The sequence below is a fragment of the Ictalurus furcatus genome, chromosome 19, assembly GCF_023375685.1.
Source record: "Ictalurus furcatus strain D&B chromosome 19, Billie_1.0, whole genome shotgun sequence".
NCBI lineage: Eukaryota > Metazoa > Chordata > Actinopteri > Siluriformes > Ictaluridae > Ictalurus > Ictalurus furcatus.
Window position 1 is genome coordinate 11,969,995 of NC_071273.1, and position 260,148 is coordinate 12,230,142.

The 260,148-nt window shown below is 40.2% G+C and overlaps 2 protein-coding genes across 6 annotated transcripts; one reads left to right on the top strand and one right to left on the bottom strand.

The window, feature by feature from the left end:
* Positions 1-22,077: 22,077 nt before the first annotated feature.
* On the bottom strand, positions 22,078-52,530 carry cerk (ceramide kinase). 2 transcript variants are annotated; one of them, XM_053650292.1, is made up of 13 exons: positions 52,172-52,530; positions 42,452-42,583; positions 42,124-42,246; positions 41,220-41,345; positions 40,490-40,556; positions 38,457-38,602; positions 35,465-35,539; positions 33,456-33,608; positions 33,226-33,331; positions 32,964-33,034; positions 29,563-29,768; positions 26,285-26,508; positions 22,078-24,053 (listed from the first exon to the last, which is right to left on the bottom strand). In XM_053650292.1, the coding sequence occupies exons 1-13, from the start codon at positions 52,344-52,346 to the stop codon at positions 23,966-23,968; spliced, it is 1,692 nt and encodes a 563-aa protein (XP_053506267.1). In that variant the 5' UTR covers positions 52,347-52,530; the 3' UTR covers positions 22,078-23,965. The 2 variants fall into 2 exon arrangements, with proteins under 2 accessions (XP_053506267.1, XP_053506266.1); XM_053650291.1 differs by having other exon boundaries at positions 42,452-42,586.
* A 3,941-nt stretch (positions 52,531-56,471) lies between these two features.
* tbc1d22a (TBC1 domain family, member 22a) lies at positions 56,472-239,623 on the top strand. 4 transcript variants are annotated; one of them, XM_053650349.1, is made up of 14 exons: positions 56,472-56,714; positions 61,377-61,433; positions 68,598-69,010; positions 71,240-71,419; positions 90,144-90,214; positions 101,458-101,586; positions 106,528-106,590; positions 108,661-108,726; positions 115,882-115,996; positions 144,910-145,016; positions 165,016-165,091; positions 195,859-195,986; positions 221,281-221,376; positions 236,929-239,623. In XM_053650349.1, the coding sequence occupies exons 1-14, from the start codon at positions 56,653-56,655 to the stop codon at positions 237,055-237,057; spliced, it is 1,692 nt and encodes a 563-aa protein (XP_053506324.1). In that variant the 5' UTR covers positions 56,472-56,652; the 3' UTR covers positions 237,058-239,623. The 4 variants fall into 4 exon arrangements, with proteins under 4 accessions (XP_053506324.1, XP_053506327.1, XP_053506326.1 ...); XM_053650351.1 differs by lacking the exon at positions 108,661-108,726 and having other exon boundaries at positions 56,473-56,714; XM_053650350.1 differs by lacking the exon at positions 106,528-106,590 and having other exon boundaries at positions 56,473-56,714.
* The last annotated feature ends 20,525 nt before the right edge of the window (positions 239,624-260,148 follow it).

Consider the following 260,148-nt stretch of genomic DNA (forward strand, 5'->3'; position numbering starts at 1 on the left):
CACTTTAATAGTTCTTGATGTAGAAATGAATATAACCCACACACACAACTATGGTTCTTCCTGCTTTTATGTGCTGCAGCTCAACTCCACAACGTAGGAAGCCAGGGAGCTTGATGAATCATAGTAGAAGGGTTGCTAATCTACAGGCTTTCTTAAGATTCATTCAACATTCAACAGAGCGTAGAACTAAGAACTGTGGCTAGTTATTGAGCCGGTGTCATTGGTGTTGGTGACAGCGTGAGAGCCCGCGTCCCTGATGCCACAGTGCCATGGAATGAAGATGAAAGTGAGGTGTATGCTGTAATCAGATTGTCTCCTGCAGTTGGGCCTTGTATTCATCTTGTGCCAGCAGCCTAGCAGCCCAGGCCCTGGAGCACAAACTCTGCACCACATAAATCACAATCGGCCTGCAGTCAGCTCTCATTCCCACCACAGCACTGAGAGGCCGAGCTCAGCCTAGCAGAACCGTGCTTTAAGCAGACTTGGGTTACACATAGCCTGGCCTGGCCCTTATTTACACACCCTATTGTTGTTTTTTTCACTTAGAGAGGCCTCAAATCAAGATGGATTCCTTGCTAACAACCTAATGATTTTGTCTTCAGGGGAATCATCAGGACTTTCTTGGTTGGGTTTTCCACTGAGGCCTAACAAGAACACAATGCAGGTCTTTGCTGCAAGGCTGCTCATGGTTTCTCCATGGCTGGTCACTATGGCCAAAAGAGTCACCAGTTACTAAAGTGGTATGTTCTGTATATTTCTAACTTGGCAAACAATGTGTGAAAGTTTCTTGTCGTATCATAATTTTTCTATGTCTTTTAAATTCCCGACCACCGGTGAATGTGTCAGACGGCTTTCTGATATGCTATTCAATATGTTGTTTGGTCGCAACCTAGACATCTATCTGAGCGGAGCCGTAGGAGCAGGAAAAAGACATCTGCTGCCCTGTCTGTCCACGCTGGCTCTCACACTGCAAATGAACACACCTAGCCCGCAGCCTCCGTTCAGCTGCCATGAACCGTGAGCAAGTACGGAGATTTACTCTGGCTTCTTTTCCACAAACCAGCTGCTTTCCATATGGCAGAGAACTAGCTGTCGAAATGTTTAGTGATATATGGAATAGGCATCTTTTTCAGCATGCCACCTGAGTGGCGCCCATTTCTGTTCAAAACCAACCGAGCCATGAACATGAATTCAATCTCGCCATTTCCATTATCTGTATACCGTGTTCATATGTTTCTGTAAAGCTGCTTTGAGACAATGTTCATTGTAAAAAGCGCTACACAAATAAAATTGAATCGAATTGAATTGAATTTCTAATAAAACTAGAAGAAATAAATAACAAGACTGAAAGTAAATGCAACGGAAAGTAAATGCAAATATACTCAGCAAAAAAAGAAACGTCCTCTCACATTCAACTGCTTTTATTTCCAGCAAATTTCTTAACATGGGTAAATATTTGTATTAACATAAAAACATTCAACAACTGAGATATAAACTGAACGAGTTTCACAGACATTTGATGAACAGAACTGGAATAATGAGTCCCTGAACAAAGGGGGGGTCGATAATAAAAGTAACAGTCAGTATGTGTTGTCCTCCAGCTGCTTTAAGTACTACAGTACATCTCATCCTCATGGACTGCACCAGATTTGTCAGTTCTTGCTGTGAGATGTTCCTCCACTCTTCCACCAAGACATTTGCAAGTTCTCCATCACGTCTGGGGGGACACATGGTTACATGTAATTTTCTACTGCAAGGACGATCAGCTGTCCTTCCTGTCTCCCTGTCGCACTGTCTTAGGCGTCTTACATTACAGACATTACAGTTTATTGCTCTGGACACATCTGCAGTCCTCATGCATCCCTGCAGCAGGTCTATGGCATGTTCACGCAGGTGAGCAGGAACCCTAGGCATCTTTCTTCTGGTGGTTTTCAGAGTCAGTAGAAAGGTCTCTTTAGTGTCTTAACTTATTGTAACTGTGACCTTAATTGCTTACCGCCTGTAAAATGTTTGTGTCTTAAGGACTGTTCCACAGGTGCATGTGCAATAATTGTTTATGGTTCATTGAACAAACATGAAAAACATCGTTTAAACCCTTTCCAATAAAGATCTGTAAAGCTTATTTGGATTATACAAAATTATCTTTAAAATACAGTCTCCTGAGTATATAACGAACTGGTAAGGTGATATTTGCCATATGATAGTTCATATTTTAATGAATCCTTCTGTGCTTTTCAGCCTAACCTCAGTCCACTGCATCTGTATTGTATGCATGTTTACCATGGACAAAAATGTCAACCTTCACTGTAGTGGGAAAACCCCTCTTAGAATGGCAGCTATAGACATTTTTTTTCAAACAATATATAGCTCTGAAAACTACATGCTCTCTTTGGATGTTTGTCTTTTGCACACATCTCAACCAGAAGTCAAGTTAGGGTTAGTGCTAGCATTTAAAAATCTGCTTACCTCCAAAAAAAGAAAAGGAACAAAATTGCATTGAAAGATTTCATTCAAATTTCAGTGAAAGACGCCTAGCCTACCTTTACATTTATAACCTAATGTACTAGAAAAAAAACAACATTACTGTCAAATTTGAAAGATTTATAAGTTCTGCTAAATGAGTTCTCTCTCATTTTGATGATCAGCATTATCTCTGTCTCATCGCCTGAGGAGAAAAGTCTTGTCATCATCATCTCTTCAAGAGTTACAGAAATTTCAGAACTATAAATACTAAAATAAATGTCAAAATATGGCCATGTGACCAGTTTTCCCAGCCTGTCATGCATATAGTGGAATACTGTAAATGTTTATTGACTGATTTTTACAACTGCCTTTATGTTTTAATTATAAGAGTTTTTCTTTTCTATTCTCAGTACAACAAAACATAAAAATCTCTGTCCTGGCTAATTATGCATACAGTATGCTACAGATGCAGTGGAGGTTTTACAGATGTTAGGCTGGGATTAATGTTCTGATTTCTGTTCATGTTCAACAGAGTCAGTTCTGTTGACTAAATGTCTTGTTAATGTTTTTATTAGGTTATTTCAACATTTTGTCCACTCTCATCTGTACATTATGTGTATTCTCTGTTTTTTTTTATGATGTTTTGAGGGAGCAGGAAAACCTCAGACATTATGACAGCTGTTACAGTATCTGATTCCAATCTGAACTGATTAGACTTGTATGTTTTACTGCGGCACATATCAATCCAGGGGCACAGCGGTTTAGTGGTTAGTATGTTTGCCTCGCACCTCCAGGGTTGGGGGTTTGAAGCCCGCCTCTTCAGTGTGTGTGTGCATGGAGTTTGCGTGTTCTCCCTGTGCATTGTGGGATTTCTGCTGGGTACTCCAGTTTCCTCCACCAGTCCAAATACATGTGTTGTAGGTTGATTTGGATTTCCAGATTGTCCGTACATGTATAGTTGAGGTCGGAAGTTTACATACACTCATCATGGATATGAATGTCATGGCAATATTTGGCTTTCAAAAAAAAAAAATTCTGAGGCAGAATTATTGTACGACATACATATTTAATAAAAAATAATAAAAAAAGAATTTGGTTAACAAGTTTTAATTAATTTTGGGTTTTCTGTAGTCAACACAGGACCAACATTATACGTACAGGGTCAAAAATATACATGCAAACACCTAGATTATTAATTCAGTGGTTCTGAAAGTTCCAAAATGTCCTTCAATTTGCCAAGACCAAGGCCTTTTAATTTCCTGTTAGTGATCATGATTGACTACAGCTGGCAGCTTCTCTGTGCAAACATAAAAAGGGTTTGTTTGTGACAGCACTCATTGGATTGACCAACACACAGTACTATGGGAAAGTCCTAGGAGCACAGTGCAGATCTGAAAAAGAGGATGGTGGATTTACACCATGTCTCTTGGAGCCATTTCTAAACAATTGCAGATTCCAAGATCATCAGTTCAAACAACTGTACGTAAGTACAAGTTATTGGGAAGTGTAACCACTTTGGCAAGGTCTGGAAGAAGACCCAAACTGTCGCCCTCAGCTGAGAGGAAATTGGTTCGGATGGTCAGGAAAACCCAGTTACCACCAAGGCACAGAGCTGTCATGAGCTGGAAGCTGCTGGAACATCAGTGTCACTGTATACACTTAAGCGAGTTTTACATTACCGTGGACTGAAAGGCTGCCATCCAAGAAAGAAACCCCTGCTCCAAAATCGACACCTTCAAACCCGTCTAAAGTTTGTGGCTGACCATATGAACAAAGAAAAATCCTTCTGTTTTATGGTCAGATTAAACAAAGATTGAGTTCTTTGGCCACACTGACCGGAGGTATGTTTGGAGGAGTAAAGGACACTGTACCAACTGTTAAGCATGGTGGTGGTAGCATTATGCTCTGGGGCTGTTTTTCTGCCAGTGGAATTGGTGCATTGCACAAAGTGGATAGAATAATGAAGGAGGACTACCTTAGAATTATTCAGAATTATAATCTCAAACCATCAGCCAGACGGTTGAAACTTGGACACAATTGGGTGTTCCAACAGGATAATGACCCCAAACACACATCAAAGCTGCTTGTGGAATGGATAAAGCAGGCTAATATTAAGCTTTTGGAATGGCCTTCCCAAAGTCCTGATCTCAACCCTATTGAAAATTTGTGGACTGTGTTTAAAAGTCGAGTCAGGGCCAGGAAACCAACACATGTCATTGAACTTCACCATTTCTGCCAAGAAGAGTGACCAAATATCCAATCAGAATTCTGCCAGAAGCTGGTTGATGGCTACCAAAAGCGTCTGCTTGAGGTGAAACTTGCTAAGGGACATTCAACTAAATATTAGATGTGCTGTATGTATATATTTGACCCTGTATGTATAATTTTGACCTTGCGTTGACTACAGAAAACCCCAAATAAAATTAAAACTTGTGAAACAAATTCTTGTTTTTGTTTTTTATTAAAGATGTATATTGTACAATCATTCTGCCCCAGAAAAAGAACAGTTCAAAGAAATTACTGCAAGCCCAATATTGCCATGACATTCATGTTCATGATGAGTGTATGTAAACTTCTGACCGCAACTGTATATACAGTACAATGTATATTTGTAAATGTATTGCTATAATAAAAACAGAATTTTGGTCAAAACCCAATTTTTGTTTTCTATCCAACAGGATATTGCAGACCATCACACATATCACCAAATACAGACAATATACACATGCATCTCAAAAAATGTGAATAGGGTGGAAAAGCCATTTTTCCCCCCTTAATTTAATTCAAAAAGTGGAACTTCTGATGAATTCTAGATTCATTACACATGAAGTGAAAGATGTAATCTCGATGATTACGGCTTACAGCTCATGGAAACCAAAAATCCTGTATCTCAAAATATTAGACTAAAGATTTTATAATACAGAAATGTCAACCTTCTGAAAAGTATATCAATTTACACACTCAATACTTGGTTTGGGCTCCTTTTGTACGAATTATTGCATGAATGCGGAGCGGCATGGAAGCAGTCAGCCTGTGGCACCTGTAATAAAGGCTAGATGAGAAAGATGAGAGAGAGAGAGAGAGAATGTATAAACTGTTCACCTATAGTTTTTGCATTAACAGCTTTACTTATGCTTTCCATAACGTTTTTTGTTTGCAAGCATCACCTGAAGCAGTTCTGTGTTTACTTTGAGCTACCTTTACCACACAACCACAGATTCGTTTTCACTAAAAAAATCAATTCCCATCTATGAAAGGACAAATTATACAGCTTTAGAGTGTTGCATATACATTTACTGACAGCAACTCTCCTAATACTTAAATTATGTGCTTTGAGATTTTTTTTTTCTTGCTAACTACAAGGAACTGTGTTGAAATTCTAGTCCATGCTAACTGCATGTACACTTGATTGAAAATTAAGAAAATGCTGGTATATTTCTCTAAATATGATCATTTCCTTGAGGAACACTCTGTGTTTAAGTGAATGTGCCAGGAAAGACACCAAGATGTGAATGTGTGTGGAGCTGATAGTGCAGAAGCTTCAGGGTTGAACTGCGTTTCACAGTTTTCTGGATCAGTTCTTTACTTCATGAGACACAGTGGAGGTATTAATACACCCTGCCGCATGTCACATGCCCCTCAGTGAAAGCAGATCTATGCTTCTATTTTCACCCACAGGCTGCAGGAAATGGGCTTATGGAACACCACATCTCAACTAAACGAAAATAAGGTCCATACACCAGACTGGTCCCAATCTCATCTGAGACCAGACAGTTTTGTTTGCTCCAGACATGATTAGAGATTAGACAGAGAGAGTAGCAGACACCTGAATCCCTAAAGGCTGATTCTACTCTCATTAACATGCTGCTTGAGTCCTAACACAAGTCTCCTGTGCATCAGTGCAATACTGCGAAATATTAACCAGCTATGAAAGGTGTCGTGCTACGAATTCAATACCTCTACACATCAGTAACAGGTGCCGGAGCATGAATACAGTCAGATGAACACATCGAGGTGTTTTAGGGAGTGCAAAACAAACAGATCATGTAAAAAAATGTCATACAAAAGTTAGTAAGACTCAGATTTTCCATCACATTATACCATGGTGCTTGGTCTGCCATAAATGTGTGTATATGTGCCTTCTCGTCATGCTTTTTCCCCCCCCCTTTGCATTATCAAAGGCTTTTACAAAGGGAGGAAGGGAATAAGTGACATATAACAGGATGGGGAAAAAGGGACAGAAATCCATGGCGCAGTCACATCAGTAATTAACAGATGCTTTGGCTCGGGCTTAATTTATTATGCAGTGCTCTTAGTGGCCCTGCCCCCTGACACTCAGCAGAATGAGATCAGCTCCCTGCAGACACCCTGCATCTGAATAGAGCTCTTTCTGCTTCTGCTCAATCGTTCATGTGTGTGTGTATGTGTGTGTTTGCAAGGCAGAGAAATCATGTCGGCCTCAATAGACTGACTGTACCACACAGATAGGAGGAATCTTTTGTGTGCCATGGAAGTACTCGAAAATCACAAAGGTACAAATCTCATTTAGTGTCAGTCGATTGTGCTAGCTGCTCGATGCAGAATGAGGGAGAGAAAAAAAGGAGGTCATAACAATGCTGGTTAAGCTTCTGCTTTCAGGCTCACGTCTCACCATCCTGCAGGGCTGGCGCACGGCCTCATGCTGCTTGCTAAAATAGCGTTTAAAGACTTTAGCCCTGCTGGTGTAAACATATTTGCTGTTACACGGATTTTCGCTGCGGATGTCTGGATCAAAACAACCGAATGCAAGCGCATAACTGTTGTTTGTGGTATAAATAGTGAAATGATTTTTTCATGTGGGTTCATTTGCAGAAGGGGGGCAGAGCTGTGAGAGAATCAGAGACGATTCCATGATGTTTGCACTGTAGGGTGGGACTCTGTCGACTCTGTAATACACAAACTAACGTACACATGCGATGAGTTCACACGTTGCATGATTCGTGCAATTTATACAATAGCGTATTCATTGGACAAATGAAAAACACAACCAAAGTTTCCATATGCAGTGTTCAGCTGTCACAGTATGTTTGGTTATGTGTAAAAAGAATGTTGATCTCTGATGTCTAAAACTATTTCAGGTTCCTTGAGTCTATCTCTAGAGCCAAAACACATCGATGAACATTTTTTTAGCTTATCTCCTGATGTAGGTGCTTTTGTTATATTGTTGGAAAGGTGTTTAATACAGTTGAATTAGAAAGAGACCAATCCGACAATCTTTACACACTGGGTCAGGGGAAGTATACACTAGTACAGTGGTTTTCAAAGTGGGGGCCGCCAGGGGGCGCCCGGGGGGCCTCAACAATTTGGTGTGAAAAATAAATAAATACATGATTTTTTTACATGATTTTTTTCAGACAACCACACACACACAATCAATTCCTAATGTAATGTAATGTAAAGTTGTAAGATGTAATTATTAATAAAAAATAAAAAAAGGGAATATATTCAGAATTCTGTATTTTTAAAATGTGTATTAAATACATCTTGCAAAAGGGGGGCCTCGGTCAAACGTTAATGCCATTTGGGGGCTTTGCCCTGGAAAAGTTTGGGAACCCCTGCACTAGTATAGACTAATACATTCACTAGAACTAGAAGCTTCTGTGGGGATTTCGATTAGTCAGTGTTGTAGAAAAAACAACACGGAAGACAGTAAACAAATGCAGTGTGGTGACAAACATAAGCTAAATATATTAATATTTCAAATATTCCAGTTCTATTGTCTATTGCACAGCGTGTACTGCCTCCCTTAATGGAATGATATCAGTTTCATTTCACTTTGATATATGACGTGTAGAGGTGCACACTGAATTCTTTTTTCAAGCCTATTTAAACCTGCTCCTGAACGAATTCCTCCCACAGCAATTTCTGTTTGCCTTTAAAACTATGTATCCTCTTATAATGATTTGTGTCAGGTATGTCAGTATGAAAGAGCACATTCTGTAACACACATTGCACATCTCTAGCCAGTGCCACTTGACTAGTTTAGAGCCTGTAGTAGCGTGTATTAGTTGTCAGAAGCTGATCCAAATGTGTCTTCGAATGCTAGTGAGGCTGGTGTTGAACATGGTGGAAAAACCTCCCAGGTATAGGTGCATATAGCATTCTCCATCCAAGGAAGGCCGGTCACTGAGCTTTAAGGAGAGCTCTGCTGATGGACATGAGCTTCCATGGTGCATGCTCCCAGTTCCAGAATCAACTATATCAAGTGGACAGCCAGGTCATCCACATGAGAACATTTTTAAGAATTTGTCCTTCCATAGGGCAATATGCACACTGATTGCTCGGATTTATTTATTTTAATCATTAACAGTGTTGCTCAAAAAGCACTGAAGGGAATGTAGAACCTGTGTATGGCTGTGAACTGTAGTGCACAAATAAAATAACATAAAAATAATGATGTCCTGGATCAGTCATTGCTTTCACTACTTTTTATTTATGTATTTATTTTTAGAATTATTATTATTGGCCAACTAGTAGCAACAACATTGCCTTATTTTGCGCTCCCATAATGCGCCACAGATTCTCAATCAGAGACAGGTCAGGTCTGCAGGCAGGCCATGCTAGCACCCACACTCTCTGCGTACGCAACCATGCGCTTGTAATCCAGGCAGAATGTGGTTTGGTGTTGTCCTGCTCTGGATGGCAGCATATGTTGCTCTAAAATGTGCACATATCTTTCTCCATTAATGCTGCCCTCACAGATGTGCAAGTTACCCACACCATGTGCACATACACACCCCCATACCATTACAGATGCTGGCTTTTGGACCTGACGCTGATAACAGCTTGGATGGTCCTTTTCCTCTTTGGCCCGGAAAACACAACGGCTGTTTTGTCCAAAAACTATTTGAAATGTTGACTCGTTGGACCACGGAACACAATTCCACTGTGCTCCTGTCCATCTCAGATGAGACCGAGCCCAGAGAAGTTGGCGGTGCTTCTGGACAGTGTTGATGTATGGCTTCTGCTTTGCATTGTGAAGCCTTAACTTGCATCTGTGGATGCAGCGGTGAATGGTGTTGACTAACAAAGGTTTACCAAAGTATACCCGAGCCCATGTTAGGATATCCATTACAGAATTTTTTTAAGACAGTGATGTCTGAGTGGAAGGACGTCAGAAGTGGTTTTCGGCCTTGGCCTTTACACACAGAGATTTGACCGGTCTCCTTGAATCTTTTAATTATATTGTGCACTGTAGAAGGTGAAATGCCCAAAATCCTACCGATTTGTCTTTGGGGAATGTTGTTCTCAAAGTGTTGGATTATTCACTGACACATCTGTTGGCAGATTGACTAGCCTCGACCCATCTTTGCTCTTGAAGGACTAGGCCCTTTTTGGCGGTTCCTTATATACTATGATTAGACGATTGCCTCACCTGTTTCACATCACCTTCTTATTTCAACTTGTCACATTATCACACTATTAATCCCAACTTCTTTGGAATGTGCTGCATGCATCAATTTCAAAATAAACATTCTTTATCTTCAAAAAAACTATGCAGTTGACCAGGTAAAACATCAAATACCTTGTCTTTATCAGTTTTTTGTTTAAATACAAGTCAAAATACATTTACAAATCACTCCTCTTTGTTTTTATTAGAATTTTCCATACTGTCCCAACTTTTTCGGAATTAGAGTTGTAGAAGCAGTTCGTTCTTTCACTCATCTTCAGTAACGTCTTTATCCTGGACAGATGGGAACATGAGGTGGGAACATGCCCTGGCTGGGATGCTTTATTGCAGGGCTCTGAACATTGTTTATTTGTTGTTTTTTCATCAAAGTAAAAAGGTTCAATCTAGCACCTTTAGTGGTTCTCCGGTTTGTCTCTCTATAGGATTCCTTAAACCCTTAAAAAGAAAAAAAAGACCAAAAGGAAGTGCCTTTGAAAGCTAGCACCATTAACCATCCAAGAAATCCTTGAAGAACGCTTCTTCTAAGAGTGTAAGCCATCAGGGATTTAAATGGGGAAGAAAGGATATTTAAGTACAATGAAATGGAGAAGCATAAAATGCTGAGTGAAAGGTTAAGTATTTATTTCAGGCTCAGGGTGGACACATTAATATGCTACATCACCCGTTCTCCATTTAAACCTACTGTACACTTCTTTACAACATATCTCTGAAGTGTTAATTAGTATGGCAACTTATCAAGATGACTCAAAATCTGAAATAAATTAAATAAGGTATTATATAACCTTTTTGGCAGTGGTACAATCATTTTAATTATAATGTAGGAAAGCACACATTAATGCGAGACACTTGTTACAATAATTCTACCGTTTGATTGCGAGGCCTTTTGTGCATCTGTATCTAGTCAATAACCATTATCTGAATATTTTTCTAGTAAGTAATGGATCTAGGATGCTCTTTTGCCAGCAGTTAATTCCCAACAGCTGTAATGAGAGACAGAGACAGGACAGCTCATAGGCCACTGACACCGCTGTTCGGAAATAATCATCCCTCCTTACGGGAACATCCATCAGCCACGGTGTCATGTTGTGACTTTGTACTTTGACTGATGTGCTAATCACCGAGTTTGTGAATAGATTAGCCTGGATACGCACCATGTAGGATGCGGTCTCACATGACTTGCGTCCTTTGCCATTGTCCGAAGAGAACTGGGGTTCTTGGCTGAGACTCTCCTGGTTCACAGGAACACGATGCCATAGGTGAGTGCGTCTTTTGTGCTTTATCGGCCCAGAGGACACTCACCGAGAGACACTGGATTAGAGGGCTGTCCTAGCGCTTAGGCATGGAGTGGAATTGCTACAACAGGATTATTATTGACAACTGTTTCATCCATGCAAGTTAAAGAAACCCATTCCAAATGCAGCCATACTGGAGATGAATATCTAATAATGTCTATGAATATCTAATAAGTTGTACAGCGCGATGAAGTATTCTGCATCCATGCTAAATTATTCAGCGATCCATACATAATGTGAGATCCATACAGATTTCCAGATTAATATTAATTCTGGTCTACACTGATATTACTATAGCAGACATACCACAAATATACAGTTTTGCAACAGTTCCGTTTCTGTCCAACTCACCAAGATCATCGTTTCCCCCCATGCTGATGTTCGATGTGAACATTAACTGAAGCTCTTTATCTGTTTCTGCATGATTTAATGCATTGTGCTGCTACCACATGATTAGCTGATTGGATAATTGCATGTAAGGGCAGGTGTTCCTAATAAAGTGGCCAGTAAGTGTACATATGAGAGACAAAGAAGCTTTACAAGTACACATGCATACTGTTCTAATGGATGCCAAGAAGACATTTCTACAAGCAAACTGTAGATTTGTACCCATGAACTTCTGCTGGAATCATAATGACTATAATTCTCGAGCTAAACATCTTTTCAACTACGACTGGGCGCTATGACAAAAATATATCACAATACTTTTTTCTGACACACGATGCATAAACTGTGCACAAAACTGTATAAATACAAAACTTGTTTATAAATAAACAAACACCTTTCTTAATATCTACAAAGACAAGAAGATTACGTTTTTTAAAAAAAGTTAAAATCAGCAGCATCCATTCAGTACCATTTAATTTGTAATGATTAAAAATGTAAAGTAAAAAAAAATTTTTTTTAAAAACCCCACACCCTACTGCTATCTCACAAAAGTGTATTGTGAAATTATTCATCACGATATTGATATTATAATCGATATATCACTCAGCCCTATTTTCAACACACATTCTCTTTGTCCTTTAAAATTGTAGAGTAATGATTCATGTTGTCTCATGGAGTTTTCTTCTGGAATCGAACTCTACATCACTGTTTCTGTAATGCTTCTCGTCTATTGTTAAACGCGCTACACAAATAAATAGAGTAGAACTGAATTTGTCTTTGCTAATAATGTAATGTTAGCTAAGTAGAATGATTATCCATGTGATCATGTGGAAGTTATTAGGAACATTAGTGTCAGCATTACAGTATCAGCTTACCTTTGTGATTGTGAATGTAGCCTGAAATATGGAGTTCAGCTATTCTACTTTCTGCTAGATCTGGGTTTCTTAAACAATGAGTTAGTGAACTCCTGGGGGTTGGTGGTGGCAAACATTTATAACAATAAAATACAAATGAATCGAATGCAATACAAATAATGAAACCGAAAAGAACTGAAACAGAATACAACCTCAATAACAAAGAAGTTGGGACGCCGGGTAAAATGTCAATAAAAACAGAATGCAATGATTTTCAAATCTCATAAACCCATATGTTATTCAGAATAAAACATAGAAAACATATGAAATGTTTAAACTGAGGAAATGTACCATTTTAAGAAAAAATAAGGTCATTTTGAATTTGATGGCTGTAACACGTCTCAAAAAAGTTGGGACGCAGCAACAACAGGCTGGAAAGTAAGTGTTAGTAAAAAGAAACAGCTGGAGGTTACTTGGCAACTGGTCAGTAACATGACTGGGTATAAAAAGAGTATCTTAGAGAGGCAGGGTCTTTCAGAAGTAAATGGTAAATGGCGCACTTATATAGCGCTTTTATCCAAAGCGCTTTACACTGGTTCTCATTCACCCATTCACACACACACACACCAATGGTGACAGAGCTGCCATGCAAGGCGCTAACTTGCCATCAGGAGCAACTTGGGGTTCAGTATCTTGCCCAAGGACACTTCAGCATGTGGAGTCACGTGGGCCGGGAATCGAACCTCCAACCCTACGATTAGTGGACAACCCGCTCTACCACCTGAAACACAGCCGCCCAGCAAATATGGGCAGAGGTTCACCAATCTACATCTACAAATTGGGGAACAATTTCAGAATAATGTTTTCAAATTATTAGAATGACAAAATAGAATAATAAAAAAAAAAATAGAATAAAATAACCCTAAATGAATTGAAAGCATTAATATTGCAGCATTTTATTGTAAACTCATATGAAAAGTGCTGCAAGTTGATTACTCACAGGTCAGGGCACAATATACCAGTTCTTAGCACGTGAGAGTCAAAGATAAATTATAGTGTTAGCTAGCTAAATGTTGTGCAAGTACAGCAACTGTTTAAAACGTGGATTTATGTGCATGGAGAGTGACAAGGCCAAACCCTCTCCCAGGTGTGAGATACAGTATATTTGAAGCAGCTTTCTAATGAAAGTATGAAGCCAGCTTTCTTAATAAGACATCTGGAAAGAAAACATGAAAGCCTGGCCACAAAAACATATTTCAAGGCAAGATCTCAGCAATAAAGCTAAAGCTGTAATTCAGTTTAAAAAAAAAAAAGTTTTTTTTTCTCCAGACAAATGTTTTAATGTTAGCCTGCTTAACTTCAGGGGCAGGCTTAGTTCTAGCGGTACTTGACACAAACAACTTAGGTTTAAAGCGTTCAGCTGACAAAACAAAGTTGGGAAACCCCGTGCTAGATTAAGCATACTGTATTAATCATAATATTAATGGGTAATCTTCTTCTTATTGGCACCCTGTCCAGGGTGTACCCCGCCTTGTGCCCCATGCTCCCTGGGATAGGCTCCAGGTTCCCCGTGACCATGAAGAGGATAAGCGGTATAGAAGATGGATGGATGGATGGATGGAAACCTCTTCTTATTATTATTACTATTATTAATGCAGCACTTTTCATGCATATGGTAGCTGAAATGGAAAATATAAATAAAAAAATGGGTAAGTATCATAAATACACTCAAATGTCGAATAAAATGAAATATAAATGGTTAAAAAGATTTAGTTTTACAATTAAAAACTACAAATAATTTGAATATATAACCACCACAACAGATGATGTTTTTAATTAAACACTACATTAAAAAGATAAAATTTTAATATCAGTGCCATGCTAGACTGCATTTTTGTGCAGCTGTGATAAATTCTGTCACATCTGGAAGGAAAGATTAGACGGATGTCTTTAAGAAGTAACATGTGTGTTACGTGTTAAAACATTTGCGGTACTATCAGAAACCAAGATATTGTGGTATGAAAACATACTGTAGGCACATTCCTAATATCTGCTTTACTCTTGATTTGCATCTGTTTGTGGAAGATCATCTGCTTGGTTCCAGCTTGTGAGCAGCACTGGTGAGCAGACAGCTTGTGTTTTGCTGGGCGTCTATACCCAACGTGACAAGTATGTTTGAAAATCAACAAAAAACCCCATAAAAGAGACGGAGTAGGTTGCAGCAGCCTGTAATCATATGTACGATTGTGTTAATGGCAGCTGTCAGGCCTCTCTGGGGTCCACTGCAGCTCAGATTGCCTAGTGGTTTGAGCCACTCTCACACATACACACAAACGCACGTGCACACACAGAACAGGAAATTGTGTTCGTCTTGTTTGCCTGACACCTCTCACAACCTTTCCAGTGATGCATCCTGACATTGGGCTGTGTTTGACTTCACAGCCAGTAAATGTGAGAATTCAGCTGTCAGCAACTGGAAATCATCAGATGTCCCCGCTGTGATCTTCCGAGATGTGTCAGGTGTTTGCGTTCGCGTGTGTGCGCGCGTACACGTTTGTGCTTTTAACACTCGAGCGACGTCGTGAATTATTGCAGAGCTTTTATTGAGAAAGGCACATCTGTTTGCTCCATAAATTTTAGGAGATTTTAATGGAACTATGCACTGAGGATTCTCTCCTGCATGGGGTAATTTCTGGTGCGGAGGCTGATGGGGCAATAACTTTTGCATAGTTGTGCAAAAGTGGAACAAGTCTTCCATTTGCCTACTGGAGGAACTTTTAGAGGAAGCAACGTTGTCAGAGGTTGGGTCTAGGTGATGGGACAGATTAGGCAGTGCAAATCAATGATATGGAGGAGATATTCTTTTGACAGCACGTCCTTACTATGAGGAAGCAAAGATGATGAACTTTTGATTGGTTGGGGGCAAAGGGGACAGATGAGATGGATTTTTGATTGGGTAAGGGAGCATATAGAGTCCATTCATTCGCTCTTAAAGTGGGTCCATCCCATCAGGGACTGCCATGATCAATGTGGCCATTACTGCTCCACCTGTGCTTGACTGGCCCAGCGCTCCACCTCGGACACACGGCATAAATTAGAGGGAAATGGACTATAAAGTGGAGCCAGCGTGCTCCTGTTATAAATGTAAATCTATGGAAAATATATAAGCAGGCTTTGGTTATTACTGGCTGCGACACTGTGGATCTGGATAACATTAAAAGTTCGATAACTGGATAACGCTCTGTTAAACTGAATGGATTTTGGCATTGGAAAGTTTGTATTTCCTCCTTAAGCAAAAAAAATAAAATAAAATAAACTTTGACAATTTCACAGTGAGGTAACCTTTCCAGAGAAGATTTTACGTGGGAGTGGGAGTGTGTAGCCAGCAGGCTTTGCATCTTGACGCAAATGTGTAAAAATATTAGCGCTCGCCCCACAGGAACAGAAGCAACAGAATCCTGGCTGCATGAAGGCTTCACGCTTCATCCGACAGTCAGACCAAATGTTACATTCTCTCTCCTCGGCCTGCGTCGTGTTTGGAGACTCGAATGACTGTTTGCTTGTTTTAATGGATTTGGTGCATGGAAAGGCTCCAGGCATATATAAGAGTGGTGGGGAGGAAGAGGGAGAGCGAGAGCGAGAGCGAGGGAGAGCACGAGCGAGCGAGAGAAAGTGGTCAGAGCGTTAAGAAAAGGCAGTACACCATGTGGGGGAGCTACAAGACCAATTTACAGTCTCCCTCCTAACCACAGACAGATTTAACAGATCGGAACGGTAGATTCAGGGACACATTCGTTTTCTGCCGCCCTCCCACATCCCCGGTTTCTCCTTCCCCTCTTTCCTCCATGCCATCTCTTGGAAAGTCAGGCAGCGCTGGTTCATTGCACAGTAAAGAGGAATGGGACAGGGCCTCAGCTTTGTGTGTGAGGCCTGCAGCAATGTGTCTCCTTTCTTTTCATGTCTCGCTGCTGAGATAAGATGTCTGCCCGGGGCCATGTCGGTTTAACCCCAACAGATAAGGACAATATTCATTCCTCTTTGTTGGGCCGTGTTTACCCAGAGCTCTTTCTCTGGCGCAGTGACCTGTACCGCCCGACGATGACGGCCAGAGCAGAGAGGTGTGAAAAAGAGTGTCACTGCAGAAGAGACTGATGGGTAATCGCAACTTCACAGTACACAACGCAGAGCTCCAAGTTAAAGATTAGCCAAGTCAAAGAAATGGCAGGATGTCAACAGCTTATACACCGAATTCTTGGTGTAATTGGAATAGATGCAGTTATGCAACTGACTGCGACTAATAGAAATACAGAGTTGCCAGCTTGTAGACGCATTCGCAATTTTATCAGGTACACCCACACATAACTGACCTTTTTACATCTTACATTTCTGTCTGTAGCCCGTCTGTTGTGATGCAGTTTGTCAGCAAATGAAAGGAGTTGTTCAAATGAAAGGAAGCACCACTGAGCAGATATTATTTGGGTGGTGGACCATTCTCAGCGCATGTAAATGGTCTGCGCTTATATAGCGCTTTTTTAACTTTAGCGGTTCTACAAAGCACTTTACACTGGTTCTCATTCACCCATTCACACACACACACACACACACACACACCAATAGTAGCAGAGCTGCCATGCAAGGCGCTAACTTGCCATCGGGAGCAACTTGCGGTTCAGTGTCTTGCCCAAGGACACTTCAGCATGTGGAGTCACGTGGGCCGGGAATCGAACCACCAACCCTACGATTAGTGGACAACCCGCTCTACCACCTGAACCACAGCCGCCCATTTTCTTTTGAAATGTTCGAAACATGGTAGTTAGTTGCTCTGCTATGAGTGTATCAGCTGTAGAAGCAGTGTACACTTACTATGTCTACTAATGACATGGTCAACGAGTGTAGGTATAAGTTATGTGTACCCACTTAGATGTAACTCGGTGTAAAATACTTTGGCATTTGTGCAGACATTTCCATTCCTGTAGATGTTAATTAGCCTTTAGTAGTAGAAACGGTTGGTTTCCTATTATTGCATACTGTCCTTTATAAGCAGAGGGTAGCATTGCTGCCACACAGCTCCTGGATCCCTGGTTCAGTCCTACGTGTGGGGTTTCTGCCTGTGTCGAGTTCCGCAAGGATATCCTCCAGTGATTTATTTATAAAACATGAGGTACCAGAACTCCAAGGTAGAGGCAATCCAGCAAGTGAACAGGAAGGGGAAAAAGGTCCTGAAATATATAGACACAACAGTGCTCCAAATAATACAGTAGTGCTGAATGCCACCATAGACCTAGGGCCAAAAGCATAGGTTTGATAAAAACAGTACAATGAAGGATTGCAACCTCAACATTGCAGTGATGCCTTGGGAGGACTGGAGGAGTCACCTGCACAATTACTGTTTTCAGCTTCATGATATTTCACTGGACTGCACAACAAATGTTTTACTCAGAACACTGTTTTACAAAAGTAGATTATGCCGTTTACAAGTACTGATACTAATGGGAAAGGGAAAAGAGGAAAAAACAAACAAACACCTTTCATAGCTTGCATAATTATCCAAATAATACCACAACTAAGTTATGCGAGTTGCATTTTCTTAATGTCATGATTTTATTATGTTTATTTTTTTCTGTGACAGTTCTGTGTCCTTTAGAAATAATATAAATTTTTTAAAAAACAAAACAAACAAACAAAAAAAAAAACCCACATATGGAACAGGGTTTCAGAAACAGAACTGATACCCCCTGGCTTTCTGTACTGTTGATTCCTCCTTTAAATAATTTTCCCATGAGTGCGCATGACTGATAACGCGAGTTCCCTCTGATTACTAATTAGTCAAGATGGAAATGAGCCTGAATTTTTGAAAGGGAGGTGATGCATCAAGTACAGTCATTCATTTAAATGTTTCTTATTAATACGATAATAATAATAATTTGTTTAATTTTTTATTATTAAAAAGATGCAGAGGTGCCCGATTCACATAAAATAAGTTCTGGAACACAGACACAAATCTGAGAGCATGAGCTGACACACATTAATACTGGGTTTCTCCACTCTCACAAAAACATGCCGCACTTGGATGGCCACACTTAACTGCCCCCGCGTGAGTGAGTGAGTGAGTGTGTGTGTGTGTGTGTGTGTACACCCTGCGAGTAACTGGTGTCCCATCCATGGTATTTTACCACCTCAACCCTGGTCAGAATAAAGCAGTTACTGAAGATGAATGAACGTCCTTTTACGAACAAACAAAAAAGCACTTCCAATGTGAATGTCTCTCTCGTCTGACAGACTCTTCCCATTTAGAGTAAAAACATCGGGGGAAAAAACCCCATGCAACATACAGACCATGTGCTGCTGGCAAACTTATTCCAACTACACCGTTTTAAACACAACCTTGTTTTCAGTCAATTAAACTCGCTGTGAACCAAATCTCATTGGGGTGGCCAGAGTGTTAGCAAATGCAATATGGTTAATGGCATCATTTAGTAGAGAACGGCAGCGTGGGCACTGGATGCAAGAGCGCCTCAGAAGGGCCTACTAAAGGGGAGAGAAAGAGAAACATTACAAAGTGTAATTACTTTAAGCACCATTAGGGATGCAATAACTTGGAGGGGGAAACAAAGTCCAGCTCTGTCACGCCATGCAAATTGGAAGCAGCAGAAGTAATAGTCCTTTTTATCTCTGTCTGTTTCAGATTAAGCAAGCTGGGATAAAATCGAAGTCTGTTATCTTTCAGGTTCGACTGCCATCGATGCGGTAGACGTACTATGATTTCAGGCGAATCTTCTTCTGTTTGGCTGCATGCAAACGATCCTTTCCAGATCGTATAGTCCTTTGCAATATACTTCTGTAAAGCATGGACTGAGATGACTGAATGTGCCCAGTATAAAAACGTTTAGGATAATGACAAATATAAAAGCATCTAACCTTTAGAACCCCATATTGTAAGACTGCTCGTGGCAGTACACCGTTACACTAAAGGCCTTGTAAACAGGTTGTCTCATTTACAAAAAAAAAAAAAGTGCTAATTGTTCATTTCTAAATGAACATGAAATACATTATGTCTTGTGGTTGGCTTCACTTGTCTTGGAGGAAACACGTTCCAGCCTTCCCCCTCACATTTATGTGAAATGTTATACTCAGGGGAGCTAGTAAGTAGGTGAGAATTAGCAAGAGACCAAATTGAAAGAAAATTAGGGGTGAGGGTGGAATCCATCCATCCATTTATTTTCCACACTGCTTATCCTACACAGGGTCGCAGGGAGCCTGGAGCCTATCCCAGGGATCTCAGGGCACAAGACAGGGGGGCAATCCATCGCACGGTAATCGCACACACAAACCTACACACACACACACCCATACTACAGACAATTTGGAAATGCCAATCAGCCTACAACACGTCTTTTTACTTGGGGAAGAAACCGGAGTACCCATAGGAAGGGGTGGGGGGGGTGTCCACCTCCCAAAAAACACGGGGGGGGGGGGGGTGTAAAACACATTCTGACTGTGGAAATTAACATCAGTCTACTTGAAGACTTTCCTGACATGATGTGACATTCTTTTACACCTCATATCTAAAATGTTATTGCGGGCATGGATATGGTCACTTTGGGAGGATTAAAACTGTTCACAGGGAGGATTTTGGGACAGTCATGAAGAAGTTCAGAAGAGAGAAGTATGGCAAGAGGGGAAGAAAATAGGCTGACTGCAATCAATAGCACTTGACAGTTATGGTCTGCATCTTTATTCTCTCCTGTTACTTTTGTTAGTCCCCTGTGTATCCAGACCAGTAAAAGTCTAGCCTGGTTGTGACAGTGCAGAGTGAACTTGTTCTAATGACAACTTTGAAAACTTACTAAATCAATAATGGAGTCTGCAGTGAGTCACCACACCTCCTTACTTCCAGATCACCTCTTGTATTTCAAACCAGTCAGCTCACCAATCAAAGTGCAAGCCATAATGGATTGCATTTTCACAAATTGTTCCCTTTTCACCGATTTTAATCTGAAATTGAGAGGTGAAAGCCACCCGCAGAGATAATGCTGTTTAAAACCTGCACAGACGAGGACTCCTCTTTTCTTAATGCCTACCTTGTTCCTGCAGCTCAGCTGGAGTGATGTCTGGGTTAAAAGCCTTGGATGAGGCTCAGGTGGGCTTTTGGAGGCCAGGATAGGCCAAAAGCATTCAATCTCGGCCGAGCTGCTTCTGCACAGCTACTTAAAAGTGGAAGCGAAGGCGCCACTGTAATCACACTTGCAATGAGTCGTCTCCAGTTATTTGAGTGCTCACAGACAGCTGTTTGTTGGTTTTGTCTCTATAACATCTCTGGAAAAGGGTCCAAGAATGAGAAAGTGGGCCTCAGCGGGATGCCACCCACAGTCCCGGGTCTCAGAATAAATCAATAAGGACATGGCAATGCGCAAGCAGGGAAGGGAGGAGATGGAATTTACTCGGTCAACGACAGATGGGAAAATTACCTGGCTTCAATTGCCATGTGGGACCAGATAGCAAGCCTAATGTATGGGCTGTACAGAAATGGTAAGCGAAGCAGAGAATCCGAGCAAAATATCTTCCTTATTGCAACACATGAGCAGAAAGGGAGTGAGGGGAAGAATATATTTGTTCCCTACCAACATTTTTATGCAATAAACCCATTAAGTTTGGAGTCGCTTCATTTGTTCATTTTGCAGCAAATCACATTTGTCAGAAGAACCGACTTTGCCAAGCGTTCACCATTATTGAAGGCTCTTAAAGATAATAGGGAAACATGGATTGCTTTCAAGTAGCCCATTCATAACAGCATTCCATGTGAAATGGGCTAGAACTGAGACTTACCCCATGACTTGTGCACAAAATGAAGGAGCAAGACATGACACTGAACAAGTAAGCATGAGGACGCATTAGGGCTATATCTACTAATCAGTGTTATAATGATTAAAAACTGATGGTCCAGATAAATACATCACTAAGACAGAGCAACAGATACAAGTTGTTATCTTGTTTTTAGTTCTTAATCATTTCTGACACTAGAAATAAAATGACAGTTTGACAGATGGGAATGATTAGAAAAGGCCTAAGACCAAGTAATTATTCTTGAAGGAATGTACAGCCAAGGTTGAAAATACAAAAAAATAAATAATAATAATAATAATAATAATAATAATAATTTATTGTACTTTTTTTCCTTAACAATCCCTCAAAAAAGGCTTGTCCGTAATGGAGATAGTGCTACTTGAGGTTAAAACACCTTGGTGAAGGTCACCGCAGAAGCGGCTCAGAAGAGAAAATGACAAGGACGTTGGAACCTGTGGCTTCCTTGCCAACATCCCTGCTGACCCATGGTTGAACCACTACTTGTTACTCTGAGATAAATCACCCTGGATGCGTGAGTGCTATAAAGGAAGTTGCATTGGTCAACCTTGAAACAGGATTTCTTTTAAATTCTCCAGAGCTTATACCTCAGTACAACTCAATGTAACTTTTCTCTTGCTATCTCCGATTCCATCAATTTTGTCGAGTCCCAAGGAGACCGCGGTCATCAGCACTTTAAGCAAGACTGACAGGCTTTCAGCAGATAAATGGAAGAAACACTGAACTGTGTTTTTTCTCTTGTGCATCTAACTCACCACAATACCACAGATGTTTTGAAGAACTTTATTAAGTTGTTTTTTTTTTTCCCTTGGTAACACGCATCAACTTGTACATTTCAGGTCATACATCATTCCAAGTGTCATCTCGAAGCCTGCGAGATGAAGATCCCTCTTTTCAGTCACACCTGAGACTTTATTATCTAGGCAGCATATCTAAGGGAAGGGTTGCTTTGCTCACAGTGATCGCTACTGAGGTTGCAGTGGCAATACATGTGTGGGTCATGGATGCTGATGATGCTGTAATGTACGGCAAACAGGCTCGTCACAACCGACAGCACTGGACCTGGACCATAAATTAGCGACAGCCGCAGTAATGAAAGCCAGAGCAAGCATAGATGGCAGTGAGATTTACGAGGGGGCTGAAGAGGATTTTGAATTATGATTTTTGTGCAGATGAAGTCCGATCTCAGGGCTGTCCGTGTGCTCGAATAGGAGGTTTGTTGACACAGCGGTTGATGCATATGGGCATGTGTTTGATTGGCCATGAACCGGGCTGCCAAACACAGCAGCTGTCAGATGGCTGCTGTTTGTACACACACACTGAGGACAGTTCATGGCCTGGCACTGACTGCTAGTGTTATCATACACTACAGCAGCTCCTCTTTACTTGAATTACACAAGGGGTGGGGTTGAGATGAATGATTTACAGGACCTTCCTTCAGCATTAGGAAACTGACAGAGCACCTGAACTCAAGCACAGAATTACCTCAGCTTCTCAAACATTCAAACAACAGACGCACTACAGAGAAGAGGCAATTTCATTAAATCACAGATTGCTCAAAGTCCCTGATAACAACAAAACCTTGGAGTATGCACATTAAACCTTCAGCGGAAGGCCACAGAACATGATGCCCTATGGCTATTTTACAGAAACAAGACAGAGAGAAATAAGAAATCTGAGCAAAAGAAGCACATAAGCAATAAAGGGTAGAGATCCTAAATGGGTTGACACCCAGGAGAATTATGCTGCAGACAAAGCTAGAGCAGGTTATCAACTACATTTACTCAAGAGCTCACAATGCATTCAACTGAGGCTCCAGAAACAAAACTGACCACGCGCTAATGACACAACAGGTTAAATATCTACAGGTGATGCTTGGTTTTTGGCGTGGGATTTAAGTTCCTAAGAAGCAATTTACCTCAGTATAATGTCCAGAGTATTATATCACTAACAGACTGATACGGGGTACACTCAGTGCTAGACTGCTACAAAACACTTAATATATCACATTATATATATACACACACACACACACACATACACATACACACACACATACATACACACACATTTCAGCTGCTGGACATAACAGCTAAATATTACAACAATAGCTGTAATACAATTTCCGGGAAATAATTGAAGTAACTAAATATATTACATTTAATGACAGAAGCTACTGCAGGATAATGTTGGGTACTTCACTCCCTTTAAAGAAAATACTTGAGCGTTAGGTTTAAACTTGGGGATACTGCTGTCCAAAACATCAAGACCAGCTTGACAATAGAGGAAGACAGACAGAAGTCATGCTGAACAGTTAACCTTAGAACATGTTGGGTGGGGTAAAAGAAATAATTAGCAACATAGTCACTCTAAAAGAAGGAATCTGTTAAAACATAGCAATACTGTGGGGATACAGGTTTAACCCATCTGAGCTTTTGCTATTGCAATTTCAGTGATCTATAAAGACAGGTAGATGCTATCTACTCAACCGTGGTGCACACCAGCAAACTAATGACGTCACTTCCTGCAAACACTATAAATTAATGTGCACTGGAACTTGTAACAGCATCTCGTTAACCCAAATGTGACCTAAAAGTTTGGGATTCTTCATGGTTCGGCAAGTTCGATTTTTTTTCCCTTTCCAGTGACAGGCAGCTCTATATTGCACTGAGAGCATAAGGTTCCTCAAAGACGGACTGCTCTTCAATCCCTCTTGCAAACAGCTTGATCAACTGGCAGTGCACTCTGGAAAGACAGAGATGGAGAGAGAAAGATCTGTCAAACGTCACTTTGGATAAAGAGAGCATTTAAACATATGGACAAAAGTGAATGGATGAGGGGGGAGTGAACACTGGTAAGATTGAGGTCTTAAAGTTCACTTATGTAATGAGGCAAATATAACCATGATGTGCCTGAACTCCTGCAATGTGGTCATTGCTGTTTACAAGTCATTATGTCACCAGCAGATGGTCACAGTTCCCACAATACGAACTCAAACGGAATATTTATTATTATATTTCAGAATCACAAATACCATGACGGTGCAAAATAAGACATTTGTATAGTAATCTTATAAATTCTAAGACTGCACAGGTCTAACTCATTCAAGCTTGTAGTTCTCTTTGATTCAATGGTGCCAACAAGGAAATCCTAACAGACAGAAAGAAAACAGTACTGCATGCTATTGGACAGGACAATTCCAGGCTAAAAGCATGAGTGATAAAACAGGTATTGGCTGAACTGTAATTTACCTGAAATCTGCAGAGTTTGTTAGCTGACTTTATATAACTGTTACAAATTTAATAACATGTCTGCTCTGCAGCTGTAGAAGCGTAGATGACATGGGTTAACAGTATGTTGTTTCTGCTGGGTGTGATTTCTGACTTTTTATTTAAGGGATGACCTTTCCCCAATGTGCACCAAGCAACAGTACAATAAATAAATAAATAAATAGCAAGGAAAAAGTCCATTATGGCTGCCAATTAGCAGCGCCTCCATATTTTCCCAACTAAGAGAGACCACAGTCCCAGTTGTTTTCTATTTCAATGAACTGGCTTTTCCATACTGAGAATTTTATTTGCGTACAAAACCACACAGATTAGCACCTCTGTTTATGATTATTATTAAAGTACATAATATTCCACTTGCATTAGAATGAAATCCTACTCATCCTGTACTCATTCTTCATTAGTGTTTAACCTGCAGCTGTCCTTGTGCACTTGCTAACTGATGCTCCAACATCCTGCAATGTTGCACATGACCTTTTAGTATTCTTAAGGTGCATAATTTGTCCCACCTTGCTTTACTTCACTTTTCTGAATTGCTCGTTTAAATATTTCATTAACGGCTAAACAATAAATCTGGGCAGTGGACTGGCTCTGCACTTCCCCAATTGCTATTAAGGCAAGCTTTATTGCCAACCTGCCACCTACAGTTTTTAAATACTGTATACATCAATTCCCGGTAGAGATTTTCCCATTTATGTTGTGCATGTTTATTAGATGAAAATGTAATGCCAAATATTCATTTATTAAACCACACACAGTAGTTCTTGTATTAGGGATTTTTGAATTAATGCTGTCAGTTTCTGTCCTGACTTTATTTACGCATGCAGTACCGCACACTAAAATGTAATGAACATATATCTTTTAAATTCAGACTAATTATTTAATTACTTACTCCTCGCTATTGCTCACTGTCTTACAGCGCATTGTTCATCTCTACAGTTCATTTGCTGAATCGTTCGAAGAACAACTAGTGAGGAGGAAAAGTCAATAAATGAATGGGCCTAAATTTTAATTAAAAGGCAGTAAGCTTTTAACAGTGGAAAGGCCATTAAACTACAGGACATTAGACAGCTATGCATCACTGATGGAACAAATGGAGTGTGAAATAAATGTTGCATTCAGGAAAGCCATCATGCTACATAAAGATTTTCCTGTGATAATCGAGTGCTGTTCCACTTGCTTTCTGTTATATAAATAGATTTTTATTTTTTTTTTTTACAGTGCAATGACCATGCAGTTTATCTCTCAAACGAATTGCGCTTGTAATATTCCAGTGGAAGTGGTTCGTCTCGGCTCAAAGTGATTTACTTATCAAGAGCTACAACGGTGCACTGAGGTAATTGGGATTTCAACGCTCAGAGAAAACGTCCCCTTTCTGAATTGGTCAAATTTGACACTGAAGTAGCAGTTTATTACTTACACTTACCTTGCGCCTACATTTATTTGCCCGTTTATCATCAGGCACATCTACAGATAGGTACACTTTGTAGGAATTCAATTACTGACTGTAGCCTAGCTGATGTCGTGGACAAAATATAAATGTGCTGAAACAGTGGCGATAATTTTATAACCTATAAACCTATGGCCCAGGATGTACGTTCTTCAAAGGTGAATATGTACACTGCTGCACTGCTTACATAAGTAGCACTAACTTGTAATACTCAATGTAATGTCTTGAGACTCATGTACCTGACTTGAATGGCAGCATGAGGCAGGATTTCTCCGTCACAATTCCAGCTACTGTGCGCCAGGCTGCAGCTGCATGCCGGATGCTCTCTGCATATCTGGCTGAAGAAGCGTTTACGACCAGAGCCCTCGGTCTCCCTAAGGTCCAGCTCAGAGTCGGTGTCCTCATACCTGGGCGTGAAGCGGAACTGTTGCACTCGGTACACCTCCACAAACGGGTGGTCAAACTGCAACACACACACACACAAGCAGACGCTGATTTACAAACCATCCTCTCTGCTCTGATGTATTTGAGAGCTTTTATAGAGGGGGGGTGGGGTGACTATTTCCTTTTTGGTCCGATTAGAACCTGCCAACTTCACATTTATGGAAGAAATACTGCACAATAACTACATTTAGTAGCATCTTAAAATATTATCATGGTTGTGCCTTTTTGCCTTGTGTAGAAAAAAAAAAAAAAAAAAAAAACCCACTATTGGTGTGGTGTAAACAAGGATAATTTTTCCACTGCAATGAACAGAAAAACTGTCAGGGATTATTTTGTGATAATTATCTGAAGGTCAATACAGATATTTGTATACAGTTTACTAAACCAATGAATAGAAATACAAATAAATCCTCAACACAAGAGCAGCAGCCAGTGTAAATCTGCCACATGAGCAGGTTTAAAATACTACCTGATTTGTGTACATGGATTTTTAATGGGAGTTGTACTGGATGTAATTAGAATTATCACCTGTTGTTTGTCTCACTCACAAACACTGTGTTTTTCACCACACCAGACTATTACCAATCATGGCTTCTCTTTCTTTTCTCTGACTGAATTCATGTGGACTTGGCCATGCTGGATATCCGAATACTGATTTCAGTACTCGAATACCATGTATACAGATAATTGATATTTAGATCATCACTTAAAAAGCTTTACATACTAATACTGTTTCTTGCCAGTGTCTGGGTTTGTTCTAATGTCTGGTTTGGACCCAAGTCATCAGCATTTTCAACGATCAACCAAAGTACGGTATTTATAGCCATTGCTGTCAAGTTCCTTTAGAAATTGCATTTTTAAAAAAAATTATTTTAATATTAACCTCATTTTTACTGCTACAAATAGAACACTAGTGGTAACTCTGGATTATGCATTCATACCCACAGAAGAAGAAAATTATTTATGCTACACTTTACTTTGGGTAGCAAAAAATTAATAAAATATCATGTAAAACATTAATGTTTCCTTATTGCTAACATTAATGTTACATTACACAAGTAACCAAGGATTAACACACACATCTGTCACCTTAATCCCATCTTCATACTGAAATAACACTACACAGAGTGGAACATAATGTACTAAACAGTTTCAATAAATGTGTCTATGTGCTAAACAGAATATCATTCAAAATTCAGTCAAAATAATCATGTCATCTGTTTCAGGAAATGAATCTTAAGACAATTTTAAAACTAGAAATCTGGTACACACACACACACACACACAATATATATATATATATATATATATATATATATATATATATATATATATATATATATATATATATATATATATATATATATATATATATATAGTATTTACATCACTATAAATACTATATTTATAGTTTTACATATATAAATAACTATAAACAAATATATAATATATATAACTAACTATAAATATAATATAAATACATAGTGTATTTATATAACTATATATTTATAGTTTTACATATATAAATAACTAAATATAAGTAAAATATAATATAAATACATATACACACATATATACACACATATAGAGAGGGCTATAACTAAATACATATATGTATTATATATACACATATAATAATACACACACACTATATATATATATATATATATATATATATATATATATATATATATATATATATATATATATATATACACACACACACACACACAGTACATATATTATATGTATTTATAGTTATAGTGCGCTCTCGCTCTCTCTCTCTCTCTCTCTCTCTCTATATATATATATATATATATATATATATATATATATATATATATATATATATAAAAACTATAAATATAAATAACTTTTATATATGCTTGATGTGGTGAAAACGGCTTGAAACAAATGCATGTAAATTTTTATAATTATAACTGTGTTATAAAAATTTACATGCATTTATTTCAAGCCAATTCCCCCACATCAAGTGCTTTGGTCTTTTGGCCAAAATGTTTAGAAAAAGGTTTTACATTAGGAAACTAAAAGTAGAAGATGGGATCTGTGGATATTTTTGTCTTTCTGCCAAGTAGATAATATGAAAACCTAGTCTAAAACAGATTTTTAACTAATAAGGCACTGACACAGATTCCTGCTCAATCAAGTTTTTAGCCAAGACGCAGTAATAATGATCAACCCACTATGTGTAATAAATTATTCACAGAAAAAGGTGTTTTATTATAAGTGCCAGAACTACGGTTCAGTGAGTGTAACAAATCACAGGGCTGTGAACCTGAACTGGTTGACTTGATTGAAACATTATTAATGAGCATGTGGGCTTCTGACAAATATGGGCGAGACTTCTGAGAAACATGGAAAATATAACCAGACTGAACTGAAGTGAACCCTCGCTAACAAACAGCTGTGTCCATCTAACCAAATTTTGCTGTAGGTAGGGTGAGTCACCCATGAAGCAACTCCCAAGACATAGCCATGCAAAATAAATAAATAAAAAAGAACCAGGAGGAGCAACTAGACAAGGCAGGGGCTGGAAAGTTTCCCTCAATTACCTTTGAGATAAATCTAATCTTTCTGCCTTGTTGGTTTTATGGCTCATAAATCTAATGAAAAACCTCTGAGCATTCATCTAGTCATATTAGAGGCTTTCTGAACCTTAACTGCTCCCTGGCAGCGAGATATACAATTTCTGGATTTAATGTGAGAGCAATAGAAACTGCAAAACAGATGTTTTTTTGGAGCACTGAATTTGGCGTTGTTGCTTGGACAGTAAAACCTAATCTAGTGTCCCATAATAGGGCAGGATAATGAAATGTATTTTAATTGTGATCATTTTTCGGCGCCGCTGAATGTAACAGTAGCAAGCTTAGATAAAGTCAAGCTAAAGCCAAGTAAGAAATAAATCACAACGAGGCATGCTGTTATAGGAAAATAATCAGCAACAGGGTAGTGTGATGGTGGCGAAACGTAAAGCAGGGTTTCTGTTTCCACAACTATTATTCTCCTAGAAAACATCCCGATGGCCATAATGCCAGTGTGTTACAGCATGTACCTGGTCGTCTTTGTTGGTGTGTCGCAGCAGGTGGCGCAGGAAGTCAAATCGTGAGCACTTGCGCACCAGGATGAGGTCAGCTGTGCCATCGGCCAGGTGTGCAGAGGGAGACAGGCCTTTGGGGCTGCGAGGACAAGCACAGCTCATACATGCAGCATTGATGGCCAAGAACTTTCCCCTGATGACCTTCCACACTCCTTTTGTCTCTGTAATGTAAAACACACAGCTATTGTCATGCAACTTTGCACTTTATAGTTATTTGAATCTCAATTATAATGGAAGAGATGGGAGTACTTTTTCAGTGGGAAGAAGTTTGTTCTCAACACTTAAGTGTTGTTCCACATGAAGACCACAAAAGTTTTAGGGATGAGGAAATAACCGTAATTGCATTTACAGTATTGCGCCAATGTTTGAATGCTGGATAAAACTACACAAGAAAAGCTTTGGCAAGATGTTTTCCCTTGTTTATTTTATTAGGCCCTTTGTTTAGTGTGACGGTTGTAGTTTTGAATTCACGTTACAATATCATGTACTTTAAACATCCATCAAGGCAATTCACCAACTGCCCTTAGACTTCCATTATAAATGAGTCAAGGTTATTTTCATCATTTCTCAGTATAGGGAACCAGGTCAATGGTACTTACACATACATGTGGATTGAGGTTAGGTTAAAATTTTTTAGCCCTTTAAATCTGATGTCATAGACCCAAACATCTCTGAGATTAATCTAGTACTTAATGTCAATTGTACATACGAAAGACTTGACGTCTTTTAATGGAGATGTACTGGATATAATTAGAAACATATAATCTCTCATTTGTCCTGGAAGATTTATAGTCCTGGTGAACATCTCTTGGACTTGGGCATACTGTACATCTGAATACTGATTTCAGTACTCGAATACGTGTGTACAGCTATTTGAGATTTATATAATCACATAAAAATGTTTGCATACTAATATGGTTTCGCACCAGCATCTAGGTTTGTTCTAATGTCATCGGCATTTTCAACAATCAACCAAGGTAAGGCATTTATAGCTATGGCGGTCAAGGACCTTTAAAAATGCTGGTGTATCCCTTTAAATCTGAGGTCATGGACCCAAACACCTTTGAGATGAATCTAGCACTTAATGTCAGTTGTGTTTACTGTATCTGACCATGCAGGAAATGTCAGACACTGCTGTGTGATATGCAGTCATAAATCACATAATCTGGTCTAAGAGTCCTAAAAGGAACAGAAACAAGAGGTCTTCCTGTGTTAGCAGGGCTGTAGAGCTGGGAAAAGGCTAAACGTTTTAATAGAAAATTACTGATTAGACACTTAAGCCAAAGGTCTCCTTTGTCCTTTTGCATATTTATATTCATTTGCTAGTTTTCAATGGCATGTTTATCTGAAGCTCATAAGGAAACAGTAGAACAGAAAGCACTTGCCATGTATGGCTGTGATGCAAGATTACTGATTAAGTACACTTAACTCCGTTACACACATGCCTCTGCCTCCCTTCTCCCTTTGAATTGCTTTCGCTACCAAGTCTAACCATGTCCAAATAGCAATTACAGACCTGGAGGTCTCTGCACATGTCTCTGTAAACATCACTTATCAGGGAGTCACGGTCAACAGACAGACCACACTGTAATAAAGGTGCCTGCTGTTCAGCGCTAAGACAGATAATAATCCACGAGAAGTCTGTGTGTGTATAATCAGTGCAGGGACAGATGGGAGGGCTGCATATCATGAGTGGAGAATATATTTGTTCACCCACTGTAGGTGGATGTGTGGGAATAATCACAGCTTTTTTTTTTCATTATTAGGATCTTAATGTTAACTTCTAGATGGAACTTGTGATCGACTGTAAACAAGAGAACATTGGGCCTCATTTATCTATCAGTAATGCTGATTTTCTTTATATTTGTGTGCATGTTGATAAATGCCAATTAGCCATAAAGCTGATTTACAATCACACCTGAAGTTGTAAAGTTGGTTAAAAGGGTCTTACGCAGTAACACATTATGCCAAAGATGAAAGAATTTCCAGAAATGATGAGTAAGAAGGTGATTGAAATACATCAGTCTAGGAAGGGTTACAAAGCTATTTCAAAGGCTCTGGGACTCCAAAGGACCACAGTGAGAGTCATTATCCCTAAATGGTAAAACTTGGCACAGTAGTGAACCTTCCCAGAAGTGGCCAATCAGCCTACAATACATGTCTTTGGACTGGGGGAGGAAATCAGAGTACCCAGAGAAAACCCCCCAAAGCACGGGGAGAACATGCAAGCTCCGCACGCACGGGGCAGGGGTGGGACTCGAACCGACAACCATAGAGGTGCAAGGCAAACGTGCTAGCCACTGAGCCACCGGCGTAATCCTCCTGTGTAACTAAAATAAATAAGCTGTTTAAACCTAATGTGACAATTATATGATGTGAAGCCTATCAGTCGAGGTTCACATTAGTGAGGCTCCTTATACATAAACAGACACAAACTCAGGAGTTGTGGTAGGATATGGATATTTTTCCAAAACAAACTGGAATAAAATAAATATATATAAAACAAAAATAAATGACTTTCTATTCGGCTTAATAAACAAGGTCCGGTGCTGTCCTTTTCGAGTTTTTTCCCTTGCATTGTTCCATCAGGTTTGAGCAGGGTAAAACTGCACGTTATTGCCAAAAGTATGTGGACACCTGACCAATGGACTTTTTGAACAACCCATAACTGATGTAGTCCCCACTCCCGGCCACTCTTCTGAGAAGGCTTTCCACTAGATTTTAGTGTAGATAGTGTGGCTGTGAGGATTTGTGTTCATTCAGCCACAAGAGCATTAGTGAGGTCAGGCACTGATGCTGGGTGAGAAGGTCTTGGGTATAATCATCCCAAATGCGTTCAGTGGGGTTGAAGTCAGGGCTCTGTGAAGGCCAGAGTTCTTCCAAACCAACCTTGGCACACCATATTTTAATGGAGCTCACTTTCTGCACGGGGGCGTGGTCATGCTGGAACAGGTTTGGGCCTCTTAGTTCCAGTGAAGTGAAATCTTAATGCTACAGCATACAGAGGCATTCTAGATCCACGCGTTCAACTTTGTGGCAACGGATTGCAACCATATATGGCTGAGATGGCCAGGTGTCCACATACTTATGAATCAACATGCTTAAGTCACAACTACGTCTGTCTTACTCATATTATTTGTGCCTGAGCAAAAGTGATGAACATTGCATCGAGCCTGTATTTATGCCTAGTGCTGTAGAATGTCTGTTTGAATAGCACGTACCTGCCGTAGTGACAGACCATAAATGTTAGTCACATCGCAACCTTATGCTCATCAGTTTGTGTTTTTATGAGCTGGAAGTGTCCGAGCAGCAATCAAGTGTCAATCAAAATCTATTTATAGGGCATGGATTCTCACCGGTATCCGAGACACTTTCCTCATCTTTGGAAACCTGCTTGTCTGCTGAAGGCAGCCTGCAGATATTACACCTAACAAAAGAACAAGTCATGACCCATTAAGCCTAGTATCAGACACAGCAATCAACACCAAGATCATTTGAGTGCATCTGTTACTGTTAAGCAAACACAGAGATGTGTGTTTGATGTGTGTTCAAATTCATCGGAATTTGATAGAATGACAATTATTAAAAGCATTAGCTGAGGAACATGGCAAATCTCACCCAGATCGGCACTGCAGCTTGTCGCGCGGAGTTCCTACATTCTCATCGGCAGGAAGGAAAGAGATCGTCCCTTCATAGTAGCGATGTGACAGAAACGTTTTAACACCTGCCACAAACCAACAGGGTTCCCATTGAAAATGACAGCAATTGAAAGAATGACGGCGATAAGAGTAACTTCCGCTTTTTTTCTCCACTCTCTTTCAGTCTGTTATTATGGAGGTCATGCTGACCTGAGATGTCGTAGCGAGCCGGGCCCATCCAACGCTTCCTCTCGCTGTCGGTCAGTACGTCGCCATAGAAACCGTAACCAAGCAGCGAGACGGAGTAGCGAAGAAAGGTGTTGTTATGGTGGATGGAGCAGACGTCCATTGGCTGGGAATCTCCTGGGAATAGGAAAGGTATAGTGGTTTAAGACAAACAGTGCTGTGAAAAAGTATTTACCCCATTCTGCCTTCTTCTGTTTTTGTGTATATCCCATAAGCAATAGTTTCAGATCTTCATACGAAACACAACGTAAACCAAAGGCAATCTGAGTAAACACAATACAGTTTTTTTTTTTTTTTTTTTATTGAAGCAAAAAAAAAAAAATTAATTCACCAACGCCTATCACCAATGTGAAAAACTAACTGCCCCCTTAAATTTAAAATGTGTTTGTGCCACCTTTAGCAGCAATAACGGCAACCAAATGCTTCCAATAACTGGACACCAGTCTTTCATTTACTTCTAGGACTAGGATTTACTCCGATGCTTTGGATCATTGTCTTGTTGCATAATCCAGCTGTGCTTGAGTTTCAACTTACAGACTGAATACCAGACATTCTCCTTTAGGATTTTCTGGTAGAGATCAGAATTCATGTTTCCCTCAATTATTGCAAGTCGCCCAGGCCCTGAAGCAGCAAAGCATCCCCACACCATCACACTTCCACCACCATGCTTGACCATAGGTATGATGTTCTTCTTGTAAAATTCCGTGTCTGGTTTACACCAGATGCAACAGGACTCCTGTCTTCAAAACAGTTCCACTTTCAACTCATCAGTCCACAGAACATTCTCCCAAAAGGTTTGAGGATCATCAAAGTGTTCTGGCAAAATTCAGACGAGCCTTAATGTTCTTCTGGGTTAGCAGTGGTTTTCCATGGATTCCATTTTTGCCCCGTGTCTTTCTGATTGTGGAGTCATGAACAATGACCTTTATTGATGCAAGAGAGGACTGTAGGTCCTTTGAGGGTGTCCTTAGCTCTGTTCTGACTTGCTGGATGAGTAGTTTATGTGCTCTTGGAGGAATCTTGGAAGGTCGGCCACTTCTGGGAAGGTTCACTATTGTGCCGAGTTTTTCCATTTGGAGATAATGGCTCTCACTGTGGTCCTTTGGAGTCCCAGAGCCTTTGAAATAGCTTTGTAACCCTTCCCAGACTGATGTATTTCAATCACCTTCTTCCTCATCATTTCTGGAATTTCTTTCAACTTTGGCATAGTGTGTTACTGCGTAAGACCTTTTAACCAACTTCATGCTGTTGAAAAAGTTCTATTTAAGTGTTGATTTGATTGAACAGGGTTTGCAGTAATCAGGTCTGGTTGTGTCTAGTCCAGCTGAACCCCATTATGAATGCAGTTTCATAGATTTGGGGAATTAGTAACTACCGGGGGGCAAATAAATTTTCACAAAGGCCCAGTTGGTATTGGATAACTTTTTGCTTCAGTAAATAACATTCATTTAGAAACTGTATTTTGTGTTTACTCAGGTTGTCTTTGTTTTAATTTCTGAAACAATTTAGTATGCGATATACACAAAAACAGAAGAAATCCTTTTTTTTAAGGAAATAATTTCCACAAATTATGGCATCAAGAATGAAAGAATAGTAACTTCCTTTTGTCTGCACTGGTACCAGTTAATATAAAAGGTTTCTGGAAGATTTTACTATGTTAATTCTAGTACAGATCTAAGATTGTCTGCACTCGCACTACCATGACGCACCATAAAACCATTTTAACACTATTGTCTTCAAGCATTTGCTGCTGGGATGTATGACCCAATCTAACAACTCCACCCTGCAGTTATATTAGGTACGGGTATACATGCATGGTATGTAGCGTAATCCAGTTCAGTAGGCTACATCTCTGTCTCACCCTCACTCAGCAATGACAGACTTTTGGAGGAAATATCCTTTAGAAGAAAAATGTAAGCGATGCACTTGTATTACCGGTTGTATGACAGTTTTATTTAGAAGTGCACACTCACCCACGACGATGTGCAGAGCTGAGGTCACGGGGTCGTTAGAGCCGACCGTTGCGTAGCATATGCAGTCAGTCGAACCTGTTTCACAAACACATTTCACAGGTCAGGGCTTTGCCACAAAACAAATCTAAATCTCCATTTCCCTGAATGTAAAAATATGAAAATCAAATCTCTCGCTTTCTCGGTCCCTCTCACACCTTCTCCCTGCACAATTTAGATGCTGGGACAATCAACCTAGCAATATGAAAAAAAATGTTAACCAAATATTAGATATGCCTGAGGTTTTTCGGTTCACGCTTCTGTGTAAGCAAAAAAACAAAACAAAACAAAACAAAAAAAACAAAACTTTGTCTCTTCTTTGTGCTGAGAACAATTTAGCTGACTCGCAGAGGCATGGTGGAGAATACTATTAGCAGCGAGGCACTGCTTTTTACAGAGATGAGATTTCAGGCTTCATCCCTCTTCTCTCACTCTGCTCAGTAAATGAAATTCTTCTGTCTCAAATTGCTAATATAAAACCCAGTGAGAGCAGCGGTAAGCACAGAGCTCGCTCTGTCTAGAATACTCCGTCTGGGCTGGTTCTTTCAACAATCAAGAAAGAAGGAGCGAGGGCGAGAAGAGAAGTGAAAAAAGGTAAGAAGAATGAAGAGAGCAAAAGGGAGAGAGAAAAAACGTGACAAAAAAAAAAGAAAGAAGGAAAGTGTGCAGGGGCTGTGATAGACTGGCATCCTATCCAGGGGGTATTACAGCTTCACGGATAGGTTCCGGATCCACCGTGACTCTGACCTTGATAAAGCCAGAACTAAAGATGAATGAATGAAGAAAAAAATAATAAAAAATAAAAAATGTGTGAAGAAGCAAAAGGAAAATGGAAAATAAAAAGATGAATGAAAGAAAGAGCTTAAGAAAACTCTTTGGCGTAGGGACATCATGTGTGCCAGAACCAAACCAAAACGATCAATACAGCAAGCTCTAGCTGTGAGGAAAGAAGAATCATCTCGTTATATTTATTTTCTTCCATTAGCAGTTTAAATCATTCATTCATTTATCTTCAGAAACTGCTTCATCCAGGGTTGAGGTGGGAACACTGGGTGTGAGGCAGGAATAAAAACACAGGATGTCACTCCAGTCAATTGCAGCGTAAGCCTTGTTTATACTTCTGCCTGGCTCCGCACTGTGAGCCTCCATTGACTGAGGGTGCACCTCCCCAAATGGACGAGGCGTTTATACTTGATGCGCTCGGCGTTGTAATATTCTTTCAAACGAAAGGCGGCGACTCGGAGTAATCGTCCTATAAACCAACAGGAAGCAGCTGAGAGAAGGAGAAGTATGTCGAAACAACCTTAGAAAGGCTTACAAACAAGGCATAGAGCGTGGAGTTGCTGAATGCTGAGGAGGAATTGTTGTGTTTGTTGTTGACGATGTTTGTCTTCAGTACACTGCACTAAAACCCACACCCAATAAAACCCAGTAAACCTTGAGGTTATCACTTGTCACATTACAACAAAATACAGCTATAAATATGAGAACATGTATAAAACTAAATCGAACAACCTCGATTTTTTAAAAATTCATTCATTTCATTAAGATTATTAAACATAGACCTTTGCTTTCATTAAATAGACTTACTGTTTATTGTAGGCTCATTTTGTAAATGTTAGCAATTACTGTAGACATAAGCAAAAAGTAGGAGCTTCCTGCAAATGTCATCTCACATTTACACAATCAGGTGATTATGTTCACCCAGAAGTCTAAACGGCTCTATGTATAAAGACAAAAGAATGAGGTGTAATTACTGTGTATGATGGCGTAGTGTAGTGACTGTGTTTATTTGTGAAGATGCTGATGAATGTAAACATGGTGCACCTCCAAAAAAAAAAAAAAAAAAAAAAAAAAAAAAAAAAAAATTTCAGCTTTGGCTTTATACTGTCAGCATTATGTACAAAGCAAACCAAAATCACTATTTTTTTAAAAAACCCTTTCCATGAATTTTGTGCCATCTGGCTATGTCCATGTTCCCACATGGATGGATCAGACATGCTTGTACAATCGGACCCTTCGGCAAGAGTCGCCTTGAAGTCACCCATTTCCGGATCCGGCGCTGCGCGGCAAGTTACAAAAAAAATGGCGTGCAAACCGTCACACGGAATGAGCCTCGCACACTCAACACGCTGGACCGCCCACTCCACGATGACGTAATTTGAGTGTTCACACATTCATTCACATCTAGGGGCAATTTAGCCACACCACTACACCTAGTGACGCATTTTATGGAGAGAAGAAAGAGGGTAGGACAGAGCAAACCCATGTGAAACGCCACACAGACAGAAACCTAAGCTCAGGATCAAACCCGGGACCATGGAGTTGTGAGGCAGCACCAACACGCCACCCTTCCATTAGTACAGAACATGCATACAGTTTATTTAAACTCTTGCACCTGAAGAACAGATTGTAGCAGGACAGATTCTTCTGTGCACACTGATAAAGCGAGACTACTGCTAACTTTATCTTAAAATATGATTTGAACCTGTGTACATTTCCACACTCTGGAGAACAGCACTCCACAGCTCCAAGGCCATTTCATTAATCCTCATTAAAACATTGTTATCAACACTAATGGGCCCTCAGCAAAAATATGGCAAAGCAACAATGGAAACAAACAAGCACCTCTCTGTCTTTTTCCACTACAGTAAGACGAAGTGCGTTGAATCCCCCTGCATTTGAACCAAGTTATGGCTTAGTGTGTAGTGGCTGGATAAAGGCCTGCTCTTTGGCAAACCGGCATACCATAATCATCTGTTACTGTTCTCCAGGTAATGCACGTCACAGCTGTGGAATTTTTGATGATGTAGAACGTAGCCAAGTCGAATGTATACTTCATGCCTCCAGGGCAGGCTATCAAAAGAAGCCTCCATGTAGTGGGGTAACAGGAAAAACAAGAAAAATAAAGAAGCCATTTTCTCCAGACACCTTTCTTTGCTCTTGGAGCACTCACCTGCAGGAATGATGCCGATACGAAGGCTGCAAGGAATCAGAGGCTCGTCTGAACAGTCCTGGTCCACGCCGGAGTCACACTGCGTACGGGAGATGAGGCCGTGTATGATTTCGCTGAACATGCCGTCTCCTCCAACACAAACCACCCTGCCGAATAAACGACACTGATGAGTTAAGATGTAGAACACGAGGCCAAAAAACAAAAATAAAACTTACACCCACAGGATAAAACAGCAGTCTAACTTTTCTTGGCTACAGAGAGAAAACTCTTGTTTCCTGGCTTAGTTTCATGTACTGCTTGGATGTTATTTGTTATGTAGATATATCTATGTACGTTTATTAAAGAGATTATGAGACCTTAAGCACATAAAGTGAAATTTGCCAGCAGCTCATTTCAACGTTTTATTTTTTAAATTTCGCTGATGCTTAAGCAAAGAATTAAATATGACATTATAACAACTGTTCCTATAACAACTGTTATAGGAAATTAATCAGCAACATAGAAGTATGATGCAGTCCCAAAGTGTTCTCCTACTCATATACCACAGCAATTTACCAATACCCAAACAATGTACTTATTAAAGAATGCCACATCATACTCTATCTATTTATATAGTTTATAATTGGGAAATGTCCGCCAAAAAAAATTTAAACAAAGAAAGAAACTGAATTCCTGTCTCTGCTCTCAAGACTTTCTCATTTAGGAAACCTGAGACTGTTACAAAACAATGACACTGGAGACTAAATGTGAAATAAACATGGTCTCCTCATCATATCCGTGTTTACACACATTTGGAGAGTCCACCATACAAGTCGTGTTAGATGTTACTACAGAAATCAACACCTTCTGAGCAAACACATTTAAGAATTCAAGAGTCAAAGGTGATGATGGTAGAGTACAATAACATGGGCATCCTCTACTAGCGTCAACATGAGGGACAAGGGTTACATTTCTTGGAAGTAGAACCAGCAGGGCTCGAAACACAAACATACATACGCATTTTTTTTTGTTCTTCTACATTTTACAATATTTATAATAAAGTCATCAAAACTCTGGAGTAACACAAATGGAACTATGGGAATTATGTTGTGATAAAAAAATTAAAAACTAATTAAAATAATTTCATATTTTAGCATCTTCAATGTAGACGCCCTTTTTGCCTAGAATTTCCAGAAATGTCTTCTTGGCATTTTCTCAACTGATTTCTTGAGGAATTTCCCGGAGATGCTTTTTAAACAGTATTAAAAGGAGTTCACACCGATGCTGGACACTTATTGGCTGCTTTTTGGAATATTTCAATTTTGTGAATAAAATGTTAGTTTTCTAATGAAAGAACGTCGGCACGATTATATTTTTGTCTACAACACCGATTTCACACATTTAATCATACACCCTCAGATCCAAACATTTTTAAGATCATGAGAAACATTTCATTCGAGTGTCTCCAAACTTCTGACCGGTAGTGTGTGTATATATAATTGTAGTATATACACTACCAGTCAAAGTTCTGATTGGCTGCCAGCCACTGTAGCGGATGGTGGACCCGTCACTGTATCAGCTCACAGCAGGCACATACTGTGTAATAATTAGCGAACGTTTTGTAGAGAAATGAAAACACGTCGCACCACAGCAATTACTTGCATTTGCACAAACGTTCCCAAATATATTTTAAGGTCGCACAGATTAACTTCCGGGAGCATATGTGACCAAAACGGTCGCAATTTCGAGCCTTGACCAGGCTAAATGAGTGCTATTTTCTGAAGTGCTGAAATAATTTCCTGATCCAGAAACAGCAATTCCACTCAGAGTCACTTGGCTTCTGGTCCCGTTTTGATGAATGCTGCATATTGAGGTCATCAAAGCTCGTTTTACTCCGTAGCAGGTTCTCACTGGTGCCAAACCATGCTGCAGTGCCAGCAGACTGATGTGCACTGAAATGATAATCTAGTCTTTACTGTGGAAGGGCACATTCCTCACTGGGCAAATTAAGAGCTGCCACATACCCACAGCGCTCTCGGCTAACTGCAACTCACCCGTCGTATTTCTTTAAATCAGCCTCCGTTTTCAAGTGGTCCCTGGCATGATTCGCCCGCTCTGTAACTATGGAAACAAATGCAAAGTTATGGTAACTGTGAGCAGTGAGGAGCAATAGCAGCAATGACACTGACTTTATCTGCAAGTGGTTTTGATGGGTACCAATTAATCCAGCTACATCAAGTGATAAGTCAAAGCTGCTGCAACAAACAAACAAACAAACCTCGACTACATTTCAGTACAAGACTTAGTCAGGACTGGCAGGAGATTGTAAAATACATGTGTCCTAAAAACAGATGACTCACAGAAAGCCTCTTGTGGTGATGGTGACTAGGTGACTATAGAGCTTATTAAAGCTAGCTTGGCTTCTCTAATCATTCTGTTGCTGCTGTTTGTGAAATGCCAACATGATTTAAAAAAAAAAAACAACACTTCTTTAATAAGCCTTATACAGTTATATATATATATATGATTGTGTGCTGTTAGTATTCCATTCACCATTTCTCAGCCTATGTGGGGGGAAAAAACATCCTGATTAATAATCTGCTCATGTTTACCAACTATCAGAGCTCCCATTATCATTATCCTGCCTGATGGATAAACCTGTAAACAAAATCATATCCTTGGGAACACTTGGCAGTTACGGCTATTTGCCTACAAATATCTTTCTGCAGAATGTGAACGCTCATTTTTTATTCAAATGTTAATGTAGACGGCTGATGGGCTCACCAATCACGTCAGTGGAAATAGAGGCACGGGAAAAAATTGGGGCTACTTTCTGCTCATAAATCCTTTTCCCGTGGTGTTTCCCTCCATAGGGATTTATGTAGACCAGCAAGCGCTTCGGTCGGATAGCTGCAAATAAGGAGACGTGGAGAAACAACAGGCTTAATTTGTTACACAACAATCTGTAGCCTAGAGTAAACTTCATTGTTTTTTTTTTTGTTTTAAACAAACAAACAAACTTTATCAATTGTGACAAACTGAGACCAAGTTCCGGAATGAATGATTTTTGAATTCTGGATTAACGATTGCAAGTTTCCTAAACCCTATTTAATTATGTAGTCTAAATCTAGCATAATTATTTTACAAAAACATTAATAATATGCATAAATATTATATCGGTCAACTCTTACATTTCTGTTATTTTTTATAAGTGTGTTTATAGCAAAAATGCATATTATATCGGAGAAATAACGCTTTAAATACAAAACAGACATGTTTCAGATACAGCATGTGACTCAGAATATAATTTATCCCTGCACTGGTCCTACGTCCGTCTTATAACATCTGACTTCTTAAACCAGGCTGTCGTCTTCTCTAGGCTCAGAACACTTCACCGTTTATAAACCTAAACTATAAATGGTTGACTCAGGTGCAAGTCATTTCTAGACACTTGTCATTAAATGTTAACTTTAAACAAGTCCTAACTTAGAACCAGGATAGCTTTCCAGTAAATCCATTTCAAATGGACCAAGCGGTGCAACTTAAACTCTTCTAAACCTGCATCAGTGTGAGATGTATGTATATATAGTAATTCCAGAAACCAATAAACGAAATTACACACGCTTTTAAGAAAGTCGACATAATCACTATTCTAGGTCAGCTGCACAAAAGAATGTTAAGGACGTACTCAATAGTGAGAGCTGCTCCCTGATGGCTTGGACCCATTGCAGACACAGTGTCCTATCAGTGCAATGGAGGGTGACTTCACTGCACCGCCAGCGGTGTTTCTGAGTCCTCTCCACATAGGACACTACAGAGAGAAGGTCAGAAACGTTTAAACATGTGTACAGTGCGATAAACACACGATTACATGGCAATCTTTCAGCTGATCTGTGTATTCCTGGATAGATAACACACATTCCTCTTACCACAAAGGGGGTTTATCCCATTAAAGGAAAACCCAGTGAAAGCATACATATCTTAACACTTCATTACAGAACATGGAGCATGCATACCTGTGAAAGCGTGCTGGTTAGATTCAGCTACACTTTGTGGAACTTTCTGCCACTTTCCTGTGTCTGTGCTTGGGCAGTCTTCCTCCGTCTCCTGGACGGATATGATCTCACACACTGGCACGTAGTGGCTGCCTGCTAAAAGAAAATAAAAGTAAAAACATTATAATAATTTTTTTTTTTTTAAATCACAAATGCAACACACATTTTCAAACTCAAACTTTGGACTTGACTGACAAAAAGGGATTTGTTATCACTGAGTAACACAATCCAGATTGTTTAGTAACTAAAACAAATAGCAGGAACACTGATATTCCCTCCCTGTGAAAGGACAAGCTGGTGATTGTTGAAACAGACCTCTTGCTGATTTGTTTCCGCATTGGTTACAAAAAAAAATACATATCTTTGAGAGGATCTGATTATTTAAAATATGCATTATGAAATCTTAGATCAATCTTCTTACTGAGAATGTAAAACAGGCCAGGCTAGTTCTGAAAGAGAGTAGAGCTCTTGTTCACATTCCCTCCTTGTCATAACACCAGTAAAGGCATGATGGTGCATGGTGTTGAACACGGTACTGTGAAGTAATGCTAAACTGAAACCGACTGTGAGCTTGGGCATTCTGCTTGTGATCACAATCGTTCCTCTAAAAACTGCACAATCCACCATCTTTAACATCATGGCTTCTGACCCCCCAAAAAAACTCTTCAAGAGCGTATGAGCACAGACCAACAGATGGGTGGCAATTTAAATGACTTTTAATCCCTTCTGAAGCTCAAAAGCTGAACTCTGCCTCTATAATTGCCTACTTTCACCTTTGTTGCATTGTTCGTCTTCGTCCCTTCATTAGCCACAAAACACTGGTTCATGCATTTATATCCTCATGTCTTGACTATTGCAATGCTCTCTCGCCATTGACTTACCTGCTAACTCTATTGCCATGTATTCAAACTTCCGCTGTGAGAATTTTTACACATACCAAGCGCTCAGCTCTCATCACTGCTATCCTGTCTGAACTTCTCTGCTTACTGCTTTCGTTTCGTATCAAACACTAAATAATGCTGCTTACGTTTAAATCTCTTCACGGTTTGGCACCTCGCTCTCTCAGTGAACTGCTTCTCCCTTACGACCCGATTCACTCGCTCAGGTCGTCCGGGCCTGGACTCTCTGGCCCCAGATCTCGCATCTGTACTGTGGGACACGGCATCCCTTCTATCTCAGAGTTTAAATCTAAACTTCCTCAGTGAGATTTGTCCTAATGCGCTGCCATGTAATTGTCTTCACTGTTTGTACCATGAGTCTGTCCATGACTGTTCTTTGTTTATCTGTCCATTACTGTTTATTCGTTCAGGGTTTATGTACTACTGTATCACTATTGTAAAGTGTCCTTGAGCTCTGGAAAGGTGCTATATGAATGAAACATTATTATTATCATTATTATTATTAAAGAAATACAAATAACTACAAATATGGTTTCTTAGTAAGGTGTTGAGCCACCATGAGTCACCAGAACAGCTTGAAATGTGCCTCGTCATAGATATTACAAGTCTCTGGAACTGTACTGGAGCGATCAACACTGTTCTTCCAAACCTTCCTCTCTTAACTGGAGGTTTGATGATGACGGTGGTGGAAAGCTTGTTTTTAGCACGTCCGTACAAAATGCCCCACACGTGTTCAATCAAGTTCAGATCTCGTGACTATAAAGCTCATAGCATATGATTTACATCATTTTCATACTCATCAAACCATTAAGTGAGCCCATGTGCCCTGTGGATCAGACAGAATCATTCTGGTGAAGAAAAATAAATAAATACATAAATAATAGAAAGGATAGAAAAGTTTCATCACAAGATTGAAGAAGTTTGTACTGATTTGCAGTGAAGCTTCACTCTAATGGGACAAGTGGACCCAAAGCATGTCAGTTTAATCCTACAGCATAACAGAGCCACTAGTTATTCCTTTAAAGGGTCTCTCACAGTCTAACATCTTGAACATGGAAGGTAAAAATATCATCTTGAAGAATTTTTATATCTTTTAACATTCAACTCGCATGGTCTGACCGTTTTCACAAACCGCCCTTATAAAACATTGTCTTTTTGATTCTAGTGTTCTTTATATAATGTCTCTCTTTTCTCAGTTACGACATCCTGGCTTCAGCAATCATGACATATCAGGGCAGTAAACAATGCTGAAAGAAAGGAAATGCCACATAACAATGCTGGACATTCCACTGGAGTCTAGCGAATGCTTTTCCTCTTGGGTGTTCTTCAGTCATTTTGAACAAACTCAAAATTGACTGATGGGACATACTGAATCTGTATGATGTGGCAGTATTATACTATTACTCCAGCTAAACGTTATCAGTAGAGAGAGTGAAGGTTAGGATCCATAAAAAGATTCCTGACCTCAGGTTACCTTTAATGTCTTGCGTGTTATCGAAGGAAGATCACAAATGTGTATGTGCACATACACACATACATACACACATACATACACACATACATACACACATACATACATACACACATACCCTTCCATTCAGGTGTGGAACAACATGAACATGAGAAACCTGTTTGTTAATTGTTTTGTAATGAAATGTTAGGCTGGTTGTGCAAGTATACAACAGCTGCTTTACAATGCATGGAAAAGACCATTTTAAAACAAGAGTGTATTAAGAGATTTTCATTACCAATCATATTCCCCTTATCAGCTGTAGGACGGTCATGAAATTTCGATGTTACAATGAATTTACATGGGAGCGTTGACTTGCCCAGTGTGCTAGCTGATAAAGTTGTAATTTGTCCAGCCCTGATAAACTAGATAAAGCATATTCATGCCATTTGTCCTGTGCACATTGGATCTAAGCCTCATGATCATTTACTGTCAGCAACCTTGAGTTCACAATGCACTATTCCTAGTCACATTTAAGTTCCCCCATGAAGGCATGCAGATTTAATGATGTGCTTTGTTCATCTCGCTTCTTGTGAGACTTGGACTGGGACTCCTGGCCTGATGTGCTACTGTGTGTCTATGGCAGGAACAGATCATTAAAAGAACAAGTAGAAATTGACGCCAACAGCACTGACAGAGACGTCTCCACTACCAGCAAGTCGAGTCCATCGTGTTACTAATTTGTATGCCTGAAATACCCTTAAAATATACAGTGTGCAAAAACTACTCAGTTATGGCTTGGAAAAAACAACAACCCAGTCTGTGGCATGACCTGAAAACTGCTGCACCCCAATGTTCTCCATTGCATTGAGGAATAGGAGAAAACGCCGAAATCAAAATGCGCAAAACTCAGAGACACAGTCGAGATGATCGAATCTATGACTGCTGCAAAAGGACGACGCAGAAGTACTGACTCTGAGGGGTGAAGGAATACTTATCAATTAAGTTTGTTTTTGTTTTTAAATAATTGAAAGGACATCTAAATTTGTTTTTATTTATTAACTATAAAGTGACTTCAAAATGAGCAGAAAAAAATTCTAAAATACATTTAAATGTGATGCTACAACACAGCAAAGAGAACTCATCACTAAGGGGTGAATACGTTCTGGAGGCACCGGACTTCAATGATGAAGAAAACTACTAAAGCAAACTTATTACAGATCTTTGACCAGGGTCTTCAATCTTATCCATGAAGGGCCAGTGTGACTGGTGTGGCAGATGAACTGATTTACACAAGTGGAATCAGGTATGGCTCGGCTTGGCTGGAATGAAGACCTGCAGCCACACCGGCCCTTTGCGGATAAGAATGACGACTTCTGCCTCGGACCTTGACCCTGTTCGGATCCACTTCAAAATGTAATCCAGAGATATAGTAATAACCAGTTTTAAATAATAACAAAAACCTAACTTCTGGAGCGATCACGCAAACGAGAATCTCAAACAGACGGTCAGACAGACAACCCGAGTGGCAGAGGCATAAAATATTCACCCATATAAATGATATGAAGAAGAATGTTAATTATTAGTGATGCGCTTAGTGACTGAAAGATCTCAAACATAAGGGATAACATTCAGGAGTCGCTGCAAGTTCTTAAAACCAACCAGCTTCTCTTCTCTCCGTTTCCATTTCCAGCGATGTTCAAGGTCACATTAATTACTCCAGCACAGAAGTTGGGATTCTGAGGAGAACTCAGATTTCATCATAAAAAAAGCTAATTACATGGAAATTTTTGCCTTAGATACACATCGCATGGGAGCAAACATCCACTCAATTTATCGATCTTTCTAAAGAAGCTCCAGGGATTTGACGGTCTAAAATAAAATTTAAAAAAAAAAACGGATGTAAAATATTTATTGGCAGCAGAACCTCGTTTACAGCGGTGGTTTGAAAACAAGTCGGTTTTGTTGGCAGCATTAAATAGGGCTGCGGTTTTGTAAGAAATATAAGACCAGGCTTGGGCTGCATCACCAGGGAGATGCAAGCTCGAGCAGGCTTGTCACGTGAGTGGCAGGCAGATGCAGACAGTGCACGAGAGCTCATCGCGGGAGCTTACATAACACATTGCCCTTCCATGAGAGTCTTGTTTGAGCAGCCGCACATGTCGTTCGTCCAATGCACGGTGTTATCCCTGGCCAAACATTGGGTTAGCATGAAACGACCCTTCGCAAATAAGGCCCCTTTTATTCTACATGACGTATTCTGGGAGGAGCTTCACGTGCAAGATGGGGAGTTTGGCTACATTAAAACAGACATTGTGACGAGCTGGATCTATTTTTCCAGACCTTAGTTGGGTTAGTTAGTCCAATCGACCCTTAGCAGTAGTAATTACTTGGACACGGTCATCATGGTATGCACGAAAATGACACAAGCAAATGTAAAAGGACCAAGGTTTTCTTAAAAATCTTAAAAAAGTGAATCAGCAACTACACCTCTTACTTTTATTTATCATACTCCATTGGGTTCTTAGCAAGGAAAGGATTTATTGCAAGCGGACAGTAAGTGTTGTAGCAACTAATAAGATCATGCAGATGATGTAAATCCTGGATCACTGTCCAAGGTTAACCCATGACTCACACTGCTAAGCATGGGAGTGCCAGCTTACCCAATTTCAACAAACAGCCCCATAGTGCTCAGTTTTATTTGTGTTGGATTTCACTTGAAATGAAATGCACTCAAGTTCGGTACTATCCCGAGACCTCTTCTGCTTTTGGGTTTTGGTGGAGCTGATTTTTTCCTTCCCCCACACAAGTTCAAATGACGTGTTTGTCTGGCCAAATAAAAGGAACTAGAAAGGCAGAAAACACCAAGCTGAATAACCAACATGTCTGACATCACCATTATACTGGCAATGACTAACATTGATGGAAAATATTATTTGACTAATGAACTTGTGGTTCAGGAAGAGCGTATCAGCTTCAAAAGCCAGACTATTTTGCTAATCAAATTGTAGGTTAGAGAAAATGATCAAGCAAAGATAAGGAGCTGGAGTGTTCTGGGAAAATATGAGTGCCTTTCACAGTAGCGCTTCATGTCAAATGACAGTTTGCACTACAGAGGTCAATGCGAGCTTAAAAAGACCCTTGAGGACTGGCAGGACCGTTATCTAAGATGACCCATTATTGAAATATGGTAGAACAATTTCTTTTCATTACCAGCATTATGTATAAGTGAATGTAAAGAGGTTTGAGTGTAAAGAGGTTGAAGTGCATTCAGACAAAAGTCACCGCTTGATGCACGTTATTCTACTTACATTTCCAAATCATCACACAGATGAAATGACTGTTTATGAGCAACACTCTTGTATCCCAATACAGTCCATTAGTCACTATACTTCCTCTCAGGCCCTGCTCAGCCTCTGTATTATCATCCGCCTCGGTGATCTGATCACACGCCGACAGCTGAGACAGATAGACATTCACACCTGAGTTTTCCAGGTGTCTCGACTGCATCTTTAGTGACCACATGCTCAAATTTCATCCGCAGCTGGGTTGCCAAATCTGCCGAAAAGCAATTCAAAGTGATTTCAAAACCAAACAAAGCAAAACTAATCTAACTAAGAAATCGGATGGCATTCCCTAATTAAATTGTCAGGCTCTTAATTCAGTTGATAAAACCTTTAATCATACTTTCCTCTCACTGTGGGGCATTTTGTGAAGGATTTGCTCATGTAAATCACGGTTCATCCGCTTTCAAGCGTCACACGCAAAAAAAAAACCTAAATAAAATGCGAGTTGCTACACAGGAACAGCCTGCAAACATATACTGTCAAATATCTAATATATAAAAACACTACGCCTGTACTGTAGCTTACATACTGTATATAGTTTGCGCTTCTAGAACGTGTGTGGAGATTTGCAGTGGTGCTTGAAAGTTTGTGAACCCTTTAGAATTGTCCACATTTCCATATAAATACGACTTTAAACATTAACGGATTTTCACACACACATCCTAAAAGTAGACCAAGAGAACCCAATTAAACCAATGAGACAAAAATATTATACTCGGCCATTTACTTATAAGGGAAAATGATCCAACATTACATATCTGACCGTTTGTGCACTCAATGGCTTTAACCTCTCGATTCTGTCCAATAATATCATGTGTTCTTTAATAACACCAACACACTGTAAAATCGGCCTCTTCCAAGCCCTATACACTACCAGAAAGTCCATCAAGACCATCACAGCAAAATGTCTTTCAGTGTATAGGAACAATGTGATACATTCACTTGTAAAGAAGCAATACTAAAAAAAAGAAATAAAAAAAATACATGCCATTTTCTAAAACCGGCCAGTTTGTCTTGTATAATTCATAGATCACAAGACGAGTTACTTCCTGTTCTTTGTGTTATATAAACACAAATCTCTTTTCTTCACTCCTACGAAGCTGAAGTTCTTCTCTTTTTTTTTTTAAGAGAGACAAACAATATGTTACTGAGAACAATGTCTCATTGCAGAGAAGCAGGAAAGTGTGAAGTCCTCGGTCCTGAAACTTGCTGACTGTTACAAAGACACCGACATCCGAGACTCCTTCTATATGTGTTACATAAACATCTTCTAACGGGAAGTTCAACCATATCCATGATTACATGTCGTTCTTTGTTAAATAAGACATCGTTAACAAGTCCCTGTATAAGAAAGGATAACGTGTAAGAACAAGAGCATTAATTTAAACACTCCTGACTAGGCTTTTTTTTTAATACTATAGGGATGTAACAGGGCGCATCTCTGAACAGATCAAGACGCGTTTGACCCTGTTCAGACCTGTCTTTAGTGCTGTCCACTGAAACGCCTCTTAATACCAAGTCTGAATGGGGCCTTAATAGTCAAAGCCTTTCAGTGTTCAAGTTTCCAAGTAATTTAACAAAAGCCAGGGCCTCTACAGTATCTAGGTGAGGAAGGAAGCAGCACAGCCCCGGGAAAGGATACGTGTAGGCTTTGAGAGGAAAACTAATCCAAGTAGTGCAGTGTACTCTTGTATTCAGGGCCACTGGGTTCATTGTGACTTTTCTATGGTACTGTAAAAACCTATTATCACTACACACACGTATAATCTTTCCCATGAACACGGTTAGTGTCACAGTGAACCTCAGGCTCTCGGCTCGTATTCCAGGTATTTCAATGCTCGTTTGTGTTATGGGACGTATTCCTAAACTGACCGGGACTGGACGTTTCGTGTCCTGAAGAAGAACAGCTGATGCCTTCACTAATACATATATGTTCCACATGACACTATCATTATAATATATATATAGATATATATTATATAATAATAATAATGATGATGGTGTCATGTGGAACATGGCTGATGAGTTTCAGGCATGATTTCTGTGTCTCAGTTCTGAATGTCTCTAGTTTGTGTCACGATGTACCGGAACCAAATTGTTTTGTGTTCTTGGTATGTGATGATTTGCGCATTCCTGATCACCCCGCTTTTTCGTCCTCACTCTCTCTCCCTCTCAGTTCTTCTTCTACTCTTATTATCTGGTAGACTAGACGTCTTGTAGTTCTTGTGTCACTCGAACATACGTAATAGATGTTCTGATTTTATCTGTGATCTGTTCCAATTGACATTTATCATTCTTTATCAATATTTCTGTGTGTGTATATATACACACACACTATGCTTTCTGTATCATTAAACTGAGAAGCTTTCACTGAACCATGGTGTCGGCGTGATTTCTTCCCGAGCTCGAATGAGAAATCAGCCAGCACAGCGTCCATATTCTGGTTCTGTGACTGGAATTGGACAAAGGCCTTAACACTGGCTGACAAAGTATTGCTCAGATAGACAGGGCCTGGAATTCACCCTGTGGTCAACATCTAAACACGTGTGAAAAGGAGAACAGGGAAATGCTAGGTCACATGTTCACAATCAGTACGTTTACATGGAGAACATAGATCTGATATTAACCCGATACTCTGATTAAGAAACTAGCATGTAAACAGCGATTATTGATGACCTTAATCTGATTAAAGTCATACTCGAAGTAAACACAAATCGAATTAAGACGTGGAGTATTCCTGTTTTAGTTGCATTATGGATGTGTATTACAGACATGTACACACCTTAATCACACTATTAACGTCGCGGGGGAATTTTCACGCGTTTTGCGACAGGACACGTACACACACGGCAGTGCTCAACCGTTTGACGGCAAATAAGAGAGCACGGCTGCGTCCCAAACTGCGTACTTACCTATTATATAGTAGTAGAAATACAAGCATCTCGGCTACTATAAAGTAGGCAAGTACGCGGTTTGGGACGCAGCCCACGGCTTCAAGCGGTCGCCTATTTGCACGTACAGCATGACAAATAATTAACCGCACTTGAAACGTTCATAAATTAAAACTGAAACACACAAAACTGTATACGGTACCATAACGAAGACAAACTGTATGTCGATAAGTGAAATTCTGGAGGGAACGTCGGACGGCGTGGCGTGGGGACGTAATAACGTGTGACATTAATCAATCTATGTTCACACGTAACACGCAAAACACAAACATGAAAGGAATATTCTAAAAGCGACTCATATAAACACCTTAATCACAATATTGTCTTATTCGGAATAAGGTCAATAATTAGATTACTGCTGTCCATGTAAACATAGTCAGTGTAAAGAGCGTGCAGGCCGGCCTCCTGGGGAGATAAATAAAACAGTGCAGGACAGGACAGTAGGTAATTATGGAAACTCTGAAGAGAAGGGAAAAAAAGGTAAAAGATCTGTTAAGCTCTTCCAAGCATTATTTATAGCACGGTTAGTAAATGAACCAGGAGGACATATGACTCCTTAGGTCAGCATACCCTTGAGGACAGCGAGCACTATATACAGGTAGTTCATCTCTGTCCTCCTGTCCTTCCCTTTAGTCACCATTCAGGTCAAATCTGCATAATAAATGACTCATCACATGAAATAAAGCCCTGCAGTGCACTTATGTACTGTGACAAGAGATAAGCCCATGAAGGCCATTCTTAAAGCTTTTATTATTACTCCTGTTTATTAATGATTAAATATTGCCAGCCACGTGCATCTGCTCCTCTCTACGGCAAATCAACAGGCCTTTGTGTTTACACAGGTCCTGCTCCAGAAGCACTTTATTAGTGTTGTCTGAAAAAGATGATGTTTGGCTTGGTTTAAAACGGCATGCTGGGTAATAAACTAAACACCGCGTGCACACTTTAACGCGCGTCACCAAAACAAAGACAGTGTTCAGTGGAAACAGCTCTGAGAAATAATTCCTCCTTTATTCGAGTAGTTTGAAACTTACCAGCCTTCAGAGGACCATAAATGTTGCCCGAGGTCCGTTTTGGTCTCGTCTCCACCTCTTTCCAGGAGAGGAAAGCGCTGTTTAACGTCACCTCATAGACCCTGTTTTGGAGGCTGAGCTGCGAGGACAACAGCAGCAGTAGCGGCGGCGGCAGCGGCTTCGGCTGCTTTTCCATTTTTCTCCGTGTAGAAACTCTTCCCAGCCGCAGCCACGGCCCAGTTTAAACCGTAGTTATCTGTATTTCATCTTCGGAACTCACTTAACTAGCTACTCAATCCCGCAGGCTCGGTTAAGGTGCTCGCTTTCCTTCGCCCTGTCCACACATAGCGGTCTCGGCTTTCTCTAATGGAAAAAGACAGCCGGAGCGCGAGCGTTCTCACGTCACCACGCAAATCTGCTTACGTAAGCAGCGACGAGGTCGCGCACGCACCGCTCAGGGTACCTTCACAAAGACGTGGAGGTTTTATATATATATATATATATATATATATATATATATATATATATATATATATATATATATATATACATATATACATGTGTATATGTATATATATACACATATATATATACACACACATAACGAGTCACGCTGGGGGAAGAAAACGCGTTTTAAATTGAAAGGATTTACTTTATTGTGTGACCTTGTGTAATATAGTGTTGTGTCGTTTAGGAATGATTTGTTCATTTTGAACGAATCTTTACTACGACTCGGGAACAACGAGTTGTCTCAGAGAGTGATTCATTTCCAGAGAGAGAGAGATTTTTCATTATATTCTGCTGGAATGAACGAAATGACTCGGAAAAAGATTAGTTCATTTTGCTGAAGGAGATTTAAAGATCCGAGTCAGTAAAATGATCCGAACTAACCATCACTACAAAAATAGACACGAGCTTGTGGAAACGCGCATGCGCGGGTGACGCTGAGTAGTGTGGGCGGTCCTATTTTCAGGTCTATCAAACGTCAGTGCTAAAAATTGACACAAAAACAATAGCAAAGGGAGAAATAACTTAATTAATGCAGCACCCTTGTAGATATAGAGGGCGGTATCTGTTATTTGTGGAGCTAGGGACTGTAAAATAAAATGAACTAAATTCCACAGACCCCCTCAGAGCATTTATTTTAGGAACATTTTTCAAATGTGTGCAATGATATTTTGTCTATTCATTACAGCCATAGACATTTCTATTCATGAACACTTTTATAGGCTATTAATTTTTTATGAACTTTTGAGGTTTGGATTAAACCCATTTAATTCAAGGGACCGACCATCACAGTGCCACAGTGGGTAGCGTTGCTGCTTCACTCCTCCAGAGTCTCATGTTGTGAACATCTCAGTGTGGGTTTCTTCTGGGTTCACAGCTTTCCTCCCACCTCCAAAAATATGCTGGTAGGCAAACTGGCTATGCTAAATTGCCCTTAGATGTGAATGTGTGTGTGCGGGGTGCCCTGACATGGATGGGTGTCCCCTCCGATGTGGATTCTCCTACCTTCTGCCCAGTGTTCCCAGGATAAGTTCTGGATCCACTGTGACTTTGACCAGGATGAAGCGGTTACTGAAGATGATCGACTGATTGAATGAATGAATGAATGAATTAATTAATTGAAGAGACAACTCTAAATAATTTACTGTAACTAAAATCACAGACCCGTCTGGCTATGCTTCATGCTCCCTACATTGAGAACCACTACTATAGATGCATCAATGTACTCCTATTCATTACTTGTATGCTGGCTTGGCAACCATTGATATTAGTCTCCTAATTATTTAACCTGACTGTAAGCGTTTTTAAAATAAATATGACTTTTTAAGCAATTACAAAATTTATTTTCACTCCTCAGAGTACAGTACTGCTTTTTGACATAAGGTCATGAGTCAAAGGTATCAGATTCTGGCACAGGCTCTTGTCCAGACAAACATCAGTATTTGGCTTTCTAGTTCTCTTAACCAGTCTAATTCAATATTGTAGGTTTGCTAAAACAAGCACTACTTTGTGTACCTATGAGCCCTTGTGGCTGCCTCATTAAAGTGATGTTTAATGCCTTTGTTTTATTAGCTCAGGTTTTTGCTGTTAATGAAGAAATGTGTTCACGTTGTTTATGTTGTCCATGTTTGTGTCAGATTATGATTATGTTCACTGTTATGATGAAGCCCTGTGGGTTTTGAACCAGTTCTGTGGCTAACCACTAAGCTTGTATTTGTACTGTAAACATGAGTTGGCAATAAAAGGTTATAACAATGCTTCCTGGCCAAGCTTCTTTCTCACCGATGCCACAATATAAACGTTTTCATAGATATTAAAAATAATGAAAGTTGTAAGTAAACCTTTGTTCAGTTCAACTCTATAAGACGTCATTCAAAGATCATATTTTGGCTTTCGGCTCTTCTCGTACACATTAACAGTGAAGATTAAAATGGTAGATTGTCTGGATATTCACTGAGAGCATGTTATAGTGTGCTGTGGGAATTTATGTGAGTTGTGAGTGCTTACTTCAGCATTTTGTGATAACATGCTGCATAGATCAAAGGTAATATTAAACCAAAGATACATTCCACAGTATAAGAGATTTGAGGTCAATCAGACTGGATAACACTCAACAATATACACAGACCGTGGAATTATAAGGTTGTATCTAATTATTTTGTGATTTTTAGATACAAGTTTGACCTACACAGAAAATAAAAATATTTCTAACACTTTGCCCAAAAAAAGAAAAGAAAAGGAGAGTGGCATGTGCTGCAGCATATAACATTGCTTCCTGACTCCTCCAGGGTCTTGGGTTCAAGCCTGAGCTCAGGTTAGTGTCTGTGTGGAATTTTGTATGTTCTTTCCATGTTTGTGTGGGTTATCTGGTTATCAGGTGATCTGGTTTCCTTCCGCCTCCCAAACCATGCCAGTATTTGGATTGACTACACTAAATTTCCCCTAAGTGTGAATGTGTGTGCATGGTGTCCTGGGTAGAACTGGCAGGGTGTATTCCCACCCTACTTCTCCAGTGTTGCCAGGATAACCTCTGGATCAACCACACCCCTGACCTGGAAGAAAGTTGAAGACTAATGAATGTATAAATGAAAGAAAAGGCTAAATAAAAGCTTACAATTCCAACTGGACTTCCATCTGAATATGCTCATGACTTAACATTTGAATGTTAAAGCCATTGAAAGCAATCTAGTAATCTAATGATGGTGGAATATGGAACTGTACACACAGAGTGTAATATTTATCTGTTGATTTAGATTTACAGTTGCAATCAAAATTATTCAACCCCCATTGCAAATCAGGTTTATTGTCAAAATTTACAGACTTTCAGCTGTTTGCAATGAACAAATCAAACAAAAGAAATTGAAATGGTTTAACACAACAAATGCTTCAAGTGGTTTCCCCGAATTCAACTGAAAATGCAACTTATAATGATTTCTCCAGTTTCAAAATTATTCAACCCCTTCATGGCAAGCATCTTTAGTACTTAGTAGAGCATCCTTTTGTGTTTATGACCTGCTGCAAATGAGATGCATAGCCAGACACCATAGCCCATTCCTCATGAGCAATGGCTTCCACACGCTGCAGGTTTCCAGTGCCAGAGGATCCAAAGCAGCCCCAGAGCATCACCGAGCCACCACCATGCTTGACTGTGGACAGAGTGTTCTTTCTTCATTCTTCTTCCTTCAGACGTACCGCTGATCCATCGTGCTGAAAAGTTCCAGTTTTGTTTCATCACTCCACAGAACAGAATCCCAAACTTTCTGTGGCTTATTTATATGATTTGAGTGACTTTTCTTGTGCTTTTGGATCAGTAGTGGTGTACGTCTTGGAGTTCTGTCATGAAAATCTTCTGCATTTAGTACACACCTTTACTGTGCTCACTGAAACCTCAGTACCTGTTGCACCAGGTCTTTTGCAGTCACTCGAGAGTCTTCTCAGAAATCTGGTTGCTACCATTAATAGCTTCCTTTTTCTGCCCTGTCCAGGTATTTCATGAATTTTCTACCCCTAGCCAGTTCAGGTATTTCATGTGTTCCAGCTCAAGCACATCTGGTGTAACTAATGATGCCCTTGATTTGTGTTGATTTTGTATATAATACACACATATACACTATGAGTAATCGCGTACAAAATATAATATTTACAGGAAAATAATAAACATATTATTTTTTATGTAAAGTGAAAGTACAAGTCATAGGGCTTCAGACCCAACTGGATGTTTTTGCTGACAGCTGACTCACATATAATTCTTACTTCTGATTGGACAGCGAGTGCTCTCTGATTGGTCAGCTCATCTTGGACTTTCTCCAGTCTAACCAATCAGGTCGCTGCTTGCTCCCCGTAGATCTGCACCAACATGGCGGCGTTCTGAGTTTACGAAGAGGAAAAAAATAGCTAATGTGTAAATAAACTCAATTGTACATTATTTAGAGAGTATATTAGTCGTCTGAAGTGGTCGAGGTGTTGATGAACTGTTGTACAGAGAGAAATAAAAAATGTCGAGTGACGGAAGTAAAAAACAATTCTGGAAAAGGAACACAGCGAAGGTTCCTGGCAGGTAAAGTGACGTGTTCATGCTAGCATGCTGTTAGCTGCTAATCTTGGCTTTAAATGTACTTTATGGTTCAAATGAAAGATGTCGGGAATCGCGAGTGATGTTTTGTCTCGTTGGTCGTTTTGATCGCATGCTGTAACCCCTAGGACTTTTACACACATTTTGAATGAGCTGGGAAGCTAACCTAGCTGATTAGCCTGTGGCTAGCTAAGATTTCTTTCCCAGGAATGACACATTTCCTGTAATTACACTGGTTTAGCACAGCAACACCTATTGCTAACAACGTTTTCACATGTTCTACACGCTAAACAGTCTGACCTGGCACCTGTGGATGTAGCAGGATGACATGGATGTGTTGATGTACAGCAGCACTGTTAGCATCTAAAGTTGCACTAAGTATGCAAGGTTTATTTAACAACTCCGACTGTAACGGACTTTGACACGTTTAGCACTTACTTTGACTTGACAACTCCTTCAACTGTTCCTCTGTCATTTCACTTCGCTTAGGATTCAGACAGAGACCGACAGTGCTAGCTCTTCAGGGGAAAATACACTAGCTGCTTAAAAAGTTGCCTGATGACGTCACAGACCAGTCAAAGCATGTTACATGAAGAAGAAACATCTTCTGAACTTAGTAGAGTTTAATCAGAAGAGAAAATGGTGGCATTCCACCTCAAATCAATACACGTCAGAGTGAAAATTTCCCTGAGTGACTGTCTCAGATTTACTCTTTTTTTTTGTTGTTGTGTGTGGAAATAATCTCACTGTTCGCAGTAAATAGTGTGCAGGATTTCAGGCTTGTATCTGCGTTAGTTTCTGAGATACAGAGGCGTGAAAAAGTGGGTGCGAGCTTAATTTTATTGTAAAAACTTATGTGCTACAGAAAAAAAGTTATAACGTTCCATAAGTTGTTACTTTGGAGTTATTCATGCAAGATGCACAAAGTTTTCAGCGATTGCTGTCTGGGATAAGATGTCTTTAGTGTTTAAATATAAGGTCCACAGTTATCTGAAAGAATAGGTATGTCTGAAAGAATTCAACCCTTCTGATTTATAAGGTGTTCAAAATGAAGCACCTAGATTTTGGGTGGCTGTGGTTCAGGTGGTAGAGCGGGTTGTCCACTAATCGTAGGGTTGGCGGTTCGATTCCCGGCCCACGTAACTCCACATGCTGAAGTGTCCTTGGGCAAGACACCGAACCCCAAGTTGTTCCCGATGGCAAGTTAGCGCCTTGCATGGCAACTCTGCTACCATTGGTGTGTGAGTGTGTGTTCATGGGTGAATGAGAACCAGTGTAAAGAGCTTTGGAAAAAAGTGCTATATAAGTGCGCCATTTACCATTTTATATGGGATTTCCAGGTGAGGGGGTAGAGTGGCTTAGTAGTTAGAGTGTTCGCCTCGCACTTCCAGGGTTGGGGGTTTGAATCTCGTCTCTGTATATGTAAATTGTTATTATTTTGTTTAAAGAGCTTATATTTTTTTCCATTTAGTACCACCCTTCAGAAGCTAAATAAGATACTTACACATCTCCCAGAAGACAAAATGCTAACAATTTACACCGATCATCCTGTTCAAAAATTTACATCCCCCTGGCTCTTAATGTATGGTGTTGCCTTCTTGAGTATCAGTGAATATTTGCACCTTTTGTAATAGTTGTGTATGAGTCCCTCAGTTGTCCTCAGTTTGAAAATATGGATCTGAACATCAAATAGTCACTGTTAGAAAGGGGTTAAATATACAGCAGATGCTGGAAAAGCAAAGAATGTGCAGGACCTGGATAATTTTTCTGAAGAACAGTGGGCAGTTTAACTGCTCAGGACAAACAAGGGACTCATGAACAACTATCACAAAACATAAACACAGTCGCTGATCATCCAGGTAACAACACACGGTATTAAGATTCAAGCGTATGTAAACTTTTGAACGGTGTAATTTTTTAAATAAATTCAGCTATTACCTTGTCTTGTGGACTATATGTAAACATCTATTATGTGAAATAGTTTATTCAGGACAGGACTAAATAAAAACAACATGATGTTTTTATGATCCTCTTATTTTGTTAACAGTATTAACATTTAGCAGATTCTGCAAGGGGTATGCAAACTTTTGGGCACAACTGTATATTTGGCTATTCATCTAAAAAGCCAATAAATTCAGTTTTAAATTACTATCACATAGCTATGTGCTTCTACTTGTCAGCCAGATACAGTGACTCTGCAGTGTATGTCCTTACTTGACAGCTCTGTATGAAGGCAGATGGCAGCAGCTGCTACTGTTTCATAAAAGCAGGCCAAGGACCTGTTCACACCTGGAATTAACATGCGTCCTGGGTGTTACACAGCGCTAAGTACAGGTGTGAATGGGGTCCAGTGCATCTGAAAGACGCTCTGATCTCTCTCACCACATTTAGAGGTGGTGTGGAATGCATATGACCACATCTCATGCGTAGCGTGAAATAACGCGAGTTCCGGACAGCAACGAAGGAGTGCCTGATCAACTGTGTCATTGCCTTAATGGGAAAATCAGTCTGTCGTCTCGTCCCTCTTTCATTTCTAAGTTTGATTAGCAGACCACACAATTAAAATGTTCGATAGAGTTTGTACGGGTACATGAGAGAGGATTCGCAGGACGTTTCTGCCTGAAAATAAATGGCGCTGAGATGATGTAATAAATGTACGAATGCCAGCCTTTCTCTAACAGAAACGATGTATGAAATCCAATCACAAATTCTCACTGAAGACGCAGTCAAAACGCCAGGTGTGAAGGGCTTACGCTCCTCGGCTGTCCACTTGTGATCCGATCACCCAGGACACATATTAATTCCAGGTGTGAACAGGGCCGGTGGTGATTTCACACGGGATTGACCCAATAAGAAAGGAATAAAGCATGAGAGAGTGAGGTGTTATAATAAAGACTGGCAGGATGGCGTGATGTGGCCTGATGAGAAGCATTATGCTGTTGCCCTCCCAAAGTTGATTATTTTCCAATAACAGCATTGCTCGGAGTGTTTTATTCTTTTTAAAGCACAATGATTTGCGACCGATTGCAACTTTATTGCTGAACAACGCGTCATGGTTTTTAGTTATTTATCTGCTGTAGAACATCCATCATAAATCCATCCAGTTCAGGTTGTCAGCTGTCCGAGCTTGTATATGTGTTTATCATGTAATTATGTGGTGTGCAGTATCAAACAATTGCAAACAAAACACAGGTTTATAAAAAAAAAATCTTCGTTAAATATAGGTGTGCAACAGTTATCGGCACCCCTATGAATTAATTTGAGAAAAATATATTTGAAGTATATTCCCATTGATATTTCACATTTTTTTAGTACAGCTGGGTGACTAGGAACAGGAAATTGCTCAATCATGTCTTCCTGTTTCACATGGGTATAAATATGAGGTAACACATAGGCCAAATTCCCTTAGTCATTCATAACAATGGGTAAGATCAAGGAATATAGCTGTGATGTTCGGAAAAAGGTTGTTGAGCTTCACAAAATGGGAAATGGTTATAAGAAAGTAGCACAAACATAGAAAATGCCCATTTCCACCATCAGGGCAATAATTAAGAAGTTCCAGTCAACTGGAAATGTTATGAATCAACCTGGAATTGGACGTGTGTCTATATTGTCTCAACGCACTGTGAAGAGGATGGTTCGAGTGCCAAAAAATCTCCAAGGAGCACAGCTGGAGAACTGCAGAAGTTAGAAAATCTCAAAAACTACAATCTGAAGTCACCTACACCACCACAAGTTGTTTCGAAGGGTTTCAAGAAAAAAGCCTCTACTCTTCCTCTTCTAAGCTTAAAATGGGCTGTGGATCTTCCAGCTGGACAATGACCCAAATCGTACATCAAAATCAACACAAAAATTGTTTATTGACCACAAAATCAAGGTCCTGCCATGACCATCCCAGAAACCTGAAACCTATAGAAAACCCGTGGGGTGAACTGAAGAGGAGAGTCCACCAGCATGGACCTTGAAATGTGAAGGACCTGGAGAGATTCTGTAAGGAGGAATGGTCTCAGATCCCTTGCCATGTATTCTCCAACCTCATCAGGCATTATCGGAGAAGACTCAGAGCTGTTATCTTGGCAAAGTTCGCACAAAGTATTGACTAAAAGGGTGCCAATAATTGTTGCACACCTATATTTAACAAATATATATTTTTATAAACCTGTGTTGTTTGCAATTGTTTGATATCCATGAGAGCAGAGAATTTTTGTGAATATTTTTTTTTAAACAAAAGATCAAAAGTTTAAACAATAAAGACAATTTTTCACAGCCTTCTCTGCTCATATTTACCAAGGATGCCGATATTAGCGGAGGGCAACGTGTGTGGTGTACAATATGTCGTGTTTATCATGTATTTATGTGGTGTACAATATATAATTGACCTGTGTGGCAGTTAAATTGATTTATTTAACAAGAAAATGACCTAATGTGTGGATTAGGTGTAATTTGACTATAATGAATGTGAAGTAGGCCTATAATTACAGACATTTTTTTTAAATAAATAAAGGTGGAATTAAGGGAGGGTTGGGTTTTGTTGTGAGATTTTTGTGCCCTTGAAAATGGGCCACTGGTGGGGGGGAAGAAAAGTTGAGAACAAAGAAAGGTTGATGTACACTAACCTAAGCTGTATCGATCTTTTCCTGTTTGCAGTATACAACACGTTTATGGAGCCCAGCATCCTCCTTTTGATCCTCTCCTACATGCTAAGTAAGTGCTTAATGTTCTAATATTGTTTTATTATAAGCTTTACAGACCACACAAGTGCAGAGGGAGATGTGCCAACCTATTCTTATTCTATTAGCAATGCATAAATGTTCTTCTTGTAGAACGCTTCACTATAGCACAGGGGCTCCCGAAGTGTTTTGGCAAAAGACCCCAAATGCACATTCTGAACTATCTGCAGCACCAAGCCTTGAATTCCAGTTTTATAATATAGGACTACTGTAACATTTTAAACATTTTATTATGGCAGTAACATGCATCCAGTCGTGTGAAAAAATAAGTGCACCCCATGGGAATTATTGGCTTTTTTGCTACATTTGGACAAGCAAACATTTGATCCTCTTTGAAACCGTGCCTATTAATAAAGTTAATATACTTGAACAAAACCCTGAGGAAAATGAGCTTTTTCAATCACTTATTTAGCAGAAATAACAATAGATGTGATGTTATGTAGAAAAAGTAAGTACACCCTTGGACTCGGACGCTAGTAAGAAATAACTTCTTTTAAATAGCTACTTACTTTTTCCATGTGACTGATCTGTTTTTTTATTGTTAATTTAAATTGTGGAAATGACTACAAAATGTCAATTTTATGTGTCATTTGATAGTATATCAACTTTATTACTAGGCACTGGTGACAAATTTAGCGACTTTTTGGACAAACCTTAGCAACGTTCCAAATGCAGGCAGTACTGTCCTGCAAGCATGAGGTCTTGCTTTCCCACTGCACTCTCACCTCTCTCTGCGTCCGCTCTGTTCAGTGAGGGGCTGAGAGCCGGAGATTCAGCAATGTCATGGATAACGAGACGAAACTCCGTCCCAATTTACATCATTATGCGAATGTTTTTAGAACCCAAGACGAATGTAATGCAACATGTTTTACATGTAAAATAGTCCACGTTATTACAGCCTAGTTCTCTTGTTCAAAGTAGTTATAGTGTTCAGAAACATGTCTGATCATTCATGTTCCATACCTGTCTGTTATAGTTTTATAAAAGTTATTGAAAAATCAAGAAAGTTATTAAAAGTAATTTTGAAAAAGTACAAAAGCAAAAAAAAAAAAAAACAACAACCCCATCTATCTAAAACAGATTATAGATTAGGTTATATGTAGATAGATTTGATGTATAATAGATAATCTCCTCCAAAAGGGGGCGGGGGGGGGGGGGGGGGTTGTACCACGTGATACGGCAGGCTTGTGGGGGCTTTAGTTACAAAAGGTTGAGAAGCTCTGTATGAGAGCAAATGCGTTAATATAAACCTGTGATTTGGATAATAGTCAGAACTATTGTTACAGGAAATAAAAAAATAAGTAATTGTCCTGATGAATGATCGGTGCTGTGGTACTGCTGAGAAATTGCTCAGACATGTACGACGTTAAGCAGCATGGAGCAATAACGACCGGGCATTAGAGCAATGATTTCCTAAAAACTTGAAACGAACACCTGTTCATGATGTCATTTATGTCCCTCGTTTGTTTTTGCACTCATGCACAACATTTTCTTTTAACATATTGTGCCACACTGGAGGTGGCTCTGGCCCCGGGGGCTTCTCACATGTGCTGACAGATTTAGGTCGGTTTCCATTTAGTATGCCAAGGCTTAAGCTTCTCATTTCTCCAGTTAGTCACACGCAAATGTTCATTCCTTCATTAGGCAGGTCCAGAATGAGGTTTGCGTTTTTGAGCCAACAGGCTGTTTCAGTTCTGACTTGACCAGTTGAATTGATGTTGTTAAGCAAGTTTAGGGAGCAATTATTTTTAATTACATCCTGCAGAGACGCAGCTCGCGTCCTCATTTCATGCTCATTGATGTTGTCAGTGAGCGCATGCACATGCACGTAAATAATCCAGTTATTATCTGATTTCAGCACTCATGTGAACAGCATGTAGAGATCCAGGATGATAGTAGAGCTGTTACTGGAGGTCAAGAGACTTTAGGTTAATTAGCACAATGCTGACAGTGCGCTTGCTTCTGGTTTCCTTCACCTGTGCATGTGTGCGAACATGAAGAGAAGAAAAGCACTGCTGTGGAAGAAATTAACCGGTTTATGATCGAATTCTGTGAATGCACTGCTGTAGAAAGTAGTCAGAAGAGGAAAAAATGTTTTGCTAAAAACAGGCCTACGGCAAAGTGTCAAGTCAAACACTTTCCAATTTTACCATTAATGATAAATAATTCAAAACGCTGCTCATCTTCCATTAGGGATATCTTATGGTTTGTGATATACCGGTAGAAATTCTCCCCACAATAGGAATGAGTCTTCCAGTGATAATATCGATAAAGCCTAGTTGATGATGTATTTCTGTGTGTGACGATGTGCGACCCGTTCGCAGCTCACGTGCAGAGCGATGAGTACGCCGGAAGGCGGACGTGAAGCTGAGGAGGAGTTTATCACTAAACGAGGAGCTACCTCTACAGTCTGGAACTGGTTTGGTTACAGAAAATCAGTTTCACTTTTAGATCAGTGTTTGTGTTTGAGTCTCTCAAGATCACAGCTATCACTTGTAGCTAAAAAGTGGTGCACGGTGCAATATTTATATCATCACTGATATCGTTATCACAATAAATACCAGAAAATATCCTGATATAGTTTTAAGTTCATATCACCCATCCCTGGATAGCAGGAACGGCAGATCGGCAGCGAAAAATATCAATTCAATTCAATTTTATTTGTATAGCGCTTTTTACAATAGACATTGTCTCAAAGCAGCTTTACAGAAATATCAACACGGTATATAGATATTAAAGGTGTGAATTTATCCCAACTGAGCAAGTGGCGACGGTGGCAAGGAAAAACTCCCTAAGGTTTTAAGAGGAAGAAACCTTGAGAGGAACCCGACTCAGAAGGGAACCCATCCTCATCTGGGTAACAACAGATAGTGTGGAAAAAGTTCATTATGGATTTATATGAAGTCTGTATGGCCTCAGGAGCAGCCGTAGTCCCAGCAGTCTGGAATTAGAGAAGATTTGAGCTCCATCCAGAGGCAGAAAGGATCTGGATCTCTAGTATCTCCATAAATTCGTGTGGGGCTCGGCAAGAGGAGAGAGGGAGAAAAAAGATTATTATGACTGCGAAGTAGTAAAATAGAATCTAGTCAGGGTAGGCTTGAGTAAACAAATACGTTTTAAGCCTAGACTTAAACACTGAGACTGTGTCTGAGTCCCGAACACTAATAGGAAGACTGTTCCATAACTGTGGGGCTCTATAAGCGAAGGCTCTTCCCCCTGCTGTAGCCTTCACTATTCGAGGTACCGTCAAATAGCCTGCACCTTTTGATCTAAGTAGGCGTGGCGGATCATAGAAAACCAACAGGTCGCTTGGATATTGTGGCGCGAGACCGTTTAGTGCTTTATAGGTTAATAAAAGTATTTTATAGTTAATGCGAGATTTTACTGGGAGCCAATGCAGTATTGATAATATCGGTGTGATATGGTCGTATCTTCTAGTTCTAGTTAGGACTCTAGCATTCTGCATTCTGGACTAACTGGAGCTTATTTATATTCCTACTGGAACATCCAGACAAAATATCAGCTGTGTGGAGCAGTTTCACGGTTTCTACAAGTGATTTATAAACTGTTCGAGTATAAAGAAGGCTCCAACACCTAAGGACTACAGGTTTGACGCATCACTTGAACACACAGCATCCTGCTATATATGCAGACAAAAGCAAAACTACAGACGCGTTACGGAACGTCCGTGCTAGCACACTGATGCCGTCTGTAGCCACGGTTTTTGAAAAGAAAAAGCAACGACAGTCCCCAAGAGCAACGTGTGACTAAAAATCCAGCGGAGTTCACTGCTGTGGATGACTGACTGCTGGCTGTTATCGTGATTGTTGGATTTTGTAGGCCAGTAGAGCGTAGTCGTTTCTTATACGAATACTGTATTATGTTGCATATAGCAGCATTTCCAGACGTTTTTTCAGTCATGGCACGCTTTGAAAATGTTCAAAAGTTTGTGGCATCCTACACAAACTGTAATGCAGGACAGCGTTAGCTACATGAGGATGAAGTTGATGGTCTAGATCAGGGGTGTCCAATCTCATCCGCAAAGGGCTCGGTGTGGGTGCGGGTTTTCATTCCAACCAAGCAGGAGCTTGTAAAGTCATCATTTTATAGTTTGTTTTGTTAGCTTGTCATTTATTAGTCAGCTCAGTAGTTTATTTTGTACATGTATGTGTAAATGTAGGGCTGTCGTATGTAAGGGTAGAGCGGTTTGTTTACAGTGGAAGCGAGCCAGCGTTTTCGATCTAGGCTTCAGGTTTTGATCAAATGAGACGCACTGCGATTTCTGAGGATGCTGTAGAGGTTAGCCGGTGCCAACGCGAGTGCAAATCAACATGCGCTCCAGAAATACTAAAACATCCCTTTAATGAACAGTTTGTGTAACGCAGCAGGAAGAGTGCCGAGACACTGCAGTCCATTGAGGTTTCCATTTTTGCTGGTTTCGCTACAGTTTTCTTCCCGGTTGGAAAGCAGGGCTTTGAAGAGGTTAGGAAACACAATTTGCTTCTTGTCATGCATATGTGGCTTCTGAAATGAAGAAAAAGAAGAGCAGTTCCCTTGCTTGGGGAGCACATGGTTCCAAGGTGCTAATGAGATTTTAAATGCGATATTAGTGATTTCTGTCTTGTGCATTGGGTACACAGATGGAGTCTGATCGCCTTACTCCATGGTGTTCTGTAGCTTTGAGGGATGAAATGACTGACGACGTTCATGGTTCTCATTTCTCATTTATCTGTCGTTAGGTGTTCGTTTAGCTAAACCGCACAGCTGCCTAACTAATGGCTGTTAACACGTCCTGGCAGTGAGTTTGTCTCTGGTGTTAGTGATCAACTGAAAATGAAGATCAAGCCTCGATAGCTTATGTATTATGTTTTAGGCTCTCCTATAGAGTATTTTCAATTTTGGTATATGGTATTTGAAATTCTTGTCCTGTTCACTGTGTCTTTAAATGTTTGTTAAGTTGATGAATAACTCCATTCTGAAAGTTTCGATTCTCATGTAGAGCTTTATAGTCAAGCAGATCGTTTGAATTATCTTGTAGTAGTAGCTTAAGGCTAAATTAAGATAAATGGGCTTGAAGGTATTTTTTTAAAGATCATCTAGTGAGCTTTATCGGCTTTGTCTTTTAGAACCCTGAAGAAACAGTTCAGAAAAAAAAGATCAGATTTAAAATAAAATAAAATAAAATAAAAATCCCAAACCAAATAGGTTAGCCAAGACTTGTTTGGTGTCCGATCGTGGCTTCTGTACATTTACATTGGAGCTTTGAGGCTTAATATAACTAACAGGTCTACACATCTTTAACTGTTTACAGAGAAGCAGGAGAATCCATAAAACAACGAACCTTGAGGTGGATGGGTTACAACAGCAGAAGACCACATCAGGTTCCACATCAGCCAGAAGCAGGAATCTGAGTATAACTATAATGGACACAGACTTCGCCAAACTGGACAGAAAATATTTATTCACCTGGCCTGGTCTGGTCACATGATATCCTCGGTTTCCTGTTCTTCGCTGAGAGGAGTGGAACCTGACGTGGTCTTCAGCTGTTGTAACCCACCTTCCTCAAGGTTTGATGTTTTGTGTGTCCCGAGATGCTTTTCTGCTCAACACGGTTATAAAGAGGGATTATTTGAGTTACTATAGACTTCGTATCAGCTCAGTCCTGTCTGGTCATTCTCCTCTGATCTCTCTCATCAACAAGGTTTTTTTTTGTTTTTCACACCATTCTGTATAAACTCTAGAGACTGTTGTGTGTGTGTGTGTGTGTGTGTGTGTGTGTGTGTGTGTGTGTGTGTGAATCCCAGGAGATCAGCAGTTTCTGAAATACTCAAACCAGCTCATCTGGTACCAACAACTATGCCTCAGTTAAAGTCACAGTGATCGCACTTTTTTCTTCATTCTGATGTTTTATATATGCATGATTTTATGCACTGCTGCCACATGATTGGCTGATACCTGCGTGAATGTGCACTTGATAAGGTGTTCCTAATAAAGTCGACTGAGAGTGTATTTTCAAGTCATATTATCAACAGTATATATGCTTTGGAATTAAGTAATTAATGTGCTTGTTCTGCTACATTATTGTTTCTATTGTACCAGCTTACACAGGGACTTGTATGATGATGCTCCAAATAATCAGATTGAAATATGTGTAACTGTTGCTATGGTGACATTTTCTGCGAGGAGATGTTTGTTTAGCACTTTTGGATGGAGTCTCGAGTGTCAGTGCTTCGGAACAGTCAAAAGGTGAAGCCGTTCCTTTACGTTGTCTGACACAGGAAATTCTTCAGGACAGAAGGGCTTTGCTTTCAGTTTCTCTGTAGTGTTACAAGCTGGTTTTTTCTCATCAACTTTGTGGGAGAAAAATCTAGGCTTATGAGGGAACGACTGTTAAAGCCGATATAACAGGGATGGATTAAAAATGGTGGTTCTTTAGTAAGTAAAAATGTAATTCTTTGTAAATTGCTGTGGTACAAGAGGAGTAGAAGACTTTGGGACATGGTGTTCTTGGAAGAAAGTCAATATCGGGGTGTTTAGTTCAGAGTGGACGCATCACCACACCCAGTCATTGATTATTTCCTTGAAACCGCACACCCAGTTGTGCTTCATTCCTAACATGTTTCCCAGCCCATGAAGCCCTTGAATTTATTAAAATGTAAAAAAAACCCCTCTAATGTAACACTGTAATGGACAGCTGGCATCACTTTTGTTTATTGTTTCAGTTTCTTATTGAGAGTTGGAAGTTAAATATGGATGATGTATTTCTACCTTGAACTTTGAAATTTCACTGCTATTTTACAAAACAGATTAAACAGCTCAATGCCATCTGTTGCTGTAGATGTATTTATGGAAAGGCGAGACAGACATCCATTATTTTAACGATAATAGTCTCACAGCTTCAGTGCAAAACTACAGAAGCAAATGTGAGGCACTAAACTAATTCAACTACATTTGGAGTAAAAGATAAATCCAATGAGTGTCGAAATGTTTTTAGAAATACCAGATGCTCACATCTAGACTTGCACTTTGAGGTAACTCAGTTTTGAGTCCGTCTTTGCCACTACAAAGTAAGATTCTCTTGCTGTAAGCCAAGTCATGTGAAGTTCTTCTGCTCTCTATCTCTCTCTCTCTCTCTCAGTTTGATCAAAGCTGGAAACAAACCGCCTGTGACGAGCACGCCTGGAAAGCCGAAGAAAGCCACCACTTTCCAGGAGTTCGAGAGCATCACGAGTGATGCCTGGGACGTGGGCGACGACGACGATGAGCTCCTCGCCATGGCCGCCCAGAACCTCAACATCGAGGTCGTGATGGAGACTGCCAACAAGGTGATCGAGAACCACAGCAAGCAGCAGGAGCGACGACAGCAGCAGCTCGATGAACCTCCTGGACCTGAGGAGAAAGACAAAGAGGAGGGGCATGACAAAGATGAAGAAGAGAGGCTGGAGGAGGAGGAGACCACCACAGAGCTGTCCTTTAGCTCGGAGCGTCTCCACCACAGTGACAGCAGGCTGGTGAAGTCCCACAGTGAAGCACCTATTGGATCACCAAAGGGTTTGTACATTTCACCTTACTTCTCTGTTGAGATCTCAAGATTTATTACATAGCTTCACTTTCTTATATACTTTTACATTCATGCATTTACAGTCAGGCCCAAAAGTCTGTGCTCGATTGCCAATAAATTATGTTGTGGGATTTTAAAATTAAAATTCAGTTACTGTTGTTACCAACCCCATACTGTTATTACCAACCCCACTGAACACCCTTCAGATGAACTGGAACACTGTGACTGCATTGGTACTGGACCAATGGACCAGTCGGAATGGTTGGTACTGGACCAATGGACCACTCGGAATGGTTGGTACTGGACCAGTAGGCCCCTCGGAATGGTTGGTACTGGACCAATGGACCACTCGGAATGGTTGGTACTGGACCAATGGACCACTCGGAATGGTTGGTACTGGACCAATGGACCACTCGGAATGGTTGGTACTGGACCAATGGACCACTTGGAATGGTTGGTGGAAAAGTCGGAATGGTTGGTACTGGACCAGTGGAAAAGTCAGAATGGTTGGTACTGGACCAGTGGCTGATGGTTGAAGTTTTCCGGTGCTTGAGTTGTATCATCTGCGGTTAAAAGTTTTACCTTTTTAAAGCAGTCATTTAAATGTGACAGGCTGCGAGTCTGTTTCATAAAAGGAAACGACAGACCACATCTCTGCACATTCTGATCAACTATCACGTGTGTGTATGTGTGAGACGGCAGATAGAACAACAGGTCTGTTATACGTGCACTCGGACGCCTGCTGTTGTGTCCCTGTTGATAGAGACACGGCAGCGGAGATGAGGGCGCATACTGTCTCCTCCCGCTGTGATCTCTCTCTGGCACAGAATGACTGCCCCTCCTCTACTGCCTACCTGCAGCTTTGTGTGGGATCGGTTGACTGCGATCATGGACTTCCATTCTGCCGGTTCTTTCCTCACTAGGATCGTGTCACAGTGTTGTCATGCGACGTCAACAGTGATGCACGATATGTTTTCCTCATGCAGATTAAATGATAATGCAGAAGTGTGAGGCTTATAACTGCACAATAGCTTCTGCTCTAAATATCATTTCACATGTACTCATTCAAGTAAAAATGATATGGCATTCAAGCCACACTGAGCGCTGTAGAATTACTGATGTATCATTCCCAAATGACACTTTGATATGAATTTGTTAGGTGAATGTGTGGAGCTGCCTGTTTTTTAAAAAAAAAAAAAAAAAAAAGATCCTTGGATATATTCATTGAAAATTAATCTGTATTCTATAGTCACAATTCTCTAAATTATGTTTATTACAATCACAGTGTAACTGTGATCTAAGTGTATCCACAGAATCTTAAAATCTGAGCAAACTAATCTGATTTAGAGCCACTTCTAGTGAGAATCGTGTGTGTATATGGTCTCACGTGTAGGTTAGTGACTTTGCCATCAAATTTGTTCATGTACTATCAAAAATCCATGAAACGAGTTGTTCGGGCTGGAATTACGATGCTGTGGACGAAATTTCATGACGATAGGACAAAATTTGTAGGAGGAAAGCGGAATCACGTTTCTACGATGTCGCAGTGCCGTGTTATTATTGCAAGCGTATGACCAGGTGTGCTTGTGGGGCGAACACCAAAATCGGTGTGTAGGCAGTCGAGACTGTACTCTACCACTGTGCCAAATTTCACAAAACGCATACAAAGCGTTCTATGAGATCCAATAATAATAAGAAAAAGATGATGCAATTACAGTATGCTGCCTATGCACTTTTGGTTCTTGGTGATCTCTAAATATATGACATGGGAGTTTCTTTTAAACTAACTAAAGTGAAGGAATGAAAGACGCTTGAGCGGCTCATTTCTGCCTTTTATTACGTTTAAGTGCTTATAACAGGAACGAGTAACAAGATTCATGGCACTGATTAACTCCTGATGTTGCTCTGTCTAGAGCCAAGGTCTTGAGGACTATATAAAGGTTTTTAATGCTGCTCATATTCTCATTAAAGATCCAACAAAATGATTAAGAGGCACTCTTGATGCCTATTGAGAGTTTTGGGAATGTAGTATTTTTTTGTATCTTTTTGTAATGATATAATAATACCATATTTCTTCTGTCAATGCTGGTTGTGATAGTGCAGTTCTGCTTCTGATCTCTCTATAATCAGTGTGCTTTTTGCTAGAACAGTGGTAGGAAAGTGGACTCGTTTCCTACATGGTTATTAACACGTGCTTTTTGTTTTGTTCTTTGGTACAGAGATGAGTGGCGAGCGGGCAGCACTGTACAGGCAGCAGTCGCTCCCTCACAGGCCGGTCATCCCCCTGGTGGCCCGCATGGCTGATCAGAACACTTCAGGAACTCCTGCCATGACGGAGAGAGAGGCTTCCAGACTAGACAAGTTCAGACAGCTTCTGGCTGGACCTAATACAGACCTCGGTAAGCAGCTGACATTTTCACCTGTATGTTTTCTTTGACTGGGAAATATTGATGCTCTGCCCTAGACCATCGTGTACTGGCTGAGGTGTGGCTATGTTTGAGTATGCTGTGTCAAAATGTGAACTCTTTTTAATCAGACAAGTGAGGCTATTGTCGATCGATTTATAGCATCACTGTCATGCTCGTGCTACACAATCTCCACTTTATAAAGTTAGATTTTCTCCGCGGTGTTTAATATAAAATGCTCCCCTGCTTTAGAGGACTTGGAGGTCGCACACTTTCTTCCTCAGTGACTCAGTGAATGAGGTCATGTTAGGAATAAAAGGTAATGGTGACAAATAGTAAACTGAAGAAAAAGTCCTCGTCGGTGTCTGATAAAGCTAGCGGCGTCGGATTGCGTGCGTATGACGTCATGCGTTGTCGACTAGGAAGCGGCTTATACTTCCAGTTAGTAAAAAAAACCCCCAGTGAAATATTTGAGATATTACCTTTCTAAAATTCCTACACTAGATGGTAGTGCAGAGTGCATAGTGTAAGTGTATAGTACATCATTTGGGACACAACTTTAGTATTTACTCTCCAAAGCGTGTTTGTCGGAACAGAAGTAATGCAATGAGTAAATCTCCCCCGGGCCGCACGCAGACCAACTAATCGATAATGAGATTCGTTGACAACGATTTTCATAATCGATGAGTTGTTGTAGCACTAATATATATATAATATATATATATATATATACATATATACATATATATATATATATATATATATATATATATATATATATATATATATATATATAATATATAGCCGTGCCCATCCGATTAATCGAAAAAATAATCGGCCAGCTAATCGAATATGAAAATAATCATTAGTTGCAGCCCTGGTGGAATTGAAGATCCATATCGTTTTGAAATGTTTAATAAATTTTAGGAACATTTCTAAACATGGCCGTAAATTATAGTGGGTGGAATAAACTCCAGATTTGAGAGTACACTAACGATTGGTTGCTGATTTAACATTTTATTGCCGTTTTTAAAGCATGTTTGTTTTGCTGAAAACAGTCGAATCTTGTTCCCATTATCTAAATAAGCTGCTGTTGCTGATAGGTCAGTGTTTGAAGGAAGCATTGTGGGTTAGTCAGGTTGCCTACTGTTGGAAATCCTTACGTGAATCAGTTAGTTTCGCTTATTTATTGACTCATTTCCTTCAGATTCAGTTCTTATTATTGTGGTGACATAATCGCCCTGTAATCCCTATTTGTAAACAAATCAGTTTTCTCTCCATCCTTAGATCTTTTTCTCTCCATCAGTTCTAGAGCTGGTGTAACAGGATACCTAGCGCTTGTCAGAATATTCATGGACTGCTTCCAAAATTGCACTCTACCTGACTAAATAGTACATCAAAACAGTGTGCTGCCACAGGTTAATAAGAATTACTGCTGGAAATGTACACTTTTCATATTTATTACTGTTATATGTCATTTTGGATGTAGCGTTGGAGATCTGCTGGAACACACTGCGCTATTACTTATTTAAAAAAAAAAACAAAATCTATTTCTGCCATGTCAAAATTTGCACCTCCTCTAACAGCACAAATGTTTATGCTTATTTGCATATTTATTTTTATTTCTGGAGACCCGGTAACCCATGCACTCTTAAGATATTCTCAGCATACTCCTGCGGAATGGCATGGGCTTGTGATATGGTCCAGTAAAATCGAATCATCATTTCACGCTGCGCTGCAGAGCACATTTCAAATAAAACGTCTTTTTTTTATTATAACAAATCAAATAACCTAGCACACTGAGCTGATGAGGTGGGATTAGTGTGAATAGACTTGGGCATGAATTCATGAAACGCTTTTCACTTATGAAGCTGGTGCTGTAGGCTGACGATTTGATCCACTGTAAAAACTGAAGTGGATGTAGCACTGTGGTGAACTTTAAAAAAAAATATTTTTTTATAGGCCCCGTACAGATCCCTTGCCATGTATTCTCTCATCAGGCATTGTAGGAGAAGTTTCAGGGCTGTTATCTTGGTAAAGGGAAGTAGCACAAAGTATTGACTAAAAGGGTGCCAATAATTGTTGCACACCTATATTTAACGAATAATTTTTTTTGTATAAACCTGTGTTGTGTCTGCAATTGTTTGATATTCATGAGAGCAGAGTATTTTTGCGAATCTTTTAAACAAAAGATCAAAAGGTTAAACAATAAGGACAGTTTTTCACAGCCTTCCTTGCTCATATTTACCAAGGGTGCCAATATTAGTGGAGGGCAACGTGTGTCTTTAGTAACCAAGCAAGTGTCGACAGATCAGACCAATCAGCCTGCTTGTATCTTATACATGTAGAATCATTTGTGTTTTAATAACAGATACTGTAGCGTTAGTATTAGTGTTAGTACACAAGTTAGTGTCAGCCTCAGAATGCCTTGACCACTGGATACAGAGTAGTGTGGTGTACGCTTTTCTGGCCACAACCTTCAGAATCCATGCTGCAGTCTGATTGGCTCGCTACACTTCTGTGTATAAGTGCTTCTGTGTGCTGGATTCATTCATTCATCACTGAGAATCCAGATTCTGACCAGATGTTAATGTGAGGTGGAAATATGGCTTGAATCATATCCAGTCATAGGCTCCAGGTTTCCCCATGACCCTGAAGAAAGGATAAGCAGTATAGAAGATGTATAGATGGATGGACCTAGGGGCAATTTAGACACATCAATACACCTACTGGCATGCATTTTTTTTTTTTCCGGAGGAGAGAGGAGACCGGTCATTGTCCTCTGACCTCACTTATCAGCAAGTTGTTTCCACCCACAGAACTATCACTCACTCAGTGTTGTTTGTTTTTCGCCCCATTCTGTATAAACTCTAGAGACTGTTGTGTGTGGAAAATCCCAGGAGATCAGCAGCTTCTGAGATGCTCAAGCCAGCCCATCTGGTACCAAACCTAAATGCCAAGGTTAAAGTCCCAGAGATCACACTTTCCCCCCCATTCTGCTGTCTGATGTGAGCAGTAACTGAAGCTCTTGACCTGTATTGTGTTGTTGCCGCATGATTGGCTGATTGGATAGTTGGGTTTATGAGCAGGTATACAGGTGATCCTATTAAAGCGGATGGTCAGTGTATAATCACGGGATTTTAAAAATGTTCCTGGAATCACATCTTGTTTGAAGTAGTTAGCAGTGAGTAAATGAGAGAATCTTACATGTTTGGCAACAGACTACATTTACTGATGAAACGTATGAGATTCTCTAGCTCGAGGTCTGGCTTGTGAGAGTAGACACGGGTTGATTTGAGGCACATGCACTGCTTCGCATTATAGACGATGTGAAATGGAAATCATAACACACACCCAAGTAACATCATAGCAGCAGGCCGACAATACATTCGTAGAGGAAGTGTAGTCCACTGTTTTTATTCCAGATGCCTTTAATATAGTTACTATACCTTATTTCTCAATACACTTTAAACATAACACTGACTACGTTTACATGGACAGCAGTAATCTAATTATTGACCTTATTCAGAATAAGACAGTATTGTGATTAATGTGTTTACATGAGTCACTTTTAGAATATTCCTTTCATGTTCCTGTTTTACGTGTTATAGAACATAGATCGATTAACAGCTCACGTCGTTACGTCCCCGCGCCACGCCGTCCGACGTTCCCTCCAGAATTTCACGTATCGACATACAGTTCGTCTTCGTTATGGTACCGTATACAGTTTTGGGTGTTTTTATTTTTAATTTTATGAAAGCTTCAAGTGCAGTTAATTATTTGTCATGCTGTACGTGCAGATAGACGACGGCTTGAAGCCGTGAGCTGTGTCCAAAACCGCATACTTACCGAGATGCATGTATTTCTCCTACTATATAGTAGGTAAGTGCGCGGTTTGGGACGCAGCCGTACTCTCTTGTTTGCCGTAAAATGGTTGAGCACTGCCGTGTGTGTACGTGTCCTGTCCCAAAACACGGTGAAAACGCCCATATGACGTTAATAGTGTGATTAAGGTGCGTACATGTCTGTAATGCACTTCCATAATGCGATTAAAACAGGAATACTCCACACGTCTTACAATCTTATTTGTGTTTACTTCGAGTATGACTGATCGGATTAAGGTCATCAATAATCGCTGTTTGCATGCTAGTTTCTTAATCAGAGCATCGTGTTAATGGGGTTAATATCGGATTATTGTTGTCCATGTAAACGTACTGAGTGTTCCTCATACATGCATAATAATATACTGTACTTGGAAAATAAAACCCCTACGTGCAGAACATCACTCAGTGCCCAATCCCTAAACACAGACCAAAAGGCTGGACCTTTAGAGAACTTGTAAATATATATGCGCCTATCGCTCTGTATAGATCAGGGTGTAATTATGTAAGGGTCATCCTATACTGGCAAAATATTGACGCCTCATGAAAGCGTCAATGACGCAAGCATTGTTCGTCTGGTCTCATGTGGTAGCTGTCAGTTTGGCGAGGATAAAATCTCATGGGCAGATTGATGATAAATGCAGTTTCGGGTGTAAAAGCGAGCCTGAAAAGCTAGCTCATGGCCTTTCCTGAGTTTCTTTATTGTTTATTCGTCCGCTGAAACGTTCTTTTGGATTATTTTGCGTATTCAAGACAGTTTGGTTTTAAACACTTATCTGTCTTAGGTTTATTCTTGGGTTATCCTTGGTGTTTTTTTGCCCCCCCCCCTTCTGCTCCATAGGAGAGCAGAAGCTCTCGTGTAGCAGTAATCAGAGAGGCGGAAGAAGTCCCTATTGCCCATGAATGGAAGATTAGGTCTAAGCCATGCATAAACTCTGCTGAACTGATAGCCTTTCTCACTCACTGCCTGCTCTCCGAGTTATTCTCTGTGCTTGAGGGTGAACGAGTGTCGGATGCTGTGCTTTCTGCTGTTTGTGTTCTTGCTTTCCCGACCCGATCGCCAATGCGCCCACAGGTCATTATAAGTGAAGCGCGTCTGCTCATGAAGACGGGTTGGCGATCACTTCCTTCATTTACGCAGCACCTTTATGACACCGCAGGACGCGGTACGCTTTTCACGTCCCGTCATATTCACGGAGTCCTTCATTAAGAGCTGATGGCAGGTTCTTCACGATTGGCACGATCACAATTCTGCAGCTGCTATCTCTTATCGCTTATTTTTTTGTTCCCTCCCCATGCTGTCTTAATTTGCTGGGTTGCCAGAAAGAAATATGAACTTAATTCCAGTTTACACAATTATGCCAAGGCGTGTCTGTGCGCGAGAGTGTGTGAGCGTTGTGGGAGAGCACTGACGGAGATAAATCAGCCGCTTGTCCTTTTCAGGGAGGTCAGTTTCCTCGTCTCCAGTCAGTGACACGGAGGCTGCAGGCGAGCAGCACACTGATCGCGTTCTTCCTCCTACACCATCCCTTCTGTCCCTCACAAACATGCCATTATTTCTCAGGCAATCAATAGGGGGAGACATTGCCCTCTGCTGTGGAGCCGTGGGACAGAAAAGCAGTTATAATGGCATTTATATCGGCGCTGTCTTCTTCACTGCTTCACCTTATTAGACTTTATTGTAACGATAAATATTACTGTAAATATTCCCGTCCATTGTTGTGAGAAACAATAGGGTTCATAATGTCAATGTATTCATCTCAGTACTAATTGCAATATTAATCGCCATGATTTAGTAATTGTAATTTCATAATTGCAATTTAAATGCAAAACAAACATTAAAAAGCAATGTCCAGATTTTAGTTGCGTAAGAGAAGTCTAACAGGAGACGTTTTCCCTACACCTTCTGGCCAGGTGACCCGTGTGGTGCTTGCGAATAAACAAAGGTCATAAATACTATAATGCTTACATTTTAATTACTTTCTTCATTTGAGCAACTTTTGAATGGCTGAATCTCGTCATTTTTATAGAGCATGTAGTGCACTATTAGGTTCTACAACAATTATGCTATACCCTATGTAGTGAGGATACAGCATATGTAGTGACATTGAAGCCTAATTGTATTGAAGATGGCACTGATTACAATATTCCTGTTAAATATGGAGGATTTTGATCCCAGGTCATCTAATACATGTACACTTCTGGGCAAAAGAAATGGGCCAAGCCCAAACTGGCAAAATATGAAGCTTTTAATGGTGGTAACAACAAAACATTGGTCAGAAAATTAGCAAGAATGCACTCGTGAGAGCTCTTGTGCCACCATTTTGTTGTTTTTACTTTTGCCTCAGTGATGTTTTTTTTTTTTGGGGAAAAGCTAGAAACAGAGAAACTCACTTACAGAGTCTTCTTGTATGCAAAGGTAAAATCATGATAACGATTCACATGTTTGATGGAAAATTCAAACTAACACACGTCTGCGTGTGCAAAATGAAAATAAAATAAATAAATTAAATGAAGTAAAAAGTTGTCCGCAAGTTAAACGTTTAAAGAAATCAAAGAGAAACGCTATCCCATACTAACTTACTTTATTTGTTTGTTTAATTCTTGCAAATTTTCTGACCAATGATTTGTTGTTAAGATCATTAAAGGCTTAATATTCTGCCATTTTGGGCTTGACACGTGGTTTTTTTTTTTTTTTTTTTTTTTGCTCCAGGAATGAGAAATTGAGCTGAACAGAAGCAATAAGAAAACGTTTGTCTGAGCATAAAGATATAAATCTAAATCTGAAACCTTTTTCCACGTTTATAACTGAAAGGTGACTTTTCCCCATTTAATCCCAATCATCTTTGCTTAAGAAAACCAAACCAATCCAAACCTGTACAACTGATGTTCCTTCAGTCTGTCAGTCTAAAGTTAATTAATATTCAAACACATTTAAATACTAAACACTTCCTGTAATTAAGGTTGGAATTTGACAGCTACAGCATGTAAGCTTGAGACAACTGTAATGCATTTAAGATTGATTTTTCTCATGCCTATGCAGATTTTTGCCTTCGAATATATAGATATTTAGAAAGTTCTGACATCCCAGGTTTGTGTGGTTGAGTTGTTTAAATATATATCTAAAATTGTATTTATTTATTATTTTTTATTTTGTCAGCCTCGTCCCATTTGCCCTTTCAGATCCAGCCCCAGCGAGCATGGAGGAAAGCTGTTTGTCATACACAGGGGCCATGCTTATTTTCTGTGGACAGGCTTGCATTTCTGATGAGTTTGACCTGTTCTAGCAGCAGGCAGGTCTCTCTTTTTTTATGCTCTCCTATGTTCTTCGTTTAATGAGTGTGTCGTGCAATGGCAGCAGGATTACTTTATTTTTTTTTTGACGCCATTTGAAGCCGGATGCCGTCGGAAGGTCAGCTTTCAGCCTTTTTTATTTTTTTTTTTACTTTCAGGGAGTAAGATATAGAATCACATGAAGCAATTATGCCACCACCATGTCTGTCGTTGCCATAGCGATGCGCAGTCCTCCTCTGAGGATTTTGAACCCTTCTCGTCTTTTTGCATCTGACCGTCATTTTCTCGCTCTCGTACCTTCCTGTTGTGTGTCTGTGCTCCGCTGAAGTCCCGCACAGGTGTTCATTGTGTACCGCTGGCAATCCTGTTACACAGCAATTTATCGTATTATAGGATTAACATGCCTGCGATTTCACTCTTAATAGACAGCATCATGAATGACAAATGATTCAATTTGATGCTGCACTTGCGCGATTGGTAAGGCAGAGGTTGTTGTTTTTATAAGGAATTAAATGAGCAGACTGGTGTGCTCTATTGTGAATAATCGAGTAAGCGGAGCTTCCTTAGAAATAGACGTACCCGTGACTCTGTCATGTCCTGTATTTCCATGCCTGGTAGTAGTTTCTTTCTATCTCAGAATGAGGACTTTTTAGTACATGATTGTTTACCGCGGAATAAACCGGCACTGTCTCTGCTGCTAAATAGTATAGAAAGCATCGCGTGAGCCCCGAGTGCACGCTGCGATAAGGCTGTTGCCTTTTTGTCACTGGAACTCTACTACTTTGGATCTTAATGGGATTGCATATGTATGAGCTCTAGTGCAGTGGATTACTCTGTATGCACACAGTGTGTGTGTGTGTAGCGAGCTGATGGAGAGCATGGAGATGGACTGGAGGGGAGTGTGTGAGCCAAAACATGCTGTATTCAACATGACCTTGATGGGACTGTTTGGGAAGAGCAGTGTTCGCTGGCCCCCCTCTGTTTGGCTGGTGCTGAATGCCAGTTTAAGGATTAACTCCGCAGACCCGGGGATATACATGGTGAGGTAGTGTTTTGCACATGCCAAAGTCAGCATCAGGACCCCAGTATCAGTACATCTTGGTATCAGTACTGCACATTTGTTCAGTGTGCTTAAAGGAATCCATCAGTGCTTTGCAACGTCTTCTATATCTACTGCATCTGTAGCTCGTGTGTGATTACTACAGACGACAGTCGCGGCATGTCTTTCGACCCGGATCACTCAAAACCCGCTAAATATGGAAGGCTGAGCGCAGTTATCGGGGCCTCGATAAACATTTATGTGAAACATGTTTTTGCTTTCATTCAAATTTTCATTCGTGAACTATGACGCAGTTAATTAATAGTAAAAGCATATTGTATTACATTTGACAGCAAAGTGAAAGAAATACAGATTTGTTTTTTTCAGCTCGCATTTTCTATACCAGGTTTTCTGGGGGGGGGGGGGGGTTTAAAGGGTAAAAAAAAACAAAACAACAACCTGTTTTTCATGAAAAACTCTTCTACTTAAGAAAAATCTGGCAACTACAGAGGCATGAACTACACACGGGTAGTTTATAGACTCTGAATGAGGAGCCCAGAAGCATGTGTATAGCCCATCTCTGAATATGCGCAGAGTACAGTAGCTTTTCAACTTGTGTCACCGACACGGATTACAAAAAAAATTGGGGCAAAACAACAGAACAGCTTTGGAAAGAAACATTGAAAACAATCAACGTGATCACTTTTAATTGGGGCCAGAATTAAGTACTTAAGTAAAATATGTAAGTTCAGCAAAATGTAAATAGGTAAATAATGGCTTACCAATGGTAAATAATGGATTACTAACTGAATTTACTGTAGCAACATAGACATTATATCAATATGTAAAACCTACATAAGGTCATGGCCACTTTTTAGAGTGTATCTGACTCATCCTGACATTGCCTTCACACTGGCAAGGATTTTTCACCATCCATGTATCCCGCAGAGTGCTCATTGCTGCTATGTAGTGGGCGTTCCTATCGAGTCTTCAGTTTAATCTCGTTCAGTTTAATGTCAGCTACTGTGTTTTCACTCGTTTTTACTTTTATTCTTGCTAAAAGTGAATATTTTGGATGGACGTACTCTGAAGGAGATTGAGAGATCCACGAGTCAGATAGGAGAAGCTGTTCACAGGACAGACACTTCACAAATCTGGGCTTTATCGAAGAGTAGTCAGAAGAAGGACATTGTGGGGGGGTGGGGGGGGGTGGGGAACGTTTGTAGACTGCACAAGCATGGGGAAAGATTCTCTGGTCTGATGAGACCTAAATGTAACAGTGGGTTTCATTTAGCGGAAACGCAACGCTGTTAATCAGCCCGAGAGCACCATCCTCTCAGTGAAGCATGGTGGTGGTAGCATCACGATATGCGGATGCAGTTCATCAGCAGGGAAACTAGTCAGGGTTGAGAGTGAGACGGATGGAGCCAAATACTCTTCCACGCTTCATGCTTGTGAAGACTTTGCAGGTTGTCCTCTCAAACTTAGGCAGACATAAAATAATGTATTTCAAAGTGATATCCCTATACACAGGGATAGTAAAGAGCTGAACATTGTATAGTCACACACACACACACACACTTATACACAAATGCTTTTTTTATTGCTTTGCAGGCTGCTGTTTAATGTTGTACTTTTAAGAGTTTCGTAAAAAGCCAAGGTACAGACCGATCTGATCATTTTCAGCTGATTGATTGCAATCCTATAATGCCATTTAAACACTGATATCCTTCCCCTCACATCTTTAATATGAATCTTCATGTCTTTGGCAATCTCCTGTGTGTGAAATATTCATTATGAACTGTAATCACGGGCTGCTAGATGAGAAACTTCTTATTAAATGTCTTAAAGTGTGGGCGTATGAGTGTATGAGATTAGTTTAATGCCAGACAGATTTGGTTCCTTATATCCTAGGACTAACAGCCCATAAGCGCATAAGCTTCTCATGAAGCAGCTCAGGAGCTCAGCTTGAATTTCATCACAATGCTCTCATTCTGCATTGGTCACAGATTTTATTCGACATCTACTCCCCGCTGGGCCTGAAGTGCCGAAAAACTTTCCTCAGAGTTAGGGTGGTGTTTTAAAAAAAAAAAAAAAAGCTAATAAAAAAATTATTTAGTTATACACAATGGTGTCACTGGGCGTCGAGTGTTGTGCCTGGATAATGACGCAAGCGGTGTGAAAAAGTAGGCAAATTTATAATGCAATCAATTAAAGGCAGCAGTGCAGTTAGGCTGAGAGCGTGGAGGAAGTGACAGGGTCTTACTGTACGCTCCCCAGCCACCTGGACTATATTTCATCCTCCTGAGCAGCATCGGCTAATACAGCAAAGTATCTTTTTACAAGACTCCTATTAGTTTACGAGTGTGCCGTGTGCCACTCTGCGCATCTCGGTTCAGATAAGCTGTTGTAAGTCTTTCACGCTGGAGAGAGGTTCATTGAATACTGAGGACCACTTTACAGCAGGGACATAATGGAAACACTGAGACACGGAGGCGAATTACAATCACGCTGATGTGTCTCATCAGGCGGAGGCTTTTTTTCTTCTTACAGGCTTCTATGAAGAATGCCTTTGTAAAGCCCTGAGCGCTGGGCTGTGGGTCTGTGCACAGCGGAAATATCACGTAAAACAGCGCACCAGATAGCACAGCTCGTGTTGAGACACGGAACGTTTGTCCTAACTGATGGAAATGAATCAGCGAATCAGCTTCTGTAGCATTTTGTAATGAATTTCTCTTATTATTAGTGCTCTAAATGTGATTGATCAATGCACATTTTAGGATTTAGGATCAAATGTATAATATTTATAAAGACCAAAATATCTCGTATCTTTTGTTAAATTGATATTAGCCATAATTTATATTATTTCCTGAACTTTATGACAAAATGAGCCTTGTTGTTAATGTCAGCGTAGGGTTTAAAAAAAATACTCGTCACTGTTAACATATTTGTTCTACATATATATTTTAAACTCTATCCCAGTTTAGATGAAGCCTGGAATAATACCACGATTTCCAGATGCTGGGTACTCTGTAATTTTGTTTCTGCCCGGATTGGCTGTCACTGTTTTTCTCCTGCCTTCCATAAGAAAATGATAGAGCAAATTACATGCTGTTTTTTTTGACCAGCTCTACAGTCCTCTGCGATTTTGTGGCTAGATGCTGCGTCTTGAGTTTGGAAAATACTTTTTTTTTTGACTACTACTACTCGGTGTTTTTATTTGTCTAGTGCGCGTAACCATAATATAGTAAAGAAATCGAGAAGAGTGTGATCTTTCATGCTGATTAAAAGGCATTATTAAAGTCATGCTTTTAAATTTTTTTTTAAAAATATGGTTTAGTCAGAACCTGAAAAGGAGAAAAAGTAATTAAGCAAGTATGTAAGCATATATAGTAAATTAGTATATAGGAAATCTTAGCATGAAGTCTTAAAGGTGAAGAATTATGCACTTTTAAGGCGATCCCAGATAGTGCAAGAAATGTAAATTTCAGCTAAATATGAGTGACAGGAAAGCATTAATGTGGGCAAATAAATTAAATTGAAATATGAAGGGGAGCGCACGGTGGCTTAGTGGTTAGCACGTTCGCCTCACGCCTCCAGGGTTGTGGGTTCGATTCCCACCGTGGTCCTGTGTGTGCGGAGTTTGCGTGTTCTCCCCGTGATGCGGGGGTTTCCTCCGGGTGTTCCGGTTTCCTCCCCCAGCCCAAAGACATGCATGGTAGGATTGGTGGATATTGGCGTGTCTAAAGTGTCCGTAGTGTATGAATGGGTGTGTGAGTGTGTATGTGATTGTGCCCTGTGATGGATTGGCACCCTGTCCAGGGTGTACCCCGCCTTGTGCCCGATGCTCCCTGGGATAGGCTCCAGGTTTTCCCACGACCCTGAAAAGGAGTAATCGGTATAGAGGATGGATGGATGAAATATGAAGGTTTATGAGGAAATTGTGATGTTACTTTAACTGTCTTTGCTTGGAAAAGAAATATTCTGCTATTGTTATTATTATTATTATTATTATTGTTATTATTTTATCTATTACAGTAACTACTACTACTGCTTCTAATAATAATAATAATAATGCAGTTATTAGATTATATTATTACAGTATATATTAAAAAGTTATTAAATTCTAATAATACATAATAAGAATAATAATGCGATTATTAAATTATTACTGTATATTATGAAAAGTTATTAAATTCTAATACATAATAATAAAAATAATAATAATAACAATACTGCAGTTATTAGCTTATATTATTAAAGTATATTATTAAAAAATGTATTAAATTCTAATAATAATAATAATAAAGTTCTCTATTTTTGAGGGAAAACCTCATGGCAGTCTTTTGTGATAATTTAAGCTGTGAGAAACATAAATCAGACTGAACAGGATCACGCGGTGCATAATCAGAGCCTGTTATTTGCCGTATACATAATGTAACATGTACATCAGACTTCATCAGACACAACTGTGCACTTGGATACTTGCCGGGTGAGGAGGGGTTAGGGTGAGGGGGGCGGGGGAAAAGCACCTGTTGCACTGCTGTTGAGAGAGAAATAACACATGCCGTGTTGAAGCGTCGTAGCTGGCACATGGTTGGTCCTGCTGCTGCTTCCCAGCAGCGTGAAGTGTTTGTAGCTACCAGACAGATGTGCTTGCTCCAGACCCAGATGCTTTTCAGTCGCGTCCATCCCAGCCAGGCAGGCAAGGCCACATTCGAGGTCGCCGTCTCCTGGGGGAGACACAGACACAGCAAGAAGGGGACTGAACGTGCGAGTTTGCGTCCAAAACATCCCCCACCCCATCCCTCCCTCACCCACTGAGAGATTAATGTCGCGTAGAGGAAATATAACAGATAGTTTAATTAAGCGCCAGGGCAGAAGATTCATTGGCTAATTTCTGTGTCTGACAGCGCCAATGAGGGCTCAAAGGTGCGAGGCGAGGAGACGCACCCTTGAGTGGCTCTGTGTTTAATGAATTGAGTGCTTTCCCTGTAAAGTTCTTCGACTCATTAAAGGCAGCCTTCACCATGTCACTTCCTTACCGCCATCACAGCTCGTCTTCTCGCTGCTTACCTGCCTGATGGAATCACACAGATGTTCTCATGCTCCTTCAGCTTCCACTAGACCACCATGTGGTACTGTCCAGACTCTTGTTAGTGGAACATTGTCAAAATATTTCTTTATCACCACATTCATATATACACACTCGCACTGGCCACTTTAATAGGAACTCATTTATGCAATTTCCAGTCAGCAAATCATGTCACCACAGCACAGTGCATTAAATCATGTAGATGCCGAGCTTTAGTTAATATTCATGTCAAATAGCAGAATGAGGGAAATGCAATCTTAGTGACTTGGCATGGTTGGTAGTGCCAGATGGGCTGGTTTGAGTATTTCAGAAAGAGATGATCTCCTGGGATTTTCACACACAACAGCCTCTAGAGTTTACAGCAGTGGCCTTCAGCCCTCTTCCTTGAGCGCTACCTTCCTGCAGGGTTAATCTCCAACCAAAATCTAACACCTGTTTGAGTCAATCAAGAACTTCTTAAGGCAATGATCAGATGGTCAGGTGGTCAAGTGGGCAGGATTATGGTTGGAGCTAAAGTCTTCAGGAAGGTAGCTCTCCAGGAACAGGGTTGGTGACCATAAGAACCTCAAACATGCGATTCCTGTAAAACAAGAATGACTGTTAAACTGGGCGGCTGTGGTTCAGGTGGTAGAGCGGGTTGTCCACTAATCGTAGGGTTGGCGGTTCGATTCCCGGCCCACGTAACTCCACATGCCGAAGTGTCCTTGGGCAAGACACTGAACCCCAAGTTGCTCCTGATGGCAAGCTAGCACCTTGCATGGCAGCTCTGCTACCATTGGTGTGTGTGTGAATGGGTGAATGAGACATAGTATAAAGCGCTTTGGATAAAAGCGCCATTTACTGTTAAACATATATTAATGGACCTGCTCTTAACAAGACTAGACAACGCTTTTACTCTGAAAATACGTAGATAGAAGTCTTCCAAATTGTCTCACCCAGAAAAATTCTAGAATTCTTATCGAGTATTAAAGTGAAGGCCCTCGTATAGCTGCTGTCGTTGACACTGCTGAAACGTTGTAAGATTTTATCGTTGTAATACATTAAGAATGTCTGGAATGTCCTGTTTTTACCTACCTTGATCTTACCATGAAAATAGCCATTGAGCCTGACACGGCATTAAAAGATCAATAACTAAATAAGGGTTGATGACCTCCGGTTTACACAGAGTGGTGCAAAAAACAAAAAAACATCCAGCGATCGGCAGTTCTAAAACACAACAGGGAACGCCATCATAGGGAAAATAATGAACTTCACCTAAAAGTTGTGTATCGTATATACTGCACAGCCCGTACTACAGCGGTTTGCCAATGCTTATTATATAAATAAATAAATAAAATTAATGCGTGTGGATGAATTTGGAACTTGCACCAAATTCATTAATGATGATTTATTAATTAATCTGAGAGTAATGTTAATGTGTTGTGTCTGCTGAGCTCAGAATGAGTGTTGTCTTCTGAGTCATCCTAGTGTATTTCTCCCCCCCCCCGTGCTCATTCTGAGAGTCGGTGAAGGCAGGCTGATGTTAATAACTTCTTATGTGCCGTTCTCCATCACATCTTGGTGAACCACCCTGTCATGCAGGCTTAAAGAAACGGTCCATTTTAATAAACCACCGCTTCTGAAGAATGGCGATTCGTAGACAACGGCTGTTTTTAAAGGCAGTTCAGTTTCCTTTCAGCGAGCGAGTGAGCGAGCACAGAGGTTGTGTGAAGAGATTAGGCCCGTAACTCGGCGACACTTGACTAGCTCGTAACGACAAAAATGAATTATGCGCTCAGAGCGTTTGACAGAACCATCATTCTCCACGTTCAAGTAAAGGTGTACCGCTTCACAGAATTTGGCTCGGTACACAGCACCGTTCATGGATCAGCGTGTTTCAGTATGAGTAAACGCAAAACAAGCTCGCGGTGTTTGTTGTCTCGGAAATGCAGTAGCCTTAACTTGGGCGGCTGCTCGTTTTTTAATTATAAAGAAACAAGTTTCATTATGTGTCGCTTAATTTTCCAGTTATACAGACAAGACTACATCGAGTGCATTTTTGAACCCTTATGGTTGTAGACGAAGCGTCAGATTTATTTTTCTGGAAGCGCTACTGACTACTTATACCATGGGACTGTTAAATGCTCGAATCTGATTGGTCAGAAGTTGGTGAATAATTTTCTCTAAGAGCAGCTTCAAAGTATATATTAACATGTGTATATCATCGCATTATGGTTTCTAGAGTACTGACTTACCCAGGGAAGGTCCACATAAACAGATTTAATAAAGTGTGTAATTATATGATGATAATGGTTATTACTGATGTTTATTTAGCAGTTTTGGATGGAGTCTCCGGCGTCCACGCTTTCTAACAGTCAGTGGTGAAGCTGTACGTTCTTGTCTTGTAAGCTGCGTTTCTTGTCTTGTTCACTTCGAGAGAGAACAAAGAGAAGCAGGCGCGAGAACGACTGTTTATAACCGTTATAATACGAGTAAAAACAGGGTCGGACTTGTTTCATGGATGTTCCACAACATTGACCATAACTATAAATGAATAAAGTATGAAAGTTTGATGTAATTGTTTATTTATTTATTTATTTACCTGTTCGGGAAGCGGGTGAATCTTCCTCATGAAGCTAGTTGAAAAAAAATGGCAAGGGTGTGCAAAGTCTCACGAGGAATACTGTTAAGAATTTTAGTTTAGGTCGCACTTCTCTTGGTCCCTGCGTAATTCCGTACGCACGTTATTTCATAGTCTTGGAATAATAGGAAATTTAAAGAAACTCTTCTATGAGGAAGGGTGTCAGCTTTTGAGTAGGAGTGTTTGGGATGTATAACTGTTCATTTCAGTGCTGTACCATAAATTTCTGTATGAATCTGTGCATGGGTATAATCCAATATGTGGCTAGCCTTCAGGGAAAAAAAAAAAAAAAGTCTGGATATTTGTGGATATTCTGTAGATAGATATTCACCGAGTTAGTGAAACTTTCTGTCCCATGAGATTGTATATTCTGTAGCTAATCAGGAAGCTGAATTTATCTACCGTTTCTCATCAACTTACTGCGGTGAAAATAAAGTCAGACATGTAAATGTGTAAACAGGGAGAGACGTTTCTCCTCGCTTCGGCGTTTAAGCTTAAACGACTTCTGCTGCTCTTGAGCACGAATGAGACAACGCAGCACACACACACACACACACAGGAGTGGCGAGATCGAGGTTTACGGTTTGTGCGTAATGCTCGGACAGATCAGGCCATTAATAGCGTGGAGCTTGGCCAGGCTCACCATGTAAATTGAAATGAGAAAAGAATGAATCAATGCGATCGACTCTCACATTCTGTCCACTTCAACATCCATTTCAGGTTTAAAACTCTGCCATGTGCACGTCCCTCATAAACAATGAATATTTAAACCGATCCTCTCGTTAGCCTTATCTAGTTCCTGTTGTAGCGTGTGGCTTCCTGTTGCGTGACTCGCAGTCGGAACGTGTGCAAGTTTTGTTGATTAGCTAATTTATGTGAATAATTTGTTCGAAAGCTTTGCTGATTGATGATTAAGGGTAAAATTGTGTTTGATTTTAGCACGTTTAAGCCCAGCGTCGGTTTATAACGAGCTTTTGAGGTCTTCATGTTCAGTTTCCGATTAATCCGGTTTCTCAGCGGATTATTAAGAAGTTCGTAAAGTGTGTTTAAAATGGGATTCGTTGACTGAAAATCAGACGCTCTGTTAAAAAAAAAAAATATCTTTGTGCACACCCTGTGTTCATAATAGCAGTTAGGAAGTGAGTTGTGATTGATTTGATTATTTTCTTATGGAAAGAGTGTGAGATAATGAGCTTTGAGGCAAGTGATTGTACAAGTACAAGTTCTTGTAAAAAGCTAAAACCTTTTAATCAACCGGAAACCTTTTTTAAGCATGTAGCAGTTACAGCATGACAACACTGGGAGGAGCATCCAGCGTGTTACCACTGGCGTGTGGTTATTCATGTAAATCACGTAATCATGTAAATGATTATTATTAGACGGTTTAAAAAGTAAGTGTTTAATCTATTAGAAGTTCTCAGTTGGCACCACTTTGGAGGCTTGGTGGTGCTGGGATATGACCTCTTCACCTTCCGTAGTAGCCCAACGCATTAAGGCTCAATTATACGTCCTCAGAAATGAACATCTGCGTGGCCCAGTACAAAAGTCAGTAGTAGGGGTGACATAGTACCATTTCACACGATCTCCAAAATGTACTAAGGTTGTGTCTCAGATGGTATTCTAGTGTACTATTCTAGACTGTTCTCGAGTATCAGTACAGGATTTCATGGGTTTTTTTTTTTTTTTTTTTTTTTTGGTGATTGTTGCTGCCAAAGTGCTTGCTTTTTTTTCCCCTTCAAAATTCCCGATGCAATTTACAAAGTTTTATTTGATGGAAAACGACTCGATTTGGCCAAATCGCGATTGCACGCAATAGTTTTGCGCGGTCTTTGGCAGTGAGGTTCGTTAGTAAACCAGACCTTTTCGCTGTACTCATGTTCAACGCACGTGAATCGAAGAGGGCTTCGACCGAATGCGCGCCGTGATTACGTCACATGATGTGTCTTGGATCCGCGGAAAATTCTCGAAAGCTTGATCTTGCGTCCAAACCACGGAGGGACGGAATTAAGGTTAGGTTTTGAATTTTAAAAACCTGTCACGTAGCCTTTAAACCTGCTGAAAGTTCTGTTCTGAGTACCAGTCTTCTGGATTTTCTAGGTTGGTAAATACCATTGAGTGGAAGGTCTGAGTTTTCGATTTGAGACGCAGATCATGACGGCAATCACGACGACAGCAGAAACAGAGCTTGTGGTTGTGTGTTTGACGTCGCTTTGGACGAAATCGCTAAACGTTTTATAGTTTGGCTTGGAAATGAGACAGACAGGGGTGTTCTGCGGTTTGGCTTTTAATCTTCCAGGTGTACTTACAGTATGAGTGCTTCTGCACATGCACCCAAAGATTTGACAAATACAGAATTTACAGTTACAGTGGGGGAAATACGTATTGGACGCGTCAACATTTTTTTCAGTAAATATATTTCCAATGAGGCTATTCACATGAAATTTGCACCAGACATCAGTATTAACTCAAGAAATCTGGAAATATAAAGAATTCACAACATTAAAGTCCATAAATAAAGTTATGTGTGGAATGATACAAGAAAAAAGTATTCCGTTACTTATTTCCGCCCACTGTATAAATAAGGGAGAAATTCTTTTGGAGGAGCTGAAATGCAAATTTAACACGTCACAAAAAAAAAAAAAATAGGTAAAATATTTTGCATAAGCATTCCTCACTTTTAAATACAGGGCTTGAGAACCGAAAAGGCGCTATGGTGCGTGGCACAAATTCTTAACATTCGATATGAAACACGTATTTATTTCTTCTTTTTTTTCCCCCTCCACTTGTAGAAGAGCTCCGGAAGTTGAGCTGGTCAGGAATTCCACGGCAAGTGCGTCCCATCACATGGAAGCTTCTCTCAGTGAGTAAACCAGTTCCTGAACTGTAACTGAAACTCTCCTGTCTGCTTTACCTCACCCACACTGAGAATTTACTAATACACATCTCCAGCTTCGAACGCTTAGCAGGCCAGCTTTCAGATTCAGCTTAGACCTTCGTTTTTGTTTTCCACACACTCACTTGGAAATTGTTCTGAATGCGTTAAATGCTTTGTTGTTGCTCAGGTGCGACTGGCTCAATCATGTATTTAGCTGTACAAGACACGAAGTTAAATAGCAGCATTTGATGTTTCCTCATGTGTTGTTTCAGGCTGTTTGATTGCAATTAATTTGCTTGATGTGCTTACAAAAAAGGAGCACATCAGTCTAGTGGCGTTCCATGCAGATTTGTCATTTGTGCAGAATGAGAGCAGGCAAGGATACGTAGGAATAGGATACTTTACCTATCGATTTCAACTCCGTTTCAAATTTTCTAGCGCTTTTAACAATGGACATCGTCACAAAGCAGCTTTACAGAACCTGCGGATATAAAATGTAAATAAAATTTTTACATGTATTCCTAATAAGCAAGTCAGAGCTGACCGTGGCAAGGAAAAACTCCCTGAGAGTTGATGACCAGTTCTAAACATCACTAAGTGCCGGTAGTGGAAGGAGCGCCCGCCATGCTGTCGTCACGGGGCCACTTTGTTGTTCTTCGTCACTGCTAGTGTGGACGCATGGAACAGATTATCCACCTCACTCATTCGGAGCTTCAGGCTGGCCTCAGTTCATTTTCTCTCTTTCAATTCTGGTGTATTCAGGATGATGTTTCATTCAGAGCCATCTCATGAGCTTGAATTGAAAAAAGAGAAGTACAGCGTGAGTGTGATCAAGGTGAAGCAACACGGTGTTCTATGAAGACGTCGAGAATCAAGTAGTCTTTTTTTATTGCTTTATTTTTTTATTCGAGTGCCTTTCCAGGAAATGGAATAAAAAAAGCAATTATTTGCCTCAAGTGTTGTAAAAATCTATATATATATATATATATATATATATATATATATATATATATATGTATGTATGTATATGTATGTGTATATTTGATTGCAAATCTTTGATGCGGTGTGAAAGCAAAGGTAAGGCTGTTTAGTGTACAGTACCTGTGCTGTACTTGGTATAAAGAGTCCCGCAGGGTAGAGCTGGCATGATGAGGGCTGCATGTCAATTCAGCCTCATGCCAGGAGGCTTCTCCCGTGGCAGGCGGGCCACGCTGTGCCGTGTACCTGCGGTGGCACACTGATTGATGTGTTACCAGTCTGCAACTATAATGAAGCAGAGATTTGATATTCTGGCCCAGCTCTTGTGTCAGTGTGTGGTCTCTGGATATATACACACACACACACACACACACACACACACACACACACACACACACACTCATGCGCAAACATCTAATTCACCTGTCTGACCTTCATTTGCCTATGGCGAGCTCATCTGTCATTTTGACTAGAAACCAAGGCTGCACTCCCACTCAATCAAACCACATCGATCCGTGCTATCGAACCCAGTGTGGTTTGAGACGCGACTTCATTTGTCCGAGTGTCTGTCTGAGCTTCGCGTTGGTGTGTTGAGGACAGGAATGATCTTAAACAGTTGGAAATCATCCTTTAACAAGAGTGATGCTTGTCAAGGGGCGAGGGCTTGGGGGTGGGGGAGATATTGCAATCGCGGCTCGGTGAAGGCGGCAGAAGGTGGTTTCAACGGTTCCGTTAATGTACAATCGATTCCCTGTCCTGCTGACTGCACACAAACCACAACCTCCTCCCCCCGCTACCACCTCTGCCCCCCACCCCCATCCCCTGTCGCTCGTCTTCCACAGGAACCTGCACAAGTGCTCCCCTAAGTAGAAATCATTTTTGTTTTGTCAGTTCCTTGCTCGAAAAATAAAGATTTCATTTACTCCCGAAATTGATTCCTTAAACCTTTTTTTTTTCAGGAAGGGCAAGAAAAAGAGTGAGGGAAGGGAAAAAAAGAAACAATTGGCTGTTTACTGTAGATCAGCATTTAGCACTTGGCAGGACCCAAGTTTCTCTGAGAGAATATAGATGGCAGGGGAAATCACCAGTGCTTCTGCAGCCAATCACCAAGGGCCTGCACTTGATCATGGTGTTATTTTGTTTTTGCACCTCCTCCCTCCCCCAAAATACCCCCCCCCCCCCTTTTTGTGGGTTCCAACAATGATTTTTATTTTGAAAGTTGTTGCCTCGGCTGTTCTGTAAAAGTCAGTTGGAACCTAATAAAACGCGGTTGAATTTTTCACCCTAGTTGACCTGTCGTAAACATTCCATTAACCTTGCCTGCTCAGAGTACCTCTCTGCTTCATTATGCAAGCACCTCTGTGGCCAGAACAGACCGTAAACGTCATTCTTTCCTCACTCTCTTTTCTCCTTTCAGTGTCCTAGATATCCTCGGTGATGTACTCTCGTAGCCAGAGTCGGAAAGCGATGAACTACATGCCCTCTCGTTACAGTGCTTGAATACTTTTTTTTGGAGTATAATTAAATCATAGTACTTGTACTTAAGTTAGTTTTTTTGTTTGTTTATTTATAAAATATTTGCTGCATTTATTTTTGATCACCAATACAGACTACAAAAATATTAACACATTTAAACCCGGGAGACCAATTCGAATTTTAAATAATACCGAATTTGAGAGCCAATCAAACGAAAGGTCTGCACTTCGGTTGGCGTATGCTTTTAGTCAGCAACAGCAGCAGCAGTGTCTGAGGCAGGGAAGGCAGATCAGCATCACTGGCCCAGTTGATCAGGTATCTTCCGTTTTAAGTGCTAAGCAGTGTGGTAATGATCTGCAAAGTATGCAAGCCAAAACCCCTGGCAATATCAGTATTTCACAGCTCAACATCCAACAACCTCGGAAACATGCACAGCTCAAGCCATTAGCTGAGTGAGACTAGACTAGCTAGCCAGATCTTTCCCTGTTTTATAATTACAGCATGAAAGCTTTGCATTAAACTTATGGTGTTTAGTAGTGCATGTTTGCCCTGATAAATGTATCTAAGCATTACTAAAGACTATGGGTAACACTCAAGAGAGTTGTTAAGGGGCATCTTTGCTAGATAGTTAACTATGTAGCTAGAAGTTGTTATAAATTTTTAATTAATTTTAAAGTAGCTTTTCACCAGATGACTTATTTACACATGCATACTACATAGAGTTTAATATCAGGAAATTTTAGAGCCTGATATTAAATATCTGATAGCCCGATATCCAAAATCTAGGGAAAAGCCTTCCCAGAAGAGTGGAGGTTACTATAAGAGGAAAGGGGAATAAATCTGGAAAGCACATTTGAGTGTGATGGTCAGGTGTCCACATATGTTTGGGCATATAATGTCATTGTGTTCAAAATGTTACTTAAAGCGCACCTATTACGGCTTTGAAACGTGCCTAATTTTGTTTTAAAGGCCTCATACAATAGATTTACATGCATCCAAGGTCGAAAAACACTTTAATGTGCTCATAATTTAAACCTCAGCATTTTTCGCCCCTCAATTTCACAAACGACTCGTTAAATGATCCGTTCTAAAGGATTCATTCTAAACTCCTCCTTTCAGAGAGCATACTCTGCTCCGATTGGTCAGATGTCCCAGTCTGTCGTGATTGGTCTACCGCTGTCAGCGTGTATCGAAAAGGAAACGCCCACTACCATAACGAGTTTCAGCTCCGTCTGTCAGCGAGCAGCCGATGAAGACCAGAGGCGGGGCTCTTTGTTACAAATTTACGTAGGTTAGTACAGGAAGTAAGTCTGGAATCACTAACGACTCGTTTCAGCTGTTCAGAATCGATTCCTTCTTTTAGGAGTCTATAACTCTGTTTGTCGTGCGCTTTGATTTGTGAAACTTTGCAGACTTTATACATTCACAAACAGCTCTATAACACACTACGTGAAAGGTAATATTTGTAGGACCATAATAGGTGCACTTTAAGGATATGTAAGTAGAGGAGTAAATGTACTGAGTTACTAAATGCTAACTGAGATGAAGATTGATGCCAGATGTGAACGAGGCCAGGAGGATCTGTCCTACTGAGTGATTATACTTTAAAGCTTTTTAAAACAAACAGAAGAAGATGGATTAAACGGCAAAAGGGTTGGGGAAAGATGCGATGTGCATGTTACCAGGTTCAGAGGGGCACTAATTTTAACGGAAGAGGGCGGTAACCCGTGGCTCATCCCTGTGTTCAGATACTTACCCAAAAAAACTGGCGAGAAGTGAGAGAACTTTTTTTTCCCCCTCCTAAAATGAGCATTAAAACAACAGATGCCAGTATATACACAGCTCATGCCTATGCTGCAGAACTAGCATGAAGCAAAGATGTAGTGAATTTATATTGCTTATTAATAAAGTGCAGTCACTTACAAGTGCTCTTTAGTTTGTGAAAGTTTTGTATCTTTTTATGAAGTCATTTAAATGTGCATGGTTTAAGATGCACAGTAATTCTATCATCTGTGATTTAGCACCATCTTGAACTTGGTACACATTACACACAAGTTCCACAGTCTTTTTACTGTAGACCTGGAGCAGCTCGCATGCTGTGCTTTAATAAATAAAGGGACAAACATGCGCGGGTGATTAAATAGTGTTTTCCATTTCGCTAATGTGGCCTGGACACCTCTGACTAATGGCCCGTGCTCGGTGAGCAGCTGGGAGAGGAGCCTGATGCAGAGCCATAGCCTGGCCTGGGACTCTGAGCATTACACTAGAACATGAAGGCCTCCCGCCGCTCGCCGGGCATGCTGGGAAACGTGTAGCGTGTCCTCTCCCTGTCTCAGCACTGACATGCTGCATTTATTATCTGCCTGTTGTTGCTGTGCCTCTGCACCTGGCCTGAGCAGTGCAAGCTGGCTCGCTTTCCTTCTCCACTTACTTTACTTCAAAGAGAGAGCGAGAGAGAGAGAGAGAGAGAGGGAGTGTTTTTCTTTCTGCTAGCAAGGTGTTATTATTGTATCGATTTTGCTCCTGCACAAAAGGACATAAGGCTGTTTTGGGGAAATGGTTTTTATTGGAGAAATCTAGGAATCGCAGTCCACTTGGGCTACATGATATGGTCAAAAATATCATAGTGCCATTATATTGGTACAAGTTGGAATAACGATATGTCTTGCAGTATATTGAAACAAAGGTCATACAGTGTGAGTGTACAGTGGGTTTAAAAAGTATAAACACCCCTGTTAAAATGGCAGATTTTTGTGATGTAAAAAAAAAAAAAGACACTAAGATAAATAACGTCAGAACCTTTTTTCCATCGCAAAAGTATACAATAGCGAAGTATCGTTCTTTAGGTGACGTGCTTTGTTTTGTGCCAAAAACATCTTTTTATTTTAGAATGATGTATTTATTATACCTTTTGGAATTGGTCTCATCAGACCATAACACATTTTGCCACATGGTTTGGGGTGATTTAGATGGGCTTGGATGTTTTTCATGAGAAAGTGCTTCCACCTTGCTACCCTACCCCATAGCCCAGACATGTGAAGGATATGAGAGATTGTTGTCCCATACAGAGATTAATCAGTACTAGTCAGATATTCCTGCAGCTCCTGTAATGTTGCTCTAGGATTCTTGGCAGCTTCCCTGGTAAGTTTTTTGTCTTGTCCTTTTGTATATTTTGGACAGACGTCCTGTTGTTGATGTCACTGTGGTGCTCCATTTTCTCTATTTGGTGATGATGGCCTTTACGATGTTCCATAGTACATCTAATGTTTTGGAAATTCTTTTATACCTCTCACCTGATCAATACCTTTCAACAAGTGCGATACTGTACATGCTTTGTAAGCTCTTTGTGCACCATGGCTTCAGCAGTGAGATAAAAGCAAGATGTGAAGAAAATCTTACAGAAACAACTGGTCTTTATTTGGGGTTAATCAGAATAATTTCACTGATGACAGCTGTATGAGAAATACTTTTTAAAAATGTTTTCCTATTTTTCCATAAAATGTTTTTTTTTTTAAATTGTTTTTCACTTTAATTTTTATACGTTGTAAAGTTCTGACATGATTTATCTTAGTTTCATTTTTTTTTTACATCACACAAACATGTTACACATACATTTTATCAGGGGTGTGTAGACTTTTAATATCCATTTTAGAAATCATTCCAGTTTGGGCTGGAGCGATTAATCGACTTAAAAAAAAAAAAAAATAATAATTATCGACGTGGATTGTTATATTCGACACGTCATTTTCTTAACCAACAACAGAAATGTGTGTATAATGTAAGCATGCCCATAGGCATCCGTTTCCGGATCAAACGTAATGCAGTAGTTAAGCCGAAGGCAGCAGCACCGCTCGTCCTGTTTCACCATACAGTATAGTGCACAGAACTGTTCTCAGGCCCACCGTTGTGAAGGCAGACTTAACGAAGACGAAAACGGAACCATCGATTTCACTTGCAACTTACACTGTAGGCTTCTTGCTGTCAGACTGAATTTAGAAAAAAAAAGGTTTAATGTCATTTCACACTGAGTTCATGTGAACTTTAATGTGATTTTGCAACCCTTAAAAGCATGACCGATCGAAAACACAAGCGCGTGTCACGCTGTCTTTCTTCCATCTGCACCGGCAACACCAAGGAAATCACACATCACACACAGAACCTTCCGTGATTAGGGCAATGAAAGGGCAGTGGGAAAAAAGAGAAACTAGTAATACCGAAACACTGATTTAACAAAGAAAAAAGTATTATTTTATTTCATTATTATTATTATTTTTTGCGATGTTGTGCAGCAATTTCTTAGTTTAATTAAAGAGGCCGGATACGTTTAGGACTGATGGGTAATTTTGACTAGGTAGTGTTTATGCGGTTTTTAGCTGTACGGTGGTGGTTGTTGTTGTTGTTTTTTTGTTCAGAACAAATTTCTCATTTGTATTTTAAATGAAACTTGTAACAAGATGTTAAAAGTTCGGTTGTTCCTTACAGTTTTGCATTATGGGATTGAAAAACACCAAAAACAAAACCAAAAATCCAAAACGTCAAACGATACGTTCTAGACATTCTTATTCATAAGCCACAGCTAAGGCAGTCAATCTATTATTTACGTAATAATGCAGAATTGTCTGTTAAAATCTTCATGTTCAAAGCCCTAACGCAGGGGTCCCGAGCACTCAGCAACGCATGAAGATGAAAACAGTTTTAGTGTACAGTACAGATTGCAGGGGTCTGTGACGGTTCTATCACAAACACCAATATTGCAGTAATTGTGATCATATTATATATTTTGCACATGTACAAGAGGATCTTCAGTGCAAAGACACAGATATCAAGAAGCGCAAATGTGTGGCTGTACTTCAGTTCAATTATTATTATTATTATTATTATTTTTACCCACCGGAATCATTCAGATACTGTACACTTCAAACACAAGAGAGCTCAACATCACTGTCTTCTTCACAGTAACACTATTAACACACACGAGATGCCCGGTTATTGCCCAGCTGGGGCGGCTGTGGCTCAGGTGGTAGAGCGGGTTGTCCACTAATCGTAGGGTTGGTGAGTACCGGCCCACGTGACTCCACATGCCGAAGTGTCCTTGGGCAAGACACTGAACCCCGAGTTGCTCCTGATGGCAAGTTAGCGCCTTGCATGGCAGCTCTGCTACCGCTGGTGTGAGTGTGTGTGTGTGTGTGTGTGTGAATGGGAACCAGTGTAAAGAGCTTTGTAGAACTGCTAAAGTTAAAAAGCGCTATATAAGCGCAGACCATTTAGTCTATGCTTTATAATTAGAGTCAGACACATGAAAAGACGTGGCTATAGAGAAGACACTTAGGACTTTAGTCCAGGGAATATATTTTCGGCAGCATTTTAATTATTTACATTTTTTTGTAGATGCAAGCTGTAAAGTGAGCCAAAGGACTGAAGTGTAAAAAAATGCAATATGTCCTTGTGAATTGGGACGACGAACAAAAAGAGAAATTAAACTCTAATATAAAAAAAACTATTAAACTATTTATTTTTTAATAATTATTCTATGGCAAGGTTTATTTAACTATTTCTATGTTCCATGTTTCTGACCTGAAAAATGAAAGCGTTTTACTGAAATGAAATAGTAAAAATGAAAGTGCGTTTCCAGCCTTACACAGCCCTCAACCAGTAACGTAATGTGGAACCAAATAGCAAACAAATGAAAAGTACAGTCGTGCCCAAAAGTTTGCATACCCCTTGCAGAATCTGCTAAATGTTAATACTGTTAACAAAATAAGAGGATCATAAAAACATCATGTTGTTTTTATTTAGTCCTGTCCTGAATAAACTATTTCACATAACAGATGTTTACATATAGTCCACAAGACACAATACTAACTGAATTTATAAAAATTACCCCGTTCAAAAGTTTACATACCCTTGAATCTTAATACCGTGTGTCGTTTCCTGGATGATCAGTGACTGTGTTTGTTTTCTGATAGTTATTCACGAGTCCCTTGTTCGTCCTGAGCAGTTAAACTGCCCACTGTTCTTCAGAAAAATCCTCCAGGTCCTGCACATTCTTTGCTTTTCCAGCATCTTCCGCATATTTGTCCCCTTTCAACAGCGGTTATATGATGCCGAGATCCATCTTTTCACAGTGAGGACAACTGAGGGACTCTTAAAAAAGGTGCAAACATTCACTGATTCTCAAGAAGGCAACACCATACATTAAGAGCCAGGGGGGTGTAAACTTTTGAACAGGATGATCGATGTAAATTATTATTTTGTTTTATGTTGTTTTCATTTAGTACTGCCCTTCAGATGCTAAATAAGATGGTTACATGTCTCCCAGAAGACAAAATACTAACAATTTACACCGAACATCCTGTTCAGGGGTACGCAAACTTTTGGGCACAACTGTATGTGAAACACGCATGCAGATACAGTAGTACCTTGTGGAGCTTTGTCTAAACTCTACTTGTTATCACCAGTTCTTCTTTGCATCAGATCTTTTATTGAATCGATTTCAAAATACCATTATTACATTGAGCCTGCACACCGCAGAACATAAAAGACCTTTTCAGAAGTAATAACAGTTCCCTGAATGCTTTAAATTTAAGAGCGAGGTGTGCTCAATCAGGGTTGCATGATGATTGACCCTTATTGGCAGTATTCGTTCTTATTATAGCTCACTGTACATGTTCTCCTTGAGACATGCCAATTAATATCCGTCTCCATTCTCTGCGTTCACCTTAAAATTCTCCCTCCTGTCTCGGAGCCTTTAATGTTCCTGGTGATCAGCAGCTCATTCTTCCTCACTATGTGAGCCCATTGAAAGCGCAGAATCCTCAACATTATGCATTATCAATTAGGCTTAATTACATGTACATATGCTAATGACCCATAGCCCTGGCATGAACATTGTCGCCCGGCACACATACATCTTGGTGCAGAACTTGTCCGGGTGGTGGGGGGTAAAAAATGGCCGCATGGGATAGTGTCTCCCGTGATAAATGGATTTCCACGGCTCTAGATTTCCATGCAATCAATTACTTTATCAAGAGACTTTCTTTTTCGGGCACAGACATCTGCTGCGCTCTCTCTCACTGTGGAATACGAAAGGCAACGATTTCTGCCTCTTTACTGGTGACTGATAGTGACTGGCTAATCAGCGCACTGAACATAGGAACACTAAGAATTCATTTTTCATGTCTTACTTTACCTAAATGACTGCACTACAGCCGTATTTTTCTTGCTGGTGCAAAGACTAATTGGCGGTCTCAGTATTTCCAGAGTATTTCCTATATCTCAGGTCAGTGTTTACTGGACACAAATTGGGAGACAGATGTGACTAAATGGGTTTCTCTGTTTCATGTTTGTTGTGCCTATCAGTCAGCATTAATGAGGAATGCTTCTGTGTCAGCTAATGAAGGAGGTGTGGCTTCTGTGCCGGTCAGTCCCAGTAAAGGAGATGGGCCTTTGTGGAGGCCAGTCCCAGTAAAAGAGGAATGTATTCTGTGCCTATCAGTCCCAGTAAATTAGGTGTGGCCTCTGTGCCCAAAAGTCCTGTTAAAGTAGATACTCTTCTGTGCCTGTCAGTCTCAGTAAATGAGGTATGGGCACTGTATCAGTCATTTCCAGCAAATGAAGTATGGCCTCTATACTGGTCACTCCCATTAACGGAGGTGTGGTCTCTGTTCCTGTCAGTCCGAGTAAGACAGGATGGTACTCTGTGCCTGTCAGTCCCAGGGAAGGAGGTGTGGCCTCTGTGGATGTCAGTCCCAGTAAAAAAGCACTATAATCTGTTCCTATTACTTCCAGGGAAGGAGTTGTGGCCTCTGTGGATGTCAGTCCCAGTAAAAGAGCACTATAATCTGTGCCTATTAGTCCCAGGGAAGGAGGTGTGGCCTCTGTGCCTGTCAGTCCCAGTAGAAGAGCACTATAATCTGTTCCTATTAGTTCCAGGGAAGGAGTTGTTGCCTCTGTGCTGGTCAAGTCTGAGTAAATGAGTTGTGGTCTCTGTGCCTGTAAGTCTCAGTAAAGGAGGCATGGCTTTTGTACCTGTCAGTTCAGGTGAAAGACACCTAACCAGTCAGTTCCAGTGGCCTCTGTGTTGGCCAGTTCCAGTATGGCCTCCTTGACTGTGTGCCTGTCAGTTCTCGGGAAGGAGGGGTGACTGTTGTGCCTGTCCCAGTAAAGACATAACCAATGTGCCTGTCAGTCCTAATGAAGGCGGGAAGGCCTGTGCGTGTCAGTCCAGACAAAAGCCAGCCACTTTTTTTTTTAAAGCTAAGACTTTTTAGATAAAAATTCAAAATTGCACAATACAGAATCACATTGTATCCCATCCAGGGTGCGTCCCCGCCTCATTCCCAGTGTTCCCGTCAGTGATCACACGTCCATACGCAGCTTGTATTGTATTGTATTGTATTGTATTGTATTGGAAAGTGAAATACACACGCCTAGAGTTCTTTCATGTCTGCTACATCAACAGTGCAGCTGACAGCTTACTGGTGCTTTAACCTGACTCCTTAAAAGCTCAATTGACCTGGATCTGAATCCAACACCAAGGTGGTGTCTCTGAGCAGCACTGCCAATAAACCAGAGTGTGTTGGAAATTGCAGCGGTGGAGTGAAAGAGGGTGACCTCGCTGGGACAAGGGTGCAGTGCACAGGCAGCAGAAATTTCAGGGGACTAATGTGGTTTGATAGTGGATTGATTAGAAAGGACGTTTCAACTGCCCTTCCATAATGGGCTGTTTGTGTGCGTGTATGTGTGTACGTGTGTGTGCGGATTGCTGTTCTTAGGGTTACCTGCCTGCCAATGCCGAGCGCAGAGCCAGCACCCTGCAGAGAAAGAGGCAGGAATACTTTGGTTTCATCGAGCAGTACTACGACTCCCGCAACGACGAGCATCACCAGGACACCTACAGACAGGTAACCACGCGCCAGCACTCTGACCTTCTCTTCCATCTTTCAGTACAGAGCGTTTGTGTTTGAACATCGATTCCCTAAAAATGACAAAATCCACCGACTTTATCCTGCCTGTACACAAATGTGGAACTGTCTCTGTCTCTTCCTGCATTTGCTCACTACGTTGGGTATAACGCAACAATATTGCAGCACCAAGTAGTGCACTCTGTGGCCAATAAATCAAAATGTGACATTTAGCCCAAGAAAACGAACAAGTTAAGTGCCTGTTAAATTAAGCACTTAGGTGTAATCACTTTGAGGCCACGTAATTTGTTAATTATACACAATTAGAATAATGTGAACGCATGCCATAAACGGCTTTCTCGTCTTTGTCAAGGGATTTTTGGGTAAAAAAAGAAATGCTTTTCAACCAGATTAAAAATCATTTATTTTGGTATATAAATATATGAACGTACAATTTTTTGAAACTTTTTTTTTTGTTACAGCTTTACTTTGGAGTGAAATCGGTATTATACAAGATCATTCCACAATGTTTTAGTCACTGTTTACACCATCCCATTTTTGTTACATCCATTTCATCCCGATTTTTTTTCCCCCCAGACTTGAGAGTTTGACAATTGTTATGTTCTGTTACACTTTCTTTCTCTCTCTCTCTCTTTCTCTCTCTCTCTCTCTCGCTCTCTCTCTCTCTCTCTCTCTCTCTCTCTCTCACACACACACAGAAGCACACACAAGGCAAGGAAGGTCTGAGCTGTTCTCCATTTTCTTTCCCAGAAAATCATGGCCTTTCACGACTAAAAAAAAAAAAATAAAATAAATAAATAAATGGGAAAAAAATTCACCCTTTTAGCTGACAGCAGGGCAGCGTAGATGTTCCACAGCCGTTTGTCAGCCCCAGCGGGAAGCCTCAGTCCTCTGTTCCTCTTCTCTCAGTAGCACTGGGAGATAGTACATTTCTCTCAGTGTAGGAGGAAAAACATGCCTCCACATGCTGCTGTGTTGCTGTTCCACACTCGTACAGCACTTTTCCTCCGGATAATGTAACAATCATCGGCTCGGTGAATTACCCAGGGTAACCTCATAGGGCTGGTTGCAGCACCACGTGTGCCGTGCTGAAATTGGTTACCCGTCTTTACCATGGGAGTGAGCCAGGACATGCGGACGGAGCTAAAAATATTACAGATGTCCTGATTGTCTCTGGCTGTAATCACTTCTCTACTGGCTCTTCACTAGTGTCGTTTCTTTACCCTTTGTGAAAATGCCTTTTTCTGGCAGATTGAAAAGGCAACAGCACAAGTTTGTTTATCCAACTGTTCCTTCCCCCATGATGAAAATAGTTTCATCTTCAGGCTCCCATCTCAAATGGCTTCCTATTCCTAGGAACACTTTCCCTAGTTCCCTCCATGCATAATATTTGGGTCCAGGCAAAGAACAGGTGACAATAGGGCCGTAGTCAAGACCACCATTGTCCAAGTCCAAGTCCAAGACCAGGACTAGCCGAGACTGAGTCTAGATTTGAGTCATGAGCAGATTGAGGCCGAGTCAAGATGAAGCCCAGATCGTGACGACACCCGTCAAATCCGTTTCAAGGCCAAGCCTTTACTTCAACTAGTTGGTACTAGTTCATTTGTGCACTGTGACAATTATTAGAATACATTTCCTAGAAAAAGGAAATACTTCCTGTCAACCCTTGTGCATGAGAAAAGATAACACAAACATTATTACCTCTGGGTGGCTGTGACTCAGGTGGTAGAGCGGGTTGTCATTGTAGTCATCGTAGGGTTGGCGGTTCATTTCCCGGCCCATGTGACTCCACGTGCCGAAGTGTCCTTGGGCAAGACACTGAACCCCAAGTTGCTCCCGATGGCAAGTTAGCGCCTTGCATGGCAGCTCTGCTACCACTGGTGTGTGAGTGTTTGTGTATGGGAACCAGTGTAAAGCGCTTTGTAGAACCACGAAGGTTAAAAAAGCGCTATATAAGTGCAGACCAAAGGTCTAAAGAGCAGACTTGCAGTAATACAGCTCTAATGTAACGCCCCTTGGGCTTCTGAGGTTTTATTTTAAAATAATGTAATAAAGTTTTGGCATTTTTACTAAAGTTTGTCATATGAGTGCATGCCAAAAAATGGGGGCTGGGTGGGGGCATATAAACCTTTTCCAGTGTTGGAAGGAAAAATGCTGTTAGAGTGATTAGGGACTCAGTATGCAGCACATAAGTGCAGTTTGCCCCTCAGCCGTAGTGTAGTGGGATCACAGAGTCCCCGAAACAGCAGGGGGGTTAGTGCAGCAGCATGAAGCTCTTCCCTCTTTTCCTGAAATAAAAGGAAAAGTAGTTTTGTAGTGAACTGTACATGCAGCAACTGTTACTGACATTGGAACAGAAATGCACACAAGAATGTGGACCCCGACTGGCTGTTCCTACTGTTTATTGGGTGCAGGGGTGAGGCCTACCACTGGGAGTTAAGCCAGTTATTACGGCAATTATCACTCACACTCACTCACTCAGTAAGAGTGAAAGCAGGAACTCTCGCTCTTTTATCCCTGTTTTTCGAATGTCTTCCTATTACAAGACTGAATGCAGAGAGAAAGCCAGAAATGCACATGTAACTCTTCATTTTGGCCCACGCTTAAAAATGGTGCGCGGTATCTCAGCATGGGTTTCGCAGGATTTAATGGGATGTTTAATGCTAGCACGAACTAGAGAATGATGGGCATTAAAAATGCTTTCAGGGAGGTAAAAAAAATTCCAATAACCGAGAATATCAGCCGAATATATAATGCTAGGTGGGTAATATATAAGCAGACATCAATAATTGTAGCTGAACATGGTTTTACTGGTACGATTGTTCATTTCCCAAACAAGCCAAGCCAGTGTTATGATGTCTACTGTATACATACGATAAAACGTGATGTTACGGGAAAACTTTCACCACATTTTCCCTCTATCAGCCTTCCTGCGGTGTTTTATTCCTCTTAAACCACAGCAATTTGGCATTGATTTCTTTTATTGATTTTTTAAAAAAAATTATCCGTTTATAGTTCCATTTAAAGTTGTATAAACGTCTGCGAAACACATACCCAGAGGCTCCTTCCGTAATTGAATAATAAACGTGGCCTTGCAGAAAGGTGTACCATATCAGCGGGTACACGTTTTCCTTATTAAATAAACAACGGCACATTTTCGATATGTTGATTTTTCGATATGTTGATTTATCGTTGGTCATACGTCACGTGGAGCGTCCGGCATGCAGTTCTCTGCGCTCGAGCTGTTACTATAGAAACAGTCACGTAGTAGAACGCGCACATTAATATAATCGTTGCAGACAGAACTGCCGGCAAAGTCTTGCCGTTAATCAACACTTTCTGACCGATCAGATTTCAGAATTCGACGAACGTCATATTTAGCTGACTCCATTCATCATTTCAGCTAAGTAGAGGTTTATGGGTATGGTCCGTCATGTCGTTTCCCAATTAAGCAAGTAAGTGTCATAATGACGAGCCTATCATGTCGTAATATGCAAATGTATCGTTACATTTTTATTAGTTTAGCAGTGCGAAGGAGGGGGGCTTTTGTGTAGCATCAGGGGTCGTTTCCACTTCAGTTTCGTGGTGAGGGTAAACATGTAGGTGCTTCTGTTGCTTTCCTTTTGTCCTCTTTTCCTCATAGCATGAATGGAATTGTGAAGCAGCTCCTATTTTTAGCATAGAAAAGATTACGCTCTTTAAACCAGGTCTTGGTGCGGCTGTCTGAGGTACAATTCTATCGATGACACGGCCACACAGGAGAGCTTAATTGCAGTTGCACACGAAATCTAAACCCAGGCACGATTTCCGTAAATAAAATACGCCACAATTTTTATTTATTTATTTATTTATTTATTTTCCTGTCGTGAATGTCGAAAGAAAATGTGCTATTGCGTCATGCTTTAGGTTTCTGAAAGGTCAAAAAGGCCACAAGACACAAGCGTTCATTGAGTGTGTTTATACCACAGTGTAGATGAATTCTCAGATCAGAAGGTGTTGATTAATTGTCTATAACAGTACGGCTCTGAGAGTAGTGCCAGCTACAACATTAATGACAGATTTATATTAATGCGCTTTTACTACCTGTATAGCAACAGCTCATTCACAGGGACTTGTAGTATGGAAACACTACATAACTAAAGTCTAATTAAAAAGGAAAAAAGTGCTGTTATTTAACAAAGATAGACTGTATAATTGTTGATAATGTGAAGTTTTTGGTTAGGAGACGTTTGTTCATGGAAGGAGTGTCCAGTGTTTGAGGTCAAGCTGGAACTTTAACTTTTCCAGAATGGAAGAGTCTATAGGACAGAAGACTTTTACTCAGTCTGGGATCTGTACGCATTTCTGTTTTTGTCTTATTGATTGAGAGAGAGAGAGAGAGAGAGAGAGAGAGAGAGAGCACGAGCGAGCACGAGAGAGAGAGAAAAAACAGAGACCTGTGAAGGAGGGAAAGTTTATAGCTGCCATAACGTAAGCTGTAAAAGGAACTAATTTGTTTCACAGATGTTGCGCATCGTTAAATGGAACTATAAATGGTTTAAAAGCATGACATATTGTTCATTAATAAATAAAAGACTGCTGTGGTGTAAGAGGAATAAACACTTTGGGTCATGCTGGTACAGGAAAATAATCCACTTTGAGGTGTTAACAGTAACTCTACTCCATATTAGACCATATCACACCTCTCCAGCGTGGGTATTTATTTATTTATTTATTTATTTATTTATTTATTTATTTAAAAATAACGGCCTAGTTGGCCATGCGTTATTCCTTGCTTATGATTGATTAATGTGTGTGTTTGTGTATGTGTTCACCTCTGTGCATGAGTTTGAACCTCATCCTCTCACACAGCATTTGTAGAATCCATATTTCTGTGTATATGTATGTAGTGTGTGTGTGTGTCTCTCTCTGCACCATCAGATTTGCATAGATATTCCCCGGATGACTCTGGAGATTTTCGCGCTCCAGCCGAAACTCATTGAGGTAAGAGGCAGGATGGAGTGGAGACGCCGATGCGAAAACAATCCGCCCCCTGCCAGTGGCATGTCACTCGGGCATCGTCTGCTCAATGCCATGTGTCTATCTGACTGTCTGTCTCTCTTGTCTGTCTGATCTGGTCTGATGGCTGGCTAGAACTGAAGGTCAGGACCACAGCACCTCGACTGTTCACTCACACACATCGGTCAGTTCGGGCAGTTTGCCTAGTCCTAGACTTATTCCCTACTTCTAGTCAAGGCAGGGTTTGAATATTTATATATTTTTTGTATTTAACCCTTCGAAGTCTAGAACCTTTGAAGAATTTCGGGTTGATTTTTTTTCCTCATGATTTTGGCTGTACGTTGAAGATCCCCCCCCCCCCCCCCTTTTGTTTATCCACAAACGTGCGCATAAATTCGACTGATCATTTTGTCAGTTACAAAGCAGCCGTAAAAAAAAACAATTGTAAGAACACAAAACCATATTCAGAGCTCGACGCGTGTTTACTCACAACGCATATTTAAAACCACAGAACCAAGTTAATCGAACAGTTATGAATGAGATCCAATTATTCTCATTTTTGTTTTGTGGTGCTGTCTTGCGTTTGAAAGTCTTTTTGCCTTTCAACAATAACACACACAAAAGTTTCATTCAAATTAGAATCATTTCCATAAAACAGTTTCCGTCACGCTCCTTCCACTCTTCTTTTGCTGTTTGTCTTTCTCAAATAAAAAGCATCCCTGGAGCTGATGACATGTTTTCCTTCTTCTTATCTCCTGCTAAGATTATTGCTCTGTATTTAGTCTTAAATGCAATTTCAGATCTGATGTATTGACGTGTTTGAGTCAGCACTTTGAACTTTTTTTGTTGTTGTTGTTGTTCTTTTGTTTGTTTCAATGTCAAAAAATAACAAACCCAGCAAAAATGTAAAGGGAGTTATTTCTTTTCAGCAAAACAAGGCTGTTCATATGGAGGTGTTCAATCTTAACAATATAAAAAAAAAAGAAAGGAAAAAATGTATAAACTCAGCTGTAGGATTGTTTGAAACTTTAGCCACATTTGAAGTAACTCCACTCATTTAACTACAACCGCAGTTCCGAAAAAGTTGGGACAGTATGGGAAATGTTAATAAAAACAAAGAGGAGTGATTTTGTAAATGTACTTTGACTTGTATTTAAACAAAAAATGTATAAAGACAAGGTATTTGATGTTTTCCTGGTCAACTGCATAGTTTTTTTTTTTTTTTTTTTGAAAATAAACGTTTATTTTGAAATTGATGCATGCAACATGTTCCAAAAAAGTTGGGACAGGGCAATTTAGGATTAATAGCGATGTGAGAAGTTGAAATAAGAAGGTGATGTGAAACAGGTGAGGCAATCGTCTAATCATAGTATATAAGGAGCCTCTAAAAAAAATGCCTAGTCTTTCGAGAGCAAGGATGGTCTCCAGATTTCCAGATCTCCACAGGAAAGGCCCCAGGACAGATCTGGGATCTGAAATCTGTGCGTGTTTGTTTTGGGGTTGTATCTTTTGGTTTGTATCAACTTCAAGAGAGGGTGAAAAAGAGAGCCTGGGTTAAGGTTAGGTTAACATAAGCAATAACAAGAATGAACTTGTCTTGCGGATGTTTCACAACATTAAATACATAACTGTAAATGGTTAAAAAAATATACCACGCGTCATTCTTTAATCGGTGAAAAATTGTAAGCGTTGGCCAATTTCAATGATAGAAGAGGAATAAAACACTTCAGGACCTGCTGTTATTGGAAAAGAACCACCCCAGATTGAGTATTTCCCCATAACAGCACGCCGCCGAACATGATGAATCGGGTAACTGTGACTTCAAAGGGTTAAATCAACTGACGATGAATTCATGCGCAGTGAAATCTCGAGACGTTTCCTGTTCTTCAGTTTTCAGCCAGGCATACGCGACCAGATTCCCTTTCCATGTCTCTCTGTAATGGCTGTTCCGAATCCGTCCTAACCTGCTTCTGCTCCTGTGTCTCTCTCTTTTTTTTTTTTGTGTATGTGTGTGTGTGTGTGTATGTGTGTGTGTGTGTGTTCTCTTCCCTGCAGATTCACATTGACATACCGAGAACTAATCCTCTTATTCCTCTCTTTCAACAAGCTTCTGTGCAAGAGGTGAGATGTCCACACCACTCAGTCCACTCACCTTGATGCTCTTTCCTGTGTGCGCTTGACCCACACATAATACCAACTAAATCCTACATACACGTCTATAGATCATTCTTGCACACACACACTCACATGCACACAGTCTTCTGTTTCAGTGTATTATTAAAGCGGGTTAGTTCACACTGAATGTGCTTTGTGGATTTCGTGGTATTGCGTGGGATGTGTTTCCAAGGAGCTTGCTGAAATTTGTGTGCATTTGAAAAAGGAGTCGCAGAGACACTTCACTCCTGTCACATCCTGCTCAGGTTCAGCTAGGGACGTCTGCTCTTTGTAACAAAGCTTGCAGTTATGAGCTGGTTACGGTACGCTTGCGTGGCTCGCTCCTGGACTTTGAAACGAATAATACGTTCCTGTTTTGAACACGGTGCGATAAGCTCTGTGCTCGTGCTCGTTTTTAGTTCTCTCCCTCCATCTTTCTCATATCGTATCTTCAACTGTTCTCTCCTCTCTTTGTTCTTCTTTTCTTTCAGGGACACTCTCTCGCACATCGAATGCAAAAACACCCCACCCCCCACCCCCAGCCAAGCAACGCTCCTGATCTGTGATTTGTATTATTTTGACTAAAGAGCCAGCTGATATTAAACTGTCCACGCTTGTTTTAAGTGTAAATAGTCCAAACTAGCGTATAGTCGAAGTTTAAGCGAGCAGTGTGCACACGGTGACACGCCGTGTGCGCTTCTCCTCCTCATACATATGCATTTGAGGGAGAAATGTTCCAAAAAAAAAAAGGTGGGAGGGCAGCACCAGAAAAGGGTGGGAGAACTGAAAGTGCGACAGATCACACATTCTGTTTGATGCAGTAAGGCTTGAGCAATTAGTGGCAGCCGGTTTTGCTCAGGAACACGTCTGCCCCCACGAACCAGGTGTAAATTGGCGCCTTGTGTGTTCTGGGCTTTTTAGGCCGTTTTAAGGACCTTGGTGAAAGCGCTGTTGAAGCGTTTTAATACCGCTCGTTAGTGAATTTAACTGCTTTTGTCTCATCACTTCGCTTACTTCCAACAGAAGAAATTCATCACATTAAACTCATCAATATTTTTCTGACATTGACATCAGTGGCAATTTTTTAAATGTTAGATGATGCGACAGTTGAGCCCCGGTAACGTTCAATACAGTTTCATTGCACAATTTGTAGCTTATTCTGCAGAGCGGTATCAGCCCACCTCCATGCTACTTTCTCTGATACAAAGTCTTTACTTAATCAGTTTAATATCTTGGTTACATTTGCTTTTGAGTACCAAGGGTTTTGGCCATCTCTTTTCGGCTTTTAAACCACAGTCTGCGCTTCATGCAGAGATCATGTAGTATGAGGCTCCAGGTGCAGGTTGCGTGACGGGTTACAGGCTTACTAAATTAAACGTCCGTTTCGGTTTTATTTGTACAGTGCTTTTAACAATTGTCATATATATACTGAAATATATACATTTGGGATATACGTTTTAAATGTATGAATTTATCTCTCATGAGTAAGCCAGAGGCGACGGTGGCGAGGAAAAACTCCCCGAGACGATATGAGGAACCAGACTCAAAAGGGAACCCCGTCCTCGTCTGGGTGCCGCCGGATTGTGCGATAATACAGAATTAAATCCCTTCTATAACTGTGTACTACATGGAGAAAAAATACGATTGTGCAATCAGGAAATTCATTACAGTTTTCACATGAAGTCTGTTTTGTTGAACTTATCAACTATTCACCGATGGAGCGCAAAACTTTGTGGCAATTTTAGTCCTAAGCCATCATAGCATAACTGTTCATCTTCAGGCTGTCCATGTGGGGCCCGTCCTCACCAGCAGTGATTGATTTCCACACATTCTTTTCTGGTACGCTGCGAGATCACCTACTTTGCGTCCACGTCGGTGTGTATTGTGCTACACCGCTCGACGTACCTAACATCTGGCTCTCTCTGATAATCATGAAGAAGATGATCGTTTTCGTTACTTTGATGTTATCGACGGATCCGGTGAGACACCGTAGACGCAGTTCAAGGCAGTGGATTATGCAGGTTGAAGTCGTGGGAAGAAGCACACTAAGGGATGCCTTCTTGTTGGCCAGTGAATGGCATCATAATTGGTTTGCAGTTCCTAATACTCAAGGGATTTGGCCACAAAAACATACAAGAGTACGCTAATTGAGTCTGCATGAAGTGCATAGCAGTTTTAGTTATGTCAGAATATTTGATGCCACTTGAAGCAAGGCATATTTCATGGGTTGTATCTGTGGCCAAGCAAATCTGGCTGGTTAATATGAGTACAGTGTACCAAGTCTGGTATCTTCTTCTTATAGACATAAATTTCATATTTGATACATTTTTTTTTTTTTGTTCAGACCTTCAGAGTTAGTAGGCCTGTAAAAAAAAGAAAAAAAGTGTGAACCCTGTATGACTAGAACAGCACTGAGAAACTGAATCCTGTTTATCATCCATCTGTTTGTGTGGGAGGGAGAGGGCAAAATTTAAGCGCAATAATATCGCAGCTATAGGAAATTATTTGGTGTCATACCCAAATGGTTATTAGGATGTTTGTCAAACAACAAAGCTATAAAAAGCTGCGCCCCCCACCGGTTTTACTATATCTTCAGTTCTCTCTGCAGAACTGACCATCCGTGCTCTCAGCCCATCTCCCCAACCAATCCTTCTTTCAAAATCTTCTCTTTTTTTCTTTTCTCCATTAAAAATTGTGAGTCACATGATAAACAGCTCTCGCGTTTATTTATTTTTTGAGAAAGAGGCATTTATGGATCTTTCCAAAATGTCTTCACTTCCATATGTAAAAAAAAAAAAAAAAAAAAATATCCAATACTTTTACAGTGTGCTGTGTGTGTGTAATAAATAAATAAATAAATAAATAAATAAATAAATAAATATTAGGCATACTTGTTACAACGTTTCAGGGGATTTAATTAAGATTTTTCTTCAATTAAGCGGCTTTTATTTTTAAATCATTCTGAGGACATCTTATTACTTTATTCAGTTTCGTTTCTCTAGAGAGTCACTTCTTTAAACGGAGCAGAAAGCAAAAGAAAATCTCATTCTGATGAGCTTATTTTTAAGGTTGCAATGCAGCAAAAAGAGAAATAATCATTTCGGGCTGGGGGGTGAATACTTTCTGAAGGCACTGTATATGACGAGTATGTATAGGATGGTGATTTCTTTTACTCGAGTCCCTAAAGTCAGTGTGAATAAAACCTTCATTTTGTTACTGTTCGATTGTGTTATTAGACGTTGTTATTATGTGCACATCTGGGAGCTGTCGAATCACATCATAGGGTGAAACTCTGCTTTAAGTGTAGATACCTAGTCTGAGCACCAACTTCCCACACTGCCCTGCTTCATATAAAAAATACAAACTCGCATTTCTAAATGTTTACTCACTAACATCTGTTGAGGAAAAAGCTTCTGCTTCTCATTCTCATGACTGCCCCCTCCCACCTTTTTTTTTTTTTTTTTGACCACCAACATGCAAAAGCTTTTCTCTAAATGTCTCCAGAGAATTACGATGCTTCACCTTTTCTTACTCGCTTGCACTTTGCCCTGCATGCCAACAACACCTCTTTACCTCTCTAGTGAACACTCCAACTGTGAGGATCTCTCAGCTTCTCTTTAGCATTCTACGTGGTGTGTAACTCTTACACAAGCAGGAAGCTCAGCGAACAACGCACAGATTCATCGTAAGCTACACGTTAAGCCTCCACCATGTGACCTTAGCCAGCAGGGGTTGTGCCCTTCGCTGCAAGCTATTTTATTTATTTATTTATTTATTTATTTATTGCAAGCCAAGGTTGTTCAGTGTGTTAAGTTTTGTTCTGAGCTAGTAGCCTTCATTTCTCCTCTCCAACCCTTCCAGATGTTATTTGTAAGATGAAGATGACTGCTAAAAAGCAGCCAATGCATTGAATCGCACTTTGTCAGTACACTTCAGCTTCAGCCTTAGATTTTTATTTTTTATTTTTAGTGTATGATTTCCACCCTGTGTTGGGTGTCTGCAGAAGATTTAGAGTGAGCTGCGAATTCTGGGTCTCAAAGGAAAGAGAACATGCAACGTAATCCCTAATCTCTAATCCCCCCCCCATCCCACACACACACCCATTTTGATGAGATAAATCTAAACACTGGACCCAGCAGAGGAGGTTGAACATACCTCGTGAGTTTGATGGACAGACCCGGGAGTGAGTCACACATGGGGCATGTACGGAAGACTCGAGCATCGTGTTTGGTGTTCCAAAGCGATGGGTTTATTTAGGGCTTGACAGGACCGTGGCGGCCTGAAAGTCGCTCCACATGAGCCAGATGTCAGTTTGACTCGTCAGACACCAGAGAGAAAGTGCGTTTCTATCTTTTTTTTTTTCTTTCTCTTCCTCTTCAAGATTCCTTTAATTCAAGCAAGCTGACAGTGAAGTGAAGGATCACGAAAAGACACTTTAATGAAGATAGGTGTTTGCATTGTGAGAAAAGAGAAAGGAAGAAAAGTAACTCAGCACCAAGAAGAATAGCCTTAAGAAATGAAGATGGAATGAGTACAGAAGAGAAAGCTCTATTCAGTGTTTATGTTGTTAGAAGGAAAAATTGATAGGCATATAACTCTGAGACATATAACTTTTCCACATTTAGGCAGACTGATTTTCTCTTACTTATAGGAAAGGAAACCTAGATGCCACTTTAGCCACTGTTGTTAACTACTTTGATGCACTTTTGCTGGTAAGCCAATTCACGTGTAAAGCTCTGTGGGTCTACTCTTATAAAATCAGCTGTAGCTCACTGTATTTGCAACTGATTGTAAGAAATAATTTGCTCTGCTGCAGATGATGTACGATTCTGCTAAGACTAATGGAAAGTTTAGAGTAGGATAAAGGTGGGCAGAAATACTCATAGACACAGATAAGACCTTCCAGCTGTGAGTAAGTGTTTTACTGCTTTTGTTAGCTACAGCTAATGTGACAGATCCCTGATGCTAGCTTGGTAACGTCATGATAAACATACCAAACAAACGTACTCAATCACGAATCCAGTTGCAACACAAATCTTAAAGTCCCAATGAAATCAAAATCGACGTTTTGTGGCTTTTAGTATGAATATGTTATCCTTAAGGTTATCTATAAGCTAGCGTGCTCCAAAACAGTGACATAATTCGCATTTAGAAGATATACGCATTCAAAATTGACCGTCTCTCTCTACCACCAATACGGATCAACAAAAATTTCATCGTCTCATCATATTTTCTGTCCAATCAAATGCTCTTTAGAATCTGTAGAAGTGTCCCGCCCCCAACATTATAAAAATCACCTTGCTGAAGTTGCTATTTTTGAGCGATTGGCTATTTAAAAAAAAAAGGGGAGGAACCACTCTGTATGTCCCGCCTTGACTTCCTGTGTCAAGGCATCGAATAACACGGCGCGTTAGTATTCGAGACACTTCACAGGGACGTTAACAAACTTCACAAGCACTAGTAAGTGTTGAGAACATTGGAAGATTAAAAGACTCGGTTTTGGTATCCTGAAATTGAAAATGTAGTTTTGTGTGTTTTATGAACGTGTTACGACTCCTGTTAGTTTGTCAATCATGGCTGGAGACCAGGTTGCTGTTTGTAGCTTGTTATTTCATATTTGATAACATGCTCATGATTTTATTTTACATTAGTTTTAAATTTCAGGTGACCATTTTGCACTTGAGCGTAGCAGTAGTTCCTCCTCGTTATCCGTCTACATTATTGAATTTTTTTGTCTTGGTCAGTTTTGCTTTAAAACTTCTGGCCATGTTGGAGTTTTTCTGCATTTTCCCTTCTCTACTTAACACGCACGGTCTTAACGTTATCCGTGAGGCGTTTGACACACTGGGGGGAAAAAGAAACTCGTTGAATTTACTTCATTTAAATGCGATCATCGGTTCCACGTGATTTGAACCGAATCACATTAACATAATTTGCTTTTGTACATCCAACATGATTTGATCATGTGTTTTCATTGGCCTGAATAAAATCGAACTTGGCACTCTCACCTGAGCTGAGGATCGAATCCAGGTTGCCGGCATTCCGCAAGTGCCGCATTACCACTGCGCTAATCCAACAGGTTTTAATTATGTTCATTTAAATACTCTAATTATAGTACCCGTCAGTGGCAACATCCCCACAAGAATTCATTATGTAATTTGTTTATGATAATACTATGTGAATCGATCGTGCTCACTTTACATAATTCAATCTAATTCATTAGAAAGTTGTTTACATTAGGTTTAGCATAAGCAACGAACTCACATTTATTATTTTTTTTTTTATGTATTCCATACGTAATATTTTTCCTTAAATCTAACCGAGCACATATTCCATTGTTTTCTGCGCATCACCGTTCGACTTTTTTAAAAAAATTTTCTTTTTGACATCGCTGCAAACAGTCAGGTTAAAAACTACACTTTCGTTATCATCCGTGTACGTGTGGAAGGGGCCTGAGACAGTGTTAAATAGACGGCTAACAGGAATAAACTCTCAACTTCCCTTTCTAGCTGCTATAACCTTGCTAACTCCCACATAAAGGTCCTCATTAAAATCTAAATATATGGTGTGAGGTTTCTCCTCTAATTCTTAAATCCAAATGCTGCACAATATCCTTTAAAAAAAAAAAAAAAAAAACTTAAATTTAGTTCAACTCATTGAGGACAAACCGCAAAGTCGCCTCCGCTAACAGGGCGGCACCATTGGCATGCGTGTTATATCTCAAGGTGGCATCTAGCTTTCCTATAATCCTCAACCATACACTCTTTCAGTACTAACCTCCATGTAAACACACAGCAACATGTGCACACTGCTTCCAGACGTTTTTTTTTGTTTTTTTTTGTCACCCTCGCCGTCTGCTCTATTGAATGTTGTGATGCTAATTACATTCGAGAGCTTAATTGATTTTCTTAATTGATTGCTGGCTAAATGAGGAGATGCTGTCTGTGTGTCTAATTAATAGCAGTCAAATGTGACCTTGTGCAAAGTCCCATAGCTTTGCATGTTTGCACGAGTCTGTTCTTTGTGGTTCTCAACTGAAACGGTATACATGAATCCTGCAGTTGTAGCCGTAGGTCATGTTTTTATTTATATAAATATTGTTGATTTCTCTTTCTTCTTCAGATCTTTGAGCGGATTCTTTTCATCTGGGCCATCCGGCATCCCGCCAGCGGTTACGTACAGGGCATCAACGATCTCGTCACGCCCTTCTTCGTTGTCTACATCTTTGAGTATATCGGTGAGTAGATGAAGGCCTGTAGCAAGTGTATACAAATCTTGTTAGTATGGAAATGCCGGATTTAGACACTGGACTAAGTTGACTGCCCAAGGAATGAATGCATTAGCCAGTAATAGTCAGTGTATGTGTGGAAAAACACAGCCTGGCTCTTTCATCTGCTCTGTATTTATTAACGAGCGAGAGACGTTCCAGACCTTTGGGTTGATGAGGAACGTATGAGGGTGGTGGGCGGCCGGATTTGGCCAAACTCGTGGGGAGTGAGATGCTTCTGATGCTTTGAAAGGATCCTCAAAGGATCGCCATGCTTTTGTTTTTGCTGTACCTTCAGGCGCAAAAGAGACTTGCGTAAGCGCTAACTGACTAGCACTGGCAAAAGCATTGCACAGACAGCATTCATGAGTAGTTTGACATGATTTACCCTACCTTCACACCCCCTCCTTCAAAACGAACAAAAAAAAAATCTGTGTTCCTTTGTTTGAGTGTTGGAGATCAAGGAGGCATTCCTCAAACCTGAAGGTTAGACAGTGCGATGTGTTACAGTATTGGTTTTAGTGTGGAATTAAATTTGTGGCAAAAGTATTGAACCTAACGTTTCAAGATATGAATAAAAATATACAACTGAGAGAAGAAAAACACTTTGAAACTGAAAACATTGAACTCAGTGGTAAAAATTTAACATGGTCTTCAAATAAACAGCGTTCTTTGTTAAGCTTTCCTCACTTCCTTTTTGATCATCTTGGTTTATGCATGCGCTGCCAGAGTTTTCATTTACGCTTCCAAAGATTGACTCTCGTTGCCTAGTGGGATTAGGATTGACAGCTCCCTGACCAGGAAGTAGAGACTTCAGTGGCATGAATTTTGGAGAGCATTCTGGATGCGGATCTCTCTATAGTTATAGCGTTTGTACTTTGTAGTGGAAATTACTTGCTTACTTTAGTCAGTATGTTGGCTCGTAATTCATATTTGAGGTTTGGGTAGTCTAATACGAGTATGTTTTCGAGATGAGCTCTCAGGAGCGGCACGCACTCGAGCTGTCGATCCAAATCTCTCTAGCCAATGAGAATAAATCGCTGTTAATGAATACTATGAAAGTGTAAATGAAACCTCTGGCAGCGCATTCATAAACCGTGATTAGTTAAAAGGAAGCTTAGAGAACTGTTAATAAAGAGTGCTGTTTATTTGAAGACCATGTTGAATAGTCTGAGTGTTTTTCTTCTTTCTCATTATATATTTTTGTTCATTTCTTGGAAAGTTACTTTTGGCCCAAATTGAATTCCATATTTTAGCAGTGTAGATGTAGTTTAGCAGTATAGCGCAGAAGTCTGCAATGAGTCTTTCAAGCGTTAATAGTTTATTGTGCTTTGTTGTAGGCATGTCAAAATCCATATCCACATGGTATTTACATTTTCTTTACTTGAATAGTAATTCGCCTATTATTATTATTATTATTATTATTAAATATGTAAATGACACAACTGATTACTAAATATACCCTAATTTCCATATTACAAAAAACAACAACAGATGCTTCAGCAAACTTGTCAAGTAGTTCTGATATTTTTTATTTATTATTGTTTCATATTTGTGATAATCACCAATGATTGGACTTACACTTAACAATATATTGTTTTTTCATGGTCTTATTTAAAATACAAGATTCACATGTGTGTCACGTGCTTACAGAGTTGCCACCATCCACAGTTCAGCTGTAGCATTTACCATTTTTGATGGTTTGCTACAGTGAAACAGACAACACCTTAAAAACTACCCTGTTTACTTTCTCAGGTAAAGTGGTGAGCCTAGACATTAAAGGGGATTTGAATTGTTTGATGAAGTCAGCAGTAAACATTTCCTGACAGTTTCCTGACACGTTATTTATTACGACATGCAGCCTAATATAGATCAGACTACACACTGGACATGCTCTTGTGTTCATTTTGTAGCAGTTGTATAAAGTAAGCTTATATGGGCCATTTTACCATCGGGCCATTTTACAGAATTGGTGCAAACTGCAGTCCCACAACCAAAAAACACATTTACTAAATGGACTAAAACATGTACATAAAGCCAATGGACTGAAACATGCGCTGTTTCGCTAGTGACATGAAAATTTGGGACACTTTAATTTGAAAAAAAAAAATGTTTACATAAAGTTTCATGATTTAAAAAGAAAATATTAAATAAATAATTGTTTTGAACTTCACTTAAAAAAAAAAATAGATAAGATATTTTTCAAAACAACAACGGGAATGAAATGCAAAAAATTATTTCAGTATCATTTTCACAAGTTGAAATGTAGGGGTTCGGGTTCAGGACAGCCACCTCCCAATAATGACACTACCCAATAATGATGATTTTATATATATTAAGCTTACTGATATTTTAAATATTGTGGGTTTCAGTAGATAGTAGAAGGAGAGTGAGACTCTCTGAGACTCTTTGAGTGTCTAGAAGAGCGCTATATAAATGTAACTGTAAATATCTTAGTAAACATATAAGACTTGAATATTGAAATGCTTGTTGTTTTTTGGTTGTGAGAAAGCAGTTTGTTTGCACCAATTCTGTTGAACGGCCCATATACTCAGATGGTTGCTTATACCTCCAGACAAATTTGCAGATAAATATCTTTTTAACCTATACATGTTTTATATTTAATTTTTTTCACATACTCCATCCACTGACGCATGTGAACGTTTTTGTGGTAAAAATGAATCCCCCTCCCCTCCCTCACTGCCTGCTGTGTTGTTAGCGATGTTGACTGTATGCTTAGGTTTTGCATCGCATTTTGGATATAAAGTGAAAAACGCATCAAAAACTAGCTTTTTCGATCTCCTTCGAAGGCTAAATAAAGTGACTTGGCACATGGAAAGCACATCATTTAGAGAAAATGGAAGATAAACATAACATCGCTCACTGAAAGCCTCTGAGGAAACAGACCGTCTTTCAGATTCGAATCTTTCAGATTTTCAAACTTTTTTTTTTTTTTGGCCTCAGAACTGAGTTTCTGGCTTCACAGCACAATGTGAGGTGAAAGATGACTAAAATTACTCACTTTAATTTAGAAGAGAATAAATGGTACTTCGACAAAACTTGATTGTATAGACTGTGCTCCTCAAGTACTTTTGCTCCCAAGCTGCTGACCTACTTAAACCAGATTTGTGTACGGATTTGTGTTTTCATGATATTTTTATCTCAAATACAGCCTTATGCGCTATTATGGATCGTGTCTCAAAGCTTTTAAAAGTGCCGAAGCATACCATCGCTTCACGTCTGGTTGGGTAAATGATCCCAGGGTGTTTCATCAGGAGGAAAAAAAAATGTTATTGTAGAGAGGGTTCAATTGAAATAACTCACTGCTGAGATAAACATCCAATTGTCCCTTAATGGAGCTAGCTACCATAGCTACAAAGCAACATGACAAGGGCGATATCTACTTTTTTGTTTTGGGGTTTATTATATATTTTTTCCTTTATGACAAACGGACTCTCGCAAATCTGCCGAGTTTGTTCTTTGTTCTCGGTGGTATTCTTGTTTTTCTGTGGTTAAACTGAGACTTTAAAAACGGTGGGGGGGGGGGGGAAAGAAGTATGAAACGTTTTTTTAATGTAATAAATGAATGATTTTTGTGCAAATATTGTGGAATGTATTGATCATGATTTTTATGCAAATATAACTCAAAGCTGAGCGAAACTCATGTTTGCTCTTGAAATTGTTTGGTGTTATTTTGCATGTATGTAACCGGTGGCGTTTAGCGCTTATCTGGGTTTCTTTTTCTTTTTCTTTTTTTTTAAAATAAATTTTGACATGTTTTCTCCTGTCTGGTGCCCGAATAATTTAATTTAATACAGTTAATTTAATTATTGATTAAAATTGTTTCCTGGGAGCCGCCACCGTTACAGTACAGTACTTATAGCTTGCACTACAGTATTTAGTAAATACACAGTATGACATGACTGTAACACTGGATGTAACACTGCATCTGGTTATTACCCAGAGTTCCACTGGGTCTGGCTCTGATGTCGACTACTGTGGTTCTTCTGTCAGAGTGTAACTTTGAAGGAGATTTCAGACAGCTGGGTGCACCGTTACAGTCAACACATCCAGGAAGCGAAGGCACTATTTTTACTGTGAAACTCTCAATCATTGGTGGACAGAGAGAGACAGAATGAAAGGTTAATAATGATAACATATTTATTGATCACATATACATTACAGTGAAATTATTTTCTTCGCCATGATACACGCCCCTGGAGCAGAGAGGGTTAAGGGCCTTGCTCAAGGGCCCAACAGTGGCAGTTTGGCAGTGCTAGGCCTTGAACCCCCGACCTTCCGATCAGTAACCCAGAGCCCTAACCACCAAGCCACCACTGCCCCTGTTAAGAGTTGACCAACCTCTAACACCGACCTGAAGAACTCTGAAGTGTATCTGTTTCAGTGAAAAGTTTGGCTTCTTTTCTTTTTCTTTTTTTGTTGCATCAGTTGCAAGTGACACGAAGCTTTTCAGAAGAATACACATCATTTGTTGTCAATGAGGAGAATGAAAACGTGGTTCAGGGAGTGTGTTCCTCTCTCGTGTTGATTGTGCGGATGCTCAGAGCGTCACTGCTTTTTTAAAGATGCATGATGACAGGGTATAATTTGAAAGCAGGCAGGCCACTTGTTTGCAAGATGCTGTTAGGCTAATGAATTACTGAAGAATAACTTTTCCCCTATCACATCTATGAAGATATATGTGAAGGGGTAGAGTGGCGGCTTACTGTAGATGCTTACTGCAAAGATTTCTCTCTTTTATTTTAATACATTTAAAGGTGAACATAAATCACTTTATGAACATAAATCACTTTAAAACTTGCGTTTTAGTAAATGTCACATCTCCTGTTATTAAATCTATTATCTATTGAATCTATATTGAATCTGTAGCTTCTATGATGAGAATAGTGCAGCAGCTGAAACATCAAGCTAATGACGGCCCCTTTTCTTTAATAGATATGACAGATGATATCATGTTAAGTACATAGTAATTTATATACAGGTATGTGTGTGTGTGTGTGTGTGTGTGTGTGTATATATATATATATATATTATACACACACATACATATACCACGGTCCATTTTAAGCTTTCTGGCAGAGGCAGTCAGGTTTTCATTTAATATCCGTTGATATTTGATAGAGTCCATGATGCCATGTATCCTAACAAAATGTCCAGGTCCTCTAGCAGAAAAACAGACCTGAAATATTAAAGAGCCACCACCATATTTAACCGTGGGCATGAGGTACTTTTCCATATGGCTACCTCTCTGTGTGCGCCAAAACCACCTCTGGTGTTTATTACCAAAAGTGCTATTTTGGTTTCATCTGCCCATAGAACCCGATCCCATTTGAAGTTCCAGTAGTGTCTGAAAAACTGAAGACGTTTGATTTTGTTTTTGGATGAGAGTAGAGGCTTTTTTCTTGAAACCCTTCCAAATAACTTGTAGTGATGTAGGTGACTTCGGATTGTAGTTTTGGAGACTTTCTGACCACAAGACGCAACTAACTTCTGCGGTGCGCTTGCTATTTCCAAACTGATAGCATTGATAACATTTTTGTTACATAATATATATTAAAATAAATTAAAAAAAAAAAAAAAAAACCTGATGTAACTTGACAATTTTACCCAGCCAACAGTTGACACTAATTTGGCAGGTGGCAGGTGTTAATTTCCCAAGTGGTACAACTATCTAAGGTATGGCTTGTCTGCAGTTCTCCAGCTGTGATCCTTGGAGATTTTTTGGCCACTCGAACCATCCTCTTCACAGTGCGTTGAGACAATATAGATACACGTCCAATTCCAGCTTCATTCATAACATGTCCAGTTGACTTGAACTTCTTAATTATTGCCCTGATGGTGGAAATGGGCATTTTCAATGCTTGTGCTATTTTCTTATAACCATTTCTCATTTTGTGAAGCTCAACAACCTTTTTCTGAACATCACAGCTATATTCCTTGGTCTAACCCATTGTTATGAATGACTAAGATAATTTGGCTTATGAGTTACCTCATATTTATACTCCTCGAAACAGGAAGTCATGGTTGAACAACTTCCTGTTCCTAGTCCCCCAGCTGTACTAAAAACATGTAAAATCTCAATGGGAATATACTTCAAATACATTTTCCTCATATGAATTCATTGGGGTGCCAATAATTGTTGCACACCTATATTTAACAAATGTTTTTTTTTTTTTTTGTATAAACCTGTGTTGTGTTTGCAATTGTTTGATATCCATGAGAGCAGAGTATTTTTGTGAATTTATTTTAGCAAAAGATCAAAATGTTTCAGCCTTCTTTGCTCATATTTACCAAGGGTGCCAATATTAGTGGAGGGCACTGTAGGTAATAAGACACTATGCTTTTAAACCCATTGTCTTCAGACATTCCTTTATTCTCTGCACTAAGACAGCTTCTCTAATGTATAATCCAATTAATTTCCTTTTCTTTTCATGCTCAAGTTAATATAAAAATAGAAAGAATTCAGAGCATAAAAGGTCTAGGGGAAAAATGTCTGGGGGGGGGGGGGTGGTCTTTAAAATGTATGGAACTCTTTCACAAGGAAAGGACAGAGGCTCTGTAATAAAATGACAAGTAATAAATTCCAGTGAAATAAAGTTCATTTTGTACAGTTGGTATCTGTTTGCAGACTGGGGGTTATAGAGGCTTCCAAAGTGCTTCGTGTATGAAAATCAGATTCTTATTTTCAGTGTCAGATACTGCTGTTATGTAAGAACTATCAATAGCACTGCTTCTGACTTTTGCTTGAACCAGACAGTATCATATTTTCTCTAATTCAGGACGTGTTTAATCTCTTGGCACCAGTTGAATTCCTTGTTTTAAGAACTCTGTGTGTGTGTGTTTGTCAGTTCCATCAGTATTCCTGATCTGCAGAGTTGTGGCATATCGTAAAAGCCACTGATGCTCCCAGGCTCTTGCTTGTAATAAGTTGTGTGATTTGCCTCCTTTCAGTCTAGACCTATTTTCATTCTAGGTCAAAACAATTTTCCCATTAGGCAACGTTAATGCTTTGTAATTAAAGAGGATGAGCCTGATGGAGTGGTATGGACTCTTTAGTATGGCACGCTATTGAACACGAGGAAATCTATATTGTAATTTGCTTCATGCCAATGTATGGATTCTCCCAGGCTAAAGGGGGACACGCTTCGCTGGTGCTCATCAGTAGCACCACAGATAAAGGTAATAATGATCTGTTTCTGTCACTGTTACAGCTGCCACTATTGCTGGGTGAATTAATTCATACTTCTCCTGACAGTTCAACAAAGATACATGTCCTTATGCTTTGCCTGTGATTGTAGTTATCAGGATCGAGTAGCCAGTAGTCTCTACTCACGGTTGTACTCAGTTACCATGTGACAGGGGCAACTCAGCCACCATTTCTCCTCTTCATTATCCAATCTTGGCTCCAGCTGCAAGGCAATGCCTTTTACTTCCCACCCCAAGACTAAAAGTCTATATATTTTGGCCCTTAGACTTTGTCTTGTCTTCAAATTGATTATATATATAAATAGACGTCTAAAGGTATGTTTAACGTATTGTAGTAAAGTTGGTACCTTCTCAGAAGAAGACCTGACTCTTTTGTTAGATACAAGCTTTTGAACTGTCTGTTGTCTGTGTTGTGATACATCACCGGTAGCAACTGTTCCTCTCTGAGAAGCAGCGTTGTACTCACTGTGTGCATTATTACTGAAGTATATTCCAAGCAGACTGAACCCTTTGTTTCTGCAAGACTGCATCATGGGTTGGGGAGTTTTGAGGTGATGTGTAACAGCTTTGCCAGGCATACATATCAAGCTCTAGTAATCACCAAGGCCCAGGAGTTATGGCGATGTGGGGAGGTAATGGACATTAATGGAGGTCCAGGCTCAACTCCGGGACCTGCTGGGTGAATGCACATCTCCCTATTGTCCCTCTGCTCTCATGTAATTAATAGCCCTTATCACTCCCTACATGGAGGAAGTCCTGCAGTATTGCCTGCCTATTTCTGAGTGAACTGAAGAAGTTCGAATGGTAACATGATTTGAAAAACTTTTCATCCAAATACGGTAACTTGAGCTAAAGAAATCTTTTCAATTCAATTTTATTTGTATAGCGCTTTTTACAATAGACATTGTCTCAAAGCAGCTTTACAGAAATATCAACACGGTAATGCCACTGTCCAGTGAAAATGACTTCTTAGGCTTACCTACGTTCACACTAGCCAATGGCAATGTGGCTGACAACCATAATTCTTTTTATTTTTATATGTACATTCATAATAATAAGCCATGATTTCAGCGAAAGTGGTAAGTGACATTTTCTCAATTTTATGCGAATTAAGTATGGGACTTTCATACATGATTCCTCAGACCAATCTTTTTGCATGTGTAGTCTGACTTTCTTCCGTTCCCCAATGACGGCTTCTATACAACTAATTGTAGGTTTGTTCCAATTACTACTCTGATACGCAAAAATCAAAGTCATGGTTTCATCTTATCCTGTCATATACGATCTCTCATTAAACGTCCCTAGAAGGATTATAACTCAAAAATCAAGCTTGTAAGGAAGAAGTAGAGATGGTTGATGTCTCTGATGAATGTGCATAGCTAGTACGTAGCTTGCTTTTCTAATCTGCCAGTGAACTTAGTACAAAGCCAACAATCAAACGACAGATTATGATACTGATTATATAATTTGCGTTTATCTAGTTAGCCGTGGTAACTATATGTAGCTATCACTGTTTCTTACCAGAACTAAAAAAGTGACAATTGTTATGGTTATACACGCCCACAAGAGACAAGCTACAAGTGACCTGTCAGTTGCTAGTGTGAACGGCAGGTAAATTCCTTTTAAAACTTGTTAATTTGAAGAAATTAGCTGTAAACACGCCTGGCATGTCCCAAATTTGTCACTTTGATTTAAGATCCCAAGCAAGTTTTTTCGTTCTGAGTGTTCCACTATGGCAAGTCAACAGAAATTACAGTACATCACTGCAATGACAGTACGACTGTCAAACGTTCTCAATGCTGAACGTCTTTGAGGAGCATCAGGAAAAGAAGGATTACACCCTGAGACTGAAAGCTGATATGCTTTAATTTTTCCTAAAGTAAACGCGTCTAGATAATTTAGCGAGTAGAAACGCACAGAATCACAAAGGTGGGGTAAGACATGTGGCTTTAACTGTTGCCTGTGGTGCAAATAGGAAAGGAGATGAAGGGAGTCCTGCTGAGATCTAGAGGAATCGCTCTCGCATGTGAGGCTTTTCACCACATACGGCATTCTTAATCTTTCATGTGCTGGAAGCAGTACTAGTCTGGCAGTCAGCAGGTGGCATGAGGAACGGTTTAGCACATATTGGTCTTTCTTCTAGCTTAAACTCCCCCCTGCACAGTCACAGTCACTAAGAGCTTCTTTATTTCCTGGCAGCGCTTCCATATCCTGCTGCAAAGACGTTGCGTCAATCCATACTTCAACCAGGAGGTCTGCCTTGCCTCGCTTCATCAGTAAGAGTTTTCAGATTGACCAAGAATGCCAGGTTTCCACTGGAGAAATGAATGGTCAGTGGTGTGTGAGACGCAGCAGCAAGTCTTTAATGAGTATCGGTTTGTTCGTATTCCTCCTTTTGGGTAAGTGAGCCAAGTGCTTATTTTAATGTGGCGTTGATTAACGTGCCTGATTTGCTCTAACAAGTTGTTAAGTGATTGGCCGGCAGGTCCTAAGACTTTGTGCGGCGGGTATTTTTCCACTCTTCTTTGCTTGAGTTCCTCATCGAACCGAGCCACTTTCCCAGGAGCAAGAGGCACTATGAACTGAAGCCATGATTAGCACAGGCTCACACTATTTATACTGATGGCTAATGCTCATTAGCAGCTATGAGCTGCTGAGGTGTTTTCAAAAATTTACCAGCTATTTTATAGCTGTCACATAAATGACTTATTTTGAGACATTAATGCACCTCACCCCTACCTCTTTTCAGACTTTTTGATTTGGCTTGCATCTACGACTTATGGACAGTGATGTAGCTGAACACATATACATTATTTGGATTGAACAGATATTGTGTTCAAATGAATGCAAATACAAATAGTAGGCACACTATTTTATTTTATTTATTTTTAAGTTTTTTTTTTAAGAAAGTTTGCTAGAAAGGTTTGCAGGGCATCTGCTTGAATCTAAAGGTGTGCATCAGATTGCATCAGGACTGGGATCCCATGTAACACATCAAAATAATCGCAAGAGTAGGAGCTTTTTACTTTCATGAAGCTTGTAGACAAAGAACGATGCATTTACAGCATCCATACCTGCCTGGTCAGGGTTACTAGGCTACTAGATTGTTTATATTTCGTGAAATAGAAGCAGCTACATTCGTTAGGAAATATCTTGGGCATATCCAAACAAAAATAGCTGAGATAACAAGTGAGATTAATGTAACAGTCTCGCAGAGCTCTATCTTTGTGTTTTTTTCCAGTGTGTGTGTATACATACATACATACATACATACATTATATTTATATTTATATATATATATATATATATATATATATATATATATATATATATATAAAGTACCCTCTGCTAATATTGGCACCCTTGGTAGATATGAGCAAGGAAGGCTGTGAAAAATTGTCTTTTGTTTAACCTTTTGATCTTTTGTTAAAAGGAAAGAATCACATAAATACTCTGCACTCATGGATATCAAACAATTGCAAACACGACACAGGCACCATTTCAGTCAATACTTTGTGCTATCTCCCTTTGCTAAGATAACAGCTCTGAGTCTTCTCCTATAATGCCTGATGAGGTTGGAGAATACATGGCAAGGGATCTGAGATCATTCCTCCATACAGAATCTCTCCAGATCCTTCAAATTTCAAGGTCCACGCTGGTGGACTCTCCTCTTCAGTTCACCACACAGGTTTACTATAGGTTTCAGGTCAGGGGACTGGGATGGTCATGACAGGACCTTGATTTTGTGGTCAGTAAACCATTTCTGTGTTGATTTTGATGGATGTTTTGGATCATTGTCCTGCTGGAAGATCCAACCACGGCCCATTTGAAGCTTTCTGGCAGACGCAGTTGGGTTTTCATTTAATATCTGTTGATATTTGCTGGAATCCATGATGCCATGTATCCTTCTTTGCTCACATTTTCCAAGGGTGACCATATTAATGAAGGGCGCTGTGTGTGTGTGTGTATGTATATGTATGTGTGTGTGTATGTGTGTATATATATATATATATATATATTATACACACACTTTGGCTTTAAATCTGAGTACAGATTGAGATCTGGATATTTTTTTTTTAGCACTAATCAGATACAGATGTAGTGGCATTGCATTAGATCCCTATTGGACTTGATTAGCAGGTAAGGTAAATGTGTGGTGTAGTTTAAAGTCTTCATAATAATCTGTGATGAATCATACATCTGATATTACATTTACAGTTTTTTTTTGGCTTTGAGCATGAGCAGAGAATAATTCAGAGAAATTGCCCTGTCACCAAGTCATTCGTTTTATTTGAGGAATTGGATAATATTGAATATTTTTGGATTCGGTTTAATTACTCAGCTATAAAAAGCTATAAATTGAACTTCTGCTCAGATCCCTGCTGTGACCAATCACTCTTTATTTCTACTAGTGAAATGTGTCACCCTTGTCTGAGCACTGTTTGCTACAGTTCTGTTACAATTCAAAGTTGTCATGTTGCTGTACAACTCGTGTTATTGGTTTGCCAGATTTTGAGTCCTGTAAAGTAGTTATTTGTTACAGTACCAAAGACTCTGGCAGTAATTTATCAATTCCAAGGACTCAGAAAGGGCGGTTTAACTGTCTGACCATTCCCTTAATGTCTCATAACCTTTCCATTACTGTAAGTCTAATGATTTCCCTCAAACCGCTGAGAACTGCAAATTAATTCCCTAATGGACTGATCTGAGCTCATATTTCATACTCTGGGAAACTTAGTCGTCTCCTCTCATTATCACAGCCACCCTTAGAGCCGCTGTCCTCTCATAGCTGAAGTTCAGTGAGGCGAGCCAACAGAGAGGTTGTCACGCGACTCATCAACTTTTTGATCAAATTTCAAGTTTTTATTTTTATTTTTTTCTGTCACTTTTGAAACATTTCCCATGCAAATGTGGAAGCCTTGGGTCTTAGGGCTCTATTTTCAAACATTATTCACTGGCATGAGTATTTCTGATTTGCTTGAGTGTCAGCCAGTTAGTTCCAGTTTGCACTCAAAAGCCCCTTTCATGGTCAGAAATAAACGTGTATTCACTGACATGTTGGAGACGTGCCATTCAAAATTCATTAGCAACTCTGGTTTTTCCAAAGCACTTTGGTTCAAAATTGCACCCGTGTTAATACCTACAGGGTAGGTATAACTTGGCTTTACATTGTTATAGACTGAGGAATTACCTAAGTGTCAATCTTACCAGCTCACTGCTGCACAAAACTTGGCAAAAACATGCAACCTTATTTTATTTATTTGATTTTTTTTTTGCACATAGCTATCATACTATCATTGGTGTTGGTTTGAATTTGACGACTGACCAAAAATTGGAGAGAACAAATGACCTGCATCCGTTCTCCTACAAACAGGAACAGAGTGATAAATCTTCAAAACCCCTTATGATCTTTACATATTATCCATCCATCCACCCATCCATCCATCTTCTACCGCTTACTCCTTTTCAGGGTCACGGGGAACCAGGAACCTATCCCAGGGAGCATCGGGTACAAGGCAGGGTGCCAATCCATCGCAGGGCACAATTCCTTACATATTATTGCCATAGAAATATCTTATTGTTGGGCACGTAGTTTTATTTTTTATTTTTGTTTCTGCAGTCCCCCCGAAAGTACCTGAACAGAACGGACAGTTCTTTTGTTTTTGCTATACAGTACACTGAAGACATTGGGGTTTGAGATTACAAGGTGAATATGGGACGATAGAATTTTAGCTTAATTTCCTGGTATTTGCATATAGATGTGTTAAACAACTTGAAACATGGCACCTTTGGTGGAAGACCGCCTGATATTTAGGTGAGCAAAAGTATTGAAACAGATCATCTTAAAGTAAATTAAAGTAATTATCTTTTAATATTTTTGTTGCGTATCCCTCGCTTGTAATAACTGCATCACGCTTGTGACTCACTGACATCACCAAACTGTTTCATTCTTCCTTTGTGATGATTTTCCAGGTTTTTACTGCAAGTTCTATCAGTTGTTTGTTTTGGGAGTTTCTACTTTCAGTCTTCTGTTCAGGAGGTGAAATGCTGCTCAACTGGATTAAGGTCTAGTGATTGACTTGGCCAGTCTAAAACCTTCCACTTTCCACCCTGATGAAGTCCTTTGTTGAGTTGTCAGTGTGTTTTGGATCATTGCCTTGCTGCATGATGAAGTTCTTCCTAATCAGACTGGATAGGATTAGATTTCTCTGTAAATTGGCAGACAGAGCTTCTGTAGACTTCTGAATTCATTCTGCTGCTACCATCATGAGTTACATCATCAATAAAGATTTGTGACCTTGTTCCAGAAGCAGCCGTGTAAGCCCAAGCCATGACACTACCTCCACCATGCTTGACCGATGAGCTTTTATGTTTTGGATCATGACCAGATCCTTTCTTTCTCCACACTTTGGCCTTTCTGTTATTTTGGTAGAGGTTGATCTTGGGTCCAGAAGTTTTGTGGCTCATCTCTTTGTTTCTTTGTGAATTCCAATTTGCGCTAGAATTCTTCTTCGAATGGTGGATTGTGATAGCTTCACCCCTGTCCTGTGGAGGTTGTTGGTGATGTCACTGACTGTTGTTTTGGGGGTTTTCATCACAGCTCTCAAAATGTTTGTCATCAGCTGCTGCTCTTCTCCTTGGCTGACCTGTTTGATGTTTGGCTGTTAGTACACAAATGATTGATTTCTTTCTCTTTTTTTCAGGACATTCCAAATTGTTCAAATCATTCAAATTGACTGCAAAATTCTCAGCTTCAAAATGGCTTGCTTTTCTCCCATAGGCAGCTCTGTGGTCTTCATGATAGTTTATCCTTTTTAAAAACAATTGCCGTCTTCACAGGCAAAACCCAGGGTTCAAACCAAAAGTAGAAATCCAGCGCTATTAATTATTTAAACCACGGTTTTAAGGAATGTTTATTTTATTTACTGTCACTTTGAAACATTCTGCCCATTCTATTCTGACCTCTCTCATCAAGAAGGCATTTCTGCCCACAAAACTGCGGCTCACTGGATCTTTTTTGTTTTTTGCACCATTCTGTGCAAACTCTAAAGACTGTTGTTATGTGAAAATCCCAGGAGATCCCTGAAATACACAAACCAGCCCGTCTGCCACCAACAACCATTCTGTGGTCAAAGTCACCAAGATCAAATTTTACCCCATTCTGATGTTTGATTAGAACATGAAGGCTCTTGAGCTGTATCTGCATAAGTTTATTCACTGTTCTGCTGCCACATGATTGGCAGATTGGATAATTGCATGATTGAGTAGGTGTACTGGCGTTTCTATTAAAGTGGCCTGTGAGAGTATAGCATGCTGCAATGTTATTAGGCTTTATTTTTACACCTGAGGCTTGGTGATTTAAAAAAAAAAAAAAAAAGATGAACAAGTCTAAGTGCTTGATTTGTCCTTGCAAATGTTGTACAGACACAGCTGCAGGATTACTGCATTTTTATTTAATTGACTGTGAGGGCTGTTGCTCTGTGTAGACCTTTCCAACTTTATTCTTATTATAATATCTGTGATTTATGAATAAGTATCTTTTGACAATGTGCTACAGTGAAATCTTAATTTCGAGGCAGTTCTGTTAGTGCACCATCAATGACAATCACACCCCATTCAGTTTAATTTCCTGCTGTAAATGATTTAATGCAAGTAGAAGGCCAGTGTCAAGTATGAAATAAAAACCCATTTAATTGCAAAATGATAGACCACTGCAAAAAAAAAAAAAAAAAAAAAAAATGGTATCAAGTGAACATCTCTTGAATATAGACATATTCATCTAGTATTTCTCATTCGTATAAAAATGTGAGAGTGAGTCAAATGAAACTCATTTGCAATAAACAATGCACAAAGACATTAAGTTTTCATTTGGCTCACCCTTATATAAAGACATTAAGGTTGAGACTGTCGTTCTATTGGCAGATCATTTTTTTCATCTGAAGCATTTACAGTGCCCTCCATAATTATTGGCACCCTCATGAAAATGTGCGAAATTAAGCTCCCCCACCCCCTTCCGTAAACACACTGTATCACCAAAAGTATGGTTAGGTTAGAAATCTTTATTACTGCCCTTGAGGGGAAACTCATTTACCACCATTACACATCATAAACAATTACACATTACAGCACAATCAATCCATACAATAATTACACAGTTTCATTAAAAAACCCTCACTGCAGCAGGAATAAAAGAACAATCACTCAATCACTCAGTAGAACACTGAGGCATCACTAATCTCTCACTAAATGAAGTCCACTAAAAATACTATGTAGTGGATGACCTTCATAAGTCAAAATCATTTTTAATTTTGCCCTTGTTCTCTTGACGAGGATGTGGACATCTGTTTGAGCCCATTAAGAAATGATGTTATAACAGCCTCCATTCTTCTGGGAAGGCTTTCCACTAGATGTGACTGTAGGGATTTGTGCTCATTCAGCCCCAAGAGCATTAGTGAGGTTGGGAGCTGAGAAGCCCTGGGCATAGTTGGCATTGTAATTCATCCCCATGGCGTTCAGTGGGGTTGAAGTCAGCGCTCTGGCCTCTCGAGATGTTCCACATCAACCTTGGCAAGCCATGTCTTCATGGCGCTCCCTTTGTGCACAGGTGCATTGTCATGCTGGAACAAGTTTGGGCCCCTTAGGTCCTGTGAAGGGAAACTGTAACACTGCAGCATAAAAAGACAATTGTTTGCTTCCAAATTTGTGGCAACAGTTTGGGGAAGGCCCACATATGGGTGTGATGGCCTGGTGTCCACAAACTTTTGGTCGTATAGTACATTTTTGGCACGTTATATTCGATATTTAGAGACGTCTGGTCTGAAGGGAATAACAGCACTAAGTCTGTTCCTGTAACGTGTAGCTAGGTTGGAAACACTTGTAGAAGGATCTTAGTTCACTCTTCCACTCAGAACATTTTTTTAAGGTTTATACTTCCCTCTTCAATTCAGACCATGGATTTTCAGTAGGGTTCAGATATTTAAACCGAGTCCGTAGAAAACATTTTTTTGTTTGTTTGTTTCTTTGCTAATTAGGGAGAGTGTTTATCTCAGCATCTTATGGAGACCTCGACGGCTATTTCTGAACCTCCTGGTAGAGGCAGCAGGGTTTTATGTTGAAATCTCCTGGTATGCCATCAGTCTTCACATACGCACCTGATTACAACGAAACCCAGCTGATACCCAAACAAGGATAGTATGTGAGGTCCAATTCTTGACAAATTCCCAACTATTTCACACATGTGAAACTGTTTGTTATGGCACTAATTATGCTTAAAGGTATTTAAAATCTTTTAAAAAAAAAATAAAAAATCATTACCTGTGCAGAACCATCAGTCTCTTCTGTCCTGAAAGTTCGATGTTTTTCTCCCCATTGTAACAGGTGTTACAGCATGACAACGCTTCCATCTAATACTGAGTGTATGTTTCCAAACAATATTGGCCTGAAATGCTAGATGTGTATAGGATCAGATCTGACATTTTCTGATTTGATCCTCTGATGTATTTTCATGCATTATTTGATCTTGCTGTGGGTGATATGACCGGCACCTCATCGTGCACATAAACACAAGGCGCACATTATATTAAAACATGCACGTATGCCTATGATGTTTTACGTGACTCAACAGCAGAAGATTGTCATAATGCACCAGGATTAGATTATTCATAGTATTACAGAATGCATCGGTAATACAAGTTCAAGGGAGAAAAAAGTGACTGTGGTTTGTATTCCACTCAGGTTCCTAAATTATTCTTTTTTTGTCGAGGATTTCTATTTCAGAACAAGCTAATAATTGGCTTTCTGCTCTGCGCAGAACTCGCTCATAGTGAGTTCACCACTTTCTGTGATGACTTCAATGTTTTGTTTGGTTGTTGTTTTGACACATTGAAGGCTTTCATATAAAAAGTATTTGCAAGTGGCTTCATTTATAACATTACCTCATTAACATTAATGAATATTAATGAAAACAGTTAACCAGGAATAGGAAAAGTGTGCACTTCACATGCTTTTGAAATCTACCTCAACCTTAAATTCATGCTTCTTTATTTTAATAAAGGTGACAAATCTGAATAACTGATACAGTTTCTACAAAGATTGCTTTGATCGACTCGTTTAAACCTATACTACACAAGATGTGTTACACATCCACGTTTGTGTATAAGAGGATCTGCTTCTAAGGCAGGGCCATTTTAAAGGCCCAAAGTTCTTGCACATCAGAGTTTGGGATTGCGTTCTTAGACTGATTTAATACGTATAACGTGCAAATTTTAAATATCTCCTCTGTATTCTGCCAGGGTCTGGTGTAAAAGTCAGGCTGGTGTTAAAAGAATGTGCATCTCAGTGGATCCTACATGAGTGTGAAAACCTATGTGGCACGCACATATAACAACCTTTATAGGAAAATATTGTTATGTGTGAATTCGATGAAATCCTCTGTAATTCTGTGAAAGGATCTTAATATCAGGTGGCGAACGCACTAGCCAAAACAAGACAATGAATGAATATTATGCAGTGATAAACATGTACAAGCACAGTGATTGGTAAATAAATCTTTTGTAGAAGTCGACTCATTTGCAGCAGTGTGTTTTATTCCTTTTTTTTATACCTTTGTGTTGTTTCCATCGTTCCATCTTTTTTTTTTTTTTTAAATACTCAACCCTCAGTTACATCACTCATGTTTTTTTTTACATGTTGAAATCTTTTGTCCAGTGATGATAAAGACCGCACTGGAAGCACGTATTTTCTCTTCATCAGCTCATGTCCCAGCTCTGGGTGAAATGTGGGAACACCTGACTCTTGGAGAATGTGAGCACTCTGTTTCTTCTTTGCTACAGCCCTTTTATTCATTACCTCCAGATGACGATCCTCATAAATCACAGATGGATCCGCACCTTCCGTTTCGCGCAATGCCACGCTTACATAGTAATTATGGTCCCAGCTCTCATTATTCTGCTGCTAGGGCGACGGATTTGCCAAATCGTCTCCTATATTAATTATCCCCGCTTTCAATTACACCTTTGTGGAATCTGCGTTCCACTCATTAGCCGGCGCTGGGTGCAGGCAAACATGCTTCTTGATGACCGAACCCTGCTGGTCATATGATGTGGGACGGTTCGAACGACACCGAATATGAATGCCCCTTCTGGAGTGTGTGGTGATGCTGAGTCTGAGCTCCTCTCCTCCCCGTGGCCTGGCAAACGGAGGGCATATGGCCTGGCAGGACTGCGTGGTGTGCCACGTCAGAACTAGTGCCAGGTCCTCACAGCTGGCAGCGGCAGCGTGCCAGGGGAAGCTTGTCTGTTATCCCCTGCACACAGGAAGCGACCACAGGCCAACAGGAAGCGTTAACAGGAGGAACCTTGGCTCCAGATGGAAGGATTGGTGCAAAACTGTCAAATGATGCACTCTGCACCGTATGGACATCCTCTTTTTTTTTTTCTTTCCCCTGTAGCTCCATATTTTTTTGGCTCTCCTGTGGAATGTATAATTAGTCAGGTAGTGTGGTGAGTCTGGAGTACCAGGTGACATTTCTGTGCTTGGTGGGAATCAGGCATGCTGTATGTATGTAGTTACTTGGATTTGATGAGAGTTGTGTATGCAGACCCCTTCAAAAGAAGGCCACCAGCAGCATGTGCTAATTAACACACAGCAGAGATGAAGCACACCTCAGAGTGTCTCCCGGGTTAGACCAGGTGTCCCAGCGGAGCTCCGGCTCAAACAAGCTGTCCTCAAACCACCAGCACATTCAACCTTCCAATTACTGCTTCCCAATTTTCATGGCCGTGCTCTGTTCTCTATGTTCTGGCACCTTTCCTCATCTGTGTGCAAGGGTCGACATGAACACTCTTCCATTGTAACCCAAGATAGTCCAACAGAGCAATTTTCATCTGAAGTGGTCCTAGCAAGTTCAGGTCACACAATTTCACTTTTTTGCTAGAAGACATTGAAAAAAGGGCAGAAATGCTGATGAATAGTTAGAATTTTTGGTCAGTTAATTCCACAGCTTGTGTGAAAGACCTTGATTCCTGAACTACAGCGGGTTTTGAAAAGCTGGCCCTTGGTGAGATTTTTGACAGTTCCTGCCACAATTCATTGTGGTCGTTGCTTCTCACCATCGTCCTGATCTCATGGGCAATGGTATGAAAGGATGCGTTTAATTTTGGCGTTTGGCTCACATGGCTTGTACCCAGTCCATGCTCAGACTTTTCTAGATCTTAGTGTCATTAATATCCATGGGTCAGTATGTCATGCACTATAGAAGCACAGTGCAAGGAATCAATACATACATACATACAGTGTAAGAATATTACACAAGAGTGTGACGCAGTACTGAAAGATCGTGCATGCTACGAAGATGAAACGTACAAACGCTGAGCCAAACCGTGAGAATTACATCATCTATTATACTGTAATATATGGCTGCCTCTGAATGTAAAACACTACATATGGCAGTAACTAGAGTCTAGAGTGCAGAGTACAGTTTGGCGTTTAATACTGTGTTATTATTTAGTGTTAAACCTGGGACGTTCAGTTCAGTTCAGTTTAATTCAGGTGCTTGTTGAAGGGAAGCAGGATGATGAGGAGTGTGACTGCCAGGGCGATGAAGCTCTTGCAGAGTCTTGCAGTGGCGGCCTGGATAATTCAGTTCCTTCTGCCATCTGATGGGGAGGGGATGGGGTCAAGAGTTTGTGGGAAGGATAAACTGCATTATCTGCCACTTTTATAGTAAAATGTCATTCATAAAATGCAGAGAGACCTTCAAAAGTTTTTGGATTTGTTTCTTTCAGGGAACTTCTGAAGATTCTGTGTTAACTGTAGGGTTTCCTTCTCCGAAAGGGTTCCAGGGAGAGCCCATTTATCAAAGACTAGGAAAAGTACTAAGCATTGCGAGTTCTGTCGCAATTTCTGTACCATTCACTGATGCAGGTAGCTACATTTATAGTATCAGAGAGCAGAGATATGCCCTATACATCTTTTATACATGTATGGATTACATACATAGATTTCATTTTTAGAAGAGAACAGCAGGATGGAGCCCTTTTTTTTTTTTACTCATGAAAAACCAGCTCATGCAACTTGTGCACTGTGACCATAACAACACTCTTACCAGTCCTAGTTTATTTTATCTAGCTAACCAGACTAGGTCGATATCTGAATTAGAATTATTATTAGTCGTGGTAAAGATTAAATAACGATCGGCTTAACTCTTGTGACGAGGACGTTGTTTGCTTTTGTCGCAGCTTTGGAGGAAGAAAACAATGAGAACGGGAGGGGAGATGCGTGTGTGGCTTGAGTGTGTGCAGCCACAGTTGAAGTAGGAGTGTTGCATCATGTACTCGTGAATGTAGCCAAAAATAGGCAAGCTGTTATTTTTATTTATAGTGCAACATTGGCACTAAAATATTTTCTAAGCAACATGTGATCAATCTCCTGATATTCACTCCGTAACAAGACTGATTTCCCCCCAACACTTTGATCTCCATTGAGTCTCTTTAAGTAATGAAAATTTGCTTAGTCTAGCGCAGTGGTTCTCAACCAGGGGGGCGTGGAGAGATCTGAAGAGGGGCGCAAACTGTTTTCAAGAAAAACACACACAGGGTATCATTAGGGTACTAGGTATATTTTATTGCTTTTCAAATAGAATGTGCATAAATGGGAAAAAACCCACGTTCCCTCTCCCTCTGTATTTTCTTTTTGCTGGAGAGAGGCGGGGCTTAGCCTGCCTTTTATCTAGCGGTCAGTGCAGACTCGTGTTGCCGACTTAGCGACTTTTCAGACCCCTTTAGCGGTACTTTTTTTTTTTTTTTTGCAAAAAAAGCGCCTAGTGACGACTTTAGTCACTTTTTGGACAAACCTTAGCAACGTTCCAAATGCAGGCAGTACTGTCCTGCAAGCGTGAAGTCTTGTTTTCCCACTGCACTCTCACCTCCCACATGATAGGAGAGGCTTGGGGGAGCTTTAGTTACAAAAGGTTGAGAATCAAGTGGTTCGTTCATCCATGCAGGTTGAGAATATTACATGTTGATTTATGACTATAAGCTCAGGCAGAGTGTCTTAAGGACATAAAAGGATTGGTGTGTATAAAGCCATACACTGTGTTCAATTTATTAGGTATGCCTACCTTGGCCATTTCATCAGGCGTATGCAGTATAGATGCACTTACTGTATATATGATTACAGACGGTAGCCCATCTGCAACCCATCCATCATTGGAAAGGGATCACTATAGGACCACCAGATGTGGCCAGATGTTATTTGGCTGGTGAACCATTCTCAGCACAGCAGTGACACTGATATAGTGGTGTGTATATCTGTGTGTAGCTGTAATCAGTAATCATATATCTAGAAAGTTTTGTAGGAGAACCTGATAAATTGGCTAATGGGTATAGCGCAGATGAAGGTGGATCTGATGTGTGTGTGTGTGTGTGTGTGTGTGTGTGTGTGTGTGTGTGTGTGTGTATCTGGGTGGTAGGTTAGTTTATTTTGAGTGTGCTTAGAGAGTCTGTCTTCAATTAAACTCATTAAAGTGGATTTGGTGTGCCAGTGTGAGAGAGGTCACTCTGTTCTCTGTTGTCTTGCTGCCCTTTCTGCTCTTTATATGCACTGACTGTGTCACCTTGCCTCCATACCGCTGGTGTGTCTCCATGGGCAAACGACCGCTCCTGTCACAGCGCAATTGGCCAGATGGCATCGTGGTCACCACACAGAGACTGGACATTAGACACCAAAAGAGCGTGGGTGTGTGTGTGCTTGCTGCTCTCCTTCCCACCTGTCTGTTTTGTCATCTGGTATGTGAGCTACATGCTACTGATGATTTCTGCACTCTGATTTGAGGACTGATTAGCCATGTCCATTCACAGCACATCGGTCACTTCTCTGTAATAAGTGTGGTAATGTGCATTCAAGCTCCATATGAGCCGATTGGCCATAAGGTATACTTACTGAAGCAGCAGGAGCATGTTATTGTGTTGCATGTGTTGCATTGCCCTCGCTTACCACAGGGGGTGCTGTGGATTCATGTTGAATATAACAGCTCGGGACTTCTAAACACATCTTTGTTTTGTGATGAGTAAGGAAGCTGATGAGGGACAGCTGCACTGTTAAAGCATTGGTTTACCAAAAAATTCCTGCAAACCTGGCACTATGGTCTGAAATGAACTTTCTCCACTCACAACTGTGGCTGCGAAAGATTTACCTGGCACTTCTGAAATCCGTTTTAATCATAATATATCGTTTGAAATGGTGAATGGTTAAACTTCTGGTTTTGGATGTATCAGTTTTGCATTAAAAAGTATGTTTCTGCTGTCTTTATTTTCTCCTGGTAGCTTCCCAGTGTTTAGTGTAGAAACAGTAAGGAATCATACAGTGCCTTCCACTAATATTGGCACCCTTGGTAAATATGAGCAAAGAAGGCTGTGAGAAATTGTCTTTATTGTTTAAACTTTTTTATATTTTGTTTAAAAAAAATCACAAAAATACTCTGCTGTCATGGATATAAAACAATTGCAAACACAACACAGGTTTATACAAAAAAAAAAATCTTTGTTAAATAAAGGTGTGCAACAATTATTGTCACCCTTTGCCAAGATGACAGCTCTGAGTCTTCTCCTATAATGCCTGATGAGGTTGGAGAATACATGGCAAGGGATCTGAGACCATTCCTCCATACAGAATCTCTCCAGATCCTTCAATTTTCGAGGTCCATGCTGGTGGACTCTCCTCTTCAGTTCACCACACAGGTTTTCTATGGGTTTCAGGTCAGGGGACTGGGATGGCCATGGCAGGACCTCGATTTTGTGTCAGTAAACCATTTTTGGGTTGATTTTAATGAACGTTTTGGATCATTGTCCTGCTGGCCAGGATGCCAAGTATCCTAACAAAATGTCCAGGTCTTCTGGCAGAAAAACAGCCCCAAAACATTAAATATCCACCACTATATTTAACCGTGGGCATGAGGTACTTTTCCATATGGCTACCTCTCTGTGTGCACCAAAACCACCTCTGGTGTTTATTACCAAAAAGCTCTATTTTGGTTTCATCTGACCATAGAACACGATCCCAAACTGAAGATGCTTGAGATTGTTTTTGGATGAGAGTAGAGGCTTTTTTCTTGAAACCTTTCCTAATAACTTGTGGTGATGTAGGTGACTTCGGATTGTAGTTTTGGAGACTTTCTGACCACAAGACGCAACTAACTTCTGCGGTGCACTTGCTATTTCCAAACTGATAGCATTGATAACATTTTTGTTACATAATATATATTAAAATAATCTTTAAAAAAAAAAAAAATACCTGATGTAACTTGACAATTTCACCCAGCCAACAGTTGACACTAATTTGGCAGGTGGCATGTGTTAATTTCCCAAGTGGTACAACTATCTAAGGTTTGGCTTGTCGTGAGGAGATTATGAGTTCCAGTCCCAACGATACCACAACAATCCATAACTGGCTCTGACTCCGGATGGCTTTTCCGTCTGCCCTAACCGAGACATTGCTGAGCTTGTGTGTACAGAATAGTGCAGTAAGCTCTCCTCAGCTGTGTCCAACTGCCTATTGACTTTGTATTAACAGGGCTATTTCACGATTGGGCTGCTATTTGTGTGCTCCTGGTAATGCATTTCTAAATGTATTTAAATGTAATATAACAGACCTTTTAAACGTTGACAGTGTTTTTTACAATGCATATTTCCCATAAATACTTTTATACATTAATACGACCTATCCACAGGGTTTTTGCCTGTCCCAGCCCACTAGAACACTTTATTTTGAAATATCATCTTTAAAATACTTCAAAACTCCAAAATAAACTTGGATTTATTTGTGAATTTATTTAACATCACGCTTGAGTCATCTTTTGTACAGGTTGACTCGTATACTCTTTTTATAATCGTATTAAATATTGGGAATATAGCACAAGATGTTTCATCATCTGAATTTCTTGAAGATCATTGGAAGGAAAAACAAATATATATTTTCTGTCACTATTTTTCCCCTTAATTTTCAGTGATATTGTTGAGGTCACTTTAAAAGTACAACTTTGTTACCCAAAGTATAGATTTAAAATACATTATTAATTCAAATAATTGACAAAAAAAAAACGTGTAATAGGTTAGTGCACTTTTCAATGGTTAAATGCATGTTTTCTTAGATTCAGTGTTGAAAAATGTTTTTTTTTTTTTAAAAACAAAAAGGTTTACAAGGGCTCAATGGCAGTCCATTCATGGAATCCATCAGCAGTAGTTGTAAGATGTAAAGATGTGAGTAAAGATTAGAAGTGTCTAATATAATTCTTGTTGGCTTTTACCCTTACTAATTATTGAGTAAAAACTGGTTGCAAATGCACTGGGTCAAAAAAATGCATTCTTGACCTGTAAGCATGCGCCCAGCTCCAAGAGTAATATTAAAGTCCTTTGCAGGCTTTGAAAGTCTCCTGGAGCATGACCTTTTCTCTGAGGAATGGAGGAGCTTTGACCACACAACAATAGTAGAGGTTGGCAGTCCTCCATTACTCAGAGAAAAGGTCATCCTCTGAAGTATTATAGAAGTCAATGAGGAGCATCATTCAGTGTTTCTGTGTGTGTGTGTGTGTGTGTGTGTGTGTGTGTGTGTGTGTGTGTGTGTATGTGAGAACTGCTGCGAGTGTGGCTTTCTGTCCGCTTTCTGTCCACTCCAGGGCTTGGAATGTGAGTGGTACAAATGTTTCTGCTCCATCCAGCCTTCCAGCGCTGCCAGAGCCTCAAGGTTCTGCCTCCGTTGCCAAGGAGACAGAGCCGGGCTGGCAGCCCGTGTGTGTGTGTGTGTGTGTGTGTGTGTGTGTGTGAGTGAGTGAGTGAGTGTCGTTCTGTGTGAGGGAAGTTCTTAGATCTCCTCCTCTGTGCCTCTGCTTTACCTGAGTAATCTGTCAGACCTGCACTTTTGTGTTGTCTCCAGCAGATTGGAAGTGAGTGGGGACCACCACAGCTCTGCTAATTGCGCAAATAGGCCTCTGCTGTTCTTAATGCATCCGACAGCCAAGGTTGTGTGTGTGTGTGTGTGTGTGTGTGTGTGTGTGTGTGTGTGTGTGTGTGGTTCTCTTTCTGACCCATGCATGATTTGGCTTTATGCTAAACCCAATTAAGCAGCATGTCAGGAAATCATTAGTGCTTGAGGCTGTGTTGTATTGATGTGTGAAAGGCCTCTAAAGCAATGCCAGCATTGTGTTCAGTTTTTGGAGACTAATGTGAACCCACAGTAGATATTAGTCGTGCCGAGTTATTTTCTAACCAAATACAAGCACCCCAGCGTATCTAAAGGCGTCCCTCAGCCAAAAATGCTCAGGTATGTGACACAGCCCGGCAACAATCATCATGCTAATTCATATGTGCAATAAAACTCAGGAATGTGTGCAATGATCCATCTTATGTGCAGTTTATCACTTAATAATAAGTGCAATATCTGTCCTGTATGTGCAGAATTTGTTTGTGTTGTACTTTTGCACTTTATTTTACACTGTAGTTTAGTAGTACCGGTCTTTATTGTGTATTTATTATCATTTGCATTGCAGTGTCTTTCCAATATTTGTAATTTTTTGTTATGGTCATGGCTTGGGATGAACACAGTTCCAGTAAAGCTTTGAATCCTGCATAAAATGTGTGCGCTGTATTTCCGTCACCTCGAACGTAATTAATTAGCTAAGATATGTTAGCTGTGTTAAGTTTGTGTCTCCTGCACTGAGGAGAGGCAGGAATCAAGTGCGTGAAATCAGCATGTGGTTTATGTGGTTTATTCGCGAATTACGGCCCGGGACAAAACACAGGCAGACTTCAACTGGTTATAATCCATATTCATAAACACAGAACACCTGGGCACAGTCGGGAAACACGCCAATCACACGATATATATAATAAACAAACAGCGCTTTAGTTTTTGTTTTTTTTTGTAAATTAAAGCTACAATGCTAATGTTGACAAGTGAGGGAAGCTTTATGGGTTTAAAAAGCTTTCCATGTACATCTTATCTATAGCGTCATTACATCAATGTGAGATCGGTATAAAAAACAAGTTTTTGGAGATGATGTACGCGTATGACCAGGAGATATGAGGGATATTTGATTTAATGTCATACGTTGTCTCTCATCTCCTGCATCAGCTGAATTATAATGGCAAAACCCTCACTGACTACGTTTACATGGACAGCAGTAATCTAATTATTGACCTTATACTGAGTAAGACAATATTGTGATTAAGGTGTTTACATGAGTCGCTTTTAGAATATTCCTTTCATGTTCCTGTTTTACATGTTATGTGTGAACATTAACGTCACACGTCATTACATCCCCACGCCACGCCGTCCGACGTTCCCTCCAGAATTTCACGCATCGACATACAGTTCGTCTTCATTATGATACCGTATACAGTTTTGGGTGTTTCATTTTTAATTTTACGAAAGCTTCAGCTGCAGTTAATTATTTGTCATGATATAGAGTCAGGGTCATGTCTGCCACAACTTAAATGAGCTGGTCACTAGTGCAGCAGTTTGTCAGCTTTTTTACAGTATGGAGTTGTCCTGTGGGCAGCTGGTATCTCCTGTATTGAACAGGATCTTCAGGACCTGTCTCTGATTTGGGTCTTTGAAAGCCTTTGTTTTGACGTCCCAGTTCCATTCTGGTTAGTCTTTTGAAGTAGTATGATGGAAATTGGCATACGATGCTTGTCGATTTTCTTTGTAGTTTTCACATATTCCTACAGAACGATGCATGCAGGCTCTCTGAATGCTTATGCCGTCTAGTGTAGTCTTGAGTATTGAGTGGACCCCCAACCTCACTCCTATATAGAACAGCAGGGCTGATAACCCTGTCAGAGGTTTTGCACCATTATTATGTTTGGATGTCAATTTTGTGGACTCTTTCTGTGTGATTTATTTCTGTTAGTGCATTCACTCCCAGATCAAAGTTTCCCAGGGTGCTGATTATCAATCCTAGACTAGATCTTAGTAAAAAAAAAAAAAAAAAAAAACCATTCAATTTGATTTGTATAGCGCTTTTAACAATGGACATTGTCCCAAAGTAGTGTTATAGAAATATATGAATTCAGGATATTCATTTTTAAATGTATGAATGTATCTCTCATGAGTAAGCCAGAGGCGACGGTGGCGAGGAAAAACTCCCCAAGACGATATGAGGAAGAAACCTTGAGAGGAACTAGACTCAAAAGGGAACCCATCCTCATCTGGGTGACGCCGGACTGTGCGATTATAAATAAGTAAATCCCTTCTATAACTGTTTACTGCATGGACAAAAAGTGCAGCTGTGTAACCAGGAAATTCATTACAGTTTTCACATGAAGACACAAAACTGTCCTAAAGCTGTCATAGCAAAGCTGTTCATTTCAATCGCAGTCCAAAGCCATCTTCATGGTGTTTTAGTGGTAATCTCATTGATTTTTAGGCGGTCCGTATGGGGCCGTCCTCATCAACAGCGAGTGATTTCCAAGTGATGAGGACTCCAACCAGGACTCGGGCATCAAGATGAATAAACGCTCTCGGTATATGAGAGATATTACCTAGACTGAGAAGGTGCCTGGTTTCCTGGGAGCTGTTTTTATTTTCATTTGTAAGAATGATTTTTTTATTTATTTATTTTTTAATTAAATGTGGTGAAATATACCATTTAATACCACTAGAGCATTATCTACAGTCCGTGTGGGGAAACAATGCGGTGTCAGTACTGTTGTTCGTAACATTGATTTTGTTTTTTTTCTTCTTAAATAAGTTCTTGTTATAGACGCTAGATAAAAGTATAACTGAAACCATATATAAATATGTTTATCAAATATGGCTCATCTGTTTTACCGCCACTTTATTAGCAAAATATGATGAGGAGGATTGACAGGAGTGTCCTAAACAGCTCAGAGAATCGCACTCTTCTTATGGCTGTTAAATTAGATGATATAAATGACAGAAAGCATGTTGTCAGCATGGTGTTAGTGCTACACCGAGAACTAAAGTATGCCTTGTAGCTTTTAGAACAGCAAACACCTGAATTAGGAATACGATCAATTAAAAACGTGTTCATTTTACCCTGACGAGACTGCTGTGCGATAATGACTACACTTGACGCAATATTGGACCCACAGTAACAATTCATCCAGTTTAGAGGCAAACCATGTTTATTTAAATCAACAGGAAACACGCGTCACTTTCAAATTGTACATCAGCGGCCTGTATTCCATTCGCTCGTATAAAACCTCAGAACCGTAACAGCTGCTCTGTACTCACCGTGAAATCTTTTAAGAGCTGAGTATGAACATGAATACATGGGTGGATAGACAGGAAGTGAGGTTTTAAACACCTGGACGGAGCCGTCATGACGGAGGCGATGTTTAACACGGTCCGAATAGTCCGTCATTTATTTACATCCTTCGTCAAAGCCGATAAAACGGCGCTCCCGATGATGAAATGATCAGTTGTGCATTTCTTTCATGACTTACATGGTATTATGTAGATGTTAAGTATAATGATACCTCGTGCTACGTTATACGCTCTAATCTCATCTGCTCTTTTTGTTTCTTGTTGCTCTTCTCATTTTTCCTCATTCTTTCTCTCCCTCTGTCTCTCCGTTCGTCTCACTTCCTCCTTTGTCTCTGCTCGTCGTCTCCTTCTTTTTTTTTTCTTGTCTGCAGAGGAAGAGGTGGAAAATTTCGATGTTTCCAGCTTGCAGGAAGAGGTGCTGCGGAACATCGAGGCTGACAGCTTCTGGTGCATGAGCAAGCTGCTGGATGGTATTCAGGTAAATTGATTCCCCGTTCGCCGGATCCCAGGCTTGCTTAAACCAACAGCGTGTGTGTGTGTGTGTGAACGCTCGGGCAGAGGGTTGCACTGCTGGGAGAGAAAACAGCGTGTGTGTTTTGTGTGCGAGTGTGTGTGTGTCTGTCTCACCTGCTTACAGTAGCAGCGCTGCACGAATCCCAGGCGTGACGGTGTTCAGTCTCATTCTCTCCCTCCTTCTCGGGCCTCTCTCCAGGAATGAAACTGATGATGAATATTCTCTCTCTGCACCGTGGGCAGAAGCAACCTGCTTACCCAAAAGGCCCGGCGGTGCACCAATCGCCATGGGAACGTAGTCCGCCCTTCCCCGCTTTGTCTTTGTTTTCTCTGTGTATGTAATTGATTTAAAGCTGGGAAACATCAGTGCTGCTTAGGTTGTCATGACGCAGCGTGTTAAGCCCTGTGCACACTCCAGTATGTGGCTAGCTGCTGCAGGCAAGACGCTGGCCCTTCCACTGTTACCCAGAAATCAGTGGGAATGCCCCATGCGGTTCACTTTGAGTGTTTTTATATGGTTGTTTTCCTCGTTGATGAAAGACTGTGTAATTACGCCTGCGTGGGAGAGAGAAACGGAATCTTTCTCTCAAACACACGGCTTTGGCTCACACACTCACACACATGCACACACATAGGGTGCTGATGATCGTCCCCTCCACAGTCGGAGGTCATTTATATTCGGTGAATCACCTCTCTTTGCTGGCAGTAGATTAAAATGCATTTGGAGCCCCAGAAGCTTTTGTGCTGTTTTGTCACTAATTACTGCGGTAATTTGTGTATACAAAGAGGATTCTCATAGGCACTAATGACTTCCTCCACTCATTGTTTTCCTCACACCTTCACATACGCACCGCCGCTAATGGCATGCAGCATTTGCTCACAAGTTGTTACTGTCGCCTGTTCCCTGTTTGCTTGTGTGTGTGTGTGTGTGTGTGTGTGTGTGTGTGTGTGTGTGTGTGTGAGATTCTGCACCTGCACTCACTAGTGTTTTTCCTGTGAATTCATAGTTTCAGCAGGAGAGCCACATGTTCATTATAAGCAGTCATCTTTTGATTCTTTGTTTGACACTGAGGTGCAGTTACGCTGCGTTCATGTCAGTTTGAATCCATTTGCATGAATTGCGAAACAGTTCCGACTGTCCTTGTAAAACGATTTACTCGTCAAATATTAAATAACGTTGAAATATTCAGTAAAGCTAAATACTAGAGGTGTGATGATGCACACGATGTGATTTTGATCCAGTGATATCTGAACACGATGCATGATTTAAAATGATGCCGGTTTAGTTTTTGCGCGATGTGTTCGGGACTCTTCGCAGCATGAAACGAAACAAAAGCCGTGCATCGAGTGCCTTTGACGCCGAGCGCGATTAAGTGACGCGTATGTACGCTCGTGAATGGAAACAGTGGATCCCTATGGAGCTGTCCACATCGTTCGCGGCGCGACACTTTTTTTTTTTTTTTTCATCCAGCGTGTCGATTTTTTTTTTTCCTGTCGTAACAGCCCGTCCAATTAGATTTGAGCTTTAGGTCACGTGCCTGGAGACACCGCTGTTGTACAGAAGGGTGAGGTAGGTGGCGCTATAGCACAGAAGGCTGTTTTTAAAACCAGTGTAAACACCGAAGAAGAGTATTCTGGAAGAGAGGAGAGAATGGATATTGAGTTCTTGTTTATCATTTGCCAAGTTTCCATCCACTTTCTGCTCATTTCTGTTATCAACAAAGTGAAAATGCATAAAAAACAGTTTGCGATATTTTCTGTCTCCCGCCTGTTTCCATCCAAGTGCCTCTTTTGCCGATAAAATGGTGCACATCAGTTACTTATGCATTAAAAAGTGCCGTTTGCTCTTTCTCTCTCTCTCTCTCTCTCTCTCTTTACCACTCACGCTTGCACAAGTGCGTGTACCATGGAGATATAAACAAACATTGCCATCAACACATGCCGTAGTATAAAGTATATTTCTTGCTGAAATACTTCATATTTGTTTGAATGCAAACAAATACATATTTTTTTCGTAATGTTACAATTGGACCTTTTGTAGCAGAAAACAATACTCAGTATGTCATTTGTTATTTATCTTTATATTCTTGTTGGAACACGTCGCAATAAATATAACGGGATAATAAGAACTGAACCGTCACTTCATTTATCAGAGTTCTTCCACCACGAGAAAAAAAAACTGGGCTAGTCTTGGGCATTAAACTCGGGTTTTGTCCGCCTGCTGTGTTACTGCGTTATATTTCACATTATTTCATTCATACTAAAACAGCTTGATAGTGCTGTTCAAAACACACCGCAAACTTTCTGCCTCGCTTTCTGGGTAGAATACACATAAGATAAGAGAACTTCGTTTCTGTGCTCCTTAACGGTTTGTGTCGCGGTGCTACGCGCCAACATGTAAGCGATTCTTCTTCTCAGTGGTCAAAGACGATAGGCCGATAGGCCGATCAGCTGAACAGTGGGTCGCGGCACTTATCGTGCAGGCGTGAATTAGCCGAAGGCGATCAATCGTTTCGTGTTCGGCGTGAAAGCACCGTTCGTCTGCGATTCGCTCCGCTTTATCACGTCGCGCTCAGTGTGAAAGGGCCTTTAGAATGAAAAAAGAGAAAGAGAAAGAAACCTCCAAAGTAATGTCAGCTTAACAAAAGCAGCACACAGATTTACATTTAAAAAACAACCAGCATCTTCCTTTAGAAGCCGGGTAAAGCCTGTGAATCGGCAGAGATACTTTGCTGGGTGTGTTGTTTTGTGTCTTCGTCTAGTTTCACCCACCAGCACACACACGTCTTTGTGGTGTTTGCGCTGGAGTAAGATGTTCGTATTTGGCCATTTCAGCACGTCGTAATGTTTCCACCACTTGTTGGCCATCAGCATCAACATTACTGAGAAGCCCCATTTGTGGGAATCTTCTAGCTCTGATTAAGGCTCTGGGTTACTGATCAGAAGATCGAGGGTTCCAGCACCAGCACTGCCAAACTGCCAGTGTTGGGCCCTTGAGCAAGGCCCTTAACCCCCTCTGCTCCAGGGGTGCTGTATCATGTGCTCTGACCCCAGCTTCCTAAAGGCTTCTTCTTCATACACTAGCCTGCTGAATGAATTGTTTGAGACCCAGACATATTGATTCAAGAGCTTTGTTTCAAACAATACGACATAATATGCCATATTGTTATACCCTTACTAAATATACATATTATTATTATTATTATTATTCACCATGTTTTACTTTTCACTTCACTTCATTTTTGTTGTTTGACTTTTCACATTGCAATTGAGATATTATATGGGGGGGAAAGCTTTGTCCTCCTTTCTTGCCCCAGTTTATATGTGCATCTTGGTCTTGATCTTCGTGTATGATGGTGTGTGTGAGTGTTTCTGTTATTCATAGGACTTGCCAGGTATTAATGGGCTGATCTGTACAGGAACAGGTGTTCTCACTTCTCGAGCGGTCAGCTGAAACACATTCACACCTGGCCTGTTCATGTGTCTCGAATGCGTCTTTACTGACCACTTGCAATCACAGTTTGTGGCGAGAGACGTTTGTCCAATCAGCTTAAAGCAACACGTCACTTCCAAAAGGATCCCCAGCATTACTTGCCTGAGATCAAAGCTCAAAGGAATAAGAGGATATTCCTTTGAGCATTGATATTTAGGCAGCAGACAGCATTTCCTGAACAAACCAGAGAAAAGTGCTCAGATTGGTCAATGAAGGCTTTCCATGTGCTATCAGGGGCAGACTGTATGGCATTTTGTGCAGCTTTTGCTCAGCTAAACACATTTCACATACTCCATCCATCACACAAATAGAAAGGAGCTCTTATCTGAAGAGAGGGGAAATTGAAATAAAACACGAGTAGCAGACACAATTTTAGTTATAATTAGTTGTAGTGGGAAATGGGCTTACAGCTCCCATACACACAGTTCTCACACATACATCTCACACACATACAGCTCCCATACACACAGTTCTCACACATACATCTCACACACATACAGCTCCCATACACACAGTTCTCACACATACATCTCACACACATACAGCTCCCATACACACAGTTCTCACACATACATCTCACACACATACAGCTCCCATACACACAGTTCTCACACATACAACTCTCACACGCATACAGCTCCCATACACACAGTTCTCACACATACATCTCCCATACACACAGTTCTCACACACATACCACTCTCACACACATACAGCTCCCATACACACAGTTCTCACACATACAGCTCCCATACACACAGTTCTCACACACATACAACTGTCACACACATACAGCTCCCATACACACAGTTCTCACACACATACCACTCTCACACACATACAGCTCCCATACACACAGTTCTCACACATACAACTCTCACACGCATACAGCTCCCATACACACAGTTCTCACACATACATCTCACACACATACAGCTCCCATACACACAGTTCTCACACACACATCTCACACACATACAGCTCCCATACACACAGTTCTCACACACACATCTCACACACATACAGCTCCCATACACACAGTTCTCACACACATACCACTCTCACACACATACAGCTCCCATACACACAGTTCTCACACATACATCTCACACACATACAGCTCCCATACACACAGTTCTCACACACACATCTCACACACATACAGCTCCGATACACACAGTTCTCACACATACAACTCTCACACATACATACAGCTCCCATACACACAGTTCTCACACACACATCTCACACACATACAGCTCCCATACACACAGTTCTCACACACATACCACTCTCACACACATACAGCTCCCATACACACAGTTCTCACACATACATCTCACACACATACAGCTCCCATACACACAGTTCTCACACATACACCTCACACACATACAGCTCCCATACACACAGTTCTCACACATACAACTCTCACACGCATACAGCTCCCATACACACAGTTCTCACACATACAACTCTCACACACATACAACTCCCATACACACAGTTCTCACACATACATCTCACACACATACAGCTCCCATACACACAGTTCTCACACATACAACTCTCACACACATACAGCTCCCATACACACAGTTCTCACACATACAACTCTCACACGCATACAGCTCCCATACACACAGTTCTCACACACATACCACTCTCACACACATACAGCTCCCATACACACAGTTCTCACACATACATCTCACACACATACAGCTCCCATACACACAGTTCTCACACATACAACTCTCACACGCATACAGCTCCCATACACACAGTTCTCACACACATACCACTCTCACACACATACAGCTCCCATACACACAGTTCTCACACATACATCTCACACACATACAGCTCCCATACACACAGTTCTCACACACACATCTCACACACATACAGCTCCGATACACACAGTTCTCACACACATACCACTCTCACACACATACAGCTCCCATACACACAGTTCTCACACACACATCTCACACACATACAGCTCCCATACACACAGTTCTCACACACACATCTCACACACATACAGCTCCGATACACACAGTTCTCACACATACAACTCTCACACATACATACAGCTCCCATACACACAGTTCTCACACACACATCTCACACACATACAGCTCCCATACACACAGTTCTCACACACATACCACTCTCACACACATACAGCTCCCATACACACAGTTCTCACACACACATCTCACACACATACAACTCTCACACACACACAGCTCTCACACACATACAGCTCCCATACACAGAGTTCTCACACACACACACAACTCTCACACACACAGTTCTCACACATACATCTCACACACATACAACTGACACACATACAGCTCTCGCACACATGCAGCTCCCATACACAGTTCTCACACATATACTGTTCTCACACATACAGCTCTCACACACATACAGCTCCCATACACACAGCTCTCACACATACATCTCGCACGTATACATCTCACACACATACAGCTCTCAAACCCATACAGCTCTCGCACCCATACAACTCTCCCACACATGCAGCTCTCACACCCATACAGCTCTCACACACAGAGCTCTCACAAAAATACAGCTCCCATACATACAGCTCTCGCACCCATACAGCTCTTGCACCCGTACAGCTCTCGCACCGTACAGCTCTCGCACCCATACAGCTCTTGCACCCATACAGCTCTTGCACCCATACAGCTCTCGCACATGTACAGCTCTCGTAAAATACAGCTCTCACACATACAGCTCTCCCATTCACACAAACACATGCACAAAAACACACCTCTCACACATGCAGCACTCACACACGTACACGTTCCGACACATACAGCATGCATACCGCGCTAATGAACTTGACCACAGTGCACAAGTCTCAATGTTTCCATGGCAGGAAGTGTTTAACATTCTTGAAGGTGAATCCTGTTTTATTTGTTTTGTACGAGCCTCTCACATTATTGCAGAGACACGTCTCATTAGGCTGTAGATTTCACATTTCATATAGTCTGTAGCCCTTTTCAATACTGGTCCAGAAATATTCTAATAATGTCCGGTAATGTATTTGCATGCATGCTCCATTTAGTGCGTTCAATCTTGTAAATATGTCTTACTTTCTCTTATCAATAATCCAACGCTATCAGATTATCGTCGGACGAATGAATATACACCGAAAATCTATCGCTTCCAAATCCTATATTTCCTCTATGGACCACTGAGCTGACACTACCTTGTTGACTTTTCTTCTGTCACGGCTTTAACCTGCTTAAAGAGTAAGTAAGTAAGTAAATTTTATTTATCTAGCACATTTCACACAGCAAAGCTGACCAAAGTGCTGAAGAGAGTAAGGAAAGTAAAAATAGAAAACAGAATAAAACCAAATAAAATAGACAATAGTAAAAATTAGATTAAAACGCTTGGGAGAAGAGATATGTTTTAAGCCTCTTTTTAAAAGTGGTAATAGAAGGTGCAAGGCGGATGTCCAGTGGCAATTGATTCCATAGACGAGGGGCAGCAACTGAAAAAGCTCTATCCCCCTTTGGGGGAAACGTGCACAAAGAGACATGCACATGCTGGTACGTTCAAGTGCATGACTCAAAGGCGTGATTCTGATGACATGGAACGAAACAACCAGCCATGTTTGCTTTTGTTTATTTGCATGAAAATAATTGACTCTTGCCATTTTTATTTATTTATTTTTTTTAAGACCAGTCATATGACGAAACCTGTCTGCGGTCTCTCAGTTCTCTGCAGTTAGTTTCTACATACATTTTATTTCTTTCCCCACAGACCTCACTTCTATTACAGAGAAAAGGAGGAGTAATAATTAGTAAACATTGTTTCGGCTCTGTTTGCAGCACAGATAAAGCACGGCATTAGAAAGGAATCTACTGAGCTTAATTGGAACAAAATATACAGGGGTTTTGTGTAGTTGTGAAGGGAAGGAATTCAAAAGCACTAAAAGTGACGAAGTCTGGAAATTCAGAAAGTGTTTTGGGTAAAGCATGGATGCTCTGCTGTTGAAGTAATGTAGTCTTAAGACACTATGTTTCTAAATCTGTAGTCTTTATACGTCTCATTGCATGTTTTCTTTTTGCACAGTACAGTTAAAGACCTTGAGATGTTAGCAAAAAGGCGAAACTTAGAGCTTTTTAAAAACTCTTTGCGAAATGTTTTTTTTAGAAGGTAACCCTGAAATACAATTAGTCATTGATTTTTTTTTAAAAAAAAAAATTTGTTTATCAGAACACACCAGAGTGAGAAACCAAGACATTATGACTTGTTGCCTACTAATATAAATCCTCCTGTCCTTGTTACAAACATTCGTACATAAGCGCTTTTGTGACTGAGGTTTTAAGGCAGGAAGTAGTGAGAAACAGTCGACACTCCTTCACTCCAAAGCTTCAGGCAGGGCCGAGCCACTGTGGGATGTTGATTGATTGATTTGATACCCCTTCTTTGTTGAGCCTAGGTAAGTTAAGGAAAATAATCAACAATGGGGTGGTTTGATGTGGCGAGAAGCAGAATAGAGTTACTGTTATCACCAAGAAATACATTTATAGTTACATTTAATGTTGTGGAATTAAATTACAAGTTACTTCCTGTCTTATATATTATGTTACGTTATAGCAGCTATAAATAGTCATTCTTTCGCTTTCTCTTGGATAAGTGTAGCTTGTTCTTTTACTAAGAAACTGCAAAGCACAATCTGTTCCGTCATGAAGACTTTCCTGTGGTGGAAAACGCAAAGAAACAGCTTTACCCCTGACCGTTACAAAGGGTTCGATTATATACAGTTCACCATCGTAGTCCCAGTGAATTATTTGTCACTATTGAAACTATAACGAGTTCGAATGAGTACATCAATATAAACCTGATGGCACTAGTGTCAGAGCCATGCTGTTTTAGAGAATCATCTGCCCAATCAGAATGGAGTACTGAGATAAGAAGCGTAAAGTGTATATTTATCAACACATTTAAAGCAATCACTACAAACCACGTCGGTTGCATTTGACATGCGTTTTAGTCATTAATTCTCTTAGGTTCATGCTCAGGTAATTAGATGCAGTTTTGCTTCTCTGATTCTGTGGGTTATGATCTCGCTGTAGCGTGCTGCTGAGTGTGTGGGTGTGACAGTCAGACAGAGGGAGTTTTGTTTGTTGTTGGGCTGTCACCTCCACCGTTTAATATTGAATGATGCTAAACACAGTGTGACAGGTGGAGCTTAGCCGTGCTCAGGGGAGAACAGCGTTTGCAATTATAACAGCTTAACCTTCTGCCTGCCACTGCTCCAGGTTAACTCTTAGACTCTCACCGCCATTCAAAACACACAACGAACACATTTCTCCAAACGAGCAGTAGCTGAGTGGATTCGGAGGTCACCATCTGATGCGCATCCTGGCACAGTGTCGGCAGGAAAAACACCTGATGCCACCCATCCAAATCATACAGCATTTCATCTGTGGATTGAGAAAGGTTCAGGGAATATTTTTGAAGTGCACCGGTCCCTTTTCCAGCAAAACACCCTTGCAACATGATGCTGCCACCTCAGTGTTTCATAGCTGTGATTGTGGTGTTCGGATTAAAAGCCTCACCTTTTTTCCTCCATACATAATGCTGATTACTGTGGCCAAAAGGTTCATTTTTTGTTTCATCCTCCAAAAGGCTGTTGATCACCTGCAAACTTCAGTCTTTTATACCAGTCTTAAAATAGGGGCTTCTTCCTCGCACCTCAGCCTTTCAGGGCATGGATATGTAGGACTCTATTGATAGTGAATGTACATTCATTGGTACCTGATGCCTCCAGCTGCTTCTCCAGTTCCATCTTTGTTGTTGTCTTGGGGTTCTGTTGAAACCATAGATCGTTCATCCCTGGGAGTTCATTTTGCTTCTTTCCTGAGAGATGCATTGTTAATGTTCTCTCAAGATTTTTATATTTGCATACAGTTGTTCATACAGATGCATGTGGTACCTTCTCTTGTTTGGAAATTGCTTTTAATGAGGAACTGGACTTGTGGAGGTTCACACTATTTTCTTGGATCATGGTATCAGGGGCAAAAAGGCACTGGCTTCAAAGGTAGGCCATTTTCCAACCACAGACGCATTCCCAGTTAACTCTAAATTATGACATTTGACCAACAAGAAGCTTGTAAATATCACTGCATTCATTTCTGGAATCTTTCAGACTGTTTAAAGAGACAGTCAGCTTGTATGTAAACTTTGACCACTGGAATTCTGATCTGATAGATAAAAAAATCTGATTTTTTAAAATTGCCTTTGATGTGAACAAAGTAAATACCCTAACTGACTTGCCAAAAGAAATGTATGGTAAGGTATGGAGATTGAATATCTGTAGCATTGTTGTATGTAAACCAGTGGCCTCAACTGTATATCCAAAGTTGGATCATACTCACAATATGCTAATAATTGACATCCTTTTAGCGCACTTTGGGTATTTTGTCTTTACTGTTAATAGCTGTAAATTGTAATAACTTTTAATCACACTATTAGATATCTCCTAGAAGAGGACGGATTCAATTTCATTTGTTCATATTTAAGAGATTTCTTAAGTTGTACATACGTGCAGCTGCAAATGAGAAAAATAAGCTGTTTGAGAGCAAATGATTATAGCAGTCCCTCTAAGCAGCCTCGTAGAGAAATAATAGGCTCAGCAGGGGGAGCAAGGCAAAATCATATACTGTCAATTTTCCAGAATTAAATTATTTGCTACTTCAAAACTGATAGCATGGTTGCGTCTTACAATTTGTTTGGCTGGAAGTAAAAAAAAACAAAACAACAACAACAAAAAAAAAAACATGTAGTGCTTATTTTGACTTCAAATTGCCCTGTTCTCATTTATGTCAAGTTCTTTATTATTATTCTCTGGAGCTGCATAAATATACCCGAAATTCATTACTGTGCCACTGCTGCACATAGCTGCTTTTCTCATTTCTAGTTATAGATGGAGTACAGCATTCCTGCAGATATTCATAGCTGGAATAGGCATTGACATTGTTGAAGCTCAAAATCAGTAATACTTTTGTTAAGGCAACTGTAACGTTGTTGAAGCACGTCATCTCCAGTCCACTATGAGGAGTTAACTAAACCTAGAGCTTTTTTTGTCACACTACTTTCTAGCTCACTCACACAGATGGATAGATAAAATACCTGGGTAGATAGATAGATATAAACTTGGATGGTTGGATGGATATACACTTGGGTGGATGGATAGATATGCACTTGGGTAGATGGATAGATATGCACTTGGGTGGATAGATGTATATACACTAGGGTAGATGGATAGATATACACTTTGGTGGATAGATGTATATACACTAGGGTAGATGGATAGATATACACTTGGGTAAACAGATGGATATACACTTGGGTAAATGGATAGATATACACTTGGGTAGATGGATTTATATGCACTTGGGTAAATAGATGGTTATGCACTTGGGTAAATGGATAGATATACATTTGGGTAAACAGATGGATATACACTTGGGTAGATGGATGGATATACATTTGGGTAAAGAGATGGATATACAGTTGGGTAGATGGATGGATATACACTTGGGTAAATAGATGGATATGCACTTGGGTAGATGGATGGATATACACTTGGGTAAATAGATGGATATGCACTTGGGTAGATGGATGGATATACACTTGGGTAAATAGATGGATATGCACTTGGGTAGATGGATAGATATACACTTGGGTAAATAGATGGATATGCACTTGGGTAGATGGATGGATATACACTTGGGTAAAGAGATGGATATGCACTTGGGTTAGATAGATAGATATTCAGATATACTGCTCAGGAGAAACAAGGGACTCATGAACAACTATCACAAAATATAAAAACAGTCATTGATCATCCAGGTAACGACACAGTATTAAGAATCAAGGGTATGTAAACTTTTGAACTGGTTCATTTGTGTAAATTCAGTTATTATCTTGTCTTGTGGACTATATGTATACATCTGCTGTGTGAAACAGCGTATTCAGGACAGTACTAAATAAAAAAACAACATGCCATTTTAATGATCCTCTTATTATATGTTTTTGTAATTATTAGCATTTTGCAGATTCTACAGGGGGTTTGTAAATTTCTGAGCACAACTGTACACTTGGTTGGATTGGTAAATGAATAGATAGAGATTTGTGCAGTTGGTTGGTGGCTCAGTAAGGATATAAAGCTAATCCATAATGCCATAATGGAGAAGTGTGTCCTCCACTTCTGAGAATCCTCTCCTTCTTACTCATTGCTTCCTCTTGCTTCATCATTAGCTCTCCCCTCCTGTACCCTGCGCAAACACTGTTCCTTTCCTCTCTTTATCTCAAAGACGTCCAGTTGTTGCTCTTGCTTTGTTATATAAACATGTGCACCTTGACAATAGGAGATAAAGAAATTGACTGACATGAACGAAATAATGAAGAAAGATGACCGAGCCATCTGCAGGAATTTTTACCCATTTGTTTATCGCTAAAGTTTATTGCTTTGAGCCCCCCCCGAATTGAGAGTGCTCTAATAATAACCTCGCTTTCACATGCATTACATAAATGATATGTATATTAGGGACATGACATCATGGGCCAGTTCATATTCTGTTTGAGAATTTCACTCACGATGCATTGTGTATGTTCTAAATCCAAGTGAGATTATCCACTGAAGCAAGGCTGAGTATTTTTTTTTTTTTTTTTTTTTTTTTTTGAAAGTGCGGATGTTTAGGGTACACATTTGGGACCATCCACAATAGCTAAAAGTCAGTCACAAAGTGCAGAAAACTTAACGCAGAAGTAGAGCCTCATGAAGAATCGGGCAGGTCCAGTGGGCAGGAAGAGCCTCAGAAGTAGAAGCGTGTCCGGATTCGGCAGCAGCATCACATCAGGCAGCAGGAGAGCATGTACTGCTCAGCAGAGAGAAAAAAAAAACGGATAATTATGTATGCTCTTACTCTATCCAGTGATTTAAAAAGGCATATACTGTGGGAAAGTGCCAGCAGCAGGTCGAGCTCTGACAGCATAGTAGTATTGGATATGAACTATACTTGCTGATTTGTTTGTACGGAAGATATAGTGCTAATTATCTGATAGCCTCAGGCAAGCTGTTTAGATATGAAAATGGGACGGATTTGGCCTGTAGGCTGCCGGGTAAAGAGGGCTCTCAGCTTGGGGTGGGTGCAGTGGGTCCGTTCTGTTTTCTGCTGCATGTTTTATTAGTGAGAAGTAGACTTAGCTCCAGTCTGTAAACTGTCCTGGTTTGTGTTTGTAAGGTTAGTGCTCCTCCATTACACCCCCCTCCCAAATATGTCCTGTATCAGTCGCCGGATCAGACTGGGGTCTAGGGGCAGGAGTCGGAGGATCACAAACTAATTAAGGTCGTGGAGCAGCCCAGCCCCTGTAAAATTGTTTATAAACCATTAGGGGGGAAACGTGGCTCTCCCTAGTGTCCACTGAGCAATTAGAGCCAAGGTCAGAGCAGCTATGATGTGCGTTCTCCCCGTGTAGTGCAGAAGTGCTGCTGTGGACAGAAAATGGCATTTACACTGGGCCAAACGCTCACTTTTATTAATTTCCTAAATAAATAGGTGCCTCTCGGGGCCCTTTGTCTGTGAAATGCACCTTCAGTGATATTAATGAGCCTCTTGCTTATTTAGCCTATTTCCCTCTTTCTCTCTCTTCTTCTCTCCTCCCTTCCTCCCTCTCATTCTCTGCATGCTAACTAAGAGGGAAAAGAAATGAAACCATTTACCTCATGGCGCTTGGGGGTTTGTTTCAAAGGCAGAAGTGGAACCTATAAAAGTGGCATAAACATAAATGAAAGGGAAAAAGCATGCATATCATTCATTCGGTGAAATTGCCATCTCCAAGCAAATATTGTTCTCTATTGCATTCCCATTAGTAGCCCATACTGTTCCAGACTGTGTGTTGGGAATAAAGGCTAGAGATGTAGCAGGCTATGACGTGGTTTTAGTGCAATATCATGGCCCTGTGATTCTGTAGGGAAACTCTGTTTGATGGTTCTTGATCTTATTTGTCTTTTTTCAGTATTTAGTGCCTACACTAATTTCATGGCTCCTTTGGAAAGCTTTTTAAGTGGTCCAGACAAATTAATCGCTGACGGAGCTCGTAATTCTTCTGATAATCCGTTAAATATTTGCGCGTTTATTGGAAACATTGACCTAAACCGAGCCTCAGGCTCTAACGATTTGATTTGGCCAATTGGTCTTCTGCTCTGTTGGAACAGTGTATTGACAGAGTCTGGGACTGAAGCACACATTGACACCCACTCAGCCAGTCTATTCTTCCATCTGTTACATAGTTAGCATTGATTGGCGTTTGGTCCCTGACACTCGGGCACTGTCCTTGAGGACAGAAACAGCAGGCAAGCGAAGAAAAGTGTTAGGAAGCGTCAAAGTGGATGGCGTGTGATGTTTTGGCACCGGCCCTGTGGGTCCTCTTTGGGAATACAGATGAGGCACTGCACTGTGTTGCATCATTGTAGTTGGACATAGAAAGGCACACAGGACCCAACTCAAGACCAGACCTTCCTTTAGCTTCACGTTCGCTTTCTCTCTACTTTTTCCAGCATTATCTAAGCACATATATTTGCTCCAGTCCTAATGTGGCTGTGTGTTGGAGCAAAGAGCTGCTCCCGTCTCTGCATTTCAGCTGCACACACCTTGAAAAATATACAACTCCGAGCTGTCTTTGTGTGTTTGTGTGTGTTCTGGTAGAAACAGCGGTGCTATCTCACCCCAGTGCCCTCTTGCCAATTATATTCAATCATTGACTATTGAGAAAGCAGGGGCTACAGCAGGATAAGCCTGGCTGCAGCTTTCTGCTCTCACTCTTTTATTGACAACTGTATACCTCTGTCTCAGCTCGCTGAGCTCCTCCGTTTCTCGTCAGCCATATTCCCCCAGCGACATAAAGCCCTGTGAATTAACTCCGCTTTACTGCTGCGCACAAACATCTCTCAGCCAAATGCTTTATTTCACAAATAAAGACATGAACATTAGTGTTAGACTCTCAAAGCCCATTAAGATATCTGAAAGCTTTCTTGATCACTAAGCCTAATAATGAATAGAAGATAGACAAGCATATGAGAGAGAAGTGGCGTCATGTTGGACGGTGACTTTGAGATGTTCTAGAGATAAGCACATGATCCTGTTTGTTCACACAGCGAATAGCTGGATTATTTTCTGATAAGAGGCTTGACTGTGAGAATGGAGTAGATGGATGAAGGGAGGGAGAGAAGAACGGCTGGACTGATGGAAAGCTATCAATAGCTAGAGTGTGAGTATAAAAGCCTGCTCTCCCAGCCGAGTCACACTGAGAGCAGTTCGCTTTGTGCACACTGCTTATCAGGGTTGTCATCACAGCTCCAAATCCTGTCAGCGTCCTTGTTATTTTTTTTTTTGTATGTTCGTGTGGTACTGCTCCCTCACCTCCCTTCCCTTATCAGAATAGGGCTTTCATCCCGTCATTGTACTATTTTATTCACAGGAAAAGTCAGAGGCCTCATCTATTGATTACACATGCCATGTTTTTTGTACTTGGTCAGCTTCAGACTCTGGAGAGAAATCGGCCTTTTGGCAGAAAATGCCAAAGCGGAATCACTGAGCACATATGAAACGGCAGCTGTGAATGATGCAGCGTTTGCCTGATGTAACAGCAACAGAATGGAGTTTGCTCTAGCCTTCTAGTTGCTAGACTGGACCAAAGATGCGCAGGCGAATCTTGGTTCTGAGCCAGACATTAGTAAGACTCCCTAATACGAAGAAGCATCTAACAGGCTGAATACAATGACCAAAATAGCAGTTATGTCGCTGAGTAAGTCTCCAAATTGGTGACTGCCACTTCCTGCTTGACATACAGCGTTATGCCATCAACAATATCCTGATTCAACCAAAATGTATCAAGGAGTACCTTAAAGGCCTCAGTATACTATGTGTGAAGACGTTTGGCTGGCTTCCATGGAAATTATGGAGTCATTGCGAAAAACTGATCTCGTTTGGAGGCAATAGTTGCCAAGTCGTGCACATGGCAGCTACGTGAACTCCCTGGTCAAACGCACTATACAACCAAGCCGGTTATTGGACTTGACAAATGAGGCATGCCCAAGTTGATTCATTCCAAGATGGTAGACTTTGAGGAGCTGCGTCGTCTTCCTGTATTCATGGATATTATGACACCCCCTGTAGAACCGGAGCACTTGTATGTGTCAGCCAATTAGTAACAGCTATGTAGAAGTGTAGGAGCTTGTAAGCTCGTGAAGGTACATTTGTCCCTAGAGCAACCCTTGTGAAAGTTGTCTCTGCATTAACTATGCTGAGGACTTAAGAGGTCATTCTGATCTACTGCTATCAAGCTTTACAGTTTGTCTCTTGTGAATGAATCTGCCAGTTTTGTTAGCTGGTAAGCTGCAGATGGTTATTTTCTCTTGTCTTATTGTACCACTGCATTGTCCGTCTTCAAGGACACTGGAGGATTATATCCAGTTTGGTTGTTTGTCTACTTGCCCTGCTCCCTTAGGTCAAAGGTCCATATGCCTGAATTCGGTGGAAGCCGCACCGCAGGTGAAAATGGTCCCGTTGCTGTGAAAACCTCAAGTTGTTTATGGCTCTTTGGCTAAGATGTGCTACAGCTGAAGTACTTCATTACTGCAGAGGGCCTTTAATAATGCAAATGTAATTACCAAAGCCTCTAGGCAGGCTTAATGCATACTTAAGACTAACCTCTGTTCTCACTGCTTAACAGGTAAATGACCTGCTACTACATGGCACACAGCAGGGGAGTAAAGAAGGCTCTATTTAACAACGTTGTATCTTAAATTTAAATTTCAGTATGCCTCATTGAGGCCTGTTTGGAATTGATTTCAGTATGCCTTGTGTAGACTATACTCACCACGCACCTCATTGTGAGACTCCTGTTTTGATTGTTGATGACAATTTGATCTGATCCCAGAGCAACAAACATGATGCGCAGATCTGTTCTGGGTATGTGAAAGGAGTGGGAAGAATGGATGGTTGGTTGTCTAGTCGTTACAATAGTGATAACTCCAAGGATTTAATTGAGATTTCACATGAAATCTTTGCTTCAATGGACAAGGAACTGTGTGGTTTGTTGCAAAATTTGTTAGGCAACAGGTTTTTTTATTATTATTGTTAATACACCATCCATCCATTTTCCATACCACTTATTCTGCACAGGGTCGCGTAGGAGCCTAGAGCCTATCCCAGGGAACTCGGGGCATGAGGCAGAGCCCATCGCTGGGCACAATCGCACACACATGCGATTTGGAAATGTAACTTCAAGTCTTTGGACTAGGAGAGGAAACCAGAGTACTCCGAGGAAGCCCCCAAAGCACAGTGAGAAAATGCAAACTCCACACATACAGGATGGAGGTGGGAATCAAACCCCAAATCCAGGAGGTGTGAGGCAGACATGCTAACCACTAAGCCACCCTGCCCTTTTATTGTTAATACTCTAATCATCAAAATCATCATGTCCAAGTATTGAGCCTATGATCAGGAGATCGTCACTTTGAATTGTGTATTAAGCCAACTGTACAGCATAAAACGTTCATCCTGATTTTGCTGTCACATACATAAATCATCGTAAAATAATTCCTCTGTAGGGAGTTGAGATTGGTGGGCTTAATGTTGCATGCTACCTGGCTGCCAATTTAGTGCCATTGCAAAGTTCTGGCAGTGTCATGAAATTTTAATTAAAATCTGACTGTGACTGTGCGCTGCTACGATACTTGGGTTAAGTGTACCAATAGAAGGACTGCTTAGCATGACTGGAAACTCATGAGGCAGTTACAAATACGGTAGTGGCAGTGGCGAAATACAAACGAAACATGCTAATGGACTAAAAAAAATGTCCTTATTACCTCAAGCTTACTATGAAGAATGCTGTGACACCATTTTCTGCACGAGCTCGGATTACGCCGACTGATGATGTAGTAATTTTCTTTACTCAGAGGTTTATTGTTAAAGGACCTTCATTGTATATTGAGTGTTTAGAATTCAGCCAAGGTTTTATTGGGATCACTAAAGGTCGCACAGTGTGACAAGTTTACATTTATGCCATTTGGCAGACACACTTATCCAAAGCGACTTACATTTATTTCATTTATACATCTGAGCAGTTCAGTGTTAAGGGCCTTGCTCAAGGGCCCAACCGTGGTAGTTTTTTGGCGGTGCTGGGGTTTGAACTCACGACCTTCTGACCAACACCTTAACCATTGGGCTACCACTTTTAGCGACAAGTAAAAGGCCACACAGTCTAAGACTGGCTTTATTCAGCTGTGGCCAGGATCACAGTGATGCAAGCTCTTTTAGCTCATGTATACAGAGCAGAGCAGAAGTGCCTTCAGGTGCAGGAGTTATGGAAGATGCAGGGTTACACACGTCTCTGAGGAAGCACATGTTCGTCCTTGCTAAAATCTGTCATACAGTATAGACAGTTCAGGTAAAGGGTTGGAATTCACAACCCCTAAATAAGTAGAAAACCATCTGCTACCACCAAAATTAAAATATTACTACCCTGCCTGCCTATTGTGCAGTTTTTTTTTTTTTTTTAAGAGCCACACCTAATGTTGCGCTTGTATGTTGTAATGCACCAGGCTGTTCGTCTCCATTAAAATTCACCGGCATTTTAAAACATCAAACGCATTCATCCTACCAGCATGCTCCCTCTACTTTAACAGAGAGAGGATCCTGCAGAGATAGATTATCCAGGCTTTGGGCGTTAATGTTCACTGAGCCGCGAGTGATCTCGAGGGTCATCTCTCCAGCTGAAGAGTAGGTTCTGGCCTGCAAAAGTAGGCCAGGCACAAACTGTTCCATCTGTTTTTCCGTATTTAGGGTTGCTCCGCCAGCCCTCTTTCGAGGTCACGGAGAATAGGAAAAGAGCGTTGAAGAGACGGGGGGAAAAAAACCCATCAGAGCTGGAATCGCTTTAAGTGTTGGGATGCAGCTCCTTGTGTATTCATCCAAGGCACGTCTGGAGAGCAGTGGCTGCACAGCCTGAAGGACAGCCGCAATTGTTTATCGGTTAATGACTTCTCTCCCCTTGTGGGACGTTTGCCGCCTTAGCTGCTCCCAGGCCACATTAAAGCTTCCTCACTCTCTGAAGCCTCATCAAAGATGGACACACACACACACACTTAACACTTAGACACACTCAATATCTGTCTGCCCTTGTGAGTCAGAGCAGCAAGGGCTGCTTCTTTGTCAAGCCGGACCGCGAACACCTGTTGGAATTGCTGGGTTAGATTTGTGCAGAGATATAAGGAGTTTCCCGAACAGTTACTGCTTGACATTTAATCATCTTGGGGGAAAAAACGACACGGAGGTCATTAAATTACCAATGCTTGGATTACCTTGGGCAGCACGGTGGCGCAGATGAAGTGTTCCAAGACTGCCGATCTCACCCCTTGATTGATTACGATGGTAGTTGAGTTTTTTTCTGCAGCAGCAAATTTGGGCCGAATATCGGGCCAAATATAAGCCGTCTTTGCTCGGTAGTACTTCTTATTTGTGTGCGGATAAGCGAGTTCTCACCATTTCGCTCAAGACCTGCCCACAAGCACACACTTCACTCTTGCACCCAATCTTCTCCAGCAGTCGTGTAATTGCTGTGAATGATGGGTCTTCAGCCGCTATTGTTTATCAATATCCCCGTCTAGCACTTTGAGCACAGTATTCATCTTCCTTAACCCTCTGCATGCGGTTGTCTGCCGGTCACTTTCGGAGGCAGCGGTAAAATGCTGCTAGGTCAACAGCTAGCTGGCATGGAAATTGGCAAGGGGGGAGATGGAGGTGTGGAGAAGGATTCCTAAGTGGATGTCTGGTCATGAGGGCCGGCGGCACATGCCGAAATGAATGTGGTAATTATGCTGCACTGTGGGCCACAGGACCATGATGAATATTATCACTTAATTATGGGGCTCACTATTCCCAGCACGCAGCTACACTCACTATGGCCGTACTGCTTTGTGTGTGTGTGTGTGTGTGTGTGTGTGTGTGTGTGTGTGTGTGTGTGTGTGTGGTATGGGCAGTTATGTGCTTGGTATGCAGAAATTGACTATACCTACAGGCCATTGTGTTGGTGTGTCTCTGTGAGAGTATGTTAACTGTGTTCTTGATAGTCGTTTTCCCGTGGTTGTCATTATGTTGTAAAAATCCCCGAGGCGCAAAGACATTATGTAAGCATCACTAATGGATTCTGTTTTATGCGATCAATGACTTTTAATTGCAGTGATGTAAATGTATTGTAAACGAGCTCTCCACAGGCACATGTCAATCACGACATCTTCATACCTCAGTATGGAAAAACAAACAAAACATGTAAAACAATGGAATAATGATCTGTTAGTTAGAGCCGCGCCTGAGACGTATTTTTTTTCTTCTCTCTTTTTCATCTCCAGGACAACTACACTTTTGCCCAGCCGGGGATCCAGAGGAAAGTGAAGGCCCTGGAGGAACTGGTGAGCCGGATCGATGGTAGGTACTGCGAGTCTCTCTGTGCGTCTTTGTGTCTGCTGTTGTCCTCTACCTTCTACTCATCTTTATCAACCATGTCTTGTTCAATTATAGCAAGTATTGTTGTTTATGCAAAACAAAACCATCCTTATTCTCAAGGTCACTTTACAGGTAGAAAAAATAGTGTGAAATAACCCATGGTCCAATTACAGGCTCAGTTGCTCAGCAATGATAGTACTGTTAGGTAAGGAGGGGCTTTGTGCTTATGTACAGTAATAATAATAATAATAAGAAGAAGAAGAGCAAGAACTAGAAGCACAGTAGCTGTGTCCCATTTCTTTGGTCAAAGAAATAGTGTCGTGCGACACTATCAGGAACACAGCAACATTCAAACAAATGCTGTGGGCGGCAAAGCGACAGGAGCAGAGCGTCAACCGTTCTCAACCCCAAGAAAGCATCCTGTACGTGCCCAAAACAAGCACACGTCCTCCTGTCTCCGTAGCTATATTTATATTTTGTGGAAAAGTACACGAGCAGGCGATCAAACGCCTTTGGTTTCTGGTCAGATTTTTTATTTTTATTTTTATATTTGTTACATAGCCTGTGGATATAAAATAACAACGCAGTCCTGGTTGACTAAGCGCTAACTGTGCTTGCTGTCGCTATAGTTACCACACAAGAGACGGTGTATGAAAAACTGTGCTGAGTAGAAATTCTGACTTTTCTTAAGGGAAGCAGAGAGGGAGAGAGAGACAGGTAGAGCGGAGAGAGATATGCCTGCTGTGTCTAAAGCCCTTAAAGCTGTGGGCAGAACGCGCTGTCTAGAATATACTTTGCAGTCAAGCAACCGACAGTCCCAAGTGAATAAAGCAGTGCAGCAACGACCGAAAGGCACAATGTGTATATGTTTACCGACAAATAAATCTGACTTGGACAGTAATTCATCCTATGCATTTGAGTAATCTTAAGTACAGCAATGGGAAACGGGGAAAACTCTTGAGTTGTCATTTTTTTTCTAAATAAACTCCTGGATAATTTTTTTTTTTAAAATGGGGCAAGCCCAAAATGGAAAAATATGAAGCTTTTAATGGAAACAGGGAAATTCACTTATGTAGTCTTAAATAAAAAAATTAAGAAATAAATAAAAAGCTGTCCACAACATTTATTTAAAGTAAACCAAACGTTTAAACAAATCAAAGGGAAAAGCTATGGCATACGAAGTTCTTTATTTATTTGTTTAATTCTTGTTAATTTTCTGACCAGTGATTTGTTGGTAAGATCATTAAAAGCTTAATATTCTGCCATTTTGGGTTTCACCCATTTTTTTTTTTTTTTGCCCAGGAGTGTACATACCATAATATGCACCTTCAATAAACCTGCTACATTTATTTATTTAAAATGAAGTCTGTGGTATTTACTTCTCTAGGTCAGGACCTCCCTATCTGCTTATGTTGCATAGGGAAGATATCAGATTAACAGTGTGTATGCATTGAATAATTCTTGAAATCTGATAATGCTTTTCATTTAAAAAGATATATTGTCGCGTCATACCGTGCTGTCCACAACAAACTGGCAGCTCCAAAAAGAATTATTTTTAAAAAGTAATAAGCGCATTATGTTTCCCAGTGCTTCCTGTCATTCTGCTGACTACACATAAGTTGTCTAGCCTAACTCTCAGGTTTAAGGTCTCTTTTTTTTTTTCTTTTCCTCTCCACATTACTTGCCCTCGCTCCTTCAGCCTGAGTGTCAGACTCAATCAGTGCTGCAGTGGTTTGGCCTTTGCAGAGAGCACCGCTGCCCCGCTGGGGAAAAGCCGAAGTCACTGGAGCATAAGCCCCGCTCATTACTTTCTATTAGATGGCCATAATCAGAATTGAATGGCCACTTCTCAGAGACAGACCCTGCTCCTGCGCTTCAGCACCCGGGCCTGTCTGCTCAGCCTGCATCGAGTTCACTGATGCTTTTCATTTTGGGAGAAAATAAAACAGATTTGAATGCTTTCCCCCATTCTCGCTTTGTTGGCGCTATTTCTCTTTGCATGTGTGCGTATAAGAGAGTGTACATTTTCCTCAGTTTTTTTTTGGAGTGGTGTGATTTCCTTTCTGCACCTTTTTTTTTTTAAACACAGAGAAGAAGTTCTGTTTGTGTGTGCTGTATTCATTCCAAAATTACCCTGTTTATCAGTGAGAGAATTTCTTTGGCGTTCAGAAGTGCTTGGCTGCAAAAGCAGAAGATTCTCAAGCAGGATGTAACCCTGTTACCGGCTGAACAGATCTTTGGTTTGGGAATGGTTAGCATTTTATTTATTTATTTTTTTTCAATGAGTAATTATCTTAAAATTACTATTGAGCAAATTCACAAGAAACAAGGATGAAAAATCAGACGTAAGGGGTTAAAAATGGGTGAAGGTCACGTTTGTTTGTTTGTTTGTTTGTTTGTTTGTTTGTTTGTTTTTGACCTGCTCTTACTTTGCCTCCAACTTTAAATACTTGTTTGCTCTCACCCTTTATTCAATTTTTCTTTTTTTTTTCCCGAGCCAATTCAGACTTGTCAGCCTCGACTCAGAGGCCCTGTATAGCACTGTATAATTAGGCTAGTTTAGGGCCATGTACATCTTACACCAGTCTGATGTGTTACTTAGAGCACACAGGCCTTTACCAACTGCTACACATAAGTATGTTCCTCAATTTAATACATACATGCAACTTTTCTTTTAGTGAAATATAAAACATAATCTTTACGGAGCCTATGCACAATAACTGGAACGTTGCTCCTACACGACTTGTATTGTTACAGCACTAATTCTTCAATAGCATTAAGGGGAATTATTATTAGTAATAATAATAAGTCATTTAAAAAGTAACACGTATTGTTTAGAAACTTAATTCTGGCATCATATGTAACCTAACAGCTGTTATGTATAAATTAACAGCTGTTCATTTATACGCTCGAATAGTAGTGTAATGTCACTAGTGTACCTCTTGTGTAATTATACCATGGTTGCTGTTGGTTTCAGTCTCGAACAGATATAAGCTGTGTCCAAAATCGCGTACTGTGACAGTAGGTACTGCGTTAAATTCAGGATCTACTGCTCGGCCGTTGATGCAGTATGTACTGATCAGTATATGTGTGTAGTAAGAATACAATCCGGACATTTTCACGTGACCTATGACGTCATAATAACTGCAAAAACCTACAACTCTTGTTTTATACCTTCAACAAGTTAACAATTTACTCAGGTGTTGTTAAACAAGTACGGTTTAACCGACAAGAAACTAGGAACGATGTTTAATACCTATAGCACTTACACTTAAAAAGAGAAGACACGCTGCCTTCCACCATTTTTGATTCTAACAGCTCTACCACGCCAGTCCCGTTGCATTATGGGATAGTTTAGTGGCTATTGGTTCCCTGCTGCAGAATCTTGGCAGAAGCAATAGGTCATCCAGGTATTTCTCTCATACCGTTTTATGAATACTGAGAATTTGGACAAACTACTAGGGTAGTAGGGATATTGGACGCAGCCATTACTTTGTTTTACAGTCACGTAAAACAAAGGGATCCACTCTACATGCTGTGTTGTAATTCAGCTTATGAGAGGTTTAGCACACTTGCTTTGTTTAGTCTGGGGACATGGTTTGTTGAAACTGGATGCTTTATGTGATGTGCCAGCATTGCTGGTGTTAAACCATGAAACGCCATTGTAAATGTCCAGCTGCTGGACTGCGCAAGGTCATTCATCCAGGACAGGAGTCACTTTTCATGTAAATCTTTACCAATCTGGTCCTAGCTTACTGACAGGCTTGTAAAACATAATGTGTTACAACACGTCAAGTAAAACACAATGCTGCATGCTGTTATAGGAAAATAATCGAAGACACAGCGGTGTGAGTGAGCAGCCAGACTGAAACAGAGCTGCTGTTATCATCCATGTAATTATATATTTTACTGTAAGTTTTCTTCCTCTTAAACCACAGCAATTTCCAGCTATTCAAATGTATAATTTATTGTTAAACGACGCATCATATTTTTAAACTCTTTTTATACTTACAATTATTGTTATGGAACGTCTGCACAAGAAGTGAGTCCCTGTTATCGCTGTATACGAGCTCTGAACAGTCATTTCCTCACCAGGCTTCTTCGAGGGCAGTGTTGAAGTTCACTCGTCAGCACTCCCTTTATTTTCCTCATCTTTTCCTTTAGCCACGTTATTTGATCTCCTCTAATCAAATCTAATTTGACTGACTCAAATTGGGTGGGGATTTCTGGTCCTCATCGGATAATCATTCCACTTGATTCGGTCCTGCGAGTCGGAGAACTGTGGTACCTTACATATCGACTATGTTCTCTCACTCCAGAGAGAATTCCAGCAGGTCTGGCTTGTGTTGTCCTGCACAGAGTAAGATTCTTTCCTTGTCGCTCCTGCTTTCCTGCAGAGCTGTAGACATTCAGAGAGAAGTTAATGGAGTGAGGTCAAAAGGCACTTATCCTTGTAGTTGTGCCTGTAAGCATTTGCTCCTCTGTCTCCCTCCAGCCCTCCTTCCCTTCATCCCATCATACATCCGTCCATTCTCGCCCAAGGCACTATCCTGCACTTTGTGTGGTGCCTCTGCAGCACAAAGCACACTTTGTCTAGGTCGAGACTGAGTGTCTGTTTCTCAGCGGAATCGTTCTTTTGGCTTTTGGACTTTTAATAAGCCCAGTGGATGGATTAGTCGCTCATTATTTCCAAATTGCTCCATTGTGTAACGGCAGCCACTTTAATCAGGCTTCACATCTCACTCTGTGCTGTCGTAAAGTTCGGTGGAAATCAATCAAGCAGTCATGTTTTTCCTTTTCCCCCCTCAACTTCAAACCTTTTCACAAAGGGATGGTCCCTAGTGCGGGTAGATGCACTGGTTCCACCAGCTCTAATGAAGCAGGGGCTAACAGCCTGAGGCTTTCTGAACTCGTTGAGGCCCTGAGTCTCTGATTACGGTCAGTGCTCGAAGCCCTTCATGTGCAAGCACACTTGGTTCAGACATCCACATCCATCACCATATGCCTGTGTTCTGTCAGGTGAAGGTGGAGCATGTTGGTCGAGCCCGACATGGCAACCATGGCCCATGGGAACCTGTGGGATGTCACAAACGTCAACACAAGGGTCCATAATGTCCCCTTTCCTGCCTTGCAACTCTTTCCTTCAGTATGTTCCACCTCTCTCACTGAACACTAACAAACACAGCTGTTCAGCCACAGATGCATGGTTCAGATGCTGACGCCACACTTTCTAATGGCCCTGCACCTGCCTCTGAGTGAGAGGAAATGCAGTCAGGTGTTTTGGTGCAGTAAAATGAAAACCTGACCGACTTCCCAGACTCTTGTTGCACCACATTTGGGACCATCCAATTCCCAACTTTATGCTGATGAAGAAGTTAGGTCAATTGAAGCCATTGGGAAATGTTGAAATAAGCATGTCATCACTATTCTTGTTCATCTTCCTTCTCTTCTGCTCTAAGTAGCTCGGAAATGAACCCCTCCCTACTCCACCTAGATCGCTATGGTGTCATCATTGGTGCATTATTACATTGTTCTCTTTTCTAAAGGTATATCTAACTGCATATCAGGACACTTAAGCTGTGCAATTATGCACAGTCGATTTCTTGTGTACACTGCGTGCAGGTTTTGTCTGAGAGGTGCTTGAACAGAATTTATATTACAAAATGGCAGTGATTACTCTGCACGTAAATTGCACCCATTTGCGCACTACTTCTACATCTTGAGAGCAGTTTCTGCTTTTTTTTATGAATCATTTTCCAGCTATCAGACTTTTGCCTTGATTGTGGTAAAACTGAGGTTACTTTCCAAGCAAGACTACACTTGGAATATATGAAAATGTTCTGGAAATATAAGTGGTTTCTAAACCACTGAGATTACTTGATTTTATTTATTTATTTTTTTATTAATTTTTAAAATATATAAATTTCTGTTAGGTTATTTGGTGCATTTCCTGGTCTGAAGGCAGGTTGTGGTTTAAACCACAGGAAATGTAACCGCTCGACTTGCCTCTAACAGTGACTATGCCTTTTAACTTCTATTGTTCCAGTGATACTGACAGATGAGTCATTCCAGGAAGACCTTCTGTTAACATTGCACTGCTAGAAAATGTCCTGAGGAAGAGAATAAAAGCCTAAAAACAGTGAAAAACCCTGAAAAGTCCAGCAAAGCATCACAGTTCATTTAATATTCACTTTTCAGATCTCACTGCTCCTCTGACATTTCTCTTTTTATTGTGATTAGCATTGAAGCTACTGTGACCGAGGGCATAGCAGGCCAAGTGTAATGCACACAAAAGCAGCTGATTAGAAGTCTGTTTCTGTAGTCCCTGTCAGAGTTGGTACGGCCTCTGCGAGTCATGCTCGGAAGGAATTTGAGGCCGTGTTTGAAATTCCGACCCCTCCGGGGTTAAAGATTCACTCCGCCGTGCCCTCCACCAGTTGGGTCTGTTTGCTCAGAGCACTGTTTCCAGAGAGGTCATCTGCTCTTCTGTAGCTCTTTCCCCTGCTGATATTGCTTTAACAGAGCGCCTGGTGTACAATGGAGGCATTGTGCAGATTTCCAACACCCACTGAATTATACATTGAGAGAGGATTGGCAGGAGCAAGCCATTTGTGGTGTGAAAGGTAGACTTTGAAGTGCGTGTATGCTTTTTTCCCCCCTCTGTTAAGGATATGTATATTTATAGAATAGATACATAGAGCAGAGCTTACCTGCATTTTAGGGTGATTAAATGTCTGCCTGAGACTAGAGTACAACATTTATATCCCTCCCTTTCAGGTGTTTGGCAGCCTGAAAGTCTCCATCCATAGGGGAAATTGACACTTTTTCGCAAAATGTCTCTCAAAAAAATGTTTCATACTTAGTTTGTATTATATATATATATGTATATATATATATATATATTCTGATAGCCTTTAAGAGTGACAAAAGAAGAACGTAGTCAGTACGTTTACATGGTGTCACAATCTCCCCTGCAGATGGTGCTGCGGTGTGCGACGTGCACAGAGAGACGGAGGGCGTGCGTGCACGAACCAGAGCGAGCACATGCTCGTGGATTAAGTAGGAACTATGGGGACGTTGTTTACAATGGACACATGCGGTTGTTTTGGTTTTCTGTTCTGTTTCCTCCTTGTTTATTCACTGGTTGGTTTTCGAGGGTGTGTATTAATTGTTTCAGCTGTTTACGTTCAGGTTTGATTATGTGTGTTACTTAAGCCCATCGCGTTGCTGCGCACTTCACACAGTATTAAATGTATAGACGCCAAGTATATGTGAGCTACCTGGATGCTAGCGGTCATGTTCTCGTGCCATGTGTTTGTTCCATGCCTTGAACCTAGTCTCAAGTTTAGTACCTCGATTATAGCTTTTCCAGTTTAGACCGCAATCCCTGTTTGTTAAGTTCTGGTTGTAAATAAAGACGTTCATCTGCAATTGCTTCCGCATTGAGTCTCGATTCATAACACATGGACAACAATAATCCGATATTAACCCGATTAAGACGATACTCTGATTAAGAAACTAGCATGTAAACAGCGATTATTGATGACCTTAATCTGATTAAAGTCATATTTGAAGTAAACACAAATGGAATTAAGACGTGTGGAGTATTCCTGTTTTTGTCGCATTATCGACGTGTATTACAGACATGTACACACCTTAATCACACTATTAACATCGTGTGGGAGTTTTCACTGCATTTTGCGACAGGACACATACACACACGGCAGTGCTCAACCGTTTGACGGCGAACAGGAGAGCACGACTGTGTCCGAAACCACGTACTTACCTACTATATAGTAGGCGAAATACATGTACGTAGTAGGTGAAGTACATGTACTTCGGTAAGTACGTGGTTTGGGACTCAGCCCACGGCTTCAAGCAGTCGTCTATTTGCACGTACGGCATGACAAATAATCAAGTGCATTTGAAGCGTCCGTAAAAATTAAAAATGAAAACCCAAAACTGTATACGGTACCATAATTCACAAGTACCATAATTCATAAAAAAAAAATGCATTATTTAACAAATAAAAATGTATAATCAACAATTTGGTGAAGCTTGGTGAAGTTTAACATTTATGGAAGGAGTCTTTAGTGTCGTCACTTTGTCACAGAGGTAGGTAATGCAGTTCTTTAGGTTTTTCACCATGGGTGAGTTTTTGGAACAGAGGATTTTTGCAGTTTCTTGGTAACATGACAAGCTGCATTTTTTTTTCCCATATTATCGTCAGCGAAGGAAAAAAGAGGTCGGTGATGGAATGAGGGTTTGTAGCTGCTGTAATGTAAGAGATAACAGAAACTTGTTTCATGGAAAATGAAATGAAACTGTAAACAGTTAAATATACAATGCAGTACAATACAATCCCCTGCTGTGCTTCATATCAGGCTGCGAATCAGCGACCCGTCATTGATCGTTTTCCTATTCCAGAACATCCTGAAGTGTTTTATTGCTTATATAACACCGTGCACTTGTCAAGATACTGAACTAAAAGTGAACAGCGGCTTCTGCCATGTATTATATTATTATAAATTTGTTGTATAAATGTCCCCTAAATTTTCATATTCTGTACAGTGTGCACTGGAGGACGTTCTGTATTTTTAGACTTAAAGGGAAGAGCTGCTTTATTTATTTATTTTTTTATTCCTTAGCTGATGGATTGCTTGTATTTTAGTATAGATGGCTGTCTCTTAGGGGAACCATAAGGCAGATGGCTTTCTGGGCGCTCACTGTGTACTACTAAGCTTATCGCTATTGTGCATCACCACAGGCAGACTCATCAGGTTTTGCACAGTGTGCGTTTTGCAAGTACCATTCTGAGACTCTATACATCATCGCTTAAAACGAGGAGCCAGTGGAATCTGTCAGGGGTTTCTGCTACATGGCGTCATTATATCAAGACAATAAAACGCAAATATCCATTGATGTACTTTGCAAGAAAAGGCAGTGGAGCTGGAACGAGCCTTCCGTGCACCGTGCGAAAAATGTATCTGGTGCAGATTTAGTCTCTCATCTCGTGTGAGTGATCGGCGTCAGTCTGTTGTAAATATATATGACCCCTCGCTGGGATGTTTCCTGATAAACATTTTCTCTCCTGTCTTCATCACGACCCCCCCCCCCCACACACACACACACACACGTGTGAAGCTGGAAAAGGCTGATGGTGAGATCGCACCAGATCACCCGTTCAAACTGCCGTATTGATTTTTCCTCACCAGTGCGCCATTTTAATCCGACTGCCAATTTCCTTCCGGTGACTCAATCTTAGGTTTTAATGAACTGCCTGCTCCTCAAAAGCGCCTGGAGTTCTTTCATAAGCCTTTCAAACTTTAGCTGTTGTATCAAAAGTGAAGTTTCCATTTCTTCCCTCGCCGCCTGCGTTTTAATAAAATGTAGGTGTGAGTTCCCCTCTGCAGACTGCCATAGCTCTGATCCAATTTGAACTGTCTTAACATATAGATCTCTGCTAGTGGAACAGACTAGAATAGTCCCTGAATGCATGACTTTTTTGTTAACATGCGACGTTGCCGTTTTTATTATTCTAATGCTGCTACATTGGTTCAAATGGACTACTAAACCTGAACTTAGCAATCATAAAGACTGAAATAGTCGCTACTTTAGCTGTATAGATACACTCACCATCCACTTTAATAGGGACACTGGTGCACCTGCTCATTTATGCAGGTATCCAATCAGACAATCAGGTGGCAGCAGCACAATGCATAAAATCCTGCAGGTACAGGTCAAGAAGTTCAGTTAATATTCACATAAACATCAGACTGGGGGAAAGTGTGACTTTAACTGAAGCATGGTTGTTGGTGCCAGATGAGCTGGTTTGAGTGTTTCAGAAGCTGCTGATCTCCTGGGATTCTCTCACACACACAACAGTCTCTAGAGTTTACACAGAATGGTGTGGAAACAAGAAACCTCCTGTGTGCGCAGGGTCTGCAGGCTGAAACTTGTTGATGAGAGAGATCAGAGGAGAATGACCAGACTGGACTGAGCTGACAGAGAGGATATAGTAACTCAAATAATCACTCTGTATAACCGTGTTGAGCAGAAAAGCATCTCGGAACACACAAAACATCAAACCCTGAGGAGAATGAGCTACAACAGGAGAAGACCACATCTGGTTCCACTCCTCTCAGCAGGAAACAAGAATCTGAGGCTGACAAACTGGACAGCTGAAGACTGGAAATAAGACCAGGTGATTTTGTTGTTCTGAACTTCAACTGTCCAGTTTGGATTCTTCTGCTCACCGTGGTTGTAAAGAGTGATTATTTGAGTTATTATATCCTTCCTGGCAGCTCAAACCAACCTGGCCATTTTCCTCTGCACTCTCTTAACAACAAGGCGTTTCCACCCACAGAACTATCACTCACTCTGTTTTTTGTTTTTCGCTCCATTCTGTGTAAACACTATAGACTGTTGTGTGTGTGAGTGTGTGTGTGTGAGAATCCCCGGAGATCAGTAGCTTCTGAAATGCTCAAACCAGCCCATCTGGCACCAACAACTATGCCACAGTTAAAGTCACAGAGATTGCAGTTTTTTAAAAGAATAACATTTCTGGGATGTCATTCCTGGGTTACGGATATGAATTTTTAAACTCAAAATGGTTGTGTCCTTTTAGAAAGCAACCCAGAGCTCATAACTAAGATAGACATTTTACATACATATAGCAGATGGTCAGTGTTATGGATGCGACATGAGATGGACAAAGGTTGTTACAGTTTATTATAAATTTTCAGTTTATTCCTTTGAAATATAAATCGCTTCAGTCATGTCATGTCATGGTGAGCATGATGAAAGAGACCAACATGAACTAGCACAGAAGTTTACACTGACTATGTTTACATGGACAGCAGTAATCTAATTATTGACCTTATTCTGAATAAGACAATATTGTGATTAATGTGTTTATATGAGTCGCTTTTAGAATACTCCTTTTTTTTGTTAGTTTTACGTGTTATAGAACATAGATCGATTAACAGCACACGCCATTACGTCCCCACGCCACACCGTCCGACGTTCCCTCCAGAATTTCACGTATCGACATTCAGTTCGTCTTCGTTATGGTACCGTATACAGTTTTGGGTGTTTTTATTTATAATTTTACGAATGTTTCAAGTGCAGTTAATTATTTGTCATGCTGTACGTGCAAATAGACGACGGCTTGAAGCCACGGGCTGTGTCCCAAACCGCATACTTACCTACTATATAGTAGCTGAGATACATGTATTTCTCCTACTATATAGTAGGTAAGTACGCGGTTTGGGACGCAGCCGTACTCTCTTGTTTGCCGTCAGATTTTTGAGCACTGCCGTGTGTGTACGTGTCCTGTCGCAAAATGCGTTGAAAACTCCCACACGACGTTAATTGTGTGATTAAGGTGTGTACATGTCTGTAATATACTTCCATAATGCGCCTAAAACAGGAATACTCCACATGTCTTAATTCGATTTGTGTTTACTTCGAGTATGACTAATCGGATTAAGGTCATCAATAATCGCTGTTTACATGCTAGTTTCTTAATCAGAGTATCGTCTTAATCGGGTTAATATCGGATTATTGTTGTCCATGTAAACGTACTCTCTGCGTATATATTACAAAGGAAAATGAAAGAGTTCTTCACAGAATATAGAAATGTCATGCTTGTGCAGTGAACTATTTTGTAAACGACTGAAGAGGAAATAAGAATAAATTAAGTTATACATGTTTATTAAAGTTATAGTGTTTTCCCCTTTTTTAGGTATAGATCTGGACTGAAAACCATGCACTGGGTTGTTGTTGCTGCTGTTGTTGTTGTTGTTGTTATATCTGTTCCTCTTAGATTCTCATTAGCACAATATCTCAAGAACGTGTGTTTGAATGTTTTATAAAGAGTTATTATTTAAACTGATTAGATTTTTAAATGAATCCGAACAGAATCTTCAATAGCTTCCTTCCTGATTGAAGTGTATTTCAACAGTAGTTCAAGCACACAAATTACTAGCAACAAGAGCTAGACTTTGGCATCAAATTCTGCGTATTGTTGTTGTTGTTGTTGTTGTTAATTAGTTATTTGTAATTAATCCTCTTGTTTGGGATTTCATGTTTTCAGACGGGGCGTGATCAGTAACTTTTTTTTTTCTTTTTTTTCTTCTTTCTTTCTTTTTTCTTTTGACTATTTTTCGATGTCCAGAATTTCATCGCAGTGATCAGGTGAAGGATCTCTGGAGGAATATTCAGGAGTTTGGCATAAATATATTTAGGCCTTGAACCTACTGACAGATTACCGATACTCTCAGCTGCGTGGGTTGCTATGACTGTGTGAAGCAGCAGTTTATAAGTTTGGCCTCTCGCTTATGAGTGAAGTCTCTGGAACGCAGCAAATGGGAGCTGGAGAGCTCAGCTGGATATGACCTTCATGGACCAGCACCGTGATTATTAAGACAAAAGATGTAGGGAGCGAGAGTTCAATGATGTTGCATTAAATGGCACGTCACTTCATCCTTGTTTATTCTTGACTAAAGGGTAGAATGGATTGGCTTGCGTAGTTTAAGTGGTAGCACATTAACCATCATAATCACACTCTTAAACTTCCTCTTCTACATTCCTCTTCCTGGCACACAGCCCTAACCCAGCAAGCCTCTGCCTCTCTGCCTTTAAAGTGAGTTTGCCTCTGCCTTGCGCCTCTTCTCCCAGCAGGCACTGGGCTCTGACAGCACAGCCAGACCCACTCTAGCTGGCGAGTAGAGCACAATCAATGTCCACGCTCCCTGCTCCTGATAAGCTGCAGATTCATTGCTCTTCAGCAGCCCCTGTCATCTTTCAGCACCTTTAACTGTAGGGCGGGCGTGGAAATGAAAACGTAGCTCCAATTAAAATCAACACATCGGGGATAGCACACCACCGGATAAATAAGGACGATGAATCAAACGAGGCAGTCACCTTCAGCATGGCGAGGACAGCAGACGACAAAGTCACTGCTCTCCTTCTGGGAAACTTTTAATTTTTTTATTTCGATTTTTATAAAAGGTGAGGCCAGGCTTCTTTGAACACAATTATCTGCTGAATCATTAAAACATTTCACGTTTATGCTTCAGCTTTGTGCCCACAGTGAGACATAAATGTTCCTGACAGCAGGCAGTAAACGTTTGTAAGATTTTCCCACATTGTTCTCTGCAGTGTGCTTACCTTGCCAGAATTTTGTGTAGGTGTAAATTAAGCTGGTCACTTATTACACTGCTCCACTGAACGCTGCTGCTCGCCATGGCTCAGCAATTAATGCACACTCAGGGCTATCTGTATCCGCTGTTACCATCACTTACATCCGTGGAGCTTATCGCTGGAGACTTCAGACGTGAGCAGTGACTTACCAGTCAAAATCCAAATAAACTATTTTGAAACCATGCATATCAGATTAGATGTTAATAGTGTGTGTGTGTGTGTGTGTGTGTGTGTGTGTGTGTGTGTGTGTGTGTGTCCTATAGAGAACTAGTAAACATGAGATACAGCAGTGGATAAATGTGAAGAATCTTTCATTTTTAGTGAAAATAAACAGAAGGACACTAGAATAATGGCGGCTGTGTTTTGGAGCACGTGTAAAGTGTGTCAGTGTGTACGAGTATGAGTTTACTGAACTTTCCTAAACAGTGTTGAAATAAACTGCCCGTCCGTGGTGCAGGATAAACTCCGCCTCCACTCTGACCCTGACCGGGATACAGCGCTTACCGAACAGGGATGAGTAAATAAATGTCTTTCTTTTCCTTCCTTCTTCTTTCTCTCTCTCTCTCCATCCTTCCTTTTTTCCTTCCTTCTTTCTTTCTTTCTTTCTCTCTGTCTCCCTCCATCCTTCCTTTTTTCCTTCCTTCTTTCTTTCTTTCTTTCTTTCTCTCTCTCTCCATCCTTCCTTTTTTCCTTCCTTCTTTCTTTCTTTCTTTCTCTCTGTCTCCCTCCATCCTTCCTTTTTTCCTTCCTTCTTTCTTTTTCTTTCTCTCTGTCTCCCTCCATCCTTCCTTTTTTCCTTCCTTCTTTCTTTCTTTCTTTCTTTCTGTCTCCCTCCATCCTTCCTTTTTTCCTTCCTTCTTTCTTTCTGTCTCCCTCCATCCTTCCTTTTTTCCTTCCTTCTTTCTTTCTGTCTCCCTCCATCCTTCCTTTTTTCCTTCCTTCTTTCTTTCTTTCTTTCTGTCTCCCTCCATCCTTCCTTTTTTCCTTCCTTCTTTCTTTCTGTCTCCCTCCATCCTTCCTTTTTTCCTTCCTTCTTTCTTTCTTTCTTTCTGTCTCCCTCCATCCTTCCTTTTTTCCTTCTTTCTTTCTTTCTTTCTTTCTTTCTCTCTCTCTCTCCCTCCATCCTTTTATCCTTCCTTCCTCCTTCTTTCTTTCTTTCTTTCTTTCTTTTTCTTTTTCTCTCTCCCTCTCCTTCCCTCCTTCCTTTTTTCCTTCCTTCTTTCTTTCTTTCTTTCTGTCTCCCTCCCTCCATCCTTCCTTTTTTCCTTCCTTCTTTCTTTCTTTCTTTCTCTCTGTCTCCCTCCATCCTTCCTTTTTTCCTTCCTTCTTTCTTTCTCTCTCTCTCCCTCCATCCTTTTTTCCTTCCTTCCTCCTTCTTTCTTTCTTTCTTTCTTTCTTTTTCTCTCTCCCTCTCCTTCTCTCCTTCCTTTTTTCCTTCTTTCTTTCTTTCTTTCTGTCTCCCTCCCTCCATCCTTCCTTTTTTCCTTCCTTCTTTCTTTCTCTCTCTCCCTCCATCCTTTTTTCCTTCCTTCCTCCTTCTTTCTTTCTTTCTTTCTTTCTTTTTCTTTTTCTCTCTCCCTCTCCTTCCCTCCTTCCCTCCTTCCTTTTTTCCTTCCTTCTTTCTTTCTTTCTGTCTCCCTCCCTCCCTCCCTCCCTCCTTCTTTCCTTCCATCCATCTTTCTTTCTCTTTCTTTCTTTCTCTCCTTCCTTCCTTCCTTCCTTTTTTCCTTCCATCCTTCTTTCTTTCTTTCTCTCTCTCTTGCTCTCTCTTTTTCTCGCTCTCTTTCTTTCTTTTCTTTCTCGCTCCTTCCTTCCTTTTTTACTTTGTTCCTTTTTTTCTTTCTTTCCTTCTCACTCCCACCCTTCTTTCCTTCCATGCTTCCTCCTTTCTTCCCTCCCTCCCTCAGGTTTATCATTTCACATGATGTCGGCTCTTCGTATTTTAGTTCTCTTTCTCACAGTAGTGGTGGTCTTGTTGCTTTATAAGCTCTTCTTCATTATTTCAGACTTTTTTTTTAACATGCAGCTCACAGTGTAAGACTTTAGCATAATTAATAGTGTGTTATAATCCATATCGCTTAATAATAGCGTACTGCGCGTGTGTGTAACCTGACTCTACATAATGGTGTAATTAAAAAACAACAAAGCCAAAACAAAGTGAAGTGACATGGTGCAAGCGTAGCGCAGCTGTAAATAAGTAGGAAAGATTTGGCCTACTGCATAGTGCGTCTTCCACGAGCTGTTACCCTTCTTCCTCATCTCCGCAATCCAAATATTCATCAAACGTTGCATGCTTTTAACATAATCAAGAGTGTGTCATAATGAGAAGCAGTTGAAGAGAGCCCACAAGCACTGCACGCGGCTTCCACGAGCAAACTCCCCCAAATTTGCACATTGTTTTTTTTTTCCTTATCTCCTCTGTTTTGCATGAATACGCTGGAGTTCATCAGCATGTAGATTGCTAAAGGTAAATTTATGGAAATGAACACACAGCATGGTTTTTGCTTTATTCATAGGAGGCTGGAGTTTGTTAATGTTGCTTAGAAGCACACATTAACATTTCAAGCATCGTGAGAAATGAAGTGGGATCTCTGCAACGAGGACAGAGCTAGAGTCTCTCAGCCTCGACACTTTATCATGAGTACGTTCATTTGGATCCATTCTGCATGCTCGTATAAGTGGTGTGCTACGCTAATAGCCCGGGTTCATGTTGATGAGGGATCGAGCTTGTGGGTTTAACCTTTTTATGTTTTGTTTTGAAGACCTTTTGGCAGGTTGATTCTAAGCAGTATCTTGAACTTGATCGAATGCTTTTGTTCAAATACTAAGAGGAAAAATGTAAACCATCGAGATACCATAGTCATGGTCTGTCTATAGACTGTCAGTTGCTCGTAGTGGATACTTACTTGTATTTTGGTCGACTGACAAAAGAAACAGAAAATATAGTATTCTACTCGACCTCTCTATCCCCGAAACAGGAGAAGAGGAATCTAAGGTTATGTTATGCTAATGTTATGTTCACACAGCAGGAAAAAGATGCCCACATCTGATCTTTTTCATCCAATCTTACTTGCATGGCTGTGTGAACGGCAAAAAAAACCAACACGTTGAATCTGACATTTTCACTTCCTGTTTGGGCCACTTTCATACGCGGTGCTGAAATCCGATACTTGTCCGATACATGGCGACGTGACCTCGGGACTCATGCGTCAGCCGAGTCAGGTCAAATGGGTTTTTTGTCATCACTCCTCTATGTAGCTAGTATACATTGGAATGAAATGTCGTTTCTTCAAGACAGAACAGTACGCAAGACTACGTAAAGTGCAGTACACAGCAGTGTGAGACAGTTCATGCTCCTGGGAAGGAACGGTGGAGGATAACAGCGAAGGAGGATTTCAGTGGCGGGGCAGTGAGGTAGGGGGCGCGGTGGCTTAGTGGTTAGTACGTGCCTCACACCTCAGGGGTCGGGGGTTCAATTCCCGCCTGCGCCCTTTGTGTGCGGAGTTTGCATGTTCTCCCCGTGCTTTGGAGGTTTCCTCCGAGTACTCCAGTTTCCTCCCCCAGTCCAAAGACATGCATCGTAGGCTGATTGGCAATTCCAAATTGTCCATAGTGTGTGAATGTGTGTGCGATGGGTTGGCACCCTGCTCCGGGTGTCCCCCGCCTTGTGGCCCAAGTTCCCTGGGATAGGCTCCTCTGTGTAGTCGTACGAGAGTGAGATAACGAACCTCATAAACAAAGAAGGTGCATCTCATTTCATATTTGTGCATCCTCGGTTCCTTTTCTTTCCTTCCTTTCCTTGCGTCTTAGCTCCACCCCCTTAGGATGCAAGGAGAGAGGAATCCAAGCAAGGCGAATGGAATTTCCTCGCTCCCTCTAACGTCTCTTCAAAGCCACGTCAATTAACGATGACTGTGCCCAGGTGGATTACCTCACTGCATTTCAGGGATTTGCCGTTATGTTGTTGGAGCTCGGTTAATAACAACGTTCTTAATAAAGCTAAATGCACTGATATTATGAAACAACTGGGTTAATCGACAGTACATAAATTATTGCACCTTTTGTGCAGCTTTGCATATCCAAACATGCAAGGATCAGTTAACTGCACACACATTATTATTGAATTGTATTTCACACAAAATGACATCACATCGTCAAAGGACTTTTTGTTTGAGATTGTGGCCGATGTAAAGGATGAGGAGAATTTATATGTGCGTCAGGTTTTTTGACAAAAACACTTCTGCATAGGATACAGCACTGTATCCTCGCTCCTAGCTCCTCTGGAAGCTTCCTCACTCGTCGTTCCTCGACTCCTCACGGTGCAATTAGAGAATTGATATGTCCTTCAAGATGGTTGATGTCAATCGATTTCCGGGTCACGGGCTGGAGGACGGAGGAGCGAGGAAGCATCAATTTGAGTATTGAGCAGCATCCTTGGTGTGCTGCAAAATTGGAAGGCACCACTCCATGTTTGAAGAGGTCACATATGAAATGGCCGAACGCGGCCGTAGTAGAACCTGTTTGCAGTGCCAAAGAAAAGTTCGAAGTTTAAAAGCGAAATTTTAAGAAGAACTAAAGAAGTGGGCGTGGCAGAATGACGTGCTCTTTTTACAACGAGATTGCACACATCATGTGACATAGTGTTCTTTTGCACATGCAGGTCAGTTTAGGAGCTTGATCTGGTCAGACTAGTGCCAGATATAGGTTAAGTTGAAAACATAGTGTGAACAGTCCGACAAAAATACTTTTGCCTGCTGGGCCTTGGCTATTTTGAGCAGAAATGCTGCTTATCCCCTACCTTTTCCACACACATTATCACGTACACAAAAAGTAAAAGAAAATAACCAATACACAAAATATCTAGTACTTCACCGGTGTAAAGCTGTCGACCCAAGGCCAGGTTCGATCTGATCAGATCTCTTTTCCCAAGTGCTGCTTCTCCTCGTCTTGTATAGAAAAAGGCTTCCCTGTGCAGCCGGTGATGTCCCGCAGTAGAGAGAAATACAGAAAAGAATAAACCATACAACCACATGGAGCATTACAACAGACAGGCGTACCAGCAGCCTTCTGACATTGTGACTAATGTCATCTCTGCAAGCCTGAAGGAAAAACATGCACTGCCAGTACTTACATCCAGATACTTAGCACAGAATTCCAGCTGAAATAGCACACACACTAAAGTTAGCACAACATTCACATTTCAAATAGAAACCCATCCATGGAAAGTAATCATCTTTTTCATTATCATTAATTCTCATGCACTGAAATAAGAAATATGTGCATGGTCAGATTTAAGAGAAAATATTACATCTTAATAAAACATGAATTAATTGCGTATGCTAAACTGAAAATAAATCAGTGTTGAATCTGCTGGTTTGAATTATGTAGAATGAGTGTGATGAATTCTCGTAGTATTCACGTGATACAGCTATGTTATGATATTTTTCGAGGATGTCGGAAGGAAGAAGTGACTATAGTTTTTAAATGAACTCGATTAATCTAGGAGTGCAGGGGGTAAAGTTACTGCTTTACGACACCAGGGTCCTGCGCGGTGTTCGGTCTTATACCAGAAAATACACGATCCGATCATGTTGGCTGTACGAAAACACATGCAACTCGATTCGAACGATGTACACATTTTGAATAAACGTATTTATTTTTTCCCCCAGTGTGGAAATACGCCTTGATATATGATAGAATTGTCTTTTCTTTGCACGTTTATAACAGAAGTCTGGGGTAGAGGCAGCACTGTAATTGACGTTGAACATGTACATCTGTAACTTTTGTCTGATTTTTAGACTTTGGGCACATGGTGTTTATAAATCTTATATGAAACCTTTTACAGTGGCTCGTTGAATTTGAATTTGATGCGGGCGGTTACAGGATGCCGGTGGAGGGAGACGAAGAGGGGTATGACATGGGTTCTCTTGGGCTGGTTGAAGACGAGGCTTGCTGCAGCATTCTGAATCATCTGAAGGGGTTTGATGGAGCTGGCTGGGAGGCCCGAGAGTAGTGCGTTGCAGTAATCCAGTTTTGTTATGACAAGAGCCTGGACTAGTAGCTGTGTAGCCTATTCAGTGAGGTAGGGCCTGATTTTCTTGATGTTGTACAGAATGAACCTACAGGACCGTGCAGTTGTTGATATGTGGTCTGTAAAGGTCAAGCCGTCATCAAAAGTCACCCCAAGGTTCCTGGCTGTCCTGGTTGGCATTAGTGTGCTTGAGCCGAGCTGTACAGTGAATTATATTAAAAGGGAAAGATTCCTTTTCATTTTTACCTCGGCGTGTGTTTTAGACTAGATTATCATATCGAGGAAATGTCAAACCATAACACTGCTATTACTATGCAATAAACAATATAATATAGCAAAATCTTGCTATAGCAAAAGCTGACCAGTTTCCCCAATCACTTACACATTCCTGTTTCTGAGTGCTCTGTGTCCTTGATTTGATTTGATTTTGCTTAAAACCAAAACGTATGCTTGCATGGATTCTCTGATTTTTGTCCACATTTTATTCAATTCCTATTTATTACATTTATGTATTCATACCAACATGCGTCTCATATATTTTCATGCAATTTATCATACAGTGTACACTTATGCACGCTCGGACTGATTGTGTATTTTATTTTTAAAGTTCTTAATGTAATTCTTATAAAACTTATAATCAAATGACACGCTAGAGTGTTGTGAAACGTTGCACCAGCTGTTTGTCATATTGAAGTGTACTGACAGCTTTGAGCTAAACTTCTCTACTTTCCTGTTAGGCTTCAACCCTCCTGGTGCTCATCCTTATTATTGTCTTTCTTTTATCATATTTTCAGTATGCAGTTATTATTTCTTGTTCTGGGGATTAATTATTGCTATCTACAATATGAAAATGTACGATTGTTTCTGTATTTTAGTCATTTAGAATATTCTAGCTATTTGGGGGGTGTTAGTACCACTTTGGGCTTTCCATGTTATATAGTAACAGAACTTTAATTTGCTGTAAGTGTTCAGTGTTCAGAGAGCTGTATCTGAATTATTGCATTACCGTTATGCGAACATAATTAGAGATGCAAAAATTACCAAACAAAAAGCTGCATGGAATCTTGTTTGTGTGTAGTAATGACACACATCATTGTCATTATCTTCACAAATGATCATCAGCCACAAATCATACAATTCAATTAAAACCTCTCACTGCTTGAATTGCATTTTAACCCCCACTTTTCATTTTTTCCCCCGGTTGTTGTATCTACTTGCTGACTTTCATATTCGTATAGCAGCCTTAAAAAAAAAAAACCCATTGGAAATCTGGAAAATAGGCAAAAAAAAAAAAAAACCTGATTTTGACCAAAATTTGTTTTTTCTGCTGAACATGTTTTGATACGTCTACTTTGAGAAACCATACGTTTGTTTCATAACTTGGAAATAGTGTATTTATTCATTTTTTTAAATCTTGCCTAGGCGTTCGGCAGTTATCTTGTAGGGTATGGATAGGTTGTAATCTTTAAATGCAGTTTTATTGGCTTTACTTTTGGGTGTCACGAAACTGTAGACCGGTAGAACTTGGTAGAAACGTAGCTCAGGAAACAGTATAGTTTTACAGGAGAAAATACCACCATATGAAATGTTTTACACACACATTTTCCCCAAGCAGCCACGTATTACTCTTTACACTATATCACGTGTCAAACTCAAGGCCCGCGGGCCAAATGTGGCCCGCCACGTCATTTTATCTGGCCCGCGAGAACGTGATAGTTGCATGATTGTCTTAACGTACGTTTTTGCTGTTCTCATTCCCAACTCGTAAAATACCGACGATGTGTCATGCCCCTAGGCGTCTGATACTGACGCAAAAGGGACCCTTCCACGTCTGTATGAAACGCTCTGGATTCTCAATTGACTCCAATGTAAACCCGTCCGCGGCGGTAAGAGACGCTCAGAGCAGACCCTCCAGCCATCCATTCACTCCAATAATAACCCGATCACGACGCGATACATGACTCTGTGAGCATCAATCAATCAAATCAATAAATAATAATAAATCAATCTGATTGGCAGAGGGTCTTCGGTTCTCCAATCAGATTGAAACTCATTCGGTGGTCGAGGATTATGGGTAATGTAGGCCTTTCCGCTATCCAAAACATACGAATAAAACTTTATTTCTCAGAATCGAAGGAGAAAAAAATCATACTGAGGGCCACATAAACTACATCTGCAGCAAAGTCCCGTCAAGGCGATTTGGAATCGAGAAATCTCCACAAATTAACCTCAACATGTCCAAGAAGAGAAAAATTGATGCACAAGGAAGGCAGTTTCACGAACCATGGGAGAACGAATACATGTTTGTAGTTCAAGGTGAAAAACCAGTATGTCTTTTGTGTTATGAGGCGGTGTCAGTCGTGAAACAGTACAATCTACGTCGGCATTTTGACACCAAACACGGAGCTAAGTATGGTAAATTTAGCCTCCAAGAAAAATAAAGAATTGCAGCAGAATTAAAAGGCAAACTGCAGTCGCAGCAGAATGTGCTCACAAAAGCTACAGCCAGAAATGATGCAGCAGTGAAAGCAAGTTTTATTGTGGCTGAAGAACTCGCCCGAGCTTCAAAGTCTTTTTCAGAGGCTGCATTTTTGAAGCAGTGCATGCTAAAGGTGTGTGAGCAGGTGTGTCCCGACCAGATACAGACGTTTCAAAATGTCAGTTTGTCAAGAAACACCATCACGGACCGAGTTAAGGAATTAGCAGGAAATTTAGCAACACAGCTGGCCGAAGAGACACGCAGCCGTCTAGCTTTTTTCTAGCTGTGGATGAAACAAGACAACATGGATACAGCGCATCTATCCGTTTTTATTAGAGGCGTGAAGCCGGAGCTCTGTGTCACTGAGGAGCTCTTGGATGTAGCTGCCATGCATGGGACCACAACGGGCCGGGACATTTTTGATGCAGTGGAGAAGTCCGTAAGTTAAAATAAATCGCCGTGGGAAAAGTTGGTGGGACTAACTACAGATGGTGCACCTGCGATGTGTGTTGAAAAAAGTTCTGCATGAAGTTAAGGGTTAATATCATAACCTGTTTATAATATTTTTCTTTATTTGCTTAAATAGTTTGAACACTGATTCAAGTAATGTGGGTTTCAAACTGAACAATTATTTTTACATCTGTGCAAATGCATATGTAATATTTGTAAGTTGAATACGTAATAAATACAGTGACAGTTATTTAACAGTATAATAAGGTGTAGTTTAATTTATTTTAAATTACACTGGATTATGTTACATTCATAGTGTTCATGTGGCCCATCGAGAGCAACCATTATTCTGATGTGGCCCTCGGTGAAAATGAGTTTGACACGCCTGCACTATATCCTTTTCTACCTGTGTGAATACCCCTCACAGTTCCTCTTGCTGCGTACATCATTTTATCCATTCCACCCTAACGTTTTCAAAAACCCGTTTTTAGTTCACAGCCTTGAGCTTATGGTATTGTGTTTGCGTCCAAATGCTGTGATCTGCAAGCCACTAGATTTAGCTAAAAAGCGTGCACCTTTGGATTGAAGTGCATGTGGTGGAACATAATAGACAAGAGAGTTTGTGCAGGTGGCGTTCCTGTGTTCCAACGTTTCTACATTGGAAGGTTCTCCGGATGAAGGGCGGCCATGCTGCGAGAGCCAGGGTGCAGTGCAGTGAATTTATTTGTGAAATGCTAGTGGCCTGGAAGCAGGAAGCTAGTGCAGATGTAATTATGGGATGGATGGCAGGGAGCAGAAGTCACATAGAAGTCCACTGCTCAGCAGAAACATGCTGAGCACCTCACTTGTCTTTCTGTGATCTCTGACCTCTGTGTCCGCCCACCAACCGGAATGGTGTGTGTGTGTGTGTGTGTGTGAGAGAGAGAGAGCGAGAGGCAGAAAGGGCTTGCAACCATATTGCAGACATTATGGTCTTAGGCTATCTTCGGCAGTCTGTAAATTACCTTTTTCTGCTTTTTATTATATCCTACAGCTGTGTGCCTGCTCCTTATTTTTTATTTTATTTTTTTTTTTGTAAACACACTAAGACCATGTTCAGCCTTTCAGGTTACTTATACCAGATTATAAGTAGTCTTCAAGAGGGATAGCTGTTCTTCCATTTCATGTGCTAATGCATCTTCAGTAGCCACTTGTGATTTCTTCTTGAAGGCAAAAGTGTTTTTTTCCCCACTAGGAAGTGTTTTTCTTGCTAGAACCGGTCTCTTTTCTTGCTGAAGCCCAATTAACATTCTAAAGTGTATATAGTGCATTTTGCTGGTCATAGAACACCACTAAATTCTTCCCCCCATAGACTGCATGTGTAGTGAATATAAAGACGTTTGGGATTCGGGTCTAACTATGTTTGAGGAGCTTACAGAGAATCCTGCACAAGTATCTCAGGCAAGCTGTTATTGTCGCAGTATTGACTTTCAGGAACAGCTGCACTTCACTTGTGATCAAATGACACTTTAATTGCATACAGGTGAACTAATTATGTGACTTCTGTCCTGATGGGACTAGTTTAGAAGTTCCACAGCAATAGGGTGAGTACTTAAGCAATCGCAGCGTGTGCAGTTTTTTTTATGTGTAAAAACTTTTGCAAACAATATTGATTTTTTTTTATTTATTAATCTTTAATATTGTAGGCTATTTTGTGTAGATTCATGACATTGCTGAAGTGTCCTTGGGCAAGACACTGAAACCCAAGTTGCTCCCGATGACAGGTTAGCGCCTTGAATGGCAGCTGTGCTACCATTGGTGTGTGTGAATGGGTGAATGAGAACAAGTGTAAAAGCACTTTGTAGAACTGCTAAGGTTAAAAAAGCACTATATAAGTGCAGATCATTTTACCATTTACATATAATCCCAGTTAAGGTCGTAACACTGCAAAATGTGGGAAAATTCAAGGGGGGGTAAATACTTATGCAAATCACTGTATATAACCTTTAGATCAGAGTTTTTTGGCAGCACTATCCTGGTTGATGGGGACACATAAAGATGCACTAGCGCACACACTTTTCGTGGCTGAAATCGTATAGTGGACAATTTGGCGTGCAGCCATTTTGTAGCATTAGATGAATTCTCAGTGAACACATTACCTTCTCTGGATAGTGGACTATATTATTACCCATAATGCACCGTAAATCCCGTGTACAACTGATGCATGCTACTTCCACACTACAGTGCTACAATGCATAGAGGGTTTTTTTTTTCCCCCCAAACTCAAAATGTACTTGTCAGGATGGTGAGGCCAACTTCATCTATAAATAAAATTCAATTCAGTTTTATTTGTAAAGCGCTTTTAACAATGGACGCTGTCCCAAAGCAGCTTTACAGAAATATATCAATTCAGGATGTAATTAAATGTATGAATTTATCCCTAACGAGTAAGCCAGAGAAGATGATTTCCAGGAAAAACTCCCTGAGACGTTATGGGGAAGAAACCCTAAGAGGAACCAGACTCAAAAGTGAACTCATCTGTCATCTGGGTAACACCGCATAGTGCGATTATAAATAATTCCCTTCTATAATTGTGCTAATGCTACATGGTCGAATAATGCAGTAGTGTAACCAGGAAATTTATATCAGTTTTTACATCAAAAACAGTGTGTTGCCTTCTGGAGCATCAGTGAATGTTTGCACTTTTTGTAATGGTTGTGTACGAGTCCCTCGGTTGTCCTCAGTGTGAAAAGATGGATCTCACCATCATATAGACACTGCTGGAAAGGGGTCAAAGTAAAGAACGTGCAGGACCTGGAGGATTTTTCTGAAGAACAGTGGGCAGTTTAACTGCTCAGCACAAACAAGGGACTCATGAACAACTATCAGAAAACATAAACACAGTCGCTGATCATCCAGGAAACGACACACAGTATTAAGAATCAAGCGTATGTAAACTTTTAAACTGGTTCATTTGTGTAAATTCAGTTAGTATTGTGTCTTGTGGTCTGTATGTAAACATCTGTTATGTGGAATTCAGGGCAGAACTAAATACAAAACTAAATGCAATTTTAATGATCCCTCTTATTTAATTTTTTTATTTTTTATTTATTTATTTATTTTTATACATTTTGCAGATTCAGCAAGACGTATGTAAACGAATGACCTCAACTGTAACTTAAAATGGTTTAAAGCTGATATTGGATTTTTTTTTTTATTTTAAGTCTGATAAAGATTCTTAGGTTTTAGCCCAATAAATGAGTTATATGCTTAATATATACCATTAATCTCTTATCATTCGTTTCTCTATTTTTCTAAAAGTGTGCAAAAAAACCCCCCAGCTTGATAGATATGTATGTTGCGATGGTTGTGAAGTCATGTGCGTTTGTTTTAGTTTGTATTGCTGTTGCTTGGTTTCCCTGAGTGTGTTCACCTGTTTCTTGTTTCCCCTTCATGTATACTCTCTGCATTGCCACGTCTCTTTGCAAAGTCTCCTTGCACTGTTGCATCAGTTCTATATTCAGTGTTCCACATGCCTTGATGTTTTTGACCCTGCTCTTGTTTATTGTTCTGTGGGTATGGATTTTTCTCATGTAATCCTGTCTCCCTGTGTTTTGACCTTTGCAATGGACTTTTTGCTTTTTGGATTTTTTTAATGCCGAGTATATACAGTACCGTGCGAAAGATTTAGATACATGCAAAGAAATGCTGTAGAGCAAAGATGCCTTCAAAATAATGAAATGTTTCTACATTTAAAAAAAATACAGTACAGAGCAGTAAACAGTAGTAAATGAAACAAAGTCAGTATTTGGTGTGACAAATAAATAAAAATAGTAGTCTGAGGTAGAATTTGTGCAGTTTTATAAGGAAATGAGCTCAATAAAAAAAGTGTTATTGAGCATCTTGCAGAACCAGTCACGGTTCTTCTGGAGATTTTGACCTTCGCACTCGCTTCTTATTTTTGCAGCAAATCCCAGCAGACTTCATCGTGTTTTTTGTCTGAAAAGTGTCTCTTACCACTTAATATACTGCTTTCTTTAATGACATACAAATATTTCACTGTAATATTTAATTTTGTGCTAGAAAATTAATGTTTGGGAATCTAAATGTTTTTGTACTGACTTGATAATGTAGACGTCATTAAATAAAAAATCTATAACAAAGTTTGTACTAAAAAAAATAGAGTGCCTTCTTTTGCACAGTAGTGTGTATCTGTGCATGTACAGTACATGCTATGTGGAACCATAAACAGTGTTCTGTTAAACGCAGCATGAAAATTTAATTTATCTAATAATATTTTTCTTTGGTGGTTTCTTGATGCGTTGCCAAGCAGCTTTAATGGTGCATATATTAATCATATATTAAGAAACTGATAGCAGCTTATTTATTTTTTCTTGTGAACTGCAATAATTTTTATTTTTTTATGAAGACCATATTTACATTGCCATCGGGTCCTATTGTTTATCCTCACAATGCCATTGGATAGTAAATTTGTATATAGGTCTGGCCATAAAGCCATGAACACATACGACCTGCGAACGTTTCTGGAAGTGCATCTCCTTGTTACATTGGACTGGATACATCAACATTCAAGTGAGTAAAATCCCTGAAATATATATATATATGTTGTGATTGTCTAGTTCATGTAAATATTAAGTTATTGTGAAATGCCTGCATCAAATTAGATTTACAGCTTGTTATGTCTTCGTTGTGATTTTACAACGTTGAGTGAGAATAGTAGTTAAAATAGCATGGGCACCTTGCACGTTACATGGAGACCTTGCACTTCTAAATCTTCACATATAGGATAAATACTTACAGAAATATAATGTATTTGATGATTCACCATTTCTAAATGTGTTATTTTGTTATCATTTTCAGTTCAGAGTTAGTTTAGATTTGAATAATTCAAATGATTTCTGTTTGCAGTATTTTAAGTTCTTTCAGTACCAGTATTTGAAAATGTTCCTGTATGTTATCAGTAAAATATAGTTGTTGTTTTTTTTTTTTATCTAGGCTTTGACACTGTTTGTGGAATGCTTTGGAGGATAGTTGTTCAGGGACAAGCGCAAATGTTCTGAAATGTGGGGGGTGTAAAGGGTTTGTGGGTTTGTATATTCCTTTTAAAATGTTAATTAGAGAGCACATTAGGCTAGCCAGACAGTATTGTGTGACTTCAGTGGAATGTATCACATAAACAGAATTCATTTGCATTGAAATGATTTATACCTGAACAATCTCTAACTCTTCCAACTATTATTTCCATTTCAGATCGGCACCAGCAATGAGGCGCTACAGTGTGCGAGATGTCATTGATGCTTGCTAAAATGGAGAGAGTGAAGTTGAGATGGAATCAGACCCCAGTGGTTCAAATGATGAGGAGGTTGAAAATGTCAATGAAGTGGACAAAGAGAATCAGACACCCACTGATTCTCCAGCTGCTGCTGCTGCTGCTTCTGCTGCTGCTGATGATGATGATGATGATGAAGATGATGATGATAATGACCTCGAGCCAACCAACTAAACAGACTATGCTCCAGGACCGGTATCGCTGGCTGAAAAAGGATTTCATCGGTCCTAATAGTGATTTATTTGGTCCGGACGTCACCAGTGGTGCTGTTTCCCTCCACACATCACTGGAGTACTTCCAGAGGTTTGTGTCAGAAGACATGATTCAGGCTCTGACAGAAAACACTAATCAGTACAGCTTTCAAAAGACTGCAACAACTATAAACACAAACACCAAGGAATTTGACATCCATAACAGTGACACCTCAGAGACCTGTGACTGCTCAGAAGAGACCATGCTCAGGTAATGGGGTCCCATCCAGGAGGTCATGTGAACCACCAACGGATGTGCGCAGAGATGTGATCGCACATTTCCCGGTGAAGACGATGAGACGACGCTGCAGACGCTGCAAAAAAGGATGTTCTGATATGCTCTGCAAGAAGTGAGAGCTCCGTCTCTGCTTTTCAGAGGAAAGGACAACCATTGCTAGTGAACACTGGACACTGGTTCTTCTTTTTTGTATATATCCAAGGACGTCGAACTCAAGCGCAACTGGACTGGTTAAGGTTTCTTGAAGACGTGTCACTTCTCATCCGAGAGGCTTCTTCAGTTTTGTGTATAAATATTTTATCCAGTTTTTTAAAAAAAAAAAAAAAACACTGATTCATAAAAATATGACTGTTGGCTGATTATTATTCATGATATTTACTGTTATAGTGCTGTGTAAGCAATCCTCACTGCCAGTAAACCCTTAGTTCTGTATACTTGTAATGACAGTGAGTGCAAATGCTGAAATTCTGCTCCCAGCTAGACCCAATGTTGCAATATTACGTTTCCCTAAAAAACTTACTAAAACATAAAAGTTTTAAAAATCCTTTATTATCTGCATCAGGGGCCTCCTACAACAACATCTGACAGGTGGAAGAAAAAAATAATTTTCTTTTTCTATATTTGGGTCTTATAGGGTGAGTTATTGCTAGCATTTATGCTTATCAACACTAGCTCTTATATATAGCAGCAATAGCAGACAGGTGTGTGTGTGTGTGTGCGCGCACACATTAGCTCTCTTATCTGTGATTATTAGTGAGTCTCTATGCAGTGCTAATGAGAATGAGTTGTTTATGTGAAGTGGTTGAACGTGTAAATGACTCTGTGAAAGCAAGTGTGAAATCACACGCCGTCGTTCTTCATGTCACCGAGAGGTGTGCGAGTGTGAGAGTGCATGTGCGTCTTAGCCCCGTGACTGGTAGATCTCATGCTTATGATTAGTCCAGACCACGTTCTTTCTTTATTCAGATTTTACTTTATTTAATCTGACTAAACAATACACTCCCCCCCCCCCTTTTTATTTCTTACACAGTCCACACTCTGACCACTATGCACATGATTATCCCTATCCTGCATGTCAGCGAATGATGATGCTATATCAGTAACATTTTATATTGCCTTTCCCATAACTCATAGTTGAGTTTGAAAACAAAACATTAATATACTTTGACATTAATGCACCATAAGAAACCAAGAAATGTTCAAGTAATTCAAACTTCATTCACAGTGATCGATATGAAATAAATATGCTTTTGCTGATTTATTCGTGGAATTGTAGATTTCAACTAAATCATACATTTTAGCTGTATTGTAATTTAATGAGCACTAATGCTCTGTGGATTTGTTTTTAGTTATGTAAGGAATAATCATTGTAATTTAAAGGTGTGTTGTTTTAAAAAAAAGAAATATTAATTTTGTGTGTGTTCATTACTTTGTTAGCATTATTTGGTTTATTAAGTAGGGAATAAAACCTTGCAGGGCGGCTTTTTATAGGAAAATGGTGTTATGTGGCCTGAAGTGAAGCGGACTTACTGTTAGCGTTAGTTGTTTATTATTTCCATTAACAGCACGTTCCTTTTGTACTGCAAAAATTTACACTAACCTTTTTTTTAAAAAGTATTATTTATTAAAGAATGGCGCATCATATGGCCGTTTAGAGTAGTGTTTAATGTTGTGGAATGTCCGCAAGACAAGTCAGTTACTGTTATCACTTACATTATAACAGTTATAAACTAGAGGTCGACCGATATTTTGAAATATTTTTTTAATATTTTACTGATTGAGTTGGGGGCGGTACCTACCTCCCGATCACCGATTAATCAGCCGATAGTTTTTAAAGTTGATACTGAATGAAAACATAATACTCAAAGTAAAATATTGTTAAACTTTATTACAAAAATAAACAGTACTGTCTGAACCATGAAAATGTACTGTACTTTTTTAAATGAAATAAATATATAAATGTTAATATATATTAACTATTAAGACATATTTAAAGTAAATAAAAGATATGCATCCAAACTGAACCAAAGAAGTCACACTCCAAATAACAAATAAAAATAGAGACATCCAAAATGAATAAAAAACACTTCAAAGAACACAACAAAATTTGTCGGTGATGGTTTATATTTCGCCTCTAGAGGCCGCTTTCTTACTGTATAATGACAAAGATCCCTCCTCAGCCGCTCCTTCGACAGACGCAACCGGGAAAAACGATCGGTGTGGATTTTTGCCGATAACCAATAGTTCCAGCAACCCATCAATCAGTCGACCTCTACTACAAGCAGTCGATTCCTCACCAGCCTCTCTTTTTTCTCTCTCAAAGTTAATAAGACAACAACAAAACAAAAAAACCCCGCAGTTTGTCGTGTCACTGAAAAACAGGAAAGTGCAAAGCCTCTCCTCGCAAAAAAAAACTCCATATCAGCGATTACACATTTCTTAACCTGTTGCTCTTGAGTGTCCACCATACAAATCTGTTGTTACTATAGAAACAGTAGCACATTAGAAAGAACGCATTAATGTAAACCTTCTGACCAATCAATAACAACAGCTCTAAGTATCATCTAAACTAAATCGAATAAATAATGTCGTTATAAAGGAAAATCCGGGTTATCTATAATGCATTATGTCTTTGAAGTGTTCCGCTGTTACTGTAGAGTTACACTCATTTAAATGAACATTCGCATGCTTTGTGAGGAGGCATCATCATGCTTATGATACTGCTCTACTAACAGTAACATATGTGTGTGTTTTGTTCTGTTTAGAGACAGTACACCGGCACATGCAGCATTATGAAGTGGAATACTTACAGTTTGCCTTCCGCTGGATGAATAACCTGCTGATGAGAGAGCTTCCCCTGCGCTGCACCATCCGACTGTGGGACACCTACCAGGTAACACATTACCATTGGTTGATGGAGCATGTAATTGTTAGGCTGTTGGAAATAGTGGCAGTGGCAGGGGGCGTTTGGTTTTGTAGAGCGTCACTGATGGTTCAGGTGAATCCGGATTACAACACATGACCTGCATTCACATGTGTGGTGCAGTTAGGGCACGACTCGTCCTCGACTTGAACACAAAAGCCGTGGATCATAGATGACAATTGAGTCATCTGGACGTGGGTTTTTTTTTTTTTTCCTCTCTCTGCTTTCAAACCATTAAAATGGGACGTGAAGTGGAAAACAAAAAGGAAACTGGTGTTATTTAAGTGCAAAGTATTCGTAACACATAAAACCATGAAAGGTGAAAATCACAAGCCAGTATCATAATTTTTATTACTAAAGCTGGGTAGACTTTGAATCCCCTCCCCCCGGCTACAGATCCAAATCCTAAATCGCTCCGAATTCACTATATATCTGCACTCCAGCATTAACAGCAGTGGTGTATATACTACACTACAGTCCCAATAGAATGGCGTTAGAAATTCAGCACTCTAGTACATTCTGCTATTTTGTGGGCTGACTGCATGAGTGTTATTGTGTCTGTGCTTTGTTTATGCTTTAGCTGCACATATGTCTAATATTTGAGCTAGTGTGCTTCTGTGCTCTTAAATGCCATGAGGCTTTCCCTAGAATAGAGTGAGTAGTTGTGTATATGAGATAAATATAATGCGATGCCAGTTTATGACATGCATTCAGGAGACTCTGTGCATAAAGACAAAGTCTGTCAGCTTTTTTAAAAAAAAAATTATTTTGAAGTACTGTTCATTCTCTTCCGAAGTAAGACGAGGAATTTCACCTCTAGTTATGTTCATGTGGTGCAGAATTTTGTTCCCAAATCTGCTGACCACACCAGTAAAATGACACTCACTTTTTAGCATGCACAGTTTGTTCCTTTTTTATATATATATATATATATATATATATATATATATATATATATATATATATATATATATATATATATATATATAAAATTGTAATATCCATTTGGCTGAAAAGTTATATTAGGGGGGGGAAAAAAACAAGTACAGTTTGAGATGTTAAACATTTGATTGTGGATTTTTTTTAAACTTTAGAAGTATGTAAATCACACATTGCAGATGTACCGGACTGTTTAGGGGAGATCTGGAGGTTCATCTTCTACATGGGAACCTGTGATGACAGATCTTCCCTTCCAACAGGCTTTTTATATTCCTCCCGACGAGCCGTGCACACTTGAGTCTCCTTGGCATTTGTTGTACTTGCAGTCGCTGTATGTGGTGCTCGTAGCATCACTGTCCTTGGGGCTGATGTTAGGCAGCCGGATATACTGGGAAATAATTACCATTTGGCCTGTGTGGTACATTTTAATATTTGAAGGCTGCATTAGAAGGCTCTTGTGTTTTTATCATTGTACAGAATAAATTATTTTAAAGATCTAGCTTGAGGTCAGAATGGTTTAATAGACTAAGAGTTGGAATACCTGTTGCTTTCCATTACTGTAATATGCAGAGTATATTAGACCGCCTTTAATAATAGGGCTTTCCAAGTGGCGCAACAGAAACGCATTCACCCTATTGCTCAGAGATTGTGAGCCTGAATCCAAGAGAGCTAAATTGGCCATGCCATATACTCTTTCTCCTGTCAATCACAGCGACATTAGCCAATTGTGGATGTCTGTGATCTCATGCACGCAGGTGGGGGTGGATAGCACTTTCCTCTGAGTGTATTAATCCACCCCGGGATGCAGTATGAACAGCAGCTCGATTAATCTATGCTTTTAGTTCATGTAATGTGTGTATGTTGAGTCACTGACCTCTCAACAATGCCACAAGCCATTCTACTGATTACCTTGAACTTGAAACTTTTATGAGTTTTCAAGCTAAGCTTCAGATGAGTACATTTCTGTTAGGTTTATTGTCTTGGAAATAAAGCAGGTACGCATATTAGTGACTGCAAAGAAGCAGTGTTCTTACAAATACAGATTTATACACTCCTAATATAAATAAATCCTAATATAATGCACCTAAATTAAAGGCCAGTGTTTAGCATAGCCGTTAGGCAGATGCCTGGGGCGCTATTTCAGATGCACTCAACATGCAGCCAGTGTCTGAGTGGCCCATAATGTAATACTGCCGTCGCCCTTTAGTGTGGTCCATCTGCAGCCTGAAGACTCGAGCCTGGTAGTGACAGAAAGTCTGCAAGTTATGGATGTTTGAGGTTAACCCCAAAGTATTAGTCATGACACTCTGTCCATGCAACCACATCTGTAAATAGCAACAGATTGGTTATTATATAATAAAATATTGAAATTTTGTATTAGTATGTCTTTACCAAAACATGTGGAACATCCAGCCAATCCATCGGCTTATATCTGATGTTATCATGTATTAAACATGATGTTCAAATTTACGAGCATCATTTTTTGTATAATATTAAATTGCATTGCATTTAAATATGCATGTGTTTACATTTTATATTGCGAACATTCCTAAATTAATGATCCAGCTGTCCTTTTCATATCTGCTCTCTAACTATGCCACATCTGTAGTGTATGGTTGGTTACCACTGACACCAGTTTTGATGTGTTTTCCCATTCCTCATACACTCTCTGCTTGATAGCATGCTTTTCTTTTATCAAATAAACTACTGCCCAAATATACAACGACAGGCGGATTTATCGATGATTTAATAAAGTTCAGACGTACACTGCTGCAATAGGACTACAGGCTGAAATATAGCCATGTACTGCTGAGATTATGGGGCTAAGCTGTATAATGTAGCATAAATATTGTATTTTATAGTGTTTCTAGCCAGGAAAACAGCACACTTGGGCACACACATCTGGTGTTATAGGTCACAGTAATTACAGTTGCAGTCAAAATTATTCAACTCCCATTGCAAATCAGGTTTATTGTCAAAATCTACAGACTTTCAGCTGTTTGCAATGAACAAATCAAACAAAAACAGTTGAAATAGTTCAACACAACGCATGCTTCAAGCTTCAAGAATATTACTGAACTGGAGGCCATTGCTCATGAGGAATGGGCTAAGATTCCTCAGGAACGCTGCCAGAAGCTGGTGTCTGGCTGTGCAGCTTGTTTTCAGCAGGTCATAACAGCAAAAGGGTGCTCTACTAAGTACTAAAGATGCTTGCCATGAAGGGGTTGAATCATTTTGAAACTGGATAAGTCATTATAAGTTGCATTTTCAGCTGAATTTGGGGAAACCACGTGAAGAATTTGTTGTGTTTTCAACTATTTCAGTTGCTGAAAGTCTGTAAATTTTGACAATAAACCTGATTTGCAATGGGGGTTGAATACTTTTGATTGCAACTGTAATAGTGCAGCAGTGCTGGTGTAAAAAAAGGCTTGGCACCTTGTCCCAACAGGAAGTACTGGAATGTACTATTGCATCACAAAGTCTTCTCCACCGGAGAAGATATATATATATATATATATATATATATATATATATATATATATATATATATATATATATATATATATATATATATAATATAGTAGCATTGTATATATGCAGTAATGCATGTACATATAATTTTGATATTTACTCTTACTGATGGAGAAACCCTGATGGTGTATAAAGACAGAATCATGTTACATTTATCTTAACCAAGGGGCATTGGAAAATAGTCTTACACAGCCAAAAATGCACTGATAAACCATGTTTGCTGCTAATTAACTTCTGCTGTAGAGCAAGATCCGCCCCCAGGGGCAGAACATATACTCGCTAGAGGGAATTTAATTGGACAAACTTGAGACTAGTACAGCATGAGTCATCAAAAATAATGCAATTAGAAGTGACAAGCTATACGTATAACAAGAATATCTACAAACCCATTTTTTTCTAGATATACTATGAGATTCATGTCCATAACACTAAGGAACAAGTACAAATTCACCACTTATGATTTCACGGGCACTTGAACTTGATCATATCTGCAGACACCCTGATCAAAACTGCAAAGAAAAACTACGGGTATTTTGTTGCCTAGAGCTCCATGTGTGCTATGGCTGGCACTGTATACATTCACAAGTTTCCTTGGTACCACAATATCGAAAACTAATTTATTCATTGATGGCAATGGAAAAAAAGAACTAAAAAAAAAAACATGTCAAAGGCAAGGGTTACAAAATACTGACAGCAAACACAGAAATAAATCTACTATTCTCTGTTATGCTGTTGCACACCTCTCTTACACATTGGTAAGCCCAGATGGCACTAATAAGACACACAGCAATGTAAGGCAGACATGCCTTGGTGAATGTAATTACCCCATTATACACATTACTTCATCATCAGTGCGTTAATTGGTACTTATACCACAGCACTGTTGAATTCTCAATTCATGGTCAGAAGGTGTGGATTAATTTTCTATAACAGTACAAGTCTGACAGTAGTTCTGGCTCTAATTCAAATCACAGGTTTATATTAATGTGTTCATTTTAATAGCTCGTTGTTTCTTTGACAACAGCTCATTCACAGGGACTTGACAGATGCTCTACATAATCTAAGGCTAATAATAAACAGATGAAATTTGTGCTGTTAGTTAAAAAACAAAAGCATATAATAGCTGAGAAGATGAAGCTTTGTGTATGGTGACAATTATTTAACGTTTATGGAAGGAGTCTCAGGTGTCACAGCTTGCTATCAGAACGTTTCCCGGCCCACGTGACTCCACATGCCGAAGTGTCCTTGGGCAAGACACTGAACCCAAAGTTGCTTCCGATGGTAAGTTAGCGACTTGCATGGCAGCTCTGCTACTATTGGTGTGTGTGTGAATGGGTGAATAAGAACCAGTGTAAAGAGCTTTGGAACCGCTAAGGTTAAAAAAGTGCTAAATAAGTGCAGACCATTTACCATACATCACCACTCCAGCATGGATTATTTTCCTATAACTGTTGTGTTTTATTACTTTCACATCTACCATTTGCCAAATCTAAATATAAGCCACCAAAAGGTTTGAGGGTCTGCTTGTATTTCAGCATCAGCTAGCCCTCCAACAGGCCAGGCTTCTTACAGTGTAGGTGTTAACACAGCTTTGGCTGCTAACAGTAGAAATGCCACTTGCATATTATGAATTACTACATCTAAGGGAAGAGAAACATCACACCTACACACACACACACCTACACACCAGACCTATGGGCTTACAAAAACCTTGCTAGGCCAAGCAGAAGTCAATAATGGAAGGATATTACTTAATGCGTGTTATTGATTCCCTGATTTACCCAAGTAGGGGAAAAGAAGCAAGAAAGCACAAAGTAATGATGGATTATACACATAAACCTGATTTAGATGCAAAGCCTTCTCTGTTCAGATGACTCACTTGAATTATGCAAGGTCTAGATTGTACAGCCGGATATAATTGTGTACGATTCGGAGCTCCTTGAATTGTGTTTCTCATATCGATTCGGAGAGAAAGGTCTGAGCATACAAAAGGACAAGGAAGGAACATACGGAGGGTTTGGAAGGGTAGATGAAAGGGTTAGATATGCTGGCCATTGTGTCTCAGCACTTTACTAGCAAAATGGGTTCTGACAAATACTTGCTAAATTGTGATAAAAAGCACCAGGGAGAGTGAAGGCTAACACACATGTTTTTTCAGAAATACTGTATCTCACAAAAGTGAGTACACCCCTCACGTTTTTGTAAATATTTGATTATAACTTTTCATGTGACAACACTGAAGAAATAACACTTTGCTACAATGTAAAGTAGTGAGTGTACAGCTTGTGTAACAGTATAAATTTGCTCTCTCCTCAAAATAACTCAACACACAGCCATTAATGTCTAAACAAAAGTGAGTACACCCCTAAGTGAAAATGTCCAAATTGGGCCCAGAGTGTCAATATTTTGTGTGGCCACCATTATTTTCCAGCACTGCCTTAATCCTCTTGGGCATGGAGTTCACCAGAGCTTCACAGGTTGCCACTGGAGTACTATTCCACTCCTCCATGACGACATCACGGAGCTGGTGGTGGGTAGAGACCTTGTGCTCCTCCACCTTCCGTTTGAGGATGCCCCACAGATGCTCAATAGGGTTTAGTCCATCACCTTCACCCTCAGCTTCTTTAGCAAGGCGATGATCATCTTGGAGGTGTGTTTGGGGTCGTATCATATCGACTGCCCTGCGGCCCAGTCTCCGAAGGGAGGGGATCATGCGCTGCTTCAGTATGTCACAGTACATGTTGGCATTCATGGTTCCCTCAATGAACTGTAGCTCCCCAGTGCCGGCAGCACTCATGCAGCCCCAGACTATGACACTCCCACCACCATGCTTGACTGTTGGCAGGAGACACTTGTCTTTGTACTCCTCACCTGGTTGCCAACACACACGCTTTACCCCATCTGAACCAAATAAGTTTATCTTGGTTCCAGTAATCCATGTCCTTAGTCTGCTTGTCTTCAGCAAACTGTTTGCAGGCTTTCTTGTGCATTATCTTTAGAAGAGGCTTCCTTCTGGGATGACAGCCATGCAGACCAATTTGATGCAGAGTGCGGTGTATGGTCTGAGCACTGACAGGCTGACCCCCCCACCCCTTCAACCTCTGCAGCAATGCTGGCAGCACTCATACGTCTGTTTCCCAAAGACAACCTCTGGATATGACGCTGAGCACGTGCACTCAACTTCTTTGGTCGACCATGCCGAGGCCTGTTCTGATTGGAACCTGTCCTGTTAAACCGCTGTATGGTCTTGGCCACCGTGCTGCAGCTCAGTCTCAGGGTGTTGGCAATCTTCTTATAGCCTAGGCCATCTTTATGTAGAGCAACAATTTTTTTTTTCAGATCCTCAGAGAGTTCTTTGCCATGAGGTGCCATGTTGAACTTCCAGTGACCAGTATGAGGGAGTGTGAGAGCGATGACACCAAATTTAACACACCTGCTCCCCATTCACACCTGAGACCTTGTAACACTAACAAGTCACATGACACCGGGGAGGGAAAATGGCTAATTGGGCCCAATTTGGACATTTTCACTTAGGGGTGTACTCACTTTTGTTGCCTGCGGTTTAGACATTAATGGTTGTGTATTTTGAGTTATTTTGAGGGGACAGCAAATTTACACTGTTACACAAGCTGTACACTCACTACTTTACATTGTAGCAAAGTGTCATTTCTTCAGTGTTGTCACATTAAAAGATATAATCAAATATTTACAAAAATGTGAGAGGTGTAATCACTTTTGTCAGCTACTGTCACACGGCAGCGTAGCATAGTCGGAGGAAAGTGCTATCTGCCCTCTTACACATACATTCACTTCAATTTTATTTGTATAGCGCTTTTAACAATGGACGTTGTCACAAAGTGGCTTTATAGAAACCCGGATATAAAATTTTCATTTTAATTTATCCCTAACGAGCAAGTCAGAGGCGATGGTGGCTATGAAAAACTCTCTTGAGGCAACAAGTGGAAGAAAGCGTGAGAGGAACCAGATTCTAAAGGGAACCCATTCTCATTAGAGTGACACCGGATAGCGGGATTATGAATCATTCCACTTCTGTAACCGTATACTATAAAGCAGTGGTCACCAACCCTGTTCCTGGAGATCTACCTTTTTGAAAACTTTAGCTCCAACCATAATCGGGCCCACCTGACCATCTGATCATTGCCTTAAGTTCTTGATCAGCTAAAACAGGTGTGTTAGATTTTGGTTGGAGATGAAACCTGTAGGAAGGTAGATCTCAAAGAAGAGGGTTCGTGTGTTAAAAGGAACTTGAGTATGAGCATCATTAGAGTTTTAAGTTTCTTATATCAAACAGAAGTTATTAACTGTACAATGATGGAGACTTGAATGTGAATTGTTCTGAGCAATTGCTGGCTTAAGTTTGTCCAAGACAGCTCTCCATATTTAGGGTGTCTGCATGGTGGTATCCACAGTAAACCCATAGTGATCTGTAGGCTATCTATGCGGGACCATCTTCAACAGCAGCGAGTGATGTTCAAGTGAATGAGGCTCCAAGCAGAGAAGAGAGAAATAACACCGATTATTAGGTACATACATGAGCTCACAGATGCACACGATTGCCTTGTGTCGCTCTGATTGACAGGGGAGAGTTCATATGCCATCCCGCCCACCTAGAGGGCACAGCCAATTTTGCTGTCTTGGTCTACTGGCTATGAAAGACAGTTGCACTTTTGGGGATCGAACGTGAAATCCCTTGGCAGTATGGCGAATGCTGGTTCTATTCTTTTCTGATTCAAGTGTTTAGATGATCCTGCCTGTCATCTCTTTTTGAATCAACTTAGACATCACACATGAGAAAAGAAGCATGCACAAAGTCCTGGGGGTGAGGGGTGTTGAGGAAGGAGGCTTTATGCATTTGGTCTGTGATTTTTAATTGTGCAGTATTTAAAGCAGCCTTTCTAACTGGCCAATGGAAACCACTGGCACAGAAAGTTTTGCGCTGTTTGTCCTTTCTTCTGAAGCCCATGCCCAAGATGTCCAATTACAGCCAACTGTTAATCCCGCCATAGTGCTATATCCAGAGGTTCCCCATTGGCACGTGAATGATCCTCCTCCTTCCCTCATTTATCCCCAATCTGTTAACTTATCGAATAAACTGCTTTAGTTACCTTTTCAGACCACTACATGGCAAACAACATTTAACCTTTGGCCATTTCTGTAATTTCTGTCCAGTGGGGCAAACACTGTAGAAGCTAACAGTCAATATACTTGATATTCATGAAGCCTCACTTTAATTAATTTGGAGAATACGGATTGAAAGCTGCACTGAAAGTAAACATTTATGTCTTTGGTTAATGCATGCCTCTTTATCGAACCACTTGTTTGTGCCTGTAGCTAAAATCCGCAGGTGACGGTGCAGGTTTCTCCCTTTTGCTCTGAATTGAAATTTCTTCTTCTTTTTTTTTTTAATAAAAGTGGATTTTGAGATGGCTCGCAGTATTTAGGGAGAATAAAAAGCTGCTTATCCTGACACTTTCCCATTGCTTTTTTGCTAAGCAGAATGAATTGCCTTCTAGATTTTCAGAGCTCATTGTGAATTCCTCAACAGAGGCCAGGAATAGAATGTAATTTGCCCATGCATATTTAATGCATAACCAAATATGCGTTAGAATACTGCTCCTTGCCTCGCCCTCCTTCTCTGGCTTCGACAATCTGTGTCATACTCCCCCAGCTTAAAGATCTTGATGGGGGTGAATTAGGAAAGTTTCCATGCTAAATATTTCATGTCCTTCTGAAAACACAGACGGTATCCCTCTCTCTCTCTCTCTCTCTCTCTCTCTCTCTCTCTCTCTCTCTCTCTCTACACACGAGTTTGTTTTTCAGGCAGCCAGAGTACATTTTGTGTGTCTACATCTGTGCTGCTTATTGATGTCATGCTGTTGTACTGTGTGTTTCTTCACATTCTCTGTGTTCTTCTCAGTAGCCCGTTTTTCTCCTCTCCAAGGCCCTATTAGTAAAACTCCATGCAGTAACTCTGCCAAGTTGTGACAGGGAATGGTGCTTCCAAGCTCCCAGATACTCACAAAACCCACTCGATGTAGACTTTGTGAGCTAGGATTTTTTTTAGTCACTCGTACCTCGTTCAGAGCTGTCCGTGCTCTTATACAACTGTTTGATGTGTTGGCAATATTCCAAGGCTTTATAAATATAGCAATATGTTCAATATGTTAATTGTAGCTTTAAAAAGTCAGCTCATGTTGCAGTTTCACATATTATATCTATATCTGCAAAGGACATACAACTACATTCATTCTAGGGTTGTTATGATGTCATGGGATGTTACTTTACTGTTGACTTTCAAAATACTATGAAAATACTCCCCCCTTGGAGGTCCACCTTTCCTCACATCCTTTCTGTGTTTTATCTTAGAATTCCAGAATGATAAATACTATTACTAATACTAGATTTTATGGATATGTCTTTCCCAAAAATATCTTTTGGTAAAAATTCTGTTGTATCTTGTGGGAGTAGATCTTGTGCGCTTTTTCTTCAGTATATAGACCAGATCCAGGAAGCGCTTACGTTTCCCTCTCGTCTCTTCCCGAAGCTAAAACGAGACCACGTATTGGCTGAATTTAAAATGCCAGAACAGTCAAACATAGACAGTGTTTAAAAGGCCTTGTTAGAGAAGTGACACTTGGGTAAGTTACTGAGTTCTACAGGTTATTGAGTAACACAGTTTATAGCCTACTTATATTTTGTAGTCATGTGACCTACTAATGATCATTGAATGCAGTTAAATGCAGTCCTCTTGGGGGATTCCCAGACTTTCCTAATCCACGTGTGAGATATAATCTTTCTAGCATGTTCTCGCTTTGCGTCTGAGTCATTGGGATGTGCCTGATCCAAAAGAAACTCCAGCCACCTTTTTGACTGTGAACCTTTCTGCCACCTACTCAGAGAATTATTTTGGACTACAGTGGACACCTGTAGGATTCCTGTCTTTGGCGTTCTCCCATCACAGCTTCATTGTTGTTGAAATAGCAGTTCTATTTTGGTTCTGATTGCTTGAATGCCATTAACCATTGTGATATGTGTTTTCCACCTAAACCCTCCGTCTGCCTTGGACGTTGTTGCAATCCCTTTGGGCTCCTGAACATCACGGTGATTGTGCCTGACTGCTGATTGGTGAAGGCCACCTAATTACTCCACATTACGCATGTAACAACGTCCAAAATGGAAGTACTGCCCAATTATGCTCATTATGCTACACTTCTCCCGAGCCTTCTTCATCAAAGTTGTTAATTACCAACTTAATGGAACCAATTAAAACACTTTCCTAGGCTATTTAGCCTGCAGATATTAAAATGATGCTCCTGGTCTCCCGCCCAGTACTGGCCACAGATTCATACCTTCCTCCCAGGCATTGTTTTGACATTGTGAGTGTAAGTGAGGCATTCTGTGGTTTGTCAAGACAGATTATTTCAGAATTTGACAGACTATAGCACAGCGAGGATGAATAAACTAGACAGCTCCTGGCTGTCTCTTGTGTTTTGCACAATGAGCCTCAGTGATTAGAAATGAAGTGGTTAGACTGGAGAATAGCAGAAACATACCTATCAGATTATTTGCTTGTTAAAGAAATCGCCAGTCTCATTTGCATTGCCACTTATTAACTCTCGTACTCGATTATGCAGCTCTGGGATTCAGCTTTGTAGCAGCATTGAGATGTGAGAAGGACATCATTAACCGTCAACAATGACCGATTCTCCATCAGTTAAGCTTAATTCAAACTTATAGATAATAGACACTCTTACAAAGCAGTTTCACAGAACTCCAGATGTGCACTTGGATCCTTAAAGAGCAAGCCAGAAGTAGCAGTGGCAGGGAAAAACTCCCTGCGACGACATGAGGAAGAACGAGACTCCAAAGAGAATTGGGGACACCGGAAAGTGACAATATAAATCGTTATTGTAGACCGTCATATAGAGAAAATAGATATAGTGCTGCTGGAAATGTTTACATGATTTGTCTTTTTATTTTATAATTGAATATGTTTTATTATATTTGCCGTATAAGAGATGAAGTAAAACAAAACTAATTGTGCTTCTCAATCAGCGCCCTAGTTCTGTAGTCAGGGCACTGATCAGATCAGGGGGTCGCCCATTTTAAGGGCTGTCTCGATAGGTAAAAAAAAAATCCCACAATGCACCGCAAAAACCAGGGAGCATCGATGCTCACTATGATGCCTTACTGGAAATGACGTCCTATTTTCGGAAGCCTCTCAGCTCTAAAACTAAATGGGGGACGAACTCTCGGCCAAGTTCGTCTACAAACGTTAGTAGCTTGTTCTCGTCGTCGTAGCTGTCAAATGAGCGCTTAACTTTGACATTCTATGTACGGTTTGTTTGAATCCTAACGACTTTTAAGTGTTCAGTGATTTAAAACAATCCACTAGCTTGCCTGCGATCCTGCTTCAAGTACCATAACAGAAACATGTATATGATTTGAGCTAGATTTATATGACATATAATGTCTGAAACCTTTCCGTCCTGTCTGTTGTTGATGGATGCCAGTGGTGACGTTTTCTAACGCGAGTACATAGTCACGTCATCAGAAATTGGGTCATGAGTGTCCCAATGTGTAGTGAGCCAGGGTCGAACCAGTGCAGGAACTCGTGTACACGATATACTGATTCACAATCTAGGGAGCTGGGAAGCTGATTGATACGCACCCTTAGGTTTTATTCATTAGCTATGTATTTATTTATTTATTTAAAGCTTAGTTTTTAAAGGCAAAAATTGAGTAAAAATGAGTATCGTTATTGGCCGACACTCAAGGTTTCAGTATTGGTTTCGGAACAAGTAAACGCGGATATGTGCCATCTCTAGTTTTAAGCAAGTTATATATATATAGCCCTAGACCAGGTCCTATTGGAAGAGCACACAGAGATATCTCTGAGTGTCAGAAGCTTTGATTGTGTACATTATGTTCCATGGTTGTAAGGCAGAGGAGCAGTGTGTTGCAGCTAACATGTCCTCACTAATGCCTCATTAGAGCTGCAGTATATCTTAGTGTACCTTAACCTGAGAACAGTAATAGTCCCTCTGTGCCAGTGTCATCAGGGGTCTGTGCAGCACAGCCATCTGCTGCTTGCACTGTTATTTGTGCTTCTCTCTCTCTCTCTCTGTGTGTGTGTGTGTGTGTGTGTGTGTGTGTGTGTGTGTGTGTGGAGGGTTAGACTTAACCCCTACCATCGCTCCTGATAATGCTCAGTGCCATTCACAGTAGTATTCCTCTGTATGAGTTTATGTTCAGTCAGGTAACAGAGGGTAATGTGATGGTCCTGTGTACCTGAGTGTGAGGTTAATAAAAGGCAGGTCTGTCCTGCCATGTGCATATCCTTTATTAATTCCCTCCGTCCCTCTCGAAACACGCCCATGTGCCTTCGGGTGTGTACCTGCTTGTTTCCACAGATTATGTGTTTTGCAAATGACACGATTCTGTGTGTGTGTGTGTGTGTGTGTGTGTGTGTGTGTGTGTGTGTGTGTGTGTGTGTCTGTGCACTATTACAATGATGTGCCACATTAATTCTCACTCATCAGGAGCTTTTGGCTCAGTCTTGCCAACCATCTAATCAGAGTGAGGATTTATCCTCTGTACCATCCCTCTTACTGAACACATAATACTAGGTCTCCCTCGCTCTCTCTGTCTTTATCTCTCTCTCTTTCTGTGTGTCTCTCTCTCTTTCTGTGTCTCTCTCTCTTTCTGTCTCTCTCTCTGTCTCTCTCTCTTTCTTTCTCTCTCTATCTCTCTCTCTCTCACTCTCACTCGGTTCAGTTTGTTGAACAGAAAGTTAGAAATTACATTGTTGCCACAGCAAATAGTGCAGGTACATTAAATTAAAAGTTACACAAATAAAAATACGTTTATATCTGCATTTAAACCTTACAAACATAATAAATAAACAAACAAACAAAAAAACATAAGCAAACCACTTAACAGCAGGACAAAAAACCAAACTGACAGGTGAGTATGTGAAGATATAGTGCTTATTTGGGGGGTGTGCAGGACACTCGGTGTCTCTCTCTGTTCCTCAGGCTGTCACATTCAGACACGTGCGTTAGAGCGAAGGCTGCAGTGTCCTTCTCCTGAGTTTCTCATCTTCTGTTAGTTCACGCAAATTTGCTATTTTGTGAGAGATTATGTTCACAAGTCTTTCTTATGTATTGATATTTATCTCGGCGGAGGAGGACGTACTCTCTCTCTTTCTCTCTCTCTCTCTTACTTTCCCTCTCTTTCTGTCTCTCTCTTACTCTCTCTCTCACTCTCTCTCTCTCTCACACTTTCTCTCTGTTTCTGTCTCTCTCTCTTTCTGTCTCTTTCGCTCACTCTCAGTTTCTCTCTCTCGCTCTTTCTCTTTCTGTCTCTCTCTCACTCTCTTACTTTCTCTCTCACTCTCTCTCTCTCTCTCTCTGTTTGTGTGTGTCAGAGTGTGTCTTTGTGTTTGTGTGTCTATCTCTGTGTCTACAATGTGTCTATATCCGTGTCTCTGCCCTGTGTGTGTCTGTCTGGGCTCTGTCTGTGTCTCTGTCTGTCTGTGTGTTTGTGTCTGGGCTGTGTCTCTGTCTATGTGTTTGTGTCTGGACTGTGTCTGTGTCTCTGTCTATGTGTTTGTGTCTGGACTGTGTCTGTGTCTCTGTCTATGTGTTTGTGTCTGGACTGTGTCTGTGTCTCTGTCTATGTGTTTGTGTCTGGACTGTGTCTGTGTCTCTGTCTATGTGTTTGTGTCTGGACTGTGTCTGTGTCTCTGTCTATGTGTTTGTGTCTGGACTGTGTCTGTGTCTCTGTCTATGTGTTTGTGTCTGGACTGTGTCTGTGTCTCTGTCTATGTGTTTGTGTCTGGTCTGTGTCTCTGTCTATGTGTTTGTGTCTGGTCTGTGTCTCTGTCTATGTGTTTGTGTCTGGACTGTGTCTGTGTCTCTGTCTATGTGTTTGTGTCTGGGCTGAGTCTGTGTCTCTGTCTGTCTGTGTGTTTGTGTCTGGGCTGCATCTGTGTCTGTCTGTGTGTCCCAGAATGTGTCAGTTCATGTCCTCAGTGTGTTTGTTGAGTTAACGTATGGAGTTTGGTAGGGTATCATGGCACATCTTGTAACTCTGTGTGTGCTTTGTGCGCATGTTTTTTTTTTTTTTTTTTAACTTATTTATTTATTTCTTTGTTGTCCGAGTATCTTACTGTCCTTCACACACATCAATAGTGTGGCCTTCAATTATTGAGCAGCGGTGTCTTGCTGTGCAGTGAGCAAGGTTAGTGCATCACTTGCAAGAGTCTGTGGAATAAAGACCTTTGTGTGTGTGTGTGTGTTCCATAAGCCACTGGAACACACTTTCTTTCTTCACTTTGAGTTTTTTTCTGGGCAGTTGATGTACTACAGTGTTTCCCAAACCAGTGTTCAGGGACCCCACAGTAACAGTATCCACATTCTCTGTCCCAACTCTGTAATGAGCATGGGAAATAATGATGCAGAAGCTCTACATATCACTGGGCTGTGTGAACCCACAGTTTATACGGTGCTTAGGTACTTAGCTAATGTTGTCCATGTTTGCAGTATGTGGGAAATTGCAGCTTAGTTTATGGGTTTGTGATTGAGCTGTTTGTCTAATATGTTTATCATGATAGCAAGCTGAGGGTAGCTTGAGGCCATCCATCCATTTTCTATACAGCTTATCCTACACAGGGTCGCGGGGAGCCTGTCCCAGGGAACTCGAGGCACACCTTGGACAGGGGGCCAAACCATTGCAGAGCACAATCACACACAATCGCACACTATGGACAATTTGGAAATTCAGTTCAATTTTATTTGTATAGCGCTTTTAGCAATGGACATTGTCTCAAAGCAGCTTTACAGAAACATATAAACACAGGATACAGATTTTAAGCGTGTGAATTTATCCCTATTGAGCGAGCCGGTGGCGACGGTGGCAAGCATAACCTCCCTAAGATGATATGAGGAAGAAACCTTGAGAGGAACCAGACTCCGAAGGGAACAACAGATAGTGTGAGAGTAAAGGAAAGTTCATTATGGTTTTTACATGAAGTCTGTTTGTTGAACTAATCCACTGTTCACCAAAAGAGACCCGAGTGCATGTGGTAATTGCAGTCCAAGCTGTAAGATCCTCAGCAATCTCCATGCTGTAGCCTCCAGTTGATGAGAGCTCCATCCAGAGGTAGGGCATCGGGATGGATCGGGCGGGTCCGGAGAGCAGAAAGGGTCAGGATCACTGGCATCTCCATAAAATCACGTGTGACTCGACAGAAGGAGTGAGGGAGAGGGTGGTAAAAAGAGGGAGAGATTATTAGATGCAGGTTTTTGGACTGGGGGAGGAAAGCGGAGTCCCCAGAGGAAACCCCCAAAGCACAAGGGGAACATGCAAACTCTGTGCACAAAGTTCAGAGGCAGGATTCGAACCCCTTAACCCCTGAGGTGAGAAACCAAGAGCTAACCACTAAGCCATCGTTCCCCCAGCTTGAGGCCAGGTTGCTGTAAATGTGTTTCCACATAATCACACATGAATCTTCTACTTTCTGATCCACCCTGAAGTGATTATTTTAATAATTTTCTACTCACCGTATGGTCTGGAGTGTGGTGTTCGGCTTATACCATTCGCAAACGATTGAAACGTTTCATTTATTAATGAATGACATGGCGCACAAGTTTATAGGTAACCTTGTGGAATGTCTACAAAGCAAGTTCGTTCCAATTATTATGTACGTTATAGCAACAATAAACATTCCATCACCCATCTCTCTTTCTCTTACTCTCCTCTGTCCTGAAGAGTTTCCAGTACTGTGGCTGTTACAAAGACGCCTGCTGACACTCGAGACACATCCATACACGTTAAATAAGTGTCTCCTAACAAAAAACGTGGACGAGCTGTTATTAGAACAAACATATTAATATAAATCTATCTTTAACGTTACAGCCAGAAGAACTCTCCAAGTCGTGTAGTGATACAGAAATAATGCATACATTATGTCCAATCACATTCAAGTATTCAGCGTACCAAGCTGCACTTTGGTATAAATATTTTATTGCAGTAAAAAGCTTGTACAGCTGTACGTTTTTACTACATTAACCCACCTCTTCGCTGGCAGCTTTAACACTTCGTCTCGATTCCAGTATCGACAGCATGCGTGTGCACATCACTTTGAAGTGCATGTCTTCAGGAATGCAGAGTTTGTGAAATTCTGCTTTATCACACAGAATTTTTGTGCACACATGAATAGGTTTGTGGCATGGATAATATACAGGCAGTGTTATTTGAAACAGAAACATGTTCGTGTGTTTAAAAGAGAGCTTCACTGCTTCATAACAGCTTTCTGAGTATTTTAAAGAAACACTGAGAAATTCATAGTCACTTATGTTTGTAGATTTAAGATTATTCATATTGTTATATGAGACACTTGAAACATACTTACTAGACAGAAGAAAACCTTCATTGACTGATATTTGTATGTAGACCTTATTTATTACCTTTGGGAGGCTGTGGCTCAGGTGGTAGAGCGGGTTGTCCGCTCCGCCTGGCTGTGGCTCAGGCGGTTGGCGGGTTGTAGGGTTGGCGGTTCGATTCCCGACCCACATGACTCCACATGCCGAAGTGTCCTTGGGCAAGACACTGAACCCCAAGTCGCTCCCGATGGCAAGTTACTGCCTTGCATGGCAGCTCTGCTACCATTGGTGTGTGAGTGTGTGTGTGTGTGAATGGGTGAATGAGAACCAGTGTAAAGCTAAGGTTAAAAAAAGCGCTATATAAGTGCAGACCATTTACCATATATCTGATGTTTGTGGAATTCGTTGGTCCTTTGACAGAACAAATTACAAAAACGTTTCACTTTAATATAAGCACTGTAAATCCAGTTTCTAGTTGAATATGCAGAAAAAGAATCAAATGAAATAAAATGGATTGATAATTAGAAGTTGTAAAAAAATAAATAGTGGGTATTGTAAATAAACATGACAATTTGAATTGTGATACATGCTGTGAGCAAAATTAGTTGTTGTTTTTATTTTTATTATTATTATTTTTTTTAATCATATCAGGAAAAGCCAATGTATTAACCCAATCACAACATAGCAGGTAGCTCCAACTGTACATTTTATTTCTACTTCTGACTGAAAGAAAGCATCTTTGCTAACCACAATGTTTATATATATATATATACATTATACATATATACATATATACATACATATATACATACATTTTATATATATATATATATATATATATATATATATATATATATATATATGTATATGTATGTATATATGTATGTATGTATATATATATATATATGCGTGTGTGTGTGTGTGCAGCTTTCTGTGTTCACGTTGTTTTGGTTTCACATTATTATGTATGTGTGTGTGTGTGTGTGTGTGTGTGTGTGTGTGTAGTGTATATCATTTGCACATTAAAAATCCCAAAGCAGTTTCAGCTCTCAAAAAATACCACTTTACTCAAAGACTGGTCCTCTCCTGACACCTTAACCCCCTATAGCCTTTCATACTCCAATGCATGTCTGAGCAATGTGTATACAGGAGCTCTGGCTGAAGCTTTACAGCTTGCAGACAGTAAGAGAACAAGTGAGAATTACCTTATAGTCTGATATTCCCAACCTCGAGGGAGAGTTCTGTTTTATTCTCTTTTTTTCCCTCACAAAACTCTGGTGTGCATATTCCCTGAGCTTCTTCTGCCTGAAGGCTGTCCAAATCACTTGCTGTGCATTTCGAATTCTCTGTTAAGTGAAAACGGCTTAGCGTCGGCGCTAGGAAGTGCACTGTCCCCGGCTCTTCAGGCTGGCGATTGAGTAGTGAAAGTGCTGAACCCCAGGCCTGGTGTATATTGGAATGAAAAGAGATGGAAGCAGTCGGAGGAGCGCATAGCCACGCCATAGATTACCAGCTTCAGCAGGAACAGTCACTCGTGCTGTCGTCAGTATGGCCATGTACTCCCTGCTGTTCTGCTCTAAGCTGCTTAGTTAGCTCAAGGAGGTACGGTAGATCTGTAATGAGCCTAAAGATGAACACGGGCATGACAGGCTCGTCTGCACTATGCTTCCCTGAGGAGATCAACTTCAGGTTCAGCCTACTCTGGCAGCCCTTTCCATCAGCATTACGTTCATGTAGGCTTTCACTTTGAATGCAAATGAAGTCAGATATGGAATGGATCCTTGACAAATTCCAGTACTTTATGCATCCTTGCATATATGGGGGTAGACACACGCATTCTTTGTATGCTGCTGAGTAAAGCGAGTTGTCTTCGCGTCCCCCCCCCTCTGACAGTGAAAATCTCATTGTCAGGCACAGATGCCCCACTGGGAATTTGGACCAGTAACCCTTAACCCTTTATCCTGTTCTGCTGAACTCTTTCAAATGACTGGCCTCTGTTTTCTGACACAGAAAGGTCAATACCCAGTGGCCAGGACCCAGGTCAGAGACACAGGACTTGGAACATCAATAGTTCATCTCTTGTTTCTCTGTAAAAACCTCAGGCACTCATCACAGTAGCCCCATGTTCCCTATCATGTTTCCTTCATGCTGTAGGAGGCTGCAGGATTACTGAAATAAAATCACCAAGATTGCCTTTGTTCCCTTGACCGTGCCTTGTGGAGTCAATATACTGTCCTGAGTGTCTAGTCTGATGTTTTCGTTCTTGGACCTTATAATTGAGTCCACACCCAGGACCTATTCTGTGCTTGTTTGGGGGAAGGGGATCATAATCGGCAATTTGCTTTCACAATCAAGAATTCCTTCTGAATTGTGGATCGATTGTGCAATTCCAGACTTGACCTTTGTGCATGCGGGTTTGCAAAGTGGTAGGCACGAGCTTCGTCTTTTGGTACCAACACCGTTTTGATGCACAGCATGTCGTCATGCAGGAAAACCTTCAAACGAGGAGCTGTTTGCATATAAGGGGTTTTTTTTTTAGCCGTTGATGTTCTCAGTGCAAGCATTTGCACCACAAATGTGAGCTAATTACAGTGCTCCAGTCCGATGAAAGTTTGGTTTCATATATCAGTAAGGTATTCCATCTCCACCACTGACCATAACAACCTTTTCCCCGGCATCACAAAACTTGAAACAGGGAGTCGCATGACAATTGTTACTCGGCATGCAGTGCTGCGTGTGGGTAGCCTCCCCACCTGATATGGACCACAATAGGGTTTGGTTTTAGCAAACCCCAGGCCACTGTTTTCAAGTGGACCTGCGATTGGATTTTTCACAGGTTTCACACTTCACCAAACATACCTTGCATTACCTTATGTGCTTTGAGGTGGGAGGACACTGGAATTTTGAAGATGAAGGAATGAATGTAGTAGTTATGGCTTTAGAAATGTTTTAAGCTTGTCATACATGCCTTGATTGTTGGTAGGATTTGGCCTCAGAAAGCTGGATAGGAAAGTATGTCCTGTAAATGTTTTATTTCAATCTGTTGCAGCGCCAAGCACTTGGAAAAAGCTTTTCTGCAGAGGTTCAGTGTTAGCTGCTCTCTCTCTGTACCATATCTCCTATAAAGGACTGAAAAGCCTTCCCTTGTGTAGAAGTGAAGTGTGTAGCCATCTCAGCTTCAAAGGGTTTAGTTTGATCATGGAGACAAAGCGAAGAACTTCAGCACACTTCAAACAGACAGCGTCAAAAGCACGTAAGCACGTGACTCAGTTCCTGTCGTTTGCATCAAACCACAGATCTGTCCGTCTTGATTACTGTGCCGCTTGCCAAAAAGCAAATCAGAAATGGTCAAAAGGCTCCAAGTTCCTTGAAGCGTATATGGACCGAGTTGATGCCAAAGCTTCAGAGCTCGATGCTAAAATGTAGTGCAAAATGTGATTGCTTCAGGTAAGTGTACTGTGAAGGGATCACATGGAGATGGACTGGTTGGAGTAATCAGGCCCTCTGCATCACTTCTCTCTCTTGGCATTATCCTTATTAATCAGTGCTACAAGCTTGCACACAAATGTCCAGTATAAAGATAGGTGCACACACACTGCAGTCAGGAAGTGCTAGCCAAGAGCGAAGACACTTTTCTGTGACAGCATGAGTCTCATATCTCCTAGGTAGAGGGAGTTAATAAAGTAATAAAGCACTGTAGCCGTGTGTGTGTGTGTGTGTGTGTCACAGTTTGATACCCTCAGACAGCCGTCCTCTCAGCCGCTCTGATTAAGGCCGCGAGGTTACACCAATAGGCAATCATCACCCAGCACATAACTCAGAGAGAACTGCCCTCACTCACTATCTCTCTGTCTCTGTCCCTTTTCCTCACTCTGACTCACTTTCTTTCATGTCTTGTTGCCTGTCTTTCACAGCATGGACTGATGGATAGCTAGGTAGGCAGGTAGGTAGAGAGGTGTTTTATTTATTTATTTTTCCTTTTCAAGTCCTTTCAGCCTCCTCAGGCTTTTAAAACTCTATGTGTAGGTGAGACTCATGCTTCCGGCACGGCTTTCTTTAGTACGGTTTCTTTTCTGGTATGGATATGTCGATTACTAGAAGAAGGTGTATAGTACAGGAGAAGAGTTTGGCTCTCCAAATGACCAAGAGTGGGTCCGGTGCCACATAGGTGCTTACGTAGGCTCTTCTTTTCACTTTAGGTTCTGATGCTTGGAAGACGATGTCGCCTGTAATATTTGTGATGTGTCCTGAACCAGTTGTGCTAGTCGGCCCGTTGTCAGACCCCTTCAACACCAATTGAGGATGGGTAATTGAAGTGGGGAAAAAGAAACCCCCGATTGGCTGTAAGGACTAGTGAAAGGAGAAAGGGAACATGAGCAAATAAATTGCTTTTGTCAAGTGGACATATACATAGAGTCGTCTTATTTATTTATTTATCTTTTTAGCTTTTCCATTTTTTTTATGTAAGGTTTTGCTATGACACTCAAGTAGACCTTTAATTTCTATGGAGACTTTTGTAAAATCTGAACAGACTACTTTTGGTTTATTTGTTTGGTTTGGTTCACTCTAGGTAATTAAATAAACCAAAAAGCCAAAGAAAATAGAAAAATCTTGGACACGTAGGTAAACAAAATCCCCCGGCCATGGAAAGCATGGAGCTGCCGCTAAAGAAATGATTGGATAATTATATGAATAACTAGTTTTAAAGCATTTTTCTGCATCACATCCAGCCCCAAACAACATGTTTGGTTCACCTCCTGCAGTTGGGTAGATTCAGGCTTGAATCGCAATCAAACCATGTTTGCTTGGAACTAGACCGAGGCCACCTCGCTCAGACAATTTCAGACCAGTTATTTTAATGATTGCTATGTCCTCAGCTGCCTAAAAGTGGAAAAGGGAAATTTGTTCAATTCAACCATTCTAAACACTGCGTATGTGAAGCATCCTCAGATTCAGATTAGACCGTTTTATCGATTCAGAGAGGAATAATATGGCAGCCAAGCTAGTTTGTTACTTACTTGGTTACATCCCAAACCTCATGTTATTGAATTATGTCAAAAAAGATGCCACTATAGGTATTCAAGTACACAGTGTGTAGTATATATAGTACATAGTTCACCATCTGTGACCCAGCTGTATACTTTTTTTCCCCCTACAGTATTGAATCTCTACCAGTTATCTTTTTGGTGATTACTAATAGTTATTACTGCCACCATGTGGTATGGAGAGTTACCCCGTCATACAGGTGCTGAACCTAGTTATGCAGTCTCTGTACTGTGTTCGAGACATGAGGCAGCCTTGCTTGGTGAGAGTTCTTTCAGCTGAGCATGGCATCACATAGGGAACAGTTCTAAATGTTTTATTCACTTTCCTGTTACAGTTGTCCAAAACAGATCTCGATACTCGATACACCAGAGCATAGGCTCACATGTGTAAGTTAAACCTGGGTAGCTGGTAATGGTGCTTAGTTTCCTGATGTTCTTCTAATGAAGTCTTCTAAAAATACACACTGAAAGTAGACCTGTGTCTGAGAGTTATATTTTTGGGAACTAGGATTGTTCATATGCAGAATAGGGACCGGGGAGCCTGTGATAAATGGAAAGATACGTCAAGGTGAACAGTGCGAGTTTGTCATCGCACAGGGATTTTTCTCTTGCTGTTTTCTATATTAGGTATTCGTGCTGCGTGTGATATGACAATAAAAGTCAATACCTCTGCGTGTGGCTCAGTTGCATGTGGCTCTCTGTGTCTGTGTGTGTGTCTGTATGTGTGTAGCGCACGCTTTTCCTTTCTTCTGGTTACTTGAGTGTATCAGCGGCTATCCTCCACTGTCCCCATTAATTAAGCTTCCATAACCAGCACTGCTCCCCAGGGGATAAACAGAAAAAATAATTAAATTGACCAATTAGGATAGCCAGTGAAGCCCTCATTCTCTCATTCTGGTCTTCATTCATGCTCACAGTGGTGCAATATTGTCTTATTTTATAGCTGCTATATTTATGATTTTATTTTCCTGAATGCCTAGAAAACACATCTCAGGTAATTTTTATTTCCACAGTTATGTCTGTGTGTTTGTAATAAAATGTTATGGAGTGCTTTTTCTTCCTCTCGTTTGTGACGACCCTGATTAGTCATTCATACCCAAAAGCCAGTCCGCTGTTGTTCATTAGGGGATACATTTTGTTACCGCTACTAAACATGCTAGTGTACGTACACAGTGCGCATATGCACCGTGTTCAGATTTTCTCAGTGGTCTTGCACATATAGTCTAAAAACTACCACTACACCAGAATACAGGTGTCTTTTCAACATAGCCACTGTGATGGGTGTTTTTCTGTTGGTGTTTTCCTCTTCTCCTTCATATTTTTTTTTTTTGACATTTTGTCATGTTGTTTTTCTTTTATGTACTTATTCCTGCTTTTTCCTTCTCCGTTTATTGTAAAATCAGCGAGTTACAGTTATTGTAATGTTTCTAGTACGGTACAAGTGTTTGAAATGGACTTCTGTCGTAATGGGAATGTATTGAACATGAATGTGAACACTTAGAGCACGTGTTTTATCTTTATGGATTTTTAACACTCGCGTGCCTTTCATCGAATGGGAATCCTGCCCAGTCCCAGCATGTTTAGAGTCTGCTCGTAGCTGCTGGTCGTAGGCGTAGTCGTTTAGGGAAATGGAATTTTAGCTCCTATCTGCTGTGTGGAATTTGCGAAAGACTTTGACCATAGGCTCTTGTTTGATACATTGATCCATGTAAACACAGTGCAGCAACGTGCTGCGTTTTCTCCACATGATTAGACTTATGCAGGCACTCTTGCAGCCTCAGCTTGTCTGTCGACTGTCTAATTAAGCGGATTTCATGCTCGTGTGGTCACTTTGACAAGGAAGTGACAGAAGATGACTTCAGGCTAATTGTGCCAGACAGGAGACGTGGCCCCAAAGGCTACTGCGGTTTTGAAGGCCATAGTCAGGAATATTTCCATTGCTCTCATTTACCCTTGAAGAGGAGACCCATCTTGCTTGTTTATTGGCAGAAAGCAGGCCAGCCATTGATTTTCATTAAGTCCTGTCTGTGGCTGGCATAAAAGATGATTGTGGTCTCTGCTGTGTGAAGCTCTCTCACAGCCGGCTGTAGGAGCCATCCTGCTCACGCCCTTTGTAGAACCCATGCTCTTTGAACAACAATGACTGCTCTCCTCTCGTCTGTCTGTTTGCGCATGCTGACTCATGTTTGCTTGCATTTGCAAACTAAAACAACTTTGTGCCGTGCACTGCTTACAGAGCGCTCGTATTCTCTGAGCGCCGGTTATCACCTGTCCTGCTTTGTGTGTCATGTGTCCTGTTTGGGCTCTAGCTTTATGCTGGGATAATATGTACATATGCAGATGAGGGAGGTTATCTTTGTCTGTGGGGTTATCACCATTCCGCCTGACTAGGATCAGCCGGTTCATTTTCTGAGAGCCTTAAATAATGGATTTATTCAGTTTTAGTTTATTTACAGTGGTGCTTGAAAGTTTGTGAACCCTTTAGAATTTTCTATATTTCTGCATAAAGAGTTTCATGTTTAGTTGCAGTTATTGCTGCACAAGGACGTCACACTAGATACTTAAAGCAAAGGTTCACGAACGTTTGCCACTCACAGATATGTAATATTGGGTAATTGTCCTCAATAAATAAATAAATGACCATGTATAATATTTTTGTCTCGTTCGATCCATTTGGTCCTCTTTATCTACTTTTAGGATGTTTTAGGTCATATTTATGCAGAAATATAGACAATTCTAAAGAGTTCACAAACTTTCAAGCCCCACTGTGTGTACTTTAGCCATTTCTTTTCTCACCTTTATATCTTTTTTCAGAAAAGCGATGCAGACACAAACTACAAAATAGTAGATGGGTTTTATTGAGTCTTTGTTCATACAGCCTAGATGTTACCACTTCTCTGAAACTCCTCTTTCATCCCCGCATGCCCGGGTGCCCTGTTGTATACTCTATAAGAGAGAACTTTCCTTAGCAAATCATAGCATTCCTCTATCCCTGGAGCACCTGCATTTACCCACAATTCAGTTCTAGAGACGCTTTTTAAGGAATAATCTCAAAGCCTGATGAATCTCGTGGTAATCCACATATCGATGACTTTCTTTAGTATGTACAGTGTATTTCAGTATTGTCTGAAAGCAGTGATTGATAATGAACCTTGTAGAAGAATATAATAGATAGTTTCGCTTTATTAGAGTGAATGGGGGACGTCCGGAAGCCTTCGCAGTTTATCTAACCTTGGCCCAGTTATTTCTCAGAGGGCTCGAGGATCGCTCATTAATCCACTCTTGTTCCGAGCTCATGTTCTGATGATTGTCCTGCTCTGTTTTGTATGTTGCTGTCAGGCCGAGCCCGAGGGCTTCTCCCACTTCCACCTGTACGTGTGTGCTGCTTTCTTGGTGCACTGGAGGAAGGAGATTTTGGAGGAAAAGGACTTCCAGGTGAGTTTGGAAAATTCCTATCTCCCTTTGTGTTTGTGCGTGTGTTTGTGTGAATGTGTGTGTGTGCATGTGTGTGTGTGCGTGTGTGTGTTGTCTTTGCCATGCCTCTCTCAACTCCCAGAGCTGCAGTAAGTGTCCTCGTTCAAGCCCCTCTATCCTCATTAACTCTGGGGGTCACTGGGTCATTGCAGGTGCATTAACGTGATGACTGTGGCAGCTGCTTTAAGGTGACATTGGGTGGTTGTCCCCTCACTCTCTCTCTCTCTCTCTCTCTCTCTCTCTCTCTCTCTCTCCATCCCCAACATAAATGTTAAGTTAAGAGTTTAGGTGAAGAAGATTTGTGAGTTTCTGAAGTCCCTCTTGGTTACTTATGCCCCGAGGCAGCATCGCATAGAACCCACTTACCGCCTATGACTTTATCTCTAGGTCAGTGTTTTCCAGGCCAGTCTTCAGGGACGCTCGGATGGTCTGCATCACACCCCCCAGTTCCCACTCCACCTGAACCAGCAATTCAGTGCTGGGATCTGGTGGAGGAATAATGGAGCTTTTGCAGAGCTCTGGGGACAGGTTGGGGAGGCTGCTTGAAGTTGATCTCTAACCGTACCACATCTTATTAGTGCTTTTTTTTCAACTCAGTACACACCAATTAGCACATTTCTCTCCTGCCAGCATTGCATGTCAAACACTTATACATTACTTTGTTCCCTTTTGCAGCGTTTTGCCTCACTAGTCTCTTGTTCTTCATGCTCTCTTTCTTCCTCTCCACGTTTCTCTTTTTTTTGTTGTTGTTTTCTCTCCCGGTGTCTTTGTAGCCTCAGATTGTGTGTGCCTGAGTATGCATGTATTTGATGAGATGTTTGTGTGTGGGTGTGTTGAATATGCAGTGTGTCAGGGGTGCATAGTGTATGTGGTGTGTTGCAGGGCAGGCAGTTGATTGATTGTGTTTACGGTGCCCACTGATTCAGTATGATCCTCTGCAGCACCACTGCAGCAGCCTGCCAGGCTCCACTTGGCATTCACAGAGCCACCCACAAGCAAGGGGCACACACATCTGTCTCTGCCCTCCTCGGGTCTTCTACACCAACACAAAGTCTCTCTTTCACATTAGTCTCTGTTCAGCCACCCTCTCATTCACTTAGTGTAGGCTGCAGAGTGCACCGGAAAGTCCTGGCTTATTATTTACTTATTCATCTTAACGTATATTCTTCAGTAACAACGGTGAAACTAATGAGAACTGTATTTTGCCTTGTGTTTGCATGAACAAAAGGTTTATGTTCAGATCTTACCAACTGGTCCTGAAGTAAGGATGCACAGGTAAGGTAAGGGAAGGTCAGTGACAAGGATTTGGTCACTTGCCAATTCCCACTCACCAGCCAGCTGTCTTCTATCATACAACAGCTATGAACTAGGGAGGGTGTAGACTAGCACGTGCTTCCTTCAAGACATGTGAAGCGTTCCAACTGCGCCTTTCGAATTGCTGCTCATGCTGCGTTCACATGGCAATGTAACCTACTCAATAGATGAGCTCGCAGACTCCCACGTGTTGCTTTGATTGACAAAGGGAGAGCGAGAGTATGCCATCCGACCCACCCAGAGAGCACGGCTAATTGTGCTCCTTTAGCTCCGGCCAGGGATCGCTGTGGAAGTGCCATTCATGATTTCAACTCCAAGCGATTAGGACAAGGTCTTTTCTGTTGCCCAGTTTTGTTATTATACTGATATCAGAGCTGTGGGTGTCATCCGATACTTGATACTGATCCAAAAGTGCCATCTTCACAGCAGCCAAGCTGACTTTCTCTAAGCAACTTTTGCTTAATTTTATAAAACCAATGAGCAATGTTATGGTTGTCAGTTTTAATACGAGTTGTGTTCCTGCATGCACGATGCATCGTCGTAAGCATAACACAAAACACATTAGTGGATCAGATCCGAAAACGAATTCAATTTGATGCAACCCTCCATGTCAGGCTAATATCTATTGTGACATGTTAAAAAAGTGTTAACAATCTTTTGCACATACACAATGCTGTTTCCTTTTGCCTTTTCTCTGACAGTAAGCTAACCCTTCATTCTGTAAAACGAATCCACCGTTTTAATTTAAACATTTCCTTTTGTAGTTATAGATGTCTGTTATTTCCACTGATGCACCATTTTCGCCTGGCAGTGCACTACATCGTAATCCTAACCACACCCTGCATGCATAAAAGAATATGCACTTACTGTTTGTGCTGCAAAAAAAAAAAAAATCCAACTTAGGTGTTTACCTGTAAGCAACAATATACTCGCATGGTTGCAGCATGGCAAAGTGATTTCCACAGGAACGCTGCAGATCTAGCAACACTGGGGAATAATGTGGAACTGTCAGATGTGCACGCTGTTTAGCCAGACATCACTTTGTCTGAAGCACACAGTGTCTCTCTAAAGTCTCATCCACAGCATTTGATTGACAGGACTACCTCCTTGACAAGGAAAATGCACACACACACACAAAAAAAGGAAAATGTTGCTGTAAGTTCTGGCCCGAGAAACGATACTCAGTATCATTTTATTTTTTACAATTTATATTTTTTAATCTGAAGAGCTATAGGGACAATAACTGATAATTCATAAAGGCGCTCACTGAATGAGTCAGTTATTTATATATATATTAGTTATTAAGAGATAGTAGTGAATGATGTGTGTTACGAGTTGAATGCTAGCTTTTTCCTGAAATAAATCGCAAGCGGCACAGCAATTAAAGTAAGTGGAGTGTAGACAGGATGTATGTAAGGAATAAAATACAACAGGACATTTTAAAAAAGAAAGAAAAAAAGACGAATGAAAATTAACAGTGCGTTGGTGTGGTGCAGCCTGACAACAGCAATTTGCCAACGCTAACAGTTTTATTATTTATTAAAGAATGACACATTGTACCGTACTTTTATCTGTTTATGGATGCAGTTAATGAATTGGCGCGTCCTCAAAGAAAGGTCCCATTATCACTTACGTTATAACAAATCTAAACAGTCATCCCCTCCAGGCTTTCTGTTTTCTCTGACTTAAAATTAACGACAAAAGAAAAATTACAGCTTGTCATGTTCTAGAGAAAGCACACACACACAAAAAAAGTAAAGCCCTGTGCCTGAAAACTTAAAGGAGCCTCTCTCTGTTACAAAGTGCTGGCACACTTATTTATTTATTTATTTATTTACTTATTTTTATATATATATATATTTATTTATTTATTTATTTAAACTAAATAAGATTTAACAATGTGCTCTTTAAATAACAACCAAGAAAAAGTGTGTACTTGTTTTCCATAGGTAATGTAGTAGCAGTTTTTAGTTCATGGCCTCACACTCTACTACACTTGCTTAATAATCTTTCACTAATATTCATTTCCTGTGGCATTCTAATAACTCTTCTAAGTTGGCCATTTAGGAAGCCATTTCCCCCTGTGGGCAGTGATATACAAGGTGGTGTAATAGTGTGTAGGTTGAAACATGATAAACCGTATGGTATTCTGCTTCATCCCTAATCAAGATTCTCACACGCTCCCTGGCCTTGTGGACTCAGACCGCCATAATGGATTGTTAGCGGGATGTTTTTCAAAGTGTACCCTTTGAAAACTCTTTCAGGGACAGCTATAAATCTTTGCGAAATGACTAGGAAGCTTAATGCAAAAGTGTACATGAGAATGTCTATGAAGTTAATTACTTTCGCGATAACTGAAAGACCAGCGTTAAGAAATGAATATGGCTCGCATCTGATAGTGAAGACTGGATCTAGTGTTATTCATCTCCTTTAGATCAGCATACCAGAAATCTGATTACCAGCCTGCTCGTCGGTGGAGACAGTATTCCTGCTACCAGCGGATTGTATGAGAGCACTTCTTCCTATCTGTAAGTTAACGGGTGACCCTGTTCGTTCTCGTCTGTGTGTTCATTAACAACCAGGTGTTTGCTGTGAGAGCAAGAATCACAAAGGTCACAATGAAATATTGTCTTGCGGAGTACTGCAATGAATGGTTTCCTGCCCACTGATCACTTAATCACAGCTAGTTATAAGGATTGGTCATATCCAAGAATGATGCTTTTGTGAATAGACAAATAATAAGAATAGTAGTAATAATAATTACACTTCCATTCAAAGTGAAACAGAATACGATCCAAGCCTCCAGCTGATCCGTTAAAGGTTAAAGACCATATTCAAGGGCGAGCACGAAGACTTTAACGTACGTCCTAGTAACACACCTAACAAAGAGAAGTCTCAAGTAAATATGCAGCATCGGGATGCCGACTCTGTAATGCAGGTGCACACCAAGGGGAGTCGGATTCTGCCTGGGAAGTCGAAATTCGGCACGAAACCAGAAGCAGCAGCAGCAGTCACAAAACTCTGCTGGGTGTTGGATTTTTACATGTTAACGTAGTAATGTCAGTTAACAATAACAGTGCATTTTCCAGCTAATTCTTTTACAAATTAGTTGTCTAAAGTCTTGTATAAAGTGATATACAAGTCACATTTATAACTTTCTAATTATCATCACCATTAACATTTTCACATATTGTGGTGCTAGATTTGATACGTCGTTGTAGGCCTGTTTAAGGTTTTCGACCATTTTTAGTGCATCACTAAAAAGTACACTGATGTTAACTATATTCTTGTCTAATTTTAGCTAAGTTGAACACACACAGTATATTTGACTATATTTGTAGACTTCTGTTAATTCCACTGATGCACCTGGCAGTGCACTACATTGTAATCATAACCACAAGCCCGCATTTATAATAAAAGGAATATGCACGTACTATATGCACTGGAGGGAAATACAATCCAGTTTGCCTGTTCACCTATAACCAGCAATATACTCGCATGGTTGCAGCATGGCAAAGTCATTTCCACAGGAAAACTGCAAATCTGGCAACACTGGGGAATCATGTGGAACTGTCAGCTGTCCACGCTGTTTAGCCAGACATAAAGTCTCATCCACAATATATTGATGTTAACTGTATACTTGTCTAATGTTAGCTAAGTCAAACACACACTGATAGATTGTATTTCACGTTAATGAACTCAAAACGATCTCCATTTACCGTGACAGAAAGTGAGGGATCTTCAGTTGAGAGCTTGTAAGATGGGGGGGGAAAGGGGCGGAGCTTCCATGCAGTGTTGGTTAATACTGGCGAGTTCAAAACACCTGTGCAAATCATTTCAGATTAATACGTGGCTCCTCTCTCATTTTACTGGGGAGAAAATCACAGCCCTTTTGGCATACTTTTAAGGCCTAACTAATTTTAGAGTACTCTGATATTAAATTCCAGAGCTCCTGCACAAAACTGGTAAATGTTAGTAGGTCTGGTATATATATATATATATATATATATATATATATATATATATATATATATATATATATATATATATATATATATATATAAAATATAATATAATATATATGAGCATAACAATATAATATAATATATATGAGCATAACAATATAATCAGTGTAAGCATCACTGGATATTGTAGCCATGTAAGATTGTGTAGACTCGTGTAAATTGTTATATCTGAAACTGCAGAAAACTCTCAACTTCTCCTCCAAGTTTCCTGCAGTTTCTGACATGCAGCATTCCCCATAGGCCCCAATCAGTCTGCATATGCCAAGCTCGAATAGTCTTGTTTCTTGTGCAAGCAAAGGCATTTTGTAATAAATGTTCTTCTTGGGTACTGCATTGTCTACAACACTGCACTACTACAGTCAGACCTATGCAGTTAATTCATGTCAGGATAAAACGGACCTAATTAATGAATATGTAGTACGAGACAAAGAGCATCAGCGAGGCAGGAGAGAGACAAGAAAAGAGCACAGTGTTCTCCGCATGCAGCAGACACACACCTGCTGTATTTCTATTCAGAGACATTGTGTTGTAGCTCAGTCTGCCTGAAGCAGTCATTCTCTGTGTGGTGACCTTTTCCGCACCATTGTCCCTCCACTTCTGTTACTCTGGGTCACTGCACTGTAGTTTTATGGGAATTTGAAACTGTCCCTCCTGCCCTGCGGGTCAGCGTCTGCCCGCCGCAGACACTCGTTCCTGCCTAATTAAAAGAGCACCTCTGCTGATCAATACTTCCTGCTCTGATTTCTCTGTTTGTCTTAGGAGGAAGAGAGCAAAGCAAGAAAAAAAAAGACAAGCGCACACAGGAATGCCGATGTGTTTCAGTGAGCTAATGTCTTGCTTTAGTGAGAATAGCCCAATAAAGTCATCCTGATTATTGTTTGTTGGCGCAGGTAAATCTGCAAGCATGGAGATGCTGTGATGTGAGATTTGATCTGTGAGGCGCCTGGTGCCCGCCACCACGGAGTGCCACTGCACACTATGTGCACAGCCAAATGCCAAAGCCTGCTGGCATTTAGCAAGGGCAATATGCAGTAAATGAGCTCTCATTAGGGGTTTGTTTATCACATAACGAGGTAGCCTTTGGAGGAGCTAATGAAACGGACCGAGAACCTTTTCCTCTGCTTTTTTGGTTTTAGTTTACTGAATAATTTTCTTCTTTTTTTGTCTGTGTTTTGTTTTTTTTTGTTGTTTTTTTTTAAACAAATTTCAGATCAGCATATTTCAGCTGATACAGCTTGTCTGCTGGGAGTTTTGTGAGATTTATAACATTGACTGTCCTGAGCATATGGCTTAGCAGTATTGTGAGACTTACTTTAGCCATCACCTCTCAGTGCCCGAGTCTCTCCACACTCCAGACATGCCATATGCCACCTGCCCTTAACTTACCCACTTGCCAGGGAGGCCACAGCTCCCTCTTGCATCCCAATCAATTACCGTGGTACTCAGAGGTCATGACCCTCATCAGCCGCATTGTGCACTCACACCCATTAAGGAATGTGGATCAACATTGTGCTTTGGAGCTTCATCGTAGTGACAGATCCATCTCTCGAGTGAGAGGTGAGGATAACGTGGTTGTGTGTGGATGGATAGGTGAGAGAGAGACGGTGAGAAATCAGTCCCACTTCAGAGTTTTAATTGGTTGATTTAAATGGAGTTTGGAGCAGCGAGGGAACATGTCGAGCCCTGTGGCAAGCGTTAATGTGTGTGTCTTATGAACTATGGCTCTGCTTGCACAAGTACCCTTTGAAACTCTGGTTTAAGGCTATATAGATTCTATCATATTCTCCTCGAGGCAAAGAAATTAGCGTTAAATGAATGCAGATATTAATTAAATCACCCACATGGATACCAAGACTGTGATAGCGATATATTGTACTAAAGCCTTGCTGCAATATACTTACACCCTGCTTCATTACTAGTCCATACTGCTAATAATCAGAGGATGTATCTGAGGTTTAAGTTCTCTCTGGGTTCTCAGAACGCTTCAAGCTAAAGTCAAGCGTGCGTCACAGACCACTTGCACTTTCTCCCTATTCGCGTGCACGGGCTTTATTTACTTGCATTAACGTGTTCACTTCTTTGGTCTGTTTACTAAATTTTGACGTGGTGCCTCCATCTCTTTTCAGCCTAGTTGCCTTTAGTGAATAGCATCTCTCTTACTCACAGCAGCAGCAGAAAAAAAATGAAGAAGTTGCATTTCATTTCCTGCTTTCATGTCTTACATAAGAGCGAATGAATAAATAAAACCACAAGTAAAAGGAAGGAACAGAAGAAGGGTGAAAAAAAAAACAGCACTTCACATTTGTTACATTCATTATGCCGCTAAATTAAAAACCAGCAACTGTTAGCTCTTAATGCTTTGTCTTGTTCCACCTCAGGTGGTTCAAAGAGCCAAAACTAAATGGATTCACTGTCATTCTGAATAACTGGGAGCACACATGCTCTTAATTTATTGTGCAAGCATACTGCCTGATTGACTTACTGCTTAGGGCTCTCAGCATTCGTGTTGTTCTCTCAATGGCTTACGGAGTAGCTTTGTTTGAAAAAGTTAACTAAGAAAAAAACACTCCGCTGATATTGCACCAATTCTGCCTAAAGCTGCGAACTGCTCGTACCATCTTACTGACCTATACATATTTGTAAAAGATGAGCATTTTCAGAGCACATTTTTAATTGAGTGTGTTATTTTCTTGTATGATACAAATGTTTATAATCAAATAATAAAAATATAGGGTTAACTTTCTAGTAGGCACGACGATGTTTGTTTTTGATGACAGACAAATGACATTTTCATTAAAACATACTCTGATGGTAATGTAGATTGTTATTGTTATTACTATTAATATAACTACAGCGTATTATTATTATTATTATTATTATTATTATTATTATTATTATTATAGCCATTATTGTCCATTATTATATCCTTAATAATCTTTTTTTTTTTTTGTCTTTTATTATTGATTTATTTATTTGTTTTAACATTAAATTCCTGCTTTGTTGTGTATTAGATATTTAGCATCTTTTTTAAGTTCTTGGTGTTTATTTTCCCATTTGTATTAGGCTGTATTCTTCTTCATTATGCGATGGTACTTTCTGAAGTATCTAAATAACCCTAACAAAGTCTTAATGGTCTTTCAAAAGAGGAAAAAGTAATGACCGTTATGGCTGTTTCCATAGTAACACAGCTTTAATCAAATATCTGGAAAACACTGTAGGTAGTCTAATTGTCAGTTTCCTTGCTTGAATGACCTTTTAACATCCCCGAACAAGATGTACACGGCTATGGGTTGTTTACGCTTCAGAAAGATCCTAGCAAGTGTGGAACATTTTAGCCATGGTTGAAGTTGCACTTTAATACACCTGGGAGCATTTAATAAAAGGATTAGAGAATTAGTTCCATACTCATTGAAAAAGTCTTTACAGCACGATGCTGATCATATTTCTCTTCGTCCCTGGAATGAGTTATAGTGTTGACTCTATTAGGGGAGTTGAGAGATTGGATGAGTTGTAACGCTCTAGATTAATAGGAAGCCCATCCCATTCATCAGGAAAGGACCAATTTTGTCCAAACCCGGCTTGTGAGGGGGAGCCTCGTTTAAGGTGCGCCTAATGATTGATTATCTTTTAGCTTTGCTTGTTCCTGAGTGAGCACAATCCCTCCCCTTTTAAATGGTCTTTAATACAGTTTGTTGATGGATTGTTGCCTTTGTAGCAAAAGAAAGGAAGGAAGACTTTTTACCAAAATGCAGAAGTAATTACAAACCTATGTGATGTCCACGTGCCCCCGAGCTTAGACTGCAGCCTTGCAGTCGTCAGCTCATCAAAGCCCTTCTAAACAAAGCTGTTTATAAAGTGGCCTGCGATCAATCACCCTTCTCAGCTGGTTAGTCACATGGATGTTTAAAACATGAGGAGCCGTAGGGCTGTGCCGCCGGCATTTGATGGAGTGAGCGTACTGCTGGTCCTGAGTTCGCTCATCGATTCCTACAAATTCAGAAGAGCCCAGTGAGAAGAGGCCGGAAGTCGTTCATTATTGTGGCTCCACTGCTCAGAAGCTGTGTGAATCACTCCCTTTGGTCAAGCTGCAGTCTGCTTGTGAAAACTTCCCAGGAACAGTCATTAGCGAGATGTCATCTGGGCTGGCAGTTTATCAGTCCGAGAGTGTCACGTTGTTCAAAAGCGGCATGGAACAAGCCCATAATTGAGTGGCTCTCCCATCGCTATCGGTTCTGCTCAAAATCCACTGTGCTCTGGACCAATTATGTCGCCTTCTTCAATCAGCTGGAGAGCAGAATTAAATCAAGTACGAAGATAAGTCATAAACAGAAGAGAACAATAAAAGAAAACACATTGCGGTCAGCTTGTGGTGGTGGTGGTGGTTATCTTTGCGCGGTTTTATCGCACAACCGCGCAATAATTTAAACCACGGGAAATCATTCCCAATTCACATGTCCCGATCATCACCCTGGTTTTGTTTCTTTGCATGCTTTGTGGTAATTGTAATTAGTGAGCAATTTAACAGCGTGACTTGATTAAGTACTGTCCCAACTTATCATACTCATACTGGTGCATGACATATGCAGGAACAGCGTGAGAGATATCATGGGAATGCCCTCATCTGCTGTCTCTTCTTCTAAATATACCATGTCGAGAACGTTTCAGTGCTGAACTGGGGGACAAGGGGCGTCGCTAACGCGACACCGGATATTAACGATGAACTTTGCTAACTGTGTTACTCTAGTACATTAAGCGTAATACTCGTCTAAATTTTACAGACATGTCCCTAAGGTGCATGTCAAATGAACTGTCCCTGATCTATTAGTCATGCTCAGAAGTTATGCAGATCTTTGGATTACATAATCATTTTTATATAATCATTTGGCTTGGTTCATCACGTGTAATTAATATCTTAATCTTCTTATTAGATGTAAACTGTGATATGATGACCGTTTTGATTAGGTAGATGGTCTCATTATGTGTGTAGCTGATGAGCGTACAAGCCTAATGATATGTTATGGATGTCTAAGAAAAATGAGAAATTAAAAGTGTTGATAGAGCTGGATATGGATAGTTGATGTTTGTCATTTAATATCCATAATGTGTCATCATTAGGGAAACAAGTTAATACCAACCTGCATTAGTGTTTTTAAATGAACAAATTATAACTATTTAATACATCAACACATACAGAGGTCATGGAGATAATATAAGAAAAGCAGCAATAATGCTAAAGAAATCTGCAACAATCACTGTTTTAAAAAAAACAACAAACAGCTAAAAACATATACAGCCTCTGTACACCACCACAATGGATTTGTACTGAAGCGGTCAAGATGTGAAGACCCACAAACAGCCAGCAACTAAAGGCGACTGCAGTGAAGGCTTGGCAAAACATCTCAAGGGAGGAAACTCAGCATTAGGTGACGTCTGCGGGTTCCAGATATCAAGGCAGTCGTCGACTGCAAAGGATTTGCATCCAAATATTAAAAATAATCCTTAGATTTAGAATTGTTAGTTACTCAGTCAGTCAGTGTTGAGCCTGTGTAAATGGAGGCTGTAATTTCTAAACAGTTAATGCAGTATTTTTTGTTAAAACCCTTGAATTAAAGCTGAAAGTCTAAACTTCAATCACATTTAGATGGCTTCATTTCAAATCCCCTGTGGTGGTGTACAGAGGCAAAATTACGGAAATTGTCACTGTCCAAGTACACAAGGACCTGACTGTGGTTTTTTTTTTTTTTAATTTTAATTTTTTTTTTTTAGGTAGTTAAGCATTTAACAAGCTTTGATTATTTGCCTTACTTTTACTATCACATTACTTTTATATTTATATTTGAATTATTTTATTTTTATTTTAGGGTACACCATTTCTTATGATTTATGTTCATATATATATATATATATAAATTTATTTTATTTTCTGCTTTGTGTCACTGCTATATATTTCATTATTATTATTATTTGCCTATTTTACTTTTTTATACATTTTCTTTCTTTTTGTTACTTCAAAATGTGAAGCATTTTCATACAAATACTACTTTTCTACTATTGTATATTATATTTTATAGTATTTTCTTTTTGTAACTGATGTTCTTTGATTATTATCATTTTCTTATTGTACTTTCTCACTAATTGTTGATGACTTTGTTTCTTTGTTCTGTTCTTTTTTTTTTGTCCCTTCACACTGTAAAGCTGTGAAGGGGAAAAAAAGCTGCATTGTTAATTAAAAGTATGAAAGGTGCCATGTAAATGAAGTTTATTAACAAAGGTCGGTAGCCGTTGTAGCTTGGTGAACCGTGGTACATGATGACACATGGATAAAAGCAATCTTTTATTGTCTAATTAGTGTAAAAATCGGTTTGGACTGTGAGCACACCTTTTTGTTTAATAGAAAATGATGTAGAGAAATTGGAAGGCAGTGAGAGTTCAGTGTTAACTGAAATATAAGCTGTTTTTAATGCTCACAGGTGACCCACAGATAAACTAACTGAATTTAATCCAAATAAGGCTGCTAATCATGTGCATAATGAACAGGATATAAGTAGCTCAGCAGACCTAATACTGTGAATGTATTAGACTTTAAATAATCCTAACATTTCCAGCAGGCTCCTCTTCTCTGCTTACAACCAAAAGAGCGTTTGTTTCCAGGCTGCGACCAGATTTCAGAGCTGAAAGGATGGCTTATGTCTTTCACCTGTTTAGTGGATCTGTTCCCTGTTTCTGAGTTCAGTACTTTACTAGACAGCTTGTGATAATAAATTTAGCAGTAATTAGTAGTTTTGTGTATTTCTTTCGCATGGGAGATCATTTTTTTTCTGTTCCTGGGTTTAGTAATCCTGGTGGTGTGTGCTGAATATTTCCTTTAATTTAGCGCACATTTCTGCTCATAGCCATTAGGTTTGAGGGATTTTATTATTTTTTTTCATTATTCTAGTTTCCTAATTGGCAGTTCTGTTTTTTTTTTTTTTGTTTTTGAGAATTTAAATAGTTTTGCAATTACACATTTGTGAACGTTCGTGAAGTTTATGTTTGTGCCTGTTCCCTCTCATATTAAATTCAAGTTTTTTTTTACACTGCAAAAAAATGACTTGGGCAAGTGAAAAAATCTTTAATATAGTCCAATTTATCTAGGATTTCCTATTATAAAATTACAAATAAACCAAATGTTTGATTATTAAAATTGTTTCTAGACCCCTTTTCTATTAATTTCAAGCTCGAAATAGTCTTGTCCAGTATAATAAGAACATGGAGCGCTTGAAATGAGGAAAAGTAGCTAAAAACAGGCTGAAGAATCTTATATTTGTGTTATAGTTGTATAATAAGAAAACTTTGATAAACTTGCCCATAGTCAAGTTTTTTTTTACTTGGTAGGATATCAGTATTTGCAGTGTAAATATATCGTCTCTTTCTTGAAACATTCAATCTTTACTGCGTTTCTGTTAAGTACATAAATGAAATTTATCAGAAGAGATCTCGTGTTGTTTTTAAACATATGTTAGTCGGCATTAATAAGTAAAGAAGTATTTTTTATATTATATTTATAATATTATATTATTTATATTATAAGAAGGAATTTTTTCATATAGATTTATAATAGTGTTATGAAAGTGTAATAGTATAATAATGTTTGTGTATGTATGTGTGTATGTGTGTGTGTGTGTGTGTGTATATATATATATATATATATATATATATATATATATATATATATATAAAATGTGTGTGTGTGTGTGTGTGTGTGTATATATATATATATATATATGTGTGTATATATATATTTTAGCTAATTTAGCAGATAATTAAAACCACAGGTGAATTGTTGAGAGTTACAGGAAGTATTGTGAACCTGTGTTTATTTATTTTTTTCTCTTTTTTTGGCATGTCTGTTGGCGCATGCATTTGTGTAGAAGTTTCTGAATGAAATGGAAGCTGCTGAGATACTCTAATGAACACTGCTGTTAAACAAACATTAATAATGTTCTCACTTTGTTTTTCTTTTTCTTTTTTTATGATTTGAATCTCATTGTTTTCTCCATGCAGCCTGATGTTTTTGAGTGTGAATGCTGATCAAAATGATGGAGCTCAGCTGCCTGCCTGAATACAAATGAGAGCTGTGTGGTGTGAATTGTGAACATGGCTGTGTTCTCGCCTGCCTGCAATAAAAAACCGAGAGACAGGACAGCTCGCCTGAGTCAGTGATAGTTTTTTTTTTTTTAGGCAAGTGAAATTGCATGTAAGTAGTTACTGATATCCAACAGAGATTATGGGAGTCACTCTGTTTTGTATGGAACACGGTTGTACCCTATCAAATGAGCATATATAGTGAATAGGAAGACTTTTCAGATTTGTGATAGATACTCATAGTCCATTTTAACAGGAACACCCGTACATCTGCTCACTGATGCATTTTCCCAATCATTCAGTCATATGGCAGCAGCACAATGCATAGAATCTTGCAGATACAGATCAAGAGCTTCAATTAATGTTCACAGCAAACATCAGAATGAAGAAAACTTGTGATCTCTGTGACTTTACCCGTGGCATGGTTGGTGGTGCCAGATGGGCTGGTTTGAGTATTTCAGAAACTGCTGAGCTCCGGGGATTTTCACACACAACACTCTCTAGAGTTTATACAGAATGGTGCAGAAAAAAAATATATTACCCAAAGCTCTTGGCCTGTATCTGTATGACTTTTTGCTTTGTGCTGCTGCCACACGATTGGCTGATTAGATAACTGCACGAATGTGTAGGTGTACAGGTATTCCTAATAAAGTGGATGGTGAGTGTAGATATTCACAGCATGAGAGAGCCTGCAAAAAAAAAGAGACCATGTTTCACACCCATAGTGTCATCAAAATATTGTTTAAAAATGATCCTAATCCAGATTATTTTATTTATTTTTATTTTTAGTGTACTGCTCTACAAATCTATGTCTAAGAATAAAACTATACCCAGTTCTCTGTTCTTCATCTCCCAAACCCCCCCTCGGTAAGCAGTTAAGCAGAGTCATTCCCTTCCATCATGGCAGGCCAGCTAGGTGAATTAGGCTGGGAGATTGAGGCTGTGCCTCCTCTCTAAGCTCCTCTAATGCACTCATTGACTGTGGGCTTTCAGGGCCTGGAGCCGGCCTGGCGCACTGTCACTGAATTACGCTCAGCTTTCTGTAGCTAAGAGAAATGGGCTGTTGCGCTCCAGGTCCTGACCATGCTACCAAAGAGGCACACACACACACACACACACACACACTGAAACAGCCTACACCTTACACGCCAAGATTGAGAAGGCAAAGACGTGCTGATTGCAAGTTAAAATAATTTACCGCGTGCACTATGCACTATGATAATGCTCAGTGTGACTCCTGCAGAATAAAAATAAACACGGTAACACTGTGAGGCACGGCATCTTTCCCCCTCCCAGCAGGCATGAGGTTGCCCCTGGCAACGCTTCCTGTTCAGTAAAATGTTGGCAATGCGTGTGTCCTCTGCTCCTGGCAACACAGTCTTACTTGGTGTAGTGTGTGTGCACATGCGCTTGTGCACATTTGGTTAACCAGATCCTTGTTGTGATGTTGGCAAGCCTATGTTGGTGAGGGAAGTGTGTGTATAACTAGCTCCTGGAAGCACCATCTTCCATAGTGCAAAGTTATAGAGGTGTGGTGTATGTTCGAAATCAGTTCCTGCTGTCTGCTTGATGGTGAAATGGGTATGCATTCATGTGTGTAGCCAGTTCCTGTCAACCATATCTACCTGCGCTGTGTGTGTGTGTGTGTGTGTGTGTGCGTGCGCGCCACTTCCTGACAACTGGACTTCCTTGGTGTGATTTTGGCGAGGATTTTGTATTGGTGCGATATGTTTGTGTTTACGTCTGTGTTTGTAAGGCATATTTGGCAACCTGGTCCTTCTCACTGCAGTGTTGGCGTACATGTCTGCTTTGGTGTGTGTGTGTGTGTGTAACCAGCTCCTGGCTTTCCTGTCCTCCTCAGTGTGGTTTTGGCTAGGTATGTGTTTATGTTGGTGTGGTGTGTCACCAAATCTTGGCAATCCCATTCTGATGTCTGTGATGTTGGCAAGGTGTGTGTCTGTGTTGGAGAGGTGTGTAACCATCTCGTGACAAACCCTTTTTCCTGAGTGAAAAGATGTGTGTAACTCTGGCTCCTCTTTGTGTGTTTCAGGGCCTGATGATCCTGCTGCAGAATTTACCCACCATGCACTGGGGCAATGAGGAAGTGAGTGTGCTCCTGGCTGAGGCCTACAGGCTAAAGTTTGCCTTCGCAGACGCACCAAATCACTACAAGAGATGAGGCTTCCAGCAACGTGACTACTGAACCGAGACTCTTGATGCCCACCCTGAGCCTTCTCATGCTCCACTCTGAGACTCCTGATGGCCCATTATAAAAACTCTTCAATGGCTTACCCTATTATTCTTGATAGCGCCTTATTAAGATTCCCGATGGCGCACCCTGAGACTTCTGATGGCCCACCCTGAGACTCTCGATGGATCACACTGAAGCTTCTCATGGTCCACCTTGAGACTCCTGATGGCCCATTATAAAAAAAAAAAAAATCTCTACAATGGACCACCCTATTATTCCTGATAGCCCATACAAAGATTCCCAATGGCCCATCCTGAGGCTACCGATGGCCCCCCCTAAGACTCCTGATGGCCCCCCTGAGGCTACCTATGGCCCGCCCTGAGATTTCTGATGGCCCAAATTGAGACTCTTGATGGCCCACCCTGAGACTCCCGATGGCCCAACCTGAGACCCCTGGTGGCCCAACCTGAGACTCTTGGTGGCCCATCCTGGGGCTACTGATTGTCCACCCTGAGACTCCTAATGGCCTTCCTTGAGACTCTCCATGGCCCACCTTCAGACTCCCAACAGGCTGTTCATCAGTTGGAAGTGGACTGTGTTTACGGGACTCAGTGTAATACTGTAGCCTTTTGTTCCTTCACCTCCAGCTCTGTTCTTACTAACCCACACACTCTGGACATCAACTATCCCCTGTCTATTTAATCAAGCCAACAAAAAAAAAAACAAGACTTTGAAAAAGACGCTTCTCTCTGAAATGAGTAACAGATCGATTTTTTTTCTGTCCTTTTTAAATTTCTAGCCCTCCAACACCTAAAAGGTTTCACAGGAAAGGTTTTGTGTAGGCTGATAAAATGTTGCCAGTTTATTACAAAACCCTGTGTTCTGGACTGGTTAGAATAGAAGTACTGACGCTGAGCGTGTGAGAGGGTGTGTGGGTGACTGAGAGGAAGAGTGTCTGGCACAAAATTTCTCAGCTACATCAAGAGTAATAGCTGGAAGTACACTTTTGCACTGAGCAGTCTCCATTAGGAATCTCCAGTACAGCTGCAGGTCAGAAGTGTGCTGCATTAAAGGCAATAATGACGCATTACTCAGACTGGAAGACAGGATAGAGACGCTTATCCATGCATCCGGAGAACTGGCTTAAAAAAAAAAAAAGAAAGGAAAACACCCTGGAAGTAGAATGAAAGGACACTTTATTCAAACCTTGGTCTACCTCAGGAGCCGGTCTGTGTGGATCAGCAGTCAGATGGAATGCAGTACCTAGGCCATTCATCTGCCTCCATGTCAGAACAATAGCCATGATGTTCATTCCCTGAACGCTCGTCTTTATTCTTTTTTATTTAGTAGAATAAGTACAATTTGCCTTAATTTGGCTACTTTGATTCTGCTAGAAACAGGCGTTTGCTATCACAAGTAGCTTGTCTATAGAATTCTAGCTGCTCTAATCAATTAGCCTTTCACATGCTTAATGGCCTGTCATTTCCAACCTCTGTTTGGAGTTCGGATCCATCCTTGTTGCATGATGCTGTCATTAGTGAGCGCGTTCAGGGCATAAAAGCTCTCCACAAAGTAAGTAGTGGCAGTATTCAAACGTTTGTGCTGTGTTCAATCATGTTGTCAGGCTTTTCATTTTCCCTGCCAGTTCTTAAATATAATGATACATGTGAAGAGAAAGAAAATGCACTCTATTTTCTTCAGTTTTGTATAATGTATTGTTTAAATCAGCTTCTTTTTTTTTTCTTTTTTTTCTTTATATGTTCTTTTATATACTGTTTACATGAGCCTGTTAAGTGGTGCCTAACATCAGAAATAGTGTATACCATCTCAGCTGTTTATTTTCCCTTTAACAGTAAACATTAAGTAGGCTTGTGCTGATATCGCATTTTACCATATCACAGTGTTGCGTCTTAAAATAAATGACAAATACATACAGTGCTTCCTGCTGAGCAACGTTTTAACTGTACATGAAAGGTCAGATGTGTTTTCCAAGCGTTAATAGTGTCCAAACTGAAAAACCCATTGACTTGGATAGAATTAATTTCAGGAGTACGAGCGCTCTGTGGAATTGCTTCCTGCCGAGGGAGCCTCATCTCAAAGGGCATGCAGGAGTAGTAGGTATTTTGAAGTGTTGCACAATACTTTATAAGTGATTATCAGCACATGCCTACTGAGTGTTATTGCTACACTGGGCTCTGTGCATGGAGAACAAGCCAACCTTGTTATCTGACCATCTCTGTCTGGTTACCTCACTCATTAGACTAACATACGATACATACTAGCTGTTTCTCTCACTTATTATCACCTTGTTTTTCCTTCAGATTTGCTTCCTTTTTCCTGCAGTGTTTTTTCTTCTCTCAGTGAGCAGTGAAAAGCCCCGGATATCAGACAAAGACAGTTTCATGACTTTAGCCTTTAGAAACTACAGATTTTAAAAGGGTGTCGACAATTTTCTGAAATGTTCTTGAATTAAAATTTGTGTACAGAACAATGACTTTTCCAAGGTCTGTAAATAGAGAGAAATGTGTAAATAAATGCTATATATGATCAAACATTCCTGTGCCACAGTGTATTAATCCCAGTAATTCATCGCAGTGGAAAGAGTTTCTCATTCTAATTACACAGCAGTCATTTCTGACCTTGCCTACTGCCTAATAACTGCAGTAAAAAACGATTTCATTCAGTCCATGTAGGAATAAAGAAGCCTTCATAAGTAGTTGATAGCATGTAATTGCAAGCTAGCGTTGGTGTTTCCGTATTCAGTCGTTATTATTGATATGCACCTGTTCCTTTCACAATGGTGTATCAGTTACACACGTGTGCATACAAGAGCAGGTTTGGTATGGAAGCCCCAATAATGTTAATTGATTTCCATGGTCCAGTTCCTTTTGACTGTGCACAGTCATATTGTCTTGCTAACTAAAATGTGCACAAATTATACAGTATAGATTGTTAACTAGAATACTGAGGCTTCTTGAGCAACACTCCTGAACCAAGACTCCCGATGGCCGACTCTAAGAATCCTGATAGCCCATTCGAAATTCTCAATAGTCTGTTCTGAGACTCCCGATGGCCCATCCTGAGACTGCTGATGGCCCACCCTCAGAATGCTGATAGCCCATCCTGAGATTCCAAATAGCCAACCCTAAGGCTCCCAGTGGCTTACTCTGAGATTCCCAGTGGGCTACCCTGAGAATTTTGTTGACCAACCCTGAAACTCCCAATGGCCTACCCTAAGACTCTTGAAGGCCAGCCCTATGATTCTCAGTGACCCACCCTGATAATCCTGATAGTCCATCCTGAGACTCTCTGTGGCTTACTCTAAGTGTGGAACTCAGTGTACAGCTGATTTATTTATAGAAACAGCTTTATATGGTTTATTCTTTTGTACCCAAATTTCCTGCAATTTATTCATTGCCGAATTGCATTCAATTGGATGTCAGTCACACCTAACACATGAAGACTAGTGCTTTTGGTAGAATGAAGGCTAACGTGCTTAACATGTTAAAAAATACTGCATCTTTTCAAAATTCTGCTCGTGTAACATCACAGGGCAGCCGAACACGCATTAACAGACATTGCCTACCATAGTGCCATGTATACACGATGCCTGTGATTGGCTATCATCACTCAGGTTGATGCGAGAAAGGAAAACTGTCCTTCCTATCAGACAGCAGGTCCTTCGGACATGGTTTACAGATGTCTATGGCACTCAGCATTCAAACTCCCAATCTCTAGCATAGGAAGAATGTCTACAGGGTGTCTCAAAAGGCTCCATACATTGGGGGCTATATTCGCCAGCACCACATCCACTTCTCAGTTGGTCTGACGATAAGTAGACAATAAGTTTGGCAACAGCGTCGTGTGTGATCGCTCTCTCTGATATCTACGTAGACATGTAATCAACTTCACTTGAGATATTAAGGTTTAGGTATGGACCTTAAAATGGGAATTCACAATGAGGGGAAACTGAGAAGGCTTCACTGGCCTCGTATTTTAGCTATAAAGGTATGACACGTCAATATGACTGGATCTCCTTCCATGTAAACCCTGCCCAGTGTGTGTTTTATACATTACACCCGATCACTGTTACATCAGCATCAGTGTTTGTACAGGAGTGTCTGGGTAGGTAAAGGTAGATGCTTGTCTGCTCCCTGTTGCAGTAGGCTGCTGGTTCAATGATTAGAGTTTTAATGTGCACACTGGTGGTGGTCCTCATCATTAGGCTGACTGATATTCATGGCAGCACAATCAAAGGATTAGGTGCGTTAATATGCAGAAGATAATAAAGTGCCGCTCATCGTGTTTCAAAAAAGGAGCATTGTGTGTGGGTATTTCCAAAGAAAATGCTGTCCTGGTTTATTTTATTTCTTGTCAGTGTTGTAGAGATGACGTGTGTATAACTGACATAAGCACAAAACCCTCTGAAGACTCGTTAGATTTTATATAATGTGCCTGTCAAGGCTTTCAATCATCTACTCTGTTTTGTACTTTCATTTTATATTTCATGAGTATCAGGATTATATTTGGACCGGGACATAAAATACAGCTTTGAATATATTTCAAGATGCATTTCAAACATTACAATCCACTCGCCTAAACCATTTCAGGTGCGAGATGTATTTTAGTCAGATCTTACACAAGGTTAAATATCTGTTTTGCCAAGTCGTATAACATCCCAAGTTATTCCTTCCACTGAGTTTATAAATGAACTAAAAGACAACTGTTTTGCATACCACTAGAAACAACAGAAGTTGGTGGTTAAGTGTCATGATTGGCATGACTGTACGTGCAATACTGTAAACTTTAGTCTTATACACTATCTGGGTTAAGACTGAATGGGAGATCCACCCATCCATTTTCTGTACCGCTTATTCTACCCAAGGTCGCCCGGAGTCAATCCCAGGAAACTCGGAGCACGAGGTGGGGGACCCCCTGAACAGGGTGGACAACACACACTCACACACACGGACAATTTGGAAATGCCAGTCAGCAATGCATGTTTTTTGGGTTGGGGGAGAAAACTGGAATACCCAGAGGAAACCCTCGAGGCATGGATGGGACGTGCAATCTCCGCGCACACAGGGCAGAGGTGGGATTCGAAGCCCCAACCCAGGAGGTGCGAGGCAAACGTGCTACATTTACATTACATTTATTCATTTAGCAGACGCTTTTATCCAAAGCGACTTACAAATGAGGAAATACAAGCAAAGCGATATATCAAGCGGAGAACAATACAAGTAGTGCTACCGTACAAGATCTTTTAATTGAGTTCTAGACAAGCAAAGTGCGCAGAGTTGAGGTGTAAGAGCCAGAGTAGGTGTTTATTTATTTATTTATTTATTTTATGGGTTGGTTATGTGTTCACGGAAGAGGTGGGTCTTTAGCTGTTTTGTGAAGATAGTGACAGACTCTGTGGTCTGGATTGAGGTTGGGAGTTAGCGTGAAGCTTCTGGAAAGGGACCTTGAGCCACGCTGAGTAGTGCTAACCACTAACCCACCGTGCCCCCTGAATAGACGGTAGAAACTTCTAATACTAAAGTCACAGTTAGACTGCAAATGTAAATCTGTGTGGTTCAAATCTCATCAAAATACAATCCCGATACAGGATGCATCAAACAACAGGTGTGCATCGGAAATTAATTCTATGGGAGTCGATTAAAAAAGTCACAGGTGCAGGACATTTTTACTCTGATACAGGCGGAAGGATATTACTGGTATTAAAATACTTACTTTAAAAAAAAACAACAAAAAACGGGCTGTAAACTCTGTCTTTTTGTAAACGGAACACTGTAATGATGTTATTTTTATGATGTAATTTCCCATCAACTGCAATGGATTGTCAGCATGAATCCAGCAAATGTGCAAAAAGCCATCAGTTCTGGACGGTACGCTACAGTAAACATACACAAGTAAGGTTTTCAGATGGCGAGCATTTAATGTCTTTGGATGTCTTTTACTCCTATGAAACATTAAATACAGGCATGCGTTAAATATATCCATGCCTTGTACACAGTGATGTAATGGCTGATTGTATTTAATGTATTAGTAATAAGTCTAGATGACAGTGCTTGTGTTTTATCCCTCAGCCTAGTGGGATTTATTTATTTTTATTCATCGTGTATACAATTCTGTGTTTTATGATGTGTTTCTTATATAGAGTGAGTTCCTCTCTACAACACTGAGTGTATAGGGCTGTTAACTCCAATACACAATCTCTCAAGTACACGAACGTGGTAACAGCAACAGAGAATTACTTCAGTCAGGAAGTTAATACCGTACGTGGAAACTGAGTCGAATCAGATGTGAAGAAGATGAGCATTTTGTGTATAGTATAAACACGGAAAATACTAAAATGAACTTTTACTTTGAAGTCAATAACCACCTGTTTTTCCAGGTGCTGCTGGTGGCTTAGATATTCTAACCCCGATGACATCATCTTCCAGCCGTCCTGCTTTGCTAAATCTAGAAATAAAAATCGGGCAACCTGACAAATTGGTCGTGTTAAGAGAATCCATCATCTGTCATGTGTTTAAGCCAGACAGTGATGGAAGCAGACAGACAGGCTGTCAATGACAGATTCGATTACCATCTGAGACGGAGTAGGTGATAATTAACAATGAGTGGAATGAACAAGAAGTAAATACTCGTTACACATGATGCTGCTCCTAATCTGTCATCATCCAGCTGCAGAAGTGGAGACCAAACAGAGTTCTACACCTAAACTTTCACTTCCAGGGATTTAGACGAGTCCAATAGCACTGGAGAGCTAGCAGCAGGTCTAGTAGTGCAACTGATTCGAATCTGGTTTGCGTTAACAGATGGGGCACATGATATCAATTCAACATGAACAAATTTAAGTAGCAGTTTGTGCTTAATATAATATATATATATATATATACACCAAGCCAAGTTTATATTCAAATCTGGAAAGAACCATTTTTAGTTGGTTAATGTCTTTGAAATATCAGTAATGCAGAATATACAGAGTACAGAATGGTTTTTTGAGTTACTGTAGCCTTTCTGTCAGCTAGAACCAGTTTGGACATTCTCCTCTGACCACTCTCATCAACAAAGCGTTTCTGTCTGCAGAACTGTCGCTCACTGGATGTTTATTCTTTATTGCAAAATTCTGAGTAAACTCTAGAGATTGTTGTTTGGGAAAATCCCTGGAGATCATCAGTTATAGAAATACTCACACCAGCCCGTCTGGCAACAGCAATGATGGCACGGTCAAAATCACTGAGATCACATTTCCCCCCATTACTGAAGCTGCTGGCCAGTATCTGCATGATTTTATGCACTACACTGCTGACACATAATTGGCCGATTAAATAGTTGCATGAATGTGTAGGTGTTCCTAATAAAGTGTGTATGTATGCATATATATAATTCACAAAAATACTCTGCTCTCATGGAAATCATACAATTGCAAACACAACACTGGTTTGTCAAAAAAAAAAAATCTTTGTTAAATATAGGTGTGCAACAATTATTGGCACCCCTATGAATTCATATGAGAAAAATATATTTGAAGTATATTCCCATTGATATTTTATTTTATTTAGTACAGCTGGGTGACTAGGAACAGGAAATTGTTCAACCATGATTTCCTGTTTCACAGGGGTATAAATATGAGGTAACACATAGGGTAAATTCTTTTAGTCATTCATAACAATGGGTAAGACCGAGGAGTACGGCTGTGATGTGCAGCAAAAGGTTGTTGAGCTTCACAAAATGGGAAGTGGCTATAAGAAAATAGCACAAGCATTGAAAATGTCCATTTCCACCATCAGGGCAATAATTAAGAAGTTCCAGTCAACTGGAGATGTTATGAATGAAGCTGGAATTGGACGTGTGTCTATATTGTCTCAACGCACTGTGAAGAGGATGGTTCGAGTGACCAAAAAATCTCCAAGAATCACAGCTGGAGAATTGAAGAAGTTAGTTGCGTCTTGGGGTCAGAAAGTCTCCAAAACTACAATCTGAAGTCACCTACATCACCACAAGTTGTTTGGAAGGTTTCAAGAAAAAAGCCTCTACTCTCATCCAAAAACAATCTCAAGCGTCTTCAGTTTTTCAGACACTACTGAAACTTCAAATGGGATCGGGTTCTATGGGCAGATGAAACCAAAATAGCACTTTTGGTAATAAACACCAGAGGTGGTTTTGGCACACACAGAGAGGTAGCCATATGGAAAAGTACCTCATGCCCACGATTAAATATGGTGGTGACTCTTTAATGTTTTTGGGTTGTTTTTCTGCCAGAGGACCTGGACATTGTGTTATGATACACGGCATCATGGACTCTATCAAATATCAACGGATAAAATGAAAACCTGACCTCCATGCCATGCCGCATTCATGCAGTAATTCATGCAAAAGCCCCAAGTGAGTAGTGAGTGCATAAATTAACATTCTTTTCAAAAAATCAATATTTCTGTATTATAAATTCTTTATTCTAATATTTTTGAGATACTGGATTTTTGATTTCCATGAGCTGTACGCCGTAATCATCAAGATTAAAACAACAACAACAAAAAAAAAAGGCTTGAAATATTTCGCTTTATGTGTAATGAATCTAGAATATATAAAAGTTCCACATTTTGAATTAAATTACGGAAAAAAATTAACTTCTCCACGATATTCAAATTTTTTTTAGATTTGCTTGTATATACTTAATGCCTTAAAATTCCAGGACTGATATCTAACTGGTACAACAACATGCATTTAAAAAATATATATATTTATCAGTGTATAAACTGATATAAATAATAAATATAAATATATATAAATAAAAAAATATATTTAAATATATATTTATATATATCAGTGTAGCTAATGAATAAATTATAGTACTTATGAAATAATATGTTTTGATATGAATAACTGAACGTTCACCTCACTCACACTGTGTGCAGAATAAATAGATTAATGAATAATTCTCCACATGAAGTTTAAATACTGTTATAATATAGGAAATACTAGAAAAGGAACCATGTGGTATATTACATATTGAATATGTATTGAGCTAAACAGTAATCAGTCTAGTTTTTTTTTTTTTTTAAGTAAAATGTTTGATCATAAAACATAAGGACCCAAACTAGACCACAATTTTAAAGCTTTGGCCATGCTTATATGGCTTCATTCAGACCATGAGCTTCTCTATTGCAGCTTGTCTTATTAAAGAAGCATGTGAACAGCCATGCACATCTCTGTATCTGCTGCAACATAACTAACGTATCATCTGTGACTTTAGCAGCAGGGCCTGATGTGTTTATTCCAGCTACAGTGCTTTACAGTTACAAAACGGCAATTTTGCGTGCTTCCCACAGCCCATGGTGTCTCAATCACAGAGCGCTGAGGAAACGAGACGCCACCTCAGATGCAGTCTGCTGAACCGCTGACATATGGCCCAGTGTTGATGGAGGACGTTGAGCCCAAGGACAGAAAAAGGTGGGGACAGAAGTGATAGGGGGAAAAGGAGTATGGTGAAATTGATTTGGAGCTGCAATGTTAACATTTGTCATTCTTGAGGGAACAACCTTCAGTGGCACATGAGGGAATGGGTTTGAGCTCTCTGTCTGCCTTCATGGCCTCCAACACCACAGTCATCAGAGGCTGCGTGACACCGACAAGACGGGGAGGGGGAAAAGGCAAAGACACTTCATGTTGCTATGAGAACAGGTGCTGACATGGAGGGCACTGGAGATTGTATCCTGCCTTCAGTGACCATGTAATAGAAAACAGAAGAAGAAGAAAGCTCAAATTCACTAGGTGGAAAGGTTAATTATTTCCAAATCTGCACTGACTTTAACACTGACAATACAAATTTCTTTCTTTTCAAGTCATGTAAACATGGCATAAACTAATATATAAGGATTTAAAAATGACTTAGTGTTCCAAAAAATATAATAAACAATAATTAACATAAATGCATAACCAAGAGCAGTTTATTTGAAGAATTTATTTGGAGTTTATTGTTATGCTACAACGGTGCTCAGTCAGTGAGTGTGTGTATGTGTGTGTGTGCACATAGATGGACAATATACTTATATACATAAATTTATATATATATATATATATATATATATATATATATATATATATATATATATATATATATATATATATAAAAGTATATTGTCCAACTATGTAAAAAAAAAAAAAAACAACAGTTTCCATATAAATATATAAGTATTGTTGATTATTTCCCTGTATCACCACACACTTTTTTTTATTCCTTACTTGTAATGCCAATGCTCGTCAAGATTTACTCTAATGGCCTGTTTTTGAAGGCTGTGCAATAAATAGCAACAGGTTCTGAAATACACTGCAGCAGGCCTGTGTTTCAGATGTTGTTATGTTATATACATATTTTTTTCATTTTGCATAACTACATTAGGATTGTTGTTGTTGTTGTTATTGTTTTTTCTTCACGCATCATGTTTTATCATAGTCTACGAGCTTTTTATGCTTCTTAGAATGGTCCAGAATGTCCACTTCACAGTTTCTGATCTTCCAAGAGATCTTCAGGCATAAATCATACAGGTGATTATCTACATTCAGGATAAATGACTAAACACGTCACGCTATTCCGCGGTTCCTATTCTTTCATCTTCCCATGCACAAATACTTATGGAACAGAACATCTTACCATTTACAGAAAGGGCATATTTTTTCTCTTCACCTGGAAGGCTGATGCCCAGTCTCTTACGGCCTCCAGAACACGTGAAGTTTGTCACTACATCTGTTTGAACTGCTACTCACAGAACTTTAAAGAGCTGAGCACACTTGGAGGGAACATCAATGCCTGCTCGAGTCTGCTCGTCTGTGTGAGCTGGCAGAAGTCTACAACTCATCAGCACTACTAGAAATTGTTAGGAGAGCTGAACTAAGTCATTCTAGGACACAACCCACTTAGCCAGTTATGCCATTCGGGAGCCATCAGCCTCACATATCAGCAGATCTTCCAAGTGCTGTGCTCGAATTGGCAGGTCTATTGGACGCAGAATCCAACAGCAAAGCCAACATGGAGTGTGAAGCCAAACTCTAGCATCAGCTCTTGGGCCGTGCTGCTGGCTGCCTGCCCCCTCTGAACTCTGTATCTGCCCCCTGTGCACCGGTCTATCCACTGTGGCATCACCATTATGACTCCAGCTCACACGCTGCTGCTTATCAAACCAAGCTGACTGTAGCTTGTATTAAGGCTCAAAGTGAAGCACAGCCCCCTCAGCTCTCATTATGCAGCCCGCCTCGTTAGCACAAATGATTAATATTCATTCTGTTTGGGAGAGAGGCAGTGTGTGTTTGCGTGAGATTAAGGGGAACAGTCACTGGTGTATTGGTGTATCTGGAATGCCATGTAAACTATGGCTATGCTGTAAGAAAATGACATTCTGGACTTCCTGTATGTCCCTTTGGATTGTCTAAGTCCCCCAAGTGCGGTTTGCATACATCTGTCTGAAATTATAATTCAGAAACCTATGTCTGATATGATATTTGTAGATGAACTCTGCATTAATGGTTGTATCTGTGTTCAGTTCGGATGGATTTTTACCAATCTTCAGGAAGAAGCAGATATACACATCAGAGATGATACAGTGCACAGCTCCAGTGATTCGGAAAATATAGAATATATCATACTCGACACTGTGCTACCTTCTATAAAGTCTGATCAAAAATTCAGTGACCCATGTCAGCACAAAATAAAAACTACACTCTTCCATGACTATATGCTATGAGTATATATGTTTCACAGGAAAGCCAGGGATTAAAGAGTATCCACCCAAAACAGCAAGGTTTTCCTCTTTAATCATGCCTTTGAATGAGGAATGAGTGGACGCATCACTTATGCTCAACAAAACCCTTCCTGTGAGCTGTTTTCAGCAGCGCCAAACAATTAGCAAGCTGATGAATAAGTAATGGAGTGTTCGAAATAAACAAAGCCTGTGGTAACCTAACAAAAGCTTGCTAATAGGAATGCGTGCACACTCCGTACATGGGGACAAACTGTTAACTGCAATGACAGATTGTGACAGGTGTTGTGGGATCACAGCTTCATGCTTGTTAAGTGCGCAGTGACAGCGACCAAAAATACATCTCCTACTCTCATCATAATTCTCCTCTGGGCCGAAGATTAGAGAGACACAGCCCGCAAGTTGGGGAAAGTCATTGAGATGCACGACCAGAGACTCTGAGGGTTTCTAAAATTACATTATAGCAAATTATAAATGGAAATTGAAGGCGGTAATTTAAAATCCTTGATTAGAATAAATGATGTAATATTAGTGAATAATCAAAAAGAAACTAAGGCTAATGCCATAGCCCATGACTTAAGGGCCAGTGATAATTAAATTTGTTTGTTTTAGAGAATAGAGGCCACTTTTTAATAACCACACCAACACAACTAATCAGAAGCAGTGATCAGAATAAGTGGCTGCTTGTATGGATGAGGACATGGCACTTAAGGGACAATGCTTGATTTGCATTCACAATGTCCTGTAAAGTGTTATGTATTATTGGAATGCACTGAGCACACGTGTGGTAGGGATTTCATTACTTTTCTTTGAGTTGCCAGCTCATTATAGGCGTACACCTATGTGCTGTAGTACCTAGTAATGTGTTTATGTGTGTGCGGTTTGTTTTGTTTCTGAGTTTATACACCAGTTTATTAGGTACTTGATACATGTACCTAATTACACAGTGTATAGTTAATGTGCAATAAATCATCCGCAACGGACATGCAGATATGAAATACAGGAAGATATTGTGTCGTACTGGCACAAAGAGGGAAAATAAGAAATCCTGTAGCTATATGAAATCTGTTTAATACAGAAGTCGGGATATATTTCATTGATACAAGGGACTGTCTGATGGAATGATAACCAACAAACTCAGTGGTAAGTAGAAGTAAAACAGACTCGTTAAGAGAATCACTCTTAGGCATCAGCACTTTAACAACAAACTATTGAAAAACAAATGTAGTTTGTCTTCACCTAGTTCTACACTTCACCTAGCGTATGTGATCATGTTATATTACCTATATTTGTTATTTAATCATCATTATTATTCCATCCATTTATGTAATATAAAGGCGGGGGGACCCACTACCAACACAGAATTACACACTGGTGACATATTAGTGGAAAACCCTGTTCTGTGGTTCTGTTCTGTTGTACAATTAGACGGAATATTGCAAATCAGTATAAAGTTCTTCTTATTGTTCTTTATCCTGATATGAGTGTTCTCTTCAGGATTAACTGGAATGGTTCACAGGATTGGTTTAATGACTATGAAAGTGATGTGAATCACATGCTATGGCTTTCACAGTTACTAGATCTCATCCTAACTGAAGACTTGTGGAATATTTTGAGTTGATGTTAGACAGCGTTTTTCCATCAGATCACTAATTGAGGGAATATATTTTGTAAGAATAGTGTTCATCCCTATATTACAGTTTCAGAGACTTGTAGAATATATGACACGGCACAGTGAAGCTATTCTGGTGGATTGTGGTGGCCAACAATCTTACTAAAACATTGTTTTGTTTTTTTTTTAACTTTAAATTGTCATTCAATTGTATGTACATGGACATGCATGTTAGGAGGTTAACCCAATTAATCCGATGACCTAAATGAAATAAAACCCAACTGTTGGGCCTGTTTTGTTCACTGTAAGGTAGGTTATAAATCAAATTGTGAGTCGTCTAGATTTCATCTGACCTTTTATGTGGGTGGTGTAATTGGTCACATGACTGACCATAGGCATTTACTTCAAGCATGATTCTGAGAATGCATGCTACATCTGCATCAGAGCAGGGTTTTTGCAGGGGGGCATGGTGGCTTTGTGGTTAGGAAGTTGGGTTAGGGGTTTGAATCCCATGTCTGGTTTCCTCCCCAGTCCAAAGATATGCGTTGTAGGCTGACTGGGTGTGAATGTTTGTGAATGTGTGTGATTGTGCCCTGCTCCGTGCCCGCCTTGTGCCCCAAGCTCCCTGGGATAGGCTCCAGGCTCCAGGCTCCCACTGTGTAGGATAAGCGGTATGGAAAATGGATGGATGGATATTCATATTGCACTAGTTTCTTAAACATTCACTCTTTAAATGTAACAAAAATTCATGTTATATGAGGACCAGAGTATTGGGTTACTGTCTGTATGGTGTTCTCATTTTCTCCCCATGTCTACATGGGTTTCCTCCCACCTCCCGAAAACATGACAGAGGATGGACTGGCTAAGATAAATTGCCTAGGTGTGAATGAGTGTGTCCATTTTTCCTTGTAATAGACTGCCATGTATTCCCACCTCATCACCAGTGTTCCCATGATAAGCTCTGGATCTACCACAACCCTTTTTCTGTTAATGCGTTTGTGTAATAACTGCACGTGTTTCCACAAGCAAATTTTGAAAACGCATGCAATTTATGCAATAAGTTTAAAACCTTGACATATCTGTTAAATGTGTTAAGATAATGCTTAATGGAGATTCGTGTTTGCCTTTTTTGGTTGAAGAATATGTTTATGTTTTGAAGATGGTTAGTAATATAATGGCTTTGGATATTTGGTTGTTGATAGAGTGGAAATATCAACAAGTAATGCTATAATAGAGAGATCTTTGGTCTGAGAAAACACGCACATGACCTCCAACCAGAAATTCTGTATGTGACGGCAAAGCTAGAAGGAATTAAATGAATAATCTGTTAAGATTGGGCCAGACAAATGTGCTAATGTGTGTTGTTACATATTTGCTATAATCTTATTGATCCTGGATGGAGGCAGTGAGGGTCAGCAGACAGATTCTCTATAATCTGTTTGTTTTTAGCATAGTCTCACCTGTTACTGTTACAGTTCTACTGTCATCACTAGCAGAGAAAGCCTCCTGCCTCTAATAATACAAACTCTTGGATGAGCATGATGCTCTCCTGTTGTCATAGCCTGCAATATATGTCAAATGCTATTGACAAGAATGTGGTTCAGTAAGTATAGATTTTTACATTCGTTTAGCGGCTTAGAGACGGCGTCTCTTCGTCTGTGCACTCGGAAGATTTCCTGTGGGGGCAACCTTCAGGATCAGCACGCTGTCACAGTTTTGCTACGTTAACAGTGAGTACCATGTGCCTCACAGGCCTACAGTGGTGTGAGGGTGAGGAATAGGTCACAGCTCTGCTGCTGGAGCATGTCGGACACTGACAGCTCAACTTAAGGGTGAGGTTTTTTTTTTTTTTTAAATTTGTGATCCAGAATGTCTGAATAATGTTCACGAGGTGTTGGTATTAATATCTCAAATTCTTCTGGCATTATTAATGTAAAGTAAATTGTTGTTTTAGAGAATGGGATTCAACCAGGTATTAGGCTTCTGGGTCTCCAGTTCTATCCTGAGCTTAGGTTACTGTCTGTGTAGAGTTTTCCATGTTCTTCCAGTGTCTGCATGGGTTTCTTCAATTTTCTCCAGTTTCCTCCAACATCTTAAAACATGCTAGTATGTGGATTGTCTTTGCTAAATTGTTTGAAGGTGTGAATGATTATGTGGGTGTATTTCAGCCTCACTCCCAGTTTTCCAGGTAGCCATTGTGTCCCTGACCAGGATAAAGAGATGAATGGATAAATGAATGGTTATACAACAGTTAGTCCCAGACAACTGATTTGATTGGCCGAGCAGCATTCTAAGAGTGCTTATATTTACTATAACCGCCCTGGGACGTTTCACTGTCTGTTTGTCTGCTTGTCTGTGTTCACCACAAAAAATTCTGCCTCCTAGTTCTAAACAGGTACTACATTAGGTTCACTGCATCATCAGCGGACATGGCAAAAGACACCTTTCAGGAATATGCCGAAACATAAACTATGAAAGTTCGTCAGATGAAGTTGAAAAGGAAGAAGGAAAACCAATTTTGCCAAAAGCACCTTTAATGGGAATTCGCAAATCAATGTGAGCTAGCTAGCCAAAGTCCTATGAAGTAAATGTAGCTTTTTTGCTATCTATTTCCACTAGCGGAGCAAATGAGCAGATGAGTTCAACATCCACGTCTGTGTTTTTTTTTATCCTTAATTGTAAGTCCAAGTATCCAGCAGTTGTTATTAATTTACCACCCACTCTGGACTTTGATTACCTGCCCTTCAGGAGCAGCACAGCCTCCCTATCTCCCTCTCCCTCCACAGCTGTCCATGCTCCAGCTGCAGTTGTTTCACACTGTTTTAGGCTTGTTTTTAATAATGTGCTGTTGACTGTGCACATGACTCTGTATGTACATGAAATTTTAATGCAGTGTCTGTACTGATACAGAAATATAATATATAAAACATATATCACAACACATTCTCTTTATTTTGGAGCATGTAGACAGTATATTGCAATATATTCCATTTTCATGTGGGTATTATCTGAGTCTCCCACTTCCCCATAACCATTGCCGCAGACTTATTTATAGAGTAATAAGCCGTTAACAGTAGCTGCAGTGGTTACAAGGCTTTATATTGTGTTCAGTTTTAACATCTTACACATGCATTTGTATCTGATTTACAAATATATTTTCCCCTTTGTTTATACTCTTACGAAGGCCTTCACTAATATGTATTGATTGTAGCCCCTACATAAGGGTATATTCATAGATCCTGGGAGATTCATAGGTTTAAAAAATTGGGTTTGATTCATCAACTAATGCTAAATTTTGATTCTCCAATTACACACCTTCTAAAAAGTCAATGCTTGTGCCATATGGCTGTTCAAGGATTAAATGTTTCACATAGCAGAGGGTTTATGCTTGGTTATAATGACACATGCCTTAAGTGCACAACAGAGAACAAATACTAATTGTATTATTGGCCGGTTGTACTGCTGCAAAAATGATTCTTCTTGCACACAGAAAAGTATTTGAAAGGTCTTTATGCCGATTGCACTGACCAAAGGCCAAACTGTCAGTGGCTACTAATGATTATCCCATAATTAACTGACTAATACATGTTATAAAGAAAGAAAAGAAAGTGGCCAGTAGCCAGTGGCCAATTCTTGACAAGTTACACAGAACACTAAAGGGACCATACAGTTCAAGTTTCATGATGATGACTCAATGCTAACCCTGTCAACTGCCTGCTGAAAGCTTCACTGGCTGATGGCAACCATGGCAATTTAATTACAGACTAGAAGATTGCTGGTTTTTTTTTATTTTTATTTTTTTAACACAGTTGGATGATCGGTTCCAGAGAAAGAGTTATTTGACATGCTTTAGTATTAACGCTAACCGTATTGAGCTACATATTTGGCAGACTTCTACCAAGTGTTCTACCATGTATGTGTTTCAAATTTGGTGTCAATCAACAGAACCACTATGGAGATATGGCCTCACTTCCTGTTTGGCATTTTTGTGACCAATTTGAAACCATGTTATGGGCAACATTTCTGAATATCAAATATCTATTTCATCATCTCTGCCAAGGTTGATGAAGAAAAAAAGGTTTTTTCCCCCTACATCTCAGAAGAAGAAGAAGAAGAAGAAGAAGAAGAAGAAGAAGAAGAAGGAGGATTATGACAGCGTTCCAGAAATAGGTTCTTTTATCCCTAATTATATAGTCACACAATAAAAGTAATTATATATTATTAAATGATTATATAGCTTATGTAAACAGTTGAAAGGTTAAAGACCTTTTGTGTGAGGCGAGAAAGGATGTAGAGTTGTCTAATAACTTGAAGTATGCATGCTGGTAGAAGACCCAACACTTCTAAACCATGCCTGATGTAGTGTCCACAATACAGTGTAAGAAAAAAGCATGGGAGGGGAATAAACCTGAATGGATGAGTTAATGGTGATGGATAACAAGAGCACTTTAAGTGGTGAAAGTTATAATAAGTGGCATAACAAATAACCAGAACAGGGGGGTGTTCAATATTAAAAGTAACAGTAAGTATCTGTGGCCACCAGCTGCTTTAAGTACTACAGTGCATCATGGGCTGCACCAGATTTGTCAGTTCTTGCTGTGAGATGTTCCTCTACTCTTCCACCAAGACATTTGCAAGTTCTTGATCACGTCTGGGGGGACACATGATTGTAATTTTCCACTGAAAGGACGATCAGATGTCCTTCCTGTCTCACTTTATATATATATACAGTATCTCACAAAAGTGAGTACACCCCTCACATTTTTGTAAATATTTGATTATATCTTTTCATGTGACAACACTGAAGAAATGACACTTAGCTACAATGTAAAGTAGTGAGTGTACAGCTTGTGTAACAGTGTAAATTTGCAGTCCCTTCAAAATAACTCAACACACAGCCATTAATATCTAAACCGCTGGCAACAAAAGTGAGTACACCCCTAAGTGAAAATGTCCAGTGACCCTGGGTAAAGTGTTTACCCAAATCAGGTTTATTGTCAGTTTCAACATTTATTTTGAAAAAATTATTTTGAAACTGGAGAAATCATTATAAGTTGCATTTTCACTTGAATTTGGGGAAACCACTTGAAGCATGCGTTGTGTTGAACTATTTCAATTGCTTTTGTTTGATTTGTTCATTGCAAACAGATGAAAGTCTGTAGATTTTGACAATAAGGTTTATTGCAGTGGGGGTTGAATCATTTTGATTGCAACTGTACAGGCACATGCACACACTTACACATTTTTTTTTTTTTAGCTCAGAGGCTTAAAAATGAGTGTTTAATTTTCCTGAAAGTTATTAATAAAGAGAGCTTCGTTTTTGCGGCTTATTTTTCTCATTTGATTTAAATTGGTTCTGTTAAATTTTTAAATTTCTGTCTTAATTCAGTGCAATAATCATTTTGACAAATGAGAACACAGTGACACCAGAGTTTCTGAATATCAATGACCTGAATTCAGAAATCTAATTTATTTAATGTGACCCCTAAGGCCTTTGTTGAATTTTAAGGGCTTCAGATAGAGCTGGCTTTTAAAGGGGTATTAAGAACCTATCAAGATATCTAAACACATTGACGAGTAGAGAATTCTAACAGAGCAGGCTGGATGGTATGTTTATTTGTCCTGGCAGTTTGAGAAAAGTGAAGAATGAACATCATCTGTGTGACTCACCAATGCTTATGACAAAAATGAGCAAGAGTTACACTGATCAAGAGTTAGTGGGTCTAATAGTTAATGTAGGACCCTCTTCCTATTATTTATGACAGTTCCTTACTCATTGTAATGCTAAAGTAATTCCTCTACAATAAATGAGCCCCAAAGTCTAAAACCAATTTGTATTACTCTGATGTAACTTAATTGATTATCTGTAAAGGCAATTTATTTTCATACTAAATGTTATGAACATATCTGCATAATTCTAACAGCCCTTTGATTTTGTTCCATATGTCTGCAAAAAATTTGACCCACAATGGACATGTTTAGGGGACATCGTAGCTTAGTGGTTAGCATGTTTGCCTCACACCTCCAGGGTTGGGAGTTTGATTTCCACCTCCGCCTAGCATGCATGGAGTTTGCATGTTCTCCCTATGCTACAGGGGTTTCCTCTGGGTCCTCCGGTTTCCTTCCTCAGTCTGAAGACATGCGTCATAGGTGACTAGCATTTCCAAATGGTCTGTAGTGTGTGAATGTGTGTGCGATTGTGCCCTGCAGTGGGTTGGTACCCTGTCCAGGGTGTCCCCTGCCTTAGCCTCCAAGCTTCCACATGGCCCTGTGTAGGATAAGCTGTACAGAAAATCGATGGATGGACATGTTTATTAATAGAAAACAAATTGTTTGATTAAATGTCTGAAGCAAGTGTACAAGTGTCTATCTATCTATCTATACTCACCGATCACTTTGTTTAGAATGCCTGCTCATTCATGCAATTATCCAATCAGCCAATCATGTCGTAGCAATACAATGAATGAAATCACATAGATACAAGTAACAATTGGCTATTTTAGTTACCATAGACTTCCTGTCAACTCAAATACATCTGGGCCCCCCCAGGGTTAGGGTTTTTAGGTCATATTTATTCAAATATTTATATTTATATTTATGTAGAAAATTCGAAAGGGTTCACAAACTGTCAAGCACCACTGCAAAATTTAATTAAATCAAATTGAAATGCTGATCATTGTTAATGATCTATTTGTCTGAGAATTGTCTGCATAATGCACTGAATTATTTCCCACTGGTTTTCCACCTATGGCTGCACATTTTAACTCAGACTTCAGGGAAAATTCTGTACTTTTCAGCTGTAACCTATTGATTAGTTGATTCTGCTGTATCCATGAGAAACAGCCTGGCATTGTGGGTACTTCTCAAACACCAACACAAAACTGCTTGTCCCTTTGGAAAGAGCTTAACTGAACATCAAGTAATGGGTATGTAAAGAGCTCTTCATTTAGCTAAATGAAGCAAAACAACTATTCTGTTGTATTTTATTCCACTGTGTTCTCACTAACACAGAAGGGCACTTCTCTGTGTCTGAACACACTGTGTGGACATAAACATCATTGCCTGTTTATTATTATGGCTTTTTTATTTTTTTGGTCCACGGCTCATTTGGCCCCTTTTATTGCAGAAAATCAATTTGTACTTTTTTGTAGCTCAAGTGAAGTTAAAGAGCTTGAGGTGACGCATGGCCTGTGTGGTGCACTGCCCTGCTGCTTGCTACATTCAGTTGCCTCTGAGAGGAAAATGAGGCTTTAAACTATATTCACACAGAGAGCAATGCTCTGACCCATACACATTTTCTCCATTTCTCTTTTTTTCCCTTGCAAAGCTTTTAATGTGTCAAATGGATATTTATGACATGGAAGGTTTGTTCTTACTAGACTTCTTGAAAACCCCTTTCTCCAGCAATCAGAGTAAAAAGTACTGTAGATGCTCAGGAAGCCTTGTTGCCATGGTAATTACGCAGTTCAGCACTTTACATATTGGCAGCATAAATGATAAAGTTACTTCCGACCAAGCAATGACGTCCACGCATACTCCAGAGAAACCCAAAACCCTATATTCATGCACATTTGTTGCTGCTTATTGGAACAAAAAAAGAACATTTTCAAAAAACATTTTTAAATTATTTGCAAAAGGACTCCTGGTGGCAAAAAAACCTTTTGGGATTTAAAACCCAAGCTGTGATGATAGTGAGCCCTGCTCTCAGTGCAAATGGGATGACACTGTGCAGTGGGTTGGCACTCCATCCAGGGTGTCCCCCGCCTTGTGCCCTGAGTTCCCTAGGATACGTCCCAGGCAACCCCGTAACCCTGTTTAGGATAAGCAGTATGGAAAATGGATGGATGGATAAATTTCCATCTTCATCTGCCTTCTGAATCACAGTACCACAATCCACGCTGAGTTATTTGAATAGTTTTGGTGGTTGTAGACATATCAGATGGTCTCAATTTAAGCCTGTGTCCATGTCCTGTTGGCAGTCTCAATGTGAACAGAAGGATGATTTTGCAACGGAGCAGAAGAAAAAGAGCCACAGTGGCAAGTGCAGCGGTGCACTGAGTCTCACTGACTTCAGCAGATGGCTGCTTTCTCTTCAGTTGTGTGGACGAGGAGCCTCGGGCAGCTGATGTTTTGAGACAGATCTATGAAAACAAGCATTTGGCCCTGTTGGCAAGGGGCACCTATGGCTACTGTCTGGGAGTTCAGCACATACACATATCACACGGACTGCCAACTATCTGCTCACCCTCACAATGACAGACTGCCACCGATACAGTACACACCAGCCTACAACACTGTCAACATTTATTTTTCATTCTGCTTTGTAAAGGACCTTGAAAAATCACAGGCTGGTTTTACTACACTGACAAAAAAAGAAGATGGATTAAAGTTATTTATATTATTTTTACCACTAAAAATGTCCAGTGTTAATGTTGCCAGAAATCTTTGGCTAATTCAGTGTGTTGTGGACTGTGATGGGCTAACAGTGGCTGGACTTTTGGACTCTTTATTTTGCGTGTGCAACATAATAATAATCTGCCAGTTTGTCACAGCTGCACATTGGTTGGGATTTGTTCACTTGTTCTTGTTTCTCAACCATTAGAGCCACAACAATCTTTCACAGATAGCAGAAAATTCTGGGGAATATGAGATGGTAATGGTAAGTGTACTGTGGGCCGAATGTGGAAGAAGTCACATTTACGGTCAAGTCACAAGTACACCATATGGTCATCAGGCAAAATACAACCGACAACCAAGCATCTTTTGATTCATTCATTTTCTGTAACCACTTTATCCAGGTCAGGGTAAACACTTTACCCAGGGTCAATTTAGCATAGTCAGTCCATTTACCGGCATGTTTTTTGGGAGGTGGGAGGAAACCAGAGAACCTGGAGGACACTCATGAGAGAACATGCTAGGCTCCACTCACACAGAAACCGAATCTCAGAATCAAACCAGGGACCCTTAGCTACGAGGCAGAAACACTACAACTAACCATATCTAATACTTTCAAATATGGGCCATATAGGTCTGACTATAGGCTCTGATCCATTTCATGCCTGAGATACAGTGTCACAAAGGTTAAACTGTGACTGTGGGCAAAAGAGTAGGCCGAGTTGTTGAACTGTTAGCTCGTAATGAGATGTGAGATGTGATTAGGCTATCATAATAAAGCCTAAGCATTGTAAGTTGGCATATGAATTGTACTGAGATATGGCTTGGGGTCCTTCTAGACAGACAGCTTTACAATATTCAGAATTGTTTGTGTAAACTAATATAACTCTTTTTCATTTTGAAAAAAAATGATGCAACATAGTTTAGAGAATGTGTTTATTGTAGGAAGTTAAAACCTATAAAGATTTTTCTAAAAACCGATAAGGTCATCTCCAGAATTCAACACTCATGTAAAATAAATATATAAAATAAATAACTTATGCAATAAGTACTACTTTGAACTTAAACAAAAGGGTGATGTTGTTTTCCCCGAAACATCATAGGTTTTTATACGTTTTCTTTTTATAAGGTGGAAATATGATTATAAAGCGATTCTCAACCACGCCTACATCCAGAACATTTCAAGTTCCTTTATATTCTTGCTTTTGCAATTGTGAACTGCCACAGGTTTTCAACCGGATTTCATATAACCACATCAAAACACATATTTTGTGTCCTGCAACCATTTATTTGCTGATTTGGATGCATATTTGG

Excerpts from the sequence above, each read along its gene's own strand:
- cerk (XM_053650291.1), bottom strand. The coding sequence starts at position 52,346 with ATGGAAAAGCAGCCGAAGCCGCTGCCGCCGCCGCTACTGCTGCTGTTG. Across the intron at positions 42,247-42,451 it reads TAACCAGCACGCTTTCACAG|TGTCCTATGTGGAGAGGACT; the intron begins GTATGCATGCTC and ends TTCTCTCTGTAG. Across the intron at positions 24,054-26,284 it reads CATGCTGCCATTCAAGTCAG|AGTGCACTGCCAGTTGATCA; the intron begins GTACATGAGTCT and ends CTGTCTTTCCAG.
- tbc1d22a (XM_053650349.1), top strand. The coding sequence starts at position 56,653 with ATGTCGAGTGACGGAAGTAAAAAACAATTCTGGAAAAGGAACACAGCG. Across the intron at positions 90,215-101,457 it reads TCACATGGAAGCTTCTCTCA|GGTTACCTGCCTGCCAATGC; the intron begins GTGAGTAAACCA and ends TGCTGTTCTTAG. Across the intron at positions 101,587-106,527 it reads ACCAGGACACCTACAGACAG|ATTTGCATAGATATTCCCCG; the intron begins GTAACCACGCGC and ends CTGCACCATCAG.